The sequence below is a fragment of the Rhinopithecus roxellana genome, chromosome 10 (genome assembly GCF_007565055.1).
Source record: "Rhinopithecus roxellana isolate Shanxi Qingling chromosome 10, ASM756505v1, whole genome shotgun sequence".
NCBI lineage: Eukaryota > Metazoa > Chordata > Mammalia > Primates > Cercopithecidae > Rhinopithecus > Rhinopithecus roxellana.
Window position 1 is genome coordinate 129,153,787 of NC_044558.1, and position 288,358 is coordinate 129,442,144.

A 288,358-nucleotide genomic window follows, 5' to 3' on the forward strand; every position below is an offset into this window, starting at 1 on the left:
AAAGGCAGCGTGGACCCAAAGTGTGAGCAGCAGCAGGATTTATTGCAAACAGTGAAAGAACAAAGCTTCCAGTGTTGAAAGGGACCCAAAGGGGTTGCCCTTGGCTGGCTTGGGCAGCCTGCTTTTATTCTTATCTGGCCCCACCCACATCCTGCTTATTGGTCCATTTTATAGAGAGCTGATTGATCTGTTTTACAGAGAGCTGATTGATCCATTTTGACAGTGCTTATTGGTGCTTTTACAATCCTTGGGGTAGACACAGAGTCACAGAATGCTAGTTAGCTAGACACAGAGTTAGCTAGATACAGAGTACCAACTGGTGTATTTACAAACCCTGAACTAGACACAGAGTGCTGATTGGTGCGTTTACAATCCTGAGCTAGACAGAGTCACAGAGTGCTAGTTCTCCAAGTCTCCACTAGGTTAGCTAGATACAGAGTACCAATTGGTGTATTCACAAACCTTGAGCTAGACACAGAGTGCTGATTGGTGTATTTACAAACCCTAAGCTAGACACAGAGTACTGATTGGTGCACATACTACCCTGTGGCTAGATATAAAAGTTCTCCAAGTCTCCATCCGCTTCAGGAGCCCAGTTGGCTTCACCCAGTGGATCATGCACCGGGGCTGCAGGCGGAGCTGCCCACCAGTCCCCAGACGCGACTGCACTCCTCAGCCCTTGGGCTGTCGATGGGACCAGGCGCCACGGAGCTGTGGACGGTGCCTGTCGGGGAGGCTTGGGCGGCCCGGGAGCCCTCCGCAGGCGGGGAGCTCAGACCTAGCAGGCTGCAGGTGCGGAGCCCTGCCCTGCGGGGAGGCAGCTAAACCCTGCAAGAATTTGAGTGCAGCGCCGGCGGGCCAGCACTGCTGGGGGACCCGGCGCAACCTCCACAGCTGCTGGCCCGGGTGCTAAGCTCCTCACTGCCCTGGGCCAGCGGCACCAGCCGGCCGCTCCGTGTGCGGGGCCCACCGAGCCCGCGCCAGCGCCTGCGGGAACTTGCACTGGCCTGCGAGCACCCCTCGCAGCCCCGGTTCCCACCCGAGCCTCTCCCTCCACGCCTCCCCGCAAGTAGAGGGAGGCGGCTCTGGCCTCAGCCAGCCCAGAGAGGGGCTCCCATGGTGCCGTGGCGGGCGGAAGGGCTCCTGAAGCACCGCCAGAGTGGACACCGAGGCCAAGGAGGTGCTGAGAGTGAGTGAGGGCTGCTAGCACATTGTCTCCTCTCACTTCCCTCCCTCTCTCTCTCCCTTTCTTCCTTCCTTCTTGACGGAGTCTAGCTCTGTCTTCCAGCAGTGGCCCAATCCTGGCTCACTGCAATCTCCCCCTCCTGGGTTCAAGCGATTCTCCTGCCTCAGCCTCCCAAGCATCCGGGATTACAGGCGTCCACCACCATGCCCGGCTAATTTTTGTATTTTAGTAGAGACGGGGTTTCGCCATGCTGGTCAGCCATTTTTATACAAGGCAATTCCTGTCAGCTCACAGCAGTTCTAGGAGGAAAGTGGAGCTGTGTCGTTTTTGCAGCCAGCTCACAGTAGGTGGGTGCCCCCTCTCAGTAAAGGGGACCTAGGCAGGGCATCAACAGCAATCTTCTACATCCCGTAAGCCATCTAATGTATAAGGCAGTATTTTTAATACTATGGAATTTAATTTCTAAGAGTGGTGGTGTTTGTTTGAGAATATGCATTTAGATATTATACTTGGAATACTTTTCTCTCTCTGCTGAGGTCTGAGTAACTCTCCCAGACTTCCCACAACTGCCAGACAGAGAAATAGGGATTTCTTCAGAAGTAAGTCACAGTTGCAGCTCCAGTAGCCTGACAGAGACAGTGTCCTAGATGGAGGTAATAGAAAGGTGAGACTCTTTAGGGAGCCAGAGAATAATGAGTTGTGGGCTGTTTGTGAGGAGTTAGTCAAAACTGTTCTTATAATTTCTCATTTTCTGGTTACTTTCTGTTATCTCCCCGCCACCCCCAAGTTGTCTTTTCTGCTTTCCATGTTTCTACCTATGTCTTCCTCACAGAATGCCTTCCTGGCCTTCTATGGAACAGAAGATTAATTACTTTCCTTCCTTTTTCTTCTCCTTAAGTAAAAATACGAATCTTTTGAGGTTTATCTCAGAGAACATTCTCCTTTTTCCTTTAGATCATGTGTTAGGAAAACAAAATAAAACTAAGCTGCAAAGAAAAAGTTACATTTGTATGGTAAAATGTGCACAGATTTGGAGTTATACAGATCTGGCTTCAAATCTATTTTGACTCTATTAATTACTACCTGTATTCTGAATAATAATTAGAACTATTATTAATATTAGAATGTGTAGATACTGAGAGAAAAGTCATGGAGGATCTACAAAGAGAAAAAAGTATATTCAGTATTTTTAAAATTCTGAGTATAACTTTATGAAATTGTCCTTTTTTTCATGGACAACACAATTTACTAGCTTACCATTTTTAAGCATACAGTTTAGTAGTGTTAAGTATAATTACATTGTTGTGAAACAGATCTTCAGAACTTTTTTATCTTATAAAACTGAAACTCCATACCTATCGAACAACAACTGCTCCTTTCCCTGTCCCGCCAAGCCTAGTAACAATTATTCTACTGTTTCCATGAATTTGACTAGGGGTGTCATATAGTATTTGTGTTTTTATGACTGGATTATTTCTCTTAGCATAATTTTCTCAAGACTTACCAATGTTGTAGTGTGTGTATCAGAATTTCCTTTATTCCACTGTATGTATGTACCACATTTCATTTATCCATTTGTCCTTTGACGGACATTTACATTTCTTCTGCCTCTCAGCTATTGTGGATAATGCTGTATGAACATGGGTGTGCAAATATCTCTTGAGAACTCTGCTTTCAATTATTTTAGATGTATGGTTAGAAGTTGAACTGCTGGATAATATGGTCGTTGTACTTTTAATTTTTTTGGGGATCTCCATATTGTTTTTCATAGCAGTTGGAATATTTTACGATCCTACCAACATTGCACGGGGTTTCAATTTCTCGACATTCTCACCAATGCTTGTTATTTTCTGTTGTTCTGATAGTAGCCACCTTAATGGGGATGAGTTAGTATCTCATTGTGATTTTAATTTGCATTTCCCTAGTGATTAGTGGTGTTGACCATCTTCTCAAATGCTTGTTGACCATTTGTATATCATCTTTGGAGATAAATAGATATTTGAATGTCTATTCGAAACCCTTGCCAATTTTAAAAATTGGGTTATTTGATTTTGTTGTTGTTGTGTTGTAAGAGTTTTTATGTATTCTGGATATCAACTCCTTATCAGATATATGATTTGAAAATATTGTCTCCCATGCCGTAGGTTGCCCTTTCACTCTGTTGATTGTGTCCTTTGATGCACAAAAGGTTTAACGTTTGATGTAGTGCCATTTGTTTATTTTTGCTTTTGCTGCCTGTTCTTTAGGTTTCATACCTAAGAAAACATTGCAAAGTCCAATGTCATAAAGGTTTTTCCATATATTTTCTTCTAGGGACTTAGGAGTCTGGGGGTCTTACATTTTGATTTTTTATTCATTTTGAGTTAATTTTTGTATATAGTAGAAGACACAGTGCACCATTCTTTTGCATGTGAATATCTGGTTTTTCTAGCACTATTTGTTGAGTGGTCGTGTTTTTCCTCATTGAGTGGTTCTGACATCCTTGTTGAACATTGTTTGATGATATAAATGAGAGTTTATTTCTGGGTTGTCTTTTCTATTCCACTGGTTTATATTTGTTGTTACATTAATGCCACACTTCGATTACTGTGGCTTTATATGTTTTGAAATTGGTAAGTGTGAGTTCCACAACTTTGTTCTTTTTTTAAAATTGTTCTGCTTATTTGCTGTCCTTTGAAATTTTAGTATGAATTTTTCTGATTCTAAAATAAATTTTAGTATGTTTTTTTCTGATTCTAAAATAAATTTTCGTATAAATTTTTCTATTTCTGCAATAAAATGCCACTGGGATTTGATTAATAATAGGGATCCTATTGAACCTGTACATCACTTTTGGTAATATGGACATTTTAGCAATATTGCCTTCTGATCCATGATCACAGAATATTGTTCAATTTATTTGTGTCTTCTTTAACTTTTTTTTCAGCAATATTTTATAGTGTTCAGCAATGTTTTATAGTTTTTTACATGTCTTTCTCTTCTTGGTTAGGCTTATTCCAAAGTCTTTTCTTCTTTTGATGCCATTAAAAATGGAATTTTTCTCTTAATTTTGTTTTGGTTTCCTCATTGCTAATATACAGAAATACAACTCATTTTGTGTGTTGATTTTATACTCAGTAAATTTTCTCAATTCATTTATTAGTTTTAACAGTTTTTATTTTTGCAGAATGTTTAGGTTTTCTACATGTAAGGTTGTGTCATCTGTGAATAGAAATCATTTTATTTCTTCCTTTCCAATTTGGATACCTTTTATTTTTTTCTTGCCTGATTGATCTGACTAGAATTTTCAATACTATGTTAATAGAAGTGACAAGTGCTAGGATCCTTACCTTGCTTTCAGTCTTAAAGAAAAAGTTTTCAGTTTTCCGCTATTGAATGTGATATTAGCTGTGGATGTTTCATATAAGGCCTCTATTATGTTGAGGTGTTTTCCTTCTATTTCTAGTTTGTTGAATACTTTTATTATGAAAGAGTATTAAATGCTGTCACATAATTTTACTGTATCAGTGATCATGTGGCTTTTGGTCTTCATTCTGTTAATACAGTATATTAATTTGATTGATTTTTACATGTCAAAACATTCTTGCATTCCATGAATAAATTCCACCTGGTCGTGGTGTAAAATTCTTTTAATGTGCTGTTGAATTCAGTTTTCTAGTATTTTGTTGAGGATTTTCTCATCAGTATTAATAAGAGATATTGGTCTGTAGTTTTCTTGTGGTTTGTCTGGCCTTGGTATCAGGGTAATGCTGATCTTATAGAATGAATTTGAATGTGTTCCGTTCTCTTTAATATTTTAGAAGAGTTTCAAGAGGATTTGCATTAATTCTTTTAATATTTCTTAGAATTTTCCAGTAAAACCATCTGGTCATATACTTTTCTTTGTTGGGAGGTTTTTGATTTTTGATTCAATCTCCTTTCTAATTATTGATCTGTTCAGATATTCTGTTTCTTCATGATTCAGTCTTGACAAGTTGTGTGTTTCTAGGAATTCATCCATTTCTCCTTAGTTATCCAATTTGTTGACATAAAATGCTCATAATATTTTGTTATTCTTCTTATTTTTGTGACATCGGTTATAATGTACAGTCTTTTATTTCTGATTTATTTGACTCTTCTCTTTTTTTATTAGCTAATCTAGCTAAGGATTTGTCAATTCTCCCTATCTCTTCAAAAAAATCAATTCTTGGTTTAGTTGATTTCTTTCTGTTGTTTTTCTATTTCTGATTTAATTTATCTCTGCTCTAAGTTTTATTAGAACTTTGGGTTTATTTTGTTCTTGTTTTTCTAGTTTCTTGAGTTAGGTTGTTGATTTAAGATCTTTCTTTTTTTTTTTAGTGTACAAATTTACATCTATGAATTTTCCTCTTAGCATGCTTTCATTGCATCTCATAAGTTTTGGTTTGTTGTGTTTTCATTTCCATTTGTCTCAAGACATTTTCTAATTTTCCTTGTGACTTCTTTTCTGACCTATTTGTTATTTAAGAATTTGTTGTTTAATTTACGTATATTTGTGCATTTTTTCATTTTGCTATTGATTTCTAGTTTTATTCCATTGTGAATAGAAAAGATACTTTGTATAACTTTAATCTTCTAGAATTTGTTAGATTTGTTTTAAGGCCTAACTTGTTGTATCTTGAAAAATGTTCCATGTACACTTCAGAAAAATGTATGTTCTACTATTGTTGGGTGAAGTGCTCTGTATATGTTTGATAGATCCAATTAGTCTATAGTATTGTCTGAGTCCTTTATTTTCTTATTGATCTTCAGTCTGGTTGTTCTATTATTGAAAATGAGTAAATGAAAGTTTCCTACAACTACAGTGTTGATATTTGTTTCCCCAATTCTGTCAAAATTTTATTTACATATTTAGGAGTTCTGAGGCTTAGTGCATAAATATTTATAAATATTACATCTTCTTCATAAATAAGCCTTTTATTAATATATAATGCCCCCTTTTACTTTTTGTAACATTTTTGATTTAAAGTTTATTTTGTCTGATATTAGTATAGCAACCTCTGCTTTCTTTTGGTTACTATTTGCATGCAATATCGTTTTCCATCCTTTCAGTTTCAGCCTATGTGTATTTGTACGTCTAAAGTGAATCTTTTGTAGAGAGCGTGTCATTGGATCATGTTTTTGTTTGTTTGTTTGTTTGTTTTAACCTATTCAGCCAATCTGTGTCTTCTGATTGGAGAGTTTAATTCATTTACATTTAAAGTAATTACTGATAAGGGAAGACTTGATATTATTGTAATTTTATTGATGTTTTCTGTATCTCATACCAAGCTTGTTCAACCTGCAGCTTGCAGGCTGCATGTAGCCCAAGATGGCTTTGGATGTGGCCCAAGACAAATTCATAATCTTTTTAAAAACATTATGAGGCTGTTTTTTATGATTTTTTTTTTTAAAGCTCATTAGCTATTGTTAGTGTTAGTGTATTTTATATGTGGCCCAAGACAATTTTTCTTCCTCCAATGTAGCCCAAGGTAGCCAAAAAATTAGATACGCCTATTTTATACCTTTTTGTCCTTCTTTTCCTCTCTTACTGGCTTCGTTTGTGTTTCATTAATTCTTTTTAGCAACAAGTTTTGACTCTTTTTAAATTTCCTTTTGTGTGTATTCTATAGATATTTTTGTGGGACTATTTCAATTAGATACAGCATCTGAAAGATATGGCATTCTATTTTAAATTGAAACAAATTACTTTCAATCACATCAAAAAACTACTCCTTTACAGCTCCATCCCCGACTTTCTATCATTAATGTTACAAAATACATTTTTACATATTATACACCCATTAACATAGATTTACAGTTATTTTTAATGTTTTTAAATTTTATGCACCAAAATTACTATAATACAGGCTACTGTATTAGTCCATGCATTTAGATTACTAGAGAGCCTTATATTTTTGTATGGCTTAATGTTGCTATCTACTGTCCCTTTGTTTCAATTTGAGGGATTCCTTTTGGTATTTCTTATAGAGCATGTCTAGTGGTAATAAACTCCTTCAGCTTTTTTTTTTTAATCTGGAAAAGTCTTTATTTCTCCTTTATCTTTATATTTGAAGTATAGTTTTGCTGAAAACAATATTCTTCCTTAACAATTTTTTTCTTTCAGCATCTTGAATATATCATTACACACTCCCTCAGACATGCAAGACTTCTGCTGAGAAATCCACTCTGTGTCTAGCTAAAGGATAGTAAGCACACCAATCAGCACTCTTTGTCTAGCTCAGGGATTGTAAACGCACCAATCAGCACTCTGTGTCTAGCTCAGGGATTGTAAACCCACCAATCAGCACTCTGTCAAAATGGACCAATCATTTCTCTGTAAAATGGACCAATCAGCTCTCTGTAAAATGGACCAATCAGCAGGATGTGGGTAGGGTCAGATAAGGGAATAAAAGCAGGCTGCCTGAGCCAGCAGAGGCAATCTGATCGGGTCCCCTTCCACACTGTGGAAGCTTTGTTCTTTCACTCTTTACAATAAATCTTGCTGCTGCTCACTCTTTGGGTCCATGCCGCCTTTATGAGCTGTAATGCCCACCACGAAGGTCTGCAGCTTCACTCCTGAAGCCAGAGAGACCGCGAACCCACTGGGAGGAATGAACAACTCCAAATGTGCTGCCTTTAAGAGCTGTAACACTCACCGTGAAGGTCTGCAGCCTCACTCCTGAAGTCAGTGAGACCACGAACCCACCAGAAAAAACTGTGGACACATTTTGGACACAAGAGAACACCACAAAGATACTACTCGAGAAGAGCAACCCCAAGACACATAATTGTCAGATTCACCAAGGTTGAAATGAAGGATAAATGTGAACAGCAGCTAGAGAGAAAGGTTGGGATACCCACAAAGGGAAGCCCATCAGACTAACAGCGGATCTCTTGGCAGAAACCCTACAAGCCAGAAGAGAGTGGGGGCCAATATTCAACATTCTTAAAGAAAGAATTTTCAACCCAGAATTTCATATCCAGTCAAACTAAGCTTCATAAGTGAAGGAGAAATAAAATCCTTTACAGACAAGCAAATGCTGAGAGATTTTGTCACCACCGGGCCTGCCTTACAAGAGCTCCTGAAGGATGCACTAAGCATGGAAAGGAATAGCCAGTTAACATCATAATGACAGGATTAAATTCACACATAACAATATTAACCTTAAATGTAAAGGGGCTAAATGCCCCAATTAAAAGACACAGACTGGGAAATTGGATAAAGAGTCAAGACCCATCAGTGTGCTATATTCAGGAGACCTATCTCATGTGCAGAGACTCATGAGACCTATCTCATGTGCATGGACTCAAAGGGATGGAGGAAGATCTCCCAAGCAAGTGGAAAGCAAAAAAAAAAAAAAAAAAAAAAAACACTGGTTGCAATCCTAGTCTCTGATAAAACAGACTTTAAACCAACAAAGATCAAAAGAGACAATGGTAAAGGAATCAACTCAACAAGAAGAGCTAACTGTACTAAATATATATGCACCCAATACAGGAGCACCCAGATTCATAAAGCAAGTCCTTAGAGACCTGCAAAGAGACTTAGACTCCCCCACAATAATAATGGGAGACTTTAACACCCCACTGCCAATATTAGGCAGATCAATGAGACAAAGTTAACAAGGATATCCAGGGCTTGAACTCAGCTCTGCACCAAGCAGACCTAATAGATATCTACAGAACTCTCCACCCCATATCAACAGAATGTAATTTTTTCTCAGCACCACATTGCACCCATTCTAAAATTAACCACATAATTGGAAGTAAAGAACTCCTCAGCAAATGTAAAAGAACAGAAATCACAACAAACTGTCTCTCGGACCACAGTGCAATCAAATTAGAACTCAGGATTAGGAAACTCACTCAAAACTGCACAACTACACGGAAACTGAACAACCTGCTCCTGAATGACTACTGGGTAAATACGAAATGAAGGCAGAAATAAAGATGTTCTTTGAAACCAATGAGAACAAAGACACAACATACCAAACTCTCTGGGACACATTTAAAGCAGTGTGTAGAGGGAAATTTATAGCACTGAATGTCCACAAGAGAAAGCAGGAAAGATCTAAAATTGACACTTTAACATCACAATTAAACGAACTAGAGAAGCAAGAGCAAACAAATTCAAAAGCTAGCAGAAGGCAAGAAATAACTAAGATCAGAGGAAACCCAAAGGAGATAGAGACACAAAAAACCCTTCAAAAAAATCAACGAATCCAGGAGCTGGTTTTTTGAAAAGATCAACAAAATTGATAGATGGCTAGAAAGACTAATGAAGGAGAAAAGAGAGAAGAATCAAATAGATGCAATAAAAAGTGATAAAGGGATATCACCACTGATCCCACAGAAATACAAACTACCATCAGATAATACTATAAACACCTCTATGCAAGTAAACTAGAAAATCTAGAAGAAATGGATAAGTTCCTAGACACATACACCCTCCCAAGACTAAACCAGGAAGAAGTTGAATCTCTGATAGACCAATAACAGGCTCTGAAATTGAGGCAATAATTAATAGCCTACCAACCAAAAATACCCCAGGACGAGATAGATTCACAGCCAAGTTCTACCAGAAGTACAAATTGGAGCTAGTACCATTCCTTCTGAAACTATTCCAATCAATTGAAAAAGAGGGAATCCTCCCTAACTTATTTATATGAGGCCAGCGTCATCCTGATACCAAAGCCTGGCAAAGACACAACAACAACAAAAAAGAGAATTTTAGACCAAAATTCCTGATGAACAACGATGCAAAAATACTCAATAAAATAGTGGCAAACCGAATCCAGCAGCACATCAAAAAGTTTGCCCATCATGATTAAGTGGGCTTCATCCCTGGGATGCAAGGCTGGTTCAACATATGCAAATCAATAAACGTAATCCATCACGTAAACAGAACCAATGACAAAAAACACATGATTATCTCAATAGATGCAGAAAATGCCTTTGACAAAATTCAATGGCCCTTCATGGTAAAAACTCTCAATAAACTAGGTATTGATGGAACATATCTCAAAATAATAAGAGCTACTTGTGACAAGCCCATAGCTAATATCATACTGAATGGGCAAAAACTGGAAGCATTCCCTTTGATAACCAGCACAAGATAAGGATGTCTTCTCTCACCACTCCTATTCAACATAGTGGTGGAAGTTCTGGCCAGGGCAATCAGGCAAGAGAAAGAAATAAAGGGTATTCAATTAGGAAAAGAGGAAGTCAAATTGTCCCTGTTTGCAGATGACATAATTGTATATTTAGAAAACCCCATCATCTCAGCCCAAAATCTTCTTAAGCTGATAAGCAACTTCAGCAAAGTCTCAAGATACAAAATAAACATGCAAAAATCACAAGCATTCCTATACACCAATAACAGACAACAGAGAGCCAAATCATGAGTGAACTCCCATTCACAATTGCTACAAAGAGAATAAAATACCTAGGAATCCAACTTACAAGGGATGTGAAGGACCTCTTCAAGGAGAACTACAAACCACTGCTCAACAAAATAAAAGAGGACACAAACAAATGGAAGAACATTCCATGCTCATGGATAGAAGAATCAATATCGTAAAAATAGCCATACTGCCCAAGGTAATTTATAGATTCAATGACATGCCCATGAAGCTACCAATGACTTTCTTCACAGAACTGTAAAAAACTACTTTAAAGTTCATATAGAACCAAAAAAGAGCCCGCATAGCCAAGACAATCCTAAGCAAAAAGAACAAAGCTGTAGGCATCACACTACCTTACTTCAAAGTATACTGCAAGGCTACAGTAACCAAAACAGCATGGTACTGGTACCAAAACAGATATATAGACCAATGGAACAGAACAGAGGACTCAGAAATAGCACCACACATCTACAACCATCGGATACTTGACAAACCTGACAAAAACAAGAAATGGGGAAAGGATTCCCTATTTAGTAAATGGTGCTGGGAAAACTGGTTAACCATATGTGGAAAGCTGAAACTGGATCACTTCCTTGCACCTTATACAAAAATTAATTCAAGATCGATTAATGACTTAAATGTTAGACCTAAAACCATCAAAACCCTAGAGGAAAACCTAGGCAATACCATTCAGGACATAGGCATGGGCAAGGACTTCATGACTAAAACACCAAAAGCAATGGCAGCAAAAGCCAAAATAGACAAATGGGATCTAATTAAACTAAAGAGCTTCTGCATGGCAAGATAAACTGCCATCAGAGTGAACAGGCAACCTACAGAATGGTAGAAAAATTTTGCCATCTAGCCATCTGACAAAGGACTAATTTCCAGAATCTACAAAGAACTTAAACAAATTTACAGGGAAAAAACAAACAACCTCCTCGAAAAGTGGGCAAAGGATATGAACAGACACTTCTCAAAAGAAGAGTTTTATGCAGTGAACAGACACATGAAAAAATGCTCATTGTTACTGGTCATCAGAGAAATGCAAATCAAAACCACAATGAGATACCATCTCATGCCAGTTGGGATGGCAATCATTAAAAAGTCAGGAAACAACAGATGCTGGAGGGGATTGTGGAGAAATAGGAATATTTTTACCCTGTTGGCGGGAGTGTAAATTAGTTCAACCATTGTGGAAGACAGTGTGGCGATTCCTGAAGGATCTAGAATTAGAAAAACCATTTAACCCAGTGATCCCATTACTGGGTATATATCCAAAGGATTATAAATCATGCTACTATAAAGACACATGCACATGTATGTTTATTGTGGCACTATTCACAATAGCAAAGACTTGGAACCAACCCAAATGTCTATCAATGATAGACTGGATTAAAAAATGTGGCACATATACACCATGGAATACTATGCAGTCATGAAAAAGGATGAGTCATGTCCTTTGCAGGGACATGGATGAAGCCGGAAACTATCATTCTCAGCAAACTATGACAAGGACAGAAAACCAAATACCGCATGTTCTCACTCATAGATGGAAATTAAACAATGAGAACACTTGGACACAGGGTGGGGAACATCACACACTGGAGCCTGTCAGGGGTTGAGGGTAGGAGGGGAGGGATAGCATTAGGAGATATACCTAATGTAAATGATGAGTTGATAGGTTCAGCAAACCAACATGGCACATGTATACCCTATGCAACAAAGGTGCACGTTGTGCACATGTACCCTAGAACTTACAGTATAATAATAAAAAAAAGAAAAGCAAACATCAAGTTAGCAAGTTAATGATTGAGATATCAAGAGATACTATCACCTCGAGGAATATTTCCAAATTAGAAGTTTGTACAGGAGAGACCTGGTACCTAATGAATATCTGCATTACAAATGCGTTCCCAACTGTTTGTGTGTTGGGGTGGGAGATAAAGAAGGAAGGGGCATTATTGCAGAGTGACCACAGGCTCCACATTAACATGTCAACCCAAACCTGCTTTCTGCTCCTTCCAGATGCCCGTGTTATTTGCAGTGGGCCTACTTGTCAAGTTGCTTTATACTCACACAGCATCCATAGAATCATCTGGGTTTCCTCTGACTGTATGGTGGTTATTACTTCTGTCACCTCTGGGGCACCAAAAATAAAAGAGAACTAAGTAACCTAGGTAGCACTGAGCAATTCTCAGCTGTGATTTTGGATGGTGGGGATGAGGGTGTTGGAGGATGAGGGGAAGCGTTACAATTTCCAAGTACTCCTACTTTTATTTTAGAAAGTCAGAAGCTTTGTTGATGAAATGAATGAGATGATGATGCTAGCTGAGTATAGGCTGCAACTTTCTTCATTCCAGACACATTCTGGAATAAGATTCCACAGCATAAGAAGTTTCCCTTGGGCCTGAGATGAAAACAAGGTCATTTTCCCAGGGGAGTAACCCATCGAGCAAGCGTTTAAAGTAAACAAACTGCTTGGCTCTAGCTTGAAACAAGCAGTAGTTATCAAGATTTACTGCAACTGACTTTGGACCTCATCCAAATGTTGAATTAACGCAAGCTTCTTTCTAACTAAAATGGAGTTTCCTTTTTGGTAGATGCAATAAAAAAGCTCCTTTTCTCACATTCTGGTAGACTCAGTTGTACTCTCACCCCCAACATGGATCACTGTAACAAGAGGTCATTGTAACAAGAGAAGCAGTACTTTCTGTAAGCATTGTTTAAGAGGTCTGATTTCACCTCTCATAAAACAAAGAAGCACAATTCATTTATAATACACAAACTTAGGACAGACTTCCAAGCAAGTTTTGTTTTTGTTAAATATAGCAACTCTCAGTTAAAATCCCACCATATATATACATTATGTGATTTTAATTGTATAATACCTGTAATATATGCAATTTTGGTAAATATGGTATGATTTTATTTTTTTTCCAAGCAACTATATTATACAGTAGAAAAAGCAGTGTACTGTGAGTAAAGCAAACTAATTTGGCCTTCTCCTAAACAGCTTTTCCTTTAGGATCCTAATCTGATAAGTGAAGATGGTTGACAATCTCAGAGTTTCCTTTTAATCGTAACATTCAAAGAATCTATAGTTTTTTATTCTACTCTGCAAGATGAGAAATGACTCATCATTTCTGAGAAGCCTCAGCTCTTCTTTGCATGCTCTACTAATGGGCATTTAAATATAGGGATGCACAAATGAAGATGTGATTGGGACTTGAGGCTCAGATTTCACAGCCATTGAATAATTAAAGCTTTGGAGTGAATGAGATTGTCTTGCTTTGGGAGAATGAAAAGACACAGGATAGAAAGGCAATAACTAAGAATACAAAGCCTAAATATCATTAGGACAATGGACAAAGTGACCACTTTTTTTTTTTTTTTTTTTTTTTTTTTTTTTTGAGACGGAGTCTTGCTCTGCCGCCCAGGCTGGATTGCAGTGGCCGGCTCTCAGCTCACTGCAAGCTCCGCCTCCCGGGTTCAAGCCATTCTCCTGTCTCAGCCTCCCGAGTAGCTGGGACTACAGGCGCCCGCCTCGTCGCCCGGCTAGTTTTTTGTATTTTTTAGTAGAGACGGGGTTTCACCATATTAGCCAGGATGGTCTCGATCTCCTGACCTCGTGATCCGCCCGTCTCGGCCTCCCAAAGTGCTGGGATTACAGGCTTGAGCCACCGCGCCCGGCCAAAGTGACCACTTTTTAAAAAATATCAACTAAATAAAAGATACGGCAGGATGTAGATAAAGTGAGACTATGGGACCGGTACTTAGATTGGCTACAAGGATCCAGGATTACAGGTTAATGGTGTAGAGGAGGCTCTGCTGGTCTAACACTTAGGGTTCTTCTTAGGCTTGCACATATAAACGGATGCTTAGGGAGACTTTTCTCAGAATTGGCAACTAGGGCTCAACTCCTGGGGTCAAAGAGTATTCCATACCACTAGGTCCTATTAAGCGAGAGAAAACTGATATTCTCTTTACCCTGATCCCCCTAGGATTTACAATAGATGACAAAACCTGCCTCTGACCACTAGTCACAGCCCTCAAACGTTCCTGCACTTTCTGTGCTTGTACAAGAAGACTATGAGATGAGGGATAGTGGGTAAAGTCAAGTAGCACCAGATTGGTGGCAAGTTGTGTGGTTTTTCCTCCTACTCTCTATGAGACTAGTTTAACAGACTCGTTCATGAAGCTTAGGGGTGCCTGTAAAATATGAAGACTGCCATCACATGCTCTGAAGGATGTTTCCTAACTTGTAGAGCTTATAGGTCCTCTCAGATGAAGGGGATGGGCCACTTCTTGACAAGGCTTTACTTGTGTTCCCGAGAATCTGCAAGGAGTACTTGAATATAAGCTCTAGTGTCAGCTTGTCATTTGGAGAAGGTGTGAGGATTGCTGGAATTGATTGTGACAACAGAGAGAAGAAACAGTGGTATAGTGCCTCTGGGAAAGTGGGAAGGACCCCTCACCCCGGATTGGTTCTTTGGGGTCATTGAAAGATGCAGAAGAGGACTTCAATTATTTTGAAGCTCCACATGAAGAACGAAGTAAAGGAAGATAGAGAATAAGATAGGAAGATGGGAGTGGTCCAGGCTTACCCAAAGGAGACTATTGCAGGTTGGGGTCTCAGATGGCCCCCAGTGACCTCAGCTTCCCTGTATTCACAACCTGTTACTCTCTTCTATCCAACAGAATATAGTAAAGATGATGGAATGTCACCTCCAGTATTTCATTATCAAGATCATAATTTGCATCTTGCTAGCAAACTCTCTCCATTGCTTTCTTGGCTTGCATGCTTTGATGAAGCAAGCATCCCTGTTGGCAGACTTTTGCAACAAGGAATTGCAGGTAGCCAACAATCAGCTAGTTACCATGGTCCTCAGGCCAATAGATGCCAAGAACTTGAATTTTGCACACAATCACACGAGCTTAGAAGCAAATCCTTTCCTAGTCAAGTGTTTAGATGAGACTTGCTTAAGCCTCATGAGAGACCCTGACTGACACCTTGTTTGAGCCTGATAGACAGCCTGCATCAGAGGATCCAGTTGCACCATGCCTAAATTTCTGAACCTCAGAAACTGCAAGATAATAAATGTTTCCTGTTTTAAACCATTACATTGTAGTAATTTGTTATATAGCAATAGATAACTAGTACAGAGACAGTGAAGGCATGGCCACTGGCAAAAAATAAATGGAGAGTAGGAGGCCCCTCACTGACGGGGTGCTTAGTAATGTAATAATGATGCTAAGTCATCCCAAGAAAAATACATACACATCTTGCGAGTAGAGAGCACGACATTAGCAGAGGCCACTAGAAGCAATGGAAACATATTGGGTACCAGTTACATATTATATTTTCTACCAGCTCTTTTATTCCCTCTTCTCTCCCTAACACCCAGGGTGTGAAAAAGGAAGAAGGAAGAGATGTTCTAGCAACAGGCTGTTCCTCCAAGGTGAGAGGCTACAGCCTTTCCAGTGATAGGGGAGTAAAAGTTTTCCATCTGATATATTATTGGAAGTTTTAAGTAGACAAAGTTTTTGGAAGTCCAGAGATTTTCTACCCAACCTGGAGAAGAAATTTGACATAGCATATGCATAGGAAATACTTGGAGAAAAATCAATGTGTTTTATGTATATAATCCACCAAATTTAAACTCTTCAGTTAACAAGTCACATATGAGTACAGCCAAAAAGAAGTTTAAGGCTCTGAAAACTGGAAGATGCTTTTTGGGAAGAGGCTTTAGACTCTGAGCTGTGACAAAATGCTTCAACATCTGAGATGCCTTTGTCCTCCAACACAACCAATTGATTTAACGTGGAAATTCTCAAATGTTTGACAGCAGTTTGTCCATACCTGTACATAGACTCTGATGAAGCCTGTCGAAACGTCTCTTGAATTATTTATACCCGAGTCAAGTCAGGATTTTGAATCATGGCAAAGTGGAAAAGAAAAGGTCTTTCTAGAGAACAGAAAAAGGGGTAAGATTTAGTCTGTATCAAGGAAATAAATGACAAGAGGAGGGAGACTGATGGATTCAGAAGGCAGATTAGTGAGTGTCAAAGTGAGGAATCTGAATTTAAGAAGGAAAGAGAACACCTTGGAGTTTTTTGAAGAAAAAATATGACAGTAGTTTCACTTTTATGAAAATTTCATTGCTAGTATGTTGAATGAGTGGGAAAAAAGGGTTGAAGATCAGATCAGAGTTCATTGCAATAGCCCAGGCAGCAGGTAATGAGGGCCTGGACTAGAGTAAAGACAGTGTAAAAAGAGACAGATGCTCGGGACATTGTGCTAGAGGAAATCTGTGATATTTGGAGACTGATTTATTAAGAAGGCCAGGGACAATTTAGGGGATAAGAAAAAGCAATTATAATTCAACACTGGGTCTCACTATCAAAAGATTACAGATGAGGAGGTGACTCTTAGAAAATACACAAAATTTGGTTTTTGCTATGTTAAGCATGCTCTCCAGCAGAATGTTTACAGTAGCTATTGAGTTAGAGGAATAAACATATGTGTGTGGAGTGGCATCTAGATAGACAACTCAGATGAAACCACAGAAAGAGATGGCCTGTGAGAGAGTCAGAAAAGGCAGGAGAACACCCTGTAAAGTAGATCACTGAAGCCCTGAAAGATAAGAACTTCCCAAAGGATGAGGGTGATCAGTAGTATTAAGTGGCAAAGAACACTAAGACACTGTGTTCAGTTTCAAATTATGTTTTTAGATGATTCAAAATCCTGATTTCAGAGCCTTAAACTTCTTTTTGGCTGCACTCATATGTGACTTGTTAATTGAAGAGTTTAAATTTGGTGGATTATATACACAAAACACATTGATTTTTCTCCAAGCATTTCCTATGTATGTGGAGGTAAAAACTAGTCTATAAATCCAGTTAAAGGCAAAGGTAAAAATAAAACAAATACATAAAACAGGGGGTGGAAAATCACATAATTAAGTTGAATCGTGTCAACAACAAAAGAGAGACACCTCTTGAAATGTGCACTATAGGGATTCTAGCAAATTAAAGTTAACTATAGTTTTGGCATTTTGTCAATTTTAGGTAGAGTAGTTAAGCCTATTTATTTACATGTACTTTTAAAATTCAAGTCAAATTCATAGTATGGTTCCCTTAGACCTATTAGATGCCCATATAAATGGAACCATTTATTTTACTCAAAAAACAAAAAGAAAAAAATCTTTGTCATTGATTTTTTTTCTTAGAATTATGTCGTTTATCTGCCTTTTACAACTACTGATTGGTACCATTGACTATCACAAAATAAATTCTTATATCAATGATTAGCTCCATAAAGACATCCTTTAAATCCTAAATCCAACAGAACTGTGAATTCATTTGTAAAATCTTAACATTAATTCTTGTGATATTTCTTGACTTTTAATTCAATTTTTCAGCTGTTGACTCAACTACACTTTTCTTGCCACAGTAATGAAATACAAAGATGAGTGTAAAAAACCCCATTGCTGGAGAAAATTATAGTCTAAGCAATAATGGAAGGTTAAAAATAACAAAGCGGAACCTGGCAAGGGCCAGGTAACTGAAGGAGAATAAATGGCATTGATTCCTTAATTCATATATTTATCAAGCAAGATTGGCACTGTTAAATATTGGAAACACAATAGTAAGCAAGATGGAAAACGTTCCTGGCCTCATGGAACTTGTAATCTTATGCTTCGGTTACCCTTCTTGCCCATCTCTGCCTGTTGAAATAGCATCCATCATTCAAGACCCATCTCAAAGTCTTTCCATTCTTTGGTCTTAATCTTTAAAAGCTATTCTCACATTAAAAATGTTCACATAGTCTTTTGTTTGCACAACACCTGGTAAGGCCCTTGCCAGGTTCTGCTTTGTTATTTTTAAACTTCCCATTATCGCTTCCATTACTATGAGAAGAAAAGTGTAGTTGAGTCAACAGCTGATAAATTGAAAAAGGATTGGCCCTAACGTGGTCATTATTGAGGAGGTGATTATTATGTGCAGTTCATTATACTAATCTCTCCACTTTTGTATATGTTTGAAATTTTCTTTCTTTTTTTTTTTTTTTGAGACGGAGTCTCGCTCCGTCGCCCAGGCTGGAGTGCAGTGGCCGGATCTCAGCTCACTGCAAACTCCGCCTCCCGGGTTTACGCCATTCTCCTGCCTCGGCGGCCTCCCAAGTAGCTGGGACTACAGGCGCCCGCCACCTCGCCCGGCTAGTTTTTTGTATTTTTTTTAGTAGAGATGGGGGTTTCACCGTGTTCGCCAGGGTGGTCTCGATTTCCTGACCTCGTGATCCGCCCGTCTCGGCCTCCCAAAGTGCTGGGATTACAGGCTTGAGCCACCGCGCCCGGCCTGTTTGAAATTTCTATAACAAAAGGCTAAAAAGAGAAAATAATCACATTTTTCCTCATAAAACACAATTGGTTTAAAGGGTAATTTGCAAAAGGAATTCTGGGGCAGAATTTTTTTACACAGGAAATCGTTTATTCAAATGTCAAAATTTTCATTTAAATTTGATAAGTTCCCCCTTGTTTCTTAGTTGTATTTACCATATTCACCATTCCAGCATTCCAGATTAAGCTTTCTATATGTTTCTCTGTAGCTTGCCTCCATTACAACACACATTTCTACAACTACTGCAATGTTCTGAAAAACCTAGTTCTGTTCTTGAAATGAGTTCACCTTCCCTCCCAAATCCAGGGTAATACTATTCAGCTACAAAGACAAAAGTCATGCTAGAAATCCTTTCTGCTTACAAGTAGTGCTACCTAAAATGGAGATATTGTAAGTTGAATTATGTTTCTGGGTGATTTTTTGAAAAAGATTTATGGTGCATGTCAAAGTAGGCCCTTTAGAGAGTGCCAAAATTGTGATCTGTCAAAAAAGTATATTCGTACAATATAATTATAAATGTAAATTGCAACCAAATGTTAAGAAACTTCAAAGGGCTTCGAATAAAACTTTAATTCAAATGCTCAACTGCAACCCTATTCTTTTTCTATCACTTGTGGTAGCTCAAGTTATCTGAGGGCCCAAAGTACCATTGGTATTCCTGAAAGTCTCAGGCACTAGTTCCCCAGTTACTTACAGTGCCAATTATTGTCTGTCTGCAGACCAGTACAGATCTCCTACAGCTCTGCAATGTCCCTAAATTGCTGTCTGCTCTGGCTTCTGTTCCCAGCCGCTAGCTACCACCTCTGAACTTTGGATAGTTCCTGACTTTTGTTGCAAAACCCCTTGTTTAGCAGCTCTATACTTTCTTTTGAGTGAATCTGGGTAATAGATCTCAGCTGTGATTGGTTTTCCCAGAAAGTCCATTCTATCCTCTTTATCTTTTCCAGGAATTTCTAAAAATTTCTTTCCCACTGATAAGTCTTTCTTGTTTACCCAGGCTGCGGTAGATTAAGTGTGATTTAAAATTTTTTTCCTTGGTTATTTCAAAGATAAGGGGATCAACTGAAGGGAGCTAATGGTAAGCTATTACCATTTTGGGCTAAAAATCCTTCTCAGGCTCACTATTTTCTAATGATTCACTGGTTCTAAATTGCTTAACCTCTGAGTGTACCTTTGTAGCCTCTGCTATAAAGCAGAGGAATATCAGAGAATCAGAGAAAAGGATTTGATAGCCTCTCTTGTTATCTCTTTTCCTGGCTCAAAATACTGAGCTCTAAGATATTCATGTTGTTTGTGAAATTAGACACATGATTTGAGGAAGTGGTACCTTATGAGCTGAAGGCTGGGTAGGAGTTAACATTTTTGGTAGAAGATGGGGCCCATCCCTTATTGTTTTCCCATGTAGTCACGATGGTTATTTTAGGACCATCTAGAATAAATTTACTGGTTCTTTCCTCTTCATTGGTTCCCTATTGCCCTCTCTGTTAGACAGTCTCTTTATTTCCTGCCCTTTAATTGACACTACCTTGGGAGCACCACCATACTACTCCTGCTGCTGCTGCGAAAATAATAACAATAGTAGTCATAATAGTTAAGATTTATTGAGCACTTACTGTATTCCAGACACTGTACTGAACACAAATTCTCATCAATACTTCAAAACAACTATATATAAATACATATAGTATAATAAGTGTATGTCTATTATATATAATAAATTACATACCATATAGTGTATATATTAATATAAACTAAGTAATATAGTACTACTTTACTCAACATATTAAGTCAATTGAGGCTCAGGGGAACTTGTTCAGGGTCCCACTACTGTAAGTGGCAGAGAAGCCAGGGCTGCCTGACTCCAGAGTTCCTGCATGTAACCACTATCTTGTAATATGCCTTTGCGGACACTTTTGGTAAATGTCTTTGTTAGGCTATAGGCACCTTGTGGTGACTTGGTGTATAATTTGTATCCCCAGGCTTTATCACAATGCCTGGTACAGAGCAGTTACTAAATAAATAATTGTTAAATGAATGGTCATATTCACACTCCAGCATGAGCTATACATCTAACAGACCATGACACTTACGGAGATAAATGTATTTTAAAATGATGTACAAATCTTATAGGGTCTTTAGATAGTCAATTAATCTAAAAAAATTTCAGTGTATTTACCACACAAGAAAGTAGATTTTCATCAATGTTGATTAGTTTTAAGTGATTCTTTTTGTTACTATTGTTGTTTGGAGACAGGGTCTTGCTGTGTCTCCCAGGATGGAGTGCACTGTCACGATCTTGGCTCATTGCAACCTCAGCCTCCCGAGTTCAAGCAGTCCTCCCACCTAACCGTCCCAAGTAGCCTGGGACTGCGGGTGCAAGCCACCATGTCTGGCTCATTTTTGTATTTTTAGTAGAGGCGGGGTTTCTCCAAGTTTCCCAGGCTGGTCTCGAACTCCGGGGCTCAAGCAATTTGCCCACCTTGGCCTTCCAAAGTGCTAGAATTACAGAGTTGAGTCACTGAGCCTGGCCAGAGATTCATTTTTTACTTTTCACTTTTTTCTTCTGTTTAAAGTATTTTGATGATTACATTATTTTGAATTTTATTAAAAGGAACTGTGCACACAAAAAAGTGCACAAATTGTAATGTACAGCTCAATGAATTTTCCCCAGGTGAATGCACCTATGTAATTAGCACACAGTTCAAAAAACAGAACATTCACAGAGACCCAGAAACTTCCTCATGCTGTCTTCCAGCTCCTATCCCTTTGTCTCTGATGATGAACGATGTCCTGACTTACAAACACCAAAGAGTCATGTTGGCTGTTTTTAATTTTATACAAATGGAACCATAAAGATATGCTTTTGATTTGCTCAGTACTGTGTCTGTGAGATATATGGATGTTATTGTGAGTCATTATAAATTATTCATTCTTTTCATTCTGTGGTAGTCCATTGTATAAACATATTGATACTTGCATATCCATTTTATTGTAAATGGATATTTGGGTTGCTCCCAGTTTGGACCTATAGTAACAGTGATACCATAAAATTTTTTTATGTAAGTCTTTGGAGTATATACTTAAAGTGGAACTGCTAAGTCATAGCATTTGTTGCATTTTGTTTTACAAGACCCTGCCAAACAGTTTTTCAGAGTGATTATGACAATATATTCTCCCACTTGTAGTATGTTTAAGTTCCAGTTGCTCCTCATCCTTTTCAACACTTGCCTTTATCTTTTTCAGTTTAACTGTTCTGGTGGTGTGTAATGGCATTACATTGTGCTTTTCATTTGCGTTTAGATTACTAGTGAAATCAAGTGTCTTTGGATATGTGTGTTGGCTTTTTGGGTTCTCTTTTTTGTGATGTACTTTTTTCATGTTGTTTGTCAATTATTTCTATTTGGGTGCCCATGTTTATCTTACTGATTTCTAAGAGATTTTTATACATTCTAGAGATTAATTTTTGTAGAATATAAAATTGAAAATATCTTCTGCCATTCTGTGGGTTACTTTTGCATTTGATAATTTAGCATTTTTATTAATCAGAATAGAGGCCAAACTATAGTATAGTAAGAAAACATGCAAACAAGCAGTCAAAAAAAAAAAAAAAAAGCCAAAAAAACCTACCAAAATAAAGTAAATGTTTATTTTCATCTGTGTAACTGGCTAAAATTAGGAAGCCCAGACTTGCACAGCACTGTTGCACAAAGTGGTTTGCTGTGCCAGGTTATTTCCATCTTATTTACTCCACAGGTTTTATCTTCATCAACCTGGTCAAAGCTGGATTTCCATCACACATGTGCTCAGTCCACGGGAGGTGCAAAAGGTCGAGATACACAAACTAATAGTTTTTAAACATCAAGAATTGAAAGTGGTCCACTAGCTTCTGTTCACAGGACATTGAGCCCCAAATTTGGCACATGACCATAGGTAACTGATATAGCTACTGGGAATGTATAATCTCTCGCTGGATATTCATATGCCCAGCTTAAATTCTGTTTCTATGTAGGAAAATGAAGAATGGATTTTGGGGTGATAACTGTCAGGCTGCTATCACCATCTATTTTAGGCAAGCACCGTGATAAGTAATTTGGGGAAAGGACTTACAATCTAGAGGAGAGAGATGTCTAGGATATTCAAAAGCTATATAATACCAGTTATTATGAAATAACCAATAAATAGAGGTAAATGTGTGGGGATAAAAAAACCGAACGATTTAGGTGGAGAATTTCAGAAGGTTTAGTAAAAACAATAGTTTGTGGTAGAGAAAGCACAGAATTTCAATCTCAGCAGCTTGCAGAATGTGAGTGAAGCATTCAATAAACTTGAAGCTCATAAGGTATTCTGGGTAGGGTTAGAAAATCCGGCAGGAAAGGTGTGTTGGAATCAAACCACAGAGAGTCTTAACTGTCATGTGTAAAGAATGTGAACTTTCTTCAGCAATCAGTGGCAAATAAGTGAAGCCCTTTGAAGTACTATATATCTTAACTTCAGTTTTACAGACAACTGTTTCAGCCTCCACTTTTCCATACCCACTGAAGCAATCCAACAGTGTGTGGAAATCCAGATTTAATATTTTTGTTCCTTCAAATAATTAAGATAAACTCAGTGTAAGGCAACAGTTTCATTCCAACTACCCCCGGGAGTATTGGAGTGGAAGAAGGAGTGCCATATGGTACAGCCAAGAAAATCTTCATGAGAACTGGAACACCTCTTGAAAAGAGTATTCATGAAGATGTAAATAACCTAAAATGAAAGTGGGCTCCAACGTAATATTTTGATCTGAAGTTAAAGACTGATTAAGATTTTCATGAACTTAAACTTGAATCTGTGCGATTATCAAGGGGTGTAATTGAGAGTCACATCCTTTCTAGGTCTGTAGGGAAATTCCCATCACCATTGATGAGAATTGTGCATAAAGATCATGGGAAGAGCATGGCCCTTGGGTTTCCTCTTAAACAGCCTGTAGGATTTGTTATGGTTACTTTAATGCACTGGTCCTTGGAGACACTAACTACAGTTCTGCCTCTACCTTCCATGCTGAAAATAACAAAAGTTGGGAGTGGGAGTCCCAGGAGATGTAGATGTCTTTTCATTCGTTCTTCTTTATCTACAATTGATTTATTATCAAAGGGAAAACTTCTGGCTCCATGAATGCCAAGTCGCTAAACAACAACAACAACAACAAAATGAAATCCAAATATTAGAGGGGAGAAAATGCTGCCCTATGTTCATTAAGTGACTAACTTTTCTGCGGGTTAGACTTTCTTTGGGAACTCAGGTCATTTCCTTAAGCTGCTGGGAAACTGTCAGTTCTGAGACACACTTACATGTCAGAACATTTTGGCCAGGGATATTTGGACAAGGGCAACAATGATTTTCTTTAGAGAGAGTCTTGAGCTAAGATGCAAACAATAAGGCATTGTCGAATAAAACTATGGTATGGGGATAAAGCAGGGAAAAATGATAGTTCTAAGGACAATGTTCTATTTTCTCATCCAGCTCTCAGCAAAGCTGTATGTGCAACAGTTCTAGGTCTTCTGCTGTCTTCCCATACCTGCTCAGTAACTAGCAGTATGTTTGGATTTTGATTTTGAGATAAAAGTGTCTCTTTTCCAATTCTGGCATGTATTCCAGTTTATCTTACCTGATACTTTCCATCTCTGATTACTTACTACAGAATCAGCATATACCCGGGCTATCAATTTCTGTTCCTCCTTAAAGAAAATAGACACACTTAGTTATTTTTCCCAGATGATAAGTGTCAGACCCGGCAGACATTCAATATATATTACTAAATGAATAAATACATGATAGACAAGCGCAAGCAGAAATCTCTGTATGCAAAATGTTTCCTTTTTACACATTGTAGTATTTTACACATGACAATGTTTGAGGACAGGCAAGTGTCTGTTAAAGGTGTCAAAGGATCAGGAAAAGCAACTGGAAGTGGGCAGATATAAGGGCCTCTGCTGCAGAGGTTTCAAGAGATCAGATTCATGTTGCAGAGTTCTTTTATCTCTGTCCTAGAGAAGAAGAGTAATGCATTGAATCAGTCATTTACTAAGAAGCCAATTACTTTGAAGGTAATCCTTTTTTTTTTTTCTTTTATTGCCTTTTGCCTTTTTTGAAATAAAGGATATCCTTTATTTCAAGTGTTTGTCCTGGGCCAATGAATTATACTCTTTTAAGCCCTTTGTATATGTTAACTCACTTAATCCTCACAACAAATTTGTGAGGTAGATACTATAATCATCCTGATTTTATATATGGAGAAACTGAGGCACAAAGAAGCTAATTTTGTCAAGGCCTTACAGGTGCTAAATGTTAACATTGAAATTGAAACTTAGGGAGTCTGGCTTCTGGGTCTGTTTTTATAACTATTACACTATACTTCCTCACGAGGTGACACTCGAGCAGAGACTAAATCATGACAGGGGAGACTCATGAGGCTTTCTGAGGGAAAACTCTCCAGGTAGAAGCAAATCCATGATGCAGGAGCCATATGTCTCTTTCTCAAAGAGCAGAAAGGCCAGTGTGGAAAAGTATGGGAGTCACTGAGGGGAAGAGTGCTAACAATGAGATGCAGTGACTTGTCAGCCTTGCTAAGGATTTTGGTTTGCATTTTAAGAAAAATAAAAAGGGCTGGGCATGGTGGTTCACACCTGTAATCCTAGCACTTTGGGAGGCCGAGGTGGGCAGACTGTCTGAGCTCAGGAGTTTGAGACCAGCCTGGGCAACATGGTAAGACCCTGGCTCTACTAAAAATACAAAAAATTAGCCAGGTGTGGTGGCACACGCCTGTAATCCCAGCTACTCAGGAGGCTGAGGCACGAGAATCTGTTGAACCTGGGAAGCAGAGGTTGCAGTGAGCTGAGATCGTGCCACTGCACTCCAGCCTGGGCGACACAGTGAGACTCTGTCTCCAAAAAAGAAAAGAAAAAAGAAAATGAAAAAGGCAGAAGAGGGCTTTAAGAAGAGGTGTCATGTAGTTTGACTTGTGATTTAAAAAAATATTGTTCCTGCTGTATGAATTGTGGAGGTGGAAGAAAGGGTAGAAGCAGAGAACCAAAATACTGAATATAAATAATATTTAAACAGAATATGTAAGGCAAAATCATGCATGTACACATATATATGTACAGAGTCAGGCTTATCTTCTAAAACTGTATAGTTCTCAAAATTGCTTACCCAGTGAAATATGTTTTAGCAAAAATAGGTCACAAAATCATTTTAATACTCTCTAAAACATTTTCAGATTTTTAGAAATTGCTGATAGAACCTGTGGTTTGGTGTGGCTCTCTCTAGCTAAATGATGTCCCTGTCTGAGCCACAACTTGACATAGGGAGCCCTCATAACCTTTCATTGACATGCCCATTATATTGACAGTCATTAGGTCCTTGACACTCAGCATTTAGTTGCAGCTGGAAGGTGGCTGGGGGAACTGCCTGTACTCCGTAGCTAGCTTTGCCCCTGGTGCTAGGGAATTCTCTAGACCCTGGACATCTCAGCTCCACTATGTCCTGACATCACCTGCTGCACAGCCTGTGTCACCTCTACAAACGTTGGGCTGCTACTGAGCAGCAGGAAGCCGCTATCTGTGTTCTTATTGCTGGATCAGTGGCAGCTGCCTCTGAGTCTGCTCAGCTGCCCTGGGGTGGGAAGGTGGGAACCTGCATCTGTTCCAGAATTGTTTTGAGGTCTGATATCCACCTCCGTAGTTGCTGTTGGGTTAAGTTTTATTAAGATAGTCTTTAGCAACCTAGACAGAAATGTTTTAATATTCAAACAATTGTTACAGATGCATGCATACATACTGGGTAACAAGTATCCTTTCTTGGACTATGAAGGAAGTGGTGGAGTAGAGAGAATTGGTCATATTCTGGATATATTTTGAAAGCAGAGCCAAGAGTTAATTGCTAATGGATGGCACGTAGGGTATGAAAGAGGCAACAAGAACGACTTCCAGGTCATGACTTGATGCCCGAGTGATTGGAAGAAGACTGGGAGGAGGACAGGTTTTGTGAGTGAGAATGAAGCATTTGGTTTTAGACATAGTAAGTTTGAAACGCTTGTTCAATATCCAAGTGGAGCCTCAGGTGCCTGTTTGATCTGTGAGTCTAGAGTTCAGAGGAACAGTTAGAACCCTTTCAGGAATGATTAACTCAATGACCTGATAAACAATTTCCATTCACCTGGTGAGAATCATGTGTCTTAAGACAGAACATTTCATAATTCCCTGCCTATTTCAATGTTCATAAATACAAACCCCCAGATCTGTGTGAAAGATTTCACAATAGTTCAGCTTTCTGATGTTTAGCTATATAAAACGTAAGAATAAGACCATATATAGCTTGTTAATCTAGTACTTCTTTCTCCTCTCTCATCCCTTCCTTGAAGAAGCAGGCACTAAAGATGCTTAAATGAAGCGTTGATTGAAAATCTCACTTTAGCAAATGAGATAATGCTAAATCTATAAATACCAAGCCTAAATTCAGATATTACTGGGAAGGAAGTATAGTTTTAAGATGGGAGATTGAAGATTAAAAAAAAAAAGCTTATAGCATTTTTATGGTATGTCAGGCTCAGATTGAAAAACCAAGAGGACATTTTAAAACTTGAAATAAAATCAAAACAAAGCAAAAAAAGCTAGTTTTGGAGCAAACAGATTTGAGAGAGAGGAATCTCAGAGTGAGTAGTATCACTTTGACATCTCTGTTATATGGCTCTAAAAACATCTTTTCTTGAGTTTTAACTTGGGATGATTTTGTGAAACAGGAATCACAAAACTACAGTGAGTACAAAGAAAATGTTTTAATAAAATATTCAATACAGTATTTCCCTGTGGGGATTCTAGAAGAAGAAGTAAGAAGCTGAAGGAAGTGATTGTCACTGTTGGGAACCCAGTCCTAAATGAGACAAGACTTAGCTTTCCTCCAAAGACACCTTGTCCAGCTCTGCCCAACAGGCTGCAATGAGATGGACCAGGAGACCTTCAGGAGTCACCGACAGACCAAGTGAATGAACTGAATCCACTTACAAACAGATCCACTTAAACGGTTTTTGCCTCAGGCTTCCTACCAAATGCAGTATCATGGAGACAGGAGAAGGTTGATATACAAAAGACATTAACATGATTTTGTTTTTTCTCCTCCTATTCTATTCGCATTTCCAGAGTGATCATTAGTAACAGAGAGATCTGTGGTTTCACCAACTAAGCATTTCAAACAGATTTCATTTCTTGACTAAATTTTGTGCTCAAGGCCTGTTACTATTAGTGATTCTTGTGTTTCAAATTGAGAGAAACGAGAGCATACCCACTCCTACACATAACTTAAGCATATCACTGAGAATTCTACACATATGAAACAAGCATAAGCCATGAATCCTCCACTTTGTGTGTTACTTTTTATTACTACAGAAAGTGCTGTTGCTTGAATATGAATATCATTTAGTGTAATAAAATGTGGAAAGACACATTATTGTGTTCCAGCTCTGGTTCAGTCTGACAGTGCCTGGCATAAACCATCGAAACTTGATAAAAGACTGTCTTGGGGTTATCTTGCTGTCATGATTCCGATGTGTTTTGATTCCCTTCTGGAGTCATAAATTGCACCTTTGGTACCATGAGGGAAGAGTTGTTCCTTCGGATAGAATTGTTCCTCCTCATGGAATTGTTTCTTCTCATGGAGTTGCGCTTCCTCAGAGAATTCTGATGAGACAGTTCACTCTTTTGGAGGGTCTGAATAAGGATGGAAGGTTTCTCATCCAGCTCTCGGGCACTGCACCGTGGAGCAGCTACTTTAACAGTGTTGCCAAATTTGGAGTAATCCACAGAGTACACTCCTTCTTCCTCAGTCACAATGGACACAAAGCGGTGGCCCCATTGGATCTCCTCAGCGATGTAGGAGGTTCGTGCTTGTGTGGTGATGCCAGTAGTTTCAACCACTCCTTCCAGAATAACTATGACCTCCAAGTCTTGGTTGGCCAGGTCAGTTGCTGAGATGTCATATAGGGGGCTGCGCTTGTCAATCACGTGGCAGATGATTAAAGGGGCCACCAGAAAAATGTTATTGCTCTCGATTGGGTTATCAACAGGAATGTCTAGTTGGTGAATAGGGACCACCTCCCCTTCAGGTGTAGTTGTTTTCTTCACCACCTGGATGCGCACAGAGGCACTAATGATCATGCTTTTCCTCAGGTCACCCACTCGGAACATGAAGCACAGCTTGCCATTTCGGACGGCAATCACAGCGTGGCGGCTGAAAATCAAAGTTTCTGCCCTTCTGTGAGCCTGAGCTGTTTTCATGAAAATGCAGCCTAACATGACTGCATTGATGATCAAACCCACAATATTCTGGAGAATCAAAACCGTGATGGCCAAAGGGCACTCCTCTGTCATCATCCTTCCTCCAAACCCAATGGTAACTTGAACTTCAATGGAGAAGAGAAAGGCAGAAGTGAAAGACCTGTGAGGAAGGATATCAGAAAAGAACACCATCAGGTCACATTTTGAATAATGAAATAATATGCCAGGCTGAACTTTTCATTTCTTCCACTAGAGACTATTAAATGCTTGCAGACAGACTAGCCAAATTAAACTTGTAAAATGCCAAATTCTAAACTGTGTTTAGAACAGTCTCTCTCTCTCTTGCATGCATCTACCTCCAGACTTCTGGAGATTAACATTCTATTAATTCATTGAGTTCCTTTAAGCCAAGGCCTAATTAACATTCTATTAATGTTTCACAGGTCACATAGTGATGGGCTTAACTGTGTAAAAGATTAATATATTTTTATATAAAGGCATATTTTACATTGCGAAATACTTCACTTTCACAAAGGCACAGTTTACTCTGTAAAACTTTCTACCAGGTAGATGTTTATTATTTATTGCATATCTATGTTTAGGAGACTTGAGTCATATGGAAGGTACTGAGTACTGAGTGAACTTATTATTTATAATCTTTAAAATCATATTCATTAGCTAATGCTTATTTTGTATCTCATATAGAAATAGCACAGTGCTAAAAAAAAACTGGCATAAAACACATTATTACAAACAACTAGTATTTTCAATAGAAGGGAATGGTTTTCCATTTGGAAAGAAAAGTGTCTTATTGATGATCTAATTTTGTTCTTTTAAGTCAGGGGTCCCCAAGCCCCCCAGGCCAGGGACCAGTAGTGGTCCATGGCTTGTCAGGAACCAGGCCACACACAGCAGGAGGTGAATAGTGGGTAAGCCAGCATTACTGGTAGCCAGAGCTCTGCCTCCAGTCAGGTCAGTGGAGGTACTGTATTCTCATAGGATAGCGAACCCTATTGTGAACTGCGCATGTGGGAGATCTAGGTTACCCCCTCCTGATGAGAATCTAATGCCTGATGATCTGAGGTGGGATAGTTTTATCCCCACACCATCCCCATCCCCCAACCCCATCAGTGGAAAAATTGCCTTCCACAAAACCAGTCCCTGGCTCCAAAAAGGTTGGGGAGTGCTACTCTAGGTGTTCTGGAGAATACTGAAATGATGAAAGGGAGAACTAGAGGCAGAAACTAGTAAATCACTGTGTCAAGATCTCATACAGATACGCCTTATTTTATTCTACTCTGCTGTAATGTACTTTGCAGATACTGCATTTTTATAAATTGAAGGTCTGTGGCAACCTTTGTACAGCAAGTCTGTTAGCACAATTTTTTCAAAAGCGCGTGCTCACTTTGTGTCTCTGTGTCACATTTTGGTAATTCTCACAAGATTTCAAACTTTTTCATTGTTATTACATCAGTTACCATGATGTGTGATTAGTGATATTTGATGTCACGATTGTCATCGTTTAGGGCAGCAGTCCCCAGCCTTTTTGGCAAAGGGACTGATTTTGTAGAAGACAATACTGGGGGGTGTATGGGGGGAAAATGGTTTCGAGATGAAACTATTCTACCTCAGATCATCAGGAATTAGATTCTTACGAGGAACCCGCAGCCTAGATCCCTCACCTGCGCAGATCACAATAGGGTTCGCACTCCTATGAGGATCTGATGCCCCCGCTGATGTGACAGGAGGCAGAGCTCAGGAGGTAATGTTTGCTCCCCTGCTGTTCACCTCCTGCTATGTGGCTTGGTTTCTAACAGGCCACAGGCCAGCACTGGTCTGCAGACCAAGGACTGAGAACCCCTAGTTTGGGGCACCATGAGCCATGCCCACATAAGGTGACAATCAATAAATGTGTATGTTCTGACTCCTCCACTGACCAGCTGCTCCCTTGTTTCTCCCCTTTTCCTTGGGATTTCCTGTTCCCTGAGACACAGCACTACTGAAATGAGGTCAGTTAATAGCCTTACAAAGAACACTAAGCGTTCAAGTAAAGGAAATATTTGCTGCCTCTCACTTTAAATCAAAAGCAAAAATGATTAAGCTGGTGAGGAAGGCAAGTCAAAAGCCACACTAGGCCAAAGATTAGGCCTATTGTGCCAAACAGCTAAGTTGTGAACAATGGAAAGAAAAAGTTTTGAAAAAATTCAAAGTGCTACTCCAGTGAAGACACAAATGATAAGACAGCGAAATAGCTGCATTGCTGAGATGCAGAAAGTCTGAGTGGTCTGGACAAAAGACCAAATCGGGCACAACATTCCCCTAAGCCAAAGCCTAAACTAGAGCAAGGCCCTAATTCTCTTCAATTCTATGTGAAGGATGAGAGGTGAGGAAGCTGCAACAGTAAAGTTTAAAGCTAGAAGAGATTGGTTCAGGAGGCTTAAGAAAAGAAGCCACCTTCAAAGCAGAAAAGTGCAAGGTGAAGCACCAAGTGCTGATAGAGGAGCTGCAGCAAGTTGTCCAAAAGATCTAGCTAAGAAAATTAGTAAAGGTGGCTGCACTAAACAACAGATTTTCAGTGTTGAAAATGAAACAGCCTTCTATTGGAAGAAGACATTACCCACAACTTTCATAGCTAGACAGAAGTCAATGCCTGGCTTCAAAGCTTCAAAGTTCAGGCTAACTCTTGTTAGGAACTAATGCAGCTGGTAACATCAAGTTGAAGCCAATGGTCATTGACCACTCTGAAAATCCTGAAGCCCTGAAGCATATAAAGTGACTCTGCCTGCACTCTATAAGTAGCAGTATAAAGGCTAGAGGACAGCATATCTGTTTGCAGCATGATTTATTAAATATTTGAAGCCCACTGCTGAGACCTACTGCTCAGAAAAAAAGATTCCTTCAAAATATTACTGCCCATTGACAAAGCACCTAGTCACTCAAGTGCTCTGATGGAGATGTAGAAGGAGATGATTGCTGTTTTTATGCCTGTTAACACAACATCCATTCTACAGCCATGAGTCAAGGAGTAATTTTGACTTTCAAGGCCTGTTACTTAAGAAATTTACATTTCATAAGGCTATTGCTGACATAGATAGTGATTCCTCTGATGGAGCTGGGTAAAGTAAATTGAAAACCATCTGGAAAGGATTCATCATTCTAGATGCCATTAAGAACATTTGCGATTCATGGCAGGAGGTCAGAATATTAACATTAACAGGAGTTGGGAAGAAGTTGATTGTAATTCTCATGAATGAGTTTGAGAGGTTCGATACTTCAGTGGAGGGAGTCACTGCACATGTGGTAGAAATAGCAAGAGAACTAAAATTAGAAGCGGATCCTGAGGATGTGACTGAATTGCTGCAATCTCATGGTAAAACTTGGATGAATGAGGCGTTGCTTCTTCTGGACAAGCAACGAAAGTGGTTTCTTGAGATGGAATCTACTCTTGGTGAAGATGCTGTGAACACTGTTGAAATGACAAAAAAGAATTTAGAAGATTACATAAACTTAGTTGATAAAGCAGTGGCAGGTTTTGAGAGGATTGACTCCAGTTTTGAAAGAATTTCTACTGTGGGTAAAATGCTATCAAACAGCATCACACATTACAGATAAATCTTTTGTGAAAAGAAAAGTCAATTGATGCAGCAAACTTCATTGTCATATTTTAAGAAGTTGCCACAGCCACCCCTACCTTCAGCAACCACTACCTGGATCAATCAGCAGCCATCAATATCGAGGCTAGTCCCACCACCAGGAAAAAGACCACATCTTGCAGAAAGCTCAGATGATTATTAGTATTTTTTAGCATTAGAATATTTTTTGAATTGAGAGATGTACATTTTTCAACCATAATGGTATTACATACTTATTAGATTACAATATAATGTAAATGTTGTATATGTACTGGGAAACAAAAAAGTCTGTGTAACTGGCTTTATTGTGATATTTGCTTTATTGCAATGGTCTGGAACCAAAACTGCAATATCTCTAAGGTGTATCTGTAATTAATATTATACTAACTTGAATTTTCTCACTTTGGCCTAATCCTGTGAAAGAAGCAAAGGGAAGGAACCAAGAAGTTGTAGGATTTTCTTGGGAAGCTTTTTCAAATAGAACATCTACTCCCTATCTTAGTGAATAAACATTGATTTGATAGGCTGAGGTTGGATCTGGGTAAGATGCTTTTGAAAAGTTCTCAGGTGATTCTCATTTACCCCCATATGGGAAGCACCACATTTATTACTATCAATTTATAACACTTAATTTCACAACTAGTACTGCTGTGGCTTCTTCGTGGAAAAGAGATTAGTCCTATCTTTGCCCCCAACCCCAATTTCCAACTTCTCTAACTTTATAGAAGACAAGCCACACATTAGCAGTCTCTCAAAGTATTACCTATTTATTAATGCTATGGACAGCAGGTGAGAAAAATGTTTAAAAACATTTGAATACTTGGTATATACAGTGCACTTTTGTAGAAAACCATAAGGGATAAGCAAGAATACATGGATTATTCTTTTGATTCGTTTTTAAGTGGAGTGCGAAAGTTGCCTATTTCTTTTGGTGCTAAAATGATTCATGGAAAACTACAGTAATTGCCTATTGCACCAGCTACCCACAAAAAGATATCTGGTATAGCCCCAAAACACGGCGAAAAATAAAAATGGACCCCAGAGAAGGGGTATGGATAAAACACTGATTTCTGATAATGTATCCATACTTCAGAGAGCAATCTAATGATAAATATCCCAAATGGTTTGTTTTAATGGTTTAAGAGACTATTCATGTGGATATTTTATATATTGTTTAGGAATTCTAAATATTACATATGGTACAAGATCCAGCTTTTTACTGACACTTGCTATGCTAAACAATCTCAAGAGATAAAAGTGTTTAGCTGTTCCTTTGTTCTGTTACAGAGAGAGGTAGGCTGGATAATATTGAGAAAGAGGAAATATATTGGTCTATTTTTTGACTCATATTAAATGAAGGAGTCAAAGAGACTCCTTGAAGGAGAAAATATATGAAGGAGAAAATGAGTCACCCTAAAAGAAGAATGGTCAAACATTATTTGGAAATACTGGTGAATATTCAATGAAAAATGTTGTTTCCAATTTTAGTGATATGATTGGACATTGAATTTACAAAGAGAAAAACGCAAAGAATTAGAATTATTATTAGTCACCTTTTAAATTCTCATTGGGAGAGAATGAATATTTTTAAGGTTTGCTGTTATTATTTCTTTTATCTCTTTTTTATCAGTATCTATCATATAATTTAGAGTAAACATTTATTTTGATATGAAAATGATTCACCAATTATCAGTGCCAGTAAGTTTCTTAAAGAGATATATTATAGATAATGATATTTGATCTTAGAATATCTATTGAATGTTTTTTTTTTTTTTTTTTTTTTGAGACGGAGTCTCGCTGTGTCACCCAGGCTGGAGTGCAGTGGCGCGATCTCGGCTCACTGCAAGCTCCGCCTCCCGGGTTCCCGCCATTCTCCCGCCTCAGCCTCCGAGTAGCTGGGACTACAGGCGCCCGCCACCGCGCCCGGCTAGTTTTTTGTATTTTTAGTAGAGACGGGGTTTCACCGTGTTAGCCAGGAGGGTCTCGATCTCCTGACCTCGTGATCCACCCGCCTCGGCCTCCCAAAGTGCTGGGATTACAGGCTTGAGCCACCGCGCCCGGCCTCTATTGAATGTTTTAACGGATATTTTAAGTATTGTGTTTTCTTTATATCTGGTATGGTGATGATCTCCTATGTTTTCCAACTGCATTTTCTTTGAGACAACAGTTCCTGACAAGTTTGAAAAAGGGAAATAATAATCAATATTAAAAGCAATACATCAATTCAATAGTTTTTGCTCCTCAAAAATTGAGCTGAAATCTGTGGTGTGTGATTCCTGCGCACTAATGCTGCCTTTCTCCTTGAAAGACTGGTATTGTAGTTACTTAGCAAATGGAAGGGTAGACAAGTTCACAGTCTGGGGTCCACTTTCTGCAGTGATATGCTAGCTTCATAAGGTTTCAGAGTCACTAGAGGTCCCATCCTTTACAGTCTCCTGGTATCATAATGCTTTTTCAAGTTTCCTTGCTTTGTGAATTATGTGAATTTAAAATGTTCTTTTAAAAATGTTTTGAAAAATTTTCCAGTATTATTACTACTGTTTTGATTCACAGTGAATATCTTGGTAATTGGTATAATTTATCTCTTTCCACCTCCCAACAACAACAACAAATTAAGAAACAAATCACCTCAACTAAATGTTCTTAAACCATGTGAAAGTGAGAGAGGAGAATCACTGAAATCAAATTCAATTTACCTGTCTTTGAGATACTTATGATATGAGAAAGAAGCCAAAGTTAGGTAATCTAAGAACTGTCTTGTCCTTATTCTATTTAAACTTTGAAAGAAGAGTACAACATTAAATTGCTTTTATATAACCCCTTCCATAAAATTTTGGACTAATTTTCATTAAAAAGTAGCAATTTCTAGTTCTGAATCTTAGCACAACTTTTAATTTCTGAATCCTATGCAAGCAATCAGCTATGTTATGATAATCTCGATAAAGAAGGAATGATATTTATTTCTTTTTTTAGTGGATTTTTAATCTAGGACACTGTCCCCCAGGACCTCCCTATTTTTTTTTCTTATTATTTCTGAAAGTGTCATGGGTTAGAAGAGTCATAGAAAAATGTCCACTAGCATAATTTTTTTTGTTGATCAGAGATATTTAACTGTGGACACTGAGACTACGGACAGCAGCTTTTTCATACTGAACTAAATGTGTGTGCTTTTGGAGTAAAGCACTCTGTGTTATCCTCTGAATTACAATTTTTTTTTTTTTTTTTTGATAACTGGTACCACATTTTCAAGGCTAGTCCAAAGGACTGAAGCTTAGATTTTCAGAGACTCTTCATCCATAAAGCTGCATTTAAAAAAATATTTACTGTGTTAGGTTTTGTTCTTTATTGTGCTTTTTTGTTTCTGAAGATTCTAAAACAAACCCTTTATTTCACTTTCAATTAAATAACAGAATGATAAGAGAAAAGGCATTTTGACATCTTTTTCTCTACTGTTTTCAACCCCTGCCTCATCCCACTACATTCTTACCTGACATTAGTCACACACACAGTGGACTCCAAACCACTTTTCTCCATTCCACTTTTCTCCATGTAAGCATAGATGTCCCCATGGGCAAAGGCCACCAGCCACCACATGATAGCGAAGAGCAGCCAGCTGCAGAGGAAGGACATGGTAAAGATGACCAGCGTGTGGCGCCATTTCAGGTCCACCAAGGTGGTGAAGATGTCCTGCAGAAAGCGTCCTTGCTCACGGATGTTCTTGTGCGCCAGGTTGCAGGCCCCGCTCTTGGCGATGAAGCGGGCTTTGGGGAGGCGGTCTCGGATGCGCGGCTTGCGCAGGTTCTCCGCGGCGATGCGCGCCAGCACATACTCCTCCGGGATGATACTCTTTCTGGCCAACATCGTCCTGTCACCATAGCCAGCTTAGCCACCTGCCTGTCACCTGCCTCTCCGTCCCTGGACACCCGTCCTCCTGCACGAGGGAAACAGTCATTAAAAACTTAAAAATCCACCCTATGCTCACCTCTTGGTCCTTGTATTCAAGGATATGTTTGTACATGCGCGAGGTGACATGCAAAACCAAAACTGATTTTTCACTAACCCAAACATGAGTCTAGCTTGTGCTTGAGTTCTGGGATCTCAGAAAAATTACTTGGTTTTAATAAAAAGAACTGTTTCAATTTTTCTTATCTTCTGAGCACATATGGACATAGCCTTAGCTAAACAAAACCAAGAGCCTTCCGGTAAACAGCAGGCTCAAAGATAATTCTCTGCGATGAACCGCGTCTATAAATTAGTGCAAGACTACAGCACGTGGCGTCAATCAAGAAGATTAAGACCAGTTGGGTGCACGATCTACTTACTTATTAAAGTACTTAGATGATGTAGCAGTATTAAAAGTGAAGAGGGGAAATTCTTCCTCCGTTATTTTTAGAAGTAAGCAAAGGCCGTGACTCCTCGCGCAGTATAAATAACATGTAATCTGACAAAATTATAGTAAGTGGTGTGCTATAGAATTTATAAATTATAAGAATTATTTTAAATGCGAAAGAATGAGTTGCATCTAAAAAAAAAACAGTTAAAAAAGTTCCTGTGGAAATCATAATATTATAAATTGAAAAATTGAACACTTTTTTTTTTTTTTTAAACAACTAAGGAATCAAATATACACGGTGCGGGGGGAGAAAAAAAATCCAGACAACAGCCTGCGGGGTGCAGTAGGGTGTGCGCCCCGAAAAGTCCATCCAACACTGCAAGCCTCTCCGGTGTTTTGCATTTTAAATCATTTATGGGGACGCGGACAGCCTCCCCCTCCCCTCCCCCGGAGCAGCTTTGAAACTTACAGACTCCGGGCAGCGGGCGCGGCGGCTGGACCTCCTTGCACACGCCGGCGGGCCGCGGGCAGGTCCCTCGCTCTCCCATCCTGGCGCGCGGGACCAGGGGCCGCCAGGCCGGAGGGACAGATTGGGGGCTGCGTGTCCTATGGAGAAGAGTTAAAATAATAAAAGGTGCAACTGAATCTAAACGCAGGGAGGGCTAGAGGAAGGGGGATGGGTGTAGATCTTCCCCTCCCCCTGCTCAGCTCAACTCCCTTGGCCACTTCAGTGGGAGGAGGAGGGACAAGGGGGTTGAGGGGGATGCTCCACAAATCAGCCTCCCAGTTAGGGCTTTGACGCACGCCAGACCTCGGAAGCCGCCGCTGTCGCGGAGTAGGGGGCGGGCGGGGAGGGGGCGAGCGCGAGTCCCCGGGAGGTAGGGATCAGGCCAGAGGGAGGGACGACCCGGGGGAGGGCGGGACCTGCGGAGCCAGCTCCTTTCCAGTAGCCGCGACCCCCTGCCGCCAGCGTGACACACAAGTCTTTAAAAGGCTCTCTGCTCAGGGGAGAGAACTTTCTGAGTCCAAGTTCACTGACGTAAGGAGATTTAATTTTAATTTTATTTTGTAACCTAGGTAGATAACTGGGCTTCTTCATGATAACTGGGCTACTTCGGACTGAATAAAAGCAGAGAGGTCAGAAAATATTCTTCCAAGGCGTTCAAGCTGTGGGCACACGCAATTATTTACATTAAATTTCCACCTGCTAGGAGAGATGCAGGTGGAAGATGTTCTGAAACCCACTCTAGTAAACTATTTCTTCACCAGCCAAAGCCAGGGAATTAAACACACACACACACACACACACACCCCTCAAAACAGCGACTGCCCCCCCCCCCCGCCCCGCCCTATCCCTTAAGGAAAAAAAAAAAAAAGAAAAAAGAAACCACTGGCAGTGGCTCCCGATGGAGAAATTTTGCCCCAAACAGGGAACGCCGTTAACACTTCAGCGCTGATAAGGCCAGGTCACTCGGTCTTCAGTAATTGGTTGCTTTCTGAAATGTTGCAGCTTCTTCCTCTGTCTAGATGGTCTGAATGATAAAACAGAGCATTTGCGTACAAAAAAGGTTATACAATAAACATCTATAGCTTTTTGAAAAGGAGCCAGCGAAGACAAATGTGCTTTTTCCCACAGGTCAAGCCTCCTGATTTTGGCACTTGCGTTAATGGAAACTTTAATTCTTGGAAGTTTCACGTATTTTCCAAGACTCGGGCCGAAAGTGTATGGAGCATAAACAATGTATTCATTTAATTACCCAAAGACCTAAAATTAGTCTTTAATGATGACAAATTAAGAACATTTTTTTCCCCTTGTGGTTAGATCTCTTTAACCCCGGTAAGCCCAGGATCCTAGTTTGTTAGTGGTAGTCCTCCTTTCTACGGTCATTAATTTTTGCAGTGATTTATATAGTGTAATAGTTTTACAAGTGTGTGAAGAATCAGTCAATTCCTGCCATTGTTCTATTTTGCTTTTGACTTTGTACACATTATTATTCATTATTTTAGCCCGGGGAACATTTATTGCACACCTTTGTAAACTTTTTTTAGGTTTATGTGTCTAGAGATATATAAATATATGTCATAGTTGTTGCTTTTAAGAGGCAGTTGTAGCAAGAGAGATATACTCTAATACAAGCAGGGATGTGATTAGAATAGGAAAGGAAAGGCCAGGCTCGGTGGCTCAAGCCTGTAATCCCAGCACTTTGGGAGGCCCAGACGGGCAGATCACGAGGTCAGGAGATCGAGACTATCCTGGCTAACATGGTGAAACCCCGTCTCTACTAAAAAATACAAAAAACTAGCCGGGCGAGGTGGTGGGCGCCTGTAGTCCCAGCTACTCGGGAGGCTGAGGCAGGAGAATGGCGTGAACCCGGCAGGCGGAGCTTGCAGTGAGCTGAGATCCGGCCACTGCACTCCAGCCTGGGCAACAGAGCGAGACTCCGTCTCAAAAAAAAAAAAAAAAAAGAATAGGAAAGGAAATTTAAAAATGCCATGGGAATTCAAATGAGAGATATTTAAGAGTAGGAGACTAAGGAAAAATCCATGGATTATTTGGCATCTGATCTCGGCTTTGAAAGTCTAGATATATTTAGGGTGTACAGAAAAGCAGAGAAAAGACAGCCCAAGTCAGCATTGATGAAGCCAAGCTGGCTACACAGCAGGATTGGACACTTGAGTTCAGTGCTCCCTGGGCAAGTGCTGTTACCACTACTCTCAATGAGATTTTCATGTACTTGTCATTCCCACTCCCACCACTCCTGTACCCACTCCCTTAAACTGGGGACTGCTAGAGGGCAAGGCTGTGACTTGCTCATCTTTGTAGCAAGACCCTAGCGCCATTTAAATTACAAATGGGCTCAAAAAATATTTTTGAATCAATGAATGAAAAATACAAAGTTGAAGAAGCAAATTGGGGCCTTAAAAATGCATAGACAGCCTTAAATGCTCAACAAAAGAATCTGAGGAGTCCTCAGCAGGTAGTGGTAAGCCATGGAAAGATTTTGATCAGAAAACTACATAATAAGAGCCTGTTTTAAGAGGATTGATCCAGAAGCAGAGAATATAATGACTTTAAGGGTTGCATTTCTTAAGTATAGTCCCTCTGGGCTCCAAAATTCTGTAACTAGCAGAAGAGGGTGCTGGAAACTATGACATTAATTAGAGAAGGAATGAGGTCTTGGGCTAACAGGTAACATCGGTGGGCAATATACAAATACTTACAAAAGGAATGTTATACAGAGTCAATATTGGAAAAGGGGAAAGTCAGAGGTGACTGTGATATTTATCGTAGTAACAGAAAAATAGTAAGAAAATTGGAATGAGAAGGGCTGGACTGCTCTGGAGAATTTATGGGAAGATTTTGCAACAAATAAATCCATATCTGAATTCTCCGAAAATTCTGTTCTTTTGCTATAATACATATTTCAGACTCATTTTTTTTCAGTGAGATATATTCTTCCAAATATGCAATTTTAAATAGTTCGACTTGCTTTGATAACAGAGTGTCATATTTTTATTAGTAATTTAACCTGATTAATTCAAAATCAGGGCACATAATAAAGACCAATTTTTAAGGAATTAATAAGTAAATGTTTGACAACAGTAGGCCTAAGAACAAATAGTAGTCGTTTTTAAGTGGTAAAGAATGTGTACTATAAGAATATTACAGATATATATTTTTCTTTGTATTCCCTTTCTATATTGTTTCCTTAAACAGTGTGTGTCTTTGTCCTTCAACTAGTTTTTCTGCACTGAGTGGAAGCTGCATGAGAGTACGTTGTTGATTATCACCACACACCCAGGGTCTCAAATTGTTCCGAGATCCCAAGAGTAGGTACTTAATAAATACTTGTCAAATGAAAAGAAGTAGGAATAGTGTTCAAAACATGGCATTTCTCTCTTTCTTGCATTTTCTCTCTCATCTCTCTCTACCCTTCATGGTTTTGCAACTATTTCTGAGAACCCACATGGGAAATGTGAAGTTTTGGAATTCACTTTGAAGTCTATTTCTATAGCTGTCTACAAAAATTTTCTTTCTCTCACCTTTCTCTTTACTATATTGCTCTACCTTTAAATCAAGCTTGTCCAATGTGTGGCCCGTGAGGTGCATGCAACCCAAGAGAGCTTTGAGTGCTGCCCAACACAAATTCATAAACTTTCTTAAAATTATGAGCTTTTTTGTTGTGATTTTTAGCTTATCAGCTATCATTAGTGCTATTGTACATTACGTGTGACACAGGACAATTCATCTTCTTCCAGTGTGGCTCAGGGAAGCCAAAAGATTGAACATTCCTGCAAAAGTATCCGTTTCTCCCTTCATTAGCAACTTCCCTAACTGCTCTAAGTCAGCAATACTTAAACTTGTGTGGCATTTCCTAGCTAAGTTTCTCTTTACAACTTGATTTTAAGCTTAATGGACATATACCTCTATCCCCCAAAAGTCTTTCTGGACACATAGTAGCTGCTCAATAAATATTTATTATGGACTGACCTCTAGCTCTCCCTCATATTATGGTCCAAACAGTGAACATTTAAATTTGCCTCTGGTGAGAAATTGGCCAAAAAATTCAATTAATTTTCAAGAGCACATTTACTACTTAGGGCTTATTTTATTCATCTGCCTATTCAATCACTATATGCTGTTGTCCACTAAAAGTTACGTATATTTTCTTAACTGTTCAATAATTTTCTTAATTGTTCTTTCAGGAGTGAAGACTAATTTGCACACTACCAGAGGATATCAGTAAGAAGGCTAGAACACAGCTAATTTTATTTGCTATTATAATTTTCTTGAGTATGCAGGAATCCTGTTAGAATTTACTCATGTTGCAGAAATTTATGCAATTAAAAAGCAATTAAAAGATATTGGTTCACTTGTAAGTCAGCATCTGTCAGGTTCCTTTTAGACCCGATGAGCATTTTCTTTGGGTTTCTGACATTCTCATTCTCTTAAGAAACAAAGCTTGTCAAGTGGCTTCAGACAAGCAGAGAAAATATTAGGTTGATGCTTTTCCTAATTGTCTGCTGCTTTGATTACTAAATGCAAATCAACAAAGTTTCTGAAACTACCCTTGAGAACAAGGGTGAAATTCTTGCAGTTGTTGACTTTGCCTTTGACATGACTTGTAGACTTCAAACTCTTGGATTTCCTGAGCCGCATTAGACTTAAAAAATTGGAGGGTCTTCAAGATGGCAATGGAAACGAGTCATGTTAGCTGACCAAATAATGGTTGGTCTATTTGCTTAGTATGCTGCTTTATTAGTGTCCTCATATAAACCACTTTGGAACATATTGCTTTGGAATCAACTTAATAAAATTGTTACATAAACTAGTAATCAAAACAGCATGTTATAAACTTACTTTTTTGGAGTTATCATGGAATGGGAATGACAATATAACTCTTCTCAGTTATTTGTTCCAGTGAATTCAGAAAACATTTCTTTTTGAGATATGTATCTATTTATGTGCAGAAAAGCATCACTGTTTTAAATAAGGTCACCCCATTTCTTCTTTGCAAGCTCAGCTCCTCAAACTTTAGCAAGCTCACAGGTGTGAACCAGAAAGGTCAGTAAAGGAGGCACTCAAAACTATAACTACCCTTTGATTTGCATCTAGGTGAGCAAAACAGCATCCCTGCTCCAAGACATTCTTGGGGAGAAAGCTGTTAGCAAACAAGTAATACATTACATAATTATTAATAGTGGTAAAACGTATAAAGAAAATAAATCAAGATAAGAATCAAAAGTAACGAGGGCCAGAGATGACAGTTTTAGATAGAGTTCAAAAAAGACCTCTTTAAAACAATGACATTTGAATAAAGAATCAACTGTATGATCAACTGGGGAAAGAGTGCTTTAGGCAGCCCAGAGCAAGTGTGAAAGCTTTGAGGCAGGAAATAGTTTGATGCGCTTAAAGAACAATAAGAAAATCAATATAGCAGATGGGTAAGAGGAAAGGCAGAGGAAAAGCTGGGAAAAGTGGGAAGTCCCTTCACTGTTTTCTCCATTTACCCAATGAATAAGGATTGAGAGTCTGCCAGGTACTAGGTTATGAAAATCACTGACCCTAATCCTTGAGACAGTTGCATGAGAATTGGGTTATTTTCCTCATTTTGCACATGAGTTGGTTAGAATTTAGCAAAATGTCTTCCCAAAGTCACTTACCAAGTAGGTAGAAAGCTATGACAAACTCAGAACATCTGATTCCAAATCCTACGCTTTTCTTACTAGACAATATCTCAAAGAGATGATTGTCCAGCCATGGTCCAGCTACACAAGAAATGCCTGGTAATATGATTTCATGCCCCTCCAGACTTCTGTTGAGGAAGGATAGAATAAGACATAGAATCTTTGGCCCAGAAATTACAATATCTTTAATGAAAATGTATACATACTTCTGATAAAATAAAGCACATTTAAAAGTTATCCTGGAGATTCTCTTGCCCAGCCAGGTATTAGAACCTCACAGAATTATTTTTAGGGCAAGATGAGATAATATAAGATGCTTAGGATAGCTACTGGCCTGTGATAAGTACTTAATAAATATCAACTCTTATTAATATCTTAGGGCTGATTTTAGTTTGCTGATGGTCAAGAAGGTCTCAGAGCAGGCTGTGGGGGTAGGAAGGAAAAGCTATAGCCCACAGATTTCTTTTATCATTGTCTAGATCTGAATATTTTTGAGATCTTACCAACCCTCAGAGTGCTATTATAAATAACCAATATTTGTACTACCATCTCCTCAATTCTTGAATTTAATTAAGACACTGGGGACTAAGAAGGGGCCAACCAACATACTGGTAATAAAATAAGGACTCAGAAATCAACACATATGTTTTACTGTAGTAGTGTCTCCAAGAGAAAAGTAGTTCCTTCCGTCAAAGAAAGAGTACCCGTGCTGATTCTGTTCTACTGGTAGTCTACAAAATGCTAGTTATAAATAAAGCTAGTAGGGCCTCTCCCAAGAGAAGATGAGAAATAGTGGCTGTCGCTGTTGATTTTTGCAGGGCCTGAAATTATGCTTTCACATTCTCGTGCCAAAGAAAGGCAAGTTCACATGAGCCTGGGATCTGCCCTGCCATAGGAACTCTTCACAGGATTTCTGAAACTCTTAGGGAAAAAAGCAGTTCCCAAGGATGACCTGATCCATTGCTATGGTTTCACGTCATTATGTTTTGCAAAATGAGTGACTCACGCGATGCTTGGAAAGAGAAACCTGACGTTTTCCAGAACTCTCTGTAGAGCAGCTCCTTATTGCCACCTTTCAAAACTGTCAGCTATAGAAAGGATTATAGAGGTTGAAAGTTTTAAAGTGATATTTAGACTTGTTGGGCCCAGTGAAGCCAGGATATTTTTTCTGCTGTTAAATGATTTTTAAAAAATTTTTTTAAGGTAAAAATGTTCTGTACCAGAAAAGCTTTCACCAGGTCATTTTTTGTAAACAGATTCACACTGGAATTACATATTTGAGAGTTGTTTCTAATTTAAAATGTCAAATTACCTCATTTTTTATTAGAATTGATGGGATGATAAAATGATCTCCTCTCAAAATTTATTATGGATTTAAAATTTAAAATTTATTTAATGGATTAAAATTTATTATGGATTAAAAAAATAAAAGTCAATCTTTCTTTAAAAAATTGAGAAATTATGGGAGATGCATGAGCTATAGTATAACTTCTATTTACGTTCACAGTGGTTTACAGTCAGAAAGATGAGATCACGTGCCAGTTCTGCCATTTACTTGGTTGATGACTTTGAATAACATACTTAATGACTCTGAGCCTCAATCTCCACTTCTGCAAAATGGACTAACATCTACCTCTCAGAGTTGTATAGATTAAATGAGTTGAGTATGTAAAGGATTTAGCACAGGCCCAGAACACTTAAAACTATGTAGATATATATATATATTTTTTGAGATGGAGTCTTGCTCTGTCTCCCAGGCTGGAGTGCAGTGGCATGATCTTGGCTCACTGCAACCTCTGCCTCCCAGGTTCAAGCAATTCTCCTGCCTCAGCCTCCCGAGTAGCTGGAATTACAGGCGCCTGCCACCAAGCCTGGCTAATTTCTGTATTTTTTTTAAGTAGAGACAGGCTTTCGCCATGTTGGCCAGGCTGATCCGCCTGACCTGTCCTCCCAAAGTGCTGGGATTACAAGCATGAGCCACTGCGCCTGGCCCTAAAACAATATTTTTAAAAATCATTATAACTTTGATACTGCATCCTTAATAATGAGGATGTAATTCATTATTTATCATTTTATTTTTTCTTGGCCTGAATTTGTTAGTATTGTTAGATTATTGATAAACAAAAATGGTGATAACAGGCATGCTTTCTCGTCTTAGTGGTTTTTTTTTTTTTTTTTTTTTTTTGAGACGGAGTCTCACTCTGTCGCCCAGGCTGGAGTGCAGTGGCCGGATCTCAGCTCACTGCAAGCTCTGCCTCCCGGGTTCACGCCATTCTCCTGCCTCAGCCTCCCGAGTAGCTGGGACTACAGGCGTCCACCACCTCACCTGGCTAGCTTTTTGTATTTTTTAGTAGAGACGGGGTTTCACCATGTTAGCCAGGATGGTCTCGATCTCCTGACCTCGTGATCCGCCCGTCTCGGCCTCCCAAAGTGCTGGGATTACAGGCTTGAGCCACCGCGCCCGGCCCTTAGTGGTTTTAATAAAACACTTCCAGAATATATAATTTATATATTTATCACTTTAAGGTGATATGCTTTTACTACTTTTCTGTTTTTTAAATCAGTGATGGATAAAGAATTACACAAAATGTCTTTTTAGTATCTACCAAGTTTATCTATTTTTTTCTTCTTTGACCAGTTAATTTGGTCAATTAAGTCACTGAAACTGTTTTTACATTCCTGAGATTAAACTCCAATTCGTCACTGTCAACTGTTATTTTAATATAATGCTAGATTTTGTTTGTTAAACAATTTACTTAGGACTTTTGCATAAATATTTGTGAATGAGATTGGTTTCTATTATTTTTTTCTGTGTCATCTCTGTCTGATTTTGGGTAAATGTTATGAGTCTGTAAAAAGAATTGGTGTGTATTCTTTCTCTATTGGTTGTAATAGTTTATATAGAGTAGGGATTAGCTGCTTCTTGAAAGCTTGGAATAATTTTGAAATTATCTGAGTCTGAGTTGGAATTTCTTTGTTCTTCTTCTTCTCATTATTATTATTATACTTTAAGTTCTGGGATACACGTGCAGAACGTGCAGGTTTGTTACATAAGTACATACATGCCATGGTGGTTTGCTGCACCCATCAACCCGTCATCTACATTAGGTATTTCTCCTAATGCTATTCCTCCCCTAACCCCCGACCCCTCGACAGGTCCTGGTATGTGATGTTCCCCTCCCTGTGTCCATGTGTTCTATTGTCCAACTCCCACTTATGAGTGAGAACATGCGGTATTTGGTTTTCTGTTCCTGTGTTAGTTTGCTGAGAATGATGGTTTCCAGCTTCATTCATGTCCCTGCAAAGGACATGAACTCATCCTTTTTGGTGGCTGCATAGTATTCCATGGTGTATATGTGCCACATTTTCTTTATCCAGTCTATCATTGGTGGGCATTTAGGTTGGTTCCAAGTCTTTGCTATTGTGAACAGTGCTGCAATAAACATATGTGTGCTTGTGTCTTTATAGGAGAATGATTTATAATTCCTTGGGTATATACCCAGTAACGGGATTGCTGGGTCAAGTGGTATTTCTGGATCTAGATCCTTGAGGAATCTCCACACTGTCTTCCACAATTGTTGAACTAATTTACACTCCCACCAACAGTGTAAAAGCGTTTTTATTTCTCCATATCGTCTCTAGCATCTGTTGTTTCCTGACTTTATAATGATCGCCATTCTAGCTGGCATGAGATGGTATCTTATTGTGGTTTTGATTTTCATTTCTCTAATGATCAGTGATGATGAGCTTTTCTTCATATGTTTATTGGCCGCATAAATGTCTTCTTTTGGGAATGGTTTTTGGCTCTTTGAACCCTCCTCATTTTCTCTTTCTCTCCTCTGAGATCCCTAGTTCAGACCTTTTCATTTTATCCTCCATATCTTCTGGTTGTTCTTCCATGTTTTTTATCAAGATATAAAGCATATCTATCACCCTAGAAGATTTCCTTCTGCCCTTTTTAGACTGTAGTTGCTCCTTAGCAGAGCTCACCTTTTTATGGCATTTCATCAGCAGTTTGTTTTGCTTGTAGCTGAGCGTTGTATACATGGAATCACACAGTAGGTACTCTTTAGTGCCTACCTCTTTCACTCAACAGGGTGTCTGTGAAATTTGGCCTGGTTGTTTTATATTCCAGTAATAGTATTTCATCTTGTGAATGTAACACCGTTTATTTATCCATTCTCCTATTGACAGGCATATGGGTTGTCTATGTTTGTTTGAGTATTATAAATTTGACTATTGTAAAGCTGCTATGGAACATTTCTGTACAAGATCTATTATAGGCATAAGCATTCATTTCACCTGGATACATACTCTATTATGGAATTGTTGGGTCCTGCTATAGGTACCTACTTAGCCTTAGTAGAAACTGCCAGTATTCCACTACTGGTTATGCCATGCACACTTCCTTCTGTGGTTATGTGAGAATTCCAACCTCACCCCAATTGGTATGGTCAGTCCTTGTCATTTTAACCATTTCAGGGGATAGTTTTTTAAATTTACATTCCCAGTGATGAATGATGTTGAACACATTTTCACATGCTTACTGGCAAACATACATACTTTAAAACTTCTTATAGATTGTTTTATAATGATTTCTAGTTATTGTGCTAATATTCTTATTGGTTGTGTCTGGATTCCAATCTTGGTATTTGTTTTCTCATGTGGTTTTAATTTTGAATGTGAATTAATTTTATTGTTTTTTTTTCCTCCCTAAGGGATCTAGATTGTACCCTAGCAGACTGATTTTGCATTTTCCCTTTCTAGAACCTCAAGGGTATCAATATTCTGGAGCTGTTTTTATTTAATTTCTCATCTTGAATATATGATCTCACCTTTGCTAAGTTGGATAATTTGTTTTTAGAGGAAATAAAACACTTATTCTGTGATTTTAAAAATCTCATGTAGTGCTCATTAAGATTTGGTCAATGTAGTGGGCTCTCAATACTAACATTTCATATTGGAACGTGCTTTTCAACTTATAAAGTTGTTTTCCCATCATTTTATTTGAGATTAATAAAAAAAACTCAGTGAGGCCAGCAGGCTAATTATTGTCATGTGTTTTGGTTTTCCTTTTGCAAATGAGGAAATGGGGACCCAGACTTTAAATGATAAATCCAAGGCCATATATTCAGTTGATAGAATCAAGACTAGAAGTCAGGTCTCCTGGTCCAGTTCTCTTTTCAGTAGTATTCTACATAGATTCACGTAATTATTCTTTATTATGTGTCACATACTGTATTAGTCAGGGTTCTTTAGAGAACAGAGCTGATAGGATAGATGTATATATAAAGGGGAGTTTGTTAAGGAGTATTGACACAATCACAAGGTGAGGCTCCACAATAGGCCATCTGCAAGCTGAGGAGCAAGGAGCCAGTCCGAGTCCCAAAGCTGAAGAAACTGGAGTCCAATGTTCGAGGGCAGGAAACATCCAGCACAGGAGAAAGATGTAGGCTGGGAGGCTAATCCAGTCCAGCCTTTTCACATTTTCTGCCTGCTTTATATTCTGGCCGTGCTGGCAACTGATTAGATAGTGCCTACCCAGATTAGGGGTGGGTCTGCCTTTCCCAGTCCACTGACTCAGATGTTAATTTCCTTCGGCAACACCCTCACAGACACACCCAGGAATAATACTTTGCATCCTTCAATCCAATCAATTTGACACTCAATATCTCAACCATCACACATACAGTATAAATCATTTATTCCCAAAACAAATAATTGACTTCACTAAATTAATCTTTAGTATAGCACATGACTAAGAGTGTGGCTTTGAAGTCGGATTGGTTGAATTTGCCTCTGAGTTCCACTAAACCTTGTGCAAGTTAGCTTCTATGAATCTCAATTATTAAATGGAAATAATAATATCTACCTCAGGGAAATTTTTTCAAGATCAAAAGAGATTATACTTGTAAGGCTTATATCCTATCTGCTCAATGTATGTTAGTTTTTATTACCCTTACAGCAAATTTTTAATTAGATGGTATATGCAATAAACATTCTACGAGTATCTGAATTGATTTCATGTTGCTTTTCTTTTCCCCAGTGATTTTTCCTCTTTCATATTGTTTGATACAAGATGATACTAGACATTACAGATATTATAATGATATTTAAATCATAAATCAGTATGTCATCTCCATGCTTTATTGGCATATGTAGCTAAGCTTTATTAAAATATTATTTAAGCCAAGAATTTCCCATGAAATATTAGGCTTTCTATTTTTTTCCCCTACATTTTTGGCCAAAGGCCTGGATGCCTTGTGTTTCCAATATAATGTTTTGTTACATCGAATGTATGCTGGAAATTCAGTCAAGCTGGAATAAAGAAGAGAAGCTCCTATTTTCAAGTGAAAACTTGCCACCTCAAGTCACTGCCTTTTGCCATCTTCTCCTTCCTGTTTGCCAAGGACATAGGAATTGTGCTGCCTGGGCCAAGTGCTTGGCACATGTAAGTGTCTACAAGTCATAGGTCACTGGGCAAAATGGCTGCTTCTGTCCAAAATGTGCTTGTAATGATCATATGTGTTAGGGATAGTGCAATTCCGTGGTGGTGGTGGGAGGGTGTTACTGCTTGTTTTGAGTGGGAAGTTGTGAGAAAACGTCTCGTAAGCTATGTGTTATGCAGTAATTCCCATAGAGAAATGAAACTTGGGCCTAAAAAGTCAATATTTGGAGGTTATTACTTATGGCAAGAGATTTTGTTTTGTTTTCTTGTTTTAAAAGTACAGCTTTCTTTAGACTTTCCCTTTCTCTGGAACAAAGATATATTGAGAGAGCAGGAGAGGAAAGGCCAAGGGTTTTAGACAACAGCTCATTTTAGTGCTTATGTGATAAGATTTTTCCTCTCTCAATCTTTTTTTTTTTTTTTTTCCCCAAAGGAAAATAATCAGTAGCCAGCCCAGTCTCATTAGTCTTTTTTTGGAACTACCGGTTGTGATTTGTGTTTGCCTTCTTGCTTTCACATCACCCTCTAGACTGTGCTAGTTTCTCCTCATTACTCCCAACTGGCATATACTACCCGACCACAGCCTCTTTGGTCAGAGGTAGACTCCTGACCCAAAGTGATGTAATGCACAGTTGTCTTGTCATGTATAAGATTAAAAGATGAGCTGCACAAGGTAGATTCCTTGCTTGATACTTTGAAATAGACAATCTGAGAAACGGAGATAGTTGTGGACTGAGAAGCCAGAAGAGTTAGTCTTTGGGATAGGAATGGTTCATAAAGGTGAGAAAGAAATAGGCAGGAATAAGAATGGGGCAGAAGAAAAGTGAGAAACTAGAGACAGGGAGATGGAATTGAGGGAGTTGACTGTCCCTAGACATGTCCCAGTCCTCACTTTCCCTGAGATCTGATAAATCTGCTTTTCCTAGGTTCCAGTGCAGATGTAACATTTCAGTACCAACCTCCTCTCCACACCTACCCCATGCTGTTTAAAAGCATAGTTTCTAGAGTCAGATGGTCAGAATTTAAATCAGTGATTTGGGGATAAATCATTTAAGTCCTAGCCTCAGTTTCTCATCTGTAAATCAAGTATAATAAAGATACTTATTTCTTAAGATTTTATACTATTTTAAATATACTACATAGCTATGCACTACACTGACAAATAATCTCACCGAATTATATTTTGTTACTCAAAGATGAACACAGCAGATATTCAACAAATTATCAATCAAGATGAAATACTCAAAGTTTGTTTTCACACAGCATCCCCTAGCAGGGAGACAACTACCTTTCATAGATGCCCAGTTCAACGCCTTTCATGACAATCATTATCATCCCTTCACTGAACTGAAAAGAGCCTCCTGACTGTAACCCAGCAATATGTTGCCAGTGTTATCTTAAAGAGTAGTTTAAAAAGAAAGGTTGGCTGGGTGCAGTGGCTCACGCCTGTAATCCCAGCACTTTGGGAGGGATTACACCCTAGGTAGGTGGATTACCTGAGGTCAGGAGTTCGAACCTGGCCAACATGGCGAAAACCCATCTCTACTAAAAATACAAAAATTAGCTGGCTGTGGTGCCACATGCCTGCAGTCCCAGCTACTTGGGAGGCTGAGACAGGAGAATTGTTTGAACCTGGGAGGCGGAGGTTGCAATGAGCTGAGATCATTGCACTCCAGCCTGGGCAACAGAGCAAGACTCTGTCTCATAATATACAAATAAAATAAAATAAAATGAAATAAAAAGAACGGCTGAATCTCATATCACTGGAAACACATTTTATGATCTATTTAGAAGTGAAATTTCTTTCTAAGGTGATTTAGGTCTGAAAGATACACTTACAGATTTACTGTCAGAATATTTCTCTTTATGCCATCTATTCTAACTACCTATATTTATCTATGCATTAGTGATACAAAGTTTCATAGCAGCTATAGCCTTATTTAAGGCAGCAAGTTAAGCTAAAATGTGAGTGTATATGTGTATGCAGTGCACACACACGTACTGAGGGGTTGGAGGATAGATTTAGGTTGTAACCTATAAAATAGAGTTAACAGACACTTTAATCGATTCAAATAGCTGGAAATTCTGTTTACATCCAAGTTCAAATAACTGATGAACATTTTGGCTGTCTGAAAAAGTTTAAGAATTTTTAAAATTACCTTTTACTTCATGAGTGTTGAAACAAAAAGCCCAAACTACTGTGAGTCAAGGAGCTGGCCTAGATATCAAAGAGCTGGCCTAAATCCACTTGGCTCTGATAATATTAAAGGTCAATGGCCTTTCACTTAATAATAACTGATAATGTTGTATAAACAGTACATACTTTAATCATTGTCTTAGGGAAAGATGGGAATTAAATAGCATTAAGCTACTGCATCAAAGTTGCACTGTTGATATATATGAACAAGTTACTTTTTTTTTTTCTTTTTTTGATGGAGTCTCGCTCTGTCGCCCAGGCTGGAATGCAGTGGCGTGATCTCGGCTCACTGCAAGCTCTGCCTCCTGGGTTCACGCCATTCTCCTGCCTCAGTCTCCTGAGTAGCTGGGGCTATAGGCGCCCGCCACTACACCTGGCTAATTTTTGTGTTATGTTTTTTTTGTTTTTGTTTTTTGTTTTTAATGACCTTGGTTGATTTTTTTTGGCCTCATACAACATGTCTGACTTAGGCAACTTGCTATTCTAGAGGGTTCTACTACTTCAGATTCTTGGTTAAAAGAGTGAAAACAAAAATGTCTCCTGAATCCCATTTTTACAGAGACAGTTTGACTCCAGTTTTAAATTTTGCATAACGATATGAAGACCAACATTTATAATGAAGCTAAATTAAACACAAAATTAAAGAGGATCCTTGTCTTGTGTATATCATATAATGAAATGAAATAAACCTTCATATTGAAAAGTAGATTTGATTCCACTTTGATTCCCCATGGTGTGACCAAAAAGTTTAAGACCTTGGAGACTTAAAAAAACAAATAAACAAAAAACCCAAACAAACTTTAAAGCAATTTTTCCTAAGAGTAAATGCTCATATTAAGCTCATTATAGGTAAATTTTTTTTTTTTTTTTTTTTTTTTTTTTTTTTTTTGAGACGGAGTCTCACTCTGTCACCCAGGCTGGAGTGCAGTGGCGCGATCTAGGTTCACTGCAAGCTCTGCCTCCCGGGTTTACTTACGCCATTCTCCTGTCTCAGCCTTCGAAGTACTGGGACTACAGGCGCCCGCCACAACGCCCGGCTAATTTTTTGTATTTTTAGTAGAGGCGGGGTTTTACCGTGTTAGCCAGGATGGTCTCGATCTCCTGACCTCATGATCCACCTGCCTCAGCCTCCCAAAGTGCTGGCATTACAGGCGTGAGCCACTGAGCCTGGCCACTTATTTTTTTTTTTGTTTAGTTGAAAGCTTTCTTTTTATTTATATATTTTTTAGAGATAAAGTCTTGTTCTGGGGTCCAGGCACCATTATGGCTTACTACAGTCTCTAACTCCTGAGCTCAAGGGATCCTTCTGCCTCAGCTGCTGTAATAGCTGGAACTACAGGTTTGCACCACCCAGCCCAGCTAATTTTTTAATTAAAAATTTTTATTTTTGTAGAGACAAGGTCTTGCCTTTTTGCTTAGGTTGGTCTTGAACTCCTGGTTTCAAGCAATCCTCCCACCTCAGCCTCCCAAAGTGCTATGACTGCAGATATGAGCCCCTGTGCTTGGCCTAGTTAATATCATTTACACTCACTGTCACACTGCAGTATTGTTGATTTACATTTCCAACTATAAAATATGACAATGTCTCCTTTATAGCACACTCTTCAATTTTGAACATGATTTTTAAGTTTTGCAATTTGGTAGGTAAAAAGTGAATAATCAAACAACAAAAAATAAAAAATCCCACCAAAAGCTGAATTATGTTTACATTTTGAATAAATGCAACTTCTTACAGCATTAAGCAACTCAATTATTTTGGTCTTGAAATCTTACATTTGTCTTTATGCAGTAGAGAGGATCTGAAAAGAAGCATTGAGGAATGAGCAAAAAGTGAACCCTCAGTGGTCCTTTGTACCTTTTAGGTAGTTAGAAAATAATGTTTCTTGCTACTTCCCCCAAATCTCCCAGTCTGCAGTAGTTGTGGTAGCTTGCCTGCAACATAGCTGCCATCAATTCCTTTGATTTCCGCATGTACTTACTGTTCTCCCATTAAGAGGTGGAAACTATTTCTCCACCATCTTTTTTCTTCATTGTACACTGATGACCTTTAATTCTTTTTTTTAACTTTAAATTCCGGGATACATGTACAGAACGTGCAGGTTTTTTACGTAGGTATGGGTGCCATGGTGGTTTGCTGCACCCATCAACCCGTCATCTACATTAGGTATTTCTCCTAATGCTATCGGTCCCCAACCCCCACCCCCTAACAGGCCCTGGTGTGTGATGTTCCCCTTCCTGTGACCATATGTTCTTATTGTCCAACTCCCACTTATGAGTGAGAACATGCAGTGTTTGATTTTCTGTTCCTGTGTTAGTTTCCTGAGAATGATGGTTTCCAACTTCACCCGTGTCCCTGCAAAGGACATGAACTCATCCTTTTTGATGGCTGCATAGTATTCCATGGTGTATATGTGCCATATTTTCTTTAACCTGTCTATCATTGATGGGCATTTGGGTTGGTTCCAAGTCTTGCTGTTGTGAACAGTGCTGCAATAAACATATGGGTGCATGTGTCTTTATAGTAGAAAGATTTATAATCTTTTGGGTATATACCCATTAATGGGCTTGCTGGGTCAAATGGTGTTTCTGGATCTAGATCCTTGAGGAATCACCACGTTGTTGTCCACAATGGTTGAACTAATTTGGACTCCCATCAACAGTGTAAAAGCATTCCTATTTCTCCACCTCCTCTCCAGCATCTGTTGTTTCCTGACTTTTTTTTTTTTTTTTTTTTTTTTTGGGACGGAGTCTCGCTCTGTCGCCCAGGCTGGAGTGCAGTGGCCAGATCTCAGCTCACTGCAAGCTCCGCCTCCCGGGTTCCCGCCATTCTCCTGCCTCAGCCTCCCGAGTAGCTGGGACCACAGGCGCCCGCCACCACGCCCGGCTAGTTTTTTTTGTATTTTTAGTAGAGACGGGGTTTCACCATGTTAGCCAGGATGGTCTCAATCTCCTGACCTCGTGATCCACCCATCTCGGCCTCCCAAAGTGCTGGGATTACAGGCTTGAGCCACCGTGCCCGGCCGGTTTCCTGACTTTTTAATGATCACCATTCTAACTGGTGTGAGATGGTATCGCATTGTGGCTTTGAGTTGCATTTCTCTAATGACTAGTGATGATGAGTTTTTTTTCATATGTTTGTTGGCCACACAAATGTCTTCTTTTGAGAAGTGTCTGTTCATATCCTTTGCCCACTTTTTGATGGAGTTATTCGTTTTATTCTTGTAAATTTGTTTAAGTTCTTTGTAGATTCTGAAAATTAGCCCTTTGTCAGATGGATAGATTGCAAAATTTTTCTCTCATTCTGTAGGTTGCCTTTTCACTCTGATTGTAGTTTCTTTTGCTGTGCAGAAGCCTTTAGTTTAATTAGATCCCTTTTGTCTATTTTGGCTTTTGTTGCCATTGCTTTTGGTGTTTTAGTCATGAAGTCTTTGCCCATGCCTATGTCCTGAATGGTGTTGCCTAGGTTTTCTTCTAGCATTTTTATGGTTTTAGGTCTTACATTTAAGTCTTTAGTCCATCTTGAGTTAATTTTTCTATAAGTTGTAAGGAAGGGATCCAGTTTCAGTTTTCTGCCTATGGCTAGCCAGTTTTCCTAACACCATTTATTAAACAGGGAATCCTTTCCCCATTGCTTGTTTTTGTCAGGTTTGTCAAAAATCAGATGGTTGTAGACGTGTAGTGTTATTTCTGAGGCCTCTGTTCTGTTCCATTGGTCTATATATCTGTTTTGGTACCAGTATCATGCTGTTTTGGTTACTGTAGACTTGTAGTATAGTGTGAAGAGAGGTAGTGTGATATGCCTCCAGCTTTGTTCTTTTTGCTTAGGATTGTCTTGGCTGTATGGGCTTTTTTTTTTTTTTTGGTTCCATATGAAATTTAAAGTAGTTTTCTCTAATTCTGTGAAGAAAGCTAATGGTAGCTTGATGGGGATGGCATTGAATCTATAAATTACCTTGGGCAGTATGGCTGTTTTCACGATATTGATTCTTCCTATCCATGAGCATGGAATGTTTTTGCATTTGTTTGTGTTCTCTCTTAATTTGTTGAGCTTGGTTTGTAGTTCTCCTTGAAGAGGTCCTTCACATCCCTTGTAAGTTGTTTTCCTAGGTATTTTGTTCTCTTTGTAGCAATTGTGAATGGGAGTTGCCTCATGATTTGGCTCTCTGTTTGTCTATTATTAGTGTATGGGAATGCTTGTGATTTTTGCACATTGATTTGTATCCTGAGACTTTGCTGAAGTTGCTTATCAGCTTAAGATTTTGGGCTGAGACGATGGGGTTTTCTAAATATACAATCAGGTCATCTGCAAGCAGAAGCAATTTTATTTTCTCTCTTCCTATTTTAATACCATTCATTTCTTTCTCTTGCCTGATTACCCTGGTCAGAATTTCCAATACTGTGTTTAATAGGAATGGTGAGAGAGGGCATCCTTGTCTTGTGCAAGTTTTCAAAGGGAATGCTTCCAGTTTTTGCCCATTCAGTTTGATATTGGCTGTGGGTTTGTCATAAATCAGTCTTATTATTCTGAGATAGATTCCATCAATACATAGTTTATTGAGAGTTTTTAGCATGAAGGAGTGTTGAATTTTATCAAAGGCCTTTTCTGCATCTATTGAGATAATCATGTGGTTTTTGTCATTGGTTCTGTTTATGTGATGGATTACATTTATTGATTTACGTATGCTGAACCAGCCTTGCATCCCAGGGATGAAGCCGACTTGATCATGGTGGATAAGCTTTTTGATGTGCTACTGTATTCAGTTGCCAGATTTTATAGAGGATTTTCACATTGATGTTCATCAGGGATATTGGCCTGGAATTTTCTTTTTTTGTTGTGTCTCTGCCAGCTTTTGATATCAGGATGATGCCGGTCTCATAAAATGAGTTACAGAGGAGTCCCTCTTTTTCTATTGTTTGGAATACTTTCAGAAGGAATGGTACCAGCTCCTGTTTGCATCTCTGGTAGAATTCAGCTTTGAATCTGTCTGGTCCTGGGTTTTTTTTGGTTGGTAGGCTATTAATTACTGACTCAATTTTAGAGTGTGTTATTGGTCTATATAGGGATTTGACTTCTTCCTGGTTTAGTCTTGGAAGGGTGTATGTGTCCAGGAATTTATCAATTTCTTCTAGATTTTCCAGTTTATTTGCATAGAAGTGTTTATAGTATTCTCTGATGGTAGTTTGTAATTCTGTGGGGTCAGTGATGATATCCCTTTTATCATTTTTTATTGTGTCTATTTGATTCTTCTCTCCTTTCTTCTTCATTAGTCTGCCTAGTGGTGTGGTCTATCTGTTTTGTTAATATTTTCAAAAAAACAGCTCCTGGATTCATTGATTTTTTTTGAAGGGTTTTTCATGTTTCTGTCTCCTTCAGTTCTGCTCTGATCTTAGTTATTTCTTGCCTTCTGCTAGCTTTTGAATATTTTTGCTCTTGCTTCTCTAGTTGTTTTAATTGTGATGTTAGGGTGTCAATTTTAGATCTTTCCTGCTTTCTGCTTTGGGCATTTCCCTCTAAACACTACTTTAGCTGAGTCCCAGAGATTCTGGTACGTTGTGTCATTGTTCTCATCGGTTTCAAAGAACTTATTTATTTCTACCTTAATTTCGTTATTTACCTAGTAGTCATTCAGGAGCAGGTTGTTTAGTTTCCATGTAGTTGTGCATTTTTGAGTGAGTTTCCTAATCCTGAGTAGTAATTTGATTGCACTGTGGTCTGGGAGACTCTTTGTTATGATTTCCATTCTTCTGCATTTGCTGAGGAGTGTTTTACTGCTAATTATGTGATCAATTTAGAATAAGTTTGATGTGGTACTGAGCAGAATGTATATTCTGTTGAGTTGGGGTGGAGAGTTCTGTAGATGTCTACTAGGTTTGCTTGGTCCAGAGCTGATTTCAAGTCCTGAATATTCTTGTTAAGTTTCTGTCTCGTTGATCTAATATTGACAATGGGGTGTTAAATTCTCCTACTTTTATTGTGTGGTAGTCTAACTTGCTTTGTAGGTCTCTAAGAACTTACTTTGTGAATCTGGGTGCTCCTGTATTGGGTGTGTATATATATCTTTAAGATAGTTAGCTCTTCTTGTTGCATTGATCCCTTAATCATTATGTAATGCCCTTTCTTTTTTTTTTTTTAATCTTTTTTTGGTTTAAAGTCTATTTTATCAGAGATGAAGATTGCAACCCCTGCTTTTTTTTTTTTTTTTATACTTTAAGTTCTAGGGTACATGTGCATAACGTGCAGGTTTGTTACATATGTATACTTGTGCCATGTTGGTGTGCTGCACCCATCAACTCGTCAGCACCCATCAATTCATCATTTATATCAGGTATAACTCCCAATGCAATCCCTCCCCCCTCCCCCCTCCCCATGATAGGCCCCAGTGTGTGATGTTCCCCTTCCCGAGTCCAAGTGATCTCATTGCTCAGTTCCCACGTATGAGTGAGAACATGAGGTGTTTGGTTTTCTGTTCTTGTGATAGTTTGCTGAGAATGATGGTTTCCAGCTGCATCTATGTCCCTATAAAGGACGCAAACTCATCCTTTTTTATGGTTGCATAGTATTCCATGGTGTATATGTGCCACATTTTCTTAATCCAGTCTGTCAATGATGGACATTTGGGTACTTCTCGTGTCATGGTTTTCATCTCTGTCATTTCGTTTATGACCTTCTCTGCATTAATTAGTCTAGCTGTCAATTCTTCCACTCTTTTTTCAAGATTTTTAGTTTCTTTGCACTGGGTACGTAATTCCTCCTGTAGCTCTGAGAAGTTTGATGGACTGAAGCCTTCTTCTCTCATCTTGTCAAAGTCATTCTCTGACCAGCTTTGATCTGTTGCTGGCGATGGGCTGCGCTCCTTTGCAGGGGGAGATGCGCTCTTATTTTTTGAATTTCCAGCTTTTCTGCCCTGCTTTTTCCCCATCTTTGTGGTTTTATCTGTCTCTGGTCTTTGATGATGGTGACGTACTGATGGGGTTTTGGTATAGGTGTCCTTCCTGTTTGATAGTTTTCTTTCTAACAGTCAGGACGCTCAGCTGTAGGTCTGTTGGAGATTGCTTGAGGTCCACTCCAGACCCTGTTTGCCTGGGTATCAGCAGCAGAGGTTGCAGAAGATAGAATATTGCTGAACAGCAAGTGTACCTGTCTGATTCTTACTTTGGAAGCTTCCTCTCAGGGGTGTACTCCACCCTGTGAGGTGTGGGGTGTCAGACTGCCCCTAGTGGGGGATGTCTCCCAGTTAGCCTACTCAGGGTTCAGGGACCCACTTGAGCAGGCAGTCTGTCCGTTCTCAGATCTCAGCCTCCATGTTGGGAGATCCACTGCTCTCTTCAAAGCTGTCAGACAGTCGTTTGCATCTGCAGAGGTTCCTGCTGCTTTTTGTTGTTGTTGTTGTTGTCTAGCTGTGCCCTGTCCCCAGAGGTGGAGTCTACAGAGACAGGCAGGTTTCCTTGAGCTGCTGTGAGCGCCGCCCAGTTCAAGCTTCCCAGCGGCTTTGTTTACCTACTTAAGCCTCAGCAATGGCGGGCGCCCCTCCCCCAGCCTCGCTGCTGCCTTGCAGTTAGATCGCAGACTGCTGTGTTAGCAATGAGGGAGGCTCTGTGGGCGTGGGACCCTCCCGACCAGGTGTGGGATACATTCTCCTGGTGTGTCCGTTTGCTTAAAGTGCAGTATTGGGGGTGGGAGTTACCCTTTTTTCCAGGTGTTGTGTGTCTCAGTTCCCCTGGCTAAGAAAAGGGATTCCCTTCCCCCTTGTGCTTCCCAGGTGAGGCGATGCCTCGCCCTGCTTCACCTCTCACTGGTCGGGCTGCAGCAGCTGACCAGCACCGATTGTCTGGCACTCCCTAGTGAGATGACCCCAGTACCTCAGTTGAAAATGCAGAAATCACCGGTCTTCTGTGTCACTCGCGCTGGGAGTTGGAGACTGGAGCTGTTCCTATTCGGCCATCTTGCTCCGCCCTCCCCAAAACCCAACTGCTGCTTTTTTTCCTTTCAATTTGTTTGGTAAATATTCTTCCATCCATGTATTTTGAGCCAATGTGTGTCTTTGCACATGAAATGGGTCTCCTGAATACAGCACACTGATGAATCTTGACTCTTCTTCCAAATTGCCAATCTGTCTGTGTCTTTTAATTCGGGCATTTTGCCTGTTTACATTGTGGTTAATATTGTTATGTGTGATTTGATCCTGTCATTCTGATGCTAGCTCGTTATTTTGGCTGTTAGTTGATGCAATTTCTTCACAGTGTCAATGGTCTTTACAATTTGGTATGTTTTTGAAGAGGCTGGTACTGGTTTTTCCTTTCCATATTTAGCGCTTCCTTCAGGAGCTCTTGGAAGGCAGGCCTGGTGGTGACAAAATCTCTCAGCATTTGCTTGTCTGTAAAGGATTTTATTTCTCATTTTCTTATGAGGCTTAGTTTGGCTGGATATGAAATTCTGGGTTGTTTTTCTTTAAGAGTGTTGAATATTGACCCCCACTCTCTTCTGGCTTGTAGCGTTTCTGCAGAGAGATCCACTGTTTATCTGATGGGCTTCCCTTTGTGGGTAACCCCACCTTTCTCTCTGGCTGCCTTTGACATTTTTTCCTTCATTTCAACCTTGGTGAATCTGGCAATTATGTGTCTTGGGGTTGCTCTTCTCGAGGAATGTCTTTGTGGTGTTGTCTGTGTTTCCTGAATTTAAATGTTGGCCTGTCTTTCTAGGGGCATGTTCTCCTGGATAATATCTTGAAGAGTGTTTTCTAACTTGGTTCCATTCTCCCCATCACTTTCAGGTACACTAATCAAATGTAGGTTTGGTGTTTTCACATAGTCCCATATTTCTTGGAGGCTTTGCTCATTCCTTTTCTTTCTTTTTTCTCTAATCTTGTATTCATGCTTTATTTCATTAAGTTGATTTTCAATCTCTGATATCCTTTCTTCCACTTGATCAATTCAGTTATTGATACTTGTGTGTGCTTCACGAAGTTCTTGTGTGTGTTTTTCGGCTCCATCAGGTCATTTATGTTCTCTAAACTGGTTATGCTAGTTAGCCATTCATCTAACCTTTTTTCAAGGTTCTTAACTTCCTTGCATTTTATTGGAGCATGCTCCTTTAGCTTGGAGGAGTTTGTTATTACCCACCTTCTGAAGCCTACTTCTGTCAATTCATTAAACTCATTCTCTGTCCAGTTTTGTTCCCTTGCTGGCGAGGAGTTGTGATCCTTTGCAGGAAAAGAGATATTCTGGATTTTGGAATTTTCAGCCTTTTTGTGCTGTCTTTTCCTCATCTTCGTGGATTTATCTACCTTTGGTATTTGATGTTGGTGACCTTCAGATGGGGTTTCTGTGTGGATGTCCTTTTTGTTGCTGTTGATGCTTTTCCTTTCTGTTTGTTGGTTTTCCTTCTAACAGTGAGGCCCCTCAGCTGCAGGTCTGCTGAAGTTTGGTGGAGGTCCACTCCAGACCCTGTTTGCCTGGGTATCACCAGAGGAGGCTCCAGAATAGCAAAGATTGCTGCCTGTTCCTTTCTCTGGAAGCTTCATCCCAGAGGGGCACCACCAGATGCCAGCTGCGGCTTTCCTGTATGAGGTGTCTGTAGACCCCTGCTGGGAGGTGTCTCCCATTCAGGAGGCACAGGGGTCAGGGACCCATTTGAGGAGGCAGTCTGTCCCTTAGCAGAGCTTGAGCACTGTGCTGGGAGATCTGCTGCTCTCTTCAGAGCCGGCAGGTGGGAATGTTTAAGTCTGCTGAAGCTGTGAGAGAGCTGCCCCTTCCCCCAGGTGCTCTGTCCGAGGGAGATGGGAGTTTAATCTATAAGCCCCTGAGTGGAGCTGCTACCGTTCTTTCAGAGATGCCCTGCCTGAAGAGGAGGAATCTAGAGAGGCAGTCTGGCTACAGAGGCTTTGCTGAACTGCAGTGGGCTCTGCCCAGTTTGAACTTCCCAGCAGCTTTGTTTACACTGTGAGGGGAAAACCACTTCCTCAAGCCTCAATAATGGTGGACGCCTCTCCTCCCACCAAGCTGGAGTGTCCCAGGTCAACTTCAGCCTGCTGTGCTGGCAGCAAGAATTTCAAGCCAGTGGATCTTAGCTTGCTGGGCTCTATGGGGGTGGGATCTGCTGAGTAGGTGACTTGGCTCCCTGGCTTCAGCCCTCTTTCCAGGGAAGTGAACAGTTCTGTCTCACTGGCATTCCAGGCACCAATGGGTATAAGAAAAAACTCCTGCACTAGCTTGGTGTCTGCCCAAACGGCCACCCAGTTTTGTGCTTGAAACCCAGGGCCCTGGTGGCGTAGGCACCTGAGAGAATCTCCTGGTCTGAGGGTTGCAGAGACCATGGGAAAAACGTAGTATATGAGCCTGAGTGCACCATCCCTCACGGCATGGTCCCTAGTGGCTTCCCTTGGCTGGGGAAGGAGTGCCCCCACCCCTTGAGCTTCCCTGGTAAGGTGATGCCCCACTCTTCTTTGGCTCACCCTCTGTGGGCTGCACCCACTGTCTAACTAGTCTCAATGAGATGAGCTGGGAACTCCAGTTGGAAATGCAGAAATCATCCCCCTTCTGCACTGATCTCGCTGAGAAATGCAGACGGGAGCTGTTTCTATTTGGCCATCTTGCCAGCCACCAAGCTACTTATTTTACACAGTGGGCAGATTAGCAAAAATAATGGCCTGAGCATGAAACTCTTTGTCATGAATATGGAGTGTGTAATTGGTGATGGGTCTGTGATGGTTGGTGGCACTGAGTCTTACAGTCCATTCCTTTTTGAGGTAATTAACTTATTTAGCCAGATATGGCTCCCTTTATCTTTGTCATTTTAGAAGTAGGGCACTGGTGACCATAGTGTGACTGGCTAAGGGCAATTTGCTACTGTCCATAGAAAAAGAAATAACTTAAATCCCATTTATGAGATATGTAGAATGAATATGTCAACCTTCATATATCAGCAATGATGACACTTGAGAAAAAACATAAGATGGGAAGGAGAATAATCATCACAGATAATTTACCTTCCTTCCATATTGTGAAACATCAATAGTGAAATCTCAAATTGGTCACATGCACATACAATTAATGTTTGAAACACTTTGCATCTTTGAGAAAAAAGTTTTATCTTCAGATCCTTTGTTGCTGATTACACGACAAAACTAAAGAAAATAAGGTTTTGAGTCCCTGCTGATAACTTCTCAGCTAAGATACAGTTCGTTAAACAATGTTTCCTTTATGATGAACTAAGGCAATTGATTCAGTGACACCAAGAGGCTTGTTTTAGCAATTCAGGATAAGCTAATGTCAGCAGGGAAAGGAAGCATGTGAAAATCACCTTTAGTATTTTATGGTTCTATGTTCAGCACAACAAAGGGAAACTAGTGTAATGATTGATGTAGCTCAGTGATTCCCAAACTTGGTTAATTATGAATATCATTTGGCAGCACTTACTAGAAGTATCGATACAAGCTCTTTCACTGGAGAATTTGGTCCAGGTGAATCCTGTTAATACTTGAGATAGTCTGATATACATCATATGTAGTTACTAAAGAACAAATTAAACGTAAGGTATAGGATACATCCCCTTGGCTATTGATTCTTATGCCAAATGGCTAAGATTAGAAGACTGCATCTAACTTTGAATAATGAGTCAATAAGGGAATTATCATAGCACTATAAATCACAGACCTTCAAAGAATGTGTTACAAAATAAATGATAAAAGATATATTGGAAGACAACCATAAAAATTGATCAATAAGCCTTGGGATAAAGTCCAGACATCTGATTATTTAAATAAAGATATATTTAAAAAATTAATATAGCTGTTTCACTTAATGGAAACTTCTCTGGAGCCTATATACAAAAGTAAGAAAGTGTATGACTCTGGCAAATGTGAAACAGGATTGTCAAAGCAGGGCTAGGTATTGTCTCTAAATTGTTGGTGATTTCCATCTATTGACCAGTCCTGGTTGCTGCTCAGTGGAACGTTAAGTGAAAAAGTAATCACCCTCTTTAAGCAAATAGAAGAGTAATTTATTATAATAGTAGTCCAACATGTTTTTATATATTGTAGAGAATAAACACATTTATTGTAGAGAAAAAATACATTTTATATATTGTAGAGAATAAACAGAATAAACACAACACAGAAAAGGAAAGAGAATAACCTATAGTTATAGGCACATGACAGTAAAACTAATCAGTGAATCAATCAGCCCTACTGTGGGTTAGGCACTTGTATTAAATTCCAAGGGCACAATGGCAAACAAGACATGGTCCCGAATCTCAGGTATCAGTTACTTAGAGGGTCTTCTGGTATCTAATCTAGAACTGAGTAGACTTTTAAATGGATCATGAGTAAGAGTATAAAAATAGATGGTGCACAATTGTTTATACAAAGTCTTTTCCCTGTCAATGACATAAGTAACCCTGGTATTTTAATATAATGCTTTATGCATTTATTGCTTCTTATAAGTATTAAGGAATTATGATTTAAAAATTGATTTGACTAATTAAATATAAAATTTATAAATGTAAAATCTGATTTAGTTAAGGTGGTCATCTTTTACAGATATGTACCTATGTAGTCAAATATTATTTCAAGATGAATCTTTTTATATTCAATAGATAATATATATAATAAGTGGTTAATCAATGAAAAACATTATCCTTGACCTTATTTAGTCAATTTAGTTTTGTAAACAATTAGACATTTACTCGACTTAAGTAACTAAAAGTTATGACGAGACCAGGAACCACTTGGCTGTAAGAATGGTAAATGTGATCTTTAGTGTAACTAGATAGGCTTCTACTGATGTTGCTTGTACAGCAATATACTTAGAAAATATCATTAAAAGATTACTTCCATGGGTAAAAAAACCATTTCTCTATGAGAATGAATTATAACTTGCTAACAAGCAATATGCATATTCAGCCCTACAAAATATTTAAACGCCAAACATTTCAGGAGAGTGGTTGAATTTTTAGAATATATTTTCAAGATGTAATTAATAAGTACCAATTCTATTCTGTTTAGCTTTAGGAAAACAAGGTTATTTTCTTCCAATGAAGTTTTCTAAACACAACAAAAGGTTACAATTTAAGCTAAATATCATGGACCATTTTTGTCCATCCTTGTGGAACTTATTTTTTGTAAATATAAAGATTCAATATTCGGCCGGGCGCGGTGGCTCAAGCCTGTAATCCCAGCACTTTGGGAGGCCGAGACGGGTGGATCACGAGGTCAGGAGATCGAGACCATCCTGACTAACACCGTGAATCCCCGTCTCTACTAAAAAATACAAAAAACTAGCCGGGCGAGGTGGCGGGCCCCTGTAGTCCCAGCTACTCGGGAGGCTGAGGCAGGAGAATGGCGTAAACCCCGGAGGCGGAGCTTGCAGTGAGCTGAGATCCGGCCACTGCACTCCAGCCTGGGCGATAGAGCGAGACTCCGTCTCAAAAAAAAAAAAAAAAAAGATTCAATATTCAGGCAACGACACATATTCTGGATACACAACTATTACAGATTTTCCAAGAGCGAATACCCCATACAATAAACAGAACACAATAACTATAGGAAAGCAGCATAATTTCTCTTAATTCATCAATTTTATAAGTCTTCACAATCTTACAATGCATTCGGATCTTCATATGAAAATGAGATCAATGATATTGACACTGGACGAGCACAGAATGGTAGAAACTGGTTGCTCACATGACAATGAAGGTAATTTTCAGTATTTCTGAATTTATTAATTTTCATTTAAGCAAACCTAATACTAATATCCCATCATTTTTTGATACACTGTTTACATGCTCATTAAAATTATAATAACATTTTTGGTATTTTTTATATGTACATTAAAATTAGAGCAGGAGCAAATGATCATGTGTGATACCATTGGGTGTCTAGAAGAGGTAAACTTTTCCAGCTAGAAATAGATATTTGTTATATATATAACTTCAAAGTCTAAGATATTTCCAGCCTGCCACTGGACTTTTTCATATGAAATATCTGACACCTGAGAGGAATGTTCACCTGCCATTATTAGCAGTGCCAAATGAAGTCACTTGTCTGTGTAAATCTTGGGTAATGTGGCATGTTAGGGCTCAAGATCATAACCAGAGCTAATCGTTAAACTATAGAAAGTTTAGCTGGCCTGCCACTGAAAGATTGAACGTAATCACTCTTTGAACTTCAGTCTGGAAAAGGCACAGTATGACTGATATTTTAAGAATTCTCTCTTTACAGGACAGGAAAAAATGAAAATTTGAGTATAGTTTTTAAAATATCCAAACTCTTCATGATCTTTCTGGTTAAGGCTTTGGCTGTATAGAATAAGTATAAATGTGATAACTTCTTGGTGACAAGAAACAAGAGGGAAAAAAAGGCTTCTAAGAAAAATAGGTATTACTAATGTTAATGAATACAATAACTTGCTTACAAGCAATATGCATAATAAATTCTCATAAAGTAGATATTGAGTTTGAGAGTTCATTAGAAAACATGTCCTTTTTTATTCTCTTCCAATAACCGCTAGAGACTCAAACAATAAGGAAACTATATTCTTACAAACAAGAGTGTAGTACTACTGATTACTCATTGAAACTTCCATGCCTGAGACATATTTACCAGACTTAAAGTTACGAGAAAACTTTAGCTATTGATTTACCACTTAAAGTAGCTTACATGTTTTAATACAACCTAGTTATTTTTAAAGGTAGAGTGGCTTGATCACTATAAAAACATCAATAATGAACATATTATGCAATAATACCTTGAAAAACTGTTTTAAAAAACAGGAAAAATGAATGTCAACTTCTTGTGCAAAAATCTGTAAAAGTTTAAGATGCCACTTTACAGAGGTCAAGCTGATGATCCATTAACGTTAATTAGGTTATGACTGCATTATTTTAAATACATGTATTGTTTTAAGACACTCCTTCACATGTCTGCACGAACAAAAGAAGCAAATACTCCATCTTCCCGAGCCAAGAGGCTTTCTGGAGTGTCATATTCTAAAATATTTCCTCGCTTCATCACAATAACCAGGTCTGCCGTCAGAATAGTGTGTACTCGATGCTGTGAGTGGAAAGAATACATGTATTTGTTATACATTTCAGGGCACAAGCCAAAACAATGGAATATGTATATTTCACGAATTATTCTGGGATATTTGTTTATCTTGGTGAGTGACGAGATGTAGGGATCACAGACACCTCCCCTTTTGTCCTTATTTAAATTATCATTTATTTACATACTTTTAAGCAATGGCCAACATGGCTGGGTTTTCTATGGGCTGTACTAATTTGAGTGTAGCTAATATATCAGCATCATCATTTCATGAAACCTTCAGTTTAAGTAGGGTAAAAATGTTTATTGAGTAATTAAACTAAGAGAGGTCATTGCAAACCCGTTGGGTTATAATGTCAGCAATAATTATCTCTTGTGTAGAGTCACTAATTCTTTGGGCTATAACACAATTTGAAGAACCCTGGAAAGTGGTTTAGTTCCGGGATGACAATTTGGGGAAGTCCATTCTGGCATGCAGTAATAGAATGGATTATCCAGGCCTTTAGACATGCAGTCTCAGTCTTTGGAGATCACTGCCACTGACCCACTCCTCTCCACGTGATGCCCTTTGGATTAATTAGTAACTAACAATGATAAAAGCAACCACTTTCTGAGCGTATGCCATCTATTAAGTGCTCCACACACATTCTTGTGAATCATTAGAACATTCCTCAGCTGTGGGTGTTATCTCTCTCCACTTTATAGGGGAGACCATTCACAGAGATAAAGCAAAATCAGGAGATCACATAGATAATAAGTAGCAGAACCAGTATGTAAATTAGGTTTACCAGTTTCAAAATGTGAGATATTTCCATCCCGTCATCTAACTGTTTCATAAGGCTCTCTGATACCTTAGAGGAGCATTCACCTGCCATGTCAGTGTTATGGTTAAGAGAACAGGCTCTGAAGATAAACGGGCCTTGTGTATTTTGGCTTTACCACCTGTTAGTTGTGCAATCTTGAGCAATATACTTAACATCGTATAGTTCCAGTTTCACATCTGTAAAATTATGGTGATAGTACCTGCCTCAGAGAAGGGTGATAAGGTTCAAATGAGATAATTCATGTAAAAAAATTCAGCACTTTGTCTGACATATACAAACAAATAATAAATGTCAACTATTATTTTTTATGTTTATAAATTAGAAAGGAAAAATCTGTGTGATGGGCTTTTACTTTTGCTAAGATCAGTATTGTTCAATAGAAATATAATGGGAGACACATGTAATTTTAAATTTTCTAGGAGCTACATTTTCTTTCTTTCTTTTTTTTTTTTTTTTGAGACGGAGTCTCGCTCTGCCGCCCAGGCTGGAGTGCAGTGGCCGGATCTCAGCTCACTGCAAGCTCCGCCTCCTGGGTTTACGCCATTCTCCTGCCTCAGCCTCCCGAGTAGCTGGGACTACAGGCGCCCGCCATGTCGCCCGGCTAGTTTTTTTGTGTTTTTTTTAGTAGAGACGGGGTTTCACCGTGTTAGCCAGGATGGTCTCGATCTCCTGACCTCGTGATCCGCCCGTCTCGGCCTCCCAAAGTGCTGGGATTACAGGCTTGAGCCACCGCGCCCGGCCCAGGAGCTACATTTTCAAGGTAGAAATAAACAAATGAAAGCAACTTTAATACATTTTAACCCAATCTATTCAGATGTTGTCATTTCAATATGTAACCAACATAAAAATGATTCATGAGAACTTTTACATGCTTCTATTAGTATTAAGTCTTTGAAATCCAGTATATATTTTACACTTATGACACTCCTCAGTTCGAACTATCTCCATTTCAACTAATAGCCACATGTGGCCAGGGACTACCATACTGAACCTGAACTATGCAGGTCAAAATATTAGTGTGCTGATGGGAGTCCCTGTCCAGAGTTCTAAACCTAGAAATGCCATCTGTTTAGCTGATACACAGTCTTCCGAAGTGCTTCTCTGAACAATCCAAAGTCCTACCTAAAACCATCCCCAGAGTTGAGAGCGTACATTCTGCCCTGGGCCATGTAGGTGGGGTGGGTTCAGTGTTTATGCTTGCAGAAAAGTCAGCAGTTATAGTTGTGGCTCATGACTCGAAGGGAAAAGAAAACATATATGGAATGTGATAATGATGCCAGCTTAGAACATGTGCCAGTTTTCAACACCCATGACAAGCCTATCATTTGCTGAATATTGGTGACAAATGATGTATTAGGTTGGTGCAAAAGTAATCGTGGTCTTTGCCATTACTTTTAATGTCAAAGACCACGATTACTTTTGCACCAACCTAATACACTGAGGAATTAACAAGATTTTGGAGGCTAACATTTATTTATCTTTGAGAAAGGCCCAGAGCCATTTGCACACCCATGTGTTTAGAAAAAGAAACTTAACAAGCTATCCAATAATATCTGCTGTGCGTTTTCCCTCCAGAAAAATATTAGTTGTTCAATAGTCGTATCATGGATGTCTAAAAAAAGAATATGGCCTCTAAACCCATAAATATAATATTATAAACATTGCATTGATATTCTAAAATAATATTTACTAGAAGAAAATAAAAATAAAAACATTGAAAAATCTTGACCAACAGAAATAAATATAGTTGGTTTTTATTCCATTAATTCAAATAATTGTTCCTTGACAAAGTGTGATGTCAATTGTAATCGTGTTGATAAAATTTTCAAAATGTTCCAGATAAATTAATGGTGTAATCACTTTTAAAAATAAATACCATGGACTATTTTGGTGTGTGAGTGCTTCCTTTTAGAAGCTGGAGAAAATTATCTTTTTAAGGCATTCCACAATTTTAGTGGCAGCTACCAAAGTAATAAGCTCTCAGGCAGGGAAGGAAAAACAGTTGATTTTAAGAGTTTAAGTTAATTATACAAGCAGTCTACCATAAGCATGGTGGTGCTCTCCCTTTTGTGGGCCTGTTATGAGGAGTTGGTCCTCTACAAAATCTTACAGTGATTCTTCCTTGACAGCTTCATGTGTATTAGGGGCGGTTGGGAGCACAGAATTCTAGGTATCCTAGCGGCCACCTTCACATGAGTGGTTTTGAAATGAAGAATGAGTGAAAGAAATATAAGTCTATAGAAAAGTATTTAGTGAATGTAGGAGAAATTAAGTAAGAGGTAACCTAATTAGGAAACCTAACATTTTGTTAAAAATACAAATTTTGCTCAAGTAATTTTCCACATATAGACTGAACAGAACCATCCAACAATGCCATGCTTCATGCAAAGTAGGAAAAATTCATCTTTTGAATAGGCAATGGTCTCTTTTCTCTCCCTCTCTCCACCCATTTTGAGGCAGCAGGAAGTTATTTCTCTTCCAAAATATCTCCCCACCTTTTTCCAGTAAGGAAATTCTTGAAAATACTGAATAATTATTTTTAAAGTTAACCAATTCTACCCCTTAAATCATTCACACCTTAATATCAATGAGTTAATTGGGTGACTCTCCTCCAGGAAAGAGGAACCACAAAGTTCACTGGAAAAATTCGAGAAAGTAGATTTTTCTTTACTTAGGCAGTTTGCAGGAAGTAGGCCCTGATGCAACATCATTTCCTGTAATCTTGAAAAAAGCTGCACTCCAAAGGGTTCTGTTTCTCCCATGCATCATCTAAGAAAGTCGAAGCATAGCAAGCACTCCATACACCACTCTCGTTACTCACGAGTGAAACTCAAGTAACTATTTAAATGAAACAATGCATTCTCCAGGGCAGGTAAGAAATGTGTATGGCATTTTTATGGATGCTTACAAAACATCCCCAAGGACTAGTGAAATTGGTCCTTAGAATAAGAGGTAAATTCAGTTCATGGGCTTCGTAAATACTCTCTTTTGCATGTATATATTTGAAAACACATGCATGAACTCCATTCGGTACTGAGCATGACGAAAGCACTGGTTGAGCTGATTTTGTAATAATACCCTGCAGTTAGTTCCCTCATCCCAGCCCTCCCATTTATTCACAGCATTAGCCATGCCTTACTGAGGGGATACTGCCAAGATAACTACCGGAGAATGACAGACTTGGCGCAATAGATCATGATGGTCTACTTGTTGGTCATCACCAAAGTGGAAAAGAGGCCATTCTTGTGGGCGAGTAAATTTGGAGCAGTATCACACTCCACTAAAATACCCTCAGAAAAGACTAAAACAAGGCCTGCATCCAAAATAGAAGAGACACGGTGCTGGAGAGAAAAATAGAAGAGAAGAGAATCAGCAGAAGAATAAATGTCCAAGTGACTCATTAAAAAAATAGTTTTTATTAAGCAGTAAGACTAAGTATGAGCAAGAATCCCCTTGCAAAGAGGAAAAGACAAAACTATGGACTATTGTAAGTCAGCTATAACGTGAATTACAAATATTTAAGCACTTCCTCTATTTGATTGGTGCAATCTAAAATAGAGAAAATTACCTGCCCTTACTGTGAGATATCTCATTGTCTATTTTTTAATAGATTAATGAATGGAAACATAGAAATTAGGTATAGATAGTAGCAGAATAAGCAATCCAATTTAGGAATTTTCTTTCTGAAACTGCTCATCAGACCATCAGGTTATAGAAAAGATAATTATTCTATATGAACTACCATTTTATCTGGTAAACAAGCAGAGGCCATGACCTGCTGGAATCCTTAGATTTACAATGTCCTATCATTGTCACTTAAAGAAGTCAGTTAGGTAGAGCAGACAGTTTGGGAAAGAACAATGCTTTCAAAACATCTTCGTATTTTTTTTCTTTTTTTGCACAGATACGGAAACATTAGCAGAGAAATACATAATTCGACACAAGTATATTTTGCTAAAACGTAAAGATGATAACATGTTAGAACCAAAACCAAAGAGGTGTACCAACTCTGTCTTCTCATACTTACAGCTATTGTCACCACGGTCCGGTCTGCAAAGGCTGTCATTACTACTTTTTGCAAAATATTCTCCTGCAAAAAAAAAAAAAAAAAAAAAAAAAGTGTAAATTTTCTCTGGATGACTTTGTCATCATAATATTTTACCCCAAGAACAATATTCCACTGAATCCCTTGTGAGCGTTCTCAATCCCTCATTTTCTGTGGAAGTCATAAAAAGGGGCAGTCCCCAGCAGCAGGTTCATGCTGGATTCTACGTGTCTTCAAAACACAAATGAAAGTCAGTCACTGATCAGCCATAAGTGGGTAATAGATTTATGTCCAGGAAACGCAAAGAAGAAAATGAAATTAAATGGGTATCAAAATGCTCACTTGAGTTATACCACAGAAAGTATGTATTCGAAACCAGCAAAATTCTGTAATGATGTTAAGCTTTGAGTCAGAAAAGGGGAAAAACTAAAATTGATGCCACAAATTTGGACTTTGACACATAAATGAACATTCTAGGAAGAAACACTTTTTATCCCCACCACAAAGCACTGTTATAATTATATATATATATATATATATATATATTTTTTTTTTTTTTTTTTTTTTTTTTTTTTTTTTTGAGACGGAGTCTCGCTCTGTCGCCCACGCTGGAGTGCAGTGGCCGGATCTCGGCTCACTGCAAGCTCCGCCTCCCGGGTTTACACCATTCTTCTGCCTCAGCCTCCTGAGTAACTGGGATTACAGGCGCCCGCCACCTCGCCCGGCTAGTTTTTTGTATTTTTTAGTAGAAACGGGGTTTGTATAATTATATTTTAAAGGCTGTTCTGGGTACAGATTCCATCTCTGTCCTAGAGGAAATCTTGGTTCAATTTTTAGAGTGAAGGAATTCTTTCAATCATTTAATTCACACTATCTCTCTTTTCTGTTGAGGCAGTATTACCCTTATGATAACCCTCATGTGTCCTTTCTGATGTCAAATTTTAATATCAAGTTAACTTTCAAAAGAACATTAATTTCTAGCTTATATGCAGTTTGTGATTTAACGTAACATTTTCCTACTCATGCACAGCCTTCTGGACAGATCTTTCTTAGATACATTTGACAATTTCAAATAATATATTTCAAAAGGCAAAATTTATGGCTTTTTACCATAAACACATAGAGAAGGCCATTATTAATTCTAGCCATCATTAATCCCAGTGAATCATTCTTCTTCAAATTGCTTTAGGAAATAATGAGTGGTGTTGGTTATCAATAGATTCTATTAAACAGAGATTTTCACACTGCATTTCAGAACTTTTATGGCATAGTACTTGAATATAATACAGTACCTCTCATCAACTAAGCCCTGGAAATTTACTGTTCTGAAACATTTTCCAAAAGTTGTGGCAAATTTATTTTATGTTTATTGGTAATAGGAATGCCTTTAAACCATATGTCAGGTCCTATTTATTGTAATTCTCAACGTGCTATCATCAGTTCATCAAGGAGATGATTGAGCAGATTCTCAAAACAATAGTACTGAGGATTCAGAACCCATTCAGGAAATAATAAATTATAATTTTCATGCACATTTCTCTAATTCATCAATTTTAAAAGCTTAGATAATGCACTCACTGTGGCCATGTCAATGGAAGCTGTTGCCTCATCCATAATAAGAATGCTGCTTTTGCGGACAAAGGCCCTGGCAAGGCAAAATAGCTGTCTCTGTCCAACACTAAAATTCTCCCCACCTTCAGTGACAACCGCATCTAAATCAGAGAAAGAAGCAAGGATTTCACTAAAGAAATGCTACTAACATTTTCCTTGGGCAAAATCATGAAAAACACATTACGTTGTATGACAGCATGATGGATATCACTTAGTGCTGGTGCAAGGACTTCACACTGGAACACAAAGAGGAACTCCGCTTGAGAAAATAAAGATGTTCCTAAATCATCTCATTTATGACAATAGGTAGTGAATTACCTCTGATAGTAGGATATAAAACATTCTGACAACAGAAAGACCTTGGAAATTATTTAATTATTTAATACAATTCTCTAAGGGGATTACTTAACATAATTACCTAAGATCCAGAGAGATGAAATGGCTTGCCCAAAGTCACATTTAGCTAACTTGATAAGATACAGAATATTCTCAACTCTAATTCCACTTCTCTTTTAATTATACCATCTTTCTGAACTGTAAGTACCAAGTGGATAAGGACTGGGCTTGTTGTTGTTTGTCAGTATGTCCCTAGTACTATGATATCTTACACAGGAGCTGAATAACACACTGTTGTATGGATAAATGAATGATGTGTCCTCATTATCCTTTTCTTTTTTTTGGTTTCCATCTACATTTCATAAACTGTACTATTGTGAGTTTAAGATAAATTCTGTTTCCAAATGTATTTTTTATTAGAATTCAAACACCTTTTCCTAATGGCCTGGGGAAAATTTCTATTGATTATATTCTAATGGTATCAAAGTCTTATAATTTGTCATGATTGGAAAATAGGTATTTATTTTCCAAACTCTAATTTACATATAAGAGGATGCTGGAGACAAGGAATGTTTCCACTAAAGCTGGCCTGAACCAAATCTTCATTAAGCAATTGGTCATCTTTACTAAGATGACGAGCACAATATTCATCAGTTACATAATGTAAATACAATCCCCTGTTGCCTGTGCTGTACCATAACCCCAAAACACTATGCTCACAATTCTAAACAGGTGCATGCAGCTCTCATGTTAATGAAGAGGACTAGAAAGATGCAATTGTCTGTCTTTCCAAATATTAATGGTGAGAGAGGGGATCTCTAAATGCCAAGAGAGAAAGTTTTATAAGCATGTATTAATTTCTCAAGTAGACTTGCTGGGCTTTCCACAGGAGACATCAAAAAAACTATTATGGGAGCTAGGCATAGGGGCACCTATAGTCCCAGCTACTCAGGAGGATCACTTGACCCCTGGGATTAGAGGATGTAGTATGTGATGATCTTGCCTGTTAATGGCCACTGCACTCAAGTCTGGGTAACATAGCAAGAACTTGTCCCAAAAAAAGAAAAAGTCATTATGGAAAGTTCATCTAGAGTTCTGGAATTACTTTCACAACCTGACCCTGGCAAGTCAATAAAACATTCCTTAAAGATATGCTGTCTTAATTTTTGGTTGTGGCATACTTTCTCTTTGGAACTTAATTAAAATAATAAAATGTAGTGTTTTTGAGTTGGTCTTCCTTTTCGAATAAACTAACAGATAAACATAATTTTATTTTGTAGGTTGATTTTTAAAAAACTAGATGCCAAATAACACAATTTGGCAACTATATGTTATATATTAAATGTAGAGTATCAATCAATCAACTATTATCTTTTCTAGTGTTTTCTTAGAAGATATTAAGGAAGCAGAAGTCAAAAATTATACATGTTCCTTTTAATGAGTTAAAGATAGTATGAACTCTGTGGTTTCAATAATCACATTGTTCTTTCATTCTGTCATCATTTATTTGTCAGACATTGTACAACCTCTAGGAATGAATTTTTATCAGTGATTGAGTACATGTTGTGTTCTTTACACAAGTGTTTAAAACTGATACTGCCTCAAGGCAATACAAAACAATATCTTAAAACACAAACAACCCCATCAAAAAGTGGGCAAAGGATATGAACACACACTTCTCAAAAGAAGACATTCATACAGCCAACAGACACATGAAAAAATGCTCATCATCACTCGCCATCAGAGAAATGCAAATCAAAACCACAATGAGATACCATCTCACACCAGTTAGAATGGCAATCATTAAAAAATCAGGAAACAACAGATGCTGGAGAGGATGTGGAGAAATAGGAACACCTTTACGCTGTTGGTGGGACTGTAAACTAGTTCAACCATTGTGGAAAACAGTGTGGCGATTCTTTAAGGATCTAGAACTAGAAATACCATTTGACCCAGCCATCCCATTACTGGGGATATACCCAAAGGATTATAAGTCATGCTGCTATAAAGACACATGCACACATATGTTTATTGCGGCAGTATTCACAATAGCAAAGACTTGGAATCAACCCAAATGTCCATCAGTGACAGACTGGATAAAGAAAATGTGGCACATACACACCATGGAATATTATGCAGCCATAAAAAGGGAGGACTTCATGTCCTTTATAGGGACATGGATGCAGCTGGAAACCATCATTCTCAGCAAACTATCGCAAGAACAGAAAACCAAATACCGCATGTTCTCACTCATAGGTGGGAACTGAACAATGAGATCACTTGGACACAGGAAGGGGAACATCACACACCGGGTCCTATTGTGGGGAAGGGGTAGTGGGGAGAGATAGCATTAGGAGATTTACCTAACGTAAATGATGAGTTAATGGGTGCAGCACACCAACATGGCAAATGTATACATATGTAACAAACCTGCACGTTGTGCACATGTACCCTAGAACTTAAAGTACATATATAAAAAAAAAACCAACACCACAAAGTAACTTAGTTTAAAATAAAATAAAAATTTTTGAAATCAGACCTAATCAAATTTATATATCTCACATTTTCTTTCAAAATTTTGACCAAGATATCAATTAATAAATCCACTTTGAAAGACATTTTAAGGTATAAATGTGTCTGTTCATGTGGATAAAATTGTGTCATTGATATAACGTTACTATTCCTTTAAAGATTTTTATGTTCTGAAAAATATCTCCTCTTAGTCTATAAAATTGAGCAAAAGGATTACTGTTTTGAAAGACTTAAAAAAATGCTTAGCTATTTTTTAGCTAAGAAAAAAGATTCCTTTTTCAGTAAATGGATAAAGCTGAAAAATAATAAATTAATAAAATGTTTTAAATAAAAAAAAACAAAGAAAATTATGTTATATAAATAAAAGGAATTATCCCTCCTGGCAGCAGAGAAAATGGCTACTAATGTGGCAAAATTGCCCTTCCCTAAATGGTGCCAAACTTAAGCCTAACAGCTCCTGCAATCCTCCTATTCATTTCCTGATGGTAGGTGATCAGACAGGTCGACTGAGAAAGAATAACTACAGGGAAACATCCATTACAATGACCTGTACCCACCAATTGTGAAAAGATGGCAGAGATAAATGTATTAATTATAATATTTTGGAGTAGTCACATAGAACAGAATTTGTTATTGGGTTCACCCTCTTGTACCCCATGGAAAAACATTAGATTTTGAAATATTCTAATGACTTATAGGATGTTATTTTAAATATAAGGGGATTTAACACTAAAGTTATGTGATTATAGCATAAAATGTAGATAGACATATGTAGGATTAATGGCATATATAAAAAATAAATATACTATTTAGAAAATATACCTAGACCTCCTGGAAGAGATTTGACCATATTCTTCAGCTGAGCAATTTCTAAGGCTTCCCAGAGTCTGTCATCTGTGCATTTGCACTCTGGATCTAAATTAAATCTGAGGGAAAAATTAGTTAATTAGTCAATAAGTCAAAATAGAGAAACTTTTATGTATATTTGCTTATTGCTTTTCTTTCCTTACAATGTAAGTTTCATTTGTTTTGGTCACTGCTGTATATTCAGCATCTAGAACAGTGCTCAGAGCAGTGCAAGCACTGAATTCATGCTTGATGAATGAAAGCATGATCTTAATAGTATAAAAAATTGTCTTGATGATATCATTATAAAACTTTATATACATTATATCATATTACCAAGTTTGTTACCTAGATCCATTGGCTCCAAACTACGCTTAGTATAACCCAAATAGTATCTAGCAAAATATTCCTGCAGGACTGATGCTACATACATACATCTCTATAGAAATATATGACACTATTTTAGATAAGCTGTGCGGCATCACCAACAATAGTAGTGTACTTGTCCATTCTCATGCTGCTATAAGGACATACTCGAGACTAGGTAATTTATAAAGAAAAGAGGTTTAATTGACTCACAGTTCTGCAGGGCTAGGGAGGTCTCAGGAAACTTACAATCATGGTAGAAGGGGAAGCAAACATGTCCTTCTTTACATGGTGGCAGGAGAGAGAAGTGCTAAGCAAAGTGGAAAAGTTCCTTATAAAACCATCAGATCTCACGAGAACTCACTCATTATTATGAGAACAGCATAACTGCCTCCATGATTCAATTACCTCCTATTGGGTCCCTCCCATGACACTTGAAGATTATGGGAACTACAATTCAAGATGAAGTTTTGGTGGGGACACCAAACCATATCAAGTAGTATTCATAATAAATATATTTGGAGATATAAATTCACTGTGGTATTGCTAAATTACTTGACACATCCAGAAGTTTTAAAGTAGTTTTATAACTAAATATTAGGCAATCTTACATACATTTTTTCTTTAAAATAAAGAGTAATTAGTAAAAGGAGGTGGCAAACACTTCTTTGTAATTAAGTAGATGGAGGTTAGGAGCAAGATAGAACAAAATATGATCAAATGAGAGATGTGATCTGGGGGACAATGCTGATATCATTTTGCTCCAAATCTCACATGTCCAGGGAGGGACCTTGTGGGAGGTTATTAGATCACAGGGGCATTTTACCCCACCCTGTTCTCATGATAGTAAGTGGATTCTTATGAGATCCGATGGTTTTAAAGTGTGGCAGTTCCCCCTTCACTCTCCCTCTTTCCTGGCACCATGAGAAGATGTGCCTTAGCTTCCCCTTTGGCTTCTGCCATGATTGTAAGTTTCCTGAGGCCTCCCCAGCCATGAAGAACTATGAATCAATTAAACCTCTTTCCTTTATAAATTACCCAGTCTCAAGTCATTCTTTACAGCAGTGTGAAAACAGACTAATACAGATGCCAACATGGACTTTGGAATCAGACAAACTGCAGTTGGAATAGCAGTTCTTCCGCTTACTAGGTGTATGAACTTGGTTTAAGTTATAGCTTCTTTGAGTTTCAAAACCCCCATCTGTAAAATGGGGATAATAAATACGTACCCTAGAGAAATGGTTGGAGAATTTAAACAAATAATATATTTAAAGCAGCTAGCAGATGATTGATATCCACCCCGCTTTTTTTTTTTTTTTTTTTTTTTGGTGGGAAACCCTGAACCAGGCATGAAGACTGTAGCAGCTTTATTCATAGCAATTTCGGCTGAAGTAAAGTTGTAAGGGGTGGAGGGGTAGGTAAAGGGATTAACCAAAGTCAGAATATCTGCTGAGGTCAGGCCAGACACACAAGTTAGACTGGATATCTGTAAGATAGAACACCTTAAAAAAGTCTGCCAAGCATCACCGTTCTCAAATATAGAGGAAAAAGTGGCTTTTATAGAATCAAACTGAAAGGGATGAAGATCTCCTGGAAACATAATTTTATAGGTTAACTCAGCAACTCTAGACTTTTCCAATCCAAATTGTTGGATGGCATATTTGATTTTATTGTCTTGATATCAGTTCACTCAGACCTGAAAAATGACTCTGAGTAAAACCTTTCTATGAGTCAAAGGCTAAATCCCGAGGCACACAGATGCTTGCTAAATATGTTACCTACCTAATGGAACCACTGAATAGTATTGGATCCTGCAGAATGATTGAAAGTCTAGAACGGAGTGTGTGCAGTGGTAATTTGGAAATGTCTATCCCATCAATGACAATTTTTCCTGTTAAGGAGAAACAGAAGTTACAGACACATAGTAAAATCACAAGTGAAATAATATTTGTTTACAAATTGAAAGTTATTTCCTAGTTCAGGGTTGAAATTCAAGAGACCAACTTTTCCATTTAAGCATGTGGTGATTCCTCAAGTATCTAGAACTAGAAATACCATTTGACTCAGTGATCCCATTATTAGGTATATACCCAAAGGATTATAAATCATTGTACTATAAAGACACATGCACACATATATTTATCACAGCACTATTCACAATAGCAAAGACTTAGAACTAACCCAAATGTCCATCAATGACAGACTGGACAAATAAAATATGGCACATATACACCATGGAATACAACGCAACCATCAAAAAGGATGAGTTCATGTCCTTTGCAGGGACATGGATAAAGCTGGAAACCATCATTCTCAGCAAACTAACACAGGAACAGAAAACCAAACACCACATGTTCTCACTCATAAGTGGGAGTTGAACATGAGAACACATGGACACAGGGAGGGGAACATCACACACCAGAGCCTGTTGGGGGGTCGGGGGTTAGGGGAGGGATAGCATTAGGAGAAATACCTAATGTAGATGACGGGTTGATGGGCACAGCAAACAACCATGGCACATGTATACCTATGTAACAAACCCACACGTTCTGCACATGTACCCCAGAACTTAAAGTATAATAAAAAAATCATGTGTCTTGGCCGGGCGCGGTGGCTCAAGCCTGTAATCCCAGCACTTTGGGAGGCCGAGACGGGCGGATCACGAGGTCAGGAGATCGAGACCATCCTGGCTAACACTGTGAAACCCCGTCTCTACTAAAAAATACAAAAAAAAACTAGCCAGGCGAGGTGGCGGGGGCCTGTAGTCCCAGATACTCGGGAGGCTGAGGCAGGAGAATGGCGTAAACCCGGGAGGCAGAGCTTGTAGTGAGCTGAGATTCGGCCACTGCACTCCAGCCCAGGCGACAGAGCGAGACTCCATCTCAAAAAAAAAAAATCATGTGTCTCTACATAATATACACATTTGGTGACGGTTTGTCTTTCTTATATATTTCTCCTAAAAGAATTCAGAGTTTTAATTCTGTTTATGTGATCATACCAACCAAAAAGTACTTTTATCCCTTCCTGAGTCCTTTCCCTTCTAGTATTCCCTTTATCTTCCTTCCCACTTTATTTCTCTCCATGGGATTTATCAGAATCTGATATTCTATATACCTTTACTTATCTTTTTATTGTCTGTTCCCCAACTAGGATATAGGCTCTTTAAAAACCAGGATCTTTGTCATTCACTCCTGTATTGATTTAATAGTACAATGCATTACAAATAGAGAAGTACATTCTGTGATATGAATATCAAGTTTTAATAAATTTCTCCATACTGCATATGGACTTATAGAGATTTGTGCAGTGTTGATGTTGCTTCTCCACCATGATATATGCAGTTAATCATACCACTTTTGTGCAGAGACCATATTGCCTTGTGAGATAAGATGTCAGGCTCAGAATGGTAGCTACAGTCCTTTTACCAGATAGATTTAGAGTAGACAAGATTAGCTTAACCTATGTCTTTCAGGAATAATAGATCAGAAATAATAAATTATGTATTAAAATCCTAATAGCCTACTGCTATTAAAAAAAGAATAAATCATTGATAGTTCACATGGGACCTGAAATCACGTGTCTAGACTCACGAGGATCAGGCTAACCTAACATGATCGGTCATAAACACAGTGTTTTAATGAAAAATGTCAATTGATTTTTGATCACTTAATTGCCTTATAACTTTAATCCCACTGAAAGTCCTTAAAGTGTCTGTGCATTATTACTAGCCATGGAAAAAATAAGCTACTAACCTCATAACAGGAGTTTACCTTATTCCTGAATCTAAACCCCACAGATATTACATTTACTATAGTTCCATGTTGTTGTTCATAAACTGACCTCTTTTTCTCACAGAGCCGTTGTATAGATTAAATTCAATAATATAAACTGTCAAGTACAATAAACATGCAAAGTACTGTAATAATCATAATCATTACATATAATAATAGTAAGCACTCCTTGTACTGTCAAGTACACTAAGTTTGATCAAATCATTGCTGGATCCTCTTTCATTCAAGATACTTTATGTGCTGGGCTATTTATACGTCACTTCATAGACTAAATAATGGGACTTCTTTTAAAAAAAAGATTAAGTTATTTCTATGCTCTTGTGTATCATATTATTAATAATTTGGTGGATGAATGTGTATGTTTTGTGTATGTTGTTATCATGAGCTTTATCACTTTGCAGCAAAGGTTGCCTCCTCACAAAATGTTCAGTGTCATTAAGCCATGTTATTAAGCAGATGATGGTAAGAGTTACGTACAAAAATTTAAAATGCAGACTACTTATCTCCTTGTACTTTTTTCCTTTGTTGGAAAGAGACATATGTTTAATCTAAAGGAAGCAAGGCAGTTGTCCTCCCTCTTTCTTTCTCTTGAAATTCTACCTCCACCTACTGCTCTTCAAAGTGGGTGGTCTTGTTTTCATTTTACCAGTTTATTAAAATGCTTTAGCAATAATGTATAGACACGAGTTTAAGGTTCATCATTTTATTTCCCCAATTCTATGTCCTTTATTTACTTTTGAGCTGTTTATTTGGGATATCTGCCTTCAACCATGTGTAGAGCACAAAGTCCTTATAAATATTTGCTTTTTATTTCTGCAGGATTAGGTAAATTGATTTTTTTAAAGGAAAGCACCACATGGCCACTTAAAAAATTTAGTTAGCAACTCACCATCAAATATATCAACCATTCTGAAGAAAGCCAGAGATAACGATGATTTCCCACTGCCAGTGCGACCACATATGCCCACCTATGAAAACAGCTGTCACTCAAAGAGAAGAGGACTCAGACAAAGAACAGAAGATTAGCTTGTTTTATTTTTTAACTTAAGATATTATGATAAAACTGTAATTATGTTTAAATAATTACATTATAGTCACCATTTTTTCTTAGGTCTACATTATAAACTATTATCAAGATAAAAACAGGCTGGGCACAATGGCTCACACCTGTAAACCCAACACTTTGGGAGGCTGAGGCGTGTAGGTCACTTGAGGCCAGGAGTTCAAGACTAGCCTGGGCAATATTGTGAGAACCCATCTCTACAAGAAAATACACAAATTAGCTGGGTGTGGTGGTGTGTGCCTGTAGACCCAGCTACTTGGAAGGCTCAAGTGGGAGGATAGCTGGAGACCAGGAGGTCGAGGCTGCAGCGAGCCGTGATCACGCCACTGTGCTCCACCCTGGGTGAAAGAACAAGACCCTGTCTCAAAAAATAAAAACTAAAAATATGAAAAGAGTCCTCATCCAATCTTCGGTGATTTCATTCTAACTATTTTTATTTCCATGTGATTGCCTTGCTTTTTCTTCGTGGCTTTTTTTTACATTTAATATATTGTCGGACTAACAAATAATGATTCCATATTATCTCAGAAGTTATAGTTTTATAACGAAAAGCAGAATGATTCCATTTTATTCTGCCCACGTATTCTTTTTATGATAACTAAAAGAAGTAATTTGGGGACTAGAGTTATTATGAATGCAAAGGCTCCCAAGGGGATGGCTATTTTGGCCAGGAGCCAGAAGACAGAAATTTTTAAAAACATGCCTATTGTTGACTTTTCTCATCTTCATGGGAGACTAGTGAATTACAATATGACTTGGAGAACATGTATTGTAGACTGATCCTATCTCTCCCTTTTTTCTTTCATGCAGATAATTTGACCTACACCAGGTAGGGAATATTATGTGAGGCCCGTGAGAATATACTTACTTGGCTGGGAAGTATGAAGAGTTTAGGTAGTAAAAAAGCAGACTCCATCAGAGGTTTTATGTAGAGAACAAATAAAATGCAATGATTTCATACCTTTTGTCCAGGTTTGATGTAAGCCTTGACGTGCTTAAGAACAGGTTTCAGATTATTTTCATATCTGACACACAGATCGTGTATCTTAATCTCCCCTTCTTGTGGCCAATGTTCTGGAACTTGAGAAGGATCTGGAGGATGGAGTGGGGAAATAGACAGATAGATAATAGGCAGATAGAGATTGATGTAGAAAGAAATGTATACATACCTAAATACATTTATACATATAGATTTTTTTTTTCTAAATTTAAAGTAATACTGAATGAAACTATGTGGCAGGATTTTTTTAAAAAATTTAAATCATATTCAAATAAACACCTTTTGATTAAGCACTTTTAAGACAGTTTTTTCGTGTTTGTTTCTGGAGCCATAACCATCATCACCTCTCCTTAGCATTCCGTCACTCAATTCTATTCAAACTGGACAGAGATAGTTCTTTTCTGAATTTATTTATTTGTTCAGTCAGTTGGTCATTAAACACTTATGTGCTTTAAATGTGAGAGGTGCTGTGCAAGGTACTGGGAATATGGAGATGAAAGACACAGCTCGAGGTGCTTGCTGTGTCCTTGGGGAAGTGTCCAGTAGGTCAGCACCTACAGTACTACATGGAGGCCCCTTGATGAAGGCAAACCTACGGTGCTAACCTCGGAGGTCCAGGAGGGCTCCAAGAGGAACCAGTGCCTGAGATGAATCTTAGAGGATGGGAGCTGGGGAAATTCATTTTAAATATATGTACATAGGAGAATAAAGAGGAAAAGAAAGCCTAGCATGTTAGTGTGGCCAGAGTAAAAGCGGTGCAGGTGGATGACAAGAAATGAGACAAGATAGATGGACAAGGGTTGGCTAACGAAGGGGCTCATGATCTTAGCTAAGTTTTCTGGATTTTGTCCTTGAAGAGCTAGATGGCTGTTGAAAAACTTAGGTAAAGGAATGCCTTTTAAGCTTGGAGATTTGCATTTAATGAAGATTATTCTGTCCTCAGTATTCAATTTCCTGACAGTTTTATTCTAGCAAAGTTGGGAATCTCAGTCCGTATTTTAAGATCCAAATTTCTTGACACTAAGTTAATAACGTCTTGAGAAAGAGAATTAATAGTTTATAGTTTAGGTCAGCAATTAATGTAATAAAGCCCAAATATTTTTATAAGTCTCTTTAAATATCATTAAATAAATATCTGTTTGGACTCTGGTTTTATCCAAGACTTTTCAGGCATAAATAGTCACATCTTTTCAGGTGTACATAATCAAGCAAAGCCAAGATGAGAGACAGTTTTCTGGATATTGAAGTGGAAAGCAAAAGCAGAAACAACAATATGCCTAACACACACTAATATTTGATTAAAATAAATATTTAAGTGAAACAAACAATATTTAGAGCAATACCCATTGTGCCTTCATAGTTCTCTGACTCCATAGTCAGGAAACTGTTCACTTTCTTCACTGCACCCATCTGGACCTCCAGGTCAGCCAAGTTCCTCACAACCCAATTCAAATAATTGGTTATCTGTGTCAGGTGATTAAAAAAAATTTTTAAATAAATTTAAGTAAGAAGTTGTGGTTAATCACCGGAAATTTTGGAACGAGATAACTTGGACCATTAGTGTACATGTGTGATACAACTCATAAGTGCTACAGAATATTAGAGACCAAGGAGAATGTCATGTGATATATCAGCAAAGAAGGTGTCTGCTCCCTTCAAGGGTCCATAAGCATCACTATTTTGTGAACTGTCCTGATTTCCCCGCATGGTGGATAGTGGTATACACTTCTGTTTGCACTTATCTCGTGTATATTCACTTTCATTGTAGCGTCCCCAACTGGGTTGTGTACAACTCAGGACAGGGATCCCAAACAGCCTGGAGAGTACTCTGACCACAAGATCTGAGAAGTTCTTAAAAATTGGTTCACAATGCTAGAAATGAATCCAACCTGTTCTATAAACCTGGGTTTGGGCCCCAATCTACTATTATTTGCAAGATGTAATCTTCTTATGAATTTAAACCTTTCCTCTAACATCCATGAATAAGAGTTGATAATAACTGTAGTAGACCCTCCAACACTGCACAAAATGAGATGTTTTTCCCTTTATTTATTCTTTAAAAAAAGGGATACATGTGCAGAACGTGCAGGTTTGTTACATAGGTATACGTGTGCCATGGTGGTTTGCTGCACCTATTGACCCACCCTCTATAAGTTCCCTTCCCTCACCCCCAACCCCCGACAGACCCTGGTATGTGTCATTTCCCTCTCTGTGTCCATGTGTTCTCAATATTCAACTCCCATTTATGAGTGAGAACATGCGGTGTTTGGTTTTCTGTTCCTGTGATATTTTTATCCATACCTACCGTAAGTGCATACAGAAGACCCAAGCCTACCAATCCAGAATTCGAAGACCCACTAATGGATGCTATAGATGCAGTGAGGACAATGCAGGCTCCCAGATAATCCTTTGAAAAAGCAAGAGAAAATGTTAAAAGGTCACTCCCAAGTTCTTAAACCAAATATTTCAATCAATTTACAGAGGTGATCACTAAGAGAATATACATCATTCCATATGTGTCCTGTTAAGTTTCAGAGGAAGAATACCTAAGATATAGAAGAATAATAGCTTGCAATATTAGGGCTGGAATGGAGAGTGATTCCATGCTCTCACTACACACACACACACACACACACACATATATACAGGATGTTTAGCATATATATATATGGTTATATATATATATATGGTTATATATGTATGGTTATATATATATATGGTTATATATATATGGGTGTATATATATATATGGGTATATATATATATGGGTATATATATATATGGGTGTATATATATATATATGGGTATATATATATATATATATGGGTGTATATATATATATATGATATGGGTTCTGAGAAGTTAAACATCTTGCCAGAAGTTAAGCTATAATTGGTGGCACAATGAGGATCAGATGTAGGGTTTCCTTTTTTTTTTTGTTTCCAACTTTCTACTGCATTATGTTGCCAGACAAGCAATTGCTTTTGGACCTGATGTTCTAGCTCAGATTTCATGTGTGCTTATGTCAGGATTGTGATTAGCTCCTTTGTGTCATGTAGTGAGGCCCTTGCAGAAATTTGTCTCTGGTTAACTTGTTGGGATTTGTATTAGGTTGATGCAAAAGTAATGGCAAAACCCACAATTACTTTGGTTCCAACCTAGTATTTGAACTTTTTGTCAACTATCTGGGCTCAGAGTCTGGGACACTAAACCTACAGATTTCATGTAAATAAGAATAAGGGCTATGTTTGCTCAGACAATACAAGTATGGACGTGTCTTAATGTATTTAAATAGTATATGATTCAATTATAAACTCTTTTCCAAAATTAAAACAATTCTTTAATAACAGCCATAGATTTAAATAAAAGATAGGGACATTTGTCCATTTCCTAATGCTTTCTTTTTATCCCATTTCCCAACATTCTAGGTATTGTTCTGTCTCATCATTCAAAAAAGAAATTCTAAAAACTTCTCATGTTGATGTGTCACATATCACCAAAGCAGATAGAATTTCAGATATGGTCACTTTCTAGAATTATCTCAAGTCTCATTCCACTGATAAAACTCCTTCTCTAGATAGATTTGTCTGTGGTCCCTCAACAACAATCTCACAATTAGATGATAACACATTAATGACAGTAATGGAATGTTGAACATGCTGAAGTCAAAGAATGGAGATGTTTCTCAAATGAGCTCACATGTTTACATTCCTGTCTCTTTTAAAAACAGCTCCAAAGATCAAACTGTTGGAACAACCAGTGATCCCAGCCGTGGAATCAAAAATCTGGGTTCAGACACTGACCTTGACAGTTACTAGTTAATGAGCTTAGACAAGCAATTTAAAACCCTCTGAGACTGTTTCTTCCTTGGAAAATATAAATGATATTTAATTCACAAGGATTTTTAAAGGAATAAAAATGTTAAATACTAATTAGATTTCCCCATCTCCACGTACCAGAATGTCTTTTTTTTTCCTTTGGATAATTTTCAAATGTTTAAAGCAAACTTAAAAATTTGTATGCATCATAAAAACCTCAAAGGTTAAAGCAGGCACTAAAATTTAATTCCATATGGATGCTCATGATCTTTGCAAAGATTAAAGGGAAAAAATCACATAGAGTTAATCCTTTGAGGCAATAAATTCCACAGAGGTAGTAAATACTTCCTTTGATGGCCTCTTCTGGTGTATCCTTCTGTTAACAACTTGCCACACCCCTACTAGATAGTTCTTTCTCTTTTCCTCTTTATTTGAATTAACTACACAGATGCAGAGAATAACCAGTCTGGGTTGCTCTTCTGCAGTTTATACATGCCAAAGTGCTCCCAAATACTTCTAAAATATTTACAGCAATATGAATTTTTTCCTTTCAGCCATTTTGGGTAAAGTTAATACTTTCAAATTTGTGTTGTACATTGTTATTTCCACATTATTTTTTTCTAAAAGTCTCATAGAGTTTCTGTAATAAGTTACAGAAAGTAAATTAATACCAGAAAATCCTTCCAGCAAGGTATGTCTGGCTTGACATTAAAAAACATATGTCATCTGTCTTCTGAGAAATTTCTGTGAGTGTTATATATGTTAAGAGTTTGAGGCAAGGTACTTCTTTTATTAATTTCTATTCTCTACCTCCTGTCAGCTGACTTCATTCATTCATTCATACATTCTTTTAAAAATGTAAGTTACATCATATAACTCCCCTGTTTAGAATTAACAGTGCCTTCCTGTTATACTTATAATACATTCAAACTCAGATGGATTACAAAGCCTTATATGATATAGTCTGGATTTTGCACTCTGTCTACTCTGACCTTGTCTGAGATTACTATTCTGCTCCTTCACTATACTCTGACCACACTAGCCTTTTCCCTATTCTTGGGAATACATCAACTTTGTTTCTCCCAATGACTGCCTGAAATGCTTGTCAATAGGTCCTTGATACCTGGCTCCTTCCTATCATTTGAGGGTCAGCTCAAATATCACCTCCTTGGAAAAGTCTTCCTTTTCTTGGTTCCTACCTCCAGCCCTGTGGCTCTTCTCTATCCCATCATCCTGTTTTATTTTCCTCAAAGCACTCTGAAGTGTATGAAGCAATCTTATTTGCTTGTTTGTTTACATGGTTATTTTCTATCTACTCTCATTAGAATCTACGTTCCATGAGGACAGGGTCTTTGAATTTTTACCATTATTATCTCCAGCAATAGGAATAATGCTAAATACATTGATTGTGAAACTTCAGTACTTCTTTGTGCAGTAAATGACTAGATAAATTCACCCCTTCATAAAACATTCACTGAGTTTTTCTATGAGCTGAGTATTTTCCAACTTAGGACTTCTCCCAACTTTGCTTTTAGGATTTGTACGAATCATTTAAGTCTCCACCAATCTCATTTCCAGGTTTTAAGAGCTGAACATGTAAAGATACTATAAGGGTGTATTTTTTATAAAGTGGGAAGTCCAACACCGAGTTTTATAATCTTTTAACTCCCATGTCCATTTAGAACTGTAATATGAGTCTCTTAAAACAACTTTGCTATGTTTAAGTGTTATGAGTTATTTCCTTTTCTAAAGCGAAAAGCACTTTTATTTTATCTAACTCATGAATTTCATTATTCAGTTCCAAATATATATATATATTTTACTATATAATATATATATTTTTTACTATTTTAATTGTGGGAAAAAAAACTCACAAAATGCTGTTGCTGTGTTTTTTATAAAGAACAGAATTGGACTAGAATATAACAAGGTCATAGCTGACTGAAATATCAAAAATCACTGGGTTTAAATAAATGGAAATTAAAAAGTGGGAGTAATATGAATATAAATATAATAAAGGAAAGGTAAAACATTATGCAGTCAATTTCTGTCTATTAAGTTTAGTTTACTATGGAAATCTTTGTATTCTAAATTGGGCTCCCGAATTCACCCACTGTAAAGAATGACATGGTAGATTTGATTAGAAGATAATTTAAACTATTTTCTGTTGAATTAAAATGATAATTCTGGTAACAGGTAGGTAGTGTTATTCTGGCAAAAGGGCCAGCAAAAGAAGTGAAAACAGATGATGGGAGAAAAAGGAGAAGATTCATCAATAAGTTGTAGTCAATATGTATTTTCTGGGCCCTTTTCACGTGGTTATTGTTTCAAAACTACTTGTATAATTTTCAGTACAATCACTAGATATTATTAGTTATTAGGCCAGCAATACAAATATGCTCAAATTCATATATTAAAATGTTTTAGAAATATTTTTGACCTTTCGGCAAAAGAAAGATAGTTTTAGAGGTACATTTCATAGCAAACATTTTCAGAAGAGGAACTGATTTTCAAAATCTATAATCTATTAAATTCAAATAGATATTATAGTTTGAAAGCCAATATGTCTATAGTTTAGTACCTGTAACAAAGTTACTTTATTATAAAAACATTTTTAAACTTTCTTTTTTTTTTATTTTTTTTAATTTTTTTTTTGAGACAGAGTCTCGCTGTGTCGCCCAGGCTGGAGTGCAGTGGCACAATCTCGGCTCACTGCAAGCTCTGCCTCCCGGGTTCACACCATTCTCCTGCCTCAGCCTCCGGAGTAGCTGGGACTACAGGCGCCCGCCACCTCGCCTGGCTAGTTTTTTGTATTTTTAGTAGAGATGGGGTTTCACCATGTTAGCCAGGATGGTCTCGATCTCCTGACCTCGTGATCCACCCGCCTCGGCCTCCCAAAGTGCTGGGATTACAGGCTTGAGCCACCGCGCCCGGCCTAAACTTTCTTTTTAAAGAAAAAGCCATTCAGGCTGTCTTTTCATCATACTAACTAGATACTTTCCAGCTCACTGCTGGATTATTATCACTGCTAAAAACTGTTTTTTGTTTTTTTTTCCTAAAGTACTGGAAATATTTTAGATACTTCTGATCAGAATTTTATCTTGATTTGCATAAGGGATGAAGCCCCTTTTTGTACTATACCTTTCAAAAAATATACAGCAAAATCACTAAATTTCAATCACTTCTATTCAAATATTACAGTAGTATAGGAATGTGAAGTTAATAACTAACATAAAAGCTTTTGTAGCCAGGCGCGATGGCTCATTCCTGTAATCCCAGCACTTTGGGAGGCCGAGGCAGGCAGATCACAAGATCAGGAGATCGAGACCATCCTGGCTAACACAGTGAAACCCCGTCTCTACTAAAAACACAAAAAATTAGCTGGGTGTGGTGGTGGGCACCTGTAGTCCCAGCTACTCGGGAGGCTGAGGCAGAAGAATTGCTTGAACACGGGAGGCAGAGGTTGCAGTGAGCTGAGATCATGCCACTGCACTCTAGCCTGGGCAACAGAGCCAGACTTCATCTCATAAAACAAAACAAAACAAAACAAAACAAAACAAAACATAAAAATAAAAAAAAATGTTTTTGTTAGGTCTCCGATTTTCACTTCCTTTACTGTTAAACATAACAAGTTTAATGAACCATAAAGTGACCCTATGGTTACATCTTTCCGTTCCTCTGCAAATATGTGAGTAGCAAAATGGCTTAGAGGCAATAAACTAAGAAAGGAGAAGCACATGGTTTGCATAACTTACACAGAGGACAGCAAATACTTAGGGATCACTAATAGCATTTATTCTACTGCTGTGGCCTTACACATCCTAAGCAATCTACTCAGTGAAAACCACCTTCCATCCAAATGATACAATGAAATGGGAGACAACTTAGGAAACAGAAGTTACAACATAGATGAATTATCTACTTTCAAAAGAAGGCTTTTATCTGTAGAACAGTAAATTATAACTTCCATCAATTTTGTGAATTCAATACTCCCCACCAGAAGATTCCCATGTCAAAAGAGAGGCCTCTTTTCAGATTTCTAGTGATTCAAAGACATCTATCTATATTTAGAATTATAATGAAAATTGTAATTCTTTATAAAGCAGCCTTGTAAATAGTTAATAGCAACCGAAAAGTATGTGATCCCTCTCCTTCATATAGCACTCAGGAGCACATTATGGTACCACTGGGTATCTGCAAGAATATATTAGGACCTCCAAATTATGAGATCACTGTATCCCTGTCTGTCGCTGAATTGTGAACACACAAAAAAGCAGTGTTGTCTCACAAACTAGACTCTTGCGCAAGTTCACCCTAAAGACCATTTTTACTTTAGCCTGTTGACTCTAAAGTCTTTATTTTTGGCTTCTTGATGTGAATTTTCTTTTATCCTTTCACCACATAGCAAGACAAAGCCTTGGAAAGATAGCCTTTAGATAAAGTTACACCGTTTTTGCAACTGAAAACACCAATGCCAAAGAACTGGAATTGTTTAGTGCAAAGGGATGAAGAGAAAACACTGCTGAACGAAAGGACGCAAGCAGCATTCAGAGGTTAGGCTATAGTGACACACTGCACTCAACCACGGCCGGCTTCACTTGGCACCCAGAGGAAAAACAGTCCCCTCTGCTGCCAAAGCAACTCTGGTGGCCAGCCACAGTCTAGCCGCTTTCTACCAGCCAAATGATCTACCAGCCAAATTATTTTATTCTTTTAGTCTCTTGTCCTTTTATGATTTGAGTGTGTTATGGCCTTTATTTTTTTTTCTCACAATTCAAAATGAATATGAAATGAATATGGTAGGCAAGGCTAGATCTTCCATAGGGAAAACTGTGTGTGCAGACAAAGAGGATAAATCATGACTGTCTTAACTCTTAACACGACTGGGAAAAGAAAAGAAAGCTCTATATTTTTAAAAAAACACAAACAATTATTTTGAGATACATTCCATCAATATCTAGTTTATTGAAGTTTTTAGCATGAAGGGGTGTTGAATTTTATCGAAGGCCTTTTCTGCATCTATTGAGACAATCATGTGGTTTTCGTTATTGGTTCTGTTGACGTGATGGATTATGCTTATTGATTTGCATATGTTGAACCAGCCTTGCATCCCAGAGATGAAGCCGACTTGATCGTGGTGGATAAGCTTTTTGATGTGCTGCTGGATTCGGTTTGCCAGTATTTTATGGAGGATTTTTACAATGATGTTCATCAGGGATATTGGACTGGAATTTTCCATTTTTGTTGTGTCTCTACCAGGTTTTGGTATCAGGATGATGCTGGCCTCATAAAATGAGTTAGGGAGGAGTCCCTCTTTTTCTATTGTTTGTAATAGTTTCAGAAGGAATGATACAAGCTCCTCTTTGTACCTCTAGTAGAATTCGACTGTGAATCTGTATGGTCCTGGGCTTTTTTTGGTTGGTAGGCTATTAATTATTGCCTCAATTTCAGAACTTTTTATTGGTCTATCCAGGGATTTAACTTCTTCCTGGTTTAGTCTTGGGAGGGTGTGTGTGTCCAGAAATTTATTCATTTCTTCTAGATTTTCTAGTTTATTTGCGTAGAGGTGTTTATTGCATTTTCTGATGGTAGTTTGTATTTATGTGGGATTAGTGGTGATATCCCCTTTATCATTTTTTATTGTATCTATTTGATTCTTCTCTCTTTTCTTCTTTATTAGTCTGGTTAGCAGTCTATCTATTTTGTTGATCTTTTCAAAAAACCAGCTCCTGGATTCATTGATTTTTTTTGAAGGGTTTTTCATGTCTCTATCTCAACATATGAAAAAAAGCTCATCATCACTGGTCATCACAGAAATGCAAATCAAAACCACAATGAGATACCATCTTATGCCAGTTATAATGGCGATCATTAAAATGTCAGGAAACAACATATGCTAGAGAGGATATGGAGAAATAGGAACGCTTTTACGCTGTTAGTGGGAGGGTAAATTAGTTCAACCATTGTGGAAGACAGTGTGGCCATTCCTCAAGGATCTGGAACCAGAAATACCATTTGACCCAGCAATCCCATTACTGGGTATATATCCAAAGGATTATAAATCATTCTACTATAAAGATACATGCACACATATGTTTACTGCAGCACTGTTCACAATAGCAGAGACTTGGAACCAACCCAAATGCCCATCAATGATAGACTGGATAAAGAAAATATGGCACACATACACCATGGAATACTGTGCAACCATAAAAAAGGATGAGTTCGTGTCCTTTGTAGGGACATGGATGAAGCTGGAAACCATCATTCTCAGCAAACTAACACAGGAACAGAAAACCAAACATTACATGTTCTCACTCATAAGTGAGAGTTGGACAATGAGAACACATGGACACAAGGAAGGGAACATCATACACTGGGGTCTCTCAGGGCGTTGGGGGCTAGGGGAGTGATAGCATTAGGAGAAATGCCTAATGTGGATCACGGGTTGATGAGTGCAGCAAACCACCATGGCATGTGTATACCTATGTAACAAACGCACAGGTTCTTCGTATGCATCCCAGAACTTAAATTAAAAAAAAAAAAAAAAAAGATAAACAAAAATTGGATGAGGTTCAGAGAACTTCCCAAATTCAACAAAAGGTGTTTCTACTCTGGTTTCTCTCTCTTCTTTCTTGAGGTTTTCTGTTAACAGCAGTGACATGACTTTGGAAAGTTAAAACTGGGCATGAAGAGGAAGGGAGGGGAAACATAGCCACAGAAAGCAATGATATCATGTTTTCTCCCGTTTCCATTATAGCTCTGAGTCCATGAATTATAGTTAGTGAAATCCGTGTGAAGAAATCCTGCTTGCCTCTTCTAATTTATGCCCAATGAAGTGACCTTCTTTGTACCATTTTGGTTGCGTTCCTGCTCTGGGAACTCTAAGAATATTTGCTAGAAGCAGGTATTTATGTGAACTTACTGAGTAATATGACAAAGACGGGGTTGTGACCATACCACAGATAAGATCAATTCAGATGTACTGGGCCAAATATAAATTTTTATTACTTTTTTTAAAAAGTGACTTATGAGGCAGCATATATCCAGCTGTGGGGTGTAGAGAACAGTTCACACCCTAGTCTCCAAGGTCCTATATCTCAACTTCATTTTTCTCACACAAGATCCAGTTATTCCAAACTAAAATTCTGTCTCTAGTGATGTGGACATGCCCGCAGAAACACAGTAGTAATGAGGTCATTTATATGTGCACAATTGAGAGAAAAGGTTATTCCCCAGGAGAAGTCATCTACCTTATTTAACACTCCTACTGTGGCATATGTTCTTGGATTATAGTATTTATATTTAAATGCATCTGGTTCCAATGAAAACTCTCAGTTCACTCAGAAGAGCAGAGCGACAGTGAATCTGACTGGTCTCACAGTGGATCTCTGAGATTGTCTAGAGGAGTGTGTATGTATGCGTGTGTACAAGTGTTTATCCATATAAAGTTACTGACATATAAATACAATGGACGGAGGCAAATCATACCCAAAGGACCTTGAACCTTCACTTCTGTCAGCAGATATGCCTGGAACTTTGCAATAAATCAACAAATGTTTCTTGCCAAAATATATCTTTGCCCACCAGAAATGAAAATAAAATATTCCTCAGTCTTTCGTATTAATTTTTTAGGGAGAGTTCTAGTAATAAGACTAGATTGCAAATCTTGGAAGGATTCTAATACACAGAAAGCAAAGAGTAACAAATGTATTACAAAGTAACCAAATGAATGGCCTGTTCTGCCCTTCCTGTTTCAAGTGTCAGTATTTTGTTTTTTGCAGGTGGAATTCAAGATATAGATTCTATTATATTTAGGCAGGTTCAACTGCTTTTTCACGTGGGGGTTAAAGTATTGGGTTATGAATCAAACTAAACAAAACCATTCTGAATTTGGCTGCTGTTCCTTTCTAATTTTTCCTGACCTTCCCTTTCTTGGCAGTGTTAAGGCTTTAATATCTTGTCTTCTGGCTATGAGAACAGAGCATATGGTTTGCTTGAAGATTCTTGTTCAACACGTATCCATTAACCTGACAGCAGGAAGTGTTAAAGAGTAGAAACAGGAGTCGGTCAGACTCTCACCTCAAGCCCAAGGCAAATATGCTTGCCCCTAAAAGACACACTTGATCTTCAAGTTCAGGAAAACCAGATACAAAGGTAACTGCTAACATTTCTCCCTTATGATTTCAGGATATTCTTTCAGTAAGCTATTTCATCAGTAATTATATTATTCATATATGATTTTTTCCCCTTATAGAACCACAGAAATTACACACACAGACACTCACATATCAAAACAAGGAATTAAAACAAGGAATTATGGAATTATGGTTTGGATAGGGTTTGGGAATAATGTTTTGGTTTTGTGATAAATCCTAAGTGACACTTCACTTGCCTTTATTTATCTATATGTAATTCCCAAGAAACTCTGCCCCGCCTTCTTCCAACGGTCACAGCTACCTTGAGGGAATTTATCAGCAAACAATACTTCTATCAAAACTTTGTGAAAAATAACTATGCGGTGCTGTTGAATAATTTCTACATAATGACTAATATAGTTGTAGAGAATCTCTATAAACCAGTGAGAAATCATAACAAAAGCTCACAAGGATGTCTAAGATTCTAGGTTAATCTGTATCCGTCAATCAACTACTCAGATTTTAACTTGGGCTCCTTCATTTCTACCCTATTAAAATCCCTTTACCATCTTCCTTCTCTTTTCTGTTGTGTTTTGAAAGAAAGCCTATATATTACTGAAACGCAATTAATGGAAATAAGATTCTCTCAATAGTACAGATAAACATGCTTTTTCTTTTCAAAACTGGCAAATACCTATTTAAAAAAATTACACTCAACTCACCATTACCGCCAAAGTAGCTTATCCATGTTCTGGACTGTACAGACTACAAACTATATTCCTTGCCTTCTGGAATGTCTTTCTCATCTCTCCTACTTGATACTCCAGCTCATTGGCTTATGAACCCCCTACTAGGGCAGGTACCAGTCATTATTCATTCATGCATGCATTCAAAAGACATTTCTTGAATGCATTTGCCAATCAGTGTAGTAGGGGATTTATGTTACTTTTAATCCAATGCCCATACAAGGTACACATTCTTACTTTATAGATGAGGAACTGGGACTAAAATTAACTTGCTAGACCAAGTCTGTGCGATGCCAAAGCTTGTGCTTGGTCTTCTATGTTATTCAAGACAGAAGGCAACAAATGATTAACCGTAGTTTTCTACATTTTGTACTAACATGACCCTCCACTGGCTTGAAACATAGAAAGTTGCCATCCTTCCAGGCAGAACCAACTCGATAAAGGAAATGAGAACATCTGTTCACTTGCCAAATGTACTCTTCTGGAAAAAAAAATTGATGTTATACAAATATTTGCCATTCCATTAACTTATGTGATCTAGAGACTAATGAACACAAAATGAAATTTTGCTTTTTGGGCTATTTGTCTTGTCATTAGCTAAAACATTATGACAAACTTCATCTGTAACATAAACAAACCTGAGCTATTTTAAAGTTCAGAAAATGTGAAGCTAGTGCTGAATCTCAGTGGAAGGCTAATTTTTACAACTGTCTGCCTCTTTGCAGCAGGCGTCTTCTCTATTTGGTTTCCATTTCGAAATCATGAAATGAACGTACCGTCCTGACCTCCAGCCATCTGTTGGCAGCTGAGAGGAATAAGTAGGCAATGTTGTTTGTGTCCGTCAGTTCCAGCATACGTTGTTTAAATCTGGTTTCATGCCTGCAGAAAACAAAAATACAGTGTTAGCCACACAACAGGAGAGGTCATAAAAAACAGTCACACTTACTACTACACTATTTACTCAACATAGTGAAAAACTGATGGCATGGAATGATCAGTAAATAGATTTCTACTTTAAAATAAAGACCAGCTGCTACTGCTCTTTGCATTCTTAGTAGAGATGGTGTGGTCAAGTGTTTATTTCCTTTCTTATACCCTTACTAGGAAAAAGAGTCCTTCTAACAACAACATTGTATTAAAGATCAGTTCATAAATTTTCACATAATTATTGTAGCCATGAGAACAAAGCATAGCCTACTACATTAAAAGGGCCTTATAAAAACCAAGATAAATTGTGTAGAAATGCAACTCTACTGACATTTTGTGGCATTTATTTTACTTTCCCAAACAACACAGTTAGAGTGGGTGGGAGGTGCTAGATCAGAACCAGGGAAGACGGAATACTATACATTTGCAATTGGCAAAAATATACTTTTAAAATTATCTTTTTTCCTAATATTTCTGCGAACCAAAGAAAAAAAAACTGGGGTGGCAACAAGTAGAGGATGGGGGACACTAGAGATGATGGCAAATGTTCTACACCCCCAAATTCTAAAGTATTTGTAAGGATGGTCATTTCATAAAAGGAATTTGGTCTGTGTACTTTCAGGGTTCTATGATATATATCGTTTGGATATTGATCTTCAACAAATTAAGTTAATTCTTGGTGCTCAATAAAATCACACCAAGTTCTGTGTAACCTATTTTACAAATGAAACGGTCAATAAAAGCCCTATCCATTTAAACATCTGAGCCAACATCTCAAAGAAATTCATTCTACGTGGTAGAAAAAAATCTTCTCTAAATCACAACATCTAAATCACAAAAATAATTTATTTCTCAATTATTTTCCCCGAATAACAGAAACATTGGAAGGTTGGATAATATAATAAAAATAACTGGTTTGAAGTTGGGGAAAATACCAAATCAAAATGTGATTTATTCACTCTCTGCAGTCACGGCTTGTCTTATAGAGACCTCCCATCTATGGGTTATGTTTGCAAGAAATAACCAAACTTCATTTGACAGAATGACAGTGATTCCTTCTTGATAAAAGACTTCCCCCACTCGCCTCCCCAAGTTTTAAGTAACATTGTTAAAATTTATAATAAATCATCACATGTCAAAGAATGAAGAAATCCTGGGTGGGGTGCCCATTTGGCCCACTGAAGTAATCCATACAGGCCAATATAAAGCAGACGCTTGATATCTATCCAGTCAATCTGATCATTCCAATATGTCAAAAAAGACAGATAATTCAGTCAGACAGTAAGCTCTAATCTACAATAATCAGAGAACTCAGCAATCACAGCCAAATAATTACCTCACTTTGAGTTGAGTATCCGTGACCCAAATGCCATGCTGCCATGCACAGGAGGACCTGGCCTGAACGGCTACTCTGCTGTGGGACTAAGCAGTCCAAACTTACCCTCCAGCTGAACCTTTTAGCGATGAATATAGAGAATAACTAAATGGTGAGGGGTGCGTTCAAAGGGTTATAGGATTTACTGAGACAATGAACATGAATCATAAAGATTATCTATCTATCTATCTATCTATCTATCTATCTATCTATCATCTCTCTATATACACACATGTAAAGCTTATTTTTTTTTCTTCTTCTTCTTCTTATTTTTTTGAGACAGTTTCTGTCGCCCAGGGTGGAGTGCAGTGGCGAGATCTCAGCTCACTGCAACCTCCGCCTCCCAGGTTCAAGCGATTCTCCTGCTTCAGCCTCCCGAGTAGCTGGAACTACAGGCACATGCCACCATATCCAGCTAATTTTTGTATTTTTAGTAGAGACAGGGTTTCACCATGTTGGCCAGGATGGTCTCGAACTCCTGACCTCAGGTGATCCACCCGCCTTGGCTCATTCTTTTTTGTACTTGCTAGGTACATGTTTGGTAGATTTTCATCCATTCATTCAGGAGCATTTAGCAATCATCCACTCTAAGCAAGACGTTATGCTAGACACTGAGGACATAAGAAGAAGACATGTCCTACTCCCTTGAAGGGTCAACTGTCTAGTGAAGGGAGGAAACACAGCATTACACAATAACAAGTAAAAATGGTGCAACACACTATCTAGCTATAAGGAGCTTATGCACAAAATGCTACATGAACATAAAGGAAGGGCATGATTTGCACCAATCAGAGGATCAGCACAGTAGGAAATGGAGTGAAGGATGGAGAGAGAGGAAGTGTTAAGCAATGTGTCACAAAAGACAAGGAAGATAGTCTGAGTGAGGTTTTTAAGGGATAAGCGGAATGTTTTTGGTGAACAAAGCATTCTAAGTGGCAGGAACAAGATGAGCAAAGGCACAGAAATGAGAAAGCGCCACATGTTCCGGGGCTTGAGACAGGTTCTTCTCCCTAGAGGACTGTGTGATGGAGAGATTGGAGTTGAGGCCAGGTGGACCAAAGCCAGTGGAAGACATTTGAGATGAATCTCAAACCCTTGATTCTGACAAAGTACTTTATCTGGAACACTTTTGACTCTTCCTCTAGTTTTGGGATATTGTGTCAGATCCACTCTTAAAGAGTTTGTAAACGCAGTTGGCAATAGTCTGAGACAGCAGTGAGAGGGGAGGGGTGAAAATGCAGTGAACATTCTTTCTGTGTGTTTCTATTTGGCAAGAAACCTTCTGTTTTCCTAATGGAAACTTTGACACACTCAGCCTGTATCTTTTCATCCATATCCAGCTCATCTTCTGAACATTCTTAGACCTTTATTCTGTCAGACAAGAAAAAAATAGGAAAGGTCACTGAAATCTCAGTCTAATTTAACTGTGATGCTTTCGTGGTAAACTACTTGAGGGAGTTCATTGCTTCATGTGAGTACACCACGAACCCTCAATGCAGGGGAGGAAAAGCAGCCTCATCAGTAAATACTAACTTTCCAAAGAGCTCAAGACTCTGGGGACTCCAGATAGTTTGAAAGAAAGGAACAGATGGATGGAAAAAGACACGTCCGATTCCTGACCTCAAGTACCAAATGTAAGGATTCTAGAATTTTATCCATGGCAGCAGGGCCATCCCCACATTTTCAAGACTTCTTTGGGTTTAAAAATGCTGATATTTATGATAGTTAATAAAAATGCTTTATGGCCCTAATCATGAGGGGAATGCAAAGTAAAACCACAATGAGACACCACCTTACCCCTGCAAGAATGGTCATAGTTTAAAAATTAAAAAAAAAAAAAAAGATATTGATGTGGTGAAAAGGGAACATGGTTACACTGCTAGTGGCACTGTAAACCAGTGCAACCACTATGGAAGACAGTATGGAGATTCCCTAAAAAACTGAAAGTAGAATTGCTATTTGATCCAGCAATCCCACTACTTGGTATCTACTCAGAGGAAAAGAAGTCATTATATGAAAAAGACAGTTGCACACACATGTTTAAAGCAGCAGAATTTGCAACTGCAAAAATATGGAACCAGCCTAAATGCCCATTACCCAGTGAGTGGATAAAGAAAATGTAGTATATATACATCATGGAATATTACTCAGCCATAACAAGGAATGAAATAATGGCATTCTCAGCAACCTGGATGGAGTTGGAGACCATTACTCTAAGAGGAGTAGCTCAGGAATGGAAAACCAAATATCCTATATTCTCACTTATAAGTGGCAGCTAAGCTATGAGGATGCAAAGGCATAAGAATGATATGATGGACTTTGAGGACTTGGGGTGAAGGATGGAAGAGGGGTGAGGGATAAAATACTACACGTTGGATACAGTGTACACTGTTCAGGTGACAGGTATACCAAAATCTCAGAAATTATCACTAAAGAACTTACCCAAGTAACAAAAAATTACCTGTTCCCCAAAAACCTATTGAAATAAAATAAAACCTTAAAAAATGAACTCTGGAAGATCTGAACCTGGATTAGTATTAGGCAGGTACCTCCAGATAGAAGTTGAGTTGTCTTTTGTTTCTTTCAACTATAATTCAAACATTGAAATTTAACATAATATTTTGTTCCACTTACAGTTACCTGGAAGTTTTCCTAATGTAAAATTAAGGATAGTAATGCTAAATTATGCTCATGTGTCTAGGGAAGAAGGTAAATGAAAAATCTGAATGTTGATGCTTGGTCATTTTCCTCTTTCATTCTAAATCTTCCTCATTCCCTTCACGATGCTCTGCCTTGTTCTCATCCCCATCCCTTTCAGAAGATGACCTCCCCTATTCTTCAAAGAGAAAACAGAGGCTGTTAGATGTTGAACTCATCAACTTCCTGTTTTTTACCTGTCGGTTTTCCTGAATCTATTCAGATCCTTTTCTTACGTTCATAAAAGGAGCTATATACCAAATACTCCTCAAGCTGAACTGGTCTTCACACTTGGACACTTAACATGTTCCTGCTAATCTGTTGTAATCATCTTCTCCATTAACTGCCCCATCCTGCCTGTATCTTCACTTCCTCCCTTCAGTCTTTGAAAATGTCTAGTTCATTACTCTCTCAAAAATGAAAAGACAATAGTAAAAAAGCTCCTTCTTTTAGTGAGCTCTCCTAAACTCCTTCCCACCTCAGTAAAACTCTTTGAAAGAGTAGTTTTTCTTTGCCATGTCCATGCTCTGATTTCCAATTGATGTTTTCACTCTCGGAATTTGGCCTTCGATCCTCTCCACTTTATCTTTACTTTTCTTGCTAAGGTTCCCAATAGCTTCATGCTGCCATATCAAATGGACACTTTTAATTCTTTTTATTCTTCTTTTATGTTGTTATTATGATTGACCATTCAATTTCTTTTTAAAATGCTCACGTGATTAACTCCAATGACACCACTATCCTGATTTTTTGCCTACTACTCAGATGGCTTATTTTATCAACTGGTCTGAATCTCTCCCCTTAGTAGGAAGATGGGCTCTGCCCTACTAAGTATTAACCTTTGGCACTTACATGTCATTGAGGTATTGGAAGGAAGCGGACAAGGCTGAATTAAGGTGCACTACAGTGGTGTTACCTAGGGTAATATGCGTCAAACATAGGTAGAGCAGCCCCTTAGGCTTTCCAGACCTGTCCTTGACCTAGGTAGAGCTGCTACAGGTAAAGGTTTGCTTACCAGAAAGTGTCATTTGGATAAAGGGCTATCAAAAATTTCAGCTGACCACTTAAGAGCCTTTAATGGCCTCTAGGGAGGCAAAGTGCTTGGGTGCTGGCCTCTCCTATCTGGATATATATACATCCAGAGAAATAAAAGAGGGGCTGACAATGATGTATATATATGACAATATACATATAGCATATGTAACATTTTATACACACACAGACAAACACACAGTGCACACATGAAGAGAGGGCCCAGTGAATTGATCTTTCCCACCATTAACTTCTTTTTTTTTTTTTTTTTTTTGAGACGGAGTCTCGCTCTGTCGCCCAGGCTAGAGTGCAGTGGCCAGATCTCAGCTCACTGCAAGCTCCGCCTCCCGGGTTCACGCCATTCTCCTGCCTCAGCCTCCCGAGTAGCTGGGACTACAGGCGCCAGCCACCTCGCCCGGCTAATTTTTTGTATTTTTAGTAGAGACGGGGTTTCACCGTGTTAGCCAGGATGGTCTCGATCTCCTGACCTCGTGATCCGCCCGTCTCGGCCTCCCAAAGTGCTGGGATTACAGGCTTGAGCCACCGCGCCCGGCCGGCCCCACCATTAACTTCTTACTCATAGGATAGTTGATCTATCATGGACCAACTTACTAAAACAGTAGTCACAACATCAAGGTTGCCAAGACGTGAATCCTCTTTCCGTAAAGAAGGCACTGGTTTGGATTTGATGGCATCAGGCTGGCCTGTGTTGGGGTTGGCCAGGAGCAGGAGAAGCTCAATAGGATATTTATTTGAAAGACTGAGACCACGACAAGGGGCAACAAAAACCCTTCCCCTTTACTGAGGAAGCTGACTGGAAATGGAATTCAAACAGTCTGTCCAAATTAGGAGGGCTGGAAGCAGACAGAAGTTGAAGTAAAGAGTCATGGAGATATTAGCAGAAAGTAGTGGGATGAGCAATGAAGTGTTCTTTAATTTATTCACAGAACATTTGGACACCTACTATGTGACCTGACTCTGTTAATATTCTAAAGATTAAGGCAAAGGACACATTACCAGCTCTTAAGTAGCTCCCAGTCTTGTAGAGGAATGCAAATACACAAACAGTTGATTATGATGCAGGATGCTAAGTTTAGGATGCAACTTAACATAGAGATCTAAGAAGGACATGAACTCTACATTCTAACATTCAGAGAGGGCTTCCCACAATAGATGATAATCATGGACTGATATTTCAGCAATGAGATAGGCACTGGTTAGCCAAATATAAAAGGATATTGGGAGGTACAAGTAATATAACCTATCTTCCTCTTAACCTAAGAGGACCAATTTTGTTTAATGAGGCAGCAACTGGCAGATCATATTTTCCACAGGATCTTTTTTATCTACTTGTTCTTTGAGTGCTGGTAGTCTGAAATTTTTGTGCAAGCTCCTCTTTTCTTAATCTACACCCTCTCCCTCGGCAATCAAATCCATGGTCAAAACTTTAACTCTTATCCATAAAAGAATGATACTCAAACCTGTTATCTTCTGCCCTTAGATATATCTTAGACACCAGACCTGTATACCAAAATGACCATAAAAAATGTCCAGCTGGATATTTCATTGCTACCTACACCTGTTCATAGCCAGACTCATGAACTCCTTCTCCAATCCTCCGTATCATCTTCCATTTCCTAACCTGGAAAACTACCTACTCATTGGAATCAGAAACTAAGAAGGAATCATCTTCAACTTCTCCTTCAACCTTATTCTTCACATTCAATTTGCCCCTAAATCTCATTGGTCCCACTTCTTAAATATTCCTTAAATCTGTGCTTTCTCTCCCAGTCCTTAGTTCCTTAGCTTGCCTTTGTAATCTCTCATGTGGACCATTGCAACAGCCTCCTGGAGTCTCTTTGCCTTGGGCGTTAACCATCCCCAGTTCATAGTAGTATCCCAGAGTTATTGTGATGAACACAACTCTGATCATACCACTTTCCTGCTCAAGATTCTTCAGTGACTACCTCACATTGAAAGAATCCAGTCTAAGTTATTTAAAGGTACTTATCAAAGCCCTTTATGTACTGGCCTCTACTATGGTTTCAAGCCTCATCCTCATAGCCACCTTCTCTGCACTTAATCTATGTTCCAACAATACTGGACTCTTTTGATTTCCATATAAAATAGAAATCTTTATGTTTTCACACATCTGTTACATCTTCTTTGAATATTCTATCTCCTGTATCTGCCAGGTCAATTACTCATCATTCAAAGATTTGTTGTTCAATAATTATCTCCCCATTCCTTCTAGACAGAGTGCTACCCTACTCTTTGACAGAGTTGTTTCTTGTGATATTAGACTATGTATAATGCCGTGTTGCTGTTTTTTTCTTAAACCCTCTCTCCTACTAGGTTGTGAGCTCCTTAACACAGCCCATCCTAGCTACTTAGTCAATATATATTTATTGAGCACTTACTTAGCCCCAGGCACTTTTCCCAGCTAATGGTGCTACAACAAAACAAACAAACAAACAAAAAAAAGAAAGAAAGAAAGAAAGAAAGAAAGAAAGAAAGAAAGAAAGAAAGAAAGAAAGAAAGAAAGAAAGAAAGAAAGAAAGAAAGAAAGAAAGAAAGAAAGAAAAAGCGGGGAGGATCTGATAGGGCTTACATTCCACTTGGAAAGGACAGATAACTTGTAAACAAATAAAAAAGATGATTTAAAATACTCAGATAACTATCACAAAGGAAATAAAAAGGATAACATGGCAGGTGTATGTTGAGAGGATGCAGGGAAGGAGGGCAACAGTGCCACTTTTTGCTGGTTGGCAATGAAAGGCCGTGTCTTTTTAGTCTTTATATATTGATAGCAAGAATAGTACCTGGCATATGTTCAGTACTCAGATATTTCTCAAATAAATTGAATTGAAAGGACTTATTTGGTGCAAAAAGTAATCTTTAGTATAGTGTACTTATTAATACCACTGATCATTGCTGGTTATTAGAATATAAACTTCATGTTAATATCTATATTCAGTGCCAATAAATAATTTTGACATCTCCAATAAAAGGGATTGCACATTATGATGAAAAAACATACCAGTGCAGAAAGCGTGAATGCTTCATGATGCCACCTACATAGATTGGGTACATATGCTGTGGAACATAATGTTGTGGATAGTTGTCTCTTTATATTCTACTCTGTGACCCAATTCTATATTTAAAAATAAATTTCTTAGGTTAGAAAAATCTCTGGTTAAAGTTTATATATACTTGCAATTAGGATTTCAGAAAGATATAACACTAAAATATCAATTTTCTGGATTAAATGAAATATTCAGTAATACCACCTCCTTGCTAATCTGACTTGAACAGGAGAATTGGGATAGGTAATTTTTTGAAAGTAAACACTCTTGATCAAAAGTTTAGGTTATTACTCTGTTTACAAACCTTGAATAAAAAGGATTAAATTCTAAAACAACTTTGGTGTAATAGCATTCCTTTTGTGAGAATTATTATTACTATTATTATTTATACATTTATTTTAACTTGTTTATTGGATGCTTCTTCAATAGTCAATGTGGTTAATGCTTTGCAGTGATAATATCAATTAGTCCAATGACTCTAAGAAGCGAAATTGACTTTCTCCATTTAATAGATGAGGAAACCAAGGTTAGGGAATTCAGATGCCTTATCCTAGTCACACAGCTAGTATTTTTCCAATCTGTTGCTTCATCCTTTATTATAGTTAGCATTTTGGAGGAGTAAACTCTAACTCTGATCATTGACATCACATTTTTCTTATTCCTGGTTTAGTACACTGTCAGGCACACAATGGGGAGATCAAACAAAATGAAAGCAATGATCAGTTATTTGTAGAAAAATATTTGTTGATGATGTAATTGCCTAGTCAGGTAATATAAAAATGTGTTTACTCACCTAAAGGCCCGAATGGTGGTGAGTCCTTCTGCTGTTTCTGAGAAGTGACAGAGTAGAGGGAGCTGGGTACTATCATCAAGTTCCTGGAGGTCCCTAGTAGAGACAGGGGCAAAAATAAACTTCACTTGCATTCAGACTCAAGAACTACCATGTTTATTATTTAAGAGAAGGTTATTTTGTCACTGTATTTGTTTTCATCATTGAAATTATTTTCCCCTAGCCCTCAATTAACAAAAACTTCAACAGCTTACAATCTAAAGAGGAAGAGAAAGATGGGTATAGAATGAATACAGGTAGAGGCTGAACATAATGTGTTGTACAAAACTATCAGCTCTGCGTAACAGCCAAAGTAAACTGCTACAGGACTTAGTGGAATGAGTACTTAATTCATACCTAGGACATGGTGGGATTTTCCTTAAACGGGTATAATTTACACCAGACCTTAAGCTTGATGAGGGCTTCAACAAAATAGATAAGAAGAAGAATAACAAGAACAAGCACTGGTGTCTGAAGAATCTTGCAAGTTCAATCTGTGTGGTACCCAGAGTCCTTTAGGGCTGTTGTAGTGGGAAGAGGCTATGTAAGGATATGGCCTTGTAAGGGTAACAGTGGATTGTAGAAACATCCTTAATGGGCTGAAAAAAACCACTGGAGACTAGAAATAAAGTAATCTGGCCAGGCGCGGTGGCTCACACTTGTAATCCCAGCACTTTGAGAGGCTGAGGCAGGTGGATCACTTGAGGCCAGGAGTTTGAGACCAACCTGGCCAACATGGCACAACCCTGTCTCTACCAAAAAATTAGCCAGGTGTGGTGGTGCACACCGGTAATTCCACTACTCAGGAGGCTGAGGCAGGAGAATCACTTGAACCCAGGAGGCAGAGGTTGAAGTGAGCCAAGATCACTCCACTGCACACCAGCCTGGGTGACAAAGCATGGCGCTGTCTCAAAAAAAAAGAAAGAAGGTAATTGGAACTGTCCTTTAATCCTTTAATCAACATAACTTGGGAGACAATGTACAGGATGAAAGAGAATGGGTGAATGAGGAAGATCAGTTAATATAGTCCATATAAGAGTATTTTTTAAAATGTTCAGCATTAGTGTGATGCTGGTCAAGTTTAAAATAAGAAGTAGGGGAATGTGAGACAGTCAGAAGAAGCCCTATTTGCTGTAATGATCAATTAGTTTTCACAGGGTAAACAAGAGTCACATATAGCTTGGCTATTTCTAGTTTAGCAGACTTGAAAAATGACAGTGCTGTTTCCCAGAGTGGTGGTCAGGGGCACAGAAAGAAGACGTTTGGAGAGAAAAGATAATGAGTTTAGTTTTGCGCACAAAGAGTTTGAATCCTTGCCTTCATGGAACTTCCATTCACAGTTTCTCTAAGGAACCACAGGTACATAAAACACAGACATACACTGAATGAATGGAAATGCCTGAATCTGACCCTTTTGATAAAGATATATTCATGACAACTTTTCTTTAAACCATATGAGCTAGAATTTATAGAAGATAGGCTAACAGTTACACCACATGTTTCAATGCATTCCATTTTTTACTTTTCAGACCTTTTTTCTTGCCCTTCTCTAGGTTTTTGGGGTTGAGAAGATTAGAGAAGTAGTGTTGGCATTCACCTGTGAGGGTCAACTGAACAGATGAACATGGTTCCATAATCTTACTTAGGCCATTCCTGGCTGCCAATGTAGTCTGGTTCCCAAAACAAATGCAAGTCTTTTCAAAGTGGAGTTTCTAAAATGGATTCCCTCATTCAGAATTTTCACATGGGGATTGGGGGAGAGAAAGATAGAAGGAAGTGGGAGAAGGAATATGAAGGAATGTGAATAGTCTGTTATTTGTAAACATAAAACCAAATGGCTATTTGTAAATCTGACATAAGCAACAGGTGGTCACTACATTGAGGTTTGGAGTGAAGGAAAAATACTGTGGAAGGAGGAAGCTTTGTTTATAAAACTCTGTTTGATAAAACCAAAGAGGTGAGGACACAGCTTGGTCTTGTATTCTTGCAAGAAGGAAACAGTTACTTACAAAGCTAAGCATGCATTCGGTCCATGATTTTAGATATTCATTTTTTCAGAGCATTTCCTGTAGCTAGTTCCCCACTTAAGTTCTCTTTAGTGTATTCAGAAATGTCATGTTAAGCTGCCTGAACTTTTCAACACGGATGAGTTCTAAAGAACCTTAACATCTAGAAGGATCCTTTTCTGTGAGGTTTAATATCATATGGTTATATTTGCTAACTTTCAGATAATTTCAAACAAGAATCGTGTAAAATCCACTGTCAATATTTATTCTTTAAAATAACTGTCCTCCCCATAATTTAGTCTCTAACAGATTATTCTCACTGATAGTGAACAGAATTCACAATTCAAATGTGTAATGGACTAGGAATATTTTCCTAAACTTTGCACTCCATTTGTATTGCTAAAGGGCAATCATAGGACCAAACGAGTATGTGATTAAAGTAAGACATGACTGATATCAGTGTTGAGAAGGCAAGGACAGATTTGGAAACCGTCAGCAGTAATGAAGTAACTCTGAACTTCTTTGCCCCACCAGCAAGTAGACCAGCAATAGTATCAGAAGAAATGAAATGTGAATTTGATTACTAGCTTCTCCGTTTGGGTCAGAATTTGCTGCAAGCAAGGAGGATGAGTCTAGGGATGAAAAAACAGACTCAATATGGATCCCTGACATTTAAAGGACCCTAATTCATAGCTAAGAGGGAGAAACAACTATTTCTTCAAATTATGAAATGCTACATTCAGAGGTTCCAACTACAATTCTTCTTTTCTTCTTATTTCCACCTATTTTATTTCACCTTCCCTGCACTCAAGTCATATTAACATTTTCAATTTCCTGAATAAACTCAATACCTGCCTTCTTATTTTAGCACTTAATCCACATATTAGGATTACTTTGTATATGTTTTATCTTCCTAAGAGACTATACATTTCTTGTCATATTGCTCTTCACCTGTCACATGGCTTAACACAGCTATTTGCGACACAATGAATGCTTAGTATTTGTTGAAATAACAAATGTTACTATTTATAGCGGGGCTTCAAAGTTAAACTGGAAATATTAAAACAGCTGGTATTATATTTCATTTATTCAACATTTCAGTAAATGACAAATTCTAAGCGAATAATTTTTTCCCATTTGTAGAGTATAATAATATTAAATCACTTACTCTTTGGGATTATGTTTGTGTTTTTTTTTTTTTTTTTTTTTTTTTGAGACAGAGTCTCACTCTGTTGTCCAGGCTAGAGTGCAGTGTCATGATCTGTCAGCTCACCGCAAGCTCTGCCAAGCGATTCTACTTCCTCAGCCTCCTGAGTAGCTGGGATTATAGGCAGGTGCCAATACGCCCGGCTAATTTTTGTATTTTTAGTAGAGATAGGGTTTCACCATGTTGGTCAGGCTGGTATCAAATTCCTGACCTCATGATCCGCCTGCCTTGGATCCCAAAGTGCTGGGATTACAATCCCAAAGTGCTGGGATTACAGCATGGGCCACCACGCCTGGCTTATGTTTGATTTTTTGTTTTCTATCAATGTCATGTTCAGAAAAAGGAACATGGAATGAAAAATTTGGCAGTCTTAGGACTCAAAACTCAATAGGTCAATCCACATGTTAATATATGTCCAGGGCTAGGTAAGGCCCAGACAACAAATTATAGATATAATTATAATATTAATTGATACCTAAATGAATCATAATGTCAGGATAGATTTCATCATGTTACAAATAGGTTGCATTTCTAAATTCCACATCTTATCTTGAAAAACACTACAGCAAATGTAGATCACAGTAAATCAAATACAATTGTCCCCACGGGGAAACGATTCCAGGACCTCCCATGGATACCAAAATCTGCAGACGCTCAAGTCTCTAATATAAAATGGGTGACATTTGCATATAACCTACATACATCATCCCATATACTTTAGATCATCTCTATGTTACTCATTCTACCTAATTCAGTGGCAACACATCACACATCGCTTCATCAGTGTATATTCAATGTAGTACTCGGCACGTGACAAATTCAAGTTTTGATTTTTGGAACTTCATGGAACGTTTTCTTTCCAAATATTTTTGATCCATTGTTGGCAGAACCCATGAATAGAGAAGGCTGACCGTAGATAAGCTTTTGAAAATGAATGGGATGCTGTTTTACTTACTTAGAGGCAACCCGAAAATACTTCTGGATAAAATAAAAGGCGATACCAAGGGGCAGGAGAGCAACCAGGAACACAGGAGTAGCATAAGAAATCATCCCAATGGCAGACAGGCAGAGCAGTGTTGAGCGAGTTAGAGATTCTAAGGTTGGAGGGATGTGCTATTAGGGTAGTTTAAAAGGAAAATATGATTAGCGCAATGAAATATTGGCTACAATGTAACAAAGTATCTATTTTTATATTGACACCAAGTTATACAGTTAGCTACAAAAGTAGTGTATAAGCATGTTCATCCTAAGCAATTCTTCACTCAATTTCCATAGTTTATTATGTCTGTCTATCTATCAACATGTCATTGATTCGTGGTCTGTCTCCCTATTTATTTTGGGTGTTTTATGTAAATGACACTGTACTATAAATATTATTCATTCATGTGTTTGTTTACTGAGCAAGACAGACTGTAAATCTTCCCATGGCAGTGTATATAAATCTATTTCTTTTTAATGGTTGCATAGTATTATCTTATTTAGCTATTCCTCTACTGTAATACATTTAAATTAATTTTCTGTAATTGCTTCCTCATATCTTTTGGGCTTTTTTGAGTGGATTAATTTTTCCTTATTGATTTTTAGATGCTCTGTATATATTGTGTTTATTTAAAAATATTTGCAAATTTTTCTTCCCAGTTACCTATTGTATTTAAATTTCTCTTTGGTGCTTTTAGCTCAATCACAATTTAAAGTTTTTTTATAGTTATTTCTGTTGACTTGTGGGCTCAAAAGTAACCTATTTTCCTTATTGTTTCTGAGTTCTTTGTCTTACTCAGAAAGACCTTTCCCACCCCGAGATTCTAAAACTATTCTCCTACATTACTTTATAGCTTTATGTTTTAATATGGCCACCTCTATGCTACATGCATTTGTTTTGTATTTTTTGGATAGCTAACTATCCAAATATCCTTTGTTGAAAAATTAATCCTTTCCTTATTAAGATGCCACATTTATACTGTTAAATTTCTACATATGATGGAGTTTTTGAATTCTCCATGCTGTTCTTTTGACCTACTCGTCTTCTGCAATTAACAGAGTGCTTGAATTTTATAGTATTTTAAAAATATCTAATAGGGAAATTCTTTTTCTATACAGGGTTGTTATGACTTCTGGGATTGTCGAACATATTTTCTTCACATTAAGTTTATTTCTGTTTTTATAGGTTTTGTTGTTATGAATGGAGTTTGTTTTTCATGATTTTCTTAAATTGGTGTAGAGGAAGTTGCTGCTTTTCATATGATATATCTTATGTAGATACTCTGCTGACTTTTCTAATTGGTGACTTATTTTACTAATTATTCTGAATTCTCTAAGTAACAATCAAGTCATCTTCTAAATAATGAGTGTTTCATTTCTTCTTTTCCAACATGTATTCCTTAGAAAGGTTTTAGGTGCAGTCTGACCTAATACCAACGCCATGAAAACATCAAAACTTCTCAACATACTCTGCAGTCAGCTGCATGCATCAACACTCTTTCTAAATTGAGGGCCATTTCAGTGTTCCTAATGCTACTCTGGAAAGTCAGAAAAGGCAAGGGCCGGATTCGATAAATTCCTTTCTCAGTCATCCAAAGGGTTCCACTTTTAGAGTGATATAATGTCAGAGTGTGATGTCTTTTATTTCAAACAAACTTTTAGATTCCTAAGGATCTTAGGCTAAACTGGGCATTCTTGGAATTCTTCCTAAGGTGTCACATCATCTGAAGCTTCAAGAACCAATCTAATAAAAGAAAAGGACTTTAAGACAGTTTGGCACCCCATCCTTCACTTTTGAGAGAAATTCTGCATGGATACTAAACTTTTAAGAACTTTATACTGTGAATGCTGATATGACACTAACAAAAACAATTTTTTTATAATCAAAATTTTAAACATTCAATCATTCTTTACTATTTCTCTTTACTTCATGATAGTTCTCCAAGTATCTTCTTCTACACGTACAAATTAGTCTGAGTTAAGATTTTCCTTTAATATTTCATTCTAGATATCATTTGCATGTACAATATTGATATAAATACAAGTAGGCCTTTATTTAAATTTTGGCAATCCTCTATTGTTAATAGGAATTATGCTTTATCTTAAAATGCTATTTAGCTTACATTGCAAAACTAATTTTTGAACTTGCAAGTAACCCAGTTACTCACCTGATCAATGATATTAGTATCAGCTGAAAAGCGATTGAGAATCAGTCCCAGGGGTGTGGTATCAAAAAACCTAGGCAATAAACAGATGGACGTATATGAAAATACTAAACTCTTTGGAACCTGAGCATTGCTAATGGGCATCTTAGGGTCATGAAAATGAGAAGCTCCCTATTCATTTGCTCAAGGACTAAAGAAATTCTTCAAACTTTCACATTTCACTTAAATTGAAAAATGCATGCTTTTATTATTTAAGGTGTGGGAGTGAGAAATAACCACTGTTTTACCTTATTGGTCCAAGGATTATCTTATTGAGAAGGTTGTGGTGAAGATTTTTGGCAGCTGTGAGACCCATCCATTCTACAGTGAGGGATGTAACAAGGCAAAGGAAAATGCCTGCTCCACAAAGTATGCTAAAGCCAGCCACATAGTAGGTCTAAAAAGGAACCAACACAAAAAGCACATAGGACATTATCAATGGAGTTCTTTCTTTTCTTTCCCTCCCTTCCTTCCTTCCTTCCTTCCTTCCTTCCTTCCTTCCTTCCTTCCTTCCTTCCTTCCTTCCTTCCTTCCTTCCTTCTTTCTTTCCTTCCTTCCTTCTTTCTTTCTTTCTTTTTCTTTTTTTGTAGAGTTTCGCTCTTGTTGCCCAGGCTGGAGTGCAATGGCATGATCTCGGCTCACCGCAACCTCCACCTCCCGGGTTCAAGTGATTCTCCTGCCACAGCCTCCCTGGTAGCTGGGATTACAGGCATGTACCACCATACCCGGCTAATTTTGTATTTTTAGTAGAGACGGGTTTCTCCACGTTGGTCAAGCTGGTCTCGAATTCCCAGCCTCGGGTGATCTGCCCACCTCGGCCTCCCAAAGTGCGGGGATTACAGGCATGAACCACTGTGCCCGGCCGGGAGTTCTTTCTTACTAGAAAACCAAATGTCAATGTCAGACAAGATTGTTGACTTCATTATTTTGCATGCATTTAGATGGTTGAAGGAATGCAATTTTTTGAGGCCCAGGGTAATGTCCCTCCACCTGCTCCTTTCACTCTCTTTCAGGGCTTGCTTAAAAGCAGATGAAGAGAAAGAGTTTGTTTTCAGGTTTGGGGCATATTCTTGGCTTTCTATGTTGTAAAGCTCACTTTTCTCATTCCTAGTCTCAAAATGACCAGCTAATACACTGATGTAGGTAGTTAACATCAAATACTATAAGAACAAATACAAAAAGGGCCTATATATGTGTGTATATATGTATAAAATACATAAAAATATAGGCATATAACTCCCTTGAATATAAGTCTAAATGTTATATTTAAATATTTCATATGATAAACTTTAAAAGTATTAATAATAGCTTCTATTTTAACATTTTTGATAGTTTATTCGATTTCAGGTCCTGTTGTATTAACTTATTAAATTATCACAGAAGTCCTGTGGCATTAGGGATATAAGCATATAACTAGATAAGAAGGTATCACTGTTCATCTCAATATTTCCTTGCTGATTTAAAAACAAAACCGAAACAATTGTACCTGATCAGCTTTTCCAGTATTGTTTATACTGTACTCCGATGTCCATGTGGCCAGCCAATAGTCTATAGCTACAATGACTGAATGCTTCAAAAGCTTAGAGAAAATCATCAGGATGAGCAGGAAGAATCCTCCAGATGTCAGGTAGCGCCAGCAGGTTTTCCATGGCATTTTAGTCCTGAGCCTCATTACGGTGGACATGTTATCATCCTCATCTTCCTCCTCTTCTTCCTCTACATACAAAAAACATTTGTTTAAGCTTCAGATGGGCACCAGATGGATATAATTTTTATTGCTCCACAAATAGTATATAAACATTCATGCATAAACATATTTGGATCCCTGTGGTTTAATAACCTAAAAAGTAAAGACAAGTCCTTCCTCCCCACAACTTGATATGTATATAGTAAAGTAGTGAAGTACATACAGGATAACTTTAATGAATAAAGTTCCTCTGGAAAAGGAACTTTTCCATACATCTATAAAAATGTAGGCATTACACATTTATAAAAATGTAAGCATTAGTATTGAAGTTTTAAATGCTTTTAGCAGGGCAAACCTCATTTCTTTCTGAAAATAGGTGAAAAATGAATGAATGAATGAGTAATAAACATAAAATCTATGTCTGGATGAGACTATTTGCTGATGTACTGCACATCAGATTGGAAGAAACTTACTAAGTTATTGAAGGAATTGTGTTGCCAACAAAAACCACATACCTGGCTTACAAACATCTACAACATTTTGGCCTGCAAATTTCTGAATTTATAAAGCTGCACCAGGAGGGAATAAGCTCTGAAATCTGTGCATAGCACAAGAGGGCACACTCCATGCTCTCTACGGCCCCAAGGAGGAACCTTCCAGTGGGCAAAGCCAAGGAACACAAAGGATAATGGGCCGGGAATTCCTCTCAGATGTTTAAACCATCTAGACACTCCAAGATGGGCTTCCCTAAGAATGACTCCACTGCTAAAGCGGGTTTTGCATTTCCTGACAATCAAAATTTAATGATTTCTATGGTCCAGTGACTGTGTTTCCCATCCTTTGCTTTTCCAAAGGAACTTTATTCATTAAAGTTATCCTGTACGTACTTCACTACTATATTATATACATATCACGTTGTGGGGAGGAAGGACTTGTCTTTACTTTTCAGGTTATTAGACCACAGGGATCCAAATATGTTTATGATGAGGAGACTGAGCATCACCAAAGATCCTGATATTTGAGCTGGATGCAGCAAATTACTATGTCTCAGATGGTCTCCCCTTTGGCAGGGATGTGTCCTTTGTGTGAGAAGAACAGACTGGAAATTTGCATGATCAAAGAGGTGGACACTTGCACGTTGCTAGCTGTCTCCCCAATACCCATTCTATATTAATTGAAATTTAAAGTTACCCATGGTTGCCCAGCTAAAGACAGCATTTCCTCACATTCCTAGTATTTAATCTTTCCAAGCAATGACCGAGTCAATAGTAAGCAAGCAGAAACAACATGTGCAACTCCAAGTCTCTTAAGAGAAAGAAAGTACCTCTACTTCTTTTCTTCCCCTACTGTTGGCTTGAGCATTCTGATAGGACCTAGAGCAACAAACTAATAAGTAATATGTACCGTAATTGGCTCTTCCACATACATTACTTCCTTTACCCTATAAGCAAAGTGCTATTACCTTATTTTATACCTGAGAATGTGGATTAACACAGCAAGCCAAGGGCACAGTCAGCATCCCCACTGAAACACTGAACAGAATAATTGGGTACAACTCCACTCTTATAGCACATTAGAAATAATTCGTTTAGAATTCTAGAAGCTGATATCTGTTTACAGCACCAAAAATTCTTTAAGAACATTTTTAATCATAGAAATTGAAAGTAAAATTTAGCCTTCATTCGTTAATTCATTCACTCAATGAATATTTGTTGAAACACAGAAATATAAAAGTAGCACATTTTGGCACTATTTGGCTTGAAATGAACATTTTCTCCGTTTTTTTAATTGGTTGGTAGAAATGTAGGCATAAGCAAAAATTACAAAGGGAAATGAGGCATAATGCGTTTACTCTATTGACTTAAAAGGTGCTTTATCTCACAACGTTCTTGGCAATGAATGTCAAAGCAGTATAATTATTTCATCTCATTCCTCACATTTCCAGTCAATCTTTTTTTCCCAGTGCACCTTATCAGATTCAGAAAACTGAAACATAACAAATGGCGTTCTAATTTTGTTATCCTTCATGGCTATATTGTCATGAAAACCTTATGAAGATGAACTGAATGAATCAAATACAGCTACTTCAAAATGCCATATTTCCCCTTTATTACTTATTTCTGAAGGATTGAAATTTTCTTAAGTAGATTTTGTCATTACACGAGACAATTTCAATTTTTCTGAACAAACATCTAGATCTATTTACAATCCACTGCCATTTCCTTTCAAGTCTTTCTCATACATAACAACTGTAGTAAGACACATTCTGTGGAGCCCCTCAAGATGACTGTTGATGGATTACATCCACCTTTCCTTGACTCCTATTGTTTCCATTTTTGTTATTATTTGATTTAACTTTTTCCCCTTGCAAACTGGCTTATTATTCCTCATGGAGACACTCACACATAAAAAAACCCTCACATTCTGTTACCCCATTAGAATGTTCCAGATAAAAGAAAAAAGATCTACCTTCATCTTCGTCCTCCATTTGGGCTTTGGCTTCTCTTGAATACATGGCCCTTCGGAGAGTTTTCCTCTCTAAAGTAGTTTGGTCAGCTTCCATATCCTACAGTAAACATTATACTATCATGCAAGGAGCTAACACCAATAGGTTGTGACTTATCAATGAATGACTCACATGTGTAAATGATTAGTTACCTTTACCAGTCTCAGGGGTTTGTGCTCACTCTGGAGATCCACAACTCCTGTCACAGAAGCAGCTGTGGGGGCAGAGCATTAGACTTGCAGGAAGTGCTGCAGGGCTCAAAGGTGTGGGGCAGCACACGAGGCCAGGAAAAGCAAGAATGAGATGCAACTGACTCCAGAAGTAGGGTGATATCTCTCTGAGCCCTAAAGCATAGTTCTACCACTGCTACTTATTTTTACATCACCTTGGGACTATCCTTGTAATTTTTCTAACTACGGATTCATTCATGTTAATACATATCTTCCTTCAAAAAAGTACATGGTTCCAAGTTGGTTAAACTGCTGTCAGCCATCCATTATTGTGAATTATTAAATCAGAACGAGTTTCTTTAGCATCTTACTAAGGGAGCTGCATAAAAGAAAAGGAATTCAATAGGATCTGAAAGAAGGTAGAGAACTTTGAAGAAAATAGGCAATGAGGATTCTAGGTGCCTAGCAGTGTAACAGAAAGGCCTAGGAGGAGAAAATATGCAAAACGAGAAGGGAAATGTGCCAAAAACAAACTTTGCAGATTTTTAAGAATTGCTGTGAACTTTATCCTGTAGTTAAGAAGGGGAGAATCATTTCATTTTCTCCATGTCCTGGCTTTCAACACACCAGTTCCCCCGACCTCAGGACTGCAGTAGTAGTATCAGTTCAGTTACATTGTGGGTTAAATCAGGTTCTACCGGCTATTCTGGAAAACCAACCATTTCCCCTTTTCTGTGGGGAAATGCATTTTGAATTCTAAACAACTAACCCATAAACTTTTGGAATCTATGGTAAATTGGGAGCTTCCTGTATATGCCAATACAAAGAAAAAAAAAAAAAAAACCTATGCAGTTTTGCTGTTACATCCATAAACCAACAAACCTTTTGTGATCAGTTGCTAGGTAATGACCTTAGTTGATTTTTTTTGGCCTCATACAACATGTCCGATTTAGGAAACTTGCTATTCTAGAGGGTTCTACTACTTCAGATTCTTGGTTAAAAGAGTGAAAACAAAAATGTCTCCAGAATCCCATTTTTAAAGAGACAGTTTGACCCCAGTTTTAAATTTTGCATAACGATATGAAGACCAACATTTATAAATGAAGCTAAATTAAACACAAAAGTAAAGAGGATCCCTGACTTGTGCATATCATATAATGAAACAAAATAAACCTTCATATTGAAAAGTAGATTTGATTCCAGTTCGATTCCCCATGCTGTGACCAAAAGGTTTAAGATCTTGGAGACATTAAAAAAACAAATAAACAGACAAAAGAAAAGCCCAAACAAACTTTAAAGCATTTTTTCCTAAGAGTAAATGCTCATATTAAGCTCATTACAGGTTAAATGTTTGTTTTGTTTGTTTGTTTTTGTGTTTATTTTCTTTTTTGAAACAGAGTCGCGCTCTGTCGCCCAGGCTGGAGTGCAGTGGCGCAATCTAGGCTCACTGCAAGCTCCGCCTCCCTGGTTTACTTAACGCCATTCTCCTGCCTCAGCCTCCCGAGTAGCTGGGACTACAGGCATCCGTCACCACGTCCAACTAATTTTTTGTATTTTTAGTAGAGATGGGGTTTCACCGTGTTAGCCAGGATGGTCTTGATCTCCTGACCTCGTGATCCACCCGCCTCAGCCTCCCAAAGTGCTGGGATTACAGGTGTGAGCCACCGTGCCCAGCCAGGTTAAATGTTTTAAATAGTGTTGATACTTGGACTAAATAAATAAAAATTTAGTTTCATGTATCCAGTAAACATTCACTGGGCCGGGCCAGGTGAGGACAGTGGAGAGGGAAGTGAGGAGTGTTAAAGGAGTGTTAAATATTACCAGTTTATTCTGCTTAACAGCATTAAGAAGATAATGGTTCATGTCATTTATGCTAATATTTAAATCAGCTAAAGGTGTTAACTTCCTCTCCTTTGTAGTTTTCATTATTATCTTTCAGTCATATTCTTCCCTGTTTACCCCTTAATCCTTAAACTGACAGCTCTTTTTCAAGCACTGCACTAGGAAATTTTGTGCATCCTTCGGTTTCACCTTCCTTCTCCACTAGCTTGAGCTGGACAGCTCATTGTTGCGGGGTCTGCCCTAAGCATTGCAGAATGTTGAGCACACTAGACGATAATAGCATCCCCGCCCCCTTCCCCCACACTCCCCTAAGTTGTGACAACCAAAAATGTCTCCAAATATTGCCAAATGTCCTCTAGGAGGCAAAATTGGCCCAGGTTGATAGGAAACACCCTGTCCTGTCCTATAACAAACTAAACAGAAAGCTGTTTGTACAAAAACTTCCCCAAGGTATTGTAGTGGTCTTGTTCGCAGTGTAATTCTCTCTGGTTGCAGATGAATTCAGGTGCCTGCCCTTTGTTACGTGGCAGTAATCTCCCTCCATCCTGAGATAAGGATTCTGGGCAGGTGCGTGATTCATTCTGGCTTCTACGGGCTGCCATTCTACCTCGTAACTGGATTTACCCTGTCCATACCCTAACTTTCTCCATACCTCCTTCAGTTCATACATAAGCCTGTAATGTGTCTTTAATTATACAGCTATGCTATCTCAAGTGATCATTTCTAAATACAACTTAATGGAGTTTCTTCCTGGCTTGCTTAACAGTATTACTATAATATTGAGCCAACAGCTCTCTTTATTTTCCAGCTCTTCTTTCCAAAGTAAACCATAAATTGTCCCACTCCTTAAGTTTACGTCATCTTCTTTTGTCCCTGGCATTTAGATCACTGAAAAAAATGTCATTTGGAGTTATCCCAGGTACGTTTAGAATTAAGCTTCCCACAGCACAATTCCTAAGCAGGCACTTGTCGAGTGTAACTCATTATGTTTTGGAGATTTTTGTTTGTTCATTGCTTTTTTTTCTCCCAAACATCCTCATTTCAATGGTTCTGTGATTTGTCCTGTTCTGCTTGTATATTTTTGCATATATCTTTTCTTCTTTGTGTAGTTTGCTTTTGAGATCTTTAGCAAATCCGAAGAAGGTAGAGAAATCCTAGGATTTATCTGACTTTGTATCTTCTTCACTCTATGGAGACAGATCCTTTATTTTCTTTTCTAAAATAGTATATTTAAATTTCCTAATATTTTAAAGAAATTCACTGGTACAAATATTTCATTTTGTAAATGCTCATTCCTGGCTAAGAATACCAAGTGCTGGACACTTTGTACTCCCAAATCAAGAACAAAACATTTCAAAAATTTGCCAATGTAATTTACAATTTCACTTGTCAATCAAAAGTTTTTCCTCTTTTGTTGTACTCAGTCTGGTATCCAAATCTGTGATCACCTCATTCAATGTTATACTTATATCATCCATAACATTATGGTGCAATTACACTGGATACACACTTATGTTTAAATCCCATTGGTACCACTTATTATATATGCTGTACAACTTTAGGCAAGTTACTTAACTTCTCTGAGCCTCAGCTTTCTCATCTGTCTAAGTAAGGTAATATTTTCTTTGCTTATTTGTCAGGCGTTTGTGAGAATTAAAACAGATCATGTGAAAAGGGCTTTGTGGACTTTAAAAAAAACGTACAAATGTGAAATTTTATTTTTATTTCCTTCTGATTACCTTCTTTCACCCCAGAAGCCTTATCCCAGACATGCCTTACAACTTTGCCCACTACTCAGAGCTCTTCCTTCCAGATCACCTTGGCTTTTGACTTTCCATGACCCTCTATTTGTAAGTGGTTAATGAAAATATTCTAATTTTACAGATGAGAAGAATGAGCTATAAAGAAGCAAAAATAAGGAAATGTCATGCTTCAGTAAGTAGTTTGTCTAAGTTTTAAACACACATATAATTGCACTATGGTTGAAATTCAAACAAACGCTCTCTCAAAACCTGACAGCACCTCATCCAAAGATAGCATTAGAATTTCATAGGTTCAAAGTAGCCTGTTCATTAATAATATGTAAAGATACAATTGCTTTGGATTTCAGATAAAGACCATATTACCAAGCATTAAATGGTAATTTTAAAAACAGCATTCTTAGTAATTCTTAGTAAATTTCTAACTCTTCTGAACTGGACTCTGAACTCTTCTGAACTATGAGTACTTACCTTTTCTAATTCTTGATCTTGCCGATTCATAAGTGTTTTCCAGTGTTCATACAGCTCAACATCTTTGGTTTGAATGTCCTTCAAAGTTCCTTCTCTTAGGACACTTCCATCTTTCATGGCTATGATCTAAGGAAAGCGGGTATTTCCAGAAATGTGACAAAAAGCCTTGATTGGCAAAATGAACTACCTTTATTTCAGAAAGCATTTTTTACTCTCTCATTTATATGACTATAATATAAAAATGAGCAAAATTCTCTTCTAAACTCTTACCCAGTCAGCATGCGTCAGATACTGTAATTTGTGAGTCACAAGAACAAGTGTCCTTTTGTCATCTTGCAGGAATTTCAAAATCCCCTCCTGCATTAGGTGATCACTCAAGTGAATGTCCAGGGCTGAGAATGGGTCATCCTGCAACCAGGAAAATGAAGGAAAGATGGACGTTTTCTATACTTTTTACATAACTCAATTCCTCTCGAAAGTAGTAATACTTGGCCGGGCGCGATGGCTCAAGCCTGTAATCCCAGCACTTTGGGAGGCTGAGACGGGTGGATCATGAGGTCAGGAGATCGAGACCATCCTGGTCTACACGGTGAAACCCCGTCTCTACTAAAAAATACAAAAAACTAGCTGGGCGAGATGGCGGGCGCCTGTAGTCCCAGCTACTCGGGAGGCTGAGGCAGGAGAATGGCGTAAACCCGGGAGGCGAAGCTTGCAGTGAGCCGAGATCGCGCCACTGCACTCCAGCCTGGGCGACAGAGCGAGATTCCGTCTCAAAAAAAAAAAAAAAAAAAAAAAAAGAGAAAGTAGTAATACAAATAACTAAGGGCAAATCATCCCCCAGATCTTATTTATTTAAAAAAAGGATAAAGAAAAACTACCTGTCAGGTACCATGCTTATTACCTGGGTGACAAAATAATCTGTACACCAAACCCCCATGACACACAATTTATATAACAAACCTGCACATGTACCTCTCAACCTAAAATAAAAATTAAAATACAATAAAAAAGAGGTAGGAGAAAAACAAACAAACAACGAAATAAAGTTAGAAGTGCCTGCAGGTGAAAAGAAAAACAGACTTTGTATAATTATTTTAAAAGTAAATAACACTATTCAAAATGTTTTGAATTATTATTGAATCTGCAAGTTAAAAACCGTATTACTCAGCAATCTATAATAATAGAGCAAAACAAAGAATGAAAATATAATTGTACTTGAATTCTAGATAATAAAAATAGGTATAGAAAATGTTAATTGGGCTGGGCACAGTGGCTCACGCCTCTAATCCCAGCACTTCGGGAGGCCAAGGCAGGCAGATCACCTGAGGTCTGGAGTTTGAGAACAGCCTGGCCAACATGGTGAAGCCCTGTCTCTACTAAAAACACAAAAATTAGCCGGGCATGGTGGCGTGGGCTTGTAATCACAGCTACTTGGGAGGTTGAGACCAGAGAATCCACTGAACCCAAGAGGAAGAGGTTGCAGTGAGCTGAGATTGCGCCACTGCACTCCAGCCTGGTGACAGAACGAGACTCAAAAGAAAGAAAAAAGAAAATGTTAACTGGATCACAGCAGGACTTACTTAATGGGGATATTTTCAGAACTAAATGAGGTAATATGCATGAAATGCTTAGTATGGTACTGGGTATATAATTGACATTGTTAGCTATTATTATTATTATATATAAGAATAGCATGCCTAACACTTACCTGACGACAATTGTTCTGGGGGAATGTTTTCATCCACCAAGAGATTAAGATATTTAGAAAATAATTTAAGAAATTACATTAATTTTCTTTTTTTGTTGATGATATCACTATAAATTATTTTCATATATAGTTCATTCCTAAAATATTATATACAGCATCAAACTACATGTTTCACCTTTTTGGATCTTTAAAAGAGGACAGCTAGAAACAACTGAAGAAAATTGGAATGTATCCTCAAAACTATGAATTAGAAAGCAAAGTGACCTGAAGGGAGGAGGGTGCAACAGAAATATAATCACCCCTTAGAAGGACCAGGGATGGCAGGGAATGAAGGAAACTGAGGGAGCACTGACGGGACAAAGCAGTAAAGAATGGTGGACGTTTCAGGTAAAGAACTGGGAAGAATTATCAGAACAGTGGGAAAAAAAAGTTCATAAATGTCTTCTTCATTACCCTTCTTTCTTTGTTGCTTCTCCAATATGTAATATGCAAACAAACTTCTACTTTGTCTTATGGGCCCAAGAAAGAAGTAGCTGGTTTCTCATGCTACTACCCGCAGGCTACATGTTGAGATATTTAGAAATTACAATTCTGCAAAATTTTCAATTGAGCACAATCATAGTCTCTCTACAGATAGATTGCATTGCTTAATAATCTGAATAATGAAACAAAAAGTAATTTCTATTTAGATAGAAACTGAAGTTTGGAAGTTAGAATAAATTTGTGTATAATCATGATAGGTTGTCATATGATTAGCTCAGTAATTTTTCAACTTTCCATCGATTTGTCTGTATAGCTAGAAACTATAAGCAACGTGGCCTTATTAAAGCATTTAGGAGAAGCCTTATGCAAAATAAATATTAACAAAGCATTTTGATAGTTAAAGGGTGATTAAGAATTATAAGAGCCTTTAAAAAATCAGTCTGCTGGATATTGTAATTGTGAATAAATGGGTGATATAATCAGTGTCCTCAAATGACTTTTATAGAAAAAACACAATTATCTTGATTGTCCTGAAATTTCTTTGGATGACATGGGAAATATTTCAAATCTTTCAGATCCTCTGGATCATCTTAATGCACATAAATTATTTCTGAAATGTTACAATAAGTACTTTGTATAGGAACTGGCTTTCAACTGCCTGGTGAGTTGCTTTTCAAAATCATCACAGCCACTAGCTCCTTATTTGTCATTTAGCTCCTTTTAATAACAAGAAAAAAATATTCTTACTTGAATTTTAAAATTATTAGATTTTGATAACTGATAGAAAATTCTACCACTAATACATAAAAATTTTTAAACATAGGTGTTATAATGTAACTTTGCAATTACTTAAAAATGAAAGTCAAAGTACCAATAGAAAGTGGTATCTCCACAGCAATGGAAAAATATCAGGATTATACTGACAAAAGTGTCTCCATTTCCATCACCAACAATGCAGCAAGGATATAATTATCAAGATTTAGCAAATCTTGATATCAGCAAATTATTGGTTTAGAAAAGCAGATTTTCACAGGAGGAATCTGATTGCCTTTGAAATAACTTTCTGCTTCTGATTCCATTAAAACTCCAAGAATAATCTGTGATGTAGACCAAACTATCCCAAATGATTCTTCCTGGGAATTTTTCACAGTAAAAATAAGACATGAATTAAAAATAAAATTTTGTAATAACTCAATTAGACTGTCCATAAAATTCTTATTTATTTATTTATTTATTTATTTATTTATTTATTTTGAGATGGAATCTCGCTCTGTCACCCAGGTTGGAGTGCAATGGCATGATCTCGGCTCACTGCAACCTCTGCCTCTTGGGTTCAAGCAATTCTTCTGCCTCAGTTTTCCAACTTACTGGGATTACAGGAACATGCCACCATGCCTGGCTAATTTTTTTGTATTTTTAGTAGAGATGGGGTTTCATCATGTTGGCCAGGCTGGTTTCGAACTCCTGATCTCAACTGATCTGCCTGCCTCAGCCTCCCAAAGTGCTAGGATTACAGGCATGAGCTACCGCACCCAGCCTAAATTCGGATTTTACATGTTAGAAGTTAGTAGGGCATAATTGAAAGTATAGTATCTCTAAATTAAAAGGTCCACATTGTAGTTATGACCGCTCTTGGAGGCTGACCAATGTTTCAAACTCAGTCACTTCTTTTGTAAAATGGGGATAATAAAGAGGCCTGACAGAAAGCACCTTGGATTGCTGCAAAGATGCAACAAAATAATGTAATAAAAGTCTGTAAATCATTTCAAAAGTGTTGTTTTATTATTATTTTCTTATAAACAAAGCCATGGTGGATTAATATTGTGCTTACTCCTTCAATGTATCACAGTGAGAGCTTAGCATCTTCCAAGCATCTCTTAATAAGGAAGAGTGTGGTGACTGAGAACACAAGCTCTGGAATCTGGCCACCTGACTTTCTATCCCTGCTTCACTGTTATTATCTGTGTGATATTGGATAAGTTATCCCCCAAAGCCTCAGTACGTTCATCTGTGAATAGCGGTAGTAACAATAATAATAGTAATAACAGCAATAATATCAAACCTAAGAGAGTTATTATGAGAATTAAGTGAGCTAATGTGTATAAAGTACTTAGAATCATGCCTGGGTCACAGAACTGTCATTTATATGCCATATCACTTATATGTCATGTCTCACATGGTGGGGATTCATAGTGTTTTCTGTCAAATACAACCTTTTATACAACTTAATAAAAGTTGAGGCTTAATGGCTTGAGAATCACGTCTCCAGATTCAATGTATAAAATAAGATTATGGGGAAATACTTCCTTTAAAGAAAGCAAGATAATTTGCCGAATGGCCAATTCGATGAATGGTCAATTCTTTGTTCTCAAGCTTATATTATTTATTCTAATATACATATGTACAGTCTTCATTAATACATTCTCTTGTATATTCAATAAATGTGCTTAAATAGTATATTCTTTGTACGGATGTATTTTTGGAAATAATTTAATATATTCATTGATACAGCGCACTTGCACAATGAAGTTTCCAAAAATAATATTTTTGATATATAATTAAGACATTTTCATCTAACTTGTATACTGCATCAAGGCTAACATGATAAAAGTTTATTTAGAGCAAAATGTGAAACTATTCAAGTGACATGTACAAGTAAAATTCTTAAAGATATAAGTAATGCCTTTTTCTCAATTCTATTTCCTTTACCCAGCACAACAAATGGCATTGGGGATATTCACTGAATATTAATAGATAGAAAGGAGGAAAGAAGAAAGGGAGGAAGGAATAAAGAAAGGATAACAGGGAGTGAGAGAGTGAAGAAGAAAGGGTAAAAAAAAAAAGGAGAGAAAAGGAAAATGCAGCAATAATTTCAGAAAATACCAGAGAATCTTTGCTGATTAGAAAGCCAATACTCAAAAGACATGCATTTCTAGCCCAAACTCTGTAATTCATTAGCCATCAGTCCTTGGATAAGTTTCCGCATTTAGTTTGAGGATACCATCTACCCTCTCTCAGCACTGTGATGAGAATCAAATGGGATAATACTGTACCTTGTGAATTTTTAAACAATGGAAGTGTGAGATATTATTATTTTTGAGGAATTTTTAAAACACATCAACAGCATTCCATTGCCGCTAAAATGTTTTTCAGTAGGTTGCAATGGAGTAATAAGACCAAGATCATAAGATCCAATGGTTTTAAGGCTATCTGAGCTGATCAGTGTGCATCTAGCACAGATTTTTTCAAAGGGACACTTATAAACACTATACATCAGGGATTAAGAAAAGTTATACAAAATATGTTATTTGTGGAAGAATTGAAAATACTATGCTTGCTTGGCCTAGAGAAATGTAAATTTAGACAAGTTATGACACTAATATTAGAATGTTAAAATATATATTATATATTATATATATTATATATATTTATATATATATATTTTGCTACAGAAGTAGAGTGCAGGTTGAACAGACAGTACTCAGAAGCAGATCTCAATACCATAATAACTTTCCAATAATAAGAGCTGTCTGTGGTAGGAAGAATAATGGACCCCAAAGATGCCCAGGTCCTAATCCCCAGAACCTGTGGCTGTGTTACCTTATATGTCCAGCAGGATTTTGCAGATGTAATTAAGACTAAAGACCTTGAGATGAGGAGATTATCCAGACAGGCTTAAACTAACTCTATGCATCCTTAAAAGCAGAAAACTCTCCCCGCTGTGAAGAGAGGAAGACGTGACTATGTAAAAATAGTCAGAAAGACATCATGTTACTGGCTTCAAAGGTGGAGGAAGGCAGGCATGAGACAAAGAATGTAGGCAGCTAGTAAATGCTGGAAAAAGCAAGGATATTGACTGTTCCCTTCCCCAGAAGGGAACACAGACCTGCTGACACTTTGATGGACTTCTAATCTATAGAACTATAAGATAATATAATACATCTACATTGATTAAGTCACTGATTATGGCAATTTTTTATAGCAGTAACAGGAAATTTATATACTGTCCAACCAGGAAAAGCTGCCTTAAAGGTAAGCAATGTATCTTCAGGGAGAGTCATCAAGAAGCCGTTAGAGTTGATGCTAAAAGTCATCCTGTAATGAAAAGGTGGGAATTGACAATTATTTAGCCCTACAACTTCTTTGATTTCCATGATTCTAGAATTGAAGTGGGTTGGAGTCATTGAATCGCAGCAGGCAGTAAAATGAACTGAGGAAGAAAGCCACACCCAGGGGACCTCAGTCCCTTTCAGGTTTCCAAGGCAGTTCCTCAGGCTCAGTCAGTAATTGATCCCAAGGTTCAAGAAGTAATTTCTAGTTGTGGATCCATCCATTATTGTAAAAAGTATTTATGGCCAGGCACAGTGGCTCACACCTGCAATCCCAGCCCTTTGGGAGGCCGAAGCGGGCAGATGACTTGGGGTCAGGAGTTCGAGACCAGCCTGACCAACATGGTGAAACCCTGTCTCTACTAAAAATAAAAAAAAAATAGCCAAGTGTGATGACATGCACCTGTAATCCCAGCTACTCAGCAGGCTAAGGTGGGAGAATTACTTGAACTTGCGAGGTGGAGGTTGCAGTGAGCTGAGATAGTGCCACTGCAGTCCAGCCTGGGCAACAGAGGAAGAGTCCATCTCCAAAAAAAAAAAAAAAAAAAAAAAAAGTACAATTACATAGGCTACTGTTAGATCCTGCAATGGCTTGCATGGTGTTTTGAGGTTTTTTGGGGGAATAACTTTGGAGATAGGTATTCTTAGGGAGATGAATTAGTATGTCCAAATTCTTCTACCATCCCCAATAACAGATTCAAATTCAGTGGAAAACTCCAAAACCAACTTACTTTTTGAAGAGGTTCTAGAGATTAGACGGAGTGAAGACTCTAAAAATGTTCTGGGAACCGGATTTATAAGTGGTTAATAATTGTGCAGAAGGAGAAGGCAGGGATGCATTTACATACTCTGCCATCATCTTCCCATTGTCTACTTGTAAGCTATTTTAGGTACCTCCTGCTGGAGAGACCAAAATAGAGCAAAATTGTAATCAACATAACCATCAAATTTCTAGATCCACAGGGAGAAATAAATTATTAGTTCAAGATGGATATCATGAAAATCATTCATGGAGTTTTTAAAGACATAAATTTTAGATTCTACCTTTACAGATTATGCCACAGGTCTAGAGCAGAACCAAGATTTCTACAGTTGTAGGGAGCATCACAGATAGAGCTTATCCACAGCCCGAATTGCACAGCACTGGAATGGGGTACTAGGCTTACTTAGCCCTATGCCTACCAAGAGTATATTTTCTGGCTTTTTTTTTCTTTGCCATCAAATATAAATAAGAGGACTTATGATCCTGCCTCATTCATCCAATACCATCCAAATCCTCACCTGGTTAGGAAACACGGATAAACAACCACTAGGGCATCTCGGTCTCATGGACACCAATCTGGATCCTCCCAACTCTCAAGATATGCTGCTCTTCTGCTGATCTACTGATCTGTACTGCAAGGATTTATTTCCTCTATATACTTTATGATTTCACAAGTTAAACCATTTTGAGAGGGAGTCTCACTCTATCGCCCAGGCTGGAGTGCAGTGGCATGATCTCGGCTCACTGCAAGCTCTGCTTCCTGTGTTCACGCCATTCTCCTGCCTCAGCCTCCCAAGTAGCTGGGACTACAGGCACCCGCTACCACGCTTGGATAATTTTTTGTATTTTTAGTAGAGACGGGGTTTCACCGTGTTAGCAAGGATGGTCTCGACCTCCTGACCTCATGATCCGCCCGCCTTGGCCTCCCAAAGTGCTGGGATTACAGGTGTGAGCCACCGTGCCCGGCCTTGTCTTATCTTTTTAAAGACTCGTTTGTCCAGATGGAAGAATGAAATAGAAATAAAAGGGAAGGCCATATTCTTACCAAAAAGACAATGTTGGTGTTTTGATACAGCGCTCGTGCCACACAGATTCTCTGCCTCTGTCCCCCACTCAGGTTGATGCCCTAGAGAAGAGACACCCCCAAATACCCATTTTTTATATTAGTAAATGATCTCTTGGTAATATGACCTTAAAATACAAACGTCTTTTAAAAAATCTTAAATTGATAGTAACTTGTTAATTAAATTGTAGTAACATTGGTAAGAAAACATGAAAACTGTCTACTGGCCAACAATTCTCAAATTAATCAAGGCTGATATGGTTAATCCTCCTTTCACTCTAATAGAGATCTCTGCTGTACAGAAGCATTAATAACCAAAACACTTTCTAGGAAATGCAAGCAATTCCAAGATTTTTTCTTGTTTCCTGAGTTGTGTCTGTAGTTTACTTAACATACAACCCAAATTTGATATTATGAGTTATGTGAAACAATACTATCCTCAAGAGTATGCTTTCATAATAAAGTACCACTTACACATTTTTTTATAAAAAAACTAGTATTAATTGACCTCTTAGTATGTGCCAGACTTGTGTAAATGGCTTTGCATTTTAGAATTTCTCTTATTCTTCATAGCAATTCCAAGATGTAGGTATTGTTTTAATTTTACACATGTGGAAACTGAGGCTCCCAGAACTTAAGTTCATTCTAATACACACTGCGGTATGTAGCAAAAAAGAACAGTCATTAAGAACAAAGGCCACAGAACCAGACTAATCCTGGCTACACTACTACCTTGGCAACTGTGTAAGTTCCTTAACCTCTCTCAGCCTTGATTTTTGCAGCTTCATACGCAGATGACGATAGCACCCATAACACAGATTTGTTGTGAAAGTAGATAATGCATATAAAGTTTGTGCCCAGGACTGACAATGATGAAAACATTACAGACATTGTTGTTCTAAAGATTATAGGTATATTTCTCAGCTTGTCTGAATAATATGACATCAATGCAAAACATGGTTACACAAAGAGAAAAGAGCACTTTAATACGAATAAACAGATGTTTAACAAGATTGGGAGAAGTTATCGAAAGTAATCTTAGTTTTCAAACCCATTACAGCAAGTTCCACGTAAGCAAAAATGCATTTGGTCAAAGCCAGGAACTATGCTTCACTTTTTCTCGAGAACTCTTAAGTGACTAGTACCATGTTAAGTATACAGTGATTACTCAATAAATATTAATACGTAAGAAAGAGTGGCATCAAAGGACTCCTGTCCTTGGTTTTCTGGAACTTGTCACTCGGGACAACATACAGCTCCTAAGCTCTCAAATTTCATGATTCTCTATTAATGATTAAAGACAACCAGAAGACTTTTCTAGATTTTTGTTTATTGCTTAATGAAATTATTTATAGCTCACCCTCTCTCCAATTTCAGTTTGATCTCCAAATGGTAATAAGTCAATATCTGGCTGAAGAGAACAGGCATCCGTGACAGCTTTGTACCTTTAGGAGAAATGATTTTGAATTTTTAGATCTCTATGGATACATTGCCCATAAACTAAGTGCCAAGTTCAATACCTTGGAAGCTGAAACAAAACATTTGCTGAATCACTTATTATATGCCAGCTTCTGCTCTACATTTCTGGATACAAAGATAAATAAATACCACTTCCCACTCTTTTTTTTTTTTTTTTTTTTAAGACAGAGTCTTACTCTGTCGCCCAGGCTGGAGTGCTGTGGCATGATCTTGGCTCAATGCAACCTCTGCCACCTGGGCTCAAGGGATTCTCCTTCCTCAGCCTCCTGAGTAGCTGGGATTACAGGCGTGCGCCACCATGCCCAGCTAATTTTTTTGTATTTTAGTAGAGACAGGGTTTCACCATGTTGCCCAGGGTGGTTTCAAACATCTGAGCTCAGGCAATCAGCCTGCCTCAGCCTCCCAAAGTGCTAGGATTACAGGTGTGAGCCACCGTGCCCGGCTAGGTTCCCACTCTTAAAAAGCTAGTTCACGGAGCAGAAGACTGATACAAAAACATACAATGAAAATTCACCTTGTTAGGTGTTATAGTGGAAGCGGGTACAAAACACTCCTAGAATACAAAGGAAGAAATGACTGACCATTCTGAGAAGTTTCAGAGGAGGCAAAGCTTAAACTATATTCAGAAAGTTGAGTAGTAAGTTTTCAGGAAGAAAATGAGTAAGGAAGCATAAGGAACTTGAGAAAGTAAAAAAGTTCATGGTGAATGTAAGGGACCGTGGGAAGTTCATTATGGCTAAAGCAGAGGTGGTGAGTGGGTGCCTTTGCACACTGTCATGCATGCTGACGGGAAGAGGCAAGGGAGATAATGAGGACTGACAGTCTTCAAGTTCATATAAGGCTGGGACTGGAAATTAAATGAACTGGAAGTACAAGGAAGTGTGGGTATTGAAGATGCTGGGGGAAATGACAATGACTTTATTTTCCTAATTAGTTTGTCTTAAAATAGTCCAATCATTCTTGATTCCTCCTTCTTTCTGTTGATATCTGTCCATTGATGTTCTTCAACTTTTTTTTTCCCAACCATCCCTTCTTTTACATTTCTACTGTCATTCCCAAGTGTAGGCAACACACACTGCATGCCTGGATACTTACTCCAATTAACTCCTGAATGTCTCCATATATATGTATATATGCACATTTGTGAATCTGTATATATAGAATGCATATCACTATAGCCAGTTGGCTTTTAGGCCCCCCCACTATCTGATCTCAGCCTCCTTAATCTTTCTGTCTGGTTTGCTCCAGGGTCCTAAAGAATCACGAATAATTTAGGTTTTGTCTTTTGTATGGTCTACTTTTCTCCTCCCTCCCCCCTTCCTCTTGCCTCTCCACTTACCTTATTCTCCTTAATTTTCAAGACCCATCTATGGTCCTGAGACCCACTCTTGTAAGAGTGGCTCAGGGAAAGGGTCATGCCTTCTTATGTGACAATAGGCCATTGAAAGATGGCCTATTCTGGCTGCTCCCAGTCATCAGACCCCTCAGATCCTACATTCTTCTTCTTTCCTAAAGTCATCAGACCCCTCAGATCCTACATTCTTCTTCTTTCCTAAAGTCATCAGACCCCTCAGATCCTACATTCTTCTTCCATTTACTTGAATTTTTCCTTCTCTATCTTCTCACCAACAACCTAAGCAACACCCCCTCACTCTCACCCTCCCCACCCCACACACATACACACTTCAATTGCTGTTTAGTCTTGGTGTACAAATTTTTCTCAACAAGGGTTCAAGATGGGCTGGAACTTCCAATGAGGCGTCTCTTCAAATAATTGATTCAAAAGACCTTGGTGATGAGGATGAAAACGAGGCCAACAGGAAAGAAAGTACCAGATGTAAAAGTTCCAGAAACCATTGTTCATTCCCAAACACACAAGTCGGAAAGAGTTGCCATTTTGGTTCTAAATTTTATATGCTCAAAATTACCTCTGTTTGTTAAAAGGACTTCCAAAAGTAATATTTTCTTCTACTGTAGCATTTAATAGCCAAGGCTTTTGAGCTGCATACGCCACAGAATACCTGTTCCTACTGAAAAATGAAAAAGAAAAAGAAAACAGCAGGATTATGCGAGGGTACTGTGCGTGTATGTATTTTACTACAAATAGGGGAAATAAAATTAGTAAACTATCTCAGACACAGAAATGGAAAACTTCTAAAAGAGAAAAATTTAAAGACCACCAACCTTATTAAGAAATGATTAAATATGCCACCTAAATTAAAGGGATTAGGATTTAATCAAAATGTCACATGTATAAAATTTGGTTTTGTACACTGAAGAAGTGTTTTATAATCTAAACAACTAACTGAATTTTCGTTTTCTAAAATGACTACAATTTTTAAAAAATAATTAAAAGGTTAATAACAATTCACTCACTCCAGTAACCACAGATATTTTACTTTGTACTAATAGCACTTTACTAACTATAAATTCTACATGCAAACTTTAAAAAATATGTTAATTGATACTATAATTATTGTATGGCTTTGTGGCTTAATCACATTAGCATATTTTATGATAATAGATAATATGTAAATATTTCAAAACAAAGAATATCTTAAGAAGTCCCTGAAACTTTTAATATTGAAATCATGCATGTAAAAACTGCATATTTCAAAAAATATTGAAATAGTTTATATTTTTAAAATAACTCCCTCCCACTCTTTTGACTTGCAAATTCTAACAGATGGCTCTACATCAGAATTTAATTTCCAAAAGTTAGGAAAATACATGTGAGCTGAAGAGGATGATGGGATTGGGGTGGGGTAGAGGGCAGGTCAGTTTAAAAGTCAGATTTCCACAGTTAGTTCATGATCTGTAAAGTACTAATGAAGGAAATAGGGTTAAAAGAGAGAAGGGTTAAAAAAGAGAGTAGTTAGAAATGTTCAATGATCTTTCTAAAACATTACATCTTAGGAGTGCAGGAGACATGATAATATATAGTATGCTAGCAGTTTCTGAGATAATCATATGTACAGTAAAACAATGGTTCCCAACCTCTGACATGTCTGCCTTCCCTCCCCACCCCACTGGGGTATTGAAGGTTTTTGTTTTTCCTTTTAAGTAGATAAAGCACTTGGCTCTTCGTCTCCACCTTACAGGTTGGTCCCACCACTGTTTAACTCAAAATCAATGTGTGTATTCATTCTTACATTTTTATTTTATGAAATCCAAAACCCAGTTTACTGAGGACGGTTTGAGTTTCAGCCAAAGTTGGGACACGAGTGACTCAGTGAGAGGAAAACAGTTGACACAAGGAGCCACTTTGTTTGGTAAATTAATTCTTTTAGCAGTTTGCCAAGGTTGCGAACCACTGCTGCTGGAAATATGCTAGCACACTTTAATAAATAACTATACATCATCAGAATAAACAAAATTAGAATAAAGAGATTAAAGTCTGAGGAAGGAAGTTATTCTTATTAAACTCAGGTTAAAATAGAAATAATACCTTCTGGTTGCTTCAAAAGAAGGCTCAGATTCATTTACACTGCAAGTATGGCAAACAATGTTCATTAATTATGAAGTAGAAATACAGAACCAAGGTTTGTACACATCAGGTAAGAGATACAATAAACACTGGACATATTAAAGAGCTACATTTCCCAAATGGTTTCTGATATTAATTTCAAAGACAAACCAGATAAGTAGTATTCTTCTTTATGTCTTCATCAGCTAGGAAATAATTACTTAATAAGTTTCTAAAACATAGATAGCACTGTTCTCTTTCATAAAAATTTTTGTTCATACAATGACTGGGTTCTAGTGCCAACCATGCTCCAAACAGCTGTAAACTTGGGGAATCCTTCTAGAATGCAGTTTCCTAGTTTCATAAGGATTCTGTATTTCCAAGGCCTTCCAACCTTTATAATTTGAACTGAATAAATTTAAATTCCAAATTAGCTACCCTAAGGCAGCAGCAGAAGTACTTTTTGGGCGCTAAAAATGAAAGATACACAAAACACACTGGCCCCTCAGGAGCTTGTAAGAAAAACAGACATGCACCAGAAACCAAACTACATCAAGTGTAATCAATTATTGATACGATTTATGTAAAAAGTGGGCTTTGACTAGTCACAATTTGTTATGCCTGTATTATGAGGAAAGACATCTGAAGACCTATTTCTTTTATTGTTCTAATTTTTTTATAATTTAGGGTCATTTGAATTCTGTCATTCTGAAAGACCTGAATTCAATAACCCTATATATAATTAAAGCCTACAGAAACTCCAAAAATTGATTCTATTTGACTTTGCAAAATGTTGTATGATTTTGTGGAGAAAATTTACTAATTATGCTACCTAATGATATTTGGTTAAGAGTTACTAAGGATCATTTTCACTACTGCACACTGCTAATGACATCTTGGGATGGCTGATAGAGGCAAAAAAAGCAATCTTGGAATAAAAAAAATTGCTCCCGATAATAATTATTCCCTGATTTAAGTTACTGGTAAAAAATAAGGAAATGATCATTTTTCTGAATAATATTTTCCACACAATGTGTTTTAGATACCAAGAAATTTGGACTTTATTTTCTGTGGTATAAATCCAATGGGTGACCTCAATAGTTTTAACTAATTTAAGGAAGAGAAGGAAGAGGAGAGGAAGAGTGAGTGTGTGGCAGAAATGAATGTGTTAATTTGCATTCTAACCACTCAAGTGGAAATGCCCATTAGACATGTGTAAATACCTGTTGGACATTTGAGAATGTGAGCCCAAGGTAGAGATATGGATTTAGAATTCATTAATCTATTCAATAAAGGTTGATTAAATTCAGACTCTATTTATTCAATATCAGTTAAAAAATATGCATTGATCACTTCCTAGTGCCACACATGCTAAAGATACAGCGAACAGGAAAGATCCATTCCTTCTTTCACGCCACTTTCACTTTTGTGGAAGCATAATAAGGGAATAAGGGCTAAGACAGGTGGAATAAAAGATAGTATTAGGGCACTGATCAAGAACCAATGAAAAACAAAGAAATGAAGAACCGGAGAACCAGCAAATCAGAGTAAACAATAGAGTTGATGTCAGAGGGAATATTAAGAGTGTGCTAGATGAAAAAAAAAAAAAAAAAAAAAAATCCAAGAGTACTTCAGACCAGAGAAAACATGTATTAGAAGGCCATGAGGTATCCTGATTGCACAAAGAAGTGATTTATATTCAGCATGGCTGAAATGTAGGTGTAAATGGCAATGAACTTAAAAAAGTAAGCACAGCCAGATAATGAAGGGGCTCATAAACCATTTTATAGAGCTTGAACTTTTCCTAAAAGGAAAAAAAAAAAAAACCACTGAAAAGGTTTAAACAAGAGAGAGATACAGGTTCCATTTAGAAATATCACTCTGATCACAGAATGTAACAAATGCACTAGAGGGAACGAGACTGGAGATCATAAAAGAAATCCTTTGTCAACCTCACAGATTTGACTCAGTCAAGTCACCTATATTCGTTCTTATAAAACACTGTACTTCTTCCTAGAATTTACAAAACATTAATCAAATAACTATAAAATTATTTTCTTACTTCCCCTTGGTTTCCCCTGCTAAACAGTAAGCTTCATGAAAATAGGGGCCTGGCTTCTCTTGTTCACTTATTTCTCCCCCAACAATTAATACAATGACTTGCACATAAATGATGTGCAACAAATATTTTTTTTAACAAATTAATAAATGCAAGTGTCACAGAAACCAAGAAGCCAAGTTGATTTCAAGGAGTTGTCAATGGGTGAAGAGTTTCAAAATCTATGGAGAAGTAGGACTGAGGATAAATTATTGGGATTTAGCACTTAGGCAGTCATGTGCGAGAACCTTTCGTCCAGGTTGCAATGCTCAGAGTAAAAGAGAAGAACAGAGGTTAAGTGTGGGTGGACTAGGTCGTTAAAAAGAAAAATGTTCCAGTTGACTGAGAGATAAGCAAGATGATTATTTAAAAAATGGGTGGGGGGGCCGGGCGAGGTGACTGTAATCCCAGCACTTTGGGAGGCCGAGACGGGAGGATCACGAGGTCAGGAGATGGAGACCATCCTGGCTAACACAGTGAAACCCCGTCTCTACTAAAAAAATACAAAAATCTAGCCGGGCGAGGTGGTGGGTGCCTGTAGTCCCAGCTACTCGGGAGGCTGAGGCGGGAGAATGGCCTAAACCCGGGAGGCGGAGCTTGCAGAGAGCTGAGATCCAGCCACTGCACTCAAGCCTGGGCGACAGAGCGAGACTCCGTCTCAAAAAAAAAAAAAGAAAAAAAAAAAAAATTGGGTGGGGGATAATGGAGTGTGAAGAGCAATAAATAAAGACATTTATAAGAGAAAAGGGTTAATTAATGCAGTAAGTTCCTGAAAAAAGCAAAACAGCACATAGGGGATCTTCACTTCTGAAAACCTCTCCTTGAAGGATTTACTTATATTTTCCTTTAAAAGTTATATATACCACACATTTATTATTTTCAGAGAAAAAAAAAGAGGTAAATATAGACTCATTTGTAGGTAATCATCTTCCAAGAGCAAATTAACCCATTATTTCACTAACATTTGTATGAATAATGTTATAATCCTTAACTTCCAGAGACTACCTATTCCAGCCCTCTCACATATCAATATGTTTAACCAAATTCAGTTGTGGGAGATTATATATTTTCTCTTCCAAAATAAAGAAGTAGATTTAGCTCTGTCTAGACTCATCCTCCACCATTCAATGTGGTACTCAACAGCACTCAAGACAACAGGAGAATGCAAAGAGGTCAGATAGAAAATCCCCTTCTAGAAAATAGAATAAAGTTTCACTTCTGAAAACCTCTCCATGTAGAATTTGTATTTTCCTTCCAGAGTAAGAGGTAAAGGGGATACAGCATATTAGCAACTTCCAAGTATTATGGTTAATAATATTATGGAATGGGAGAGTGACTTTTGCAAATTTAAATCAGGAATGAATTTGGAAGAAGGGAAACTAGTGTTGGCACAAACATGATATATTATATCTGACCCAGGAAAGCTGACTTAATATACTATTCCTTCATGCCAGGCAAAGTCACATGAAAAGGAATAGCTCCTCCATTTGTCTGAAAATAATTGAAGCACTGTTACAAAGCTGGTTACAGTAAGATGGTGGGAGACAGAATGTCAGGACAGAAGGGGCCTGAACAGTAGGATGGTTGACGCCATGGCTGAGAGGGAAAAGAAAAAAAAAAAAGGAAAACAAAGATAAATGACAGCTGTTTCTCACATAAGTACCACCACAATTAAAAAGCATTCTCGACTCTCTCACTGAAAGTATTCATCAGATAAGGCATTTTAGTTCTAGTTCCTAAGATATCAGTAGAAATTGTTTATCATGACAACCAGGAAAGGACTTCAGTCAGGCAGAACATTTATTTTTCAACAAATATGAAGCACACCTGGATGCAAGATTGATGTGCACATTCTGAAAATTTTGGAGAATTTTTTTCATTCCTCTCGCCTCTCTCTCATCTTTTCCCTTCTGGGTCTACAATATGTCAGACTAAGTCAAAGGAAGCAGTTCCCAAGGAAACAACTATCGGGATGTTTGTGTACCACGTTCTCCCCACACAGGTGTGTGCTGGATGAACAGCAATGCCTTTTCTCTGGCCCAAAGTAAATATTTCCTGCTGCAATAGGTCAGAGTACTTTATTGGATTTTGTTCATACCTGTCTATGAGGATACATTTAAAAATAAAATTTATGGCCGGGCTGGTGGCTCACGCCTGTAATCCCAGCACTTTGGGAGGCCGAGACGGGCGGATCAGGAGGTCAGGAGATGGACACCATCCTGGCTAACACAGTGAAACCCCATCTCTACTAAAAATACAAAAAAATTAGCCGGGCGCGGTGGCGAACGCCTGTAGTCCCAGCTACTCAGGAGGCTGAGGCAGGAGAATGGCGTCAACCCAGGGGGCGGAGCTTGCAGTGAGCCTGGGCGAAAGAGCGAGACTCTATGTCTCCAAAAAAATAAATAAATAAATAAATAAATAAAATTTATGCAATCAGAGACACATGTAATGGTGAAAGAATGATAGCAAGGTATTTGGTGTCTTACCATATAAAAATTTAGTTTATTATTTTGCTTTGTTTTGAGCTTTAAAAAAAAATTCAGTTTGTTGAAGTAAAGAACATTTAACCATTTACACATCAGTAGCTTATGAATATCAATAATTTCTAAATTAGCTTTGCTGTAATTAATTGTTATATACCTTTATTTATTGGACTGGGCATACAGCTTTTGTTTCTGGAATGAAAAGAGTAATTACAAATAACTCTTTAAAAAAGAAAGTCAGTATCCTCTGAATATTCCTGATCCTAAAATATGTTTTATCAGATATTAAGGATATCATGAAAGAAAATTAAGTAATTCTTTTAATTAAAGAACAATAGAATTTGCATTAACTTATTCAATCTTTTAGAAGTCTACATTTTCATTGCTTTGTGTGTTGAACCAACTTAAACATTCTTGAAGAAAACTTTGGTCCTTTCTGCCATGAGGAGATGGCATTGTTGTCTAGTAAGGCAAATGCCCATAAAAAGATAATTTTTAAGTTACAGGAATTTTATAGATACTCAGAATTATCTTAATTTCCTTCTTACACTTTCATCCTGCTGGTTCTGACTCCAAGGTATATGCTGAATCTATTCACTTTGGTCCATTCCACAGCTACCATGGTACATCAAACTGTCTTCATCTCTCATCTGAATTAGTGAAATGAACTCTTAAATGGTTTCCCTCACTTCCCCCTTGCCTCTGTAATTCATTCTCCACACCACAAGTCAGAATCATCTTTTCAAACTGTACATCATATCTTTGCAAAATGTAAATCACTCCTCTACTTAAACTTCTACAATATTTTCCCACTGAACTTAGAACAAAATCTTGACTCCATAGCATACCCAGAACGCTTTCTTCCTTTTCCAGATAGCCTCAGCTTGCACCTGCATCATTCAGTATTTACTAGCCATTCTAGACCCTTTTTAGATCCTCAAACACACCTCACAGGTATAGTACTTTTTACTATATTGCCTTGTTTTATCATCGTCACAGCATTTATCAAAGTCTAATATTATGTCTTTTTTGTTGTTGTTGATTACTTATACACAGGCCACGTTCTAGACTGTAACCACATGAGATAGAGACTTGTCTTGTTCACTTCTATATCCTTGATACCTAAATCAGTGTTTGGCATGAAGGACATACTCAGTAAATGTTGAATGAAAAAAAAAAAGACTAAGAAACAAAATATCTATATTCCATACTAAACATAGAAGATGCTCCAACTGATGTACAATTTATGCATTTCTCCAAATGTAGTTAATTTCATTCCTGCATCAAACTAGATGTTGAAGATCTGCCTACTTAGACTGTGTTGTTCTGATCCTACCCATACCACATTCTTCACCCCCGCTTGCATGCCCTCTAAACCTTCAAATAGTAATATAGATTACTGTATAATCTGTAACTTAATATTATATTCTGAATTGTATTTGTAATAATTGGCACATGGAATTTGCTTTTGAATAAATTTTAGGACTGTTGAGGACATTAGGAATTAACTTTTTATTTTCTTTTCTTTTCTTTTTTTTTATTATACTTTAAGTTCTAGGGTACATGTGCATAACGTGCAGGTTTGTTACATATGTATACTTGTGCCATGTTGGTGTGCTGCACCCATCAACTCATCAGCACCCCTCAACTCGTCATTTACATCAGGTATAACTCCCAATGCAATCCCTCCCCCCTCCTTTTATTGACTTTTTATAAGGTATATGGAAGATTTTTCTTAAATTTTTTTTTTTTTTTTTTTTTAAGAGAAATGGTCTCACTCTGCTGCCTAGGCTGGAATGTGGTGGCACATTCACAGCTCACTACAGACTCAAACTCCTGGGCTCAAGAGATATTCCTACCTCAGTCTCTCAAGTAACTAAGACTACAGGCATGCATCACCATGACCTGCTTATTTAAAAAATTTTTTTTGTACAGATAGGGTCTCACTACATTGTCCTGGCTGGTCTCGAACTGCTGTTTTCAAGTGATACTCCTGCCTCAGCATCCCAAAATGCTGGGATTACAGGCATAAACCACAGCTGGCAGATTTCTTTCACAGTTCTCTCCAAAAAGAGAAAATCAGTCTCTACTGAGTAAATGTATGCTGTTTTTTTCCTCACGTTTCCTTCTTTGCTTAGCTTTCATGAAGTTCAGAGAGAAATTTGTGGCCCATATGTTATAATTATACAGGACTTCAGTACATGCATTTCTGTCTATTACAACTTCAGATGATTATTTAAATAATATTTTAAAAATTTATTTACCTTTATCTTTCAAACTCTACTATACTGTGTTATTTTAAATAAAACAATACAAAACTTTATGAAATAAGACATGATATAAATCATATACATGCTTAGGAAACCAAGAAAATAAATAAGTAGGCTATAAAGAATATTTTCTGCATCCTCACATCATTTCTTTATTCATTAACACAATGATAATTATGAATAACAATATTGGGGGTCAATTTAGCTCAAGTGGAGCTGGGGCCTGGAAGGTTAAATTACACTTGGAACAGGCCAGAGTAGGAGATCTTCCTGGTAGTATGAAAATAAAATCTCAAGCCTTTTCTGTCACTGTCATTCTTTCTCTCTGTTTTAACGATGGTAAATCAGGATAAAAACAAAACCCAAATAACTTAATTATTATTGTACAAGCCACACAATATAATTAAATCCAGTGGGATCTGCTTCTTCATCCAGGATGGAAGTGGCTTCATCCAAGTGGCTAGGAGAACATCATCTAGTGCCTGAGGTTAGTGACTGACACTGTCTACTGCCTGAGGATAGTGGCAGGGGAAACCTTGTCTACTGCCATGAAGCAAACTGAAGTAGCAATGTTTTACTGAGCTCTCTGCTGGAGGTGCACTAAACAGTTGCAAGGTTACTGTCTGCTAGATTTGCTCAACAGGGATAAAATGTACACTCGACAATTCAATCTTCTTCTTTTGCCAATGACATTGAAAACGGGATTTACACTTCTGCTAATTTCAGCCTGAATTTCACAACCAAGAATTTTTTTCTTAATTGGAGTTTAAAATATAATATACTCTTAAAAGGCCCATAGTCTTCTCATTCTTGAGAGATGTCTGTGTATGTAAACAGCAAATTCATCCACAGCGGAATTCATGATAGTAGGTACAAAATGATACGAAAGAACATCTGTGGGTTTCCCAACCTCAACACAATTGATATTTGGGACAAGAGAATCCCTTGGTATGGGGGCTGTCTTGTGCACTGTAGGACTGTTTAGCAGCATCCCTGGCCTCTATCCACCAGACCAGTAGCAACCCAATGCTTCAGTGTAAAACCAAAAATGTCTCCAGACATTGCCAAATGTCCCTGGGGGCAAAAATCACACCTGTTTGAGAACCACTGGTCTATAGCCTAATTTCTTAGATCAGCTGTAGGCAATTTATTCATAAACTACTTATGAGGAGTCTGCTAAGTAGGCCAAATTAAATAAGCATAATTTACTCTTTGTTAACCAATTATGTAACATATTTCTGAATCTATTCTGAATTTATTACCACAATGTGCTTTGACCACCATTCAACTATCTAGAAGAAACATCATTTTGGAAGCAATCATTCAAATGTCTGGAAGATGCACTTTATTTTCCATGTCATTAGAATTGCACAACATACTAATCAAACCTATTCATATCTCCAACTATATACTTCTAGCATCTAGTTTAAGTATAAGGATAAATAGTTGATTTTCATTTCTTATACAGATTTTGGAAAAGATCATTTGATATTTCTTCTCTGAACATTGAACCTTTAAGGCACTGTTTCTATTTAAGCCTTATAAATAATGTAAATTTTCCATAACTTATTTTATTATAAAGTAAACTTTTAAGTTATTTCTTTAAGTATTACTCACTTAAATTAAAAATGTATCTTTACAATCCTATCCTTACTTTTGTCTCAGTAATATACTAGTTTATACTATTATAAACAACCTTTGTAATAAATTGTTTTGTAACTTTTTATTTATGACTTTTAAGGTTTCCACCAATTTTTTTTTAAAGCTGTGCTTATTTCTGAGTGGTCTTCAGAGTTAGAACATGTAAATGTATTTGTCTAAGTTCTTTCCTTGGAAGATTATCAGATGTATGACATAGCAACGGAAGCCAACTTAAAATATACATACTTGCTCCAGTGAACTTTTCCTTCCAATGTTTGCATCTCACCGAGGATGGCAAGGAGAAGAGAGGACTTCCCACATCCTACTTGGCCCACAATCATGGTTAACTGACCTAAGAAAGCAAAACAAAGGATAACTACAGAATGAGATGGATTCTTAGTGAAGTAAAATCAAAACACATTTAGAAAAAGCTAATGTTTTACAATCAATGGCCCAGTTTTGATCTCCAGCAATAAGGTATTCTAAACAGCTCCTTTCTCTGACACATCTTTTTGGAAAAGGAAAAATATATATATAATGATTTATTATTTTAAAAACTATGAGAATGGCTGATATCAGTAAAGAGAGCAATGAAATAATTGCCTAGATCATCAAGGTTAGTTTTAACTTTAATATTCAATTCATTCAGAATAAAAAGGACAGTTTTGACTAAAATAAATAATTGAGATAAAAATGATTTGGGTGAATTTATTAAGGCACTCTCTTCTCCAATTTCTCTTTGAAGAAGAGAGTGTCTTTGCATGTATAATAGAAAAAATCTGTCTTTGCATTTATAATAGAAAAATCTATTTCTAATATAAATTTGTTTCGCATTCATAATAGAAAAATCTTCACCTAACGAACATCAGGCCAGGTCAAAAAATATTTCTATTCAATTACAGAGACATTTTAAGGAAAAATTACTGGGTTTATTCCTAAATATTTTATTCCTTTTGATGCCATTGTGGATAGTATTGTTTTCTTAATTTGAGATCATTTGTTGTTAGCATATAAGTACTTGGAAATAAAATTAATCAAGGAGGTGAAAAACATATACACTGAAAACTATGACATTGGTGAAATTAACACAAACAAAAAAATGAAAAGACATCTGGGCTTAGGGACTAGAAGAATTAATATTGTTAAAATGTCCATACTACCCAAAGCAATCTACAGATTCAGTGTAATCCTTATCAAAATCCCAATGGCATTTTTTTTTCTTTTTTTTTTTGAGACAGAGTCTTGCTCTGTCGCCCAGGCTGGAGTGCAGTGGCCGGATCTCAGCTCACTGCAAGCTCCGCCTCCCGGGTTTACGCCATTCTCTTGCCTCAGCCTCCCGAGTAGCTGGGACTACAGGCGCCCGCCACCCCGCCCGGCTAGTTTTTTTGTATTTTTTTAGTAGATACGGGGTTTCACCGTGTTAGCCAGGATGGTCTCGATCTCCTGACCTCGTGATCTGCCGGTCTCAGCCTCCCAAAGTGCTGGGATTACAGGCTTGAGCCACCGCGCCCGGCCACCCAATGGCATTTTTTACAGAAATAGAAAAATCAATTCCAAAATTCATATGGAAATAGTAGACCCCAAATAGCCAAAGCTATCTTAAGAAAGCAGAACAAAGCTGGAGGTATCACACTTTTTGCTTGCAAAATATATTACAAACCTACAGTATTCAAAACAGTATGGTACTTGCATAAAGACACATGCATATATCAATGGAACAGAAGAGAGAGACCGTAAATAGACCCATACATATACAGTCAACTGGTCTTCAGCAAGGGGTTTAAACAAACTGGATATCTACATGCAAAACAATAAAATTGGAGCCTATACTACACCACACACAAAAATAAATTCAAACTGGATTAAAAACTTAAATGTCAGACCTGAAACTATAAAAATCCTTAAAGAAAAAATAGAGGAAATGCTTCTTGGCATTGAACTTGGCAGTGATTTCTTGGATTTCACACCAAAGCACAGGCAATAAAACCAAAAATAGATAAGTAGAAGCACATCAAACTAAAGAGCTTCTGCACAGCAAAGGAAACAATAGAATGAAAAGGAGACCTATGGAATGAGAGAACATATTTGCAAACTATCTGTCTGATAAGAGATTAATATCCAAAATATAAAATAGTTAAAAAAAAAAAAAAAAAAAAACCTGAAACAGAAACAAAACAATTGAATTAAAAAATGGACAAAGAACCTGAATAGAGATATTTCTCCAAGTAAGACATACAAATGGCCACCAGGTATATATTAAATGACATTCAACAACACTAATCATCAGGGAAATGCAAATCACAACCATAATGAGATATCACCTCACACCTGTTAGAATGGCTGTAACAAAAAAAAAAAAAAAAAGAAAGATAACAAGTGTTAGTGAGGATGTGGAGAAACTGGAACCCTTACACACTGTTGCTGGCAATGTAGAATTGTGCAGCCAACAATGGAAAACAGCATGGAGGTTCCTCGAAAAACTAAAAATAGAATTGCCACATGATCCAGCAATCCTGCTTCTGGGTATTATGCAAGAGAATCAGAATTAGGGTCTCAAAGAAATATCTGCTCCCCAATCTTCATTGTAGCATCATTCACAATAGCCAAGATATTGAAACAACCCAAATGTCCATTGACAGATGAATGAATAAAGAAAATGTGGTACATACATGGAATGGGATATTATTCAGTCTTATAAAAAGAAGGAAATCCTCCCATTCACAACAACATGGATGAATCTAGAGGCCATTATGCTAAATGAAATAAGCACTGCCATAGAAGGAAGAATACTCTATGATTCCACTTATATGAGTTATCTAAAATTTTGACTATTTTAGGTATTTTAATTAATTTAGTCAAAATTTTAGACACTTCTTTTCACAGAAGCAGAAAATAGAATTGTGGGTTCCAGGAGATGGGGGAAAGGGAAAATGGGAAATTGTTGTTCAATAGTTATTATTGAATTTTAGTTATGTGGGATGAATAAGTTCTAGAAATCTGCTGGTCAATATAGTACGTACAATTAACAACATAGTCCTGTGTACTTTAAAATGTGTTAAGAGGATAAGTCTCATGTTAAGTGTTCTTCCCACAAAAAATAAAGTAAAAACAGAAGAAAATAAACACTAGAAGAAAAGAAGAACATAAGGAAATTTTTGGTAGCGATTGCATATTGAATACCTTTATTGTGGTGATGGTTTTCACAGGTATATACATATGCCCAAACTCATCAAAATGTAAGCATTAAATATGTGCAATTTCTGTGGATCAATTAAACTTCAATAAAACTTTTAAAAAATATTAAATATAATTATTGGATATTTATCGCTTCTCGGCCTTTTGGCTAAGATCAAGTGTAATTATTGGATATTTAAGTTTTAAGTATCTTGAAAACTTCCTCAGTATTTCTCAGAAATAGAAAATAAGTTTCTCATATACTCTTTCTTTAAAGTGTTTCTCAAACAAAAAGTGAAATCAACCACCCCACTGTTTAAATTGCCCAAATCAGCAAATGAACAGTAAATAATTGTCCAAAGGTATAGACTCCACGGTGAAAGGCAGGTCTTATCATTTCCAGCCATTCCCACAGTGACACAGTGGCTCACAAGCACAATGGTGCAAATAGGTAACCATAAATAATATTTATGTCTTTAAAGTCTCTTTTTGTTAGGCTCAATTATCTTGGAAAACTATGGTTATGGTCATGAACAATTACAAATATGCATAACAAACGACTCTTACCTGTTGGAATTCGAATGTCTATATTGGACAATGTGGCTAAACCACTGCCCCATGAAAAGTATCCATTTGTGACCTACAAAATAAAAATATAGAAATTAAATTATATGTGTGGTATCAATGAATAATTCTAATTAAAATAAAAATTTGTAAGGCTAAAAGACTCAACCCAAGGTAGAACACACAATGGTGAAATTCTGATTTAGAGTTATGGCTATTTAGTGGTGTAAATGAAAAATTAAAGAGAATGAAAGTGAAAGGAGGGTCTTTCAATTTGCGATATTATGAAGAATGCCAAAAATCTCTGAAAATTTGGGATTACCGAATTGTTTACATATGGACATTCTTAAAAGACAATTGTCCCAAACACTTTCCAATGAAATCCCTACATTAATTATTTTCTCACTGCCAGACAATTCCCCAAATCCTAGTGATTAAAATAAAGAAGAGAAATAACCACAAAGTATTCCAGCAAAATGCCTTCATTAACTGAGGAGGAAAACTCTGTAATTAATGAGTTTCCTGAACTGTGTAGGCCAACTATTCACTGAAGTTAAAAAAAAGAGTAAAGAATAATAAAAGAAGTGAGGCAATATTGCTTGTGTTATAAATGCCAGCAATCAGCAAAAATCACAATACCTTCTATTCATCCCACAGAATCTATTTGTTTTAACAAGCTTCAAGTGGACATTATACTTCTACCAGTTATAAAAATAGGAAATAAAACAATAACAGAACCCAAGAATTTGAAGGGTGAAGTAGACATAGATGACAGGAGGAAGGGCTCCTAAAAATCAGGAGAAATTAAAGATACACTTTGCTCATAAACTAATATCTTATTTCAAAACCATAAATGAAATTTCTAAGCACACTGTTGTTTAGGAATTTTGCAGAATGGATTTGTGATATCTCAATTATAACTACATATAACCCTAAAAACTCTTCATAAAATGAACAACTTAAAGAGTGAAAAACTCTGCTTGAAAAGGCTAGATTATGTTTGTCCATGCAGGTTTTCTCTAGCTTGTAATATACGTGGAACAACATTTAGTAATATCCATAACACAGTTATGCATGAAATTAGTCAGGGAAGGAGGGTCTCACGGAAGGGCTCGATTAGAATTACTGATTGCTTTATAAATATGGCTGATCATCCTCACTCTGTGTAAGGCACAGGGTTAGGTTGGCATAGATTACAAAGAAGGCATAATGCATCCTCCCTGCTCTCTTGAAGCCTGCAATCAGTTGAGTAAGTAAACCATGGAAAGAAGTGAGTACAAGACACAACATTATGGGCTAAATACCAAATAGAGGGGACACACAGACACTAAGTACAACAGCAGCTCATAAAGAAAATCATTTACATCTGGGATGAGTCAAAAAACTTTCTGGAAAAAGAGGCCTTTTAACTAGTTTTGTTAAATATACTGAATGTCATTGAAAGCATTTGTACGTAAAGAACTATAGTGAGAATAGGCCGAAGATCAAAAAACTATAAAATATGTCAGAGGAAACGATGAATAGAGCTAGCTGGGGCAGAGCTGGCTGGGGTTGTCATTATGGTTAAATGACAAAGGGCATGCAAACAAATTAAACAGCCTCAGAGGCTGAAGATTCCATTTTCTCTCCCAGAGTAGGTGAGGAGACTAAAAGAGGCACAAAAATAGATGCTTGTGGACAAGGGCCAGCATGAAACTGAGAGAGATCCTACATGACACCCTTGATGTTCTCAGCGAATTGGGAGCTAAGGTGATCTGGAGAAAGAGGAGGCAAAAGGGGAGAGAAGGAGGTGGGAATAGAGTGGTGACAGCTACATAGCTACTGTAGGTTTGGAAAATAGTGCTGCTAAGAGACATGTGAAAGGATGGCAGATAGCTACTGGGGAATGGGAGTGAGCTGAGATTGGAGATAATGAATCTGTGACCATGCTGGCCTGTATCACTGTGTCACCTTCTCCATAGCATGCAGCAGCCTGGTTATAGACGTGTAGAAGGCATGAGGTTGGATTGCTGCAGAAAGGTACTAAAGGACTGGAAGAAAAAGAAGGGGCTCAAGATATTGAAGGTTTCAATGGTGTTAAAAAAAACAATGACCATGAAATTAAAGTACTGAGAAAGCTTGGGTACCAGGATTTTGTTTGCTGACTAGCCTAATAGAGTAAGATAGAGGGGATGCAGTTCCAGGTGGTGACCAAGTGTGAATACAGATTATATGAGTGTGGCATTAAATTATACCTGTGATTATCAATGAACAATTTCTAATTAAAATAAAAATGTGTAAGTGCTAAAAGACTCAACCCAAGGTAGAACACACAATGGTGAAATTCTGATTTAGAGTTATGGCTATTTAGTGGTGTAAATGAAAAATTAAAGAGAATGAAAGTGAAAGGAGGGTCTTTCAATTCGTGCTATTATGAAGAATGCTAAAATTCCTTTAGTACCTTTCTGCAGCAATCCAACCTCATGCCTTCTACACTTGTAAAACCAGGCTGCTGAGTGCTATGGAGAAGGTGACACAGTTATCCAGGTGAGGTGCAAAGGAATGACAGTAGATTAGGGGATTTTCAGGCTGGGATGCTGGATAGACTGTGCCCTTGGAAGTTTAAATCCTAACCATGTGTGGCACGTACAAAGATAGAACGGTGGACTAGGAAACATACTCACATCTACAGTGAAGGTGGAAATAGTGATTATGAGGTCCTCTGATAATAGATGTGAGAGCAGGTAGAAAACACCATAGCATTATGAGTGTGACAGGGGAAGGTTATGGTCTGAAAGTAGCAGGAAAGAACTAGAAGAATGAAATGTCACCTTCTGACTTGGTGCTACATTGAACTAAAAGAAGGAACAACATCCACACAAGAAAGACAGAAGAGCAGGAAGAAATTAAAGTTAATTTCTCCTGCTACCATTTACACTTTCATTCCCTCCCACCTTTTACAAAATGCACTAAATTCCCCACCAGCAGGGTTAAAATCCTGACTTCCCCAACTAGATGTTTGAACTTGGAAAATCAGCTAATATATAAGAGTCTTTGCAAAGCATCTTGTAAGGATAGGTACAATGATGAACATCATAGCAGGGTTTCTGATAGAGGAAAGATGGAGGCAAGCTCAGTGTACATCACTAGGGGATAAGTAAAATGCAGTGACACAGTCTACAGGATACAATGGTGCACTTAGCAGAAGCAAATGATCAAGAAAACATTTAAGTAAATTGAGAGCACATACACACTTATGACAACACTACATATTTTACAAAGATATGAGCATGCCTAAGCACATCAAGCACATTAGAGCTGGTTCTATAATGATGGGGTTAGAGGGTACGTATATTGGAGATGAGGTGACTTTGATAGGAAGGAGTATCAGGGATACAGGGAAAGAATGAATTAAAATTTAAAAGCAGGAGCCAGATAGACACAAAATGTCACCTAGTATATGATTCCATTTATATGAAATATTTAGAATAGGCAAAATCCACTGGTTGCTGCCCAGGGCAAGGGGAGTGGGAAATGGGAAGCAATTGCTTAACAGGTTTGAGATTTCCTCTTGGGGTGATGAAACAGTTTTGGAACTAGGTAAATGTTGCACAACATTGTCAGTGTACTAAATGCCACTGGATTGTTCACTTTGAAATGGTTGTCTGCTAAGTGAATTTCACCTCAATGAAAAGAATGTTTTTTTAAATGTAAAGGCAGGGCACATACAGACCACTGTCCATTTTCTCCTGCTGAAAATAAGTAACAATGATGAACAAAATTTGGTTTGTAAAAAATCTCACCAAAAGAAGCAGTTAGGAAATGCCAAGTCAAAAATATAAGGAAAAAATACACATTCAAAGGTGTGAGCCCCAGACCACCTAAGCCTCCTTCCCCCAAGGGGCCAAGTATAGCTAAGAAGGACAAAAAACAAAAAACAAAAAAACCAAAAAAAACAGTTATAAAGACTTGTTCTAAAAGGTATCAATATTCATTAGAAAGCTATAGTAATCATTACAGCGGGATACTGAACAGACAAATAAGTCTGAGAAAAATCAATAAAGGCTATCAACTGATTCACACACATATAGATCCTGGATGTGTAACTGACATCACACTGAAGATCAGTGGGGACAGTGATCAATGTATGGGGCTAGGCAACTAGATATCACACTTGAAAACATTAAATCAGACCTTACTGATTTACTACTAAATTTGGGAAAATGACTACTACTAAATGTACTACTGCTACATTTATGATTTACTAATAAATTATTCATCACTGATTTACCTACTAAATCACATCCCTACTTCATACTAAACATAAAAATTGATTTTATGTGTATTAAAGGACTAAAGGTAAAAAGGGTAGCTTCAAAGCTTTTAGGAGCTAACACAGAACGTCATCATGGCCTCTGGGTAGGAAAAGTTTTCTTAAATAAGACCAAACACCAAAGCATTAACCATAAAGGAAAAGTTGTATACTAGACTATATTAAAATGAAGAACTTCTGCTCAGTGAAAGATATCATAGAGCAGAAAGCCAAGCCACATAGAGTGGGAGAAGAATTTTGCAACGTAGTTGACTGTCAAAGTAGTACCAAGAATTTTTTTTTTTTTTTTGAGACGGCGTCTTGCTCTGTCCTCCAGGCTGGAGTGCAGTGGTGCCATCTCGGTTCACTGAAAGCTCTGCCTCCTGGGTTCACGCCATTTCCCTGCCTCCCTGCCTCGGCCTCCTGAGTAGCTGGGACTACAGGTGTCTGCCACCACACCCGGCTAATTGATTGCATTTTTAGTAGAGACGGGTTTCACCATGTCAGCCAGGATGGTCTCGATCTCCTGACCTCGTGATCCACCCACCTCGGTCTCCCAAAGTGCTAGAACCACAGGCATGAGCCACGATGCCTGGCCAAGAATTTTTAAAGAGGAGAAGGACAAACAACCTGTTAATTCACAAAAGAGAAATCCAAACCCAAACCCCAGTGGCCATTTTCATAAATATATCTTTATCGCAAGTTGTCTGACCTCATTTGTAATGAGAAAAATGCAAATAAAAACCACAGCAAGATACAGTTGCATCTCTCCCAGCACATAACACTTGGCAAAAAAAAGAAAAAAAAAAGAAAAAAGAAAAGCATTTTTTTTAGTGAAGATGTAGAACAACTGGAACTCTCAGTCACTTCTGGTGAAAGTATAAACTGGCACCATCACTTTGGAAAGTAGTTTGCCATTATCTAGGAAGGCTGAGGATGCACATACCGTATAACTCAGCAACTGTTCACAATAGCCCCAAACTGAAAAACACCCAACAGCCCATCAAAAGTAGAACAGATAATTAACTTCTGGTATATTTATACAATAGAACAATTTATACAATAGAACAGCAATAAGAGTGAATGAATTGTGGTTACAGCAGTATGGATGAATTACACATACATAATGTTGAGCAAAAGAAGCAACACACACACATACACACATATTTAAACTTTTAAGAAACTAAAAATATGTTTTTAGGGATGCGTGCATAGCAAGAATAATCAAGGAAATGATGACTGTAAGAGTCGGGGTGGCAATTATATCTCAGGGGAAATATGTAAGAAGACAGCAGATACATGTGTTGCTGCATTTTCTGAGGGAGCTGATATAAACACGTACTTCTCCGAAGTATGTAGTATTTCACATTAAAAACATTTCAAAAAATAAATACATTATTACCAATTTGTGAGCTTTCGCCATAAATAAAAAATTAATTTGGGCTTGAAAGTGAGCCTGAAACTGCGGAGGCCATTCAGAAGCACAGCAAAGTCGGAGCCACTGATAAGCAGCTATTTTTCTAATGCATGAATGGTCAATTTTGGAAAAGAAATCATAATAGTCTCTCTTTTTTCTTTCAAAATGAAAATTAATGAAACACATGGAAAAGACATATTTTTAGATTCCTACTATAGTGAACAGAAAATGTCAATTAAAAACTGGCCCTGTTTTTTATTCACCAATACATTAGTTGTTATCTGGGCATTGTGGGGAAACAACAGCATAGAGGACCCTTTCCAATCTCTCATTCCTTATCTTTTCATAGCCCCTAGTTCACACTCTGCCTGACCATTATAATTGCCTAGGAACACCACACACACACACACACACACACACACACACACACACACTTTTTTTTTAAAGCTTTGTAGGTGATTCTAACGCATAACCAAAGTCAAGAATCACTAGAACTCTCTTTAAAATTCGCATGTGACATATCCTTTTAACCCCAAAACAACCACACTAAAATGGCATGTCCACCTCAAGATGGGCAAACCATGGCTCAGTGAGGCATAGTAATGTGCCCAAACATCACACGTCAAGTTAGTGGAAAAGGGAGGGCTAGCACTAGCTTGTTCCATTCAATCACAGGTTTGTTCCCATTATGAAGCGGCTATTGTGGGAAGGTATTGTGTCAGGTGTTAAGGAGAGAGAGACCTAAACATAGCTCTTGGCTCTACTATACACCCCATTCTGAGCCTCCCCGTCTCTCTGACTGGCCTAGGCTGTGCAGAGGAATTGGATATCCTCCAATAGCCAATGCAGCCAGTTTGCTAAGTTTCCAGGACTCTGGCAGCTCCCACGGATGGAGGCCCTTGACTGCTGCTGGCAGCTATTCCAGTTCCTGCACAACACTGACCACTCCCTCTTATCCCCAACTCTAGGTTGCCTGTTCTGCCTTAACTTAAGCGCAACGCCTGGGGAGAGTCCAAATAGCCAAATTTGAAATGAGATCAAGGGCAGTACCGGGAAACTGGTGAATGCATACACTAGTCTGAGTCTTCCCTGATTGAAAACAATGACTATCTAATTTATATTCCTAAAATAATGTTGGTATTCTCCATGAATCAATTTATTTGGTTGATAAACATAGGAATACCAGAAAAAAATACATGCGACACTAGCTTCTCAAGCAGATTCAGAAGAAAGGCACATTCTCTGGTTATTGAAATGTGCTGCTGGAGCAAAAATTGTGTCTGGGAGATGAGGAAGAACTGAAAACTAAAACTCAGATTTTTTAAAAAATGTTGTTAGGATTAATGACAACTGTAAAAAGAATTTAAAGGCACAATTTAGGACACTTTCACAGAACTTCGCCATAAAGTAGGAACATAAATGTATCTATTCATGTAAGAATCCAGGAAATAAAAATAACCTTTATTGCGATGTCCTCTGTTTCTGTGGGACGTAGACGCCGTGTTGATTGCTCATAGCTGTCCAGGTGATATCTTCCAGGCTGTTTCCTGTTTATAGTTTTTGGCTGCTGCATTCCAAATGGAAAAGAATACAAGTTGAAGCTTTATTAAAAAAATGAGGTTTTACCGAACATTTACTCACATTGCTAAGTTCCAAGAAAAAGAAACAAGTGGATGTCTATTTTAATTATTTCAATGACTCCTTCATAAAAATAAAAAGAAAAATTCTTAAGTTATAGTTAAACCTCATTCACATGCCTCTTAAGAAAATATGAAAATAGGATACTTGCAAATGATGGAAGTTAAAGTACAGAGTCCCATGATCTTTCTCCAGTGATATGGATGGATTATCTTTCTGCAGTGGTATGGATAATCTTTTTGGATAATATTTCTCCAGTGATATTTGGATAATATTTCTCCAGTGGTGTTAAAAGGTGATCAGATTAACTCAGGTCAAACTAACTCAGGTCAAACTAGACTATCATATGGTTTGGCTGTCGTGAGAGAGACCCAGTGGGAGGTAATTGAATCATGGATGGGGGGGCCTTTTCCCGTGCTGTTCTCGTGATAGTGAGTAAGTCTCAGGAGATCTGATGGTTTTAAATAGGGAGTTCCCCTGCACACGCTCTCATGTCTGCCACCATATAAGATGTATCCTTTGCTTCTTCTTTGCCTTCCACCATGATTGTGAGGCCTCCCCAGTCATGTGGAACTGTGAGTCCATTAAACCTCTTTCCTTTATAAATTACCCAGTCTCAGGTATGTCTTTATTAGCAGTGTAAGAATAGACTAATACAGCTATCAGGCTTGTAAATGTTCTACCAGTACATTATTGATTATTCTCTGAATCATGAGGAGTTTTAATCTGATACACTCACATAAATCAGATTGAGCTGCACAGCACCCAGCATCTGCTATGGATTGACAAAAGCATAAAGATCTAGAATTTTTGCCCAAAGATATTACAGTGTTTCATCAGGAGATCCATAAGTCTTATAGAATGATCTAGTCTATCTCCAATGTTATAGCCCTATTCCTAGTCAACGGACTAAAATATCCATTATAAAGAGGATGCCGGCTGAGATGTGACAGTCTTCACATATTTAAGGTGAATGTAAGTCATACCTAGAAATCTGTCATTCTCTAATTTTTTAGTTCAGTTTCACACAGAGATAAGTGGAATATTTAGCTCATAAACCTCTAATCTGGAAAAATTTCAAAACTCAAAATTTCTTCCAGAAACATATTGAGTCAGTATTTCAACATAAATAATTAACCTTTTTTTTTTTTTGAAACTGAGTCGTACTCTGTCACCCAGGCTGGAGTGCAGTGGCATGAGCACATCTCACTGCAGCCTTGACCTCCCAGGCTCAAGTGATCCTCCCACCTCAGCCTCCTGAGAAGCTGAGACTACAGGTGCATTTGCCACCATGCCTGGCTAACTTATCTACTATTTGTGCAGACAGGTTCTCCCTATGTTGCCCAGGTTGGTCTCAAACACCTGGATACAAGCAATCCGCCCATCTCAGTTTCCCAGAGTGCTGGGACTATAGGTATGAACCAATGCACTCAGCCATAATTGTCTTCCTACACAAATACCTTATAGAGACTATGAAGGCTAAGTAATAATACACTTTAAACTGTTAAGTTACCTAGAAAAGCAAAGGATTCTAGAATTGTGAACTTTGTTGGTTTTGGGGTTTTTTTTTTGGCCTAGAACTGCAGGTTTAGCTTTTTGAAAAATCCACTGGGTGCTACCATGGGAATTAGGAATGTCCTCAAATAATCAGTAATTTAATCCAAACAAGATATTGCTCTTCCAATTTCCATCAACTGGTGTATCAAGAGAACACCCAAACTATCAAATAATACATTGCTAGGGTACATGCCAATAAATACACAAATTAAAAAGCCACTGAAAAGATTAGAAAGTAAGACACTAGCAGTGGTTCTGTCACACAGAAAATACTAATCTATTTTGACTTAACACAAAGAGAAAGAGGAGGAGAGTATGTTCATGAACTTTATTTTAGTTTTATTTTTCCTTCTCACAGCCCTCACAAATACTCCTGGAAGTACACTGCATGAGAGGTTGTAGAAAGCCACTATCCTTTAGGCTAAGTATATTTTCCATACAAAATAGATCTACACCTACATATAAAATGTACTGTCTTCTAGAGTCTTTCATTCTGTAACATTATTGTCCCCACAGGTCCAAAAGAAATGACTTCATGCCCTTCACAAAACTAAGAAGAGGGTGGGAAGAGTAGATGTGTTGACAGAGATTTGAGTCGAAGTTCCACAGATGTAATATGAAGAGACTTTGGCCCTAGACTGTCACTAATTCTCCATGGAGGTTCTACAGCCAAAACCACTGAACTCTAAGTTTTTACAGAATACATAGTATCTTAAGCGCTCTCAAGAAGGAGTTTCCATTAGTGTTATTTTCAAACACACAACTTTTTTCACTCCATTTTAAAAAGTTTGTCATTTGTGGTTTGGCCCCTCAGCAGTGATGAATAACCCTGAAAGACATCAAGAAGTCCAGTCTGGTTTCAATAACCCTGAAGACGTTGGATGCATTTGAAGGGGATTCTTTTTTTCTTTCCAAAACCTTTTCTCAGTTCAATTTTTCTTCTATGCCACATCTCATACAAAAAAAATTCTTCAGATTTCCCTAACTCCATGAACTTGACCTTCTATATCCCATTTCTTGAGGTCATCTCATTCTGCTCATCCCCATATCTCTGAAAGATTAAGTTCCTTGGTAGTCTAGGACCATCCAAAGAGTGACAAGACTGGTTCTAATCAAATATTTGACCCCCTATTGCCTAAAAGTTTAGACACTCTTTAATATTTTTGTCTTTGTGTCCATGTCCACACAATAACAAACAAACACTTTGAGGCATTGTTCCCCCAGCGTATATAAGCATGGTGGTGGTCCCTTCTCAGACAAAATCATACCTGTTCAGTAAAACAACTTACCAGAAACTTAAAAAACAAAAACAAAAACAGACAAACAAACAAACAAACATGCTCCAGAACAGCAGAAGGAAATAAGTCTAAATATAGCTACATGATTGCCTTAACTATTTTTAGCAGTTTTAAACATGATGTAAAAAATATATAATATAGATTGATTTCCTGGCAAAAGCTTTCCAAATTCCAATCAGTTCCAGTCAGGAGATTGAATATACATTTGTGTTGGTTCACACAAATGGTAAATATATTCATATTTTTTCTAATAGTAACAATTATAACTAATGTTAACTTATGACTCACTGTGGAATAATGCTTTTCTACTTTGTGAAATATATTAATTTTTAAAAATTTCTTCAGAATTTTTTAGACACTTCCTTCAAGAAAATTGTATAATCCAGTCATTGATTTAAGTATTATCTAATGGCTGGTGACTCTTAAATTTATATCTCCAAAGCTTATGTCTCTTCTTGGGTTAAGAAGTATATCAAAATTTGCATGTGCAAAATGTACCTCTTGATTCTACCTCAACAGCTATATCATCTACCCAGAAGTCAAGCCAATAACCTAGGATTCTTCCTTGAATCCTCTTTCTCCCTCATCTCCTCCATCCAATCTACCGGCAAGTCTTCATCAGCTCAACCTCTAAAGTGTACACTGACTTTGATCTCCTTTTTTCACAATATCCACTGCAACTGGACCAAAAGCTCTAATTCTAACCGTCATCCTCTCCTGCCTATATTATTATAATGACTTCTTTACTGATCTATGTGTTTTACTCTTTGTCCTCCATTGACTTTCCTCTACACAGAAAACAACAACATATAAATGAAATTATATTAAAAATATAAATGAAATTATATTACTCCCTACCTTGAAACCTTCCAGTAATTTCCTATTGCATGTCAATAAAATCTAAATGCTTTCCATGGCTTACAGGGGCTCTCAATCATTGTTCTCACATCATCTCATCTTTCTCTTCTTTACCAGGCTCCAACCACAGTACCCCTCTGTTCCTTGAATACACCAAATTAATTCCTACCTCAAGATCTTTGCATCTGCTAGTTCTCCTGAGTGGAATACTCTTTTTCCATAACTTTTCAGGAAAGGTACCTATTTTTTTATTCAGGTCTTGGCTCAAATGCTGGATCTCCAGACGGGCCTTCTTGGAAATGACCACCCTGTTTCAAGTACCCAATTCACTCTCTAATGTCCTCTTTTATTTTCTTCACACAGTGAAACTATGTTATTGTTTTAATTTGCTTATCAATTCCTGTGACAGGAAGGATCTCACATGTCTTGTTCATTGCTACAACCCTAAGTCTTGGCACAAAGCACAGGTCAGCCAAAAAATCTAAAAACACAGGCGTATATTTAAAAAAGCTTATTCATATTACATGTAATGCACGACAAAATAATATTGACTATGTTTATAGATTTTATGTAGACACTAAGTAAATATTTGCATCATGGATAAATGAACTGGACTACAACTTACAAGATTCAAGTTTTAATTCTAGCTCTACCACTTAGTAATCTTACGACTTTATTTAAGCCTCATGACATGCAAAATAAGAAGAGCTGGAAAATAAAAAAAGAGACAATGTAATGTAATTCAACTGGAAAATAAAAAGAGACAATGTAATATATTAAGTGGAAAAAAAGATAAAATGCATCAGAAAATATGTTTTAAACTATAAAGTGTAGTATAGCTAAACGGTATTATAAGAAAATGGTGCATGAGTCGTAAACTTATTTTATGTTATTTTAATATAAATTTGGAGTAACAAAACTCTCAATTTCCTTTTGAATTAAACATGTATTATCTCTTAGGATAATTTTTTTCTGGATTTATAAAGACAAGCCTTATACATTTGTCTATTGATTTTAGACTCGTGAGGTTGTACAGAAGCAAGTGGCAATTTTTCTTCACATGGGTTAAAAACTGAAGCTTATAATCTCTTATAATCTCACTCATATTAATCTGTCCATTCTGCTGAGACTGTCCTCTATTCATAACTTCCATAACAAAAATAAAGCACTTACAACTCCAGTGTGCTTCTTACAGGACTCAAAAGGAAGTGAACCTTCACCAGTTCGCCAACTGTCATCACCAATCTCATCACTCAAGAGAAACTCATTCAGCTTTTGAACACTGCAAAAAAGCAACAAACACAGAATAAGAGTCAACCATAAAACCACCACCAACAATATGCTACCTAAATAACAATTTTAACACACATTATTATGGTGAGTACGATGCCTGCGAGAGTCATTTTTCAAGACCAACTGGGAATTCACCTACATCGACCAAACATCCTAAATTGCCAAGGACAGGGGGGCTTCCAGGACATGGGACTTTCAGTGCTAAAACCAGAAAAATGTCAGAAAAGTCAGGACCACTTGTCACCCTAATTTCAACACAACCTTCTGTGCATTTTTTTTTGCAATTATATTCCTTGTCAAAAACAGTGACGTTGTTTAGGAACTTGGAACAGGGTGGTTAAAAATAACACCAATGAGGAAATTCCTGTTAGTATTCTAATTTTACAAATGATGGGGAGGTGATGTACAGAGAAGCTAAGTAACCTGCCTAAAACCATTTAGCATGTAACATGCAGATCTGGAATCCTTGGCCACTGTGTATCTTGCTTAAGCACTGTGTATTATTCACATTTTCTGAAGCTGGCAAGGAGAGGGGCCTCTAGAGTCTTGCTGCTCAAAAGTTTCAGCCAAGAACCAGCAGCATCAACATCAACTGGGAGCTTATTAAAAACAGAAAATCTCAGCCCTGCCTCCAAATAAGAATCATGTTATGCATTTGACCAACACCCAGAGGCGCTTCACAAGCACCTCTAGAGAGGCCCTGCTCTAGAAGACTGGTTTGCAAACATTCTTTACTGTAACCTCCTTAGGCTGGGCACAAGACTCCTTGGCTCATCCACTCTACCCATTCTAACTTTCTCAAACCAGTGTCATAGGATCAGGATCAAAAATAAATAAGTAAAACAAAGAAAACAATAATGTGGTTTGTAAACATCATCCTAGAAATAAAATAACATACAGAAGGAAATTCAATGAAGTTGCAAAGGAAAAGAAGTGTTCCTTTTGGCAAGCTAGGATGCAGCAAGTGGAAAAAGTTGCTTGGTACGTGCAGCAGCAACTACAGGGGAGGTATTGCCTTTGATAGAAAACTAGAAAATGTATGTATGAAATAAATGGTTTCTTTTTTAAAAATTTTATTTGAACTTATAGTCAAGTTCCACCAGACAAGTCTTCAGAACTTGTTTCTTGTGACACAATAACAAAATGAGAAAAAAGTAAATTTAATTTAGTCTGCTGCCTATGATCTTTAAGCGTTTTGGCTTTGCATTCATTAGAAACATGAAGGAAGACGAAAATCCATTGAGCCAATCTATTAGCTGTCAAATTGCACTTCCAGGGAACTAAAAGAGGTGAATGTTTAGGAAGAGCTTCAGTTTGTACACTTTCTTTGAGTCTTTGACAGCAAAGTCTGACCACATAGACTTGAAAAACAGTGTTATAAATGGCTTATGAAACATTATTTTATTCCTCTTAAATGGCAGTTATTTCATCCCCACTTATATAGATTGTAATTGTCATTCTGTTCTTATGTTTTGAAAAGACTTGATTTTAAGAAATGCAGCTCTGTCAAAGGAATACCTTTAAACAGTCTCACACTATTTCTCCGCACAAAAAAGAAAGTTGAGCAGCCAGGCTTGTTTGCCTTTATAACTCCAAATCTAACAATGCCTGGCACATATCGTTCAAGGAATGTTTGTTGAATAAATCAAAGAAGAGATAAACCAATGATTCAGACATTAAGTAAGGTCGGTTGGTTCAATTCTCCATTCCCATTTCTAGTATAGATACGAATCACTAATCTTTCCAATGTAGCCTCAAAGCTTTTATGGAATAAATGAGCCCCACTCTTCCTGAGCATTGGAAGCAACAATCCCTGACCTTGGTTGGGAATGGGGACGACATTCTTTCTTCATAACTTCCCACTTTGAAACATCAATGACAAGGACCACCAATGGATGCCAATACTAACCCATCTGTTAGTATTACTTACTTCCCTTCCTTTCCCACGTCCCCAGTCATTCTAGACTCTGGCTGAGGATCTCCGGCGCTGCCGTTTTGTCATTGTTGTCGTTTGTTCCGTGTCTATCTCTCCCTCTAGACTGTGAACTCTTTAACAGCAAAGATTTTCATCTTTAGAATCTATCCCAATACCTAAAATATAGCATGGTAATTCCTCAAGAAATGCCCAATGAAATAATAAATGGGTAATACAAAAAGCATTTTCTATTCGTATGAGGTCCTTTCAGAAATCACAGAGGTAAAACAATTATGGAAAATGCACAAATCCTGACCAAGTGTGAAGTAATTTCCACCATGCTTCCAGGTTTATATTTTTAAAATGCAAATCTGTGCATGTAACAACCTGCTTCTTAAAGTCACAAATGGCATCCAGTTGCCTTTCAGCATCTTTAGCATCATCTAAAAGCTGCTCAGGAGTTTACTCTCCAGCTTCATGCCCTGATAATTCCCACATCAGAACCCTTCCTCCAATGACACTGAACTACTTTCAATCTCCTGAAGATACCAAGGTTTCTCACCTACTTACCCACCTCTTCCCCTTGAATATACTGCTCCCTCTGTTAAAACACGTTTTACATGTTTTTCTCCAGCTTTCCAAGTCTTACCTATTTTTAAGGATTCTACGAAAGAGCCACCACCTCCTTTAAATGTTTACTGACCGCACAGTTTCCCTTCTCTCTCAAAAAGCTTCAAGGATGCCCATTATAGGCCATAGCATTCTGTGTATAGCTTTATAACACCATAACCCATCATATGGTAATTAGTTTCCCTTCCTCGTCTCTCTAACTAGGCTGTGGACTCCCTGCAGATTTCAGCCTGTCTTTATCTTTGGAATTCTTAATGCCTAGCAATGTACCTGTATCAATAAATGAATGCACATCCACAGAAGATGCTCTGAGGCAGGGGGTGGAGATGAGTAAAATGGTGGTAAGATGGTAAAATGGAGATTTGTAACATACCTAAAATATTTAGGCCACATGGTGGGTACTTTTTATGTATTATCTTGTTTAATTTTCTCAACCACCATAAGCAGGTAACATTATCGTGCCATTTGACAAGTGAGAAAGCTGAGCTACAGAGACACTAAATCATGTTTGAGGTCACACAATGAGTATTTCCTGGCAGTGCTAGGATTTGAAAGCAGGTATATTTTATACCAATCAATTTGCTACCCTGCCTCTACCACCTTTCTAAATCAGTATTTTACTATTTTCTTATTTGTTTAGACCATTCACAAAAATATTTAAGGTCTTACACTTTGGGTGGGTAGACACAGCTTAAGTACCCTGGACAAGTGCTATATTAATTGGGAAAACGGACTTTGTTGCCAGCAGTCACATGGGGTTTTTTTTTTTTTTTTTGTAAGAATTATAAAATTTTGTAAACTGAAATACAAAGACCAGGCCAACGTATATGCTTTATGATAAATATCAATAACAATTTACTTGACTGAAGGTAATACAGTGGACAAGTCATGCATACATTCCTTTGGGAGGTACATGAGAGCAAAGACATAAAGTTATTTCCCAACAAAGTGACGGATTTGTTTTTCTCTTGGTAAATAGCCTCTTCAGACATAGGTATTGAATTGTGCATCAAAAACAATGTATAGAAACCTAAGCTCAAATTATTTATAAAGGACATAACATATTGTTTTCAAAAGAGCAAAACACATATATTATTTCCTTACAAATAAAGCAAAGTGGAGAAGTGAGGCAAGCCTCCTGAAAAAGAAATCTCTCTTCTTTGAGCATTTTATTATTTTAGATAATAGTTACTTTTCATTATTCTGTTTTTTGAAAGTAAACAAGAACACTTCATCATAAAATGTCCAGAAAAATCAAATGGTGTGGGGTGCTGGGAGGTGTGAGGAGACAATCTGAATCACACCTGCCTCATTCTTCCATTTTATGAGATATATACAGGTCTCAGTCATCGAATGCCATGAAGACAACTTTGGCTAATAACCCAAACCTTTTTCAAAGAAAGCATAGAATTATTTTGGAACCGAGAATTGAACATGGTATGAAATTTTCCTCCAGTAGAGAAGTTTACAAGTCCCTTACATGCATATATAACACAAGTTTGAGAGTGTGCTTTATCCCATTCTAACCCACCAAGTTTCTAAATGTATTTAAGAGAGCAGTGAGGGACTTAGAATTTCCACAGTTCCTGAAGAGGAGATTTCAAAATCAGCTGACCAAAGTCTCCGATTATAAACAGGCTGCTCAACTCACTGTGGGCCAACTGGCACTAAAGGTTGGTCACGGGTTCCCAGGCACAGAAGAAAATGCTCTAAGTCCAGTCAACACTGGGAGAGCACTTATTTGGGTTCCCAGAACTAGCACACAGTGGGAAAAAGGATTAATGTTCTCTGTGGACCAGCCATCTCTGTAGGACCTGCAATTCAACCACTGAAACTCATTTGAGAGAATCAGGCTTTTATAAGCAGATTTTGTTTGGCCTATGGCTTGGGAAATCTGGAACTGAGCCCTGAAAAAAGACTGGTCTTTATCAAACTGGCAAATATCTTTTCCATGAGATGTGCAAAAGGGAGAGTGCTATGCAGAAATATACAGGGATACCCATTCTCCACTGTACTAGGATTTACTACCACAGAATTATATACCACGGATTGGAGGGACACCCCTAGATTGTTTTGTTTTTTAATCAACTCAAAGTCCTTTTAATGTTCGGTAACCTCCTGATTTCAGAGATGTTATCTATTGCAAGTTATCAGCTGCTTTCTACCTCCACTTGTAGTATAAAGTCAAATTCCAGATAAAAGTGCAACCATGAAAGGGACAGTTGTTGAGTGGAGAAAATGAAAATAAGGACCAAAATAGCAGACTCTGGCCATTTATCAATTTTATTGTTTGAAGTAGCTTCTCTTCCAGAGCACTGCCTAATTTGGAAGTGGGGCTACAAAAAGTAGTCAGGGATATGGACAAGTGTTTCAGAAGGCAGAACAATAAGAAAATGAGGGCAGATGTGGCTAGAAGGCTTGAGCTTTAGACACTAACAGCTCTAGAACTGGTTGTTAATGATATGTCTCAGAGGTTGACATTGAAACTATATTACACTATCATATTCTGTAAGAATTTGGCTTATAAGATGATTTATATGCATTTTAATTTTATTTGGCATTAAGCCATTGTTAAGCCAGTGCAAACTATTGGCTTAAAGCTGAAGATTCTGGTATTTTGAATAATAAAGTCTAGTTTTCTCAGTAATATATAGACTCTAGCAAAATTATCTCATTTTAAAAGTCTCACAAATGATGTTCTATGTTTCCGTCAATTGCAACATGATACTTCATATATTTAAAGGCTCAATTTTCTAATTTTTCTTCAATATTGCAACATCTTGGCATTTCTTTCAAAAGCCAGATATAAATATGATAATGACTGTTTACAAAGCATTCTGAGGTTTTATAGGTTTATAAAGAGCCTATATCTAAAATGAAAAATTCCTTTTTAAGACAGCCTTATTTATGGGGGCATAAGACATATAGACTATGGTATAGGCAGTGTATCATCTAGTTTGGTAACATTTATATAAGTAAAAGTGGTGGAAAAATTGTCTTATCATATCACATCTATTTTTATAGTTGTGCATTATGAGAAATTATAAAGAGACAAAAATTTGCACTGGTTGGAAACACTATAGAAGCATATTTAAATGAGCAAAATACAAAATGGTTTTACAATTCTTACCATTTTCAGAGACTTTAAGCCTGGATTTTTTTCCAGATTAAACTAAAATTAAAATAGTAAATGTGATGATGTGAACATTCTCTGTCACTATTGTTGCCAATATAAACTGGCACAGTTTTAGTGGAAAACATTATGGCTGTATTCATTTTTAAAAATCTTAAAAATGTGTGCCCTCTTTGACCTACTACCACTTCAGTGGAAAGCAACATATTCATCAAGGACCTCAAAAATGTGCATATTATTAAAACTAGTATCCTCACTTCTAGAAATCCAACCTGAGAAAATCATCAGAGAAAAGTTTAAAGACAAACAGAGATGTGTGAACTTCCATGTTATTGTTAGGGAGAAAACAGAACCATTCTAAATGTTCAATAAAAAGGTAATCATTAAATAAATTAGAATATTTCCAACATAGAATATTACATAGTCAGTAAACATGGCGTATTATAAAACTTAAATGAGGGGAGAATAATTTTAAAAAAGTTTAATCAGGAGACAAACGCTAGATAAATTTAAAATTTTTGTTTTGAAATAATTATTTTTACATGAAATAAATAAAAGACTGAAAAGTAGCATACCATAATTTTTAACAATGGTTATCTTCTGCTGGTGATTTTAATGTTCTTTTTTATATTTTTTCAAATACTCCCATTAGCACACATAGCACACATCATGTCTATTATCAATAAGCAAAAAATGTCAAACACTTCAGTGCATACCTTATGATGGCTTTGACTGCAAATCTCACCACTGTGGAAAGCAGGAACAGTGGTGTGACCAGGATGTGGAAGAGAGACAGTGAAGCAAAGGCCTCTGCAGGTTTCAGATTGTTTCCACTGGCATACGCATGGGTCACAAACGTCTGTGCAAAGAAAGGAGCTCTTTAGAGAAAGCTGGAAAAAGTTTGACACACGCGTACATTCAGTCTTATCTAACCCACCAAGTTTCTAAATGTATTTAAGAGAGCAGTGAGGGACTTATATTCTGCTACGCCAGTATGTCCATTGTAACTATGATAACAATGACTTCATCCAAAACTCCCTAATTAAAACAATACTTGCTTTTGGTGAGTCCTGAAAGGTTTACCTGCAATTATGGTGGCAAACTTATGAGAAAGTTAGAAAAAAATTCTACTTACAGATTACATAATTGACTCTGTCAGTTACTAAGTAGGAGGAATAAAGGGGTAGAGAACCCAGAGTTTTTGACAACCAGTCAAGCCCTTTCCAAGCAATACTAAATATTCCAGGAGAAAAAATAATGTTCTCTTGTTTTGGGGTCCTCACTGTGGATCTTTACTAAAACTGTCAGTATTAATACCCAAAGAATACTTATTTACATTTTTTATTGAGACAGGGTATCACTTCATTGCCCAGGCTGGAGTGCAGTAGCATGATCATGGCTCACTGCAGCCTCGACCTCCCCAGACTCAGGTGATCCTCCCACCTCAGCCTCTCAATGAACTGGGACTACAGGCATGCACCATCACACCCAGCTAATTACATTTCTACAAATAATACCAGGTGCCGAGTTTGTCACTTTAGTATGAAATATAATGCAATTATAGGATTTTCTGGTTGATGATCTGGCTCCATCCTGTTGTAAGAATGTCTGGGAACTAGATCATTGAGATTAGAACAGTTAATTCCCAACCACTGTTCATTTTGCAATGTTTGCAAATGTACCAGTGAACATTTGGCAATGTTTTGATTGTTGTAACTGAGGTTGCTACTGGCACCTGGTAGCTAGAAGCCAGGGATGCTGCTAAATGTCCTAACACAGAGGGCAGCCCCTAGAACAAAATTTATTTGGATCAAAATGTCCATAGTGTCTTTATTGAGAAAGTCTGGATTAGAACTCTTGCAACGGAGACGGCAATAGAAGGAAGTCACAGAGGTGAGGTAATATACATTACTACCCACACATTCTTGCTCATAAATCATTTACAACACCGACTTGGTTTCATTTCTAAAAGCAAGAAAAAGTGTCTTACAGCAAGAACAGCTGCTATGGGAATTGCTGCATTCATGAAGACTGTGGAAAGAAATAAAATGCATTAGTTTTCATTGAACTGTGAAAACATTTTCAGTAACTTTAATCATCTATTATTGCTTTAACTTTCTTTGAAGACAGGAAGAACAAAGAGAATTAAATGTCATTGTGTCTGAAGTCCACAAACACTTCACAGTTAATATCTACTTGTCTGCAGTTTTATGAGCTCCCATACATTAGTCTTAACCAGTATCTTTTGTTCTTTATTGAATTTTTTTCTTACGAAATGTTAGAATTCATATAAAATCATCCTTTAATGATAAAAATTATTAGAACTTAACAAATGTGTATTCTAGAGAGGGGTTACAGTCTATCTTTTGTTTAGTCCACTAAACTAATTTAAATATGTGAAATCAGGTTATTACACAGATTAAAAACAAGAATTTGATATCACTTCAAGTTCTCTTTCCAGCAGTGATATTAATATTCATTTATGACCCTTTCAGTTAATAAAATAACTCCATATCCTGGACTCTCTGCGTGTCTAAATATCTCTCCTGGAATATATTTAACTATCATTGGATCAACATGATATGCCTAGTTGAAATAAGAAAAACTCACATTTTAGCCTGAAATACTAGTGTTTAGAAGTAACAGTAAAAATAAAAATCCAAGTTGATGATTTATAGTCAAACAGTCATAAACTATAGAATTTTAGGAACTGAGAAACCAAAGATGAACTGAATTGCTAATAACAGAGCCAGGCAACAGCAGAGTGAGAAGCTAGAATCTAATTATCTTAACAGTAGAGGACTCGGGTTTTAAAAATCTTCTGCTCTCAGGAATTATCCTTACCACTGTACATAGAACAGAATCAGACTGTGCTTTTGCCAGTCCAGATATGACTTAGTTGTCAAACATAGACTCAACAGTACCACGAATCCAAACACTGATCTGAGTTTTGTAATAACACAGATGAGGAGCCACATTTCTGTCTCAATTCTTTCTCTGACTATTGTCACCTTGTTTTATTTTATTTTAAGTTCTGGGATACATGTGCAGGATATGTAGGCTTGTTACATAGATAAACATGTGCAGTGGTGGTTTACTACACATATTAAGCCCAGCATGCATTAGCTACTTTACTCCTCACTGCCCTGCTCATAGGCCCCAGTGTGTGTTGTTCTCCTCCCTGTGTCCCTGTGTTCTCATTATTCAACTCCCACTTATAAGTGAGAACATGTGGTGTTTGGTTTTCTGTTCCTGGGTTAGGATAATGGCTTCCAGCTCCATCCATATCCCTGAAAAGGACATGATCCCATTCCTTTTTACAGTTGCATAGTATTCCCTGGTGTACATGTACCACATTTTCTTTATCCAGGCTATCACTGACGGACATTTGGGTTGATTCTATGTCTTTGCTATTGTGAATAGTGCTGTAATAAACGTATGCAGCATGTATCTTTAAAATAGAATGACTTACATTCCTTTGGGTATATACTCAGTAATGAGATTGTTGGGTCAAATGATATTTCTGGTTCTAGGTCTTTGAGTAATCACCACACTGGTCTTCCACAATGGTTGAACTAATTTACATTCCCATGAACACTGTAAAAGCGTTCCTATTTCTCCAAAGCCTCACCGGCCTCTGTTGTTTCTTGACTTTTTAATAATTTCCATTCTGACTGGCATGAGATGGTATCTTGTTGTGGTTTTGATTTGCATTTCTCTAATGATGAGTGATGTTGAGCTTTTTTTCATGTTTGTTGGCCACATAAATGTCTTCCTTTGAGAAGTGTCTCTTCATGTCCTTTGCCCATTTTTTAATAGGGTTTTTTTCTCATAAATTTGTTTAAGTTTCTTGTAGATTCTGGATATTAGACGTTTGTCAGACGGATAGATTGCAAAAATGTCTTCCCATTGTGTAGTTTGTTCACTCTGATGATAGTTTCTTTTGCTGTAATGTCACTCTATTTTCTAAGTGTATTCTTTTCTTTTAACCTGCTTTGTAGTAGATGCATATGAAGCACTTGACATAGTGCCTGAGATGGAGTGTGTGCTCAATAAATGTTTGTAGTATTCATTATTTTCTTTAATCTTTACAATCCTACATGGTAGATATTATTACTAGCTCATGTTACAGATTAAGAAACTGAGGCAAGGAGGATATAAGTAATTTTCTAAAGGCCATACTACTACAAAGTGTCAGAGCTAAGATTTATAGCCAGCTCTGTTCAACTCACCACCAAAAAGACTGTACTGAACAAAATAATAAAACTTGAAGTGATCAAACTGGAATTTTGCTCCATTGACTCAAGAATCCCAGCTGCCTATCAAGAACACAGGATAATGTACTTTACCCCTCATTACTTCTTATTGTTCTCCCCTAGGATGGCCTCCTCTACCTTCTCTCCTCTTGGATTTGACTCAAATACCAACCCAACTCTCATCTCTAGAGACACACAAGCTGGATTCTCATCTCACCTCAGCTCTTTAGCAGCTGGATGATTTGAAAGAAGTTCAAGCTACCTAAGTTCTGTATACATCAATCTTTTAATTTCTAAAGTGCAGCTAATAATAAAATCTAGGCCAGGCATGGTGACTCATGCCTGTAGTCCCAGCACTTTGCGAGGCTGAGGCATTTGAGCCCAGCAATTAAAGGCTGCAGTGAGCTAAGTTTGCACTGCTGCACTCTGACCTGGGTGATAGAGTGAGGCTCTGTTTCAAAAAATATATAAAAATAAATAAATAATAGAATCAAAACCCCTGGGCTGTTGTAATAATTAAATGAGATGGTATATGAAAAACCACTTATGGCAATAGTTTGCTAGGTATACTCTCAATATATCTTTGCTGTTGTTGCTGTCATTATTTCTGGCTGCATCCATCCTTCTTAAGAGAATTTCAGTCCTCTGAAGAGAAAGATGTATATCGAAGGGGTCACCAACTTAGAGTAGTACAATATAAGCAAGTAAATCTTGATCAGCCTGTCTTCTAGCATTTTGACGCCGTGTTAGTGGTGCATTGCTGGAAGATAAAACTCCTTCCAACTTTACGTCTAATACATCAAGCGTTCGGATTAGAATAAAAGAGTTATATAAGCCAAATATTTTCTCTAAATCTATTTCACAAAAGAAATGTTTATAATCTTTAAACTCTAAAGGAGTTTGTAATTCAAGAGGAAACAATATATAAACTTCCCAAATTTTAATTTGCTAAAGGTCTTGGGAGCAACAGAGATAAGCAAAACTGACACATAAATCAAACCAAATATCAGTGGGAGTAGTTTTCCTAAGTTTGTGTAAATTATACTAACATAAACCCTGTTATTCATGAGAATACTCAGAGCCATACTTTGAGGGAAAAAAAAGCAATATTTTTGAAACAGTTGCTTTTACAAGTTAGAGTTGAAGATGAAAGAACTCTGTATTTTGAAATTCTTGAAAATATATTGCAACAAAGGGTTTTATGTGAATGAAGTTGGGCTTCCTTCACCTGAAAATGATATAGTTTTTTCTCCTCAGTTTTCAAAAATGGCTGTATTTTCTTGATAATCTTCAAGAAAATATCAAATCATAAGCTCCCAAGGAGACAAGCTAGAAAGCTGCAAATATTTTTAACCCTTTTCCCATGTAGAAAATAAAAAGTGTAACTCACTGCCAGTACTCATTTAGTTTTACATAAACACACTCTTTGAGGCTGAAGCAAATCTAATTGATTTTTAATGTGAAAATAAAATGTAAAAACTGTTCTTGGAGTTATTTCTAAACACAACTAACAAGAGAATTGTCACAATCATCTGAATCATCTATTTAGGAAAAAATCGGATTCATCAAATGAATCTTCGGCCAACGCTGTTCGAGAAAGATGTTAACATCACGCGTAAGAATGCTATGTTTTTAGGATTTGACATTTTTAGCGATTGAGAGAGTTACTATATTTTGTAAACGGACACACCACTACTAAAAACAGAATGCTACAAATAGAATGATGCCTTTTGTTTCCAGAGTCGATATCCTAGAGTGATGCAAAATAATAATAAAAGCAAGATGTTTTGTGGCAAAGTTTTCTCGGCGTAAAAGCTGCAGCCACAAGCGCTCCCTGTGAGTATTCTGAGACAAAAGCAAAAAGAGTTAAAGAATCTTTGGGGACAAGAAGATCAATCATAATGTGGTCAAATCAATTTCAGTAAACACATTTTTAGTGAAAACCAACTATTTATCCTAACTGAACTGATACAAGGGTTTTAATCACAGTTACTATTATCATCACTATCTTCATTTTACTGATGAAGAAAACCAAGGATTTCAGTTTGTAGAGTAACATAGTCAAGGGCACACTAGTTGTGAGGAATCAAATCCAGGTCTACTTGACTCTAAACCTGTGCTTACTTTGGTCTTTAATTTAAATGTAAACAGATAGCCTCGTGTGGCTGGCGGCTATTGGACAGCACATGTTTAGAAAATAAATAGGTGTCCTTGAAGAACTAGAATGTTTCACTGATCACAATCTAAACTGAACAGACTGTTGGTTATTCTAGTTGCCCTTAAAGTCGCCTGTTCTTACAGCAACAGCAACTTACTGGAGAGTGATGTATAAAGTGCAAAGGTTTTGAGACTAGACAGTTCTTTCATTCTTGTTTCCTCCACGCTTTTGCAGAAAATGTGTTCCCAGGCATACAATTTCAGAAGTTTGATGCCTTTCAATATTTCATTTGTTTTCTTCAGTCTCTCAGTGGAATAATCCTATAAAACAAAGAAAGAAAAATAATACTAGTTGCATCCAAGTGAATCAGAAAGGCAGGACCATGTAATGGACGGGGATTGAGGAGATTTCTGACTGGTCATGTCACTCACTAATTAGGTTGTGAAATTCCCAGGAGAAGCAGTTAAGCCCTTTGTGCTTCATGAAATAAAGAGTTTAGTGAGATGGCCTCAACATTTCTTTCCACCTAAAAACATGTATGTCTCTGTTGCTGTGGTTTACATAAAAGCTAAAAACAATTTTCTAAAGTTTCACATGATTTCCTTGAATCATGTCTGCAGATAATATAGACATAAATTTAAATAATTAATAAGGAGACTTATAATGACTCCTAACATCTAACTTATTGTCTTCTCCAGTCAACTCTATCACTCATACTTACGGGAAGAAAAATAATAAATTTAAGAAAAGTTAGTGGGCTTCTTATTTGAAAATATGAGGGTACAGTGTTATGTGCATTCATATTTCATCTTCATAATTCAGTTATTGAAACTAAGCCTATTATCTTAGCTATCAAGAGATTTCCACATACTTCTTTGTAAGCTCTTGGTTAAAGCCTAATTTAGATTCACTTATAACTTGCAATAATTGTAGAGAGATTTGTAGCAGATACAAAAGCTTCAATTTAGCCAGCTGTTTTCAGCTTCCTTTATCACCACATGTTATACTAGAATTACTAACAAAGTACAATGTGACTAATTAGCTATCAAAGGGGGCAGTAGAGTGGTCAAAAGACAGATAAGAGAAAGCAAAAGTAGCAAACAGCCTGGTTTTTGTTCAACGTTTTGTCTTTACAGGGTCTTAAATGCCTATCAAATGATTGTTCAATGAGTAAATGATTATGGTATGAATAGCTAAACGAAAGACAGATGTTTAGGACTCATCATGTCTCTCTTAAGCTGCTCTTCCACACCTTTCTGTATTTGTGTGCTGGAATAAAAAGGATAGATGGCTCAGACGGAAATAATGAGTAACCTACCTAAAGCAGCAGAAAAACAAGTGATAAAAATCGCTTGCGTGACATACAACTCGCTTGTCACAGTAGAAACACGAACTTGAGAAACAATCCCGTCAGTGGCAGCGTCTCTACATTTTATGCCTGATTTACAGACAGCCTGGCTCATATTTAATCAAACTTTATTTGTAAACATGCTGTCAACAATTTTATTATTTGCAAATATTTCCCTATAAACAGCAAATTCATGCTCAAATAAAATGATTTCATGGCAAATTGAAGCCAGAAACGGTCAGTAACTGGGCTTTTTCTTGCTTGCCAAGTTGACCAGAAACATATTCAGCAAGAGCAGCTGCCACTGAAACATGTCAGTGTGACCCCACAGATCTTCACATGGTTTGAGTCTACCCTAGGGAAGAATAATTTCAGAAGCAGCAAACTTGACCCTTCCCTTGTGCCTTGATCCATTTCTTACACGTCAATAACTGACATTCAGTAGCCTCAAAGTATGCTTAAGAGGATTCTTTAGACAAGTGATCTAAGAAGACTGAAAGCCTTATCACCTCATGGTACTTTAAAACATCAGGAACTGTAATTCTAGTGTTTCGAGTCGACGATCATCAAGTTTTGAATTTCCAATCCACTTTTAAGAATTGTTTTTGTAACGTGGAAAATACACATTTGCTGCCGAAGAACTGAAGTGAAATATAATTGTTTCCAAATTTTCTTGAGTGGCATGTATTAATTTCCTACATTATAAAATTAAAACAACATTTCTCGATTTTTGTATTTAAATTTCCAAAAGATGTTACTTACAAGTGTACTTTTCTGAGCCTCTGCCAACTTCGTAGCAATAAAGTACTGAATTGGCGCAAGGAGCACAATGACAGCTGCACCAACCAATGCACTTGATCCAAGTAAATTATAGAGCAGAATCACGCCCATTATGATCTAGAGAGAAAAACACACGGAAAAGGGAAAATGAATGGGGGTGTGGGAGCCATTGTATGAAAGGAAATAATTTTTAGTGTAATTGTAGTATTTCTTAATTATTGTATTAAGTTTATTTGGAAGTCAACGGTATTAAGGTTCTCCAGAGGGACAGAATTAACCATCAAGTCAACCCAACTGTGACAGTTGGGTTTTACTCTGATTTATTTGGGGAAGGCTAAGTGCTAGGAATGTATTTTTAGTACGATAATCTGTACAACTGATGTCAAACCAATTTATTGCATGAAGTTGCAAAGTGGTCCCATGACGTTTTTGAGCTTCTAAAGTAGTTTTCAAATTTTTAAAAGGGCATAAATTTTTTCTTGAAAATGCTGTCACCCACCATAAATTTGATATTCTATATTCTCTTGGAATTGTACTAGCTTTTCAAGGCTGAGAGGATGAAAAACAGCGGGCAGCATCATGTGAGTAGAGGGTGGTTGTCTGGGGGCTAAAAGAGAATGAGCTGAGCTCCTCACCTCCTTATGACTCCAGACGTCACTTACTGACAAGAAGACTGGGGGTAACTAAAACTGGTAAAAAGCTAAAGTTGGTGCCCTGTCTTATTATACTTCTCTTTCCCCAAACCAAGGGCAAAACCATTCAGACCTATCTTCTCTGGTTTGCTATTGTCTTCTTTTTCCTTTAAAACTCAGAATTTACCCCTGCTTTCCTATCCTCTCTCTCTCTGATTTATCACTGCTCAAAACATCAATTAATGAACTGTATCCATGCAGTTCAAGTATGTAATTTATGCCTATATGCTAATGGTAATAGCTTAATAGCAGCTTTCTGGGGGCAATGTCACATTTACTGCCTAGCTAATTAGGTAGTTTGGGAAATCCAATAAAAACAAAAAATTCCTTAAGGTCATCCATGATGCAATCATTCAGAGATTTTTGGTGCACTTGAAATAATACCACCTAGGCAGCTACCTAATCCACCTTTATATAAGTACATTTTGATAAAATGAGACAAAGTACATCTTAAATCCTACTCTGTGCCAAGCACTGTGCATACTACACACTTTTATTTGCCTTGGTTTTCTATTAAAAAATGAAAAGGCAAGCAATAAGTTAAAAATTAGCATCTTCTTTATTACTTTATGCACTTTAATAAATGTGAGACACAGGGACTTAGATGACAGATTGTATCAAATAAGATCTAGTGCTTGAGCTTCATCTACAGAATGCAACACTTGAGATAATTAAAAATGTCCAGCTTATACAGAAAACCTGAGTATATTTCTTTTTTCTTTTTTTTTTTTTTTTTTTTTTTTGAGATGGATTCTTGCTCTGTCTCCCAGGCTAGAGTGCAATGGCGCAATTTCGGCTCACTGCAATCTCCGCCTCCCAGGTTCAAGCGATTCTCCTGCCTCAGCCTCCCGAGTAGCTGGGATTATAGGCATACGCCACCACATCCAGCTAATTTTTTGTATTTTCAGTAGAGACTTGGTTTCTCCATGTTGCTCAGGCTGGTCTCCAACTCCCAACCTTAGGTGATCCTCCCACCTTGGCCTCCCAAAGTGCTGGGATTACAGGTGCGAGCCACTGCACCTGGCCTAAAAACTGAGTATATTTCTTTTGCCATTTTTAGCTAATTAGGGGAAGAAGAAAACATGTGTCTTTAACTAAAATGTTATTTTACATAGGAAATAGCTAAATAGCACTCCAGTTTGTCACTGTTCCTACCGTTTTATACAGTTTGCCATTCTGCAATATACTAACTATTGAAACTATGGGATTGATTAAAGCAATTACTCTCGTTTAGAAATGCTATAAGAGAGCTTGCCAAAATAAAAGGGGTCAAACCATGGCTCTGTGACTTACATGAATCGAGGCGATAATACTAACAACTAACAATTACTGGATTCCCAGGAAATGCTGAGCACTCGCTAGATGCTATAGACCTATTAACCGATTTAACCTTGACAATTCCCACAACTGTACGAGAAAGATACTATTATTATTCTCATTTACAGTTCAGAAAACTAGGGCTTTGAGGAGTTAAGCCCTTGTGTAAATGAGGGGCAGGGCAGATATTTAAACCCAAGCAGTATAATTTCTAATTTCTCTTTCTTAACCTATGCTATAACATTTCTGAGTCTCAGCTTCCTTTTCTATAAAAGAGTGTAATATTTGCACATTCAAAAACTAGCCACCTTTTATGGAGCTAAATGCGTTACTGTTCTTTTTATTTCCTCTGCAAACAAAAATCATACTTATATTGATCTACCTACCTGAACAGGCATAGCCCATAGATTGGGACACAGGAACAAAAACCACATGAGTTGATTAGTTTCAATGGCAACTAAGTTGTTGATCTGTCCCAGAGTCATCTCCCCCATGGATAAGTTAGACGTAGAGAGCCTAAGGATTTTATTATAAATCATGGCCTACCAAAAAAAAAAAAAAAAAAAAAAAGAGTACATAAAGCTCTACGTTTAAAACTGACACTATGATTATTTTCATTGAAAATAAATAACAAACATTTAATTTTTTTTGAAAAAAAAAGAAAAGAAAAATTCTATAAGGTCATCTTCTTAAATCGACCACTACAGTTATTTCTATTTCAGTATACTTATTTCAACAAAATACGGACTTATTTTTTCTAGTGATATGGTAAAAATATGCATTAAACTTTAAGCATAAGCTCTAGAACAAACAGAAAAAGGCAAGTAATTGTAAGATTTCAAAAAATTTTTCTTCACATTATTTTAAAGTTATTTTTAATTCAACAGGTTTATTAATTAGCTGTGTTTCTTTCATTAAGTAGATCATAGAAACGTTGTCGTTGTAATACCAAAATGAAAATGGAATGAAGAAAGAAAACTGAAGCTATTATTATTCTTATCACTGAATGGTATATAGCATTCTTAGGAAACAAATACTATTCACAGCCTTTACATACCAGCAGAGCTCCACGGAGGTTAATGCCAGTCTCTATGGTTACATAGTAGGAAGCCTGCAAAAATGTCCTTTGCAGAATAAGAGCCAAGAAGAGAAGAACTGCTAGAACATAAGCGTTTTCAAGAAATTCCTTTGATGAAAGGGTTTCTGAAATCTTGTCCCAAAAGAAAAAAATGTGACAAATTAAAACTCATCTTTTCATAGACCAGGTGTACAGTTTGCATTTACTATAAGATGCATAATATTTAAATATAAAAATTCAATGTATGTGTAATACAGCAGTGAAATACAATGCAAACCAGTGAAATACAATACAAATCCATAAAATCCCTGATTAATGAGTGACGGAAATGCCTAATTGAAGAAAAAAAGGTAAAACGTATTTAAAAAAATTAGAATGCATTTCCTGCAAAGGTATATCCAACTTTAGTAAAATGGTAAGCAGTAAATAAAAAGGCAAGTTAGTTTACACTCTAATTTGGAAGTAGAAGCTACAAAATTGATAGCTGGTCAGCAAGACCAATGGAACAAATATACAATTTTGGTAGCCTTATTAGTTTAAAATAATTCTACTCAGTTGCCTTTTTCTGATTTTCAGATATCTTAATTTATACTAATAAAATAAATAGCAAATTGTAAAATAGGTAATTTGTCTATATCACCCATGCAACACTACCAGTAACAAAACATGACTTACAAAATTTTGTTTTAGTAGGAATATGACTGAATTCAGCCTAAGGATATCCAAAATTGATTTTTGTTTGTAACAATAGCATATGGTAACTTGTTTGTTAGAAAAGAAGGAAAGATAACATTTAACTAAGTACATTATATCAGTTTGGACACTTTATTTTCTATGATTTAGACCTAGTAGAATTTTACTTCTGGTCCCTTCCTCTTTTTTCATGGGAATATATACAAATGTATAAGTCCTATTCCTTCTCAGCAAAACATCGGACTGATATGTGCAAGGGAGAAGGGTAATGGATAAACTCTGTGGAATTTAGATATCTGTATGTAATTAGGCTAGTAGAGACAAAACATCACCAAAGTGTATTAGTGGTGAAAATACCTGGTTCATTTCAATTATAATTGAACACTAATGTGTGCAAGGATCTGGGCTAAGCATTGTGAACACAAATATGAATGGCTCACCGTAATTGTTTCATAAGCTTACAACCTAGGTAGATAAACATATCTCTAAGTAATAGGCTTCAGTAAGTGCCAACATAAAAAGAGTGTGTTAAGGGACTGTCAACGGGGGTCAAATTCCAACTAGGACAATCAGAAAAGGCCTCACTGAAGAGGCAACATTTAATGTCAGTTCTCATATTGCATAACATTTTAATAGGTGATGGAAAGATGGCAGGAAATCACATTGAGAGAATAGAAAAGGAAAATGGATTCGTCTGGCGATAGTTTTCATCTGTGGAACTACGAAAATCAATGCTTATCTTGGAAAGAAACTAGGAAGTTCACAATGCAGTCTTTATTAAAAATAGAAAATAAAAATTATGTATTTATGATAGTAAACACATAGTATTTTATACTATTAGCCCCAATATAATAACATAATATCTAATAAAATATCACAATGTGACTTGCCCTGATCATTGTGAAACAGGGTGGTGGTTTTTATTATATAGGAAAAGAGAGGCCGGGCGCGGTGGCTCAAGCCTGTAATCCCATCACTTTGGGAGGCCGAGACGGGCGGATCACGAGGTCAGGAGATCGAGACCATCCTGGCTAACACGGTGAAACCCCGTCTCTACTAAAAATACAAAAACTAGCCGGGCGAGGTGGCGGGCACCTGTAGTCCCCAGCTACTCGGGAGGCTGAGGCAGGAGAATGGCGTAAACCCGGGAGGCGGAGCTTGCAGTGAACTGAGATCTGGCCACTGCACTGCAGTCCGGGCGACAGAGCGAGACTCCGCCTCAAAAAAAAAAAAAAAAAAAAAAAAGAAAAGAGAAATGTACAATATTACAAACCACATTTCTAGTGTTATTGGTCATAGGCCTCTAAAGAAGTGATTCAGCCAGCTCTCATGTAAAAAAATTCTTTAAAGGATTGCTATAAAAATTAAATAAAACAATCAATGTGCAATTTCTACACAAAATTTCTGGCACACAGTAAATGCTTGCTGAATGTTTACAGGCTCTGAATCTGAGAAATAATTCTGTTTGGCAGATTCATTCAATGAATAAATACATAAACACGTGATTTTTTCTAAAAGGAAAATTACTGTTTTCTTTCCTTTAAAAAGCATTCAATTCTCTGAAAAAAAAGAGCCTATTTGAACAACTCATAAAACTGCATTAATAAAAAGTGACAATTACAATGAAATCCACCAATAATATGTTTCCTTTGAAAAGCACCAGGAACTTACTCCAGTTGTGTTGTTTGTCCTATTCTGGGTTTCATTCACACGCTGAACTATTCCAGAAATACAAAGAGGTCCAGCAAAACCCAGTAAGTCAGCCAGATAGCGGAATGTGCTACTAAGTAGAATTGGTCGCCCAAAAGCTCTGTACATTGCAAGCCATATAGATGGAGTCCGATTTGGATGATCTGCAACTTTTTTCTGGAAAAAAAAGAAAAAAAAAAAACAGATGTAACAAAATAAAACTGCTTAGAGCAGTAACTAATCTCAAGTATGGAAATTCCTTCTTATACTTCAAAAATATTTTAAGGGTTTAAAAATTGATGTTAAGGTGTGCCTTTCAACACAGCATGCATAATTCTGTATCCTTGCCTTCTATGCAAATAGTAGCTACTGAATGCATTTTAATAAAATAGAGAGAATGAGAAGTAAACAAGACAGTTTTTCTAAGACTCTGTATTATTTTAGTTATCAAAGGATGACACAGGATCCTTAAAGCCTAATTCATTTTCACTTTTCTTTGATTTGGTAAATGTATATTTGTCATGAAAACTGCCAAATAACATTACATAGCAAGCAAAAGAGTAAAGCACAAAGATCGAGGTTACAGGCAGACTGGTCAAGATTTCTGGAGTTACTAGATTACCACAGGTTTGCCTATCCGATGATTGCAAACTAAACAAAACAGATTATCCCAATTTCAAGTTGTTTCTTCTCCATGGTATTTCTTATCTCCCTGAATGGTAGTCAATACTTTAAAAAATTATGGTAGATTTGTGTTTCCTAGGTATTCCTCAAAGACATGCAAAATGAAGAACATCATTTATACTTAAGTCAACTCGGCTTCACACAGCTACAGTTGTTTGTTGTAAATACAATTTTAAGACCTGAGCAATCATCGTAATTAAAACTTAGGGAGGAGGTAGATAAAGTTTTTTCACTGTGAGAAGGAAGTCAACTCACTGGAGTAGAGTTCAACTACGTTCCCAATGCAACCCCCTGTTAAAATAAATGGTTTGTTTTCCAAAGTTTATGTAGACATTAACACACCAAGTTCAAGCTAATCTCTCTTGTAAAGAGAACTCAGAAAAATTAAGCTATGCTTAGGCAAGACTGCAAACATCTTTACTTTAGCAGTTTTAAAAATTTTATGCAATACTTTTCCCAGAGGTGAAACCAGAGAAATGACTCAGATTCATTTGTTGTAACCTTTTCCTGCCATTTAATCTCATAACACGTATTTCTGACACAAAACGGAGATTATTTTCATCATTTACCATAAATGCTTTGTTGATCTTGATTGAGAACAGCCAAAAACTCGTGAGCTGTTTTACCATACTCTATTTCCTTCCAGTGTGGTTGAGAATCCTAATATTTTAAATGGCAATGATATTTGCAGATGATTGCAATAGAAAACACACCTACCACTGCGGGTAGCATGCGTGACTATTTAGAATGATAAAAGACAAAATGAAAACACTCAAAGACTCTCATCTTTAAATTTGTTAAAACAACAATGAATACTTAGGAAAAGTGCCAGAGGAAGCCAATTTTGGCAGTCACGTAGGACGATACGTGGAAGAGGCAGACAATGTCCTTTTATTTAATTTAGTCTCCCATTTGGAACTATAGAAGCTACATTTTAGTCAGTAATTAATATAAGGCTTTAAATTTCTTAAAATTGATTATTAGTTGGTATCTATTTGACCTCTTTATATAACAAACTTATGCTTGTGAAAAGACAATACCAAAAATTTCATGAGTTATTAATATTATATGGTAATGGATTAGTTGTACATGATCATTGAACTTAATTCTTACTTTCCACTTGGTGACATGTCCCACAGAAAAGATAGTACTCACTCTATCCTTCCTCATGTACTAATTGAGCAAGTAATAAAAGTATACTTCATTGGCTCTTCCAGTCTTCCAGCCCCAATTAACATGATTCAAAAGTACAGAGGAAAACAGATGAAGGAAATCTGCTTCTCCTTTACCATAGATACGATTTAAGCTTTGTGTCATTTTATTTTTTATTTTTTATTTTATTTTATTTATTTATTTTTTTTAGACAGAATTTCACTCTTGTTGCCCAGGCTGGAGTGCAGTGGTGCGATCTCGGCTTGCCACAACTTCCACCTCCCGGGTTCAAGCAATTCTCCTGCCTCAGCCTCCCAAGTAGCTGGAATTACAGGCATGTGCCACCATGCCCAGCTAATTTTTGTATTTTTAGTAGAGATGGGGTTTCTCCATGTTGGTCAGGCTGGTCTCAAACTCCTGAGCTTAAGTGATCCACCCGCCTCGGCCTCCTAAAGTGTTGGGACTACAGGCGTGAGCCATTGCGCCTGGCCTAAACTGTGTCTTTATATATATATGAGTGTGTATATATATGTGGGTATATATGTGTGTATATATGTGTGTGTGTGTATATGTATGTATGTGTATATATGTATGTATATATGTATATATGTGTATACATGTATATGTGTGTATATGTGTGTGTGTGTATGTATATATATATATTTTTTGAGATGGAGTCTTGCTCTGTCACCCAGGCTGGACTGCAGTGGCCCAATCTCGGCTCACTGCAAGCTCTGCCTCCTGGGTTCATGCCAATAGGACCATTCTCTGTAATTAAGCACATAGAAGACAGATGCTAAATTACCTTTTGTTCTTCATATGCATCTTTCAGGCAAACATAATTTGTTACTGCTCTCATTGCTATTGGCAATTTTCCAATTGCCTTCAGATCAATAGGCTTTTTATGAGCAGTTATAATAAGTGTGTTCATCCACCAGTATGTTGCTTTTGACAGCAAATTCACAAATGGTTGAAGAAATCTCACTCCCAGATCCTGGAGGTCTTCAGGAGGCTTTACTTTCTGAGGATTCATGAAGAATACGTATCTCTGTGGCAAGAAAAATTCCACAGTTTAACAATTAGTCCAATTATTTTCCACATATTAAAAGTAAAATTTCAACCTTTTCTACATTTTCATTTGACCAAAATTTATATTTTAAAGCCTCCTTCCATCCCTTTCTGAAATATTCTTTGAGATACTTCCTTCTGTTGTGACTAGACTAACTAGTTAATGCCAGAATTTTGCATGTAATCCTCTTGGGGTCAATTCTGAAAGATCAGTTAACCTTTTAAAAGATAGTTTTTACTAAGAGTCAATGTTTCATGATATCCTATGATAGGGGTCAACCAAATGAAGGTTTTTACATTGTTTAGATATTAAAATGTGTTAACACCATTATTGAGTCTCTTGATCTATGGTTTCCTGATGTTAACTGACTACTCTCCACATTCATTGCAGCATATATCTTTCTACTCACTGATCAAGTTCAAAGTTCTCTGATAAAAAATGAGTACTGGAAAATCTCTCTCTAGTATCTCACACAACATAACTGACAGTATTAAGTGGTGAAAAGTATAATCGATTTGCAATTACAAACCAGGTATGGGTCTTGACCATATTACTTTGGATATATAACCAAAGCTATCTCTACATGTTTCTTCATCAGTGAAATGGGCAAACTGGATTACACTGTTTTCTTTTCAGTTTTAAATTTCTGAGAATGCAATATTTTGCTTAACCCAGGGGTGCTTTGAGACCAATCATGGATGATAGAACTTTCTCCTCAAAACAATTTCTTCTGTAATATAAACTGAGCATAATATCTGACACATAGCAGGCATTTGATCAATCAAGATTTGTGAATGAATAAATAGTTTCTAGGGTCACACTGAGATTTCTGAAACATTGATGGCCTGAATTTAGTGATTAGTTCAACTTTATTTTTATATTATATAAATCAAATACATGTATTCATCCTTGTAAATACTAATGATTTCTGGCTAACTGTAATCTTTTATATTGGGGTCTTGAATCCAAATAACTAAACAAAAGCCATTAGCTACATACCCTGACTCGAATGACGTTGATCTCCACAGCCATCAAGAGCCCATTCAAGATGACCATCATGCCTGTGATGCAGAAACGCAGGTTTGATATGTCCAAACCAGACTGACAGTATTTAACCAATTTTATTGTTTTGGTAATAAAAGCCATTACCCAATACAGGAATAGGGCTGAAAAGAAAAAGACAAAAAGAGAAAGATGCAATCTTTTCTTAAACTTCACTAGCATTTGAATGTAATTATGACGCTTTTAAATAACAAAGGCAATTTTATGTACGATATTTCCACATGGTTTTACTTGGTAAGAAAACAACATATATGATTTAGTGTACTTCTAGAGTTTTGAATTGAAGGAGTAATAAGTTCAAAATGTTGAGTGCTTCCACCCTGACCATACACAATAGATGGGAGGACGTAAAGAGATATATAATAGGATAAACTAGATTCTTCAAAATGTACCTGTAAGTCTATAAATTTTAAAAAGCAGCTTTATCTTCTGGTCTTGTTTTCAAAGAGCCTTAATTATATGAATAATTCACAAGTTGGTATCTGTGTAACCGACATCATAGGTGTGTTGCAAACCCAAGGATATGTTTCATGATATTATCCTGGAATTATCATGGAATTCATGTATCTGTGTAATTGAGTTTATGCCTGACAGATTCTTATTCAAGTAGTAAGTGACTTTTCTTAATCAAATGGTTTAAAACACCACGCCCATTCACATAGCACAAAGAACAATGATCCTATAGAGCAAACTGAGAGGTCAAGTACTCGGATCAGAAAAGTGAGGATTACACTGCCACAGAACTACAACCAACATTTTGCAGCCGATATGAGATAGAAGCAGAGACTTTCCTAGAAATATTTTGGCAAGGATACAATCTACTTTGCACTTTGAATAAATGTCAGTACAAATGAATATGGTCTAAGAAAGAAGAAATCTAAGACACATGTAAGACAATCCAGCTTGGACAACATTTATCAGAACCAGAAAAGTTAAGTGATCACTTCATTAGTGAGAAATACTGAACATTGGCATATGAACTCGATGTATATCTTCTTTTAGCTTAAATGTAGAGTCAGAATGGATTCATTAAAAAAAAAGACCAAATTATGTGCTATCTAAAGAGATTCACCTTAAGTATTAGAAAGAGTAGATTAAAAATAAGTAGATGGGAAAGATACACAATTAAAGCAATTAAGCATAAGAAACTTGGAGTGGTTATATTAATATAAAACAAAGCCAACTTCAAGACAATTATTATCGGAAATAAAAAAGACTTTTAATAATAATAAAAGGGTCCAGATTTTAGAAAGATACACTTAAAAATAGGAACATGACCAATGAAGATTTAGAAGATGTATTAGAACACTATAAAACACACCTCATACTATTTGATATTTATAAAACTATTTGAGATTTGGTACTCTAAAAATACTTCTAACATCTTCAGATTATACCTTCTTATTAACTGAATATGGTACTGGTGTAAATTATATGTTTAGTCAGAAAACAAAGAGAAATGAATTTGAAATAACAGAAATCATATAGAGTATATTTTCTGACCACAATAAAATTAAACTTAAAAAATCAAGAACAGTCAGACTATTGATTTTCTATTGCTACTTAACAAACTATAACAAACTGAGCAGCTTAAAACTGCACACATTTATTATCTCGCAGTTTCTAGGATTCAGGACTTTGAGTCAGGGTCAATTGGGTTCTCTATTCCAGGCTCTCATGAGGCTGGGTTCTCTGCTCCAGGTTCTCACCAGGTTCTAGGTATTGACTGGGTCTGCTGGCTCAATAAAGACTCTACTGATTTGAGACCTTCCTCCATGCCATACGCTATTGGCTAGAACCCAGGCACAGGTCCTACTCACACTCAAGGCAACAGAGTCATAAAGGGCAGGAACATCAGGCACAGAGATAAGGAAGTAATCTTTGATCTTTTCATGCAGTAAGATATCTAAAAGTTTCTAAATATTTGGAAATTAAACAACACATTACTAATAATCCACATGTTAAAGAAGAAATCACTAAAGAAGTCAGATAATATTAAAATACATTAACTACAATAAAAGTACTACATATTTAAAATTCAAGAAGTACAACTAAAATAAGACTCAGAGGAAAATTTATAGGTTTACATATTCATTTTACAATATAAGGTTTGAAAATGCATATTGACCTTAGAAGCTCAGGAAAGAAAAAAAGGACCAAAAAAGATGAAAACAGTAGAGATGAATAGAAAGCAATAAAATAGAAAAATGAACAATTGATAAAATGAACAAACTCAATGTCATTCTTTGAAAAGACTAATACAATTGATAAGACCCTAACTAGACAGTTCAAGAAAAGAAGAACACAAAAACCAATACTAGGAATGAAGGAGGCACTATCCCTACATACCCTACATACTTTAAAAGGAGAATCAGGAAATCTCATGAATAACATTGTGACAATGTATCCAAAAACTTACATGAAATGGAAAATTACTTAAAAATGTACCTTATGAAAACTAACATAAAAAGAAGTAGATACTCTGAAAAGTCTATATAGTCACTAAGGAAATTAGACAACATATTTACTAAATTATAATAAAATTTAGACCTAAAATTTTACTAGATATAAAAAAGTATTAGATATAACACTTTGTCTAATACAGATATAATTTTATAATTTTAAATCCTCCCTTAGTCCAAATCCCAGGTCCAGACGACTTCACTAGTGATTTCTATTCAACATTTAAGAAAGAGATAAAATTAACCTTATAAAAAGTCTTTCAGAAAAATAGAAAACACTTTCCAACTCATTTTATGAAGGCAGTTTAATGCAGCATGTATAAGCCTGAAAAAAGGAATTACAAGAAAATAACAGATGAATATTCTTCATTGCATAGATGTAAAAAGCTTTAACAAATAAAATATAGTGATACCAAGCTGGCATAATATATTATGACTATGTGTGGCTCTTCTCAGAAATGCATTGTTACTTTATTTGAAAAATAGATCAATGCAATTTAGCACACTAACAGAAATACAATTTTCCTAATGGATATAGGAAAAAAACTTTAATGAAATTCAACACCCATTCAAGACTTTAATCACACCCTGAGTAAACTTTAAATAAAAGAAAACTTACTAGGCAAATAAAGGTTCGCTGTGAAAAACCTATAACCAACATTACAATTAATTATGAAAGACTGACCATTTTCCCCTAAAATCAGGAACCAGACAGGATTTCAGTCTTATGTCTATTTGGCATTTTACTGGACATCTTAGCTATAGCAATATGACAAGAAAAAAAAGAAAAAAGAAAAAAGAAGGCATAAAGAAGGCTGAAAAAAAAATAGGTGTCTCTATTTGCAGATAGCATGTTTGTTTACATAGAAAATTTTAGGAAATGTACAAAGCAATAACTAAAAGTAATAAGTGAATTTCTAAGACTGCAAGATACAAAGTCAATATAGAAAATCATTTTATTTTATTTTATTCTTTATTTGTAGGTATATATTTATGGGTTACATGAAATGTTTTGATACAGGTATGCAATGAGTAATAATCACATCAGAGAAAATATGGCATTGATCATCTCAAGCATTTATCTTTTCTGTTAAAAAGAATCCAATTGTACCCATTTAGTTCTTTTTAAATGTACAACTAAATTATTATTGACTGTAGTCACCCTGTTGTGCTATCAAATACTAGGTCTTATTCATTCTTCCTAATTTTTGTCTCCATTAAACATCCCCATTGGCCCCTCCCAGCACCCCACTACCCTTCCAAGTCTCTGGTATCCATCTTTTTACTCTCTGTCCCCATGAGTACAATTGTTTTGATTTTTTGCTCCCACAAATAAGTGAAAATATGAGACGTCTGTCTTTCTGTGCCTGTCTTATTTCACTTAAACAATGACCTCAAGTTCCCTCCATGTGGATACAAATGACAGGATCTTATTCTTATTTTATGGCTAAATAGTACTCCATTGTGGTATATGTACCACAGTTTCTTTATCCATTCGTCTGTTTATGGACACTTAGGTTGCTTCAAAATCTTAGCTATTGTGAACAGTGTTGCAATAAACATGGGAGTGCAGATATCTATTCAATATACTGATTTCCTTTCTTTTGGGTATGTACCCAGGAGTGGGGTTGCTGAATTGTATGGTGGCTCAACTTTTTGTTTTTTAAGGAACCTCCAAACTGTTCTTCATAGTGGTTGTACTAATTTACGTTTTCACCAATAGTGTACAAGGATTTTCTTTTCTCCTCATTCTTGCCAGCGTTACTTATTGCCTGACTTTTGTATACAAGCCATTTTAACTGGAGTGAGATGATATTTCATTGTAGTTTTGATATACATTTCTCCAATGGTCAGTGATATTGAGTACCTTTTCATATACCTGTTTGCCATTTGTATGTCTTCTTTTGACAAATATCTATTCAGATATTTTGCCCATTTTTTATTGGATTGTTAGTTTTTGTTCCTATAGAGTTGTTTGAGCTCCTTATATATTCTGTTCATTAATCCCTTGTCAGACAGGCAGTTTGCAAATATTTTCTCCCATTCTGTAGATTGTCTCTTCACTTTGTTGACTTCTCCCTTTGCTGTGCAGAAGCTTTTTAACTTGATGTGATCCCATTTCTTCATTCTTGCTTTGGTTGACTGTGCTTGAGGGGTATTGCTCAAGATATCTTTGCCCAGTCCAATGTCCTGGAGAGTTTCCTAATATTTTCTTGTAGTAGTTTCATAGTTTGAGGTTTTAGATTTAAGTCTTTAATCTATTTTGATTTTGGTTTTGTACGTGGTGAGAGACAAGGGTCTAGTTTTGTTCTTCTGCATATGGATATCCAGTTTTTCCAGAACCATTCACTGAAGCGACTGTCCTTTCTCCAGTGTATGTTCTTAGCGCTTTTTCAAAAATAACTTCACGATAGATGTATGGATTTATCTCTGGATTCTATATTCTGTTCCATTTCTCTATGTGTCTGTTTTTATGCCAGTACGATGCCATTTTGATTACTACTTCTCTGTAGTATGAAATCAGGTAATGTGATTCCTCCATTTTTGTACTATTTGCTTAGGATAGCTTTGACTATTCTAGGTCTTTTGTGGCTGCCTATAAATTTTAGAATTTTTTTTCTATTTCTGTGAAAAATGTCATTGGTATTTTGACAGGGATTGCATTAAATCTGTAGATTGCTTTGAGTAGTAAGGGCATTTTAACAGTGCCATTTGTATGTCTTCTTTTGACAAACGTCTATTCAGATCTTTTGCCCTTTTTTTGTTGGATTATTAGTTTTTAACTATAGAGTTATTTGCATCCTATAGAGTTGTTTTACTCAATATTTAATTGCATTTCACATAAAGGAAGAAACAACTGAAAAATGAAATATGAAATAAATTTCACATGCAATAAAAGAAGGAAAACAAAGAAAAATACTTGAAATAAAGTTAACAAAACATGAAAGACCTCTACACTGAAAATTACAAAACATTGCAAAGGGAAACAAAAGACCTAAATAAATGAAGAATGCATTGTGAAACTCAATAGTGTGAAGATGCCAATTATGTCCCAAATTGTTTTATAAATTCGATGCAATCCCCATAATGGTCCTATAATGTTTTTTTTTTTTTTTTTTTTTTTGGAGAAATTGTAAACCTGATTCTAAACTGTATATAGAAACCCAAAAGAACTAGAATAGCCAAAGCAAACTTCGGAGAAAAACAAAGAAAATGCTGTGTGACTTGTAATTTATGACTTCAAGAACTCCAAAGCAAGAGAAAACGTTAGTGGCATAAAAATTTATGAATACATCAAAGAAACAGTAAATAGAGCCAAAATAGATTAAACAGTCATTTGATTTAATTTTTTTTTTTTACAGAAGTGCCAATGCAATCTTGTGAGAAACGGAAAGTCTATCCCACAAATGATGCTAGAACACATTGATAATCACTTGGAAAAAAAAAAGAAGAACTTTGACACCTACCTTACATCATACACACAATTAATTTAAAATGAATCATAGTCCTAAAAATAAAAATGGAAACCATAAAACATCTAAAAGCAAACAGGAGAATAGGAGGAAAACATATTTAGAGGCAAGACAAAGATGTCTTAAGACACAGAAAGCAGTAACTAAGGACTAGAAGAAATGATAAATTATACTATATCAAAGTTAAAAATCTTCTGCTCATTAAAAGACCCTATTAAATAAATGAATACGTATGCCACAGACTAGAAGGAAAACATTCTCAAAACATGTAACTGATGACTTACTAATATCTAGTATGTGCAAAATATTCCTACAACTCAATAATAAAAGTGCAACCCAATGAAACATGGGCAAAAGATATGAATAGCCACATCCCAAAGATAAAAAATGGCCAATAAACTCATCAAAAAGTGTTCAACATAATTAGCCATCAGATAAATGCAAATTAAAACCACAATGTGTTAGCAGTAAACACCCACTAGCATGACTAAATTAGAAAGACCAAGATCACCAAATGATGAACATGTGGAACTGGAACTCCTACACCTTGTTAGTGAGTATAAAAAACGATACAACCATTTTGGGAAAAGATGTCAGTTTCTTAAAATATGAACATTTACCCACTTATCCTATGACCCACAGATTTCACTCTTAGGTATTTACCTAAGAGAAACAAATGCATATAGCCACAAAATGCTCGTTAAGAATGTTGATAGCAGCTTTTATTCTCATGATGGCTAAAACCTGGAAATAGTACAGATGTAGACATTAACAAGGGATTGAAAATAGTACAGTAATATTACTGTACTTGAAATAGTACAGTAATAGACATTAACAAGGGATTGAAAAACTATGATATAGTTATACAATGAAATAAAGCAATTATAAGAACAAAATATTGATCTATGCTACATCACTGATGAGCATCAAAAAATCATGCTTAGAAAAAGAAGCCGTACTTAAAAGTCTACACTGTGTCATTCAATTTATATGAAGTTCTAGAACAGGCAAACCTAATCCATGGTGGGGGTAAAAATCAGAACAGGTATTGCCTCTGTAAAGGTGAAATTGAGTATAAGAAAATTTGCATGGATGATAGTTATGTCATGATAGGGTTATATAGGTACATGCATTTAGCAAATTAAGATCGCTGTGTTTCATGTATGTGAATTTTGTCTCACAAAAAGATATGCATGAAGCGTTCAGAGGTAAAGTATACTAATGTCTACAACTTACCTTAAAATGCATCAAAACTAAGATGGAGAGAGGTATGAATAGAAGGATGAAAAGATGTAGATATGTGATAAAACAAAGAGAACAAATGTAATTTGAAGAATTCAGGTGTTGGGTAAGTGGGAATTCACATGATTCTTTCAACTTTCTGTACATTTGGTGATTTTCATAATGAAATGTTGAGACAAAATTACTAGCTTTGTGGTCTTAAAATCAGAAACTTTCCTAGGTTCAAATTTTTCTTTGTTAAAATAACAAGAAATATTATACTTTATCTCCATGTCCTTCCAGCAATATGATCAAATTGTGCTGTCTTGCACCTACATAACAATAATAGGCCTCTTCCGATTGCATTTCCTTCAAAACATTATTAATACCTAAATTCCTTTCTAGTAATAACATTTTTTATTACCATCTACTTTTCAAAAATGTATATTTAGCTTATTAAATTATCAATTTTATATATTTTTTGCAGCTACCGGTTGGAAATTTCTTTTTTTTTTTTTTTTTTGGCATTTTCAGACTTCTGCAATAGCGTCTGCCTCCCATTTTGTACAAAAGACCTTTCTATTAAGATAATTCAAAATTTGACAGCCTTTTAAATTAATATGTAACCCTCTGTACCTTTTTTATTAGATTGCCTTTAACAATCATATAATGTCACACAACATAGAATAATCAGTATTTTTCATGCATCCATTTTCAATTTTAGTGTACTCAGGATGAATGAATAAAATACTGTGTGTGTGTTTTCATTATTTCTTCTCCTAATTTCTATATCATTCGTCAACATCATTTTCATTATACAACAATCAAATAAAATCAGAAGCAGTAAGCATCATTCACACAAACACATAATTCAAACTACAGTTTCAGGAGGTTCATAGCCCATCTAAGATCCTTGCTCCATATCTTTATCTCTTTAAGAAAGAAAGTATACTCCGAGGAATATAGCGACGGGTCAGAGTATTGAACATAACTAATATAGATGAGTTACATAATTTTGACCCAAGGCAAAAATAAAATTAGGAATATTTTAGATGGCCTTTGATTTCCAGAGAACAAGGAGGCAAGAGAGGCGAATAAAACAATTGTAGTCACAATGCAGGTGTGAAAGACTATGATTTAAAGGCAGCTGCTCCTCAGGATAGCATACTCTTCATTATGCTATGGCACATAGTCTGCTACATAGTAATTCTAGGAAAGTGTGGCATTCCCACAGCATCAGTGAAAGGCCTGAACCTTGGGAAAATGTCCTGGGACTCCAAGCCAGAGGTAGAAACACCTGGAACTAGAGGAGATGACTTGTTCACAGGGCAGCATGGTGCAGTAGCTCCTAACAAGAGCTCTGATTCTTTTTTTTTTTTTTAGAATAATTTTATTTTATTATTTTATTTTTAAATAAATAGTTTATTTTTCTTTAGAATATTGACATTGTTTAATCTTTCTCAAAGTTCACTCATATGTAGAATGAGGAGATTGGATTAAATATGAGCTTATCTAACTAGTGACACAAATAATACTGTTTTAATGAGTACTTTATAAAAATTGTGAGGTCAGACCACTCTGTGAATGGTTGCATGTAATATAGGATTTTGGCACATATAGGTTCATGAAAGTCCTTCAGTAGAAAAACCTGCTGTTTATCTGTTTCCCAAATTTACTTATGTCTGCTCACTTATATATATATTTTTGGATAACACATATGACAGTATTATCTGGGGACATATATACTTTGAGGGCTAAACTTTGGGAAATAATGAACCATAATTTTTCTAGTTCTAAAACTTTTATAAAGATTTAAGGAAATTACAAGGTTCAATAATTAGCCTGTTATACACAGAAACATATTCAACAGGACAGAATCATTAAATCCAGCCTACTATGATAAATCTGAGAATTACATCAAGAAAATAATACACACTTTGACAAATAAACCAAATTTTCCAAAATTAACTAGCACTAACAGGTCAAGAAATCAAGAAGCCACACTTGGAACAATCAGGTCACATTGACTGGAAGCTTCATACGCAAATGTAAAAACAAGACAACCCATGATTAAATGAAAGTAAATTTCTCTATTATATATTCTTTTTTTTTTTTTTTTTTGAGACGGAATCTCGCTCTGTCGCCCAGGCTGGAGCTTGTTCATTTTGGCCCACTTACATGATTATGGTTATCCCCTTAAGAAAAGTAACTAGAAATAGAATAGAGGGACCAAATGCACATTTACAATTTTGGTATTTAGAACCAGAAATGACAAGTAAAAATCACCACATTTTAATCTTAGAAGACTTTAAAAAATATAAAAAGAACTGTCCACTCTTAACTTTTATGAATAAATAAAACAGCCACTCTTTTAAAATTAATGTTTGAAACCAAAACATGAAAAATAGGAGTACATAATTAGAAATAGTTATTCTGTGTAATTCTATGTAAAGCAATGTCTTAACAATAGAAAAAAATGAGAGAACAAATGATCAAATTGAGGTGTTTTTATTGTAGAAAGTCTTGCCAATTAAACTAACCAAACTTTTTAATTTAAATGTCTAACTACACAATTAAATTAATTGATTTTCCAGCACAATTGTCTGACAGTTTGATGAGTTATTATAGAATGTTGAACTAAATTGAGTGATTGTAAATCTCTTATATAGAGGACCTGTGAACTAGTACTAATTTAATCCCTTCTATGCAGTTCTCCTTTCTTCTCATTTCTTCTTAGAACATATAGAGTAATTTGGCCGGGCGCGGTGGCTCAAGCCTGTAATCCCAGCACTTTGGGAGGTCCAGATGGGCGGATCACGAGGTCAGGAGATCGAGACCATCCTGGCTAACACGGTGAAACCCCATCTCTACTAAAAAATACAAAAAACTAGCCGGGCAAGGTGACGGGCGCCTGTAATCCCAGTTACTCGGGAGGCTGAGGCAGGAGAATGGCGTGAACCCGGGAGGCGGAGCTTGCAGTGAGCTGAGATCCGGCCACTGCACAGGGCACTCCAGCCTGAGCTCTGATTCTCAAAATACAACTTCTGCAAGCCAGAAGGCCAGCACATTCCCTCCACTTTCTTCCTCCGCTACATACAGACACACCACAGAGAGTGTTTATGGCAGAAGAAATGACCTGGGGGTATGGAATTTTCACAGCCTAGAGCAATTCAGCTTATCTTCAACCCCATGTTTACTGGGCAGCTACAGGAGAATTAATCACTGTGGTTTGCCCATACTTTCTACTCCCCACACACTCTGATAGTATTTACTCTGAGGAAAAAGAAAAACAACGCTTTAGAGGGAAAAAAACAAATAGCTCTTTAACGAGAAACAACAAAAGTGATCATACTTACCTAAAAGTAATTTAGGAAAATTGGATGTTTCGATATTATGATAATATACTATTGATGTTGTAGTGGCAACGAATCCCATCACGGCCGGCATAAAGAGGTGGAGGTGCCTTGATTCCCGTCGCCTACAAAGAACAGTACAAAGTCAATGCCTAAAGCTGATGGTTCCAGATAACTTCCCATTTTTTCCGAATTTTTTCATAAGAACTCTCTCTTAGTAATAAGATGTTTAAAATACAGAATGCAATAGTAGTTTCCAAGATAATACATAAGGGAAGAATATATTGAAAGACATAGTTCTGCAGAAAGGATTTATCTTAACATGAAGGGCCGAGTAAACAGCCAAACTATACCTTAAAATGCTTACAACAAAAGCAAATATATAACTACTCCTATACTGTAGGGCAGAGCTGCTGAAATAATTTAACAACTAAAGCAAGTGAAAACAGTTAACTCAATCCGAACTCCAATGTGTGTGAAAAGGGTGTGTGTTCCTTTGACAGCACTCCCAACTTAATAGTCTTCAGTGATTTCTCCATTCTCATTAATTCACTCAATGCATCTGTGATTGCTGGTCCAGATACTGCATTAGGTTCTTGGATGCAACAATGAAGAAAACAAGATGTAACATCTGTAGTCAAAGAAAAAAATCTAGTATATTGAGGATACTGTGATAGCAAATAGGAAATTACAACACAGCTGAAGGGACAGTGTGAAAACACAGAGTGCACGTCTGGGACAGAGAAAGCTTTGAGAAGGAAGTGACTTCCAAGCTGACACTTTCCGAATGAGGAATGGCTACTCAGAGGAAGAAGAGAGGAAGACAGTTCCAGGCAGAGGGGCCAGTGTGTTCAAGGGTATTGCAAGCAATTCAGCATGACTGCAAGGAGAATAAACTTCACTCTGAAGGCAACAGAGATCACCAGGCAAACCGGTGGTTCCAGACCAGATGAGTATTGTGGACAGCCCTCAACTCCATTGGCATTAATAATGCCACAGAGTGAAACATTTTGCTTTTCTCAAATTACTTGAAGATATTAGTACATAAATGGTATAGAGAAGAGAGTGACTATATCACTTTCTCTGGGGGAAAGGAGAACACTGAGAAGGTCATTCCAGGAGAGGCATGGTTGACAATAGGAACTGAAACAGGAAAAAGAATCCACTGGTCAGGAAAAGGGTCATTTTAAAAAAGGAACAGAATGGGCAAGTACACAGAAGCATGAAACAATTCAACATGTTCAAAATTCCAAGTAGTTTAATATTCTTGAAACGGAACGTTTAAGATAGAATGCATCATGGAAGGCTTTGTATGCCATGGTAAGAGGCTGGCATCTCAACCCATGGAAAACTGAAACACTTGAATAGGTAAGTGGTATAATCAGATTTGTTTTAAATGGATAGCTCTAGCAATCATGTGGATAAGAAAGTTGGTGGGTAATACATGAGTTTGTAGCAGAGGGAGTGAAATGGAAGGAAGAAAAGCAGTTAGGAAGCTATGGGTATAAAGTTGTGTGACAGATGATAAAGGTTTGACTTCAGCTTTGGCAGCAGTAACATGGAGGAAATGATACATTTGGAAAAAGATTGATTGTTAAAATGGGCAGGAGTTTACCAGCATTAGGGTATGAGGGTGATGGCAGTAGAGAAGTAGAAGATAATTCCTAGGGTGTCTGTGTGGATGGCTGTGTGACCAAATAAGATTTTAAGAGGATGAGCAGATTGGAAAGAGGAACTAATAAGTTTCACTAGACATTTATGGATTGTGAAGGTGTCTAATAAGGAGGAAAATGGAATTGTAAGTGTCTGTAGAGATTTGGAACATGATCAGTGATATAATTTGGAATCATTAATATAGACATGATAATAAAAATGTGAGAGTAGTAGGGTAGCACTTAAAAACCACCTACCATCTCCTGTAAATAGATCAAAATCATCAGAGGAAAAAATAGATAACAATTTTGTCAGCACAGAAATTAGGAAATGCTTCTAATATTCTCTGACTATTGAATCAAAGAAAGAATCCGGCTGAACGTGGTGGCTTACACCTGTAATCCCCGCACTTAGCAAGGCTGGGGCGGGTGATCACTTGAGGCCAGGAGTTTGAGACCAACCTGGGCAACATGGTAAAACTCTTATCTCTCTTAAACATACAAAAATTAGCCATGTGTGGTGCCGCATGCCTGTGACCCCAGCTACTCGGGGGGCTGAGGCAGGAGGATTGCTTGGACACGGGAGGCAGACTTGGCAGTGAACCGAGATCACACGGCTGCACTCCAGCCTGGGCAACAGAGCAAGACTCTGTTTCAAAAAGAGAAGAAAGGAGAGGAGAGGAGAAGGGAGGGGAGGGGAGGGGAGGGAGGGAGGAAGGAAGGAAGGAAGGAAGGAAGGAAGGAAGGAAGGAAGGAAGGAAGGAAGGAAGGAAGGAAGGAAGGAAGGAAGGAGAAAAGAAGAAAAGAGAAGAGAAGAGAAAAGGGAGGGAGGAAGGAAACCAAAATTCACTTACTAATATTATTTAGGAAATTTTAAAGTGAGAACACTCCCTATCCAATCCTGTAAAATGTGGTCACAACCATACTCATAAGAAAGTTTATAACCTTAAACAGGTTCAATAAGAAATAATTATAATAAATAAATTAAAAAGTCAACTTAAGATTTTAGAAAAAGAATGACAAACCATTATTAAGGGAAACAATAACAAAGAATTAATAAAGATAACAGCAGCTACAATAAAGTTTTGTACTTATTGTGGTACACCTTTATTAGGGATTTAACATGTCTTTTAACCATGCTAGTATTTTTATAAGATTGCTGTTATTTTGTTAGTTTCTGTTTACAAAGCTGCATAGGTTTTGAATGGTACTCCAATGCTATTTTTTTCCCTTCAGCTATGTTCTTTTCAGAGTATGAGTTGCAGACCTCGATAGTTTGGTAGGAGCGCATATGTCCCATTACAGCAGAAAATCTTTAGTCAGAATGTTGGAAAGAAATTTTTTAAGTATTATATTGTGAAGGTCAAAGAAATCACTTCAAAAGAGAGAAAATGATAAAAATAAAAACCTAATAAAAACACAGTAATGAAGATTTCAATACACTGCTTTTAGAATTTGACAGATTAAATAGTACAAAAACAAGCAACATACAGAACTTCGGTAATACCATCAGTAAACGCAATAAAATTATGTCTCTTACAAAGTGTATGTATTACTTTCTAATACTCGCTAAATATTTATAAAATAATCAAGTATTTGACTATAATAAAAATGTTAATAAACTGCAAAGAGTAATCATTTTACAAACTATGTGCTTTAATAATAAACCAATCAAATTAAGCAAAAGAGCAATCTGAAAAGGATTCCTAAACCTAGGAGAGTATCTAAACTGCAATCAAAGGTAGAAATATAAAGGAGAACAAAAGCCTGTGCAGAATAAAGGATGTTCCAAAAGAAAAATTACTAGCTTTAAATGTTTGTATTACTAAAAAACAAAATCAAATATTCTATTAGGAAAGCCTTTTGCATTGTTTTTCTAATTGTAATGAGCATTTGTCATATATTAAGTAAATAATTCATAAGGGTTTTACTTAAAAAAAGAAAGATGGAATGATCAGCAGTGTCATAAGTAATAATTACGATAAAGATAAAAGAGTCTCCATTAGTTGTTATTAATAACCATGAGGATTCTTACAGAAGCAGTTTCCAGAATAAGATGGGGCAAGAGAAAAAGCAAAACTAAATGCTTGGATTTAGATGTAACTAAAAGATGACGTTTTGAAAAGCCTGGATAAAAAGGGTAAGGATAAGTCTATACCTAAAGAGTAGAAGAGCATAATACAGAATCAAAGGTATATTTTTACCTGTTTTTAGGACCTCTTTTATCATGACCATTACAAACAAGTTTCCATCATTAGGATATATCATTATTATTATTAGCTCAGTCTGTGTTTTCTGAGGACCTGACTGAATCAACCAGAGGAGTTCTCCTTGTCCACATGATGTCAAGTTTCAAAAAAAATTGGATGATCTATCTTCTACTTTATACATACACATATAAACAGATACAGTAGCCTAAATGCTAAAGAAATTAAAAAATTAAGCCTAGAATTGGCTATGCTAGTAGAAATATACCAGAATTTTAAACAGTTACCAATAAGATAATATCCAATTAAGCTTCTAAATGCCTGGAGGGATGGCATCTATTAGAGTCTCTAATTTTTCTTTTTATCAGAAATTAAGACACGCACATATCTGCAAAAAATCCTTATAAAACATTACAAAATAGTTGGTTCCATGACAAAAGCTTAGGAGCTTCATTCCTTGTTAATTGCAACAGAAAACATAAACAGATGTCAGGGAGGTTCCAGTTCGATAAGAAGAAAATAAATTTTAGAATTTTCCTATCAAAAAATTTAAAGGCCTTCTAATATTAATTTCTCAACGAAAGATATACCATTTAGCACAATTTGATAATCAAAAATTTCCTATTCTTGAGTTTATTTTGTTACTATATAAGAAAAATATTTTCACCAGATTATGTTCAAGTTTATAAATATAATTCATTATATTTTAACTGCCTAATACAAACATCTTATTTTATAAAAATAACAAAATTCCTTTAAAAATATGAATTTTCAAAACTATAAAACCCTGGAAGACAACCTAGGCAATACCATTCAGGACATAGGTATGAACAAAGATTCCATGACAAAGATGCCAAAAACAATCGCAACAAAAGCAAAAATTGACAAATGGGATCTAATTAAACTAAAGGGCTCCTGCACAGCAAAAGAAACTATCAACAGAGTAAAAAGACAAATGGGAGAAGTTTTTTGCAAACTGCGCATCCAACAAAGATGTAATATCCAGCATCTATAAGGAACTAAACAAATTTACGAGAAAAAAACAAACAACAACATATAAAAGTGGGCAAAGGACATGAACAGACACTTTTCAAAAGAAGACACATATGCGGCCAACAATCATATGAAAAAAAAGCTCAACATCCTTGATCATTAGAGAAATGCAAATAAAAACCACAATGAGATACCATCTCACACCAGTCAAATGGCTACAATTAAGAAGTCAAAAAATAACAGATGTTGGTGAGATTGTGGAGAAAATGGAATACTTATACACTGTTTGTTGGAATGCGAATTAGGTTAGCCATTGTAGAAGACAGTGTGGTGATTCCTCAAAGACCAAAAAACAGAAATACCGTTTGATCCAGCAATCCCATTATTGGGTAATGGGAATATAAATCATTCTATTATAAAGACACATACATGCATGCATGTGTTCATTGTAGCACTATTCACAATAGCAAAGGCATGGAATCAACCTAAAAGTCCATCAATGATAGACTGCATAAAGAAAATGTGGTACGTATACACTATGGAATACTATGCAGCCAGAAAAAATCAACATCATATCCTTTGGAGGGACATGGATGGAGCTGGAGGCCATTATTCTTAGCAAACTAACACAGGAACAGAAAATCAAATACCACATGTTCTCACTTATAAGTGGGAGCTACATGATGAGAACACATGGACACAGGGAAACAACACACACTGGGGATTTCCGGAGAGTGGAGGGTGGGAGGACGGAGAGGATCAGGAAAAACAACTAATGGGTACTAGGATTAATACCTGGGTAATGAAATAATCTGTACAACAAACCTCTGTGACGCAAGTTTACCTGCATAATAAACATCCACTTGTACCCCTGAACTTAAAAGTTTAAAAAGTGGATTTTATTACAAATCTTGATTTTAAAACAGTTTGTGCTTTGCATCAATTTATGGCTCTATCCTCACTGATTCTCAGACTCATTCATCCTGACTCATCTATCTTTGCTTCTTTAAAAAATAAATGGAAACATCTGAGAAATGATTAATACATTAACATGAGTATATAGCTATTAGACCTATGTGTAAATGTAGACAATCTTTCCATTTATACCTATTTTTAACATTAAAAAGTTCAAAAAGACCTAAGAACTTCCTGCAAGAGCTACATGGATCAGAGAGCAAAAAATATAAAGCATATGTATAAGCACAAGTTACAAAGACGTGAACCTGTGTAATGAATATACCCGCTGATATACTGCAGTGGTATTATTAAAGTTAGATCACTTACGAGTCTGAAACAATGCCTTCTGCTATTTCACAGACATGCACAAACAGGAGAGCGAATGTAAGAATCCATCTCAGGTTATGTCCCGGAAAATGAAGCCATGTGTTGTGGTGAATTTGTACTTTTGAGCTTTGGCTCCCCCACCCTGGAAAAAAGAGAAAAGTAAAAAAAAAAAAAAAAAAAAAAAAAAAAAAAAAAGACATAAATCAAAGGCTCAACTGTAATAAAAGTAATTTAAATTATGATAAGCTTTAAGGGGAGGTCCTGAAACCTTAATACTTTCTAGAGTAGCAACGGAAATCCTAGTCTATTTTTGTTGTTAAAAAAAATTACAATTAACCTTTACAAGACTACCGAGGCTAACACATCAACATTTGTGGCATTACTCAGGAATAATATCAATTCTGGATGACAACATGGTTCTACCTCATGCTAATTGGAAGCTCTTCCTGACAGCTTTCTGATTAATCCAGAAGGAAATAAATTGATAATACATGAAATTTACTGTAGAAAATCTTTGAAGACATGAAATCTACAAGGGGACAAATCAAGGAAAGACATATTTGGTTACAAAATACGGGACTCATTAGTTGAGTCAACTCTTAATCATATGCACATCATATGAGAAAAATTGTTATGTATGACTAGGCAGGCACTGTTATTCAACAAGCAGTACTGATACTTTTCTCAAAGAAAGCTAAAGTTCTTGATGGTGAACTTTTAAGCAGGCTCAAAACCATTATAGGTCCACCCTTAGCTTGCCACTGAAGAAAACAATTCAAGATTATATGTTAGTAAAATTCTGATGGTTTCCTCCCTAAACTACTCTATAGTTTAGTTACTATGTAGAGTAATACTAGTTCATATGTGGTGTACTAGGAGGCCCCACTTTTGTCTCCTTTTGTCCCTTTTTTTCTCATTTTTTGACTGTAGAAAAAAAGCCCCACTTACTTCAAGAATGAATGGGGGTTTGTGCTTGAAATATTGCAGGAAAGAATTTCTGTATAGGCAGCAGATGCCCCTTTTATTTGAAATGAGTATTCATGTCTTAATTGTTTTCAATTTATTAATCATTGGAAGGTTAGTTGTATTTAATATATTCTACTAGAACTTATGCTGTAAACTCCCATAGGCAAGTTCTATGTCTTTTTTTTGCAACCTTATGATTTTCCTAGTACCTGATAGTTTTTTAAGATTGATTTGTGATCCCTCACTAATTCAAGTAGCCAATGTCATAAATAAAAAGTCTGAATTTTTTCTATTTCCCTTTGACAATATCCCCTCCAATTCTATTCTATTCAAATACCCTGGTGCCAGCCTCTGTGCTGGATGCTAGGGATACAGAATGGAATGTTACTGTTTTTGCTCTCAAAAAGTTAACCAGATGTCAACAATTGGGGAATTATTAATTGAGGAATTACAGTTAAAAAATCAATTTTTCTACTTTTGGCCAAAGGGCATTCTTCATGACCTACAAATAATACTACATAAACAACGACTGATGTTTCTACATATGGTCACTCTGGTCTCAATACATTTAGCATCTGTACATTTGTTTAACGTAACTATGTACCAAGAGTTATGTTGTCCTGTGTATATATCATATGATGAGTTCTTTAATCCCTCTTAGAATAATGCCAAGCACATAGTATCCTCTCAATTAATATTCGTTAAATGAATAAATAAAAGCATATGAATGATTTTCAAACATTCCCTTAAAGCAGATCATTAAAATTTGCTAGTTTTCTTAAGAAAATGCATCTGAAAACTTTTTCACTTTTTTAATTGGAAAAATATCACACACGAAAAAATTAAGCACAATTAACTCAAAATAGTGGTTGCCTCTGTGAACAGATAGGAACATAGGATATGGAAAGTGTAACAAGACCAGAAAATGGTGTGCAGAGACAGGCCCTTTCATTCTTACTTCTATATTCTTTAGGTGAGCATTGGTAGGCTCAAAGGATGTTTATTCTATTAATCTCCATCATTTTATGTATCAAAATACTTCATAATTTTTAAAAAGTTAAAGGGTCTGTTTGGGTAAGTTATACAAATTATTCATAATTGCCCTTAATTATCAGATTTTGTACATATGTACACTGTAAAATAAGACAAAACTGTATTATTAACTTCTTTCCAAATACTTTGTGAATGTCCTCTTTCTACATAAAACACAACCTCATCACTGCTACTATAACTTGCATGCTTGGCATCCTCCAATTCCCCAAACATGTCATTCACTATCTTCCCCACCACCTCCAAAGAGTGAGTTGTTTCAGTAGGTTAATTTGTTCCTGTACTTGTAAACAGACTTACAATGTGGCATAGTCATTTCTCATGACTTTAACACATTTGCCCCACTGGGCTATTCCCTGAAGGCAAGTACTCTTTTATTCATTTTCCATTCCCTTTACCTAACCCAAAGTAAGTGCTCAACTAATGCTGTAGATCTATTTCATGTATTTCTCTTTCCTTCTTTTTAAAAAACTGCTGCTGCTACCTGAAGGCCATTCCTAAGCAAGCATGTGACCTCAATTTCACCTATGGAAGATCACCTGTCAAAAATTTATGTTTGAAAAACACAAAATACCTGCTTGTTCATTTCTCACAGCCATCAGCTTACATGTTAGAGAAATTAAGTCAACATTATCCCAAATCTCATCCATTAGTGAGATATATAAACACCACGTGGTATAACATAGGACATTAGATTACTTACCAATAAACAATATTGGAAAAGTGATAAACAACAAAAAGACATGTGGGACCAAGTTGAGGGCATCCACAAAGCAGGAATTTTGTAATACACCATCATTAATATTATATGAAGAAATGTTGTTACCACAAAATGAAAGGCTCATTTCTTCTTATATGGTTTACTCTAAAAGGGAGAGAAATGAGAAAGAAAAATCCCCTTATTAGTAAACTCGTGTTCATAAAATTATAGCTTTGAATAGGAGGCCATATAATAAAATCAATCCCTTTTATTTTGATAGCTGAGGAAATAAGAAACTGTGCCAAAGCAACTTGAAGGTTTCTTACAAAGGCCTTATACATCCGATGAGATCTTCTTTTCCATAGCTTTTACTTCCAGAGAAAAATGCTTTCATGTGGAAAATGTTTATAATTAATATCTACCTATAGTAGTACCTCAAATGAGTGTCTGACTAAAATGCTTTCAAAGAACAAAAATGGTCTATATTAAGAAAAAGAAGGAAAAAAATTGAACCAATGACTAAAAAGTCAAAATGATATAATTTCAAATATTTTCCCATACTCACTGAAAATGTACTAATAAACAACTAAAGTTGTTCAGTAAACTGTGACAGAGTTTCCTGAAACATTTCACTAGTTGTGGGAAATACTAATATACAGAGACCAGTGTGCCTGCAGTAATGGCTAAGAGTAATCGGTCTTTCCCTGAAGAATATTAAAAATCAAATGCCCAAGATGAATTAAACGTAACTCAAATGACAAGTCAATGAAACTACTCAGATTCCATAGTTAGAATATTCTCACATGAAATACACTCTACTCAAGTTTGAAACGCAGAATGTCTTTTAATTGGAAATTGGTACTCCATGACTAGAAGTAGATGAGTTTAGAGAGGAAACAGAGGACAAGGTCACACAGTGCTTTGTAAGTCATTGTCAGGATTGTGGCTTCTACTCTTAGTGAAGTGGGCCACTGGGGATTCTGGGGCAAAGGAGTGACATGCTCTCACTTACATGTTAAATGGTTCTCTATTATTGCTGTGCCGAAACAGATGGGAGATGAGCAAAGGTCTGCTCCATCAAAATAGTGCTGTGAAATTCCAGGAAAAGCTTCAACATTCTCAAAACTTATTTCATAATGCCTACTACTTATTTAAATTCTGGGCACTTTGCATCTCTTAAATCCTCAGAACAACCTTGTAACGCTAGTGGTGTTATTCATCTTTTACAGTGGAGGATACTGAGGTCCAGATAAGTTCAGTAACTTGCCAACCAGTAGAGCAGCCAAGCCCACACCCAAATGTCTGACTTATAAACTGCTTCTTTCCACTGTATTACACAACCTCCAACCTGCTTTATAAAGAAAGTACCGTATCTATTCTTTAAAACAAGAAGCAATTTAAGATTTTAACCTCACTAGACCTAGTTTCCTTTCTATATTTATGTCACACTGGATTCTGAGTTGCATTACTAAAGACTGGCAAAAATTTTCTTGACTAGCATAGTACCTTTTCTTTCTTTCCTTTCATTGATAATAGATTTAGCAATGGTCACAAACAATACTTTTCCTAGAAAAAAGCAGAGTGTTATACAGAAAAGGTATATTATTATTAGAGAAATTAATAATAATTTCAAGCAAAGGTTTTATAAAGCATTATATGAATACCTCAGCGAAAGAGTCTGTGTATTTACAATCTTAAAAACTTATACAGAATGCTTCTCACATATTGTTCCTGATAAGCTCTTTTTATAATAAATAATTGATATGCTCCCTAGTTGAGTCTGTCCCCCATCTTTTTAAAAAAAAGTTGTATTTTTAAAATCTCAAGGTTAAGTTATACACTTGGTAAATTCTTACAAGCCATTAAGGTTTTAATCTGGATAAAAGAATAAAAGGGACTTGAAGTTTTTAAACAACAACAAAAATGGAAGTTATTAATTTCTAGGTATATGTTAGGTATATTTCTGGCAAAGACAGACAAAAACAAAACTAAAAACTGATAGCTAGTAATGAAATTTTTTAGACTACTTCCTTTATTTAGTAGAAATGATAAAAAGGAAACTTAAAGCCTACTCTTAATTGAAAGATGTATAAACTTTCCTTGCGCAAACTAGAAAATAATGTTTACTTTAGCAACTTTTATAACGTTATCCAAAATTATAATATTCCAGTTGGCCACATTTATAAACTAGTATCATTGAGGTAGATGCTAAAGTATAACCAGCAGCTTTGCAAATTATACCCTTCATTAGCTATAAGCATTGCTTGCCTGGTGTTTAATCAATCCTTAAATCTACCAATTAAATTGCCTTTGGATAATTGTCGTGTGTAACTGGAAAGAAAATCTCAGAGAAGTACAATCAACTGAAAAATTTAAGAACATTTTCAGACATACACTAGATATCTGAAACTCTATGCCATTAACTAATTAACTGTAAAAACACTGATGCTAACCACGCGCTAGTTACTAGGAATCCAATGGTGCACGTCAGAAACAGTGCCTGTGGTTTTAGACTATATAAATCAGATTATAGTAGTCGCAGTAGCTGTGGGTATATTGTAGGGGTATATGATCTAAAAGATAGGGAAATAAGCAATGATACAATCATACAAAGGTGTAAACTTGAAGTTGGTGAAGTAAACACTTTAGAATGATTTTTCTGTCTGCCATAAACTCTAACTTCACATTTCTGGCCAGCTCTGAACCTGTCCATTACCTTGCCGCAGGTCTCCTTTCACCTTTTCATTTGACGACTCCTTTATCCTTTCCCTTTAATCTGTAGTCTCCTTATCCAACATCCAGAGTCTGTATGGCACATTCTAACAGCCATCCTCCATTACAACCCAACATGGACAAAAAGAGGGAGGCAGTAAACTTATTGCTGATATATTGATAATTATTATGTTTATGAAAGGCATTTTATTCAATCCACGTTTCTAATTCTGAAATTTCCAATTGTCATTTAATATTTCCCTCCCAGACACCAGGTTCAACTGGGAATGTTTGGGGAAGGGTATACATCGCTGTTCTTAATGGCTAAACTCCGTCACCTGGCATCCTTCAGCTCCACCCCTTCTGGAGTTGTTTAGATTCAGCTGAGCACTGATGGAGGCCCAAGCATCAAGGAGGGAGAGAGAAGGGAGGGCAGATGGGGAGATATAATGTTTTCCTTTCCAGAAGCATAAGCCATTGAAATGTGTTCAGTTTCTTATGAGAGTTGATAGAGTTGGAGAACTTGACTGAATAAACTTTAAAAACAAAGATCGAAGTGAAATTTTGCTTCTAATGTATGTCTGCGGAGCAGAAAACATAAAATGGAAATACTCCTAATGATCTAACTTATCATTTCATGGCAAGAATCGCACCCTCAGTGTTCTTATTCCTTGAAATGCATTATAAGAAATTCCACACATCTAGGACATACACATTTTGGATTTAGTTGGTGAATGTAATACCTGACCTATCCAGTCTGTTGGTTCTGTTGCAAGAGAGGAACAGTAGTTATCTGATTTAATTCTAAAAACACATTTAAGTGTTGAGATATATAAGATACACCATTTATTTTGGCCAGCCCTATCCTTTGGAAATGGACTACAAGTAAAGCAAGTGAAAACTTGCGGTCCTTCCTGTTCACCTAGCCGAAAGCATTAGTTCTGGTCGAATAGCAATTGCAGAGAGCTTAAAATGCTGGAAACACCTAGAGAAAACACGCTAAACTTAAATAAAAGTTTTCATTCTTACATATAAAAGGATTCATTCTTCAATCGTTTAGAGATTAACCAAATTATGTTATAAAAGAGACACAGGACATTTTAAAGAACTTAGGGCTTTATCATCATCTAGAGCATGTTCAGGATAGACATCGCTTGCAAAAACAAATGCTGTAATCACTTCTTTGAAGCTATTCAGTCCCTAGTTCATGAAATAAGAACTAGAGAATGTATAGCTAGTTAGCTAGCTACCATGGCTGTAACTATGACAGATCCAAGTAGGAAAATCACTGCAAAAATCACCACTGACTTCTGACTTAGTGTCTGATCTGAATCCACCCAATTACTCTTCAGTGGCTGTGAAGTCCCATCCCACACCAAAAGAAATGTTGAAATTACTCAGTAGGTATTCCTTAGACAGATACCGCAATGGGATTTTTAAAAAAAATCCCAAACTGAACAAATAAAGAAAAAAATAAATACCTCGGGCAATAGCTTCACGCTGCTTCAAATGCCTGCCGGTGCACTTGAGCTACCTTCAAAACACCGACTTCCTACACTGTCTTAAGATGAAAATTTCAAACCCGGACGCAGAACTCCTAAAAAAAGCAAAGAGCAACAAAAATTAAGCAGATAGAAAACTAATTCTTGAACAAGACAAGAATTGTATACAAGAAAGGCGGCAATAATAACTCCTAATAATAACTCCTTTCACTGTTTCCAGTTGATTTGAGTAGGAGCCCGCAGTTTTGAGGTAAAACTGGAAACCTGATGCCCACTTCTTCACTTCTCCAGCCGGGCCTCTTCCCTTAATTCTAGAAATAGCGATCGCGAAAGCCAAGTGCCGAGAGAGTGCGAGAGAGTGCGAGGGCGTTTTTGGGTAGCAGAAATGTTAGCTCAAAATCGACAGCTTACAGTTATTCCTAAAAATGTTTAAACGGCATTTATGTAAAAGACACGGATTCACTTACTCCGATGACAGTTTTCCTCCCCTAGGCGAAGCACGCAGTGCGCCGAAGCGGATTATTTTTAGGGTGGTGGGAGACCAGCTGCTGCCTCCTATCGAGTTTCCAAATTGCACAAACTGCTCTGGGCCGGGGCGGACACCGCGACTGTGAGGCGGGAAACTGGGCAGAAGCCCCGCGCGCAGCGCCTGGGGCCGGAGACCCTCCCCATCCCTGCTCTGCTCAGCTTTGACTTGGGGCGCGCGCTACGCCGCGATTTTACAAACTCAAGTCATAGGCGTCCCCTAAACTTCATTAGACACTGAAACTTGGAATATGATTCCATGATTCTCCGGAGTCGGGCTTTCAAACGTTAAAACACTCAAGGTATTCTTATTTCTTTGTTTCGTTTTTTTTTTTTTTTTGTTTTGTTTTGTTTTGTTTTTCCGTGCTATGTAAGCACCCTTTTATTAGCCACGTAAGGAAGCGGATTTGGGGGTTTCGCTGCTTCCCCCTGAACGGATCCGGGAAATGAAGGGCTCATTCTAGATAGAGGCACCCACTGCTGGGCTATGAGTACACGAATGTCTCACAGGAGCAAGGCTGGTTCAAGTGTAATTTTCCACTTTTCCCCGGCGACGTAGAAAACTTGATTTCTCTGGTGGACCAGCCCCCGCGCTATCGAATGGCGACCCTTGCCCACGGTCCCCGAAAGTGAGACGCTGGTTCCCACGGACTGCACAGTCACCCTCTTCTCCTGTTTCCAACCAGAGACGTAATTAACTCTCGAGATAACGTGTTTATATTACGATCACCCCACAACTACTGCCCCGCAAAACACAAGCCGTGAATTCTGTCCCCGACAACCCTCTTTAATTAACACTGGATTTTCTCAAGAGCCAGTTCTGAGTCAGCTTGAGATAAGCATTGTTTTCAGGAACTGTCCTATTCTAATAACGGATGGTCAGCTGGGCTGACTGCTGCCCCCGAGGCTCCGCGTGCCGTCCTCAAGGGGCGCCGCTGCAGGACTGTGGGCTGCTGGCGCTGGTTCCCAGATCTGAACTCTAAACACCGGTGGCCTCCTGGCCTCTGCTACGTAGTGGGCGCAGGCCGACTCCAGCCCTGCCAATCCCAGGGGATTTCTCCGCGGGCGCCCCACTCTTGGGAAGTCGCTGCGTGCCTGGCCTGCGCCAGCGGCTGGGACTTGAACTCGCGGCCGCTAGGGATATGCGAGGCCACATAGGGCCGAAACCTGGGAGGGTCGGAAGACTCCGTTCCTGTGGCCTTTGAACGCTTGACAACTGTACCCTGGAGCTGTCTGCAGCGGCGCGGAGAAATTAGAGCGCGCGCTTCAACAGTGAGGATCCTGGTACTACGGACGGAGTTCAGGGAGACCGGGTGAGCATGCTGGACGCGGGGCCACAGGCTCCCCAGGGCGTCTGTGGAGAGAGAACTGGAAATAGGGGGTGCCGATAATCCCAAGATGAAAACTCTGTGACTACACAAAATGAAGTTTACTTGGGGATTTAAAAAGACTGTTAAAATTCATTAAAGTCATTTACAATGATGTTTAAAAATCATGCTTATTGTAGAAACTTTGGAAGATGTGAAAGTGTACAGAGGAGATCAAGGAGCCCCTCACAGATACACCTGTGCACACACAGCCATAAAACTGCTGAAAACATTTTTGTTATGTTTTAATAAACACAGGCAGTATGGTGTATTGATTAAAAGTGTGGACTAGGAAGACAGCCTGCTTGATATCACATCCTGCTAGTTAGTTCAGTGACTGAATAAATCGCATAAAACCCCTGTGTATCAGCTTCCTCTTCTGTTTAATGGGACAATAAAGGTAAATAATTTAAATAAATATGGAATAATTTTTAAAATAATTTAAATGGCTATATAATATTCCATTGAAAGGTTATACCCTAAGATTCATTTTACCATTGTTTGACATATATTTGCTCAATTTTACTAATATATGTGATATGATGACTTTTTTTTATAAACTTTTTTTCTTCCTAACAAGTAATTTTTTAAGATAAACTATCTGAAAAATAATTACAGGACCAAAAGTGGTAGATATTTTTAAGGCTGTCAATATAGAATGCAAAATCACCTGTCTATAAAGTTCGTATTAAGTTCCCCAAATTGTGTGAGATGACCAATTACACTTACACTCAAACCAGCATTGGATATTGCTATTGTTTATTAAAAAAAATATTTTGGCCGGACGCAGTGGCTCACGCCTGTAATCCCAGCACTTTGGGAGGCCGAGGCAGGTGGATCACGAGGTCAGGAGATCGAGACCATCCTGGCTAACACAGTGAAACCCCGTCTCTACTAAAAATACAAAAAATTAGCCGGGCGTGGTGGTGGGCGCCTGTCTCTCCAGCTACTCGGGAGGCTGAGGAAGAAGAATGGCGTGAACCCAGGAGGCGGAGCTTGCAGTGAGCTGATATCGCTCCACTGCACACCAGCCTGGGAGACAGAGAGACTCCGTCTCAAAAAAAAAAAAAAAAAAAAAAAAAACAGAAGTTAACTTGACAGGTAATATTCAATTCTGTTATTCACGTTCAACGTTTCCCCAATGTTGATTAATCTTTGTATCCCCTCTTTTGTGGCAGTTTGTTCACATACTTGTGTATCTCATGGGTCTTAATGAAGTTTATCATTTGTATAAATGTTTAATGAGGATACTAATCAAATGTTTAATAAGAGGGTACTAGTCCTGCTTCATATATGACACATTTCTCCCAATTTGTCATATTTTTAAAAAATGATAGTGCTGCTGCCTTTCAAAAAAGTAAGAAAAAAGTTTTCATGTGTTCTGTAAAGATTTATTAGAGCACACACTATGTGCTAGACATAGAAGCTAGTGATGAGTCAGATCGCTAGAGTTTATTTCACTTCATTGAACTTTCTTCTAAGGGAAATTTTATGTAGCAAATTTGCCACTTGTTGCCATTGCAATGTATTACAATGCTTTAGTTAATAGATATTTACCTTCATTTATGTTTGCTTAAAGGCGTTAGTAAAAATTTGATTTTGGAATTTATTTTCGCATATACCAGGGGATGAAAATGTGCATTAATACTTTGTTTGCTACAACAGCACCATTTACTGAATAATCTTTGTCTTCTGCATTTTGGTGTAATACCACCTTTGTCATATACACATAATTAGTTCATAATAAGATCTGTTTGCGGGCTACCTATTCTGTTCAATTGATCAGTGTTTCAATTTTTTATTATATAACTATGATTAGACTGATTTGATTATTAGAGATTAAATTATATTTTAACCCTGATAGTGCCAGTCCCCCCTTTTCACTCTTTTCAAAATTTTCAAAACTCCTCTCTTTTGGGGATTTTATTGGAATTTCACTAAATCTAGGAAGTAATTTATAAAGAACATATTTTTAGTGCTTTGTCTCTTCACCCAGAAATGTAGTTTCCCTTTTATTTGTCTTCCTTTTATCTCAATATTAAATTTATACAGGTCTGTGCATATTTTGTAAAGATTGATCATACCAATTTCATATTTTGTTTTAATATTTTGTACTGCTATTAAGGATGTACTATTTATTTTGTCCAAAAAATGTATATTTATCTTATATCCAGACACTTTATTAAGCCTTCTCAGTAATCCCAGGGCTATTTCACCCCGTTACCTTGACTTTCCAGAAATATGATTTCATCTGCAAATAGTGGTACTCTTCCTTCCCTTTTTCAAATACTTACAGCTTGTTTGGATTTTATCTCTACTTTTCATTAACTAAATTCCAGAAGTGTTAAATAATACAAGAAGATAAATCATTGTTTCTTTCAGAAATATATACAATATATTTTTAAATCAACATTGTAAGTATAATTTCCATAAAATAAAAAGTATCCATGATACATGTAAAATCCAAAGTCTTTTGAAATAACCATGATCCCAAAAAGGTAAGTATTTCTGTCTCCTGAGGGAGTTCTCTTGTGCCTTTAGTCAGTCTAACTATCTCTCACTTAGGGTAACAAGTGATCTGAAGTCTATCACTAGAGATTAGTTCACAAATGTCATATAAAAGGAGTCATACAGTACATATTCCCTTGTGGCTGGCTTCTTTAGGTAAGCATAATATTTTTGAGATTCATCCACGTTGTTGTATATATCAATAGTTTATTCCTTTTATTGCTGAGAAGAATTTCACTGTATGAATATGCAGTTTGTTTATTCATTAACCTATATGTATATGTTTGGGTTATTTCCAGTTTTTGGCAGTGATGAATGAAGTTTCAGTGAACAGTTTTGTAAACATAAGTTGTTTTTTTTTTTCCCCACTCGGGTAAATATTAAGCAGTGCATTTACTGAGTCATATGGTAATTATACATTTAACTTTACAGAAATTACCAAAATGTTCTTCAAAGTGATTGAAACATTTTACATTCCCTCCAGAAAAGTATGGCAGTTCCAGTTGCTTCACAATCCTGCCAATATTTAGTATTATCTTGTTTTTCTAAATTTTAGCCCTTATATTGCATGTGGACTAGTTCTTGATTGTGGTTTTAATTTGCATCTACCTTATAATGAATGATTTTGAACACATATTTTCATGGTGTTATTGGTTATTTATGTATTTTTTCATAGTAGGCATAACTCTAAGGTGGCTCCCATGACATTTGATCCTGGTGTTACTCCCATCATTACATTATGCTACATCACAAAAGGGATTTTGCAGAAGTAATTAGGGTTATTAACTGGTTGACTTTAAAATAGGCATATTAGGGGTGACATCAGCAAGATGACAAAGTAGGAGATGCCAACCTTTATGCTTCCACAAAACACAACAAGTAGACAGCTATCCACAAACAAAAATAGACCAAGGAGGGCTCAAAAATCCAGTTAGGAAAAACACAGTGGATCAAACAGAAAAAAAGGTCACTTGGCAGATTGGCTTAGCAATGTCTGTAGATGGCTATAAACAAAGATTAAACAAACAGGGATGAGGTATCTATATTAGCCATATGTTGGGTCCCATCATGATCCACAGTGGCCTACCCTCTAAAGGACCTTGGTAGTCTTAGCCACTGAGGACCTCAATAACCCCCACAGCAGAAAACCCTGTAGTGTTTGTTGGCACTGACACCATTGGCCTACTCTACAGAGGACATCAGCAGCTTTTGCCACGGAGTTAACCAACAGCCATCCCACCATAGATCTCCAGGAGAGGGAAACGTTGCTGCACACTTTCTAAAAGGATGTGCTTTTGTGTTGACCAGAGACCATGGCTGCCATCCCTAACCCCAACTCCATGCCTGCTCTAGAACCCAGAGCCACAATTTCTCTGCACACACATGCACCTCAGACCCCAGTTCTGTGAACACTCTGCACATGCCCACACTCCATACCTAGCTCTATGGCTTTGCACACATACTTGTCTCTCAGGCAGTAGAGCCACTGCTGTCGAAGTATAGCCAGTGCCCTGGACACAGAACCACTGTCTATCTGCATGTGTTCACACTCTGGACCCTAGCTATATGGTCATTTGGCAGGCTCCTGCATCTCAAACACTGGAACTCCTGTCAACGTGGGCTAGCCAGAGCCCTGGACCCTGGAGCTGCTGTCTGTCCACAGTGCCTGCACTCCAGACCCTATCTCTGTGACTACTCCACAGACGCCCACTTGTGCATCAGGCACCATTGTCACTGCCACTGTGAGGGTGACCATGTGCTGGGCTTGGCTCAAAAAGGGATTCCCTCAACCGTGACATCCCATGTGGGAGAAAGAGATCAAGAGGTTCCTAGCAGCCACCAAAGATCCCAACTGCTTTCATCACCACTGCAGACATGCATTGCCTTGGCCATTAAAGAATCCTGCAATCTTTGCCAATGTTAACCTTAGCTGATGAAGCCATGTGGAGATTACAACACTTGGCCTTCACCAAAGCTGTAATTTCCACACTCCATCCAGTCAGTGCCCTCACACCAACCTGCAGGTGAATGTCTTTTCCCAGTGAAGCTAGTCTATAAAGTCTAGAAGGAATAACTACTCCATCAATTGCTCAGATATTAATGCAAAACTGTAAGATACATACAAAGTCAAGGAAACAAACCATCAGAGGAACACAATTTTCCAGGAACTGACCTAAAAGAAATAGAGATCTATAAATTGCTGGGCAAAGAATTTAAAATAAATGTCTTAAGGAAGCTCAGTGAGTTCAAAGAGAACATAGATAACTCTGAAATAGGGAAAACATACAAGGCAGCAGCTCAATGGAGAGAAATCATAAAAAAGAACTTCTGGAGCTAAAGAATGCAATGAATAAAATGAAAAATGCAATAGAGAACATCAACAGCAGGCTTAATCAAGTAGACCAAAAATCTGTGAACTGTAAGACAAATCATTTGAAATTATCTAGTCATTCTAAGTGATGTAACTCAGGAATGAAAAACCAAACATCATATGTTCTCATTCATAAGTGGGAACTAAGTTATGAGGATCTAAAGGCATAAGAATGACATAGTGGACTTGGGGAACTCAGGGGGAAAGAGTGGGAAGGGTGTGAAGGATAAAAGATTACAAACTGGTTGCAGTGTATCATGCTCCAGTGATGGGTGCACCAAAATCTCACAAATCACCACTAAAGAGCTTACTATTGTAACCAAGCACCACCTGTTCCCTAATAATCTATGGAAATAATAATAGAAAAAGAATAAACATTGCAGAATCTCAATCCTTGAACAAAAGCTCTTTGGCATGTCCTTAAACTTTCTTTTCTTTATTAACCTCAACTTTATTCACATTGGAAACCATTGTATGTTATCTACTGGACCTATTTTTAATAGTCTTTCTTATCATATAAGCAATTCAGGAATACATTCTCCTTTTAAAAGATTACATTAATTTTACATAATTGAAAAAATATGAAATTATCCAGTCAGAGAACGAAATAGAAAAAAATGACAAAAGAAGAGAGTCTATGTGAATGATTGGACACCATCAAGCAAAATAATATTTGCATTAAACAATATTTGCATTATGCAATTTGAAGGAGAAAAGAGGAAAATGGACCAGAAGCTTATTTATTTAAAGATATAATGGCTGAAAACTTCCAAAATCTGGAAGGAGGCATGAACATCCTGAAATAAACCTGAAACTTCCCACACTGATTAAAGCTAAAGAGAACTTCACCAAGACATGTTATAGTAATGCTGCAAAAAAATCAAATAGTAAGAATTTTGAAAACTCAAAGAGAAAAAAAGAAAGCTTATCTCATACAAGGAAACTTCTATAATGCTATCAACAGATTTCTCACTGGAAACCTCGCAGGCCAGAAGAGAGCAGAATAATATATTCAAAGTGCTGAAATTTACAAAACTGGCAACCAAAAATACTTTACCTAGAAAAGCTGATCTTCAAAATGAAGGAGAGAGAAAGACTTTCCAGACAAAGTAAAGCTAAGGGAGTTCATCATCACCAGACATGCTTTAAAATAAATGCTAAAGGAAATTCTTCAAGCTGAAATGAAAAGAGACTAATTAGTAACATGAAAATATATGAACATATAAAACTCACTCGTAAAGGAAAGCATATAATGGAATTTAGAATACTCTAATACTCTAATGGTGGTGTGTAAATAAGTTAACTCTAGTATAAAGGTTAAAAGACAAAAATATTTAAAAATAGCTAAATGTTAAAAATTTGCTAATGAGTATACAATATAAACTATATTATGACATCAAAACACAAATTGTTGTGAGAATAAAAAGGTAGAGGTTTTTCTAAGCAATTGCAGTTAGGTTGTTGTCAGCTTAAAATAGACTATTATAACTACAAGATGTTTTATGTAAGCTTCATGGTAACTACCAAGAAAAAACCTATAGTAGACTCACAAAAGATAAAGAGAGAGAGAGAGAAAAAGCATACCACTACTATTTGATAGTTTGATAGAAAACTATCAAATCTCAAAGAAAGACATCAAGAAAAAAAAAAAACTATGAAACAGAAAACAGTGAGTTGACAATAGTAAGTTTTTATATAGCAATAATTAGTTTACATGTAAATTGATTAAATTCTTTGATACATCAATCAATTGCTAAATAGACGTTTTAAAGGGCCCAACTATTTGCTGCCTGTGAAATACTTCAGTTTTCAGGACACATACAGGCTGAAAACGAAGGGATGAAAAATATATTCCACACACATGAAAACTAAAATAGGGCAGGGATGGGTAGTTATACTTTAATCACACAAAATAGACTTTACCTCAAAAATGAAACAAGAAAAAATATAATTATGTTACAATAAGGGGGTCATATAACAACTGTAAATATATAGGTTTCGAACATTAGAGTATGTAAGTATATTAAGCACATATTAACCCAACTAAATGAAGAAATAAACAGCAATGTAATAACCATAAGGAATTTTAACACCCCACTTTCAGCAATAGATAGATAATTCAGATATAAAAATCAATAAGGAAACACTGGAATTGACATATTAGTCCAAACTGATCTAACAGGCATGTACAGAACACTCCATCCAACAATAATAGAATACAAATTCTTCTCACCTGCACACAGAATATTCCCTAGGATGGATTATATGTTAGGTCACAAAGCATGTCTTTAAAAGTTTAAGAAGATTGAAATCATACCAACTATCTTTTCCAACCACCATGGTATAAAATTAGAAATGAATAACAGGAGGAATCTTGAAAAAGCCACAAATATGTGGAAACTAAAGAACATACTCCTGAACAATTAATGCATCAAAGAAGAAATCAAAAGAGAAATACTTTTAAATCTTGAGACCTGTGGAAATGGAAACACAGCCTCCCAAAACTTGTGGGATGCAGCAAAACCAGTACAGGGGGAATTTGATAACAATAAATACCTACATTAAGAAAAATGAAAGATCTCAAATAGAAAAGCCCTAATGTTACACCTCAATGAACTAGAAAAAGAAAAAACTAAGCCCATAATTAGCAGAAGGGAGAAAATAACAATGCTCAGAGTTGAAATACATAAAATAGAGACAAGAAAAACAAAAGACCAATAAAATGAAGAGCTGATATTTTGAAAAGAGAAACAAACTTTAAAATTCTTAGCTATACTAAGAAAAAAGAGAGAAGACTCAAAAATGAAAGAGAAGCCATTATAACTGATGTGACAGAAATACAAAAGAGCATAACAGATTACTATGAAAAATTACATGTCAATAAATTGGATAACCCCCAAAAGAAGGATAAATTCCTAGAAACACAAAACCTACCAAAATTGAATCACGAAGAAATACAAAATCTGAGGAGGCCTAAAATTAGTCAGGAGATTGAATCAGTAATCAAAAATCTCCCAACAACGGAAAGTCAGTACCAGATGACTTCACAAAGGAATTCTGCCAAACATTTAAAGAAAAATTAATACTAATTATTCTCAAATGCTTCCAAAAAATTGAAGAGAATGGAACACTTCCAAACTTATTTTATGAGGCTAGAATTTCCATTATACCAAAGCCAGACAAGAAAATTACAAGTAAAGAAAATAGCAGCCAAAATTCCTGCTGGACATAGATGTAAAATTCTCAACAAAATAGTAGCAAACCAAATTCAACAGCACATTAAAAGGATCATACACCATGATTAAGTGTGATTTATCCCAGGGATGATTCAACATATGCAAATCAATAAACGTGATAAACCATATTAACAGAATGAAGGGCGAAAATCATATGATCATTTCAATAGATACAAAATGTTTTCAAAATATTCAACATATTTTATAATAAAAATTCTCAATAAATTTTATATTTAAAAGGAATATCCCTCAACATAATAAATGTCATATGTAGCCAGTCCATGGCTGACATCTTATTCATCATGAAAAGCTGGAAAGCACTTCCTTTAAAGTCAGGAAGAAGACAAGGGTGACCACTCTCATCGCTCTATTCAGCATACTACTAAAAGTCTTAGCCAGAATAATTAGGCAAGAAAAAGAAATTTTAAAAACATTCAAATTAGAAATGAAGCAGTATAATTTACAGATGACATGAACTTTTATGTGGAAAACTCTAAAAGCTGCACCAAAAAAACTGTTAAAACAAATAAACAAGTTCATAAAGTTGCAGGATATAAAATCAACATACAAAAATCAGTTGTGGCCAATGCCCTAACAACAACCTAAAAGAGGAATGATGAAAGCAACCCAATTTCAGTAACATAAAAACACAGTAAAATACTCAGGAATAAATTTAACTAAGAACCAAAAGATTTGTACAATGAAAACTGTAAGACATTGATGAAAGAAACTGAAAACATACATTTGCAGCAACATAGATGGAACTGGAGATTAATATGTTAGCTACAATAAGCCAGGCACAGAAAGAGAAATATAGTATGTTCTCATTCATATATAGAAACTAAAAAAGTTAATCTCATGTAGACAGAGAATAAAATAATGGTAGCCAGAGGCTGGGAAGCAGGTGGGAGTTGCCAGGGGAGAATTAAGAGAGGTTGGTTAATGACCACAAAAATACAGTTAGATGGAATGAGTTCTAGTGTTCAATAGCACAGTAGAGTGACTATAGTTAATTATAATTTATTGTGTCTTTCAAAATAATTAAAAGATAAGATTTTAAATATTCCCAACACAGAGAAATGGCAAATATTTGAGGTGATAGATTATCCTAATCACATTTGAATATTACATATTGTGTGCATGTATCAAAATGTCACATGTACCCCCAAATATGACAATTATTACGTATCAATTTTTAAAAGCAAGAAGAATTGAAGAGATATATATATATAAACAAAAAGTCATCCTGTGCTCATGGATTGGAGGAATGAATACTGTTAAAATGTACATACTACCCAAAGCAAACTACAGATTCAATGTAATCCTGATTAAAATTCCAACAGCATTTTTTTACAGAAATGGAAAAAAATCCTAAAATTCATAGGGAACAACAATAAGACCCTAAATAGCCAATGCGATCTTGAGAAACAAGAACAAAGCTGGAGACATCACACGTCTTGATTTCAAAATATATTGCAAAGCTACAGTAATCAAAACAGTAAGGCACTGACATAAAGACAGACACAAAGACCAGTGAAACAGAAGAGAGAACCCAGAAACAAACCCACACATATATAGTCAACTGATCTTCAACAAAGGTGTCAGTATCACATAATGAGGAAAGAATAGTCATTTCCATAAATGGTGTTGAGAAACTGGATATCCACAAACAAAAAGAATGACATTGGACTCCTATAATACATCATACACAAAAATAAACACAAATTTATTAAAAACTAAATGTCATATCTGAACCTATAAAAATCTTCAAAGAAACTATAAGGGAAAATCTTCTTGACATTGATCTTGGCGATGATTCCTTAGATTTAGCACCAAAAGCACAGGCAACTAAACCAAAAATAAACAAATGGGACCACATGAAACTAAAAAGCTCTGCACAGAAAAAAGAAAACAACAAAATGAAAAGGCAAACTACAGAATAGGAGAAAATATTTGCAAACCGTATATATGATAAGGGGTTAATATCTAAAGTATATAAGGAACTCATACAGCTCAATATCATAAAAAAAACACAATTAATCCAAGGACTTGAATAGACATTTTGCCAAAGAAGGCATACACATGGCCAATAAGTACATGAAAATGTGGTGAACATTACTAATCATCAGAAAATGCAAATGAAAACCTCCATGAAATATCACCTCACATCCGTTAGGGTGGCTATTACCAAAATGATAAGATCAGTATTGATAAGGATGTAGGGAAAAGGGAACACTCAAGGAGAACATAGCTGTACTCCCACGTTCTTTATGATATTATTCACAGTGATCAAGCTATGGAAACAATCTGTTTATTGATGAATAAAGGGATAAATAAACCATAAACATATATATTATATACATTATATATGTATGTACATACATTTCATATACATACAGAATGAAATATTATTCAGACATAAAAAGAAGAAAATCTTGCCATTCATGACAACAACATGGATGGATCTGGATGGCATGATGCTAAGTAAAATAATCCAAGCAGAGAAAGAAACTTTTGTGTGGAATCTAAAAAGAACAAGAAAAGTTCAAATTCATAGAAAGTGGAAGTAGAATGGTGGTTGCCAAGGGCTAGGGAGCAGCGGAGGTGGGGAGAAGTTGTCCAGATGGTACAAATGTGCAGTTATAAGATGAGCATGTTCTGAGTATCTAATATTCTGAGTATCTAATGTACAATATAACTAGAGCTAATAATACTGCATTGTATACTTGAAATTTGCTGAAAGTATAGACTTTAAGTGTTCTCACATTTTAAAAAAGCAATTATGTGAGGTGATCCATGCATTAATTAATTTGAGTGTGATAATCATTTTGCAATGTATATCGAATCACCATGTTGTACAGTTTAAATATATAAAATTTTATTTGTCAGTTATACTTTGATAAAGCTGAAAAAAGAAAAAAGTAGGCAGATTATCCAGGCCTAATTTAATCACATAAACCCTTTTAAAATCAGAGTTTTCTCAGGCTGGTGGTAGAAGAGAAATTCAGACAGAGCTGAAGAATTAGAAGTATTTGATGTGAGGGAGGTTCTCTGTTTCTTAGATGAAGAGGGCCATGGGTCAAGGATTTAAGAGTGGCCTCAAGACCTGCACATAGTCCCCAGTCAACAAGTAGCAATGAAATGAGGACTTCATTCCTTACAGCCATGAGAAGTGAAATTCTTCCAACAACCTGAATGAACCTAAAAGTGAATTCTCCAAATAAAAATTGGACCCTCCTAGTAAGATCCCAGGCTGGTCAACACCTTGATTTTTGCTGGAGAGACTCTAAGCAAAACACGCCATCAAGCCCACTTGGACCAAGAGAACTATGAGACAATAAATGGGCGTTGTTAGAAGTCACTTAAGTTTGTGGCAGTATATTACATAGCCATAGAAAACTAATGTACTTCTTCTGTAAAGCATCTGTTCACACTTTCGCTCATCTTGTTTTAACTGGGTTATCGTTTTATTATTGAATTGTAACTTTAAAAATATATCTATATATTTAATTTTAATTTTTAATGTTTGTGAGCACATAGTAGGTGTATATCTTTATGGGGTACATGAGGTGTTTTTATATGAGCATACAATCCATAATAATCACATCATGGAAAATCCATCCCCTTAAGCATTGATCCTTTGTGTTACAAACAAAACAACTATACTCTTAGTCATTTGTAAATATACAATTAAACTGTTATTGACTACAGTCATCCCATTGTGCTATCAAATACTAGGTCTTATTCATTCTTTCTATTGCTTTTTAAAAAATGTATTATGCATATGTTATTTGTCAGCTATATGTATTGAGAACATTTGTTGCCCATTGGTGGCTTGCTCTTTCATTTCCTTAATGGTGTTTTCAAGGAATATTTTAATTTTGATCAATTCAAATTAGCAATGTTTATTTGTTTATTTAATAGCTTAACACATTGACTTTCCTGCCTAAGAAATTTTTGTCTAGCCTAAAATCATAAATATATTCTCCTAAATTTATTTTTAGGAACTATATGGTCACAGCTTTTGTGTTGGTTCTGTGTTCTAGTTTTGGTTTACTTCTGTGTAAGGTATAAGGTAGGCATTGAGGCTCATTTTCTCATTTTTTTTATGTGTGGACAAAATTCATTTTTAAAAAAGCAATCTGTTCTCCCATTGAATTACCTTGGCATCTTTGTTGAAAATAACTTGACCATACATGTAAATCTCCTCTTGAACTTTCTGTTCTATGCCATTTATTCATGGCTATTCTTTTGCCTATACCATTCTGCTTTATACTGTAGATTTTTAGTAAATTTTGAAATAATGTAGAATAAGTTCTCCAAATTTATTCTTCATTTTCAAGATTACTTGAGTTATTCAATGCACCTTTCATTTCCATATAAATTTTGAAATTAATTGGCTTGTCAGTTTCTACAAAATTCCACTAATATTTTGATTATGATTGTGTTGAATCTGTAGATCAATTTAGGGAGATTTACATCTTAACAACCATGAGTCTTCCAATCCATGAATACAACATGTCACTCTATTTAGCTAGGTCTTCCTTTATCTCTCAGCTATGTTTTGAACTGTGTTCAGTGTATATATCCTGTATATACCATAGCTCACTAAATCTATCTCAAAATATTTTGTGATTTTGATGGTACTGTAAATGGTATTTTTAAATATAATTTTCTAATTGTTCATTATTAGTATGGAAATGTCTTTGTAGCCTGCAACATTACTAACTTAACTTATAAATTCTAGTACTGTTATAGATTCCTTAAGATTTTCTGTGTTCAGGATGGTATCATCTACAAATAAAGACAGCTTTACTTCTTTTCCATTAGTATTTGTTTCTTGTCTTATTACACTAGGTATCACCTCCAGTATGATGTTGAATACCAATAATGAGAGTGGACATCATTGACTTGGTATCAGTATGAGAGGTAAAAGGATTCAGTCTTTCACTATTAAATATGATATTATGGTTAGGATTTTTATAGATTACTTTTGTCATATCAGGGACATTTCCCATTATTCATAGTTTGCTGAGCTTATTATGAATTGTTGTTGAATTTTATCAAAATTTTATCAAAAAATTTTCTGCATATATTGTGATGATCATAAGCTCTTTCTCCTTTATTCTAATAGGCCAAAATGAATTGTTTGATTGTTGAGTATTAAACCAACCTTGAATTCCAGGGATAAGTTTTCCCTGGTCATGATACCATCTATATATTCCTGAATTCAATTTACTTATATCTTATTTATAATTTCTTCATCTATCTTCATGAAGGTCATTTTTCCATTCCTTTCCTTTCCTTTTCTTTTCTTTCTTTTTTGTGGTTTAGGGGTTGTTTCTTGTTTGTTTTATCAGCAATGTCTTTATCCAATTTTGATATTAGGATTCTGCTAGTCTCATAAAATAAATCTGGAGGTATTCCCTCCTCATCTGTTTTCTGAAATAATTTTGTTTAATTATTATTTCTTCCTTAAATTTTTGGTAGAATTAAAAGTTGAGATCATGTGAGCCTGGAATTTTCCTTGTAAAATGGCTATTAACTTCTTTACTAGACATGACGGTACTCAGATTTTCTATTTCTTCTTCTGTCAGTTTAGATAACCTGTGACTTTTAAGGAATTAGTACATTTATTCTAATTTATTGAATGCCATGGCATAAAGTTGTTCATACTACTTCTTTAGTATCCTTTTGATGTATACAGAATTTTTATTGATATCCCTTCTTTCATTCCTAATATTGCTGTTATAGTTTCAATCTTTTTTATTGATCAGTTTAGCTAAAGATTTAACCATTTTATTTAGCTTTAAAAATACTTTTTGTTTCATTGACTTTATATTTACCACTTTTATTTGAAATTTTTTCTTTGGCTCATTGGTTATTTAGAAATGTTTGTTTTAATTGCTAAGTATTTGGAGATTATCCATATATCATTTTAAAACATTTATTTAGCTAAGGTTTATTTAGGTAAAATTTGTATGCAATAAAATCTAATATTTTTAGGGTAGCAGTTTTTTTAAGTTTTGGCAAATGTATACTGTCATGTAACTACCACCATAATCAAGACACAGAATCTTTTCATCACCAGCCAGTGTTGGGGAAGGAGGCTCAACAAGTCTCTCTAGCAGGAAGAAGAGCATGTGCCAAAGCACAGAAGCTGAAAGAATCTTGCATGCTTAGAGAACTTTGAGTAATTTAATGTGGCATAAATAAAGATAGAGTGAGCTATTAATAGAAAGATTGCTAGAGTGAGCTATTAGTAGAAAGATTGCTAGAAGATTGTGATGGGCATATATTTCAAGCTAAACAATGTGGAATTTCTTCTCAGGTTTTCTAAGCAAGTGTGAGCTGCTATGATCAGTTCCCTGCTTTTAAAAGATCACTTTTCATTCAATGTGGAAGATGAATTGGTGGAGATAAGAATAGAGACAAGGATACAAAACAGAAAGCACGAACAGTAGTCCAGGTGAGAGATGGTGAGTGCCTAAATTGTCACAGTCACAGCAGGACAGGGAACTAGATTATTATGGAAGCATAACTGTACTAAATAGTTCCTTAATTGCCAAATGCTGCAGCCTCTTTTGGCCTGGCTTCTCTCTATCACTTTGATACTCTTGGTTAACTCTTCCTTTTTAAAAGCTTTGCTTCCTTTAGTTTGAACACATCAATTTTTCTTCTCTTGTCATAGTTTGCCTCTTTTCAATTTGTTTCAATGACTCATCTTTCAGTATTTATTCCTAAATGTTGGTTCCATTCTACACTCTTTTTTTCTTTTTTTTGAGACAAGGTCTCACTCTGTCACTCAGACTGGAGTGCAGAGGCATGATCTCGGCTCACTGCAATCTCTGCCTCCCAGTCTCAAGCAATTCTCCTGCCTCAACTTCCCGAGTAGCTGCGATTACAGGTGCATGCCACCACGCCTAGCTAACTTTTGTATTTTTAGTAGAGACGGGGTTTCACCATGTTGGCCAGGCTGGTCTCGAGCTCCTGACCTCAAATGATCCACCCGCCTCGGTCCCCCAAAATGTTGGGATTACAGGTGTGAGCCACCATGCCTCTCTTTTAAAAGAAAATCACCTTATATACTTGCTAGAAGAGAACTTATTCACCCCCGTGGCTTTAGCTAATATAAATGGTAAAAAGTATAGACTTTCCTGGAAATTGTGTCACTCCCTGCTCTCAAAGACTCAATTTCTCCAGCTGAAAATGGGTATAATAATGTTGTCTCTCCTAAGAGGATTGTTGAGATGACTTAATGAACTCTGTACCACATAAAATGTTTCCTGTACAAAGGTATTCAACAAATAATATTTCCCTTAGTTTTTCTTCTCTCAAGGTTGACTTCTCTAAATGGATGTCCTATAGGCACTTTGGTAAATACTATCTGCCCAGCATCTTTGTCCTAGGGTTTTTTCCCTCTCTCTATCTATTAGGTTGGTGCAAAAGTAATTGCAGTTTTTGCATTGTTGGAATTTGCCATCTGATATTGGAGTACATTCTTAAATAAATGTGGTTATGTTATACATCATTTTTTTCTCATGATTTATTACTTACTGTTTATTTTATGTTTAGACTATGGAAATGATGTTTGGCAAAAAGCAAATTTGAGCAATTTTCTTATTCGAGTTCAAAATGGACTGTAAAGCAGCAGAGACAACTCACAACATTAACAACGCATTTGGTGCAAGAACTTCTAATGAACGTACAGTGCAGTGGTGGTTCAAGAAGTTTTGTAAAGGAGACAAAAGCCTGGAATATGAAGAGCATAGTGTCTGGCCATTGGAAGTGGACTACAAAAAATTGAGAGCAATCATTAAAGTGGATCCTCTTATAACTACAAGAGAAGTTGCTGAAGAAATCAAAGTTGGCCATTCTATGATCATCTGGCATTGGAAGCAAATTGGCAAGGTGAAAAAGCTCAATACATGGATGCCTAATGAGCTGAGTGAAAATCAAAAAAACCTGTCATTTTGAAGTGCCTTCTCTTATTCTACACAACGACGAACCATTTCCCAATCAGATTGTGATGTTCAATGAAAAGTGCATTATACATGACAATCAGTGATGACCAGCTCCCTGGTTGGACTGAGAAAAAGCTCCAAAGCAATTCCTAAAGCCAAACTTGCACCAAAAAAGTAATTGTCACTGGTGGTCTGCTGCTGGTCTGATCCCCCATAGCTTTCTGAATCCAAGTGAATCCATTACATCTGATAAGTATGCTCAGCAAATCGATGAGATGCACCAAAAATGGCAATGCCTGCAGCTGGCATTGGTCAACAGAAAGTGCCTAATTCTTCTTCAGGGCAATGCCCGATCACACGTCCCACAACCAACACTTCAACAGTTGAACAAATTGGGCTACGAAGTTCTGCCTCATCCGATATATTCACCTGACTTTTCACCAACCAACTGCCACTTCTTCAAGCATCTCAACTTTTCACAGGGAAACCACTTCTACAACCAGCAGGAGGCAGAAAATGCTTTCCAAGCATTTGTCAAATCCTGAAACATGGATTTTTATGCTACAGGAATAAAGTCATTTCTCACTGGCAAAAATGTGTTGATTGCAATTGTTCCAATTCTGATTAATAAAGATATGTTTGAGCCTAATTATGACTTCAAATTCACAGTCCAAAATGGCATTGCTTTTGCACCAACCTAATACATGATTTCTGTAGGAGCCGCAATGTTAGTTTGTTACCCCAGACACCTAAATGCAGCTCATTTGACATGTAACGGGTGCACAGCCAAAGCTAGACCATCAGGGTCTTTCCTTAATATTGTGAAATTGGAACTGAAAAGAAAAGAGAGAAGAAAAAGAGAGCTCAGTTCCTCCCTAAGTGACTGAACCTGATAGAGAGAAATAGAAAGAGAATAAAGGAGATCTGCAGAGAGCCAAGAGAGTCTAGATGGCACTGGTGTCCCTTAATCTAGGCCAGCAGCTTCTGTCTTCCCTTCAGTTGTGCCAAGATCCCTGTGGATTCCTCATTTTGCTTCAGTTCACCAAAGAGGAAACTGTGTTAGGAGAAAAATGTCCTAATATAGTACCTTAAACTCTCTATGTCTATAATTGAGCTTATTACTCCCACCACTCCAAACTACCCTAATTTCCTATCTCTGTCCATGCTGCCACTAGCCCTGTAACAGTCATACAATTGTAATAGTCATACAATTTAGACACCTCAAAATCAGTTTTGCAGCACCCACATCCAATTGAACATAAATGCCTCTGAGATTTACCTATCACTTCTCTCTTTCCTTCCCCATCCCTGATGCTGTTGCCTTGATTCATGTTCTTATTTCTTGATGAGACTATTTTACACTTCAAACTGGCATTTCCATGGCTGAACTGTCCTCCTTTGCCTTTCTTCCACAAGATCCAGAATCATCGTCATATACACAAATCTCATCATAACACTCTGCCCCAATCCTTCAAAGTGTGGTCCACCAATGACCTTCATCAGAAGCACCAGAATCTGCCTGTATGTTCGCCCAAAAATGCTAATTCCTGGGCCCAATGCTGCCTAGATCTACTGATCCAGGAGAAGGAGCTCTCCTACCAAATATCAATATGTTTTACAAGAATCCTAGGTGATTTTTAGCACTATTAAATTTGAAGAAATATTGATCTACTCAATAAAAGCTCAATGCTTTAGTTTTCACCATAATTTTTCAGTCATATTTTTAAGATCATCCAGCTACCTTATGTTCTAGGCATACTTAATGCCTACTGTCCATGAATTATGTTTTTATGTCATTTAAATCTTTGTTCATGCATTTGTTCCACTTGTCTGAAATGCTTTTCAATTCCTTGTCCAGCTATTGAATCTAATTTGTTAATTATATTCTTTATGCTCCCATGATTGCTGGTAGTTATGTCTTTTATTGAACTGGACATTGTATCATATTTATTTATGTGTCTTTTTCCCCACAAAGTTTTAAACTTTTTAAAAGCTGGAACCACATTGTCTTCAACCCTGTAACTTCAATATCGATTACATTATCTGGAAAACAACAGACAATCAATGAATATGTGATGAGTGAAATCTGAGTTATCTCCACAATTGTCTTTTTTTACACTTTATTTTTCTGTGGTGTTGTTATAGGCCCAGTGATGCAGAAAGGAATAGAATGCAGAAGTATGTCCCTGTGGTATAGGAAAGAACTGCCTTACTTGGCTCTATCGAGCCCTCCCTGGGTTTAATGACAATAAGTCTTGGAAACTAAGACTCCTTCCAAACTGGAGGGTTGGTTCCTCATTCCAAGTAGGCTATATTGATCAACAGATTTCAGATGCATTTGTGTAAACAATCAAAGAGGGATTAGGAAGCAATACCATCCACTTGTCTGCTAGTATTCTTATCTAGAGCATATCTATGACACTGTCTTTTTATTGCTTTGGTAATAAATCTTAGTGATATTAACTTCATGAACACTGGTTTCTTTGAATTGGCCCAGCCAACTCCAGATATGCTATTTATTTCTTTGTGCAAATTCGATACTGGCATGGTGAAACAGTAAAAAAGAGGAGTGGGAAACCATTAGCATAAACAATATAAACTATTAAAAGTAATATAGTTGGAAAATAGGACTGGAATCTCCAGTCCTTATTTGTAAAATAAAGGGGGCTAGCCTGGCTCTAACATTACTCAAATTTACTAAAAATATTGATTTCAGAAAATCTAAACATCCACACAACTAGTGGCTCATACTTTTGTTCAGTGAATATTTCAGAAACTATACTTTTTGTTTATTTAAAGAGAAAATAGTAAAATTATTTTCACTTTGGTATAATAGTAATTTTGATTGGATTATGTACTTTTGTAGTATTTCTGACAATAGCTTATCAGATTGAAATTATAAAAATTTCAAGGGTGTTAATTACATAAGGGCCTATGCTAGTTGCCTCCAGCTCTTTTATAAGGTACTAATCCTTTCACCATGGTGGAGCACCCGTGACCATCCTAAAAGGTCCCACCACTTAATACTAACACAATGGGGATTCAGTTTTCAGAAGTACTGGAAATCCTAACTAGAGCAATTAGGCAAGAGAAACAAAATAAAGGGCATCCAAATTGGAAAAGAGGACATCAAATTGTTCTTCCTTACAGACAACATGATCTTATATAGAGAAAATCCTAGACTCTACCAAAATCTCTTTGAATTAATAAACAAATCCCATAAAACTACAGGATACAAAATCAGTGTACAAAAATTAGTAGCTTTCTATATACAAATAATGAGCTACCTGAAAAAGAAATCAAGAAAGCAAAACCATTTACAATAGGTGCAAAATAATAAAATACCTACAAATAAATTTAACCAGGGAAATGAAAGATCTCTACAATGAAAACTACAAAACGCTGATGAAATAAATCAAAAAGGACACACACACAAAAATGGAAAGCCATCCTATGCTCATGGATTGGAAGAATTAATAGCATTAAAATGATCACACTACCCAAAGCAATCTACAGATTCAATGTAATTCCTGTGAAAATACAAATTACATTCTTCATGGAAACAGAAAAACCTATCCTAAAATTCATAGGTAACTATAAGATGAATCAACAAAGCAAAACCGAGCAAAAAGAACAAAGCTTGGCTGGGCACAGTGGCTCACACCTGTAATTCCAGCACTTTGGGAGGCCAAGGTGGGTGGATCATCTGAGGTCAAGAGTTTATGACCAGCCTGGCCAACATGGTGAAACCCTGTCTCTACTAAAAATACAAAAATTAGCTGGATGTTGTGGCATACACCTGTAGTCCCAGCTACTTGGGAGGCTGAAATGGAAAATCACTCAAACTTGGAAGGCAGAGATTGCAGTGAGCCAAGATCACACCACAGCACTACAGCCTGGGTGACAGTCAGACTCTATCTAAAACAAAACAAACAGAAAAACACCACACACACAAACCTGGAGATATCACACTACCAGACTTCAAAGTGTATTGCAAAGCTACAGTAACCAAAACTGCAGGGTATTAGTATAAAAACAGACTCATAGACCAATGAAATGAATTAGATAATCCAGAAATAAATCAACATGTTTATAGTCAACTGAAATTTGACAAAGGAGCCAAGAATATACATTGAGAAAAGGATATCCTCTTCTGTAAATGATGCAGGGAAGCTGGATATACATATGGAGAAGAATAAAACTAGTCTCTCATCATGTACAAAAATAAATTGCATAAAGACTTAAGTGTAAGATCCAAAACTATGAAACTACTAAAAAAATAGAGAAAATGCTTCAGATCTCAGCAAAGATTTTAAGACTAAGATTTCCTATGCACAGGCAACAAAAACAAAAAGACAAATGGGACTATATTAAACTAAATGGCTTCCGCACAACAATGGAAACAATCAACAGAGTAAAGAGACAACCTGTGTAATGGGAGAAAATATTTGCAAACTATTCATCCAACAAAAGACTAATACTCAGAATATATAGGGAACTCAAACAGCTCAACAGTACAAAAACAAGCAATCCAATGACAAATTTGGGGAAAATCTGAATAAACATTTCTAAAAAGAAGACATACAGATTGCCAAGTATATGAAAAATGCTTAAGATCACTAATTATCAGAGAAATGCTAATCAAAACAAAAATGATACATCATTTTATACTAGTTAGAATGGCTACTATCAAAAAGAAAAAAAAATAGTAAGTGCTCCGGCAGAAGCTCAGAAAAAGCAACTCTTATACATGGTTGGTGGGAATGTAAATTAGTAGCGTCATTAAAAAAAACAGTATGAAGAGGCACTTCCAAAAGGCCAAATATGAACAGCTCCAGTCTACAGCTCCCAATGAGATTGACGCAGAAGACGGGTGATTTCTGCATTTCCAACTGAGGTACCTGGTTCATCTCACTGGGACTGGTTGGACAGTGGGTGCAGCCCATACAGCGTGAGTCGAAGCAGGGCTGGGCGTTGCCTCACTGGGGACTGCAAGGGGTTGGGGGATTTCCCTTTCCTAACCAAGGGAAGCCGTGAGTGACTGTATCTGCAGGAACGTTACACTCCTGCTCAAATACTGTGCTTTTCCCACTGTCTTTGCAACTGGCAGACCAGGAGACTCCCCCTCCGTGCCTGGCTTGGTGGGTCCCACACCCATGGATCCTTGCCTGCTGCTAATGCAGCAGTCTGAGATTGACCTGGGACACTGAAGCATGGTGGGGGGAGGGGCATCCACCATTGCTGAGGCTTGCATAGGTGGTTCTTTGCCCACAGCGTAAACAAAGCAGCAGGGAAGCTCGAACCACTGTAGCTCAACAAGGCCTACAGCCTCTCTAGATTCCACCTCTGGGGCAGGGGATATCTGAACAAAAGGCAGCAGACAACTTCTACAGATTTAAACATCCCTGCCTGACAGTGCTGAAGAGAGCAGTGGTTCTCCCAGCATCATGTTCGAGATCCATTAACAGACAGACTGCCTCCTCAAGTGGGTCCCTGATCCTCCCAGTAGGGGCTGACAGACACCTCATACAGGCAGTTGCCCGTCTGGGACAAAACTTCCAGAGGAAGGATCAGGCAGCAATATTTGCTGTACTGCAGCCTCCACTGGTGATACCCAGGCAAAGAAGTTCTGGAATGCACCTCCAGCAAACTCCAGTGGACCTGCAGCTGAGGGACCTGTCTGTTAGAAGGAAAACTAACAAACAGAAAGGAGTAGCATCAACATCAACAAAAAGGACATCCACATCAAAACCGCATCCGTAGGTCACCAACATCAAAGACTAAAGGTACATAAACCTACTAAGATGGGGAGAAACCAGAGCAGAAAGGCTGGAAATTCTAAAATTCAGAACACCTATTCTCCTCCAAAGGGAGACAACTCCTCACCAACAAAGGAATAAAACTGGACAAAGAATGAGTTTGACAACTTGACAGAAATAAGTTTCAGATGGTCGGTAATAACAAACGTCTCCAAGCTAAAGGAGCACGTTCTAACCTATCACAAGGAAGCTAAAAATCTTGAAAAAAGGCTGGATGAATGGCTAACTAGAATAACCAGTGTAGGGAAGAGCTTCAATGACCTGATGGAGCTGAAAACCACAGTATGAGAACTGCATGAAGCACACACAAGCTTCAATAGCCTATACAATCAAGTGGAAGAAAGGATATCAGAGATTGAAGATCAAATTAATGAAATAAAGAAAGAAGACAAGATTACTGAAAAAAGAGTGAAAAGAAACAAACAAAGCCTCCAAATAATACGGGACGATGTGAAAAGACCAAATCTACGTTTGATTGATGTACCTGAAAGTGACTGGGAGAGTGGAACCAAGTTAGAAAACACTCATCAGGATATTATACAGGAGAGCTTCCCCAACTTAGCAAGGCAGGCCAGCATTCAAATTCAGGAAATACAGAGAACATCACAAAGATACTCCTTGAGAAGAGCAACCCGAAGACATATAATTTTCATATTCACCAAGGTTGAAATGAAGGAAACAATGTTAAGGGCAACCAGAGAGAAAGGTCAGGTTACCCACAAAGGGAAGCCCATCAGACTAACAATGGATTACTCAGCAGAAACTCTACAAGCCAGAAGAGAGTTGGGGGCAATATTCAACATTCTTAAAGAAAAGAATTTTCAACCCAGAATTTCATATCAAACCAAACTAAGCTTTATAAGTGAAGGAGAAATAAAATCCTTTACAGACAAGCAAATGCTGAGATATTTTGTTACCACCAGGCAGGCCTGCCTTACAAGAGCTCCTGAAGGAAGCACTAAACATGGAAAGGAACAACCAGTACCAACCACTGCAAAAACATGCCAAATTGTAAAGATTATCGACTCTCTGAAGAAACGGCATCAATTAACAGTTGAAATAACCAGCTAGCATCATGACAGGATCAAATTCACACATAACAATATTATCCTTAAATGTAAATGGGCTAAGTGTCCCAATTAAAAGACACAGATTGGCAAATTGGATAAAAAGTCAAGACCTGTAGGTGTGCTGTATACAGGAGACCCATCACACGTGCAAAGACACACATAGGCTCAAAATAAAGGAAGAAGGAAGATCTACCAAGCAAATGGAAAGAAAAAAAAAGCAGGGGATGCGATCCTGGTCTCTGCTAAAAGACTTTAAACCAACAAAGATCAACACGGACAAAGAAGGCCATCATATAATGGTAAAGGGATCAATTCAACAGGAAGAGCTAACTATCCAAAATATATACACACTGAGTACAGGAGCACCCAGATTCATAAAGCAAGTTCTTAGGGACCTACAAAGAATGTAGACTCCCACACCATAATAATGGGAGACTTTAACACCCCACTGCCAACATTAGACAGATCAACAACTCAGAAAATTAACAAGGATATCCAGGACTTGAACTCAGCTCTGGACCAAGCAGACCTAGCAGACATCTACAGAACTCTCCACCCCAAATCAACAGAATATACATTCTTCTCAGCACTGCATTACATTTATTCTAAAATTGGCCACATAATTGGAAGTAAAACACTCCTCAGCAAATGTAAAAGAACAAAAATCACAGCAAGCTGTCTCTCAGACCACAGTGCACTCAAATTAGAACTCAGGATTAAGAAACTCACTCAAAACTGCACAACTACATGGAAACTGAACAACCTGTTCCTGGATGACTACTGGGTAAATAACGAAATGAAGGCGGAAATAAAGATGTTCTTTGAAACCAATGAGAACAAAGACAACTTACCAGAATCTCTGGGACACATTTAAAGCAGTGTGTAAAAGGAAATTTATAGCACTAAATGTCCACAAGAGAAAGCAGGAAAGATCTAAAATCAACACCCTAACATCACAATTAAAAGAACTGCAGAAGCAAGAACAAAAAAATTCAAAAGCTAGCTGAAAGCAAGAGATGACTAAGATCAGAGCAGAACTGAAGGAGATAGAGACACAAAAAAAACCTTCAAAAAATAAATGAATCCAGGAGCTGAGTTTTTGAAACGACCAACAAAATAGATCGTTAGCCAGACTAACAAAGAAGAAAAGGGAGAAGAATCAAATAGATGCAATAAAAAATGATAAAGGGGATATCACCACTGATCCCACAGAAATACAAACTACCATCAGAGAATGCTATAAACACCTCTACACAAATAAGCTAGAAAATATAGAAGAAATGGATAAATTCCTAGACACATATACACTCCCAAAACTAAACCAGGAAGAAGTTGAGTCTCTGAATAGACCAAGAACAGGTTCTGAAATTGAGGCAACAATTAATAGACTACCAACCAAAAAAGTCCAGGACCAGACTGATTCACAGCTGGATTCTACCAGAGGTACAAAGAGGAGATGGTACCATTACTTCTGAAACTATTTCAATCAATAGAAAAAGAGGGAATCCTCCCTAACTAATTTTATGAAGCCAGCATTATCCTGATACCAAAGCCTGGCAGAAACACAACAATGACAAAAAGAATTTTGGGCCAATATCCTTGATGAACATCAATGCAAAAATCCTCAATAAAATACTGGCAAACCGAATCAAGCAGCACACCAAAAAGCTTATCCACCATGATCAAGTTGGCTTCATCCCTGGGATGCAAGGCTGGTTCAACATACACAAATCAATAAACATAGTCCATCACATAAACAGAACCAGCAACAAAAACCACATAATTATCTCAATAGATGCAGAAATAGCCTTCAACAAAAATCCAACAGCCCTTCATGCTAAAAACTCTCAATAAACTAGGTATTGATGGAATGTATCTCAAATAATAAAAGCTATTTATGACAAACCTACAGCCAATATCATACTGAATGGTCAACAACTGGAAGCATTCCCTTTGAAAACCAGCACATGACAAGGATGCCCTCTTTCACCACTCCTATTCAACATAGTGTTGGAAGTTCTGGCCAGAGCAATCAGGCAGGACAAAGAAATAAATGGCATTCAATTAGGAAAAGAGGAAGTCAAAACTATCCCTTTTTGCAGATGACATGATTGTATAGAACACCCCATCATGTCAGCCCAAAATCTCCTTAAGCTGATAAGCAACTTCAGCAAAGTCTCAGGATACAAAATCAATGGGCAAAAATCACAAGGATTCCTATACACCAAGATCAGACAAACAGACAGCCAAATCATGGGTAAACTCCCATTCACAATTACTACAAAGAGAATAAAATGCCTAGGAATCCAACTTACAAGGGATGTGAAGGACCTCTTCGAGGAGAACTACAAACCAATGCTCAACGAAATAAAAGGACACAAACAAATGGATGAACATTCCATGCTCATGGATATGAGGTCATGATGGAATGTATCTCCAAATAATAAAAGCTATTTATGACAAACCCACAGCCAATATCATACTGAATGGGCAAAAACTGGAAGCATTCCCTTTGAAAACCGGCACAAGACAAGGATGCTCTCTTTCACCAAGAATCAATATCGAGGAAATGGCCATACTGCCTAAAGTAATTTATAGAATCAATGCTGTCCCCTTCAAGCTACCACTGACTTTCTTCACAGAATTGGAAAAAAATTACTTTAAATTTCATGTGGAACAAAAAAAGAGCCTGCATCGCCAAGACAACCCCAAGCAAAAGAACAGAGCTGGAGGTATCAGACTACCTGACTTCAGACTATACTACAAGGCTACAGTAATGAAAACAGCATGGCACTGGTACCAAAACAGATATGTAGACCAATGGAACAGAACAGAGGCCTCAGAAATAACACCACACATCTACATCCATCTGATCTTTGACAAACCTGACAAAAACAAGCAATGCGGAAAGGATTCCCTATTTAATAAATGGTGCTGCTGGGAAAATGGGCTAGCCATTTGTAGAAAGCTGAAACTGGATCCCTTCCTCACACCTTACACAAAAATTAACTCAAGATGGATTAAAGACTTAAATGCAAGACCTAAAACCTTAAAAACCATAGAAGAAAACCTAGGCAATACCATTTAGGACACACGCATGGGCAAAGACTTCATGACTAAAACACCAAAAGCAATGGCGACAAAAGCCAAAATAGCCATATGGTACCTAATCAAACTAAAGAGCTTCTGCACAGCAAAAGAAACTACCATCAGAGTGAACAAGCAACCTACAGAATGGGAGAAAATTTTTGCAATCTATCCAACTGACAAAGGACTAATATCCAGAATCTATAAAGAACTTAGATAAACTTATGAGAAAAAAACAACTCCATCAAAAAGTGGACAAAGGATATGAACAGACACTTCTCAAAATAAGACATTTATGTGGCCAACAGATATATGAAAAAAATGCTCATCATCACTGGTCATCAGAGAAATGCAAATCAAAACCAAAATGAGATACCATCTCACACCAGTTAGAATGATGATCACTAAAAACTCAGGAAACAACAGATGCTGGAGAGGATGTGCAGAAATAGGAACACTTTTACACTGTTGGTGGGAGTGTAAATTAGTTCAACCATTGTGGAAGACAGTGTGGCGATTCCTCAAGGATGCATAACTAGAAATACCATTTGACTCAGCAATCCCATTACTGGGTATATACCCAAAGGATTATAAATCACGCTACTATAAAGACACACGCACACATACGTTTGTTGCACACTATTCACAATAGCAAAGACTTGGATCCAACCCAAATGTCCATCAATAATAGACTGGTTAAAGAAAATGTGGCACGTATACACCATGGAATACTATGCAGCCATAAAAAAGGATGAGTTCATGTCCTTTGCAGGGACATGGTTGAAGCTGGAAACCATCATTCTTACCAAACTATCACAAGGACAGAAAATTAAACATTGCATGTTCTCACTCACAAGTGGGAGTTGAACAATGAGAACACACGGACATAGGGAGGAGAATATCACACACTGGCGCCTGTTAGGGGGTGGGGGTCTCAGGGAGGGATAGCGTTGGGAGAAATACCTAATGTAAATGACGTGTTGATGGGTGCAGCAAACCAACATGGTACATGTGTACCTATGTAACAAACCTGCACATTGTGCACATGTACCCTAGAACTTAAAGTATAATAATAAACTTAAAGTATAACAATAAAAAAATTACGGAAGTTTTGCAAAAAAACTAAAACTAGCACTAGTTTAGTTATGGCTCAGCAATCCCACTACTGGGTATTTAAGCAAAAGAAAGAAAATTAGTCTATTGAAAAGATATCTGCACTCGCATGTTTATTGTTATAACACTGTTCACAATAGCCATGATATGGAAGCAACCTGAATGCCCACCAACAGATGAATAAATAAAGAACATTTGGTTCATGAAGAGAATGGAATACTATTCAGCCGTGAAAAGAATGAATCTGTTCATTCTTTTCATGCAGCAACATGGTTGGGCCTGAAGGACCTTATGTGAAATGAAATAAGGCATAGAAAGATAAATACTGTACTCACTCATATGTAAGAGCTAAAAACAAGTTGCAATTACAGAAATGGAGGAAGAATTATGGTTACCAGAGGTTGGGAAGGGTAGTTTGGGGGAGAAATAAGGAAAGGTTGGTTAGAAGATACAAAGTTACAGCTAGAAAGGAGGAATAAGTTCTAGTGTTTGAGAGCACTGTAGATTGAATGTCGTTTGACATAGTTAATTTTCTTTTATATTTTCAATAAGATAGATTTTGAAAGTTCCCTATACCAAGAAATAATAAACATTTGAGGTGATGGATATGCTAATTACCCCAATTTGATCATTATACCTTATATACATGTATCAAAATATCATTCAGTATCCCAGAAATGCCTATAATCATTACATGTCAAGTAAAACGGAAAAAAAAAAAAAAAAAAGAGAGATTACCAAACGTAAAGAAAAAAAGAGGGAGAAAGTTATTCATGCTCTGCCAGTGTTCAAAGGTCACAGGTAAAGAGTATTCTTTGGGCCAGGAGCTAATCACTAGTTTCAGTGAAGACACTACCTGTTTGTTAAAGACAGTCAACCTCTAACAGCCAGGGCAGCTCACAGGCAGAGTAGGAACCTCAAAAACACTACATCTGCTCAACGAAACTTCAGAACATATTTCTCTCATGCTTCTCCAGTTTTACATATGTTTCTCCAAAGCTGTTCCACAGAGCTACCCTCAACATTTGAGAACAAATGTATATCTTCATGAACCTGACGGTTTAATCCAAAGAAACCTATCTCAAGATCAATGTTTCTTACCATCTTGTGTTTCAACTTAAAAGTAGATACAAATTTTGCCCTTTATCCTATAACCCCACCACTACCACCAATAAAGAGCCATGTCCATTTTCTAAATCAGAATTTTGTAACATCTGACATTCTGCCTGAATGCAATAAATATTTATTTAATTACTAAATTGTACATCCAAGTTGACTTTAATGGAAAGAGGTATACCTTCCTGTATTTTCAAGCAAAATCAGTGCACCAGGAATATACTTCATGATTACTCTGTTGCATCCAGTATCAAAGGCACATATCACAGTTTAGAAATATGGTGGTATAATGGTCTCATAACTGATTCTTTACCACAATAACTCCCAGAAATACTTTTAAATACAGGCAATAGTGGAGACTCATTATGCCAAACACAGTTCTTGGGCCAAGGAAAATATAATTTACACTTGATCTTTGTTTCCTTACTGAGTTAGCTGTGCATTGGTGACACTGCCATTTAAACAGTCAAAATCAAACTTTCCATCACACACGTAGTCAGTGCCTCTCTTCCTTCAGCAGATTGTTTCAGCTCTTCCTTTGTCCAGACTCTGTGAAGAAGAAAGCGGAAGCAATCATCCTCATCGCTTAGGTAAAAATGGACAGAGTTGGGAAATGACACAATTATATGGATAACTTGGTTGGAGAAGGAGCCAGAAAAGAAGAGTAAAAAACCATCCTATCTTTATGATTTTACTTGGAAGTCACAAGGAGTTACTACTTTATTCACAAAAAGTAACAATAATGACAGGCAATTTGAGCAATTACCATGGGCCTAGCACTAGGTAGGCAAACCATCTTATCCAACCTCACTTCTACTCTATAAGCTAAGTTTTTAAATAATCCTTGTGACATTGGTGAAGAAACTAACAAAAAGGTAAATAATTACATTCCTCTTGGCACTGGAGATATGGTCAGAATTTTTCCTGCTGCCTTCCAGGAGCAAGGAGCATAGAGAACATTATGGAGTGAAGATAAATAGACAGATAATTAGAATATGTCTGCTTCACAAATACAGTGAGGGTTAGACATTATTTTGAAGGGCAGTAGGAAAAACCTAGAATATTGATATTGGTTAAGAAAAATTTCTACATATCATTAGGACTTCGGTAAAATCTAAACTTTTTTCTTAAATAAAATTCATAATATTCGAGCGCCTTGGAAGCATAATAGAAATTTAAGCTACTCATAGTGCATTTCTTCTCTTTCTCTGCTCCTAAACCAATTCCACCTCCAACTTTCCTATGTATTGCACTGGTACCTCCGACTTAAAGCCTTGCTTGGAGTTAGTCTTGAATTCATCACTCACTGTCTCTTACTCTGTCCCCTTCCCTTCTTATACAAATATTCAGTCATTTATGATACACTCAGCAATGACTGGCTCCATCTCTTCTTTTCCTTTCTGTCTCTTTTCTCCTTCAGATTAGTTACCGCATTAGTAATGTTATTGTATCATTAGTTATTAGTTATTATATCAATCATTAATTCTTGTATCAATCTTCTAATTGACCTCTCCCACCTGAAGCATTTTACACATACATATCATGTTAATCTACCCAGAATACATCTCCAATTACAGCTTTACCACACGCAGAAACCTCCCATGACTCACTGATGTTGTCACTCTGTCATTTAGTCTTCACAAAGCTTGCCCATCTTCACTGATTCCTTATATTCTAACCAAACTCTACCACTTACAGCCCCGGGACAGCCCTGCTCTAACCACTTCAATGTCCTTACTTTGTCTCATCCAACTGCCTAAGTAATCCTTTTCTACTTTTCCTTTCTGAAGAATTCTGTACTGTTTCAACACTCTTCCTAGATATCTCATTGCCTGTGTCACCTAACTCTGGATCTAGCAGTGTCTGCCACACATACTGGGTATTAAACTAGTGCTAAAACCCTTTCTTCCTGTAACTGCAGTAGTAGCACCACCTTTGATATGGCTTTTGCAGTGTTTCCCCCACTTAGCATAGGCTCCAGTTACAGCAGCAAATCCTCACCAAATAAAGACAACCTAGAGGCAGCAGTCTTAGTGGCTGCTACTCCTTCCTTCTCTTCTCCCAAGTGCAAAGCATAGATTACCCAGAGGACAAAGGAGAAGAAGCTAGCAGGCTCAAATCAAGCAAGCCTACACCTCAGCTCCCACTGCCCCATAGCAACTTTCATGGAAAACTTGGTAGTGTTCCTTCCATAACTCTTTAGAAAGAGAGCAGAGATGCAAGTGAAGAGAACTATCCAGGTTAAGAGTAATGAGCTGTGTTTCTGGAGAGATATCAGTGAGGACACTTGTAGATGTGAGCCCAACAGGATTCTGAGACAGACAAACTGTTTTTGAAGCAACGAACTTTGTTCTAAATCATGCTGTAATTAACATGAGTCAAGCAATAGAAACTAGAGAGCAGTTTACCCCAAAGATGACAGTTTGTGGGAATCAAAGATACTCACTTATACAAAACAAAAAGCATAATTAAGATGTATATCTCTATTATTATGTATCTTATAATTTTGGAAATACCAACTCATATACATGCCTTTAATACTTAATATTCAAAATTTCTATTGAGGATGTGAGTACAGATGAACTTCCTTAGGAAATGCTATAAAAGGACGTAAGGTTAAAGTCAGAAAAACAAAAAAAACCATGATGTTGTTCTTGGAATAGCAGATCACAGAGACCAATCTGGGAACCAGATCCTGAGGGCATTTAATATGCTTAGATAAGCACTAGAGATTACAGTAGTTTGGTCACGTAATAACAATTTTTTATTCTATTGCAAACGTAAACCATTTAAACAGTGCATTTCCTTCTGTAATGATTCATTTGGGGAAACAGACATCGGTCTTAAGCCACAGAAAGTACAGTTCATTCGATCTTGATGAAAATAAAGTAGTGAAAATTAACAGGTTTATATTCTTGGTTCTATCAGCCACAAACCTCAGAAATCATTTTTTTCTTGAAACAAAGAGTCTGAAGACTTGGGTTAATGTATTCTTTTCACAAATATTTACTGAGTGCCCACCATGTGACTCATATGTGGTAGAAGAAAATAGCATGAAGCAACTTAGACACACCTCTTTTCTTTCTAGAGCCTTAAGTCTAACAAGGGAGAAAACCATTAAATAAATAATACCAAAGAATTTTAAAATTAAAATCATGGTAAGTACTAAAAGAGGAAAGTACAGAATGGGATGAGATTGTATTATTGCAAGACTAAATCTAGTCAGTGAAGTTTCCCTGTAGAAATGACATTGAAGCTGCAGCTTGGAAGATGAGAAGGAGTAAGCCAGGTGAAGGCTAAGGTTTTGGAAAGATACTCATGTTCTAAGCCAAAAGAGCATATGCAAAGACCCCGCAGAGGAAGGAGGTACCTTTGAGGCACCAATAGAAGGCCTGTAGTTGAAATTTGGTTAGTACAAGGAAAAGTGAGGTGATATGAGACAGAACAGTGAGGGCCTTAATAAAGATCTTGGATTTTATTCTAAGATCAATAGGAAGACAGCCAACAGGTAACCATTTAAATTGTTTACTTTTTTCCCCTATTATGCATAAGACTATATAGAGATATCTTATACTCATCTATTTCTTTGTGTTGAATTATTTTTTGACTCATTACTACGAATAAACTTACTAATTAAATGGTAGAAATGTCTTTATTTCTCATATTATATGTTCATATAAAGGTTTTTGGAAGCAAAAGCAATATAAGCAACTGCGTATCATTTACCTACCTGTAATCTTTAGCATTATGATTTTCCTCTTGCACCTTTTGCAGATTTATTAAGTATATTAATCAGTACAATACTCTCTCAGAGACCTCAAAAGTCTTCTTTATATTGTAGACCAAGGTTTATGTTTCTGATGAACAGCTGGGTTTCCTCCATGTTACTTGATGTGACTTTCCTCCATGTGACTTCCCAGCTGGTGGCTCTGGTATCCCCTAAGACAGTCATTCCCAAGCTTTGCAATTAGAATTACTTGGGAGGTTTTAAGTTTTTTCATATCAAGATCACACCCATATGAATGAAATCAGAGTGTCTGGGGCATGGTAGTAAGGCATTCTGAGAATAATTGGGAAAAGAGAGTGTGAAAAAGGCACAGTCTCCCTAAATACCTTGTCTCAGAAGGGACACATATTCTGTTGGTTAGAACTAGGTACACAGTTATGCATATCTGCAAATGGGGCTGGAAAATATAATCTAGCTGTATGCCCAAAAGACAAAGGAACAGTTAAAGGCCTTTGTCTTTAAGAAAGTATTAAAAGACCTCACGTGTTGCTACAAATTTTATCCCATTTTCTTATGACTGTTAAATGTAACTTTTCAATATTTTTCAAACATTTGAAATTATTTTAAATATTTTTGTTTTGTCTGGGATTAGCATCTAGAAGATCAGAAGTGAATGTAGAATTTTATATAGGCTTATACAAAGTCGATGCTCAAAAATGTTGGGTGATGATCTTCTGAGATGTGAAGCCATGTATTTAATATCAAGGATGAATTTTGAAGTAGTAACCATCTATTTTGATAGAGAACCAGATCTCATGGCATTTACTTCTCTGTGTAAGCAGTGCATGGGTGCCACTAGGTTTTCAAACATTTATTTGAAATAAGCTATCAAAATAGAAGTTTTGGCTGAGACTAACAGATGCCATATATCAAGCTAAGGTAGAATACCCTGCAGGACTTGCAAAAATAATGTGACTAAAACCAGTTAGATAATTCTTAAAATGTCCTTGCCCACAAGGGCAAAGAAGGAGTCAAGGATTAGCATGCAGAAGATGATTTTTGAATGGGACTTTTGAAGAAGAGTCTTTAAATAGAGCTCTCCCAAAAAGGAAGAGTCAGGGAAGTTTCCTCCTAACCCCATGTTGTGAGAGAGAGGACTTAAGGAGATCAGTTTGTGAGCTTAACACATGTCTCCTGCAGTTTGAGACAAAGCGGACAATATTGCATCATGCCTGATAAATTTAAAGGGCGAGAGGCTAGATCAGGAGGTGAAGTTTGGGAAGTGCTATAACTTCACTCCCATCCTTTGTGCTTGTTCCACTGCGTATGTGACTGCTCTGAAGGCTCCCACCCACCCAGAAGCAAGGAGAGGGCTGCCAGGTAGGTGTCTGGTATCCCTGAGCTCTACTGTCTTAAGGTCTCAAGAAAGACTTTGGTTTTCACATTCCATTACATGTTGTTTTCAGTCTTCTTCATTTTCTGGAGCCTCTGAAAACTCTGAAAGCAACAGTTCAGCCTTTTTGGGTACTTTTACAAAAGATTAAAATAAGTTAAAGTGGAAACCCTTGGCAAACTGTAAAATACCATCAAATTGTAAGACATTAGTATTATTGTGTGCCTATTTATCATACATACTTGTTGCACCGAAAAGATCCCTTCTCAAAACATAATATAGGTATATGTGACTGTATTTTAACCAGGCTCCATTTGTTTGAAGTTTTCCTATACTTAGTCTCTAGTCAAGATGTCATGGGCTTAAACTTGGCAAGGAAAGTAAAAAGCATTAAAAAAAAAAAAAAAAACTATTAGGTTCACTTAAAACATTTTCCACAATTTTTTTTTTTCTCTTTTCATCTCTCCCTCAATTTTTTGCTTCCCTGGAAAAACACCAGAGAAAATGTTTCAAGTCATTATTTTAAAAGACAAAGAGGAAGTTAAGTGGAGTAAGATCTCTCTTACTCCATTTAAGAAAACAGTAAATAGTGCAACAGACATAACTCATGCTTGGAAATTGACATATTAATTACAAAGGTGAGGATCTGATGCCTGTCCTCATTAAGAAACAAAAACAATCACAACAAAACCTAATCAAAGGATGGGAAAATATACAAAACTTTTTTTCCAACTGTGTTAGTCTCCTTTTATTCTTTTGCAACTCCCTTCCAGAGTTAAGTATTGCTGTTTGCAGGTGATGAAATGCATAAGGACCGACTTCAAATGCTGATACTACTTTCAAAATGGTCTTTCCCTTTACTTCAACTCAGAATTAAGACTTTTAATTTATATTCCAGACCTAGAAGTAGTTTTCACTGTAGAAGTTATCCAAAAACAGTCTATGTTTTCTACTAGTGATCTATAACCAGACTCTTAAGATTCTCTCAGAACACTGCAGAATGATTAACTTTAAATATGTATTAAACTAATAAGGCTTCTTTAAATATGTATTAAACTAATATGGCTTCTTCGTTTAAACTAATAAGGCTTCTTAAACTAAGCCTGTTTTAAACTAATAAGCCTTCTTAGTTTAATACATATTTAATGCATTTAAATAAGTTTAATGCATTTAAACTTATTTAAATGCATTTTATTTTTGGACTTGCAAAAATAATGTGGCTAAAACCAGTTAGATAATTCTTAAAATCAAAAGTTTTAATTCTGAGCTGAAGTAAAGGGAAAGACCATGCTCAAAGTGGTACCAGCATTTGAAGTGGGTCCTTATGCATTTCTTTCTTTCCTTTTTTTTTTTTTTTTTTTGTATTTGTCGTAGAGTGCAGAATCAATACCCCAAAAGACAGAGCCTAGAACCACAGAGAATTGGCGGGGCACAGTGGCTCACGCCTGTAATCTCAACACTCTGGGAGACTGAGGCTGGTGGATCAGAAGTTCGAGTCCAGCCTGGCCAACATGGTGAAACCATGTCTCTACTAAAAATACAAAAATTAGCCAGGCATGGTGGTGGGTGCCTGTAATCCCAGCTACTCGGGAGGCTGAGGCAGGAGAATCACTGAAACCCATGAAACAGATGTTGCGGCGAGCTGAGAACGTGTCACTGCACTTTAGCCTGGGTGACAGAGCCATCCTTTTTGCCTGTTCCACTGCATGTGTGACTGCTCCAAAGTCTCCCACCCACCCAGAAGTAGGGAGAGGGCTGCCTAGTAGGTGTCTGGTATCTCCAAGCCCTACTGTCTTAAGGTCTCAAGAAAGACTTTTATTTTCACATTCCATTAAATGTTTTTTCAGTCGTCTTCATTGTTAGACTCTCTAAGAAGCAAATACCAACATGAGTTAAGAGTGCAAACAGTTTATTGGAGGAGTAATATCTTAAAAAGAAAGTGAAGGAGCTTTCAAACCATGACACGAACATGACGAGGTTTCTGCCAACCCAGCAGGGAGCTCCAGAGTGGTGTGTCCAAAGTTAAGCCCTTGTTCGTACCACCTTGTAACACTACTTTGCTCAGTTGTTGGCTACAGGGGCATACTGCGAAGAACTTGACCTCTATTTAATAGCTAAGGCAGATCCTAAGAGAGCCAATTGTGGGAGATTGTCAGCTACTGTATTAGTCATAGCCGGGTAGAAAGCCCTCTTGAAGGCAGATCTAAGCAGTACATCTTAGCGTCTGCCACAGACACATAGAGTTTGGATGACTCAAGAAAAGAAAAAAGAGAAATCATTCTTCAGATTCTAAATGTGTAAACCTCATTCCCTGAGGCACAGTACTTCAAATTTAAGAACAAAGTTATAAAAACAACTATTTAAGAAAAAAAATCTGTAATCCTACTTACTCCTCAAACAATATAATCCCCAGAAGTTCTTCCCAAATAAATTTATGAATATCCAGTGGGTGTCTCACAAAAGTTCTAACAACATGCTGTTGACTGCCATTGGGGAATCTACCAGTTTTCCTATCTCCTAATCTAGACCACTGGATAATGTGTCTAATTGCTCCTAAGTTAAGAGTGGTAGCTATGCCAAACCATTGGCAGTTTCACTTCCCAGACACTGAGAATGCTACGTAGCCCAAGACTGAGGATTCTGACTTCTATTCAGGAGTTCTGATGTTTTATATCCAGAGAATAGAAGACACTGAAACCAGCATTTTATCATTACCCGTATCAATAACGCAACTTGTCAACACTGCTAACATTCTGTCCCTGTATCATCAATATCATCACTTCTAAGAGGACTCAATGACTAATGAAGGTTATAGAACAACAGCTTTTTGATATTTTACTTACTTTTTTGTTGCAGTTTTCTTGCTCTCAGATTGAGAATGCCTGGTTTAATTGATCATCCAGTGACAGTAATGTATTGGACTTCTCCAAGTTTCTATATTTCCACTTTCTCCTTTTTTTATAGAATGAGTTCTTTCTTTCTTTCTCTCTCTCTCTCTCTTTTTTTTTTATTATACTTTAAGTTCTAGGGTACATGTGCACAACATGCAGGTTTGTTACATATGTATACTTGTGCCATGTTGGTGTGCTGCACCCATCAACTCGTCAGCACCCATCAGCTTGTCATTTATATCAGGTATAACTCCCAATGCCATCCCCCACCCTCACCCCTCCCCATAATAGGCCCCGGTGTGTGATGTTCCCCTTCCCATGTCCAAGTGATCTCATTGTTCAGCTCCCACCTATGAGTGAGAACATGCAGTGTTTGGTTTTCTGTTCTTGCGATAGTTTGCTGAGAATGATGGTTTCCAGCTGCATCCATGTCCCTACAAAGGACACGAACTCATCCTTTTTTATGGCTGCATAGTATTCCATGATGTATATGTGCCACATTTTCTTAATCCAGTCTGTCAATGATGGACATTTGGGTTGATTCCAAGTCTTTCCTATTGTGAATAGTGCCGCAATAAACACACGTGTGCATGTGTCTTTATAGCAGCATGATTTATAATTCTTTGGGTATACCCAGTAATGGGATTGCTGGGTCATATGGTATTTCTAGTTCTAGATCCTTGAGGAATCGCCATACTGCTTTCCACAATGGTTGAACCAGTTTACAATCCCACCAACAGTGTAAAAGTGTTCCTATTTCTCCACATCCTCTCCAGCATCTGCTGTTTCCTGACTTTTTAATGATTGCCATTCTGACTGGTGTGAGATGGTATCTCATTGTGGTTTTGATTTGCATTTCTCTGATGGCCAGTGATGATGAGCATTTTTTCATGTGCCTGTTGGCTGTATGCATGTCTTCTTTTGAGAAATGTCTGTTCATATCCTTTGCCCACTTTTTGATGGGGTTTTTTTTTTTTCTCATAAATTTGTTTGAGTTCTTTGTAGGTTCTGGATATTAGCCCTTTGTCAGATGAGTAGATTGAAAAATTTTCTCCCATTCTGTACATTGCCTGTTCACTCTGATGGTAGTTTCTTTTGCTGTGCAGAAGCTCTTTAGTTTAATTAGATCCCATTTGTCAATTTTGGCTTTTGTTGCCATTGCTTTTGGTATTTTAGACATGAAGTCCTTGCCCATACCTATGTCCTGAATGGTATTGCCTAGGTTTTCTTCTAGGGTTTTTATGGTTTTAGGTCTAACATTTAAGTCTCTAATCCATCTTGAATTAATTTTCTTATAAGGAGTAAGGAAAGGATCCAGTTTCAGCTTTCTACTTATGGCTAGCCAATTTTCCCAGCACCATTTATTAAATAGGGAATCCTTTCCCCATTTCTTATTTTTGTCAGGTTTGTCAAAGATCAGATGGCTGTAGATGTGTGGTATTATTTCTGAGGGCTCTGTTCTGTTCCATTGGTCTATATCTCTGTCCCTGGGATGCAAGGCTGGTTCACCATATGAAAATCAATAAACATAATCCAGCATATAAACAGAACCAAAGACAAAAACCACATGATTATCTCAGTAGATGCAGAAAAGGCCTTTGACAAAATTCAACAGCCCTTCATGCTAAAAACTCTCAATAAATTCGGTATTGATGGAACGTATCTCAAAGTAATAAGAGCTATTTATGACAAACCCACAGCCAATATCATACTGAATGAGCAAAAAGTGGAAGCATTCCCTTTGAAAACTGGCACAAGACAGGGATGCCCTCTCTCACCACTCCTATTCAACACAGTGTTGGAAGTTCTGTCTAGGTCAATCGAGCAAGAGAAAGAAATAAAGTGTATTCAGTTAGGAAAAGAAGAAGTCAAATTGTCCTGGTTTGCAGATGACATGATTGTATATTTAGAAAAACACCATCATCTCAGCCCAAAATCTCCTTAAGCTGATAAGCAACTTCAGCAAAGTCTCAGGATACAAAATCAATGTGCAAAAATCACAAGCATTCTTATACACCAGTAACAGACAAACAGAGAGCCAAATCAGGAATGAACTTCCATTCACAATTGCTTCAAAGAGAATAAAATACCTAGGAATCCAACTTACAAGGGATGTAAAGGACCTCTTCAAGGAGAACTACAAACCACTGCTCAATGAAATAAAAGAGGACACAAACAAATGGAAGAACATACCATGCTCATGGATAGGAAGAATCAATATCGTGAAAATGGCCATACTGCCCAAGGTAATTTATAGATTCAATGCCATTCCCATCAAGCTACCAATGACTTTCTTCACAGAATTGGAAAAAACTGCTTTAAAGTTCATATGGAGCCAAAAAAGACCCCACATTGCCAAGACAATCCTAAGCCAAAAGAACAAAGCTGGAGGCATCACGCTACCTGACATCAAACTATACTACAAGGCTACAGTAACCAAAACAGCATGGTACTGGTACCAAAACAGAACGAGTTCTTTCTTAGTAGAAAAACAGACTGTTGTGTTGGACTTCTAGTATTTTAGATTTATGCAGATTTTCTTATATCCTAGCATGGTCATGGCTTCATGTAAGGGCAAGCTGAGATACCTGCTACATTTGCCTAAGAGTTTTCTCTGATTTCTAAGGAATGGGAAATTAATATCAGAAATTAACTGAATAGCTAATACTTTTTATATAGCATAATCATAACTATCTCTATAAGACACTGCCTACAATTATCACTGACAGTGTAAATAGAGTTATTCTCAACAAATCCTTTTCCTGTCTTTATGAAGCATTAAAGAACTCTTCCTGGCAGGACAGTGGGCCCCACATGGCCATTCTTGCTATAAGTCGGTTTCTCAACTGGGCAGAATCAACATGCAACACTAGAATATTTTCAGTCCAGCAAGTTATGTTGAAGAAAGTCAAAATCATGCTTTGCATTTTGGAACCATAGTTTGAAGAGGCCAGTATTGGTCCTGCAGTTTGCATTTGAACGATTTATTAAAAGTTTTTCTTTCAGGAAGCCTAATTTCTTCTCACATGGCTTTGTATGGGCTGTTACCAGGTAGGACAATGTTAGTTTTCACTTACCATTAGAAGAGGCAAATTGTGTCAGTACTTTTAAGATAGCAGTACAGAAAAAAAAAATCAGAATTCAGGACATTATTCTTTTCTGTCATTCATTCTACAAACAGGAATTTCCAATTTCTTTGGAATAAAATGAAAACCAAGGGAAGCTGAGTTTCAGTTGTTCAGTTATTCTAGAAATCATATATTATTTTCCAGGAAAAAAGAGTATAAAAGAGAGACTTCCCTTGCCAATTCCTCTCATGCTATCGAAATAAAATACATTTGTAGGCCATAGAGCATACAAATATGTTCACCACATTCTCTGGCTATAGTGGTGATATGTTCTTCCTGTTTATCTTTCTTGAGGATATCAACTTTTCTCCATTTCCATTCTCAGAACTCTTTAATCTCACAGTGTTCTCTACACCCTCTCTCCAGCGTTCCTCCATCACTGATCTCAACAATCGGGGCCATTACGGTTCACTCAAGACTGCTAGGGTCCAAATCAAGACTAGAAGGATAAGAATCTTACTTCCAGTTTGAATTTGAAGACACACACACACACACACACACACACACACACACAAACTCATTTGAAAGAGAGACAAGATAAAAGATCCAAAGTTGAAGGACTAAGTAAGCAGAAAACCAAAATAACAGTAAGAAAAGCCCTTTCACAGATATAGCCCAAAGTTTGTAAGCACAATAGTGTGCAAATGCGTACAGTCATAATTCGTAGTTTCCCGAGCTTTTTCTAATGTAGAAAGCATGAAAAAAAGGAGCTCATTTTTTTGGAGTTAAAGACATTTCACACTCTTTGGTTAAAGTGACTATCACTGAATATAGCAAAACCATAGGAGCGTCAATGATTTCATTATTTAAATGCTAGGCAAATTGAGCTAGGGATAATATGCAGTTCAGGGTTTGCACTTAATTCAAGAAACAATTGATACCACACGTATTTATTCAGCTCTCACCATTACAAAACTGAGCATAATTGAAACATTTGGTTAAGAGCATTCAAGACAAAAAAAAAAAAAAAAAAAAAAACTAACATAAGCAAAGGTAAATAATCTGTAGTAGAATCAAAATAGTAATGGATTCAGTTTTACCAGAGCTCAGGGAGGACCTGAAGAGAGAAAAAAAAAAAAAAAAAAAAAAAAGATAGAAAGGAAATAGGTTAGATTGCAATCAAGGAAAATTTTGGTTGACAGATTAAAGAATTCATTATTTCATGAGGAAATAGGAAAAAATATTGAAGATTTCTAAACAGGAAAAATACATAATTAAAACTGTTTTTTAGATAGATTAAGTTGACTGCGACCTGCAGATTGGATGCCGGAATAGAGATCTACTCGAGGTAGAGACATCTCACAGCTATGAGACTGTTGCTTCGTTTTCATGGACCAGAGTAATGACAATAAGCGTAGAGAACATGATTTGGAAAATGACAGTTGATGTCATTGAAGCTCCATTGATTTTGCTATAGCCAGTGATACACGCTGTAACCAAAAAGTATCTACATGCCATTAACATCAAAATAATGAGATCTTTTTTTTTTCATCCTCTCTACATCAGAATCTCATGTCTCATTGGAACGTGAGATATCAGAGAAAAGGAATAAAAGGTATTTCAGGTTTTAGACCAAAATTTCTGAAATGGGGCTATTACTGCAACAATGTAGGTTCTGAAAAATACAAGCACTCCATGAGATTGTTTAAAATAACATTGATGACTAACGAGTTTATGAGAAAGTGAACACATTTAGCAATAAATGTATAAAGTATCAAGACACTTTTACTTTCAATTCATTTTATAACTAGTGACTGAGAAATAATGATGATCTAATAATGTTCTTATTCTATACAAGAAATTATGCCACTATTACAAATATGTACCCGGCACTATTCTTTCACGTGTATATATTTAAATTTTTGTGGTCTCACATATGGACTATTAACAAAATAATGTTTGTTTCTTCAAGGAAGATATTTTCTTAGACACTCAGTCATTTGTTTGACAAATCTTTATCAAAGGTTTACAATTTACATGGTCCAAGTTATGGGGAGCAAAACACATAGTACCTACCTTCAAGGCGCTTATATTCTCACAATGAAGTGAACAGGCAAAAGTTTATTAGGACTCTGGATTTCCATAATGTAAAAGAAAAGCTTATATGAAAAATCATTCACACTACGACTCCTAGAAAATCTGGATGTACAGAAGAGGTCGATGCATAGCTGAGCTCTCTCTAAAGAAAAAGATATCAGAATCAAAGGGTTCTAAGTATAGAGTTTATACTATGATAGCCTTAGGGGGTGATACAGAGGGAGGAGGAGAGATAATTAAATTAGCTAACAATTGGGTTGGATTCTAACCCTTGCATAGGACAGGGGATTAGGGTTTAGAACTGAAACTTTGCTTAATGACCTTTCCCAGAAGAGCTGTATCCTCAATATAAAGAGAAAGTAGGAAGGAAAAAAATGGCTTAGCAGCCCAGGGACCTAACCTTCAAGCTTGCCTTGGCTTCTACTTTGGTGAAAACAAATCGTAAATAAGAAATCAGCTTCTTTGGCCTGCACTTTTCACAGGTTAAGAATAGAAACCCACATGGTATCCGAGAATCCCCAAGCTGAGAAACAAACATCAATGTTGATCCTCAGCCAGTTACGTTCTTCAGTGCCTGGCAGAATTGAATGCAAAATTGCCCTTGGGAGTCATTGTCGTGGATAATGTCAACGTCCAATGCTTCAACCAGATCCCCTGGGCCCATTTTTACTATTTTTGCGGGGGCCAGGGGACTCCCTTTATGGTGTGCTTTACCATCCAACAGCCAGCATCTACTGAGTCTCCTTTTGCAGATGACTGCCCTCCGTGACACATCTCCCACCCTAAGTTTTTCAGCAACTTCCTTGCCTCTGTTTTCATAACTCTAAGGCATGACTTACCAGAGTCCCCAGCAGATTAAGCCTGAGATCACTTTCTGTGTGATTTTGTCTGAGCTCATATCCTTGCTTGGCTTCCTCCACTTCCCTCTTCAGTCTTCCCCCACTCTCTTGCCAATTTCCTCTAGAGAGCCTCCTTAAGAGAAACAAAATCCTTTACAGACAAGCAAATGCTGAGAGATTTTTTCACCACCAGGCCTGCCCTACAAGAGCTCCGGAAGGAAGCACTAAACATGGAAAAGAACAATCAGTACCAGCCATTGCAAAAACATGCTAAATTGTAAAGACCATCGATGCTAGGAAGAAACTGCATCAACTAACGAGCAAGATAACCAGCTAACATCATAATGACAGGATCAAATTCACACATAACAATATTAACCTTAAATGTAAATGGGCTAAATGCTTCAATTAAAAGACACAGACTGGCAAATTGGTTAAAGAGTCAAGACCCATCAGTGTGCTATATTCAGGAGACCCATCTCACATGCAGAGACACACATAGGCTCAAAATAAAGGGATGAAGGAAGATCTACCAAGCAAATGGAAAACAAAAAAAGGAGGGGTTGCAATCCTAGTCTCTGATAAAATAGACTTTAAACCTACAATGATCAAAAGAGACAAAGAAGACCATTACATAATGGTAAAGGGATCAATTCAAGAAGAAGAGCTAACTATCCTAAATATATATGCACCCAATACAGGAGCACCCAGATTCATAAAGCAAGTCCTTAGAGACCTACAGAGACTTAGACTCCCCCACAATAATAATGGGAGACTTTAACACCCCACTGTCAACATTAGACAGATCAATGAGACAGATTAACTAACAGATTAACTGGATTAACTATCCAGTTAACTAACAAGGATATCCAGGACTTGAATTCAGCTCTGCCCCAAGTGAACCTAATAGATATCTACAGAACTCTCCACCCCAAATCAACAGAATATACATTCTTCTCAGCACCACATCACACTTATTCCAAAATTGACCACATAGTTGGAAGTAAAGAACTCCTCAGCAAATGTAAAAGAAAAGAAATCACAACAAACTGTCTCTCAGACCACAGTGCGATCAAACTAGAACTCAAGATTAAGAAACTCACTCAAAACCGCTCAACTACGTGGAAACTGAACAATCTGCTCCTGAATGACTACTGGGTACATAACAAAATGAAGGCAGAAATAAACATGCTCTTTGAAAGCAATGAGAACAAAGACACAGCATACCAGAATCTCTGGGACACACTTAAAGCAGTGTGTAGAGGGAAATTTATAGCACTAAATGCTCATAAGAGAAAGGAGGAAAGATCTAAAATTGACACCCTAACATCACAATTAAAAGAAATAGAGAGGCAAGAGCAAACACACTCAAAAGCTAGCAGAAGGCAACAAACGACAAAGATCAGAGCAGAACTGAAGGAGGTGGAGACACAAAATCCCTTCAAAAAATCAATGAATCCAGGAACTGGTTTTTTGAAAAGATCAACAAAATTGATAGACCGCTAGCAAGACTAACAAAGAAGAAAGAAGAATCAAATAGATGCAATGAAAAACGATAAAGGGGATATCACCACTGATTCCACAGAAATACAAACTACCATCAGAGAATACTATTAACACCTCTATTCAAATAAACTAGAAAACCTAGAAGGAATGGATAAATTACTGGACACATACATCCTCCCAAGACTAAACCAGGAAGAAGTTGAATCCCTGAATAGACCAACAGCAGGCTCTGCAATTGAGACAATAATTAGTAGCCTACCAACCAAAAAAAGTCCAGGACCAGATGGATTGACAGATGAATTCTACTACAGGTACAAGGAGGAGCTGGTACCATTCCTTCTGAAACTATTCCAATCAATAGAAAAAGAGGGAATCCTCCCTAACTAATTTTATGAGGCCAGCATCATCCTGGTACCAAAGCCTGGCTGAGACACAACAAAAAAAGAGAATTTTAGACCAATATCACTGTTGAACATCGATGAAAAAGTCCTTAATAAAATACTGGCAAACCGAATCCAGCAGCACATCAAACAGCGTATCCACATGATCAAGTGGGCTTCATCCCTGGGATGCAAGGCTGGTTCAACATACACAAATCAATAAACGTAATCCAGCATATAAACAGAACCAAAGACAAAAACCACATGGTTATCTCAAGAGATGCAGAAAAGTCCTTTGACAAAATTCAACAGCCCTTCATGCTAAAAACTCTCAATAAATTAGGTATTAATGGGACGTATCTCAAAATAATAAGAGCTATTTATGACAAACCCACAGCCAATATCATACTGAATGGGCAAAAAACTGGAAACATTCCCTTTGAAAACCAGCACAAGACAAGGATGCCCTCTTTCACCACTCCTATTCAACACAGTGTTGGAAGTTCTGGCCAGGGAAATCAGGCAGGACAAAGAAATAAGGGGTATTCAATTAGGAAAAGAGGAAGTCAAATTGTCCCTGTTTGCAGATGACATGATTGCATATTTAGAAAACCCCATCATCTCAGCCCAAAATCTCCTTAAGCTGATAAGCAACTTCAGCAAAGTCTCAGGATACAAAATCAATGTGCAAAAATCACAAGCATTCTTATACACCAATAACAGACAAACAGAGAGCCAAATCACGAATGAACTCCCATTCACAATTGCTTTAAAGAGAATTAAATACCTAGGAATCCAACTTACAAGGGATGTGAAGGACCTCTTCAAGGAGAACTACAAACCACTGCTCAATGAAATAAAAGAGGACACAAACAAATGGAAGAACATTCCATGCTCATGGATAGGAAGAATCAATATCGTGAAAACGGCCACACCGCCCAAGGTAATTTATAGATTCAATGCCATCCCTATCAAGCTACCAATGACTTTCTTCACAGAATGGGAAAAAGCTACTTTAAAGTTAATATGGAACCAAAGAAGAGCCCACATTGCAAAGACAATCCTAAGCCCAAAGATCAAAGCTGGAGGCATCACACTACCTGACTTCAAACTATATACTACAAGGCTACAGTAACCAAAACAGCATAGTACTGGTACCAAAACAGAGATATAGACCAATGGAACAGAACAGAGCCCTCAGAAATAATACCACACATCTACAACCATCTGATCTTTGACAAACCTGACAAAAATAAGAAATGGGGAAAGGATTCCCTATTTAATAAATGGTGCTGGGAAAACTGGCTAGCCATATGTAGAAAGTTGAAACTGGATCCTTTCCTTACACCTTATACAACAATTACTTCAAGATGGATTAGAGATGTAAATGTTAGATCTAAAACCATAAAAACCCTAGAAGAAAACCTAGGCAATACCATTCAGGACATAGGCATCGGCAAGGACTTCATGTCTAAAACACCAATCTAATTAAACTAAGGAGTTTCTGTACAGCAAAATAAACTACCATCAGAGTGAACAGGCATCCTACAGAATGGGAGAATTTTTTTGCAATCTACTAGTCTGACAAAGGGCTAATATCCAGAATCTATAAAGAACTCAAACAAATTTACAAGAAAAAAACAACCCCATCAAAAAGTGGACAAAGGATATGAACAGACACTTCTCAAAAGAAGACATTTATGCAGCCAGCAGACACATGAAAAAATGCTCATCATCACTGGCCATCAGAAAAATGCAAATCAAAACCACAATGAGATACCATCTCACACCAGTCAGAATGGCAATTATTAAAAAGTCAGGAAACAACAGGTGCTGGAGAGGATGTGAAGAAATAGGAACGCTTTTACACTGTTGGTGAGACTGTAAACTAGTTCAAGCATTGTGGAAGACAGTGTGGCCATTCCTCAAGGTTCTAGAACTAGAAATACCATTTGACCCAGCAATCCCATTACTGGGTATATAGCCAAAGGAATATAAATCCTCCTACTACAAAGACACATGCACACATATGTTTATTGCGGCACTATTCACAATAGCAAAGACTTGGAACTAACCCAAATGTCCATCAGTGATAGACTGGATTAAGAAAACATGGCACATATACACCATGGAATACTATGCAGCCATAAAAAAGGATGAGTTCATATCCTTTGTAGGGTCATGGATGAAGCTGGAAACCATCATTCTCAGCAAACTATCGCAATGACAAAAACCAAACACTGCATGTTCTTACTCATAGGTGGGAATTGAACAATGAGAACACTTGGACACAGGAAGGGGAACATCACCAGTGGGGCCTGTCGTGGGGTGGGGGGAGGGGGGAGGGATAGCATTAGGAGATATACCTAATGTAAATGACGAGTTACATTAGGAGATATACCTAATGTAAATGACGAGTTATACCTAATGTAAATGATGAGTTATACCTAATGTAAATGACGAGTTAACAGCAACATGGCACATGTATACCTATGTAACAAACCTACATGTTGTGCACATGCACCCTAGAACTTAAAGTATAAAAAAAAAAAGAGAGAGAGAGAACCTCCTTGATAAAAACTATCTCTGAATCCTCATCTCACATGTCTGCTTCGAAGGACCGGGACCCAACACATTGCTGTGGGATTCCCACAGGAAAATAAACAAGCACCTCTAAAGATAAACTCAAGAAAATAATTGCAATGTCAATTATTTACAAGGGAAAAAATTTTTACAAGGGAAAAAATTCATCTAAGACAGTCTGCAGAAACAATAAGATGTATTAATGCAACCAAGAACTTCATGTACTAGAAAAATAACTTGACAAAATATATAAATTACCCAGGATACAGATGGAGAGAAGCAAAAATGGAAAGTTTGACAGAGAGTTTAATATATACGGTAATATAATGATAAGATTTGACATAGATCTAACAGTGGTTCCTAAGAAGAGAGAAGAAAGAAATGGAAAGGGACTCTCTGAAGCAATATGTATAAGGAGTTTACAGAAATTATGAAATACAACAAACATACAATTCCTAAGTAGAGTAAATAAAAATTAAATCCACATGAAAGAAAGATTGTACAACACAAAAGTAGAGAAAACATCTTGAAAGCAACCGGAGAGAAAAGACAGATAACCTGTAAAGAAACAAGAATTAAACTACCAGGAATATATTATCAGTAGTAACAGCAGAGACCAGAAGATGGCAAGATAATGTCTTCGAAGGGAAAAATAACTGTCAACATAAAGTAAATTAACTAAAATATTATTCAGGAAGGAGGATAAAATAAAGACATTTTTAGATGAAATCTGGGAGATTTCATAATATAATACATTTTCATGGAAGAAAGAAATTGACCTCAGAAGGAAGATGTGAGAGGCAAGAAACAAGGTAGTAGAAACCAACAATGGGTAATATGTGGGCTCAACTAAATTAGTGTCAACTGTAAAAAAACAAATAACAATCCCCATAACAAAAATGGTTTATTTGGGAACATTGGTGCTTAAAAGCAAGTTGAATTTTAGAAGCAATGACATGTGAGTAGCATGCAGAGATCAGAGTTAATGCATTCTACCAATTAGATATTGTCTGAGAGGAGAGTAAAGATACCACTTATCTTTACTCTCTGCACATAATGTATGAACATTACAGATTTATCTACTTGAAGCATAACGACTTAAGGTATTCTTACTACTGGAAAGGAGGCCTTGTCCTAGATCCCAAGAGCAGGTTCTTGGATTTTATGCAGGAAAGAATTCAGGGTGAGTCACAGTGTACAATAAAGTTAAAACAGCTTATCAGAAACTACTCCAATACAAAGTAGAGTGTCCTCAGAAAGCAAGAGGAGGAATACTCCTACCTCAAATGTAGCGCTTGCTTATATTAGATATTAAAGATAAGAATAGTGTACTTTATTATAAAGACTTGTGATTAGCTTGTGACAGACTATTAGTATTGTTTTTCTCTTTTGTAATTATTAGAAAGAAATTGTTATCAGAAAGAATTTATGAGTTTACTATTATCTTTAGAGCAAAACTTACCATTATTATTATTATTATTTGAGATGGAGTCTTGCTCTGTCACCCAGGCTGGAGTGCAGTGGCATGATCTCGGCTCACTGAAAGGCATGAACCTCCTGGGTTCATGCCATTCTCCTGCCTCAGCCTCTCGAGTAGCTGGGACTACAGGCACACACCACCATTCCTGGCTAATTTTTTGTAGTTTTAGTAGTGACGGGGTTTCGCCGTGTTAGCCAGGATAGTCTTGATCTCCTGACCTAGTCATGCACTGGCCTTGGCCTCCGGAAGTGCTGGAATTACAAGCATGAGTCGCCATGCCTGGCTAAGCAAAACTTATTTTAAACCAAGAATGCCTTTTTCCATTAACTCGTTTCCTCAACCAGAAGCATCTTGTGATCAAGACTGCCTAACTTTCTGGAGCAGGTCTTGCTTTCTCCAGCCTTTATTCAAGATGGAGTTGCTCTGGTTTGGACGTCTCTGACATTCTCACCATACAACTATAATAAAAGGATATTTTGAAAAAACATCATTTATCCAATAGGAAGAGAAAAGAAAGGACACAAAGTAAAATACAGGAAGTGGAAAAACAGAACGAAATGTGTTGGCCAGCTAATCAGGTGATAGTGGCAGCGACAAAATAGACAATTGGATGGGAGGAAGCATTGTTATTTGTAAACAGCGTTGTCACACCATGATAAAAGGAGCAATTCATTAGAAAAATAAGTTAATTCTAAACCTGTAGATGCACCCAACAATATATAAATTACAATAATATGAAAAGCAAAAACTGGCATAATTACTAGGAAAAAGTGACAAGTCTACAATCTTGATTGTAAACTCTAGAACACTTCCTTCACTAATTGATAGAACAGATAAAAAATGAGTCAAGAGGTGATTTGAACAACAGTTCACATACCTGATTTCCATATTACACATAAAGAAACATTATTTGAAGGACACAAAGAATATATACAGTCATACTCCACCTAACAACATTTTGGTCAATGACAGATTGCATATTTGAAGGTGGTTTCATAAGACTATAATACAGCTGAAAAATTACTATCATCTAGTGACACCTTGTGACATTGTAGCCATTGTAACATCATAACACAGGGCATTACTCACCTGTTTGTGGTGATACTGGTGTAAACCTACCGTACTGCCAGTCCTATGAAAATACAGCACTTGCAATTATGTACAGTACATAATAGTTAATAGTGATAATAAATGACTATTGCTGGTTTATATATTTACTATACTTTTTATAGTTACTTCAAAGTGTACTTCTTCTTATTAAAAGAAAAAAAGCTAACTGTAAAATATCCTTAGGCAATTCCTTCAGAACTTCCTTATTCCAGAAGCAGGCATTGTTATCATAGAAGATGACATGCATGTTATTGCTCCTAAAGACCTTTCAGTGGGTCTTCCAGTGGGGTGCAATGTGGAGGTGAAACACAGTGATACTGATGCTCCTGGCGCTGTATAGGCCTAGGCTAATGTGTGTGCTTTTGTCTTAGTTTGTAGCCAGAAAGTTTTAAAAGTAAAAAAAAAAATTTAAAATAGGAAAAGCTTTTAAAGATAGAAAAAATAGTTTTATATAGCTATACAATGTGTTTTAAGTATTATTGCAAGAGTCAAAAAGTTAAAAAGATTGAAAAGTTTCGAAGTAAAAAAGTCAGCTAAGATTAATTTACTATTGAAGAAACAATTTTAAAAATAAATGTAGTGCAGCCTAAATGTACAGTGTTTATAAAGTCCATAGTAGTATACAATAATGTCCTAGGCTAAAGTCTACAGTAGTATACAATAATGTCCTAGGCTTTCACATTCACTCATAACTCACTCACTGACTCACCCAGAGCAACTCCAGTCCTGCAGGCTCCCTGCATGGTGAGTGCCCTATACAGGTCTACCATTTTTTATCTTTTATACTGTATTTTTACTGTACTTTTTCTATTTTAGATATGTTTACATACATTCGTACTTACCATTGTGTTACAATTACCTATAGTATTCAGTATAATAATATGCTACACGAACTTGTAGCCGAGGAAGAATAGACTATACTGTATAGCTCAAGTGTGTAGGAAGCTACACTATCTAGGTTTATGATGTTCACACAGTTAGAAAATCGCCTAAAGATGAATTTCTCAGAACGTATCTCCATTGCTAAGTAACGCATGACTGTATGAAAATTGACTTCATATTAGGCTACAAAGCAAATCTTAACAAATGCCACAGAATTTATATATCTTGCAGAACCACATTTTCTTACAAAAAAATTAAAACTTAAAACAAGATAATTAAGAGTTCATACACTTGGAGATTTAAAAATACACTTTTAAAACTCTAATTGTCAAAGAAATCTTTTTTTTTTTCCCCTAGAGTCTGGATCTCACTCTGTCACCCAGCCTGGAGTGCAGTGGTGTGATCACAGTTTACTGTGACTTTGAACTCCTGGGCTCAAGTGATCCTCCTGCTTCAGTCTCCCGGGTAGCTAGGACTACCACCACACCTGACCAATTTTTAAGTTGTTTTGTAGAGACACGGTGTTTCTATGTTGCTCAGGCTGGTCTCAAACTCTTGGGCTCAAGTGATCCTCCCACCTTGACCTCTCAAAGTGCTGAGATTACAGGTGTGAGTCACCGTGCCTGACTTCAAAGAAGAAATCTTAATTATGATAAAAACATATTTTATGTTTTACAAGAACACTACACATCAAAACACAGAATAAAGTTAAAGCAATCCTTAGACAAATTTTATAGTATATGTTCATATATTAGAGATGAGGAAATATTAAAAATGGGTTATCTAAACATCAAAATCAGGAGTGAAGAAAACGTAAACCCAACGAAAGCGGCTTACAAAAAAAAAAAAAGCAAATAATAATAACAAAGTGAAAAAAACACACTCAATAGCGTAGATCAAGAAATCATTGCACAACGTGATAACTTATGAGGAAAGTATGTGCAAGTTTCCTCCTGTTCACAGTGGCTTCCTAGAATCCTTCATGCCAAGTCCCGTCTCCCTGTCTAACCCCGCTTTCTTCTACTCTTCCTCTATCCTCCTCTTCTCTTTCTTTCCCTCAGACATGCCAACCTCCTTCCACCTATTTAAGACCTTTGCACTTGTTCTTTTCTCTGCCTGGAGCACTCTGCTCTGTTTTTGCATTCATCCCAAACCTCTTTGTTGCATTCACATTTGCATCAAAACAGTGTTTACTAAAAATCAGTGACATTTCCTGACAGTAGGGATACAGCAGTGAACAGAATAAACAAAATACCTGTAATTATGGAATGTATGTTCTAGTAGCTGGCAACATTTTTCACTCAGTAAGGTCTTCCCTGACCCCCAATATGAATGTCAATGTTACTTATTTTCCTGTTTTCCTATTTATTATGTTTTTTCGCACTAGTGAGCCACATCTTTGAGAGAAGAGACCTTGTCTATCTTGTTTGTCACTTTACTCTGAGGGCATGGAATGATACCTAAAACAATTATGTGTTCAAGAGCTATTAGGTGAAAGAATGAATGCATGAATAGGGGATTCATGGAAGGTGTCTCCTCAATTACATTTGAGGAAAACATTTGCCTGAAGCAAAGGGGTATGTGTGTGTGTGTCACCAAGCAGAACAAAGATCCTGTGTAAACTCAAGAGAACGGATATTGTGGCATTAGAATGAGAAGTTAGATGCAGGCAGGGACCAGATGCCAATAGTCTGGTCGCTGTGCAAAAAGAGTAGACATTTCATGTTACAAGTAACAGTGCTCATGAGGGCCATTTGTTTCAATACAAGATGGGAAATTTAAATCTCCTTTGGGGATTTAATTTTAAAAGTAAAGAATGTTTCTATTTGGTTTGAAAACAACAACTCTTTGGTTGTAATTATTTTTATGAGCTCAGTTTTAGTTACCATATAATATATAATTGCAAACACTATAGAACTGAAAAAGGAAATGTCATTAATAATCAGCTTTACATGATGCTTTATTGGAACACTGAAATATGTGTAGATCAAGCACTGGAACTTAGTTATGTACAAATTTAGAATGTATTTTCCCATAACTGGTGTCAAGTTTACTTTCAGTGAACCCACTTGTGCCATCATCACCATCGCCATCAGATCTCACATGGATTGAGTGACTCTTATATTCAAGACACTGTTCTAAACCATTTAATTCTCTCAAAAACTCTTGGTGCAGGGACAATGAGTTGCTCTAAGTCCCATAGCTAGGACATGCAGTAACCAGGATTCAAAACGTGGTAGTTCAGCTCCGCAGTCTGTGCTCTTAAACCTTGTTCCTCACTGCTTCTGTCCTTCCTGATGAATTCCATCCCACCCATTGAGTTTTGTCACCTAATCTTATGGAAACATGTACTCTGCAGATTTGGGTCATCTTCCCATGCTATCCTTCTCCACCTCACTGATTTTCTCTGCCTACCTCCAATCCTGTTCCTCCTCACAAGTTTCTGCTGCTGAAGCCAAACCTGGTCTGACCCCTGGAATGGAAGGTCCTGGTGAAAGACAGAAGTCTTAGGTGCTTTCAAAGGGATGGGAGTCCGTGTTCTCAATGAGATTCAGTCTGTCAGTTGTCTCTAGGGATGTGGGGTCTCCATGTAGGTGACATATGGAATTTTCTTAGCCAACGTTCATCTCCCCCTGACCCCTCATCAGTGGTGAACACATCTTCCTCTGTGTACATTCTCCTGAGCAATCTGAGTGGCTCCTGTCCCTCTGTTCAACTCTTGGCTCTCTCATGTGGAATCTTGAGGACTAGCCTCCATGAGCTCTGGGAACTGGGATATAGTGGCCCTCAGCTCTCATCTTCATAGGAACACTGTGATACTCTCATGCTCTGCTGGCTTCTGGCCTCAGAGCATCTCTTCGGCAGTGGGGTTTCTGCCTTCACAAATCTCCGGATGAAAAGTCAATGGCATTCTCCAATTTTTAGAACTCCCCATATTTTAGAATATATAAATCTAGTGCCTCCTTCAATCTAGGGGTGGAGGGAGAAGTTAAATGCTTTAGAAATCGTGTTCTCAAGAAAGTGATCACAAGACTCCGTCTCAAAAAAAAAAAAAAGAAACTGACAGTTTTTACCCTTCAAGGTGCTGTAAGAACCCACCATTTTATGGACTCAATGATGGATATCTCATACTACAGGAGTGGGGAACAGCAGACATTGTTCATATTAAAAGGTGAACTCCCAGTACATTTTGTTCTCAGCTATTAGTTTAGCAAGTCTTACACAAAAGCAGTAACACCAGGGAGTTGGAAAGAATCTAAGCTGGTACATCACATCCCATCGTCCACATCAACACACTCATGTCATAAAACCTTGCAAAGTAAGTGATACCGACACCACTTGAATCGGTACAAGGAATTACAGGGACTTTGTAGGGTTTAAGTGACTTCTGATAATAAGCACTTCTATGTATTAGCTCAAATATGTTAATATTTAAACCATCACTTTCAAAATTCAAGAACAATATGACCTAAGCTTTTTATTTTGGTAATAAGATATATAGTTTACTTCTGAATGATTAATATTTCTACTAAACGTCAAAATCCAAAAGCTAAAAATTTTTCTTAGATAGTACACATGTTTAGGTCTTTATATTACAACAAAGAATAAATTTAGCCATGTTTTGTATCAATCCTAATCATATTCCTGACTACCAATATGAATGTTAATGTTACTCATTTTCGGTATTATATATTACATAAATATACTACAGTGTGATGATCCAGTAATTATTACTATAACACTTGGCTTATATTAAGCCTGTTTTCTGATATGAGAAATACGGAACTACTTACCTCATTAGGGTCATAGTGAAGTATACATAACAATGTATTTAAAGCCAAGGACAGGCACTTAGTACATGGTAGTTATCATTCTGTCCTCAGTACTAAAATTTTTGCATAATTCTTTGTCTTCCATTCAAATTTTTTTTGAAATTTTCAGAAAGTTCTTATCAGAAAATAACACAGCATGTCCTCTGCATTATACAGTTATTCATTCTAAAAGTACTGTATTTTCAAGGGTCTGGTCATTGAGCAGGTCAAAATTGTATTGCTTGTGACCAAAAATGTTTCTACCCACTTATTCTTGTCTTATCCTTGCTGATTGGTGGCACTTGTCAATAAATATTGGCAGTAAAATCTTTGAGAGTGATGTCTCCTAGTCTCCTAGATACTGTTTAATGTAGATTTCAAGCCCTATTCTTGGAAAAAAAATCCCTCAGAAAGACTTCAGTTCTCCAAAGCTGTATCTCCAACTTTCCCTGACTTCACTTAGAAGGTGCTTTACTGACGGGTTAACCACTCACCTCCACACACTGCTAGACTTTCCACCACCTTTCAGCCCTTTTTTTTTTTCTGAAATTTTGTGATTTTCAGTATTGCTATAATAATGGTGAAACTCACATTTCCATAGCTTTTTTTCTGCAGTGTTGCTCCCTCTAGTGCTGAGTTGAGAGACTGAATATTCGTGAGACAATGTAAACATTTTCCTAATTTAACTAACAGAACAGTTAACTGTAGGGGGGAAAATATAAATATATATAATTTATACATTAAAAGTATTTCTACATGCCAGGGCTAGGGTACTATTCATATCTCCAGCAGCAAGTGCAGCATTGACTCCTAACAAATGTGCTTTGAACCAAACTGCTGAAAGAATACATAGGATGGAAAAAAAATTAAGACTCTATCTCTATCTTAAATTTTTAAATTCAAGATGTGTCTTTTATAGCCACACCTAAAGTTTTAGAAAGATCTTATCATAGAACAGCATTATTTAGTTAGCTTTGAAAAATGAAATAATGCTGGCCGTGGTGGCTCACACGTGTAATCCCAGCACTTTGGGAGGCTGAGGCAGGCGGATCACAAGGTCAGGAGCTCTAGACCAGCCTGACCAACATGGTGAAACCCCGTCTCAACTAAAAATACAAAACTTAGCCGCGCATGGTGGCATGCACCAGTAATACCAGCTACTCAGGAGGCTGAGGCAGGAGAACTGCTTGAACCTGGGAGACGAAGGTTGCAGTGAGCTGAGATCGCGCCACTGTTCTCCAGCCTGGGTGACAGAGTGAGACTCCATCTCAAAAGAAAAAGAAAAATGAAATAATTAATTATTTAGAATATTTGTCTTAAGAATAAGGTATGTGATTCAAATATACGTAGAAAGAAGCAACTTAGCAGTTTCTAACTTAGCAGGAATTCTGACATTTGGAAGTTGTGCACACAGACTTTTGAGGAATTCTTCTGCATACCACAAGCTAGAGCTACTAAACTTCTGTGAATCCCATAGTCCTTTGGTGTTGGGGATAGCTGCTGGCAAAGCTTCCTTTACTCAATGAGACCTACCCGGAGTTCTCTTGAACTCTTCTCTCAGTGGTCAGCCATTTACATCCAGTATTGTCTTTACTTTTCACCTCTCCTGCTTAATGCTCCCAAATCCAAGCAGCTCCATTTTACAGCTGAGCATACTTTACTCACTTTACTCTGACTTGCAGGTTGTTGGCTTGGATCCTTGCTACAATACTCACTTCAGATTTGGAGCAGGATTCTCCATTTAAAGTAATAGGGGCAGGAAGACATCCACATTTTGCATGACAGGTCGTATACTATTCAATATGTTATAAGACACCTATATACATCTAAGAGGCATTCTATTGATTTTTATAATACAAGCTACAGAAAGTAAATTTGACAAAATTGCCTTGGCTGGTGAGAAAACATAGATTCCCCAGTGACTTTCAACTATGCCCTCATGAGCCATGTCAGAATCCCTGAAAGTGGGTGGTCATAAAATTTTTGTGTTAATCCATGGGTTATCAATGGTTGAGAAGTATGGGTCTAATTTAGAGGGAACTCTCTAACGAGTTATGAGGGGTTAAGTCTATGACCTTATTAAACTCTAAGGCTGATTGCTCACAATTACACTATCCAGCTACCAAAAAGTAATTTCAGAATAACTCTGTATCTTTACTTTTATTTCACAAACACTGTGAAGTTTATACATAGCCCCCTCTTCTTTTCCATCTTTCTTTCCTCCATTCCACAGTCTTTCATATGATTTGTCCTGTGCCTATCACTTTTTTCCTTATTCTGCAAAGCTCAGAAGAACCCAGGTAGCAAAAAGCAGAACTATTCACAGAGGGTGAAGGAAAGAAGACTTGGCAGATTGGTAGACAGAGTTAGAAAATCTTGGAGGTCAGCAAAAGTTTAAAAAAAAAAAAAAGGTTAAGCACACACACACGTATTTGCACATATGTTAAAATATTTTGACCCATCACATAAATGTGTGTGAATTGGGGGTGAAGACAAAAAAAGATGGAAAGACACATTTCAGTCTCTTACATGACGGAGGAAACAAAATGCCTCTGGTCATTTCTATTCTGATTATTCACTGCATGTTTAAATAAGGTTTAAAGAGACTCTCAGTGTCTCTCTAAATTATGGAGGCAAGTAGCTGATTCTTAGCTTTCTTGTAAATTTCACAAAGATTCCTTTGAGGGAAAGCCACAGTCTCCCAGAAGCTGTTAACTTGCATTAAACCGATTGCATTAAACCAATTGCATGAGTTAGGAAGTTTTATTGTCACTTTAACCACAAGAGTAGGTAAAAAGATAAGACAAGATTTGAGTGTAATAAAGATTCCTACCTAGCAGGCTAGTAATCTATATAGAAGAATTAGATAGGATTATTTCCAGTGTTAAATAATGCAAAATTTCAAAAATATTGCTGAAGCACATTTAGGAACCCCATACTTCTCTGTGCCTCACTGTTGTTTAGACGGTTAACACTTCATCAAATGTGCTTCCTGAATTGCAAGTCCAACTATCATATTAGTTGATGCTGGATAATTTTGGTTTACTATTGCACGATTTTATGCTAGGATAAGGAGCTCTACATTTCTCAGGATGCAACCAACTGGTTTGGAAGGGATAATTTTCCTATTTATAAGAATATAGTCATAAAATACAGTGAATGTTTGTCTTAGAGTATTTATCTTTTCTAATGCACAGGACAAATAATCTTTCCCACTGTTATCTTTGAGATCCTTCTTCAGAATGTGGTTTCTACCTAGAATTCGGCTGCTACTTTCCTGTGGCCTCTGATTCATGAAATTGCTTGCCATAAAACTAAGTGAAGGAAAGGGTATCAGTTAGGATTTGGTTCAGCTTCATAGAACAGAGACCCTACTATAGAAGCTTAAGTGCACAGGTTTATGCTCTCAAGTTTAATGAAGACTAGAGAATGCAGCTGGGGCCTGATACAGTGGCTTCCTGGAGTCACAGGGACCCACAGAGATCTCTGAGCTCTCCCATCCATAGTGCTTACAAATGCATTGCATCTGCATCTTAAGCAGCAGGAAGGAGGAAGTAGCAGAGAGGCCAAAGGGCACCCTCCAGCTGTCTTTTATGAAAATTTCTCAGAAGTTACACACTTCCACTTCCATTTCATTGATGGTGCTGAATAAGATCAAGGCATAGGAGAGAGAAAGATATAGGGGCAAACAACAGTCTCTGTAGCAGAATGTGACGATGACACAGCATACCATCATTTCTGATTTTAAAGCAATCAACTTAGTACTTAAATTCAATCACTCAAGATTTTCCTTTGTATCTTTGCTTTCCTCCCTTTTCTTAAAGTAAACTTAAATTTCCAGAGAACGTACATATTATGCTGCAATCAGAAGAGGGTCTCTGCTTTAGCTATAGTGTTGCTGATCACAGCAAGACTTTTTATTGCCATCATGAGGCCAGTATTACTGCTGAGTCTATGCTTTCTCTGTGGTCCTTGGTCATGAAGTTCATACACTCTGAATCCTACTCATTCCAACCTCAAGTCTCTTTAGGGCCTCCAATCTTCTGCCATTTGTAAGGTTGGAGATCCTGTCCTTGCCCATGGTTAGGATAGGAGAGGTTATGCTGCAGGGAGTAGAGAAGAGAAGAGAAGAGAAGAGAAGAGAAGAGAAGAGAAGAGAAGAGAGGAGCGGAGGGGAGGGGAGGGGAGGGGAGGAGAGCGGAGGGGAGGGCAGAGTATCCCCAAATCTCAGTGATTGAACACACAAAAGTTTATTTCTAACTCACACTGCATGTCTGTCGAGGTTTCTGGAAGCCTCTGTATAGTCACTCAGAGGCCTAGTCACTCTGCATAGTTACTCAGTTGGTTTTAGAACCTTCCTCAGCATGTCCTCTGCTATAGTGGGGTCTCTGAGTGACTACACAGTCACTCAGAGGCCACGCTGAGGAAGATTCTACCAACCAACTTGTAGCCATCTTATCCAGACCGTGTGGTCTTCTCTGTCACTATGGTAGGGGAAGACAGACTGGAGAATCACCTTGGGTTTTTTGCTGTCAGCTCCCTAATTGATACAGCATCACTTCCTGCCAGGGATTGAATGTTTGTGTCCCCCAACATTCATATGTTGAAACATTCATATGTTGGAACCCTCCCCCCTAAAGTGATAATATTTGGAAGTGAGGACTATGGAGGCTAATTAAATCTAGATGAAGTCATGAGGGTGGGGTCTTCATGATGGGATTGGTGTCTTTATAAGAAGAGACCAGAGCCAACTTCCTCTCTGCCTCTGCCATGTGAGGATACAGCAAAATGATGGCCATCTGCAAACCAGAAAGAAGGCCCTCACCAGACACCAAATATGCTTGCACCTTGATCTTGGACCTTCCAGCCTGAGAACTGTGTGAAATAAATGCTTGTTGTTCAAGCCACCAATATAAAGTATTCTATTATAGTAGCCAAACTGACTAAGACACTTCCAATCTCATTGATCAAATTGATCAATTTATTGATCAAATTTATTGACCATATCTTATGGTCCACCTAATTGCAAGAGTAGGGGAAAATGTTTCTTTCAATGCCTGTGAAGAAAGAAGAAAGGAGTAATGGATAGAATTGATAATGTCTATCTCTCAAGCTGACTATGACGCTGTAAGTCCACCCTCAGGCCCCTCAGTCTAGTCAACTCAATCACTGGTGATCTACCTGTAAGGCACAGTGTTTGACATGGAACTTCTCTGTGAAGTTTAGGGTCTCCTAGGCCACTTTCCAGAGTCCAGAAAATGGTTAACATTTGCTCTTTAATACTTTCAAATATATCTGGGATTTCAATTATCTCATTCCAGGAGTGGGTAGGAAAAGATGTTTCTTAGAAACCAGCTTGTTGTAACCTCTCAATACATCACCTCTATTTTCTTCTTTCATCTGGTCAAACTCATATCTCTTTCTTTTCTTGTGCATAATATAACTTATTCTTTGGTGTCATGTTGTATATACAATAATCTTCTTCAAGTCATAATGGCTCAGTCATGTCAGAATTCACTTACCTTTTTTCTCTCAATAGAGCCTTGCTCTCACAAATGAAAGCTATGTTTTCAAGATTATTTGTTTCTGCTATAGATTTACAAGTCTCATGTAGAATTTTAATTAGCTTATTTGCTGTACACTGTCCTATCTACTCAACCCTTGAGGGTGGTCCATATAGAAAGGTGTTTTTAGCACTTGGAGGATAACAGTAAATGCAAAGATAGGGGGAGGATGCAAATAATTTAAAAATTTTAAGTCTATTATACCAATATATCTACAGTTAGGAAAACTACTGTTATATCAGGTATAATCTTTGGAAAACTTTAAGCACAAGTATGCTCATTTCATTTACACTGTGATTCTTTGTGATTCTTCATCCTTTGAAACAATGGGTTTTAGGGTATCAGGGAACCATGAACTTCCCAATCAGCTTTGATTATCTCATTAGATTTTTAAAAATTATTTACTCTATAGAGAGAGACTTGATTTAAGAGCCAGACTGTCTAAAGAGAAAGGGCATTCCTAAACCCCAAAATGCCATTTACAAATTACAAGGCAAATCTTGTGGACTTTGACAGTGGAGCTATTCTACAACTCAGAGTGAAGAGTGCTCAGAGATCGTGGCATAAATAATGCTATCAACTCGAAAGGAAGGCGAGATGCAGGTGGGGTGGAGGAAGACGTTAGACTCAAGGGGTCCTACTCCTTTTCTCAAGATTGAAATGTCTTAAAGTGTTCCTGAGATAGAAAAAAAAAGAAAAGTAAGTATGTCAATATGTCAGTAAGAGAGCCAAAGCGGATCCTCTTTGGTGCTCCAACAGGAGATCATTTCATAGAAATAGATACCCTTTTTACCCTTTTACCATCATGAGGCATTTACTGCAAAGGAGAATGATATTAAAGCATGTGTAAGCAGAGAGTACTGGAGATAACCCCAGCCACCCCACATGCCTTGCCCACTGCTATGGTCTGAATGTCTGTAATCCTAACCCCACAATGTGATGGTGTGAGAAGGTAGGGCCTTTTGGAGTGATTAGGATATAAGGATGGAGCCCTCATGAATAGAAGTAGTGCCCTTATAAAATAGAACACAGAGAGCTACTCATCCCTTCTACCATGTAAGAACTCGGCAAGAAGGTGCCATCCATAAACCAGAAAGCAGACCCCTACCAGACACTGAATCTACCTGTACCTTGATCTTGGAATTCCCAATCTCCTGAACTGTGAGAAATACATTTCTGGTTTTTATAAGTTACCTAATTTACAGTATTTTGTTACAGCAGCTCAAATGATTAAGATACCCACATTCCTGACTGAAATGGGATATTTCAAGAAGTTTCCTCATGCTGTCAGTAATGGACACAGTGTACCACCAAAATACCCTTCCTGAATAAAAAATTTCTTTTCCTAACTGCTGGAAGGATTCTCAACAGATAGCCCAGCTATCACTTCTCTTTGGTGAGTGCCTCTGCTGAAGAGTCCCAGCTCCCCGATGGTCATGATTTCTTCCAAGCGTGGTCTATATTCACTGATTGATTCAGGGACATAAATGTCTCCCCCTTTGCCCTAAGTTGATACAACTTTAAAGGGCTATCCGTCTCAGTTTCAGAACCCCCCCCAAGGAGTCAGCTGAGGCCTCTGTTGAGACTATGTTGCAGCCCAATTTATTCCTCCGGCCAATCCTGTGTCCTGTCTTGCTTTTCCATTCCGTACATACTGATTCCAATAGCATTTCCAAATGAACTTCCTGCTCTGCAGTCTCTGAGTCTGCTTCATAGGGAACTAACCATGCAATAGTACCAGAAGTATAGTACCAGTACTGATAGTACCAGAAGTGGAGTCAAGAAAGCAGACATTAAAATGGACTTTTGAAGTTGAATTACCCACCACTCAGCTGGTAATGAGGATTTTAGCACTGGTAATAGTTGAAACACAGATGGTCCCTGAACTTGATATTAGTCAGAAGGCTGAGAAGTAATACAGATAGTCCCTGGCATAAAGTCTCCATGCTACTGCTAAAACTCATCGATGGTGAACTGCAGCGATATTTTGGTGAAAGAAAGTACACTAGAATGTGTGATGTTTCTGGCATTTGAAAAATACTAGGTAAGTAATAGCTATAAGGACAGAAAAATTGGATGCTATATTCTATGGGCATTTTAGGAAAAAATTAAATGATGAGGCTGATTAATTGGCAATTAAAAGTTAAGTTTGTAGCCAGGGTGCCTCCTTTGTACCATGCAAAAGATATTTTGATCTTCTACAGTTAATGGGCAATAAAAGCTGAAGACCAAGACCAGCACATAATAAGAGTAGTGGAACTTCAAGTTCTGCTGCTATGCCTGCTGTGCCAACAATCAGACCTCGTATAGGAAAGAATGGGATCCTGACTCACGGAATCGTGACATCCAAAATCCTTGAATCCCCAGATGCCCCTTCTTTGCAAGTCTCAGAGGTGGTCCGCTCCTTTCTACTAAAAGTCGAAACTCCCCCCTTTACTTGAAGATAATGCAGACAGGTCATCCCCTGCAGCACAGTAGAAGCTACAACCAGGATCTCCCCCAACTTCCCCTCCTCACCACTAGGACAATAATGGCCCAGATGGAATATGCTGGAACATCCCGATAAGGAAGAAAGGGGACTCTACCCCAAAGAAGCTGTAGGACCTAGCCAACATGTACTGGCAGAAGCTGGGAAAATTCACATGGCACTGGATTCTGAGAGTGCTAGATCAAGAGGGGTGGAACATAAATTTGAATAAGAGAGAGCTTCTCCTGAGATACATGCTTTCAAATTCTGGCAAAGGCCTAAGGAGATGGTGTAAACATTATGTGAAGACAGTTCCTAGAAGCACAGGAAAAGTGATGGCCCATAGTACATGAGGTAAAAATAGACTTAGAAGTATTAGTTCTCATAGAACTGTATAAATGGTATGGCTACCTATAAAAATAATAAATTCTATGCAACTGGAATAACTAAATATTACAAAATTCAGATTACATAGTTAGTTGCATAACAATGTTTTATTCTCTGTCAGTAGATTTGAAGCTCCTTGAGGTCAGAGACCATATATTTTGTTCAGAGCTCCATACCCAGTGCTTAACAGAAATTAATAGATTTATAAGTGTCAGCTAAGCAAATAAATTAAAGAATGTAATTAAGAGAAATTATATTTCACGTAAGTAGACTAGAGATATGCAAGATATCTTTGAGATATTTTTCCACCTCTGACATTTTAATTTTTAAATCTTGATTCCACAAAAAAGTTTCTATAGTGTTAGTCAACATCTCAGAGCATTTAAAGAGAATGCTTTTGCTTTTTAAAAAGCTTTTGCCAAACCAGTTCTTCCTTTGTCTTTTTTGGGGGCATAATTATTTTGGGTACAAGATTACAGAATGGTTTTTAAAGGAGCCAAAAGTAACATACGTTTGAGTTGGCCTGAGGAGAGCTCTTATCTGTAGAAAGTCATCAAACACCTGATCTGAAAAGAACATATTGACAGTCTTTTGGTTATTGTCCTCTTTCAGTTCTTCTTGTGGTGATGGGAATGGGTAAAATTTTACACAAGTGGTGATGGGAGGTACACACAGTGTTAGCCCTTGAGTGGCTATAACAGCAAAGACAAAAGACAGGAGGGAGACACTGGTTATTGTCCAATAGTTTTTGACAACTACATTTATCCTCTACTAAGTAATTTTTTTTTATCTTGCCACATTACTTCTGGCAATTAAAACCCACTAATGACAATAAAGACTAAGTCTAAAAAGCACCCTCCATTTCGAGAAAGTTTCTGGAAAGGGCAATAAGACAGAAGCATTAGTTGAGGCTTGTCTCAAAACAACTGAAGTGTTGCTACTGGTTGATTCTTCTGCCTTTTACATTCCACTTTACAAAATAGGGTTTATGTTCGTTGATAGAAGTATTTGTTGTTGTTGTTGTCTAAATGCAAGAATTTTCAAATTGTCAGATTGTTTTCCTCAATTCATTTGTTTCCATTGCATTCTCCATATGAAAAACTCATTATACTTTTTGCTACCGTGGGAATATTTTATTGCTTAAAACAGATGTTAATGACAATTTGATTAGAATGAGATGTCAGGAAAGTCAAAGTGACTGTGGGAAAGAGTGTTAACACTCTTTGGGGTTAGGAAAATATCTCCATGTTGTATTGACACACTGGAGGACTAATGTCACAGTTCTTTTTTTGGTTATTATTTCATGTGAAACAGATTTGTAAACCAATCTTGAAAGTTTCTCCATTCAAGAGACATTTTTCTACATGTTTAGTTTTGAAATTTTTCTGGAGAGGAATAGTAAAAATATTCTTCCCAGTTATCCCACATTATTTCTCCCTGCTCACCCCCATCCCACCTCCTTGTATCACAACTGAAGTACCAGGTGGTCTCTGCACTTGCTCTAGTCTGAAGGTGTGGAAGAAAGAAGGGGGAGAACCCAGATGGGGCTGAATGAAATACCTGCTCAGGACCTAGATTCTGTTTTGTCTTCTGAGATATTGTTAATTATGCTATATCAGAGGCCCTTATTTCCAATCAGTGTGTGACTGCTGTGAACTACACCTCATGTGCTGCATCTCTGCTCAATTACACGGTGCCTCTACTGTGAACTTCAGATGGGATGCAGGGGCTTCTATTCTTGCTTTAGCTTGACGTATTTGTGGATTCTTTCCTTGCACTGTCCTCTTGCCTTCTGACTGCATTAGCCAGCTTCTTTTCAAAGTGAAGGATGTTGGTGATACTTCTTAGGATCTTATCAGTTCCTCTTGTGTCCTCAGTACTGCTCTTGGATGAGGGTGCCAGGGAAAAAAAATGTTGCTGCATCACAAACTTCGGTTTCTGTTATTAAAAAATAAAGAATTTGAAATGTGCGTCCTGATGTCATTCTCTATTACTTAATTGGTTTCTTCTGGTGAATTCTTAGCTTTGTTTAACGTGATTATCATTATTGCCTATTTTAATCAGGTACTGGGGAGATTTTAGGCCACTACATCACTATGCTATCCTAACTTGCAAATGTTCCTGCTTAACACATAGCATGCAAGAAATCTGAACTTTGTGGAGCGATTTAACTAGGGGATGTAGAAAGAACCAAGACCCATTGACAATCTGTCTGGACAGATTATCTTCTTGAATAAGATGACAAATTGAAGTGACTAAGTCCATGTCTTGTTAATCACAGATTCTTACATAAAAGAGGAAAAATAAGAGCAAGTTTGTATGCTAGACGTTTGGCATGCTCCTCTTCAGCAACGTATTTTGGAACACTTCAGTCAAATCCATACTATATAAGCAAGGAAAAATAAAAATATGAGTAATTATTATTTGAGCTTAGGCAATGAACAAACTACATGTAATTATCAGCCTTAGCTATTTCCTTTGGTTAAATTCATGAAAAAATTTCCTGACATATTTGTTTATTTTTAAAATTAGCTTGCTTCATTTGGATTTCCAAAGAATTCGAATGTGATTAATAATTTAAAAGTCTGATTTTAAACACACACACACACACACACACACACACACACACACACACACACAGAGCCATGCATCACTTAACAAGAGGGATACATTCTGAGAAATGCTTCATTAGGCAATTTCACCATTGTGTGAACATTATCAAGTGCACTTACACAAACGTAAATGATACAGCCTACTACAAGCTTAGGTTATGTGGTATAGTGTATTGCTCCTAGGTTACTAACCCGTACAGCATGTTGTTCTATCAAATATTGTAGGCAATATTAAGTTTTGTATATCTAAATGTATTTAAACATAGAAAAGGTACAATCATCTGTGATCTTTTATATCATAGAAATATGATATAAAAGGTAAAAATGTTACACCTGTAGAGAACACTTACCATGAATGGACTTTGGAGGACTGGAAGTTACTTTGGGTGAGTCTGTGAGTGTTGAATGCATGTGAAGGCCAAGTACATTACTGTACATCGCTGTGGACATCATAAATATTGTACACTTAGACTACACTGAATTTTTAAAAAACCTCTTTCTTCAATAATAAATTAACCTCAGCTTACTCTAAATTTTTATTTTATAAAGTTTTAAATTTTTTACCTTTTAAAATTCTTTTGCAATAACACTTAAAACACAAACACATTGTACAGCTGTACAAAAATATTTTCTTCCTTTATATCCTCTTTCTATAAGTTTTTTTATTAAAAATCTTTTGTTTCTTTTTTTACTTTTAAAACTTTTTTGTTAAAAACTGAGACACAAAAATGCACATTAGTCTAGGCCTACACAGGGTCAGGATCATCAATATCACTGTTTTCCACTTCCACATTTTATCCAACTGGAAGATCTTCAGAGTCAATAACACGCATGGAGCTGTCACCTTCTGTGATAATAATGCCTTCTTCTGGAATACCTCCTGAAGGGCCTGCTTGAGACTGTCTACAGTTAACTTTCCTTTTTAACAAGTAGAAAGAGTACACTCTAAAATAATGATAAAAAGTACAGCGTATATATAAACCAGTAACACAGTTGTTTATGATCATTATCAAGTATTATGTATTATACATAATTATATGTGCTATACTTTTATACTATTAACAGCACAGTAGATTTGTTTATACCAGCACTACCACAAACATGTGAGTAATGCATTGTACTACAATGTCAGGACAGCTACAGAGTCACAAGGTGATAGAAAATGCTCAGCTCCATTGTACTCTTATGGGATCACCATCTTATATGTGGTCCATCATTGAGTGAAAAATTGTTAGGTGGTACCTGAGTGTATGCACACACAGAGACATAGACGTTTTGAAACTAGGATTAAAAAGTATGCCTTTATACAATCCTTCACTTCTTTAAAAGATAAATTCTATCTAAATTCCTTGCTTAATGCCAGGAAAAATATCTATATATATATAAAGAATTCAACCCATAAAATTAAATTAGAAAATTATTGGCATACTAAAAAGCTTGTATAATCTCTTTAAAAAATTCTGAAGATCTTTCAGTATTTAAAAACAAATTCAAGTCAATAAGAGGATAGGATTGATAGAAGGAAATATACGAAATTAGCTTTGCATTTTGAGTATCTATTTATTTATTAAACATTTCATATATAGAAGGTATTTAAGGTTTAGTTTCTCCAGATACCTGTAATTATCTCATATGCAATGTTCCATTCTACTTTGTTCTTATTTGTCAGCAAATAAACTATTCGCTTAAAAATATATGTATGTATATTTTAGCAACTACTATATTTTCCCTTTTCAAATATGCACAGCAAAACTTGCAAGCCAAAAACATGATAAAACGAGAAGTTATTTCATCTGCGTGAATGATATGAAATACACATATTACAGCTGAATTTATAAAATAGTTGCTTTCAGGCACATTACTCCTAAAATAATGACTGAATTTTGAGGTAGACGCTGATTCTCCTTTCATAGATTGTGTCTTTCGGGTTTCAGGTAGTCAGTATGGTAAATGTCAACTCACATTTTTTTCAAAATTACATGTTCTTTGTGAACTTCCTTAATAATTAGAAATTAAGTATTTAATTTTTCAAAAGATAGGCACTTTTGTCTTTTGGAGCTCACTATTGCCTAAATATTATGACAAAATATAAAAACACTACCAAACAATAATATATAAATAGTTGCAAATTTCTACCATTCAATAAATGACAAAAAAAAAAAAAAAACTATAAGAAACAGTGCATTATATATGACGGAAGTGAAGACTGCCCAATTACAATTTCCTGCATCTATTTCATATAGACCTAAGCTATGATTTCCTACAATTCACCCTAACCCTAGCAACTGATGGTGTGGCAGCTTCCTGCCTCTTGTAGACTGTGGCATAGACTGGTGGGTCCTTTAGTGGTGGCAAGGGCAGTGAGTGTGAACACTTCTCTACCACCACTGAAGACTTGCAGGATTTTTTGTCTTTATATGCACCTTTAGGCATTCTGTATACTACCATTTAAAGAGAAGTGTTAGTTACACTGCGTGTGGGAAGGGTTTCAAAAAAGAGATAGCGTGTTGCTTGCTGTCTTTCACACTTAATCACATGTGAAGTACAATCTTCACTGCTTGTACTTCTCACACACTACCTAGGACTAGCGCAGAAAATGGAAATGAAAGTGGTTGGCCTGGCGCGGTGGCTCACGCCTGTAATCCCAGCACTTTGGGAGGCCGAGACGGGCGGATCACGAGGTCAGGAGATCGAGACCATCCTGGCGGACACGGTGAAACCCCGTCTCTACTAAAAAATACAAAAAAACTAGCAGGGCGAGGTGGCAGGCGCCTGTAGTCCCAGCTACTCGGGAAGCTGAGGCAGGAGAACGGCGTGAACCTGGGAGGCGGAGTTTACAGTGAGCCAAGATCCAGCCACTGCACTCTAGCCTGGGCGGCAGAGCGAGACTCCGTCTCAAAAGAAAAAAAAAAAAAAAAGAAATGAAAAGTGGTGCTCTATCAGATCCATGCTGGATTATTTTATTGCAAGCATTAATAATAATGCTTAATTGGAAAATAAAAACTGAGACAAACGCTAAGCCAGACAGGAGATTAGGACAGCTGGTATAATCCTAGACTTTCTGGACAAACTAGAATATATGGCATTTACCTCTTAGTTAACACTATTATCATGGCCTCTCCTCAGCCATTTAAGATGCACCTGAAAACTATTTTGTAGGCTAGGGGCAATACACTGTGTAGTCTTTTCTTCTTGGTTAGAGAATGTGGGTTTCAGACTGTCCTTCAGCCTTTGAGATGAAAAGATCCCTGTATGTAAAAGGACTCTACACTGGACTAGTGTTTATGTCCCTCAAAAGTTCATACATTGAAATCCTAACTCCCAAAGTGGTGGTATTAGAACATGGTACCTTTGGGAGATGATTAGGTCACAAGGGCAGAGCCGTCACGAACGGGACTAGACTACTGTCCTTATAAAAGAGGCCTCAGAGAGCTTAATCACCCCTTTTGCCATGTAAGGACACAGCAAGAAGGCACCATTAATGAATCAGAAAGCAGGCTCTCACCATGTCAAATCTGCTGGCACCTTGATGGTGGACTTCCCAGCTTCCAGAACTTTGAGAAATAGATTTCTGCTTTTTATAAGCTATCCAGTTTATGGCATTTTGTTATAGGCATCAGAGCAGCCTCAGATCCCTTAGGAAATAGAACCAAGAATTAAGGGCACATTAATACTCTCTCTCTTACACAAACACATACACACACACCTTTTCATCTTTCTGTGTGTTGGGTTTATTTCCCCCACTGTCAACCAGTTCCTTTCACATGGCCATATGACTGGGGTCATAGCCTGTGGCTGCTGCACTACCAAAGCAAAGAATCTTCTCACCCAATTTTTGTAATGTCTTTTTTTATTGATATATAATATTTGTACATATTTATGGGGTACAGGTGATATTTTGTTACATGCATGAAGTGTGTAGTGATCAAATCACAGTATTTAGGGTATCCATGGCATTGCGTATTTATCCTTTCTATGTGTTGGGAGCACTTCAAATCCTCTTTTGGTTATTTTTAAATATACATTATGTTATTGTTAACTGTAGTTACCCTACTCTACTGTTGGACATTAGAACTTATTCCTTCTATCCAACTGTATGTTAATGGGTACGAACATACAGTTGGATAGAAGGAATAAGTTCTAATGTCCAACAGTAGAGTAGGGTAACTATAGTTAACAATAACATAATGTATATTTAACATTTTTTTTAAATTTGCCCCTCCCACCCTCTCATCCTCCCTGCCTCTGGTATCTATCTTTCTACCCTCTGCCTCATGAAATCAACTTTTTGCATTTGTCTTTCTGTCCCTAGTTTATTTTACTTAACATAATGACCTGCAGTTCCATCCACATTTTTGCAAATGGTATAGTTTTATTGTTCTTATAATTGAATAATATTCCACTGTGCATATACACCACATTTTCCTTATTCATTCATATATTGGTGGATACTTGGATTGATTCCGTATCTTTGCTATTGTAAATAGTGCTACAATAAAATAAGGACACAGGTATCCCTTTGATACGTTGATATCCTTTCCTTTGTATAAATACCCAGTAGTGGGATTGTGGGATCATATGTTAGTTCTAGTTTTAGTTTCTTCAGAAATCTCCACACCGTTTTCCATACTGGTTGTACTAATTTACACTCCCAACAACAGTGTATAAGAGTTCCCTTTTCTCTGCATCCTTGCCAACATCTGTTATTTTTTTTTAAATCTCTTTAATAGCCATTCTAAATGGGGTAAAATGATATCTCATTGTGGTTTTGATTTGCATTTCCCTGATGATTAGTGATGGTGAGCATTTTTTTCATATGTCTGTGGGCCATTTGTATGTCTTCTTTTAAGAGTGTGTATTTATTTTCTTTGCCCACTTTTCTTTTTTCAAGACAGGATCTCATTTTGTCCCCCAGGCTGGAGTGCAGTGGCACAACCAGGGCTCACTTCAGCCTCCATCTCCCAGGATCAAGCAATCCAGCCACCTCAGTCTCCTAGGTAGCGGGGACTGCAGGCATGTACCGCCATACCAGGTTAATCTTTTTATTTTGTGTTTGCAAAGACGGAGTCTCACTAGTTGTCCAAGGCTATCCTTTGCCCAGTTTTAAAAGAGTTATTTGTTTCCTGACTATTATGATGTTCGAGTTCCTTGTATATTCTGAACATTAGTCCCTTGTCAGATAAATAGTTTACAAGTATTTTCTCCTATTCTACAGATTGTCTCATCATTCGGTTGACTGTTTCCTTTGCTGTGTAAAATCTTTTTAAATTAATATAGTCTCATCTGTCTATTTTTGTTTCTGATGCCTGTGTTTTTGAGATCTCAGCCATAAAATTTTTGTCTAGACCAATGTCCTGAAGTATTTCCTTTATGTTTTCTTCTAGTATAACTTTCTTTTATAGTTTCTGGTCTTACATTTAAACCTTAATCCATTTTGACTTGATTTTTGTATATGGTGAGAGAGAGATCCAGTTTCATTGTTCTGCATATAGATTTTCAGTTTTTCCAGCACCATTTATTGAAGACGATGTCTTCTCCATAGGGTATATTCTTGATGCCTTTGTCAGAAATTAGTTGGTTGTTAAAATATGTGGATTTATGTCTGGGTTTATCTATTATATTCCATTGGTCTATGTGTCTATTTTTTTTGAGATGGAGTCTCGCTCTGTGGCCAGGCTGCAATGCAGTGGCACGATCTTGGCTCACTGCAACCTCCGCCTCCTAGGTTCAAACGATTCTCGTGCTTCAGCCTCCGGAGTAGCTGTGATTACAGGCACACACCACCACACCCAGCTAATTTTTTTCCATTTTTAATAGAGACAGGGTTTCTATTAAATTGAATGATTTTAGCTTTAGTTGTGGGTTGGTCATCGATGACCTTTACTCTGTTGAGGTATGTTTCTTCTATTATGAGTTTGTTGAGAGGTTTTATGAAGGGTTGTTGAATTTTATCAAATGGTCTTGATCTCCTGACCTTGTGATCTGCCCACCTCAGCTTCCCAAAGTGCTGGGATTACAGGCGTGAGCCACCATGCCTGGCCTATGTGTGTATTTTAATATCAATACCATGATGTTTTGGTTATCATAACCCTGTAATATATTTTGAATTCTGGTAGTATGATGCCTCCAGCTTTATTCTTTTTGCTCAGAATTACTTTGGCTATTCAAGATCTTTTATGGTTTAATACAAATTTTAGGATATTTATTATTTCTGTGAGAAATGGCATTGATATTTTGATAGAGATTGCATTGAATCTGTAGATTGCTTTGGGTAGTTTAGTCATTTCAATAATATTAATTATTCTAATCCATGAGCATGGGATGTCTTTCCTTTTTTTTTTTCTTTTGAGACAGAGTCTCGCTGTTTCCCAGGCTGGAGTGCAGCAGCACAGTGGTACAATCTTGGGTCACAGAAACCTCTGCCTCCCAGCTTCAAGTGATTCTCCTGCCTCAGCCTCATGAGTAGTAGCTGGGATTGTAGGCACATGCCAGCATGTCCAGCTAATTTTTGTAATTTCGGTAGAGACTGGGTTTCATCACATTGGCCAGGCTAGTCTTGAATTCCTGATCTCAAGTGGTCTGCCTGACTCGGCCTCCCAAAGTGCTGAGATTACAGGCATGAACCACCATGCCCAGCCTTCTTTTCATGTTTTGTGTATGTGTGTGTGTGTGTGTTTGTGTGTGTCTTCTTCAATTTATTTCATCAGCATTTTGTGGTTTTGTTTTTTGGTGTTTTTTGTTTTTTGTTTTTGTTTTTGTAAAGGTCTTTCACCTTCTTGGTTAAATTTATTCATAGGTATTTTACATTTTTTGCTATTGTAAATGGAATTGTCTTCTTGATTTCTTTTTCAGATAGTTCATCATTGGTGTAAAGAAATATTACTGATTTGTGTCTGTTGATTTTGTATTGTGTACCTTTGCAGAATTTTTTAATCAGTTCTAAGAGTTTTTTGGAGTAGTCTTTTGGTTTTCCTAAATACAAGATCATGCCATCTATATAGAGGGACAATTTTAGTTTCTCTTCCAATTTGGATGTTGACATGGTTTGTTTGTGTCCCCACCTGAATCTCGGGTATATCTTTATCAGAAGCATGAAAACAGACCAATACAGATGTCTTTCGTTTTGTCTTGCCTGATTGCTCTGGCTAAAACTTCCAGTATTGTGTTGAATAGTAGTAGTGAAAGTGGGCATCCTTGCCTTGTGCCGGTTCTTGGAGGAAAGACTTTCAGCTTTTCCCCATTTGATATGATTTTACCTTTAGTTGTGGGTTGGTCATCGATGACCTTTACTCTGTTGAGGTATGTTTCTTCTATTATGAGTTTGTTGGGAGGTTTTATGAAGGGTTGTTGAATTTTATCAAATGCTCTTATGTGTCTATTGAGATGATCATATAGTTTTTGTCCTTTATTCTCTGGATGTGATATATCATTTTTATTTATTTGCATATGTTGTACATCCTTGCATTCCTGGAATAAATCCCACTTGATCATGTTGTATTATCTTTTTCATTGTGCTGCTGAATTTGATTTGCTAGTATTTTGTTGAGGACTTTCCTTCTAATCTCAATTTAAATATCACAGGAGCATCTCCTTAGAGATAAAACACCTAACTACATTACAAGGTCAATGATACCATTATCATCAAAATGACAATAAACAGGTTGAGCGCTGTGGCTTATGCCTGTAATTCTAGCACTTTGGAAGGCCAAGGCGGGTGGATCGCTTGAGCCCAGGAGTTCGAGGCCAGACTAGGCAACATGGTGAAACCCCATCTCTATAAAAAATACAAAAATTAGCCGGGCATTGCGTTGAATGTCTGTAATCCCAGCTACTAGGGAGGTTGCAGTGGTAGGATCACTTAAGCCCAGGAACATGAGGTTGCAGTGAGCTGTGATCACACCACTGCACTCCAGCCTGGGTGACAGAAGTGAGACCCTGTCTCAAAATAAAATAAAAATAAAATAAAATAAAATAAAATAAAATAAACATGCACTTTCCCTATACCTTTGAATCACACAGGTGTTCATAGTTATAGAACCTCAAAATGAAGTTTAGTTTTTATGTTTTTTAATGTTACAAAAGCTATGAAATGAGATGATAAACCAGATCTGGCCACTGCACTCCAGCCTGGGTGACAGAGCGAGACTCCGTCTCAAAAAAAAAAAATAAATAAATAAATAAATAAATAAATAAATAGGCCTCCCAAAGCAAACTTGGAGACTGAGTTTGTTTGCAGTCATTCCCATTCCAATATTAGCAGGTATTAAAAACAGAACAAAAAGCTAGGTGTGGTGGCTCGCACCTGTAATCCCAGCACTTTGGGAGGCTGAAGTCGGTAGATCGCTTGAGCCCAAAAGTTCAAGACCAGCCTGGGTAACATGGTAAAACCCCATCTCTACAAAAAACACAAAAATTAGTCAAGCATGGTGGCATGCCTGTGATCCCAGCTCCTCGGGAGGCTGAGGTGGGAAGATCACGTGAGCCCAGAAGGTGGGTGTTTCAGTGAGCTATGATCACATCACTGCACTCCAGCCTGGGTGACAGGGCAAGACCTTGTCTCAAAAAAAAAAAAAAAAAAAAAAAAAAAAAAGCCATCCACAAAACAAAACAAAAAAAAAAAAGAAAAAATGGTGATAATTCAGGTCATGTACAAAGCTGATTTGTTTGATATTATATGCTTTTCAAATGATATATATGTGTAGGTGTGTATATATATGCATGTGTGTGTATATATGTGTATGTGTGTTATAAATTTTGTTCTGTAGAATATTATTACTGCATAAATAATTCTTACCTGCATTTCTACAAAAATACTTTATTTACAAGGCAAAAGCAAATTATGAACTGGAACAAGAATAAAGAGGGTTATTAAGGCATAACAAGAGAAAAGGCATGTTTTATGCTTTGAGGCTGATTGAATCATATAACCTAACTCTATATGAATGCCTAGTTTCTTATTTTCCATTCAAACAGCACTACTTAAGTATCTGTCTTTTCCCTGTCTATTCCGTTGAGCATACATGTTCTATATTTGTGATACTTTTAAATATCTTGGCAGAAATCATGTCAACGAGAACGTATTGGTTAATTTCCAGGAAAAGAAAGATAAAAAAACCACACACACACAGAGATTGTTCTTAACTATCCAACCTTTTTCCCCAAATCATTTGTTTGAGAAAAATATTTGAAGTGACACTGTCAAAATCTTGTTCTTTCAAGTGGAATTAAAGCTTTGCAAAATTTGTTCAGGCACAGTGGCTCATGCCTGTAATCACAGCACTTTGGGAGGCCAAGGTGGGTGGATTGCTTGAGGTCAGGAGTTCATGCCTCTAATCTCAGCTACTCAGGAGACTGAGGCAGGAGAATCACCTGAACCTGAGGGGCCAAAGTTGCAGTGAGCTGAGATCACACCACTGCCCTCCAGCCTGGGCAACAGAGAGAGACCCTGTCTCAAAATTTATGACACTTTGGCTCTGAATTCTGGCTCCACCACTCCATCACAGATTAATTGATGAGTAATCTTCAGCCAGTTAGGTAACCTCTAGCAATTTCCTCCTCCAGAGCAACAGAAACAATGTTAACTTTCTCAGAATTGTCACAAAGAGTAAAAGAGATGGGCTATAGAAAGCACTTAATTTAGAACCTGGCATATAGTAACATTCAATAAATCGTTCAATAGGCTTTTCTATAGCTTGAAGTCTGCTCAAAAGATAGCTAATCGAGGTTTTATGCGAAGTAAAGTAATTCCTCATAGCATAAGAATCAGATCTTCCTCAGTCTTAGAAATACAAGGGCTGGGGAGCCCTACTGGACTTTGATGATACAACAACTAAAACAACATTTAACAAAGAAACGGAAAACCTCCCTGAACCCTTCCAACTTTATCCATACTCCAAATTTTTTTCTGTTTGGCAGGGAACATAATTTGAGTTTCATAGGAGTATAACAGAACTACATAACAAAATAACATAACAAAATGATTTCCTGCTTTTGGGTAAACTGCTACTCTATTTCAATTGCTTTGGATGCTTCATTAATACCCGGCTGAAACTGCTAATTCATTTTATCCCTGTGATTGGTGGTGGCCAACAAGAGTAGTATCACTATGTTGAAAGAAATTGGATAGCGATTGATAATATCCACTTGTTGTAAGTGTGATTCTTGCTTTTGGTTTGTGAGGTACCAGGTTCAAATTATAGCCCTTTCTTTCTGCTAGATGCTCATGGCAAAGATTGAATGTAACTCGCCTTTGAACCTCAAGCTTAATTCCTAGCATATCAATCATGATACGTGGTTGTTGATCTGAGCTGCACCACATCATATCTCAGTCCTCCTTGTCCTTTCTGCTGTATCACCAGGGCTTTGTGTTGGCATGAGCAAGAGCAGTGTGAAGGTAACACTAAGCCCAAAGTCACAGAGAATGGTCTTTTATTAACTCATAGATGTTGGAGGTTTACGATTCTCCCTCTTCCTTTCCCCCACAGAATGGCATAGGAGGACTTCTTGTGTTATATTATCTCAGCTACTCAGCTACTTTACATAACCTTAAATTGGCCCCTCAGGTCACCAGAGAACTGAATTGACTCTCATAAGCAAGGAAGCTGTTCATGTGGGAAGTGTTATTCCCATGGGATCTTTTGCAGAACCGTTCAAATTTAAACAATATATCTGGGGAAAAGAAAAAATGTGGGAAAGAAATATAGTAAATTGTTCCTGCATGTTTGTATAATTTCTGCTTTTTGGCCAAAAGGAATAATATGTAATCAATGGTTTTACGTTATTTTGGCACTTGGTCCTGAGCCAAATTGAAAAATAGCTCCTCTCCCACTGAGGATTATTCTAAGGCTTTAGTGTCTCCTTTGTGTTGTGAGAACCACAACCCAGGATGTTTCCCTTGTTGGGAAATGGGGAGAGTGGACGTGCAGACCTGAGCGCTGTGGGCCTGGTCATTAACACTCACCAGCTGTGTCAAGACATGTGATCTCAAAATAAAAGTCATGCAGAACATCCTCAAGCCTCAAAAGTCACTCGACTAACACTGGGGCATGAGAGAGGAAAGAACTTTCTGGGAGTCTGAGTTGTAGCTTAAGTGCCAAGGGAACACTTTCCCTGGTGGTAGTGCCACAAAACGGGTATGGGGAGAATCTGGGTTCTGTTTGATCATTAGCCGTCTCCAGAAAGCAGGGGTGGGGAGCAGATGTGTGAGTTAGGCGATTTCATTTCATTTCAAAACAACAGATGACCCTTGCATGCACTTTGCTTATGTTTTGCCCTTTGAGTCATTATCATCTGGAGGCTGGGACCAGAAGCAGAATCTACTTCAGACAGAAGAATTTTGTTCTATTTTTTTTTCCATCCAAGTTTAGGAGAGGAGATAGATAGGGTAATTTTTTTTTGGGAATCAACTCAAAATCTAGCTTGGCGGCCAGAGTGATCAGAATAATCAAATTGAGTATGTCCCCATCAGGTGGATTTTATTATATAGATTACCTTGTTTTGTAATTTATGATGGAACCAAAGAGTTGAATGTACAATAGGACTTGAAAAACACTACCTTCAGTTATCCAGATATAGAGTATGAAGGGACCTAACATGAGTGTTTCTTTTTAATCTATTTCTCATGTAAATCAAAATAAAATAAAATAAAATTCACCCTGGACCAAGGTTGAAATTGGAGGTGGGTCTAGAAGTTGAGGTATCTCTGGACCATAAACGTTAGCAAATCACTGATTTGTCTATCTGATTTTTTATTTACCTGTACTTGGTCTTGGCACAACAAATACATTCTGTTAAAGATTTAAATATATTTCCTCTTAAAGAATAGTGAGGCAGAATCATGTCATTAATGACCATGAGCTTAGGAATCAAAACTGGATTTGAACCCCAACTGTGCTCCCAAGTAGTATGTGATGGTGGTCAAGTACTTATATGTTCCCAAGCCAAAACCTCCAAGTCAGCAAAATTAGGGCAATACCTACATCCCAGAGTTGCAAGGAGTAAGTGATAATATGTGTGTGAAAGACTTGTAGTGCCATATGTATGTTAATAGCCCGATCAATGTCAATTTCCTTTCTTACTAGGCAATCTGGATATTCAATATATTAAATATTTCTCAAATCTTAGATACCTTCTCATTATACCTTAAATTGTGTGAATTATATTTTTAACTAGGCCAGCTGTACAACACTTTGAAATTTCATTCTAGTTCAACCTACCATTGGTTCAATCAACTTTAAAGAAAAAAAACTACTATATCAGTGAATCATCCTTAAAAATCTGAGTGATCATTTCTAAATTAACAATCTAAGCAATCTTTAGAGACCCTGAATACTGAAAAGTTTGTGGTGAACTATCTTCCCACCATTCATTCATTCATTTATTCATATTTAATATTTATTGATTACCTACAATATTTATTAACTACCTAAAATTAGGCATTGTTCTAATCACTAATAGAGGATTGATTCAAAAAGACCATCTCTGTTCATATGAAGCTTATATTTTAGTGCAGAAAATAATAAATATAATAAACCATTATATAATTTCTATATTAGTTATGAATGTATATTAGCTATAAATGTATCTATATTATTTCTAAAATATGTTTATATTTTTATATACTATATAAAAACAATATATACATTATACCAAAGATGACATATTATTTGGTGAAAATAGAGAGTAGGGTAAGAAAGATGCGATGCTGGGGTCAGTGATAAAGTTTGAAACTGTAAATAGTAACTTCACTATACCCCTCAATGTGAGAGGAGAAGAGAACAAGGAGGAGAGAGAGAGCAAGCCACAGAAAGAACAAAAGGATGTCCGGGCACAGTGGCTCATGCCTGTAATCCCAGCACTTTCGGATGCCAAGGCGGGCAGATCCCCTGAGGTCAGGAGTTCAAGATTAGCCTGGCCAACGTGGTAAAACGCCGTCTCTGTAAAAATACAAAAATTAGCCAGGCGTGGTGGCACGTGCCTATAATCTCAGCTACTAGGGAGGCTGAGGCAGGAAGATCACTTGAACTCGGGAGACAGAGGTTACAGTGCCTGAGATTGCACCACTGCACTCCAGCCTAGGCAACAAAGTGAGACTCTATTAAAAAATAAGTAAATAAAGAAGAATAAGAGGGAAGCTTTTCAGGTAAAGGAGACACCTTGTACAAAGACCCTGAGATAGGAGTGAACCTGCTGTGTTTGAGGAATAGTAAGAGAGGCCAGTATGGTTGAAGTGGATGAAATGGAGTGAGAGAAGGGGAGTAGTAAGAGATGAGCTTAAAGAGGTAATAAGGACTATGTTATGTTAGGCCTTAAAGTATATTTTAAGGACTTTGATTTTTATTCTGCATGAAAAGAGGAATCACTACAGAATTTTGAACAAGGGTGAAATAAACTGACTTCCATTTTGAGAGGAACTCTGGCTGCTGTGTTGAAAGTGGATTGTAAGGCAGTCAGGATGGAGGTTGAGAGGTTAGTTGGAAGGCTAATGCAATAACTCAAGTGAAACGTGATAAATGATTGGATGGTGGTAACAGTGGAGATAGTGAGAAGTGGTCAGATGCTGGGTATATGTTGAAGGTACAACCAACAGGACTTCCTGGCAGGTTGAAAATAAAAGAGTCAAGACTGCTTTCAATGGTTTTGGCCTGAGCAATGGAAAATATATGTAGTTAACATTACCTGAGCTGAGTAAGACGGAGGTGGAGGAGGTTTGGTGGTGGGAAAAAAATTGGGGCACATTTAATTTGAGATTTTAATTAGATATCCAAGTAGAATTGCCAAGTAGGTAGTTGAATTATATTTGGAATTCAGAGAGAAGGTCTAAGCTAGAGATGTACATTTGGGAGTTTTCACCATAGGAATGGTGGTACACAGAGATTACCATAACACATCTCATGATTTTGTGGAACTTAAATGTAACTTGATTTGCAATCAGGTTCCCCTTAAAATACTGTAATAGCTCCTTTCATACAACTGAAGCTTTTGAACTCCACTTAAATTATGAAACTTTTACTTATATTTAAAACTATAAATCTGGATGATATCAGTGAGGTAATGAGTGTGGGTAAGAAAAAAATCAACCAAGAACCGATCTCTAGGGCATTCAACATTAAAAGATTCAGGGCAAGTTGAAAAAGCAAAGAAAACAGAGAAGGACCAGTCAGTGATACAGAATGAATACTAGAAAGGTGTGGTGTCCTAAAAGCTTAGGGAGGATAAAAAGATGTTTTCAGGAGAAAAGCGTAGGGCTGGGAGCAATGGCTCACACCTGTAATCCCAGCACTTTGGGAGGCCGAGGCAGGTGGATCGCTTGAGGTCAGAAGTTCAAGACCAGCCTGGCCAATGTGGTGAAACCCTCTTTACTAAAAATATAAAAAATTAGCCAAGTGTGGTGGCAGTCACCTGTACTCCCAGCTACTACAGAGGAAGAGGCGGAAGGATCACTTGAGCCTCAGGGGTGGAGGTTGCAGTGAGCCGAGATCACGCCACTGCATTCCAGTCTGGAAAATAAAGAGAGACTGTCTCAAAAAAAAAAAAAAAAAAAGAGTAATCTGTTGTGTGAAATACTGTTGATATGTCAAACATCATGAGGCCTGAGAATTGAAAACTGGATTTAGCAGCGTGGAGGTCAGTGGTAACATTTTTTAAAAGCACATTAAAAATTCAAAGTAAAAAAAAAAAACTAAGAAGACCAACAAAATTCTAATTTTGACATTAAGTCTACTTTTTTTTTTTTTTTTTTTTTAAGACCGTCTCACTCTGTCATCCAGGCTGGAATAAGTGGCATCATCATGGCTGGCGACTGAGCTCCGAGGCTTAAGTGATCCTCCCACTTCCACCTCCTGAGTAGCTGGGACTACAGACACATGTCACCACACCTGGCTAATTTATTTATTTTTATTTTTTTGTAGAGATTGGATCCCATTATGTTTCCCAGGCTGGTCTCAGACTTCTGACCTCAAGCTATCCTCCTGCCTTGGCCTCCCAAACTGCAGAGATTACGGTCATGTGCTACCATGCCTGGCCTGATTTCCTCTTTAAAAATCAGTATTTAAAAACTGGGGGAAAGGTAGCTCGTTTGTCAGTGCCTAAGGAATATACTCAGTCTTTATTTTGGATAATGTAACACTGAAATGATTGACTCATTAAAAGTATTCACTATACTAAATTAAACAATAATTTGGTATTGCAATATCAGTAACATAATATTTTTCTACTCTCTCTCACATACAGACACGCACACACCCTTAATAGCTATAAATGATAGTATTGCAAATGAATTTTGGATATACATTCTAAATATATCAGAAATGCATTTCTAGACATTAGACAATGGTCCATTTTTCGAACAACGTTAAGTGCAACAACTTCAAGTATTAAATACAAATTACATGTTGGAGTTTATTATAAATTAATTTGGTCTCTAATGAATGCATACTTATAGTGCCACCTACTGTCTGGTAGTAAAA

The 288,358-nt window shown here is 37.1% G+C and overlaps 2 protein-coding genes across 6 annotated transcripts; both read right to left on the minus strand.

Moving 5' to 3' along the window:
• Nucleotides 1-28,380: 28,380 nt before the first annotated feature.
• Nucleotides 28,381-38,256, minus strand: KCNJ8 (potassium inwardly rectifying channel subfamily J member 8). Of its 2 annotated transcripts, none has more exons than XM_010361204.2 (4): nt 38,193-38,256; nt 37,738-37,874; nt 36,423-36,866; nt 28,381-29,463 (listed from the first exon to the last, which is right to left on the minus strand). In XM_010361204.2, exons 3-4 carry the CDS (start codon nt 36,794-36,796, stop codon nt 28,563-28,565), a joined length of 1,275 nt encoding a protein of 424 aa, XP_010359506.1. In that variant the 5' UTR covers nt 36,797-36,866; nt 37,738-37,874; nt 38,193-38,256; the 3' UTR covers nt 28,381-28,562. The 2 variants fall into 2 exon arrangements, with proteins under 2 accessions (XP_010359506.1, XP_030795794.1); XM_030939934.1 differs by lacking the exon at nt 38,193-38,256 and adding an exon at nt 38,080-38,097.
• A 28,309-nt stretch (nt 38,257-66,565) lies between these two features.
• Nucleotides 66,566-206,726, minus strand: ABCC9 (ATP binding cassette subfamily C member 9). Of its 4 annotated transcripts, XM_010361199.2 has the most exons (41): nt 206,385-206,725; nt 205,897-206,012; nt 201,707-201,868; nt 198,988-199,129; nt 192,855-192,976; nt 182,280-182,446; nt 181,017-181,259; nt 178,358-178,552; nt 175,973-176,125; nt 175,302-175,457; nt 172,889-173,023; nt 170,936-171,098; nt 166,355-166,395; nt 165,081-165,223; nt 158,567-158,675; nt 153,502-153,609; nt 146,338-146,410; nt 142,843-142,948; nt 134,087-134,125; nt 132,567-132,668; nt 130,520-130,604; nt 129,142-129,222; nt 121,304-121,441; nt 121,034-121,159; nt 116,754-116,850; nt 114,084-114,313; nt 112,846-112,994; nt 112,562-112,631; nt 110,371-110,528; nt 106,167-106,259; nt 97,033-97,135; nt 85,860-85,961; nt 84,898-85,018; nt 83,516-83,646; nt 82,381-82,459; nt 79,483-79,591; nt 77,311-77,414; nt 73,588-73,721; nt 71,992-72,054; nt 71,130-71,305; nt 67,037-67,149 (listed from the first exon to the last, which is right to left on the minus strand). In XM_010361199.2, the coding sequence occupies exons 3-40, from the start codon at nt 201,846-201,848 to the stop codon at nt 71,168-71,170; spliced, it is 4,650 nt and encodes a 1,549-aa protein (XP_010359501.1). In that variant the 5' UTR covers nt 201,849-201,868; nt 205,897-206,012; nt 206,385-206,725; the 3' UTR covers nt 67,037-67,149; nt 71,130-71,167. The 4 variants fall into 4 exon arrangements, with proteins under 4 accessions (XP_010359502.1, XP_010359503.1, XP_010359501.1 ...); XM_010361200.2 differs by lacking the exon at nt 71,130-71,305 and having other exon boundaries at nt 66,566-67,149; nt 206,385-206,712; XM_010361202.2 differs by lacking the exon at nt 134,087-134,125 and having other exon boundaries at nt 206,385-206,726.
• Nucleotides 206,727-288,358: the final 81,632 nt, after the last annotated feature.

What these genes read in the sequence shown, in the direction of transcription:
- KCNJ8 (XM_010361204.2), bottom strand. Translation starts at nt 36,796, where the DNA reads ATGTTGGCCAGAAAGAGTATCATCCCGGAGGAGTATGTGCTGGCGCGC. An exon ending in GTGTGTGTGACTAATGTCAG is followed by an intron (nt 29,464 to 36,422) that starts GTAAGAATGTAG and finishes CCTTCCTCACAG; the next exon opens with GTCTTTCACTTCTGCCTTTC.
- ABCC9 (XM_010361200.2), bottom strand. Translation starts at nt 201,848, where the DNA reads ATGAGCCTTTCATTTTGTGGTAACAACATTTCTTCATATAATATTAAT. An exon ending in GCAGTCAAAGCCATCATAAG is followed by an intron (nt 158,676 to 165,080) that starts GTATGCACTGAA and finishes GCTTTTTTGCAG; the next exon opens with TGTTCAAAAGCTGAATGAGT. An exon ending in ATACTGGAAAAGCTGATCAG is followed by an intron (nt 112,995 to 114,083) that starts GTACAATTGTTT and finishes GTTCCTTTTTAG; the next exon opens with ACCTACTATGTGGCTGGCTT.